This window comes from Dromiciops gliroides, chromosome 5 (genome assembly GCF_019393635.1).
Source record: "Dromiciops gliroides isolate mDroGli1 chromosome 5, mDroGli1.pri, whole genome shotgun sequence".
NCBI classification, from domain to species: Eukaryota; Metazoa; Chordata; class Mammalia; order Microbiotheria; family Microbiotheriidae; genus Dromiciops; species Dromiciops gliroides.
In genome coordinates this window covers 22,566,724-22,809,370 of record NC_057865.1, presented here as the reverse complement: position 1 = coordinate 22,809,370, position 242,647 = coordinate 22,566,724, and the positions used below count along the sequence as shown (strand labels likewise).

At 47.4% G+C, this 242,647-nt stretch overlaps 2 protein-coding genes across 3 annotated transcripts; one reads left to right on the top strand and one right to left on the bottom strand.

Moving 5' to 3' along the window:
• Positions 1 to 4,034: 4,034 nt before the first annotated feature.
• On the bottom strand, positions 4,035 to 237,267 carry OSBPL10 (oxysterol binding protein like 10). 2 transcript variants are annotated; one of them, XM_043965396.1, is made up of 14 exons: positions 236,975 to 237,267; positions 161,967 to 162,142; positions 157,724 to 157,803; positions 134,342 to 134,533; positions 99,864 to 100,074; positions 86,412 to 86,566; positions 60,277 to 60,423; positions 53,738 to 53,812; positions 38,130 to 38,276; positions 28,594 to 29,074; positions 17,112 to 17,298; positions 8,594 to 8,776; positions 7,049 to 7,202; positions 4,035 to 5,164 (listed from the first exon to the last, which is right to left on the bottom strand). In XM_043965396.1, the coding sequence occupies exons 1-14, from the start codon at positions 237,265 to 237,267 to the stop codon at positions 5,120 to 5,122; spliced, it is 2,526 nt and encodes an 841-aa protein (XP_043821331.1). In that variant the 3' UTR covers positions 4,035 to 5,119. The 2 variants fall into 2 exon arrangements, with proteins under 2 accessions (XP_043821331.1, XP_043821332.1); XM_043965397.1 differs by lacking the exon at positions 53,738 to 53,812.
• Positions 194,592 to 195,970, top strand: LOC122727694 (fructose-bisphosphate aldolase A). Its single transcript, XM_043965398.1, has one exon. The coding sequence runs from the start codon at positions 194,673 to 194,675 to the stop codon at positions 195,765 to 195,767; it is 1,095 nt and encodes a 364-aa protein (XP_043821333.1). The 5' UTR covers positions 194,592 to 194,672; the 3' UTR covers positions 195,768 to 195,970.
• Positions 237,268 to 242,647: the final 5,380 nt, after the last annotated feature.

Below are 242,647 nucleotides of genomic sequence, written 5' to 3'. Positions count from 1 at the left end.
GCGGTGCTTCCGCCCAGGGTGAAATGTCTCCTCCACCTGTGGGCCCAGGCTTCCGGCTTCTCCCACTAAGGACCGGAAGAAATGAGGGAAACCAAAACCTAGAAAGGACAACTCTGACCCCTGTGAATGCGTGTCGCAGTCAGTGCCAGTTCTGAAGTGCTCCCAGGCAGATCTGAGCAGCCTGCTCCCCGAGAGGCAGTCAGGGTGTCCCTGCCATCAATGTGTTATGGCCTAGTGGTCAAGCAGTGTTTATTATTCAATGGAGGAGTGGTGAGGAGGCCAGAGAGAGGACATTCTCTTCATTTGATTGTGCAGAGCGCAAGAATACCCATGCAGATAGGAGGGGATGGGGGGAAACGCCAACCAAGGTCTTTTGGGACCTGCCCTGCTCCTTATCCCAGAAGACCCAGACCCACATCAGGCCCCGGCCTAAGCAGATAAAGGCTGGTCTTCCTCTTCATCTCCACATTGTCGTGTCGTGACTAAGCAAACTCCCCATCTATCCTTCGCTGAGTTTGGGGGAGATCCTCCATGCTGCCTTCTTCATGCCAAGCAGAGAAAAGTCTTGGCACAACATGACGGGGGGCGGGGCAACATGCAGATGGAGGCACAGGACTGAGGGCTCGGGACAAGCAGCCTTGGTTTGTCACGAAGCACCTCCCTTGTCACTGTAGTAAAGACCAAAGGGAAATGCCCCCCCTCCCCCAAGGAGCTGACATACTACTGGGGGTGACAGTGGCCGATTGAGGAGGGGATGTATCCTAAAGATGGCAGATGGCCGAGGTGAGGCCCCAGAGATGGACTGACCTGTGAGGACGGCTCCAAGTGCACGAAGGGGACTGATGGATCCTGAGGCTGAGGAGGCTTGGATCGCCAGAGGCTTCTGTGCTCCATCCCAGGGGCAAGAGCCAGAGGATGGTCAGGAGGGATGCTTGGGTCAGTTGTGTTTTAAGAACATCACTAGATGCCAATTAGGGGGTTCCTGCAGAGGTCCTTGGGGCCCACCTAGCGCCCTGATCAGGAGTGGAGGACCCAGGGGTGCTCTCAGCTGTACTGAGGCCCTAAGTCCAAGCAACCCTTCAGCTCCTTCTGCCACACGAGTGACCAAGAGTGTCCTGAGAGGATCAGCAAGGAATCAGACGTCTCATGGACAGTCTCAGGAAGTGCCTGGCCTTCATAGAGCGCCAGATAGCATCTTCATTGTGAAAAAGATGATGTGGCCAAGTCTCTGGTGACGAGGTCTTCCCTGGGAGAGCAAGGGAGCGTCAGAGGCGAGAAGACTGGAACCCGAGTCTTTCTTGGCCCAAATCTGGCCTTGCATCCTCCTGAATCCATCCACAGTGAGTGGCCATTGCTTGGCTGTGGCAGGAAGTCTAAAGCCCGGTGCCCACTCTAAGGAGCTCTTGTTGTTACCAGAGTCCCCTGGTTGTGCCGTCGCTTCTAATTCCTCCAAATGTAAGACAAAAGCTAAGTGGGGAGGGAGGCCACTAATGTCAGCAACTGTGCTGGCTCCCCTTGATGGTGAGGCAAGCCTGCTGCTCCTCCCACAGAAGTCCGTGCCCCGTCCTGGGAACCACTCATTCCTGAGTGCAGACACCAACTCAGAGACGCGAGTCAGCCCCAGCGGCTCAAGGGCAGAGAATGACTATCCCCCACCACCACCACCACGTCCAGCCTCTGAGCGTTCCTGGGATTCACTCCCTGCAGCCCCTTTATATTCCGGACACTTATTTGGGTTCAACCAGGCCTGTTCCCAGGCAAGCAGCGGCTATGGAAATACCTCGAGGCTAGAAACAAACTTGGGTCAGATTTGGCTCTGGATGCTCCGGCCTGTTATGAAGTCAGCTTGTCCCCCCTCCTACCCAAAGGAGAAACCCACGACCAGCATGCCTGCCTGTGGAGAAAGGTGCTCCAGGCAGATGTGCTGCCCCTCCCCAGTAGGGGACCAAAGGGGGCTGGTCCCAGGGAGCCATCCAGTCACTGCAGGTAGAAGATGGCATCTCCTTAGACCCCCGGCAGCCCTGGAGCTGCAGGAACCTCACATAAGGAGAAGCAAGGGCAACTTCCTTGGTTAACTGAGCTCTCAGAGGGTGGGAGGTCCTAGGACCACTGTGTTCCTGAACACGAACTCACTGCTCCTGGGAGTGAAAGGTCAGCTATTAATAGCCACGACAGCTCACGTTTGCAAAGTGCTCTACATTCTCACCTAAAGGTCCAAACCATTCTGGGAGGAAACTGAGGGGCAGGGTCCCCTAACTACTAGGTGCCTGAGGCAGGATTTGATAAACTCAGGCCTAACCCTTAATCCACTACAACATTAGATTCACTCGGCCTACTTTTTTTTTGGGGGGGGGGGGTCAGTGAGGGTTAAGTGACTTGCCCAGGGTCACACAGCTAGCAACTGTCTAAGGTCAAATTTGAACTCAGGTCCTCCTGAATCCAGGGCCAGTGCTTTATCCACTGAGCCACCTAGCTGCCCCAACTCAGCCTACTCTTAACACTGAAGATACAAAGGTAAAGATGAGAGAATCTCTGCCCTGAAGATCCTGTAATCTTCAGGGATCAAGGACAGATTCACAGATGAATGAATAAAACATGTACATGAAAGAAATGTCGATGTATCTTGGTGGTTCCCAGGCGATGGTGTGAGTGAGGAGGGAGAGTGGTCTAGTGGCTTCCAGGAGAGTGAGGGGGTATACTGTACTCTCAGTATAAAGAATGCCAACTCCCTGAGGGCAGGGACTCTCATTTCCGTCCCTATGCCTGTGTAAACAACTAAGGTTGCATTTCATTGGGACAAGGTAACCACCTAACAGCTGCGGTGTGCTGGTAAATTTTTAACAACCAGCTCTCCAAGAAAAATACACCTAGCCCGTTTGGGGAGGGGGAAGGTTTAATCTGCATTGTTAACATTTTCTCTGTTCTTAAAGCCCAACCAGTCCACAGAACAATATACCAAGTGTTAGCAGATGCCACAGATTCCTGAGGTATAAATACTTACCCTGAAAATATAACAATCAGCTCCTGCTGTGTGGGTAATACCTACACTGAAAATTTAACAATCCACTCTGGGGAACTTGTAGGAGCTGGCTCCAGCACAACCCTGGCCTTAAAATTTATCAGAACAAATAAATCAAGTACATTGTTTTCAGAACAGATTCTACTTGAAGTATTTTAGGAAGAAAGCCCTGTAATAAAATATCATTTTTCCAAGGGGCAAGGGAAAGGATGCCACTGTCCCAGCCAACCCAATGAACTTCAGCCAGTCAGAGAAAAGGGGACCATAGGGGAGGGGGGGAGGGAGAATAAGCATTTATTGAGCACTTCTTGTGTGCCAAGTGCTTGGCAGTTTCCTCATATGAAACCTGAAACAACTCTGGGAGGTTTGTGCTGTTACAAGCCTCATTTTATAGCTAAGGAAACTGAGGCAGGCAGAGGTTCAGTGACTTGCCCACAGTGACTTCACCAGTGTCTGAAGCAAAATGTGAATTCCTGCTTTCCTGACTCCAGCCCTTGGTGTCACTTGGTGCCCTGGCATGCGTGGTATGAAGGGGATGAATCTCCGTTTGAAAACATGACCAGGGAAGGTTAACAAGCAGTGGCACTTGGTACAGTGCTGTGTGCACCCAGGGGACTCCATCGGTTTGTTAGATGAATGTCTCAACATCTACAAATGAGGACAAATTGGCCTTTGGGGAGCGAATGAAAGGGCCTGAAGTTAGTCCTGCGGGGAGGCAGGCGTGCACACTGGTCATAAATATCAGCAAAGTCCAGCAAAAGATAAATGAGGCCTTAACGGCAATTGGTTCTACACTCCGTTTTTATTTACCGTTATGTCTTATGTATATAAAGCCGCCTCTGGGGAGAAAAGGACTGAAATACAATGAAAGCTGAATAATGCTAGTGTGTTTGCAAGTTCTGTTTATTTGTAATCACAGTGGTTTCCTGGCAGAGTTCAGCTTGAACTAGAAATGTGCATTTAAAAAACACCCACGAGGACCCCTTTACCCTCCTCCCTCCCCCCCAAACCCCAAATCCTTTAAAACAAAAAACCTCGGCCACTGGTGTGTGTCTTAGAAAGCCCTTTTTTAAAAACCACAAAAGTAGTTGTTTCCAAATGGTTGTTTCCACTGTAAAAATAGCAGCATCTAAGAAAGGTAAGACTCAGTTTCTCTCTATCAAGAGAAAAATGGAAAAAATCAAACGAGCAGTAGAGAATGGCAGTCATCAGCAAAGGAAGTGGGCTCGAGGCCCCCACTTGACCCTCATCCTAAAGGGCCTAGGCACACCCTTTCCCCCATGTCCCTCCCTCCACTAGCAGACCTTGCTTATTACTCAAGGACCCTTCTTTCCACCGGGCTGACAAATGATCATACCTCATGGAAAACAGTCTTTGAAGGTCATCCCAGGAACCCAATGGCCAAGACCAGTGAGGGGCAGGGGAGGGTGTTGCATACTCAGTATGGCAGGAAGTGAGCAATTTGGAAATACGGGAGCCACAGACCACCACCAGCCCCAGCCCCAAGTTCCAACACCCCTCCCAAAAAAAGGATGAGATGCTCTGTGGACCAAATGGATGTGACATGATTCAGGGGGACAGACTCAATTCACCGTCATTTGGGAAAGAAATCCCATTTTAAGTGCAAAAAAGTTTTTAGCAAAATGAAAAATAGAGAAGTTTGACCCTCATTCATAAAAAAGTACTTGTAATGATCAAGCTAGTTATTGACGATACATACACATCCTATTTACATGTGTAATAATAATAATGCCCAGTCTACACCCATACATGGTGCATGTGTGTGTATGAAAATAAACCATGAATAGCTCACACACACGCGCGAGCACACACACACTCTCTCTCATCTACACATGCATGAGTATATCCCAATTGGCTCCTGAGGACCCCAAAATAGATGGGAGGGGCATCACTCACACCACACGACTTCTCTTCTTTAAAAAAAAAAATCAAACAAAAGGGAAGAAACCCCACAGCCCCCTCCCCCCTCTGCATACCTAAGAGGACTTAGCCAATACCACCTGAACCTCATATATGGCACCGTTTTAATGCCTATAAAAAGACAGGTCTATTTTGGGAGGACACTGCATTTTATCCTCATCATTGGACTTTCAACAGAGGTTCTGTATACATCCAGCCTTCGCCCTAGAAGAGAACAAGGGACACGTTATAGGGGATGTTGCTGAAGGAGAACTGTGTGGAGGCAAGAGAAAGTCGGGAAACAAGCAGAATCGAACGGTCCCCGGTGACTAACCAGGAACTAATGTCACAGGATCAAAACCAGGGGACCAGAGAGCTGAGAGGGAGACTTCAATGGCCAGTCTTGTCCAGGACGAGTGGTCAGCCAGCTTCTGTCACAGTCAGAGCTCAGAGGACCTCTGAAGACCTCTAGTCCAATCCCACCCCCGTTTTACAGATCAGGAAACTGAGGCCCAAAGAAGTGATCTGCCTTTTCCAAGATTACACGGGCAATAAATTGCAGAGCCAGAATTCAAACCCAGGTCCCCTAACTCCACTATCGTTAGCGGCGCACGATGGGGTTCTTAATAAAATTTTTGTCTGTCAAATGGAGACTTTCATTTTGAGGATTGGAGAGAGAAACCTTCTAATGGACACTTCCATTAGAGTGTAAGCCCCTCTGAGGCAGGGACTGTTTTTTGTCTCTATGCCCAAGGCCTGGCACATAGTGGGAGCTTTATCAATGCGTCCTCAGGAGGCTTCTGGGTTCTGCTCTTGGCCCTGCCACTGCTGGCCAACTGACTGTCAACCAGTAAACAAGCATTTATTAAGTGTCTACTGTTTGCCAGGCCTTGAGGAGACAGATTAAAATGAACAGCTCTGCCCTCAAGGAGTTTTCATTTTATAAGGGCGGGGTTACAGCCCAGGGAGACACCGCCCTGCTTTGTTTTGGGCACACTGGTGGGCAGTGCCTCGCCCCAAAGCTGCCACCACGGCCAGTCTTCAGGGGTCTCTTCACAGCTGCCTTCAGAGACACAGAAGCTCTGAGTGAGTCAGAAGGACCCACACCTGAACAGGGATTCCTTTGATCCTGTGCCTGAATGGCCTCTGCTGGAATACTTCCAGGGATGGGGAACTCACTACTCATCAAGGCAGCCTACTCCAGTGTCTTATCTTTCTGACAACAGGGATGGTCTCCTTGTTTGATGACTCAGTCCTCAGTACCTGGCATGCAGGCGGTGCTCAACAAATGCTTATTAACAGATACACTGATCATAAGAGGAAACCCCAAGAGATTCATCCACAGACTCCAGAGCCACAGGGATGGGCAGGGAACAGGTGCACACCCAGCTAAGATCCTGCTGGGCCCAGGGCCTCAGCAGCTCTGCCACCCAGTCTGGAGCCCAAGGATGTGGATTCCAATCCTGCATGTGTGACTTTGTACAAGTCATTTCCTGGGCCTCATTCCACTCACTCTAAATTGAGGGGGATGGACCCAAAGGCTTCTGGGGTCCCTTCAGGCTCTATGAAAAAGGGAGGATCCTATGAGCCCATCCCCAAGTGAGAAGTGCTCCTTCAGCTCCACCTGAATAAGGGCAGCCTAAATTTCTGCCCGTCCCTCTAAACAACTTGGAGCAGGACTAACTCAAAAGCCTGAATAAAGCTGTCACCTGCTCCCCCCACCACCAATTCATTCTGCTGCAGCACAGGATTCCAGACCCTCTGCAGAGAAAAGGATTTGGAGTCTGGTCCTAGGTTCAAATCCTGACTCTGGCCACTGAGGAGGCAACTAAAGGACCTTGAGCCAGTCATTCACCTCACTGGGCCTCCTTCCTCACCGTAAGGTCCAGGGCTGGATTCAATAACTTCTGAATGGACAGTTCTCAGTTCCTAAGACCCCCCCCTGCTCACCCTCCATTAGGTTTCACAAAGTCGTTCCTAACCTGTAGCGTCCAGACCCGATACCCCCCACCTGCAGCAAAGCCTCAGTTTCCCCCTCTGTGAAATGGGCACAGCGGCTCCTTGACAGGGCCGGGGGTGGGGAAAGCAGAGAGCCCCCCTCCCCATTACCTCCTTCCTAAAATACTTTGGCTGCCACTCCGTTTTGAGGGCAGCCCGTTCCTGTTCCTCCTTGCGCTGCTTGTCCTCCAGGCTCCGCTTGAATTCCGTGGCCGAGGTCATGTCACGCAGCTTTATGGCGTTGGTGACCTCCCGCCAGAGGTTCCTGGGGAGGGGGGGCACAGGACAGTCAGGTCGGGGCCGGCTGCGCTCCCCTCTGGGGGCTCCAAGCCCTCCTCGCGTCTGGCTCTGACGCCTCCCCTGCCTTCCCCTCCTGCCCCCGAAATGACTATGAAAAAGTTGTGTCTGCGCCTGGACATCCTCGTGTTTGCTGCCCGACCCAGCGAGAACTGCCTGCGGGCAGGGAACCCTCGGAGGAAGGAATGAGACCAAAGGCTCCCGTCGGGCTCAGCTCCCTCCCATCCACCCCTGCGCCGAAATGGAGACTGGCAGCGGCCTCCTCGACCTCCTCGGAGAGTCCTTGTGCCCAGGAGGCAGGTCTCGCTTCCCACCGCCCCGCCTGGCCTCCCACAAGATCCCAGGCTACCTGAGGACAGGGGCTGTATTCGACTGGGCCCCCACCCTGGGACGCGCCCCAGACGCCCAGGACTCTGACTGGCCTCGTCAGACTAGACCATCCTGGGGGCCCCTTTCACTCTGAACCCGAGCCTCAGTCAGCCCATCCGTAAAATGGGAATTAGCACAGCCCCCCACCTGTTTCAGAGCCATCAAGCGAGATCCTAAAACTCTGATGCTCCATATAAATGCTGCCTATTTTAACCAGGGATTGAACTTCTCGCGAGGAAATGCCTTCTCTGGAACTTGGAGACTTTGGCACCTTAAGTGACATGCCCAGGGTCACAAAGCCTGCATGGGTCAGAGGCAGGATTTGAACCCAGGTCCTCCTGGCCAGCACTCATACCCTAAGACCCTCTGACTTGCATAGCTGTTATTGTTACTATTATTGTTATTGCCATTACCTAGGCCTTGTTTTCCTCACCTGTAAAGTGTGTGTGTGGGGGGGGTTAGACTTAATGGCCTCCGAGGTTCCTTCCAGCCCTAGAGCTAGGATTGTAAGAGACTGAAGGGCAGCATGGACAGAGAGAAACTTGGCTTGGGCCCAGGGAGAGCTGGATTCAAATCCAGCCTAGGACATTTTTTAGCTGTGTGCCTGTTTGACCACAATGAACCTCAGTGTCCTCATCTATAAAATGGGGATAATAATAAAAATTATTTAGGAAATTGTCATGGGATTGTTGTGAGGATCAAAGGAAATAATCGATGTAAAATGTTTTGCAAATGTGTTATAGAAATATGTCATCCTTAATTACTCATCATCAGTGTTGCTGTTATGGAATGAACAACGAGGAACAAGGCGGACGTGGCACACAGCCTTCTTCTCCAGGTTCCTCTGTGGCTGGGGCAGAGGTTCCGTGGGCTCCGGAAGGGGCCCTCCCACAAGTCACATCACGCCCAAAACTCTTCCCAGCCCCAGAGCTGTCTGTCTGTCTGTCTTAGCACACACTCACAGGCGCACGCTCCTCTGCTCATCCCCACCTGGACTCCATGGGATTTTGTTTGTGAATGGGTCGGACCTTCTTTGGGTAGACAGGCAGCGTGGCTGTGTCGATCAGCTTGGTTTCTCCGTTGCTGTAGGTGAATTCCAAGACCCCGTTCCATTCTCCTTGGGCCTTGCACACGAGGGTGTTGGTGGGTTTGTGCCTCACTTCCGCCGTGACTCTGAATTCAACCAGACACCAAAGTCAGCGCCGCGGGAAGGGGTGAGAGGAAGAGAGGCCACTTGCAAATCAGCCCCTCCACCCCGGGATGGATGACCCAAGGACAGCCCCGCCCACATTTACACCTCCACCATCTTGGGTGGAGATTCCCTATGGTGACTTACAGTGGGGCACGGATGGGCAGACAGGAAGAGGTTGAAATCTGTACCACGGAAGGGACTACCCGCTGAGGAGAATGCGGACGTTTTAATAATGATGAAAAAGGAGGTGAGGAGAGTCTGATCCTTTCATTAAAAAATAATTCCGGGGCAGCTAGGCGGTACAGTGGATAGAGCACCGGCCCTGGAGTCAGGAGGACCTGAGTTCAAATACGGCCTCAGACACTTAATACTTATTAGCTGTGTGACCCTGGGCAAGTCACTTAACCCCAACTGCCCCGCCAAAAAAAAAAAAAAAATTTTTAATTCCCAGTTTCGGTCAAACATGAGTCCTAATGATTATTTATTATCTGGAGCAAATCCGTTCATCTCTCTTGGCCTAAGCTCCCTTCTGGCACTAAATCCCTGTTCTTATGACCCTCTGGACCTCAGTTTCCCTTTCTGTAAAATGAGGGGGATGGGTTAGACGGTGTCCCTTCCGGCCCTACAGTTATGAATCTATGCTCCTGAGCAAGATCCTATTGAAAAACGAGGCAAAAGACGCAGTCCGCAGGCAGGTCCCTGGGCCCTTGACCCCAAGGCACAGCCATAAATCAAAGCCTCTTCTGTCCCAGCAGCAGCTCTGGATGGGAACATGAAATCTGCCTTTAAAAAGACCCTGCGCTGGGGCAGCTAGATGGCGCAGTGGATAGAGCACCGGCCCTGGAGTCAGGAGTACCTGAGTTCAAATCCGGCCTCAGACACTTAACACTTACTAGCTGTGTGACCCTGGGCAAGTCACTTAACCCTAATTGCCTCACTAAATAAAAAAATAAAAATAAAAAAAAAATAAAAAGACCCTGCGCTGCTTCTGCCTCTTTCCCACCATCCGGAGCAAACCTCTGACTCCCCCTCTCTGACTTAAAACAGACCCATTCCCAAGGCTCCCTTCCTGCTGCTCGGACTTCCTGGCGATCCGAGGCATTCCAAAGGGCCTGAGGAAGAGGGAGGCAGGTCTCCCTCCAGCCATCGGCCCAAGATTCCATCGACAGCTTTCTGAGGAATGCTTGGCACTCTTTGTGGGCCCCGGAACCACCCCACTGCCCCAGAGGCCAGCTGACCCCCGATGCTGGGGTCCGGGTGCTCCCACCAGGCTTTCTGGGAGCACGTGTGAGCCCTAACTAGCTTCTGATTCTGCACAGTTGTATTCACTTTAACTCCGTATAAAAGGAATAAAACCTTTCCGATCCAAAGAGCAGAAACGGAAGCGTGTGTATATAAATAGATTTGCTTTTAGGAAGCTTTTTATAACTGGAGCAAAAAGAGAGGGGCAGCCTTTGTTCCTTCCCCTCCCAGTCACTGAATTCTTTGTGTCTTTTATTTACTTTTTTTTTAAATGCTCAGGGTCCTAAATGAGAGGGAAAGATGTTGGGACAATATACCCTTAAGCAATCCCCCTAGGATGCTCTTCATCTAACCTCCAGCCTCCTGGTCCTTAGAAAGGGTCACACTACAACTCCAGCCCTTCTCACTTGCTCCCCATGAAATCTCCAGTAACAACAACAAAAAGCTATTTCTCTTTTCTGCAGTGGTTTCCATCACAAATACTGTAGCCATCTGACTAGTGTGACCCCTAAATAGAATGTAAACTCACTGGAGGCTTGCGTTATTTCAAGTTTGTCTTTGTATGCCCAGTGTCTGGAACACAATAAATGCTTGCTAATGAAGACTAGCAAGCTGTCATTAGCTCTGAAATAATCCTCAGTATTTGTCTTGCATCCATTGTAAATTTATTTAATTTGCAAACCTGTTATCCACCCCACCCCCCAGAACACAATCTCCTTGAGGGTTAGCCTTAGGCACAAAATAGATGCTCATTAAATTGAGTTGAATGGAAATGACTATAAGGTCACTAGCATCCACAAGGATTATAAAAGAGTCATATGGATCAAGAACTTGGTCAAGGCCTTTGAGACCATCCAGTCTGACCCACTTATTTCGGGAAACTGAGTCCCAAAGAGGTAAAGGATTGACCAAGGTCACAGATTTAGCAAAACAGCAAGGCCAGTACCATGATCACTTGGTTCTAAATCAATCAACACTTATTAAGCACCTACTATGTACCAGACACTCCGCGCTAAGCCGAGGATACAAAAAGAGGCAGAAGACATTCCCTGCCTTCAAGGAGCTCACAATCTAATGGTAATAATAACAATGAAAGGAATGATATTGATGATAACGGCAGCTAACATTTATAGAGCATCTACTAAGTACCAGGCAACATGCTGAGTGCTTTAGTTTCATCTATGCTGTAACATGCAAAGAGAATGATAGGGATGACAGTAGTCACAACCAGCGTTTATACGGCATTTTACAGACTTCAAAGCTCTCTCCATGTATCATCTCATTTGATCCTCACAACAACCCTGGAGGGTGAGCTCTAGTCTTCTTCCCATTTCATGGATGAGGAAAATGAGGCTGAGAAAGGTTAAGTGACTTACCCAAGGACACTCAGCTAATAAGGATCTGAGGCACTTATGAGGCCTCCCTGACTTCAAGTCCAATGTTCTATCCACTGCACCTCTGAGCTGCCTCAGATACCTCTGACCATTAGCAAACTCACTTTCCAAAAGCCCCTACAAACCCACCTGCCAACCCATTTTTTTTTGGTGGGGCAATGAGGGTTAAGTGACTTGCCCAGGGTCACACAGCTAGTAAGTGTCAAGTGTCTGAGGCCGGATTTGAACTCAGGTCCTCCTGAATCCAGGGCTGGTGCTTATCTACTGCGCTACCTAGCTGCCCGGCCAACCCATTTTAAGCATATTTCCTGTATCTGAAAAGTAAATGGGACTTTGCCAGTTGGGGGTGGAGCTGGGGATGATGGGTCCTGTGCCGTTGTCTTCTCTCCCCAAAGAGAGGGCAGAGGCTGGACTCAGCTCACTGTGCCTTGTATCTGCTGCCCTGCCTGGTTTCAACTCCATGGAACAAGAAGCCCCTACATCAGGGGCTGCCTGGTGCCCCAGCCCTGCCTTCTTTTGAGCACCATCTCCCATCATTAGACTGTAAGTTCCTGAGGGCAAGAGCTTCCTTTCTTTTTATTGTTTCCCAGCACACAGTAGGCGCTTAATGGATGCTTACTGAATTGGATTAGAAAAGACCGAGTTTTATCACTAAACTTCCCTGTACCATCCCCACCAATAGACCCACTTTTCCCTTGACACACTGTTAGCCATCAAAACAATCATGGATTTGTTCAGAGGCTGCCCCTTCCTCTTCACAGAGAGATCATGGCAGGAGCCACTAGGGCCCTCAGGCTCTTCATTAGGACCATCAATTCTTACCAAATGATGGTCTAGAATATCAATGCTACAGGAAAGAGAGCAGGCTGTACCTGTTTAGGACTCAGTTTCCTCATCTGTCAAATAAGGGGGTCAGAATAGACAGCCTCAAAAAAAACCCAGTTCTCAATCTGTGACCCAATTATGATTCAAACAGATGCCAGCGACCTTGTGGTCAATTCAGTTCAACTCCATTTAATGGGCATGGACTAGAGGAACCTGAGGCTCCAGGAACTTAAGTAGCTTATTTGGTCACTAAGCATCTAAGTGTTAAAAGTTAAAGGCCTGGGGCAGCTAGGTGGGGCAGAGGATAGAGCACAGACCCTGGAGTCAGGAGGACCTGAGTTCAAATCCGGCCTCAGACACTTAACACTTACTAGCTGTGTGACCCTGGGCAAGTCACTTGACCCCAATTGCCTCACTTAAAAAAAAGGGGGGGGCAGCTAGGTGGCACAGTGGATAAAGCACTGGCCCTGAAGTCAGGAGGACCTAAGTTCAAATCCAGCCTCAGACACTTAACACTTACTAGCCATGTGACCCTGGGCAAGTCACTTAACCCCAACTGCCTCACCCCCCCCCCAAAAAAGTTAAAGGCCTTTAAGACAGGGCTCAAACCCAGGTCTCATCTGATTTCAGCCAGAATGCACTTTCAACCAGGCCCTGCTGCATCTCAGAAAACATGGGAAATGGGGCTCTATTTTTAGTGACTGTGACCTACCCAGGAAAGCTTGCGTGCACACGCAGCCCCCACACCTGCAGCGTCTCCTTAGGGGAGAGTTGGGGCTGTGAGAGAAGGCTCTACAAACTGGAATAGAATGCAGCCACCTTGGGAGATGAAAGAGTTCATCATTACCAGACTTCCATGGGCTGCCGCAGATGTCTGTCTGTCTGTCTGTCTGTCTGTCTGTCTGTCTGTCTGTCTGTCTGTCTGTCTAGATATCCTCGACAGCCTATGGAATCAGATCATCCCTCCCTCCCTCCCTCCCTCTCCCTCTCCCTTTCTCCTCTTCCCTCCCTCTTTCCCTCCCTCCCTCTCTCTTTCTCCTCCTCATCCCTCCCTCCCTCTCTCTCCCTCTCTCTAATCTCTCTCTCTCTCCTCCTCCTCCTCCCTGTCTCCCTCCCTCTCCCCGTCTTTCTCCCTCCATGGCTCTATATCCATTTTCTCCATCTGCATCTCTTATTTCTCTGCAAGTCTATAATCTACATATCTAATTCCTCTTTCTCTATAGAAACACTCCCGGAAAACACTGCCTACTCCCGACTCCTCACAAGGAGGCTACAAGGTCCGGTCCGGACCCTCCTGCCTGGGGCCCGAGGAGGTCTGCCCCATCCTCTGTCAATCCATCAATCCTCTTTGGTAGGTCCTGACTATGCGCCAGGTGCAGGAGATAAAAAAATGACTCCATCCTTGCCTTTAAGAAGCCTGGGTTCCAGGCAGACTCCCTAGCCTTTCCACTGGGCCTCCTAACATCTCACAGCCTGCAAAAGCCAGAGCAAGCTTGTTCTCGACTGCGCCCACTCAGCGGTCCTGAGGCCTCCGCTCTAGGGAGGCAGGATGGAGGCCCCAGCTCTGCAAAGGGGCCACTGAAGACGGTAGGAGAGACATGGGGGGAGGTGGCGCGAGGGCTCCTGCCAGGACGCCAGCAAAGGGGCAGGATTTCTAACAGCTGCCCCCACACCCGGGTCCTTGTGCTGCCTGCAAACTCTCACTCGCTCTGTCCTCCTTAGCACCCACTGGCAGGCACCAGCAGATCTGCACGACTCCAGCGAGGCCGCCTCTTTCCTTTCCTGAGAACTTTATTCCTCCTGATAAATTCTACCTGGGCCCTGGACAGACTTATCATGGAAGGATGATGATGAGAGAGACAGAGACAGAGACAGAGACAGAGACAGAGAGAAGAAGAAGGGGAGAGAGAGAGAGAGAGAGAGAGAGAGAGAGAGAGAGAGAGAGAGAGAGAGAGAGAGAGAGAGAGAGAGAGTGTGTGTGTGTGTGTGTGTGTGTGTGAAGAATCCAGGCACCTTCCTTCCCACTCCGCAATATTGCATCTCAGCAGAGATGAGAGAAAAGCTCGCCCATCAGTTTCTCTTCCCAGACCAAGGCCTCCTTGTCTCAAGCCATGTGAAGATCAGATGATGGCTGTGCTGCAAAGCACACGTGACCACCCCTGGCCATCAGACTCTCCCAACCTCCCTGGACAATACCACGCCCAGGCTTTCAAGGTGATCTTTCCGTGGAGGCTTCAGGAAACCCTCAGTTTATATGGAAAAGGCCACAGCCCCCAACTGGAATCCCAGAAGGGCGTGTCTCTGTTTTTTTTGGTTTTTTGTTGTTGTTGTTGTTGTTTTTGCAGGGCAATGGGAGTTAAGTGACTTGCCCAGGGTCACACAGCTAGTAAGTGTCTGAGGCTGGGTTTTGAACTCAGGTCTTCCTGAATCCAAGGCTGGTGCCTTATCCACTGCGCCACCTAGCTGCCCCCGTCTCTCTGTTTTTAAAGGACACTTTTCCTACAGAATTGAGATGATAAGACCAAAGATTTAGGACCAGAAGGGAATTCAGAGGCCATCCAGTCTAACCCCTTCATTTTGCAGATAGGAAACTGAGGGCTGGGAAAGTGAAGTGACTTCAAGGTCACCCCAGCAGAGGCTCCGACTCCTTCCCTGCTGAGGCACCGTATGCACTGTCAGGAAGGGAACGGGTCAAGAAGGCCACATTCTGGTCCTGCCTGTGGGACTTGCACCCCCTTCCTGGGCCTCCACTTCTTTACAGACAAAGCTGGACTAGACTGGGGCCCTCGTGTCATGGGCCCCTCTCCCCTCCAGAAGCCTGTAGGTGACATCTGCATACACTAAAATGCAAAGGATGACTAAGGAAACCAAAGACAAAGGTAATGTTTCCCCATCTAAGTTCCCAGACCCCCCAAAATCTCTCTCAGAGCCCCTCAGGAGTCTAGGGATCTCGGGTTAAGAACACCAGGACCAGAGGGTCCCCAAGGCTCCCTCTTGCCCTGACAGCCTAGAACTCTGAGACAGGATAATTCCTGAGCCTCAAAGCCTAGTGCCCCTGCCGCCAAAAGTATGGGCTCAAATGAAAGAAAAGTGGAATTTTAAATCACACACACACACACACACATACCAATTATATGACCTATTCTCAAACCCAAAGGAAATGACTCTGGGGAGCGAGGGGACTCAGTGGATAGAGTACTGGGCCTGGAGTCAGGAAGAGCTGGGTTCAAATCCAGCCTCAGACAATTCCTAGCTGTGTGACCCTGAGCCAGTCATTTAACTGATGTCTGCCTCAGTTTCTTCAACTGTAAAATGGGGATTATAATGGCATCTACCTCACAGAGTTGTTTTGAAGGTTGAATGAGAGATTACCTGGCACAAGTAGGTACTTAATAAATACTTATTCCCTTTCCTGTTTCTTTCCTCCATCAAGCTGAGTTTTGTTCGATGGTTTCAGTCATTACAACTCTCCATAATCCTATTTGGGGTGTTCTTGGCAAAGATACTGCAGTGGTTCGCTATACAGATGAGGAAACTGAGGCAAACAGGGTCAAGTGACATGTCCAGGGTCACACACCTAGTAAGTGTCTGAGGCTGGATTTGAACTTGGGAAGATGAGTCTTCCTGACTCCAGTGTACTACGGCACCCCTTGGCTGCCCCATCAACTGAGAGTTGCTTATAATCAAACAAGGGCCTCTCTTCTAACTGCCAACTGCCAAGTTTTTTTCATCCTAAAGAATTAACTTCTTGGGTGGATTATTTCAGATAAGATAAGTATGGACAAAGAAAAAAAGCTTCAGTTTCATGTAACTTCCATGGAGTAAACTCACAAACAAGCAGAGTTTACCTGGTTTCCAAGCTAAAAGAAAACATCGCATTCTCCCACAGGGATGGACTGACTGACCCAAGTGGCTTGGAAGGTGATTAAGTCGTGATACTGAGAGCGGTGTGGACAGGGACTAGAAAACTGCCCTCCATCAGAAAGACCTGTGTTCGAGTTCCACCACCCCCTCAGACACATACTGCTGCCTAACCCTGGACAATGCTCTAGGCCATTCTCCAAGACCGTGTGCTACACAGAAAATGGGGGTTTACATGAGCAAAGGGGTTCTCTTCATCCAAAGCCCAAATTTGTAATGGGAAGCAATTAGTGATCGAGAACTTCCCTAAGCAATCAAGTCATAGAATGTAGAAACTGGGGGAAAACAACAACACTAGAACAGTCATTCAATCCCTTTTGTTTCCCACATGAGGAAACTGAGGCCCTGCCACTGACACTAGCTTCCCTCCAGGAGCATCGGGTCCTCCTTTTCCTATCTGTAAAATGCCTGGTTGGACAAGATGGCATCAGAGGAACCTTCCAGTCCTAAGGACTCCAGTCTCCTCCATAACAATCCACAGAAGAAAATAATTTCTTGCAATGCCAGTGTCCTCGATTCCTTACCAGCTGATGAATATGTAAAGAAGGTATCCCAATGGACTCTCACAGTTAACTGAAGAGACTTGGATATGAGGAGGGTGGGAAAAAAAGGTGGCCTTTCATAGAGGGGCTGGCAGAAATCCCAGCTAACAAGACGATTCATCTTTTTGAGTTAAATAGTAGGTCACGCATCAGAATACTTATTGCAAACAATCTCATCTCGATTTCCATTCCGGGGGACTCAGCCTCATTTGGCAAACTGATGAGAAGCAAGTCTTTCCTAGGTCGACTGGGATCCCGGCTTAAAGGGAGGAAAGATGGGCAGGGAGGGAGGGAGGGGGACATGGCACAAAACAGTGTCTGGGCCTCGGGGCAATGAACCGGAGAACATCCCAACACCACTAAGGTAGGCCCAGCCCTTCTCTGTCTCCTACCTGTGAACTTTCCCTCCGTAGAAAGGCTTCGTGTGGAAGGTGACAAGAGCAGTGTATCCAGTCTTGTTGCAATCCATGGTGACTTTTCCACCAAGCTCCACCCAGGGGATGGTCAGAATAGAGCGGGCGTAAGCATTAGGCAGCGTGAACACATAGTCTTCCTCGTAGTCCAAAAGCCGCAGAATGCCTCGAGGGTGAAAACATGGAGGAGAGTTAGATGTGGGCTCCCCAAAGGACCCATCCATTCACACAGATGGGCTGACTTGGTCAGCGCTCTCTAAAGAATAAAACCATGGGGGCAGCTGGGTGGCGCAGTGGATAGAGCACCGGCCCTGGAGTCAGGAGGACCTGAGTTCAAATCTGGCCTCAGACACTGGACACTTACTAGCTGTGTGACCCTGGGCAAGTCACTTAACCCTCACTGCCCAGCCAAAACAAAACACAAAACAAGAATAACATCATTCAACGATGGAGAATCAGAGGAAATACTCCTTTGGTATTTTGGGGAGCTATAATTTCATCAACGTAGGTATTCCCTAGACCCATGCAGATGGCAACCCATTACAGTAGTAGTGGTGGTGGTGGTGATAAATAGCTAGCATTTATATAGTGCTTCAAGTCTCACAAAACAATTTACATTTTCTCACAACCACCTCATGAAGCAGATGCTATCTTTACTCCCACTTTGCAGATGAGCAAACCGAGGCTGAGAGTGGCTAAATGGCTTGCCCAGGGTCACACAGTAAGAAAGAGTTTGAGGGTGGGTTCACACTGGGGTCTTCCTAACTCCAAGTCTAACACTCCCCACATTATACTACCTAAACTCTATAAAAACAGTAAACGGTCTGAAAAAGTCACCACCCCGTGACCAGCCTGGCCTGGAGCTCCTCAGAACTTAGCGAGGCTTGTTTCAAGAAGACAGCGCAGAAAGCCCACCACTGGACCCTCTGACCGCTACAGTCAACCTTTCATGGTACAGAGAGGATACTAGGGTCTCCAAAGCTAAGCATGGAGAGCTCTGGCAGCTTCTGCCAAGCCTGGAAAAAATACCCTAAGGAAGGAGACATGGGCCGGGATCCCGTGAGGACTGGCCACAAAGGTCCGTCTGACCCGCGGATCTCACACATGAGGGAGCAGCTGAGGCTTCGGTTTATCCAAACCAGTCCCCACCCCCCATCCCTCCAACACAATGGTTTTCATTAAACTATGTGATTCATCATCAGATCATAGTCCTATTAGAGTCGTGCTATGCTAATCATCCCTGGAGATCCAAAGATAGAAAGAACGAAGACCCAGCGATCTGGGTGCTTACCATGGGCTGGGGGAGAAGGAGGTAGGAGGAGAAGAAAGAATGGTGGGGCCAGAATCAAGGAGATGAGAGGGGAGAAAACACTTAGCTGGCTGGAACTGAAGAAAGACTTTTCGAAGGATCTCAGATGCCACATGGAATAAGAGATGAGAAGGGAAGACAGCCCAGGCCCAGACCATCAGAGACGTCTCCAAGCCACTGAATTCTGGGCTCCTTCCCCAGGCCACCTCCCCCCTTGCCTTGGTGTGCTGCTTCTGAGGGCTGACGCCTCCATCACCCTCCCCCAGCTTTCTACCTGCTGCTCTGGAAATGTCATCATTTCAACAACACCACCATTTCTGGATGGGGTAAATCACAAAATACCTTTGCCCGGCTTCCACTCTCCTCTATTGAAATATAAGCTCTTTGAGGGCAGGGGATGTCTTGTTTTTATATTCATAGTCCAAGCAAGGTGCCTGGTGCATAGTAATGAATAAATGTCCTTTTAGTTTATTCACTCATTCATTCATTCTTGGCAACCAAACAACCTGTACAAATACACAGAGGCAAGCGAAGGAAAGGCAAGATTAGGGAACAGCTAGTCGTCCTAGCAGCCCAATTTGGCTGAAATGTAGAGTGTCACATTTTTATTTTCTTTTTACAGGTGCCAAGGGTTTGGTTTGGGGTTTTTTTGTTTGGTTTTGGTCTTTGGGGCATTTTCCTCTCCTCACCTTTCCTTTCCCAAGAGACAGTTTGCTAGGCGACTGGAGGAAACATCTCACGCGCTACCATTTATAGACCAGAAAGATGACTATAGAGAAGATATGGTACCTTCCAACTCCTTCAAGGCCATAAGAAGAGGTGGCCATAAAGATGCAGTGAGAGGGGCAGCTAGGTGGCGCAGTGGATAAAGCACCGGCCCTGGATTCAGGAGGACCCGAGTTCAAATCCGGCCTCAGACACTTGACACTTACTAGCTGTGTGACCCTGGGCAAGTCACTTAACCCCCATAGCCCCACAAAAAAAAAAAAAAGATGCAGTGAGAGATAGTCAGACTACACACAAGGCATTCCTCAGCAGTGTAGACAGTTAAACACTGGAAAGAGTCCAACCACTCAAGCCTTAACTGAGCAGCTGAGCAGCCAAGCAAGGTGCAGGACACACCATCCATGGCGCATCTTTCAAGCAGAGTGAATTCCTCTTCGCCTAAGATAACTTAAAGTGGTACCCCGCCCCCACTTTGGTGTTTCTGCAAACAAAGGAGAAATAGGGCAGGGTGGACAACTGTTCATGACCCATCGAAGTCTCTTCTGACCTTTTAATTCCATTCCAGCTATGGAATGAACTTCTTTGGGGACATTTACCCTTGGCTTGCCCATGGAATCAGCGTGACTTAAGAAAAGGATGTATCCCTTTGGGTCCTTTTATAAATAAAAAGGGATTAAAAAAAAATCCCTAGGATTTTACAAATGGAATTTGCCCACTAAATCATTCAGCAACGCCCTTATCGGAGTGCTAAGTACCCTTTTTCATTATGGTTTTTTTTAAAAACTCTGTCCTCCTCTGGAACATACACAGAAAACATATTTCAAATTACATTCTTCAAAAGAACAGCAAATTAACATTCTGTCTCAACTGGCACCGACTCTGAAGAAGCTGACAGAAGACCAGTTAGCCAATCATCCCCATCCATTGTCCTGGGAGCAAGACTGCCAGGCATTCAAAGATTCAAACTCATTAAGTCAGAGAAAATACAGAATCCAGTAACCAGCCGTTCCCTCATCAGGCGGCAGTGAGTAAAGGGCTTCAGAAACCTTAATGAAAGCAGGGCCTAACGGGGAGTCGCTCTGCTTCCTGTGATCTGCCCTGGATCAGGGGATCTTAGACTCAGAACCTCAGAAACAGACAGGACTTCAGAGGCCCCCCAGTCCAAGCCGAACCGTAACAAGAATTTCTTGTTTGGAGGGCTGGCCAGCCCCTGAGGATCTTCAATGTGTGCCTCTTGAAGGCAGCACACCCTACTTGGGGACGGTTTTCCCTGATATCAAGCCCCGATCCCCCTCTCTCACACCTGCACCCCCTTGGGACCCAAACAAAATGAGCTTAATCCTTTCCCCTAGCTCAGCCCTCGAGCCTACTTCTCGAATGGGGTGGCACGGTGCCATGAAAAGAACGCTGAACCTGGAGTCAGAGGACCTGGGTTCAAATCCTGAATCTGTTACCTACTGGCTGTGTTATCTCGGACAAGCCATTCACCGGCCTGGGCCTTAATTTCCCCCTTTGTAAAATGAGGGGGCTGGACTAGATGACCTCTGGGGTTCTTTTCAGCTTGAACTCTCTGGTGCTAGGAGTTTATGAAAAGACCCACTCAAAAACACTGGCTCCTGTCCCTTTGTACCAGGGATGCTCTTCTTCCTCACCCCCACCCCTTAGACGCCCTCACTTCCTTCCAGGTGCAGCTCAGTGGGCACCATCTGCTCCAGGCCTTTCTCGGTGCCAGGGATCTCCCCCTCGAAATCACTTCATTTCTGCATGTGTGTGTGCATGTATGTATTAGGGGACAGGAATCCTATCCCCAAGGTAAAATGTAAGCTCCCAGAAAGCAGGGATAGTTTGATTTTTCTTTCAATTCTCCTCGCACAGTGCCTGACATATGCCTAATAAATGATTGGCAAATGCACCTATGAATTCTGCAGGGTTAATTCCATCTCCTGTTCCCCAGACACAGGATCAAGTCGATGATGAGCCATTCACTGAGCCCTCCCTGATGGGAACGAGGGTTCAAGGTTGTTAAAGAGATTGAGCGGGCAGGGGATGAGTAGTAGGTCCATGGGGGGCAAAGGGGGTCATACCCAGAGAGGAAACTCTCCTGAAGACTTTGGATTCCTGTTCTTCGGGCCATCCCCAGAGACTATGGAAGAACACTATTACAAGGGCCGGATCATGGGACAAGGAGGATGCCCTCCCTAGTGACAGGTTTTCCTGCATTAGGGGCAAGGGCTCTGCTTCACTAAGTGAATGGGAGAGGACTCTGATCATCGGCAGAGATACCTTATGATGGAGTTTTATCGTCTACCAAGGGCCAGAAGCCTTCATACCAAAAGCAGTAGCATTCGAAATTAAATTCCCACAGACACTTCAGGGTCCAGATTCAACAATAATCAGAAAAGCCTAGAGAAATAATTGATGATCATAGTAACAACATTTACATAATGCCTCGTATCTCATTTTATCCTGACAACCACCCTAGGAGGTGGGTACTTTTTTCTTCCCCATTTTACAGATGAAGAAACTGAGGCAAACAGAGGCTAAGTGACTGGCCCAGGGTCACACAGCAAATAAGAGACTCCAGACCCAGTGAGCTATCCACTCACTGTGCCTCCTAGCTCGGGAGACCGTCTTGCTTTGTTACTGTTGACCCTTCTCACTCCCAGAGGGTAGAAGACTGTCTTTTGCCTCCTGTTGGATCTCCAGCTCTTATCACAGTGCCTGGCACATAGTAGGTGCTTAACAGATATTTACTGATTGAGTATATTCCCACGTCAAGAATCAGGAAAGATGATCCATTAACAAAGTAGCCCTTGGCAGTAAAAATGCCAGACCATCACAGAACGTCAAGGTGGTCTTTGAGGGCGATCCTTCTGACGGACTGTTCAAAGACTTCAACAAAGTGATACGTTCTAGAATCTATCCAAAGGCTTCCTCTCTGAGGCCTGCTGAGCCCTTCAGGAAAACAGCCCCTCCCCTCAAACACTTCGAGGAATGAGCTACATAAGCAGCGGCACCTTGGGCAGCCCTAATCCTAACAGTGGGTAGAAACTGCCTGAGCTTCTGCCTTCTCTAGAATACGAGGCAATTTCATCTCAAAAAGACCCCGACTCGTGGAGAAATTCAGAATAAATAATAAATTTAAAGAGGGCTCGTGAAGCCCCCGGAATGCCAATTTCTGGTCTAAAAGGGGAGACTAGCAAGTGTAAACCGAATACACACCATTAGCCCGGCTTGAGCAACCTAAGGAAAAGGAGAGCCGTCCCCATCCATCACAATTAAAGATCAATGCGCGGCTCACGCTACTGCTTCCCAAACGAGCCTAAAAGTGACACAGGCAAACCCACCGCCTGGGCATCCCTAAGCCCTGCCTTTCCCACTTCTTGTCTTCCCTTGAGGCATTTTCCAACATGAAGAGCCCCTGTCTCTATCCTCCCCCACACTCCCAAAGCTCTGGGCACAGAAGGCTAAGCCACAGAAGACAAACCTAATGAAATGTTAACAGCTCTTTCATTCAAAATGCAAACCGCCTGTTGCTCATTTTCAGCCCAGGCCTCTATCTGGAGAAGCCGCCAGCAAGAATAAGTGTCAAGAGAGAGACCCCAAACAGAAAGCCATCTGCTCCAGAATTGGGAGAACCAGCCCAGCTCCCTCTCCCTCCAACCGAATCTGTCTCACTGTCTGCCACATCTTGGTGTCAGAGGTCCCAGAGGTGATGGGAGGCAGCAGGGCCCGGGGAGGGACGTGCCTGTAGTCTTAAGCGGCTCAGAGGGGCACAGTAGGCAGCCCCTGCGCTGGGAGCCACCAAGAGTTAATCTTGCCTTAGACTTGGGATCGCTGAACTTATTTTAAAAAAATATATTTTAAAACTGTGTTTCAATATACGATCACCATTGACCACCACCACAACTACCACCAGCATCATGATGGCAGAAGCAGGTGACAGACCCAAGGGTCTAAAGCTTTTCGGCTAAAGCTTACAAGAGATAACAGCAGATTCGGGGGCTGGGAACCTGTGTTGGAATTCAGGCTCGGCCGACCGCTAGCCGTCAGATACCGGGCAAGTTCACTTTCTCTGGATGTCAAACGATCCATCAGTAAAACAAAGGGACTGGACCAGATGAATGCTAAGGGGCTTCCCAGCTCTAAAGGCTACTGTGATCCTCTGACCAATGTAAAGTCCGGCACTTGGATCCAAAAACCATCTGCACAAATAGTACACGTCATGAAAGCGTTCTGGTCAGAAAGCAGACTGAATGAGGATGCTGTTGGGACTGCAATGGACTTTGGGCTTCATCTGAGCCAGGAGCAGGACGCAGGGTCAAAATGGCTGATGCGATCTAGAGATGCTTTAACACAAACCTGAAGAGCCTCTCTTCCCTCGGCTGCGGAGGCATTAACTACTGCACTCCCCTGGCTCTCCTCCCAGCTCCCTGCCCACTCCCTCTCAATCTCCTCTGGGGCCTTTTCAGTAATTATTTAATCACACAGCATTAACCAAGAGGCATTTATTCAGCACCTACTATGTGCTGGGTACTTCACTTCTCCCTTAGCAATCACACCCACCTCAGAGACTTGACCGCCATGTAGTTAGTTCCCACGTTTTATTTCTGTCCCTGACCTCAATGCTAGACAGCTGCCCACATACAGAGCATGCTAAGATTCTCAAAGCACTATATATATATATATATACACACACACACACACACACACACACTCATGTATAAATGGACATACTCGTCACATCATGGAATCCTTACAGGGAAGGAAACTGAGGCACAGAGGCAAAATGACTTGCCGGTGGTTACACAGACAGGAATGAACCCACAGCTCTACTGATTCTAAGCCCAGTGTCTCCACCACGTTTCCAAGAGACCTGCCCAGTGACATGTCCAACTGCCCACAGAGGTCTGTGGAGAGATATCAAAGGAACCATGACCTTGGATGGAGGTTAAAAAAAAACCTACATCTATATTTCTACCAGTTTCCTTTGTAATCAATCTGCATTTAAGAACTTTCATCTTAGAAAGGGCCCATAGACTTTACCAAACAGCCTGCCACAAAAATGGATAAGAACCTCCAATCTAAATAAAGTTTCTATCTCCTCCAGTGCTCTGTACCACAGCAAGTAAGCAAGCAGCATATAAGTATTTTTTAACTGAATTGAAAACAGAGAATTCATATGCACCAAGAGCCGAATCCACCGACTTGGGAACCTTCAAAACATTCTCATAAAGTCCTTTTAAAAGCAACAAATGCAACTGACACAGCCTTTAAAACCACATGAATCAGAATCTTAAAAACTCGCCTGATCTGCATACCTGGAACACACACTATTACTTTAAAAAAGGCATTGAAGGGTTGGCACAGCCGGTTTTTCTTTGAAGCTGGTCATGAATAAATAACAGAAGACGTCTAGGAGAGTCAGCCTTCTGTTCCTCTTTAACCTGGCCCAATACAATTCAACAAGCATTTATGAAGCACCTACTAAGACAAGATGAATGACAGTTCCTGCCCTCAACGAGTTTCCACTTGACTCTGGGGGAAAAAGCAAACATCTAGACAGGCATGATCATAGGGTGACCAACTAGAAGACTCTAGAAGGGCTGCTCAGAGGAGGAGGACTGAGTGAAAACCCATTTAGTAAGTGCTTACTGTATACCAAATGCTGTTTGAAGGGCTGGGGATTCAGAGACAAATGCAGAGTCCTTGCCCTTGTGGTTGAGGATAAGAGAGTGGGACAGACAGGGACTGAGCAGAAGGAAGCTGGGGACACTATGAGGCAGAGGAAGGATATCCCCAGGAGGCAGGGCAGCCTGGAGCAGAAAACCAAAGTCAATATGATGCAGCAGGGTCTGCTCATGGCATCCTCGGTCACTTAAGCAACCAAACCAACAACTCTGGAATAACGAGGCTCTTTTGAAGGGAAAGAATCTCGTTTCACCATGAACACCCTGACGAAGTGACATCCTTTTAGCATCTCAGAACTGCAAAGAATAAACATTTCATACGTTGCCTGTCTTCTCCTGCTAAGGATGAGGCCGTACAAATAGGGCAAAATGATGGAGATGTTAAATGTCCACCCCAATCTCGTGAGAACCAATGAAATAACGCATCCATGAGGCCACCAGGGACAAAGAGAATAGAAGCCCCTCTGCAGGCAGGAACCTGGGATGACCAGCTTTCAGGTCAGGGATCCCCTGGACCACAAGGAGAAGGAAGGGACTGCGTCTCAGGATTCTCCTGGTCCCGACCCATCCTCTCAAGCAAGTTAAAGGAGGGGATATTTGTGAAGTGCTTAGCATGGGACCTGGTACATAGTAAGTGCTTAATAAATGTTTATTCTCTTCCCTCCCTTCCATCCCTAGGATGGAGAAGCAGAGCCTCACCAGCACATCCCAGAACAGGCCAAGGCCCAGATCTCCCAACTCACTTGGACAGGGCCTGAGATATCACCAACACCTCAGGAGAAGAACCTCCTTCTTGCTAATCAGGCTTAATCAGTAAGGATCACCCTGAACCCAAGAAGAGAAATGGAACCTGCTTAATTTGCTGGTTCAAGTTCTAAATTTCAACACCCGGGGCAGTTCAGGAGATCTCCTGGTAACTGCTGTGAATAATGCATTTGGAGCTCAGTGTGGTGCAAAAGAATGAGTGAGTTCGGGACCGGGACCGGAGCCTGAGGCTTGAAGACTTAGCAGCTCCATTGGCTCATCTGTGAAATGGGGGTGATAATAATAGTGCCTCCCTCCCAGGGTTGTTGTGAGGCCTCGGAAACCTTCTATAAACACTAACTGTTGTTTGTATTCTTATTATTAACCTTGGAGAGAAAATGGAACAGCGGACAAGCAATAAGGACCGTGCCATCCTCACTCCACTTACACTGGTTCTTCGAGCCAGGAAGGTCTGATGGGAAGGACTGTTATCATTTAGCCCCTCCAAAAGATGGGCTTTGTTCCCAAGGAGTCCAAGCCCTTAGAGCGGGTTAAGGAATGACTCAAGGGAATGTTGCAATTATTATTTTGTGATGTAAAAGCATTCACAGAAGCCCTGAGACATCTGCTTAAAATATGGGATGAAAATCATGCTGCTACCAAAGAGACACCACTGTCACAGTATGTGAAATGAAATCTGTGTCTAGGATCAGCAGGATTCTCTACAAAGAGAGAGGAAGCCCTGGCTGGTAAGGGCCGGGGAGTGACCAACTTTCCCTGATCAAAGGTGCCCTAGAAAAGGGGATCCCATCTAGGCCACAAATTGACTTAGAAATTCACATTTTCTATGTTCTACTGAATTTTTATTTATTTTGTCCAATATTTCCCAATTACATTTTAATCTGGGTTGGGTACATTCAGGAGCTTTGCAGGCTGCAACGTGGCCCACTGGCACCTGGCTTTGTGGGATAAAATAAAAGCTGTCCTATACTTGTTTTGCATTGCTACCTTGAATGCTTATGTGGGAGCTGGATACCTTTTTGCTATGCACATTTGGAGAAACTTAGCCCTGAAGAACAGTTCAATTTTATTGTGGAAATCCAGGCTAAGGGTGAGCACAGAGCTTTGGGGACCACAGGGATGGAACCCAATTTATTCTACCCTCTGACCTTTCAGAACATTTCAGAAATGGACCCAACATAAACACAAGCACAGTCTCCAATCTTCAGGCAAAAACATCATCCCATAATTACAATATATGAATTGTGTAAAAAAAAAAATGCATCGCCCTGACATCAACTTGGTGATGAGCCTCCAAACTTAGCCAGGCTGGCCCTAAGACAATGGAAATAGAGTCAGTCCATCACCAAGGCCTGAATCTAAACTCTTCTGAGCTGGAACTCTATCTGTAAAGCCCCGGAGGACACAGGGTCACCTCCACACCACAATCAGACCTTCCAAGAGAGCCTTTCTCATAATCCATTGAAAGCCCTGGCCATTTATTGTTGGTTGGTTGGTTAACCTAAGTGCTTTGAGGAAAGGATGTTATTGCCCCACAAGTGACTTCTCAGGTATTCTGTGTACCCCAAAGATGACCTCCCACCAGTGCTGGAATCCTGCCCTTGAAATCTCACTGGACCCTGACTGGGATAGAGAGGCTTCTCCGGATGAATGGGCACAGAGACACAAAGCATCTGTGATGTCTGGTATGTGAATGCCTTCCACCAAAGAATTTTGAAATCTATGATTTCATGGATAGATGCAAGCAGCAGTGTGGTGCAATGGTAAGGACAATGGACTGAGAGTGGGAGCCCCAAGAGCGCTGTCACTTCTATATATCCTGAGTGACCTTGGGCAAATGGCTTAAGCTCTCTGGCACTGTTTCCTCTGAAATAAAAGGAGGAGGTTGCGCCAGATGAGCTGGGGGGGGGGCAGGCCCTACAAGGTCCAAATAACCCTATGACTTGCCATGGAGTGCTTAGATGTCAGAGGCAGACTCTGGACGCAGACGTTCCTTTGTGCTCGACATACAGTAAGCGCTTCATAAATGCTTATCAACCATGATTTCCCTCATGTTGAGGATATCCCCAGGGCTGGGGCCGGGGGGCCTGAGAGGGAGAGGCCCTCTGAAGTCAGAGGGAAGGTGGCCTGAAGGGAGGAGGACTTGGGGGGAGGTGACGAGTCCTGCTTTGGAATGGTGAGAATGAGATTTCTGAAAGGCCATGGGAGGTGGTCAGCGGAGAGGTCGGGCTGGATCTGAGAACTGTCAGCATAAAGATGATCACTGAATCCGTGGGAGCTGCTGAGATCCCTCGTAAGAAGGGAGAAGAGGGGGGCAGCTAGATGGCACAGTAGATAGAGCACCAGCCCTGGAGTCAGGAGTACCTGAGTTCAAATCCGGCCTCAGACACTTAACACTTACTAGCTGTGTGACCCTGGGCAAGTCACTTAACCTCAACTGCCTTGCTAAAAAACAAAAACAAACAAACAAAACAAGAAGGGAGAAGAGGGACCCAGACAGAGTCCTGTGGGGGGGGGGTGACCTTGGGCAAGTGACTGAATCTTCTTGGACCTCGTTTTCCTTATCTGTAAGTGGGGAGATTAGTTAGACTGAAGGCCTGCTAAGGTCCCCTTCCAGCTGTTTCAAATCTTCCTCTAATGCTTACTATTTGTTTGACCCTGAGCAAGTCACCTAACTCCGTGGGCCTCAGTTTCCTCAGCTGCCTCGAAGGGCTGCCATAGACTGACGATCCTATGGTCCTAGTGGCTTGCCCATCATCACCCAGAAAGTGTGGACAATTGGAATCCAAGCATGGATTCCTTGACAGGGCATTCTTTTGAGAATAGGGTCTGTTTCAAAGGCAGAGCCTTTTTAAAAGAGGAAAGGAAAGAAAAAGAAACCTGCAGACCCTTGGCTAGAACTCTGGTGGGCTTTGAAGCCCTTCCCACTCATACTCCCTCTGCCCCCGCCCCAACCCAGCTCCCTTCTTACCTTCCCCGACCAAGGACACCCCCACAGACATGCCCATGAACTTGCTCTTGGTCCACACGTGGGTGTTCACAAACATCCCTCTCTCCTTGCACTCGCAGTAGAAACACGACACCGGGGGGTGGTGGGACACCTGCTCGGCCACGAACCTCAGCTTATAGCGCTCCAGCGGGGAGTGCTCGTGGTCCGAGTCAGAGCGAGCCTCGGCCTCGCTCCTCTCTCTGGGCAAGGGCTTGACCTGGTCCTTGGGGATGTGCCAGGAGCAGTGGAAGGTCTCGCCCAGGATGGGGTTATAGGGCTTCTTGGCCACCGAGCCCTTGCGGCCCTCACGGAAGGATGTCAGGTAGTACTCGACAAAGGAGATGGCTCTTTCCTCGGGTGTGGCCCCAGAGCCGATGGACAGGAGCAGGTCTGGGTGCGCCATGAAGTTGGCGTACATCTCCAGGAGGGACCTCCTCTCCAAGATGAAGGTGGGGAGCGCGACCTGCATTCAGAAGCGGACAGCCAATTAGAAGGGCCTGTAGAGGGGCAGCTAGGTGGCACAGTGGATAGAGCACCAGCTCTGGAGTCAGGAGTACCTGAGTTCAAATTCGGCCTCAGACACTTAACACTTTACTAGCTGTGTGACCCTGGGCAAGTCACTTAACCCCAATTGCCTCACTAAAAAAAAAAAAAAAGAAGGACCCGTAGAGGCAGCCTCGCCACACTCTCAAAGCCCTTTGCAGACAAGATCCTACCGGAACCTCAAAGCGACCCAACGGGAGCACTGCCCACATCACTGCCACACTTTTCAGGTGAGTAAACTGAGACAGAGGACTGCCATGGTTTCCCAAGGTCAGGTGCCTGTGACTCCCAAGGAAACAATCCTATCGAGTCCAACCTCCCCATTTACAGATGAGGCAACTGAGGCTTCAAGATCTTGTCCAACACTGCACAGATCATAGGGACTTAGGGAATTAGAAAAGAGACCTCAGAGGTCATCGAGTCATAAGATCACAGAGACCAGTGAGCCCAAGCTCCTCGATTATCAGATAAGGGAAGCTAAGGAACTCGTCCAAGGTCAGAGAAGTATGAGAGGCAGAATTTGAACCCAGCCCCTATGCCTCTTCTTGCTGGGCTTTTCCATACTGGCTCTGTTCCTTTCCTTCCCCTGTCAAAAATCATCTTCTCTCTCCTCCAACTGTCATTTCTCTGAACACACAAGCTTCTCTTACCACCACCCCCCCCCACGCCCCAGCCTATATTATTTATAGCTGTGAAGACGGGGGGAAAAACAACAGCAAAAGGAGGCATGTTGTCACCTCTTCCCTAACATCAGTTACGAGCTGATGGATCAGGAAAGAGTCACCAGCACTGAAAAAACGGAGATTTTTCAGGAGGCTTCAGAGAATGAAGCGTGAGCTACGGGACACACCTGGGGAGCTTCAGACTGTCAGAGCATCCCTGGGGTGCAGGGGGCAGGGACACCACTCAATTCCATTCAACTGAGGCATGTGCAGCCCCTCGGATGCGCTATCAGGATTTTTAAAATATCTTTTATATTGATGTTTTTCATATTCCACTGGGGCAGTGACCTGCTCAAGGTTAAAAGGCACCAAGGAGCAAGGCTGGAATTTTGTCGGTTTTATCCTCTGCCCCGAGTGAGACTCTACTCATGTCCATGTCAGATGGTGACATGTTCCACTCACCTGGCCCCAAAAAGAATGGAGAGTTTGTGACTGAGTGACTGAGTGACTGAGTGACTGAGTGACTGAGTGAGTGACTGAGTGACTGAGTGAGTGAGTGACTGAGTGACTGAGTGAGTGACTGAGTGACTGAGTGAGTGAGTGACTGAGTGAGTGAGTGACTGAGTGAGTGAGTGACTGAGTGAGTGACTGAGTGACTGAGTGAGTGAGTGAGTGACTGACTGACTGACTGAGTGAGTGACTGAGTGACTGAGTGACTGAGTGACTGAGTGACTGAGTGAGTGAGTGAGTGACTGAGTGACTGAGTGAGTGAGTGACTGAGTGACTGAGTGAGTGACTGAGTGACTGAGTGAGTGAGTGAGTGAGTGAGTGACTGAGTGACTGAGTGAGTGAGTGACTGAGTGACTGAGTGACTGAGTGAGTGAGTGAGTGACTGAGTGACTGAGTGACTGAGTGACTGAGTGACTGAGTGAGTGACTGAGTGACTGAGTGAGTGACTGAGTGACTGAGTGAGTGAGTGACTGAGTGAGTGAGTGACTGAGTGAGTGACTGAGTGACTGAGTGACTGAGTGAGTGAGTGACTGAGTGAGTGACTGACTGAGTGAGTGACTGAGTGACTGAGTGACTGAGTGACTGAGTGAGTGAGTGAGTGAGTGACTGAGTGACTGAGTGACTGAGTGAGTGACTGAGTGAGTGAGTGAGTGAGTGAGTGACTGAGTGACTGAGTGAGTGAGTGAGTGAGTGACTGAGTGACTGAGTGACTGAGTGAGTGAGTGAGTGACTGAGTGAGTGAGTGAGTGACTGAGTGACTGAGTGACTGAGTGACTGAGTGACTGAGTGACTGAGTGAGTGAGTGACTGAGTGACTGAGTGACTGAGTGAGTGAGTGAGTGAGTGACTGACTGAGTGAGTGAGTGACTGAGTGACTGAGTGAGTGAGTGAGTGAGTGAGTGAGTGAGTGACTGAGTGACTGAGTGAGTGAGTGACTGAGTGACTGAGTGACTGAGTGAGTGAGTGACTGAGTGAGTGACTGAGTGAGTGAGTGAGTGAGTGACTGAGTGACTGAGTGAGTGAGTGAGTGACTGAGTGAGTGACTGAGTGAGTGAGTGACTGAGTGAGTGAGTGAGTGACTGAGTGAGTGACTGAGTGAGTGACTGAGTGAGTGAGTGAGTGACTGAGTGAGTGAGTGACTGAGTGAGTGAGTGACTGAGTGAGTGAGTGAGTGAGTGACTGAGTGAGTGAGTGACTGAGTGACTGAGTGAGTGAGTGACTGAGTGAGTGAGTGACTGAGTGACTGAGTGAGTGAGTGACTGAGTGACTGAGTGAGTGAGTGACTGAGTGACTGAGTGAGTGAGTGACTGAGTGAGTGAGTGACTGAGTGAGTGAGTGAGTGACTGAGTGAGTGACTGACTGAGTGAGTGAGTGAGTGACTGAGTGAGTGAGTGAGTGAGTGACTGAGTGAGTGAGTGAGTGACTGACTGAGTGAGTGACTGAGTGACTGAGTGAGTGAGTGACTGAGTGAGTGAGTGACTGAGTGAGTGAGTGAGTGAGTGACTGAGTGAGTGAGTGAGTGAGTGAGTGAGTGACTGAGTGAGTGAGTGAGTGAGTGAGTGAGTGACTGACTGAGTGAGTGAGTGACTGAGTGAGTGACTGAGTGAGTGAGTGACTGAGTGACTGAGTGAGTGACTGAGTGAGTGAGTGAGTGACTGAGTGAGTGAGTGAGTGACTGAGTGAGTGAGTGAGTGACTGAGTGAGTGACTGAGTGAGTGAGTGAGTGAGTGAGTGAGTGAGTGAGTGAGTGACTGAGTGACTGAGTGAGTGAGTGAGTGAGTGAGTGACTGACTGAGTGAGTGACTGACTGAGTGAGTGACTGAGTGAGTGAGTGACTGACTGAGTGAGTGACTGAGTGAGTGACTGAGTGAGTGAGTGAGTGACTGAGTGAGTGAGTGACTGAGTGAGTGAGTGAGTGAGTGACTGAGTGAGTGACTGAGTGAGTGACTGAGTGAGTGAGTGAGTGACTGAGTGAGTGAGTGACTGAGTGAGTGAGTGAGTGAGTGACTGAGTGAGTGACTGAGTGAGTGACTGAGTGAGTGAGTGAGTGAGTGAGTGAGTGACTGAGTGACAGAGTGAGTGAGTGACTGAGTGACTGAGTGACTGAGTGACTGAGTGACTGAGTGAGTGACTGAGTGACTGAGTGAGTGACTGAGTGACTGAGTGAGTGACTGAGTGAGTGAGTGAGTGAGTGACTGAGTGAGTGAGTGAGTGACTGAGTGAGTGAGTGACTGAGTGAGTGAGTGAGTGAGTGAGTGAGTGACTGAGTGACTGAGTGACTGAGTGAGTGACTGAGTGACTGAGTGAGTGAATGAGTGAGTGAGTGAGTGACTGAGTGACTGAGTGAGTGACTGAGTGACTGAGTGAGTGACTGAGTGACTGAGTGAGTGACTGAGTGAGTGACTGAGTGACTGAGTGACTGAGTGACTGAGTGAGTGAATGAATGAACAAACAGATGGATGGGCACTGCTCCTCAGTTGTCAGGGACTTTATAATTTTTAAGCAATGTGACTTTTAATGTTTATCAAAATGTAGCAATCGCCGAGTCAAGGCAAGAATTATGATTTCTCATTTACAGAACAGGACACCTCTCTTCCCCTACCTTTAAGGCACCTTTGCAATTGCAGCATTCAAGTCAAGCTCAGGCTTGCTTTAAACAGTTCTCTCCCATCTTAGGGCAATTCTATTCCCCAGCAGATCCATCTCCGTGTACTTGGCAAAAGCCCAAAGTGTGGGGCAGCTAGGTGGCACAGTGGATAGAGCACTGGCCCTGGAGTCAGGAGTACCTGAGTTCAAATCTAGCCTCAGACACTTAAGACCCTGGGCAAGTCACTTAAGCCTAATTGCCTCACTCAAAAAAAAAAAAAAAAAAGCCCAGTGTGAGGGATGGCACTGACTCCAAATAGCCCCAGTTGGGAAGGTCCAACTGTAGCGGCCCTAGGACTGACCACAGCATCCTGACCCCTCCCCTTCCTCTGGCCCTTCCACAGCCCTAGCCAGCTCAGGACAAAAGTGTCCTTCCACACACCTCATCAGAATGAACACATTCTGTGTATGGATTGTTCTTTCTTTCCTACTGTTGTTGCTCATTCGACACAAAAACTCTTTTTTTTTTTTTGGCAGGGCAATGGGGGTTAAGTGACTTGCCCAGGGTCACACAGCTAGTAAGTGTCAAGTGTCTGAGACTGGATTTGAACTCAGGTCCTCCTGAATCCAGGGCCGGTGCTTTATCCACTGTGCCACCTAGCCGCCAAAACTCTTTTATAAGAGCATCTGCTGCAAAATGGTAGCGACCAATCAACTCTCCTTAATACATTTTAAGAAAAATCCCAGACACAAAACAGCACTTTGTTGTTCAGTCATTTTTCAGTCATATCCAACTCTCCGTGATCCCACTGGGGATTTTCCTAGCAAAGATACTGGAGTGGTTGGTCATTTCCTTCTCCAACTCTTTTATAGATGAGGAAATTAAGGCAAACAGGGTTAGGTGACTTGTCCAGGGCATCACACAGCTAGTAAATGTCTGAAGTTGAATTTGAACTCAGATCTTCCTGATGCCAGGCCTGGCGCTCTATCCAGTGGGCCACCTAGCTGTCCCCACAAAATAGCACTAAGTTACCCCTTAAATGACTATTCTAGAGGTACATGAAGATAGAGGAAATCACAATGTTTTTCAGTATATTCATGAGTAAATTCCATTATGGGCACAATAGAGAGAGGTCTGGGCCTGGAGTCATGAAGACCTGAGTTCAAATCTTCCTCAGATACTTAGTAGCTTTTTTTTTCTTTAAAAATGAGGAGACAGGGGCAGCTAGGTGGCACAGTGGTTAAAGCACCAACCCTGGAGTCAGGAGGACCTGAGTTCAAATCTGGCCTCAGACATAGTAGCTGTGTGACCCTGGACAAGTCACTTAACCCCAATTGCCTCACCCCCCCCCCCAAAAAAAAGTAAGGAGACATCCCACAATCATGCACAGATGGAAATGAGGCCAAATCCCACGCTTTATGACTGTTCAGATAAAAGAATGCCAAATATCTCTTTTATACCATACTCATCTCCAACAAATCCTAGTTAATCAGTGGTTAACCCCAAATTTCCCCTTGCTTTTGCAGCATGTGTGGGAAAGAGGAAAAAGCAATGGATCTGAAGTCAGAGGATGCGAGTTCAAATCTCGGCCTGGCTACTTATGAATTTTTTCATCTATAAAATAAGGGGATCAGACTGGACGATCTCAAAGGTCCCTTCAGCTTTAAATTTTCTTTGAGCCCAAAACTTTACAAAACTTGCAACATGATCCATCGGCTCACTGAGAAAACTGCATGTCGGTCAGGACCGGGACCACGGCTTCTATTGGGTTCCTCGGGGAGGGCCCTCCTGCTGCACTTTTCTTCAGCCTTTTCACTGCTTTTTGCAGTGGCCCATCATTAATCACTCAGTCACTGTCCCAGGGCTCCACAGGGCCTGCTCTTCCCATCCAGCTTCCCTACCACCAGCGCCAAACACTTGCCTTCCATAGGTTTGCCAACCTATTGTCCAATGGCTCAATCTCATTCAATCCTTACAACAACACTGGAAGGTAGGGGCTGTTATTATCTCCATTTTATGGTTTAAAATACTGAGGCAAACAGGGGTAAAGTGACTTGCCCAAGGTCACACAGCTAGTAAGTATCTGAGGCTGGGTTTGAACTCTGGCCACCTTCCTGATTCCAGGCCCAACACTCTGTGCTATCTAACCCAAACCCGAACCCGAACCCTTCTGGCTGCTACTGAATGCTTAGGAGAAAAACAAAGTGCTTTAAGATCAGATGGTGGGAGATCAGAAGAAAATATAAGGGGGCCCTGTTTCATACATTAATCAGCAAATGCTTACAAAATACCTACTCTGTGCCAGACATTGGGCAAGGTGCCTGAGATTCAAATACAAGTCCAAGTGAGCTCTGGAATTGGGGGGAGGAAGGGTTGGGATGGTGCCCCACCTCTACCATTTAACTGGGAACCCTGGGCATCTACAGCACTTTGAAAATCTTGGATCCCTCCAGAAGCTCGGGCTGGTGTTATCTACCTCCCACTTCTCCCAGCTCCATCTCAGAGGGCCCAAGCACAGCACAGCTCATCCTTCTTCCACAGGACAGCCCAACAAATCCCAGAAGACGTCCTTGGCAATTCCCTCCAAATCTCCCAGGGAAGTAAAATCTCAGGGCACTTGTTTCTTCCTTTCACTCTCTTTTTTTCCTCCCTTCTTTCCTTTCTTTTATTCTTTCATGCATTCATTCTTTCACTTCATTTTTATAACACTGCTTCTCCTGGTCCCTTTGAGGTCTTCTGGTGGCTTTATTATTACTTTTACCACTGTTTTGTTAAGTCTTAAGCCACTTAAGCCACTTCATCATTTGCTTCCTGGGCATCAGGGCCTGGAGCACCACGGCCAGTCCTGGGAAGGGACACTAATTGGACTGTCTGCCTGAGACCTGGCGGATGAATGATAAGCCGGCTGTTCAGAAGGATGGTGTCCACATGGGCCAAAACCAGCAGATCAATTGTATTGGGCTATCAATAACACTGGCCTTCTCTCCCATTAAAATAAACAGAATCCCCTCAACTTTTCGCGAGGAAACGACAGAGGGCTTTGCCGGAGACCCAGCAATCAACGAATTAACTCTAATGCTCCATCAATCAACGGGAGGCTCACTTGCTCATCCCCAGGTAGTTCCTTACAGGAAGATTAGCACCATGAAAAGGAACCACAAAAAAAGAGGGACAGTCGAGCAGCAGGAAACGCTATGGGGGATGGGAGGGAGGGGGGGGTCTTTCTGAGAGCACTAGAGGCAGCCATGCATGGTCACTTAGAAGTGGCTGGAGCAGTTTGTTAACAATAACAACAACGATGAACATTAATATGTAGTTGGGTAAAGGACTCAGCACGGTGCCTGGCATACAGCAGGTGTCTAATAAATGTTTACTGAATGCCATTGAGTTGCCATCCCCATTACAGAACCACAGAGCACTCTGGGGCCGCCTCGCCTAGCTTGTGTCCTCTTGTGATGTCCCCCCTCGCTTCTCCTGGCCACCTGCTCCCAAGGTGGCCCACTGCATTTTCCTGAGGCTGGATTTGAACTCGGGTCCCCCTGAATCCAAGCCCAGTGCTTTATCCACTACGCCACCTAGCTGCCCCAGTTGCCCCTCATTTCTAGGCCCGGGATCCAACCACCCTACCTGGACTTCTCACATGTGCCCCCTGAGCCCAGCCTGCTTATCTCTTTCCATTGCATTAATTAGTTAAATTAATTAAACATAATTAAGCCAGTGTCATTTCTGCAGGAAAGGGCATGTTGATCAATTCACCCACAGCTCCCTTCACCATCTCTCCATCAAGTTCCACACCATTTCCAATCCATCTACCCCTCTCAATAGTTGGGGTCTCCCAGGGTTAGGAAGGAAGTTTCCCAGGGACCAAGAGTGTCATTGATTTTGAGTCGGTACTTACCTAGGCACCCCCCACCCCGAGGTTAGCATAGTACTTAGCACACAGTAGGCACTCAATGAACGATGTGTCATTCAGCCATTAATAAATGCTTTAGGACAGACTGGTCCCTGGTCTTTAGTCAACTCCCCCTCCTCCATGGAAGTCCTTACAACCCTCAGCCCAGGGATACTTCATTGTGGGTACAGAGAAAACAATTTCTCTGGCCAGTGGGCCGGCGACATCTGTGTCTGGGGCCGGGGACAAGGCAAGGCCCTGGGGGGTCTGCTTCCCTTCTGGACACCTCCGAGGCCTACTTAGCAGCCGTCCCTCCCTGGGCCTCCTGCCCAAGCCTCCAAACCGCTGAGAGATTGGCCCACAACAGAAAGGGCAAGAACAAGGAATTAAGGGAAAGAAAGGCAGCCCCTCTCCCCACACTTAGCACTGTGCTTGGCACACAGTAGGTGCTATGCAAATGTTAGCGGTCACCATGGTGTGTTTCCTCAGTTTCCTCATCTGTAAAATGGGAGTAACAGCACACACACACACACACACACACACACACCCATCACAGGGCTGTTGTGAGGCTGAAAAAGTGCTTAGTAGTTGCAGGCACACAGTAGGCACTTTATACATACTTCTTCCCATTCCCTTCCCTTCCCCCCTCTGCCATTCCGTGCTGGGCATCCCCCTTCCTCTTCCAAGCAGCACTCTGGGGATGCCAAAGACAATAGGGTGTGGGTGGTGCCCGCCCTTAAGCACTTACAATCTAGCCGGGAGAAAGCAGAAAAATGATAAAGGTAATCAATAATGCAAGGTAAGATAGGCAGGAGGCCACAGAGGAGGAGAGGAAGAGGAGGGACCACCCAGGGCTGGATGAGGAGTGTATAGACAGGAAATGAGGATGGCTGCTGGCCTGGAACATGGGATTCAGGGGCAGCCATGCGGCCCCAGCAAGCCCCCCATCCAGCCCGCCCACTGGCCCGATGAGAAAACCGAGCCCCAAAGAGAGCAAGTGCTCCATGAAGCTCCAAGAAGCCCCATGCTTCGGCCAAGCTTCTGAGGATGGCCGAGTCTCAACCTCCACATGAGAATCTGACTCTCCAACTGAGAAAAGTCTGGCCTTCCGAGGCAGAGCACCTGCCGGGCACTTCCTCTCCGTGGGACCTCCACCCCCTAGGGCTGAAACCCCTTCTAAGTAAGACAAGGAGCCCTGGGCCTCCCAGGCCTATCTCCCCACCCCGCCGCCCCGCCCAGCACACAGTAGGACAGCCCCAGATTGGCCAACCCCAGGCAGGAAGCCCAGGCCGGGAGCCTGGGGGAGCCTGGGGGAGCCTGCATACTTTGGTGAGGTCCATTCCGAATCTGAGCTGCGAGATCAGGTGGAGGACGACGCTGCGGTGCTCCTCCGACTCCCCCGATGAATCGTCCCCGCTCTCCTCATTATCGGTCTCCTCCTCGTCGCTTCTGATTTCTTGGGAAGCTGAAGCCTGGAACAAAAACAGCCACAAACGCTACCACCCGACGAGGAGCGGGAGGGAGAACATGGTTCTTGTTCCTGCAGGCTGAACCAAGATGGCAGGTGGGAGGGCAAGCCGTGTCCATCCCTGGCTGGGCCTGGAGCCGGGTCACCCTGGGGCACCACGCTCTTTGGTCAGTCCAGTCTAGCCTAAAGAGTATGGGAGTCAAAGGGGCCCAGCCTTGCCATCTTTGTGGCCTTGGACAAGTCACTTCCTCTTTGTGGGGCTCAAATTCCTCTTCTGTAAAAGGAAGGGGTTGGGGGCAGCTAGGTGGTGCAGTGGATAAAAGCACTGGCCTTGGATTCAGGAGGACCTGAGTTCAAATCCAGCCTCAGACACTTGACACTTAACTAGCTGTGTGACCCTGGGCAAGTCACTTAACCCTCAATGCCCTGCAAAAAAAAAAAAAAAAAAAAGGAAGGGGTTGGGCCAAATGCCCACTAAAGCCCCCTCTACCTCTAGACATGTAGTCCTGTGTAGATGTCACATTAAAACAAAAAACCCTAATGAGAGCACAAGAGTCTCACTTTTCCTTTGTTGTCTCCATCAACACCCCCTCCTCTGTTCCCCATAGAAAAAGAAACCTGCATATGGTCAGTTTTCAATGTCTTGAACACTTTATGATACATGTGACCTAAAACTTTAAAAAAGATGAGGTCTTAACACGAGGAGAATTAGGAAGGTCTAGCCCCTAGCCCACCCCCAGCAGGATGGGTGGCCTCCTCGTGAAGAACTTACGGGAGGACACCCAGAGTAGGTCAGATGAGTTTCATTCTGTGCCACTGGAAGAGTCCCAGACCCTCAGGGGACCTAGAGCCCCAGGCATGTGGCAAGCACAGCAACGCTGAGAGGGAGAGAGCGTTGGAGGGTATGGTCCTTTTGAAGGAGGGGCCCTCCTCAAAGCCTTCCTAGGCCACAGAAACTTAGCACCAGATAGAACCCCTCCTACCAATGACTCTCGGAGCATCAGAGCACACTCGTCAACAGCAACATGGTGGAGACGGGGAAAACCCATCCCTTCACAGTGCATCAACCCAGAGAGGTTAAGTGATGAGCTAAAGACTCCAGAACTGGAGGGGAGAAAAACCATGGCCAAATGTCTCTGGGATACAAGTCTCCCACTTCAAGTGTTTGGCTCAAAAGATGGAAAAACTGAGTTTGCAAACCAGCGGGAAGAGCAAACGAGAAGCAGAGGATCCCCAAGATGAAGACATCGCTAGCAAGAACCATCGATCTGGCCTATGGCGAGGACAACACTGCCCTGTGAACCACATTTACAGACACAAGTTCTGCGAGCAGTGGAAAACAGCCCTGGATTTCCATGTCACAGGACCTAGGTTCAAATCCTGACACTGTCTGTCATCTGTTACCTGGGTGAGCTTGGGGAAATCACATTGCTCCTCTAGGCCTCTATTTCCTTGATCTGTAAAATGGGGGGGAATGGCATCTATGTACTCCAAGGCCCTTCTAAATCTATATGGTTTGTATCAACCACGTATGCATCTTGTATATATGTTTATGTTTGTTGTCTCCTCCACTAGGACATAAGCTGGGAGCAAAATTTATTCCACTTTTTCTTTGAATCCCCAGCCCTTACACAATAACTTACAGTCATGTAGAACTGTGGTGTCAAAGTCAAATAGAAATGGGGCCACTAAACCGTACATAAGGTGGCACAGTGGATAAAGCCCTGGCCCTGGATTCAGGAGGACGTGAGTTCAAATCCAGCCTCAGACACTTGACACTTACTAGCTGTGTGACCCTGGGCAAGTCACTTAACCCTCATTGCCCTGCCCCCCCCCCCAAAATGCATGCAAAACAAATTACAAACAACCACAGGCTGCCAACACATCAGATTTTATTGGCGTCATTTCATCAACTAGCAGACAGTTTCCCAACAACGATCCTTCTGACACTAGAGATATGTGTGGATGCCCACACTTAGACCCTAGAGAAGAGGGAAACTCTAACCCAACGCTCTCTCCCCCATCCCCTTTACCTTGGAACACCATCTTTGGCAACAAAGGGGGAGATAACCCGTTCCTTCCCCAATTCAAGCTTTATTCCCCCACACAAAACTCCCAAGCTTAATTCACTTCTTGGTCACATAGTGGTCTGAACACAGTCTCTCTTAACAGCCTTTATTTCCCCCGACTTCAACAAGGATTTATTCTGTGTCTACAATGTGCTGGGCTCCGTGCTGGAAGCCGGGGATGCAGAGATGGGAACCAAACGGTCCCTACCTTTGAGGGAGCTTATCATCTACTGAGAGGGTGGGAGGGGCAGAGAGGGAGCTGGAAGAGATAAACACAGCTAAGTCAAGCATGAGGGGATGGGGAGGGACGGCAGCCAAGTCAAGCGCAGATAAAGCGACAGAGAAAGACTGGAGGAGGTGGTGACCCTTTAGAAGGAGGCCCCCACGGCGAGGTCCAGCTCTGAGACCAGCTTTCTGACCCTCACACCTAGGCTGTCCTCTCTAGACCTGCGGGAAGGAGAAAGGACACCCGACCCGCTCATTTCCCTGTGTGTCTTTGAGCAGGGCGCGTCACCTCATGGGGCCTCAGTTTCCTCCACCGTGAAATGAGGGGACGGGGCTGGACTGCACAGTCTCTAAGGTCCCTTCCAGCTCTGGATCCTAGGATTCCATCTGAAAACAACTGGGGGACGTTTGCTTTAGAAGCTTCATAGAATCATAGGAAGAAGATCAGGAAACTGAGTCCCACAGAAGTAAAATGACTTGTCCAAGATCATGTGGATAATCAATAATGAAGCAAGATCTGAACCCATGTCTCTTCACTCCCTAGCCAAAATGCTTTCTAGTACACCCCACTCCAGTCATCTAGTGATCCTTATACAATCCCAGTCCACACAAGTCTAGAGACAGGAAATAGAGGCCTGGCACAATGCTGAATTTTAAGAGTGGGGAGCTAAGAGAGGAAGAAGGGAGGTGGGAGAGTCCAATCAGTTCAGTCTCTACCATGTCGGTCTTGCTGGAAAGCGCTCTCAGAACCGAATGGCATGGAAAAGACCTTTACTCCCCCCACCCTCCACCCTTTTTCTAACTCCTGGTTTCTTTTTTCCTCTTATCTTCCCAATCCATTTCCTTTGGGTATGCAGCCTTCCTTCTTAGCTAGGAGACCCTGAGACCAACAAGTATCAAAGGAGGCCTCCCTTGACCCTACCATCCCCATAGCTCTCTTCCCTTTTTTAGCCTAATGTGGAAGAAAAGCCATCTACATTCACCACCACCACTTCCTTTTCTCTCAACTCCTCTAAGCTTGGAAAGCATTCCGTCCTTATCTCTGCTTCTGGAAAAAAAAGTGTCTTAGAAAAAGAAGAGGCATGACTACTACCGTTAGCCAAAGAATGACCCACTGGATTGGTGGGTGATTGTCTGTATCATAAGCATTTCCCCAGGCTGAGGGGCAATGACTAATATGTTCATCCTCAGTAAGCATTTTTTAAACACCTAGTGTGTACCAGCCACGCAGATGCGGTTATTATGAAGTAGGTGATATTGTTATTGCATTTTATAGAGAGGAGTCAGACATAGTAACAATAGGCTAGAGGGGATGGATCAGAAAAGAACTTGAAGGGAACTAGGGATTCTAAGGCATGAAAGTAAAGAGGGAGAGGATTTCAGGTAAGGGTACAGCCTATGCAAAGATACAGAGACAGGAAATGGCTTGTCATATGAGGGAACAGAAGAAGGCAGGCCCGAAAAAGCAGGTCGGACCCCTTTGTGACGAGCTTTCGTAGCCAAACAGAGAATTTGGATTTCATCCAAGAGACAAGAAGGAGCCCCTAGAACTTCCTAAGAAGTGTTTTCCAATAGACAGGCACCTCCTACCCAGTGGTAGGCCTCTTCCTTCCCAAAAAAGATGCAAAAGGGAAATTTCTGAAAGAACTCCCTGATAAAGAAGTTACTCAGTTTTGGGCAAAAAGCATTTCCACCCAGGAAGAGGGAAACACATTACCAGATTCCAGCCAACCTTCTCCTCAAGGCGTCAAGGTTTTGCAGACAATATTTATTTCTGATGGTCCTTTTCCAGAGGATACCCTCTTATAATTGGTCCAGATTAGCTAGCAAGCTGGGAGAATCTTCCTTTCCCCTTTCTCTTCAATCTCTGCATGACCAGTGTTTACAGTCCACATGAAATCTGTCACCTCCTACTGTCTTGCTTATTCAAAAATTAAATACAATTTGTCTTTGACTCTATCAGGAGAAAAGCCTTCCAGAGAACAGACAAGTAAACACATTCATTAACTGCAGTACTGACCTCCCAATTCTTCCTACTTTGAATCAATACCATGTGCTTGTATGTTCACATAATGATTCCCCGAGATTCTGGCTCTGACAGAGAAGGCAAGCTGCTGAAAATTCCCTGCAGCCAAATCAGTCTATTTTCACCACCATCCAGAAGGGCCAGCCCTCATAAGAGTCCTGTTTTCAGCCCCATCCCCTAAAACAAAGTTGAACCAGCAGTTTCTCCTATGGCCCCCAAGAGACCAAGCAACAAACTTTAGTCTGAAGCTTTGCAAATTGGCTTATTTTGTTCATAGAACACCATTGGACCCAGCCATGGGTGCGCTCTCCCAGCCTCTGCTTGAAGCCTCCCAGTAGGAAGGAAGCCACCCCCCATCCTGGGACAGCCCAATCACTTTTGGGGGGCCTTCATTTGCAGTGAAGCCTTTTTTTTTCTTTCCCTGTCAAACCTAAATATGCCCTTCTCTCCAGCTTCTGGGACCAAGATGAGGGAGTAGAATCTGTCTCCTATCTGAAGTCTCTTCAGATACTCAAAGAGCACAGGCATGTCTCACCTGTCCCCAACCCCCACAAACGTGTCTTTTCTTCTCCAGCTGAACGGCCCTAGAACCTTCAACTGGCATGAACCAAACCTGCTTTCCAGCTTGTTAAAGCCCTCAGGCTTCTTGCCCATTACAATGGAAGTTCTTTGAGGGCAAGCCCTCTTTTAGCCTTTCTTTACTTTGCACAGTTTCCAGCACATAGTAGGTGCTTAATAAATGCTCACTGCTGGACTAAGATGGGGCACACTGACCCAACCACAACACTCCAGTTCAGTGTCTGACCAGCTCGCAAGCAAGACCATCACCTCCTCGGACGGGATGCTATGCTTCCCTTAACAAAGTCTCAGTCCCATCTGCTTCTTTAGCTGCCGTACCACACCCTTGACCTGTACCGAGTGTGCAATCTGCTAAGAGCCCCGGGTCTCATTACAGTGAATTATTATTCTCTAGACAATCTGCTACCGTCTTGGATTTGCGAAGTCGGTATTTATGAATCCCAGTGTTGAGACTTTACAAGCAAAGAGAACTCTGCACTTGGATTACAACTGTATCTGTCAGAGGAACGTGTTACCATATAAAACCAAACCCTGCAGCTACAGGGAGAAGGGTCTCCAGGGCAGTCCAGTGACCCCGGGCCTACAGAGTGCTCTGAATAACATGCCGTCAGGCAGCCTAGGGGGCCCCAGGTTCTCCAGTCACCTAGGGGGCTGCTCCTGCCTTAACAGCCTGGCAGATGTGGCCCCTTAGAATCATTCATGTCAAGGATGAGTTAACAAGACAGCATGTAAATTCAAGGATACTCTGCACGAGACCTTAACAGTTATAAGCCTTGTTACATTTTCAGAACAAAAGGCTTTTGGGTTCCCATTCACCTCTGCCTCTTTTGTATCTACCAGGACTTAGATGAAGAGGCCCGACTGTAGTTTGAGACCCCAGCTTCTCTCTACTATTACTATTTGATTAGATTGAGTCCAAGTGATGATCTGTCAGGACTGAGATGCATTGTCTACCATGCATTGTCCTCGTGACTCCTCTCTCCAAGCTTTTTGCCATCTGAAGACCTAATAAACGCATTTTGCAAGCTTAAGTCAGCAAACATTTCTAATAATAATTTAGACTTTTTAACGTAGCAAAGCACCGGAGACTCATTTTCTCATTTGACACAATCAGCGATCCCGTAAGAGAAAGACAAAGGATTTTAATCTCGATTTCTCAGATCTGGAAACTGAGGGTCAGTGGGTTAAATGACCATCATCGCACAAGTCGCTTGAGTGTCTCCTGATCCCAAATTCACTTCACACTCCTTATTACTACGGAGCAAGGAACTGTGCTAGGCACAGAAATAGACGCTGCCTGCCCACTCACAGCAACCCTGATCAATCTCTCCACACCCCCTGTGCTTGAGGCAAATAGCTAGGACTTTACTAAGCCGTCACCTGAATGGGCAGAGGGTGTTACATGATTACCAAAATCACAGGATTTTAGCATTCAACAGTATTAGAGTATTGACTTGGAATTAAGGCCTTACTTAAATGCTTGCTTATGTCCTGATTTATCTACAAGGCAATTTCCTGCCAGTCAGTTCATGACTGGGCAGGGGAGGAGGGAGAGGGGCTTCCTTCTCCATAAGCACCATCCGCAACAGACTGAAGCGCATTAGATAGGGCTGATGAGACAGACCATCTGTCCTGGAGACTTTTGCTTGCATTTCTGAGATAGGTTGAGGAGGGCAACCTTGGTTCTCCCTGGAATAGCGCTGCTGAAGCTCATTTCAGATAAGGAAAGTGTATCATCTTAATGGTTTTGAAGGACCCTAAGGGTTTTCCCCCCAAATTTGGGGCAGGACTGTTCAGTCCACAGCACAGCTATCTGTGAAGGGGACAACACATGCACACACAAACATCTTAGTGCAGTTTGAAATCTGAGTAGCTTGAATAATTGCACTAGGACTTTGGGAACCCTGTGTATACAAAATCAGGCAGTGTGGTACAATGGAAGCAGCACTGAATTTGGTGTCAGAAGATTTGGGTTCAAATCCTGCCTCTGCCCCTTGCTAATCAACTGTGTTACTTTGGACAAGTCCCTTCAGCTCTCTGGGCCTCAGGGTCCTCATCTGTAAACTGAGGAAGCCAGATGAGGTGGCTCTTTCTGGCTCTGAATCCCTTCTCCTAAGGTAACTTGGGGAAGGCCTTGCCATTCCGTTAATACTAACCCATGGGCTGGCTCCTTCGATGGTTGGCAGGAAGCCCCCCTCCTAGAGGACAGTCATTTCCCCTCGGGCCCCCTCTCATCCATGCATTCCAGTGACATCCTGCCCCTGAGAAAATGGGTCCGAGCAGTAATCACAGCAGAGGGCCTGTACTTACGCCCACAGGTTTGTCACATCCTTTAAACCCCAATGACCCCCCGCCCCAGTCCTCACCACAATCCTGTGAGAGGGATGCTATGATGTTCCCATTTTACAGACATGGCAGGAAGTGTTGCACTGGACCTGGAGTCAGGAAGAAGACCCGAGTTCAAATCCTGCCTCAGACACTTAACCAGCCTGATCCTGGGCAAGTCACTTAACCTCTGCCTGCCTCTGTTTCCTCCATTTTAGAATAGGAATAATAAGAGTACCTACCTCTCAAGGTTGCTAGGAGGATCAAATGAGATAATGTGTGTAAGGTGCTTGGCAAGTCGCTATATAAATGTTATATACATGTTAACTATAATTATTACAGATGAAGAAGTACTTCTGACATTCAGCTTTCCAGTCATGGTATCCCCTGGATACCATGAGGATTTTTAACAGTGGTCCAAGGCCATGAAAACATTACAGTCGTTGTAGTTGTGACCCTAACAGCAGCCACAGGATATAAAGTTAATCAATAAGTATTTACTAAGGGGCAGCTAGGTGGTGCAGTAGATAAAGCACCAGCCCTGAATTCAGGAGGACCTGAGTTCAAATCTGGCTTCAGACACTTGACACATACTAGCTGTGTGACCCTGACTGCCCCACCAAAAAAAAAAAAAAGTATTTACTAAACCCCTATGGGTCAGGTTCTATGCTCAACCTCTGGGGCTTGGTATGGTGCCTGGCATACAGAAGGTGATTAATAAATACTCAACTTTGACTAGGTGCTGAAATACAAAAATAAAAATGGAACAGCCCCTGCCCTCAAGAAGCTTACATGCAACATTCAACATCCAACATCCAAATAAGGAACTAAGAAGTAGCTACAAAGTAATTCTGAGATGGAGAGAGTTCAGACAGCTGGCAGGAGGTCTTCCTTCCTGGAGGAGGCTCCAGTTCCCAGATGTTTGGCTGCTACTGTTCACAAGGGTACCCATTTTAAGATAACCTCAATTTAGCACAGGGGTTGGGTGGGTAGTAGAGGTCTTGTGTTTTGAATGGTTAAGAAGCAACAAAACACCTCTGGCGACTTTGAAACCTATAAAGACCCAAACTAAAAACAAAAATCTTCATCAAGAGTTAAAAAAAAAAAGGTCCCATGTGCTAACCACAGAACCCATGAGAAAGAGCCACAAAGTGGGGTCCCTGAAGGGCCCCTGAGGGGCCAGGCGCCACAGGCTCTATCCATCCCCAGGCCTCTCACTCACTTGGGAGGAGCCTCAAACCTCTTCTTGTCAGAGAAGAATTTCCTCAGTTTTAAAACAGTGTCCCACCCAGCCTAGCATCAAACTTCCTGCAGAAATATGACAATAAATGAAACAACATTATCGGGGGCTATTGGCTTCATGGGGGGATTATGTGTCCCAGATAAATGGCTGAGTGATGACATTACAGTGGTCTTGGCCACAGTGTATTAATAACACGAGTCAGGCTACATCTTGTGCCTATGAAGATGCTACTACCATCTACTTTACACAAGAAACATGTGTCAATTTCTCTGTATGTCACTTGGCTTCTGCCTATGTACCGTCACCTGCATCGTCAGCTTTAGCTGTGATTAAGGCTGATGACAACCAAGGGCATCATTGTACAAGGCATGTGATCTGAAAGGTCCCTGGGATCCAGGTTCAAATCTCTCCTGTGTGACTCTGGGCAGGTCACTTGACTTTCACGGGCCAGTCTGCTCCTATGTGCAGTGAGTGGGCTGGACACTGAGCTCCCTTAGGTCTATGATCCTAGGCACCTGAGACAGGCCTCGCAGCAGTAGCCTGAGGAATTTGAAAGCCGTGTTGTCGGGCCCAGCTCCATCACCAAACAACCTTCTCGGGGAAGGCCCTCCACCTGTCCACCTCGTCAGTCACCTCATCTAAGATGAAGGGATGGGAAAAGCTTCTTTCCAGGTCCAACCTCTTTATTACAGAGATGATGAAACAGCCCCAAGAGGTACAGACTTCCTTGTCCAGGGCCACAGTCAAAAGGAGTCACAGGTGGGTCTGAAGCCTGGTCTCCAATTCCAGATCCAGTGTACTTGCCATATCAGACTGTCTTTATTAGAAATGTTGGTATTCAGGGGCGGCTAGGTGGTGCAGTGGATAAAGCACCGGCCCTGGATTCAGGAGTTCCTGAGTTCAAATCCGGCCTCAGACACTTAACACTTACTAGCTGTGTGACCCTGGGCAAGTCACTTAACCCCATTGCCCCGTAAAAAAAAAAAAAAAAAGGAATGTTGGTATTCAGAGCTATCATCTTTTCAAGTTAAATTAGACTGACTCGTTTGTTAGGCTGCTGTTTAGTCACTTCAGTCCTGTCCAACTCTTCATGACCCCATTTGGGGTTCTCTTGGTAAGGATACTGGAGTGGTTCACCATTTCCTTCTCCAGCTCATTTTATAGATGAGGAAACTGAGGCAAACAGGGTTACGTGACTTGCCCAGGGTCACACAGTTAATGAGTGTCTGAAGTCCTATCTGAATTCCAGTCTTCCTGACTCCAGGCCTAGCCCTCTATCTGCTGTGCCTCCTCACTGCCCCTATTTATTAGGTTTACAGAAAATTCAAAAGGTTTCTCAGCAGAGAGTCTAGTGAACCCAAAATAATAATTTTTTCCCTTAATTCCAGTTTTCTTTTTTCTTGGCTGAAAGTTTAAATTAATTCTTTGATACATATTCAAACTTAGAGGCAAAGACACAATTCTAATCAGCTTATTCAAGATGCATCTAAGAGTCGGACTCAAATCTGGAACAAGATGGTGGAAATAAAGCTTTTCTTCAGAACCCCCCAACCCCACCCCAGGGATCCAGTGTTTCCATGTCACTCTTGGCTGTCTGGAGTAGCCCCAACTCACTGGGGAACCCTTCCCCGCTCCCCGCTTCAAAGCAGACTCTCCTTCCTCCTGCTAGGTCAAGACTTCCTCTCCTGTGATGAATGCCCTGTTCTCCACCGGCTATCAGGGATGAGAACAACCTGATAAATGAATGAGCCCCTGTGGGGTTAAAGGCTGGGGATGATCTAACGCATCACAGGATCCAGCAGGACTTTCATTTTAAAAAGGGAACCAGCCAAAGGAATTCATTTCAAAAGGTGGGATTTCAGACAGCACGGCTGCTGGGTTGAGGAAACAGATTAAAGAGGGGGGCGGTCTGTGGAGAAAGGCTTTGTGGACATATCCCAATCACAATACACTGGGGGGCTGCACAGGCTTCCAAACGTGTCCATGACGTGTTCTTTCAAAGATACTCCACAGAGGAGACACTCTTTAGACCCAGAACAAAGAACCACGAAGCTAAAGGAAGCTCTCTCAGAGTCCTCCCTAGGGGATCCTGCATCACCCTGGGCAGCAGAAAAAAGAGCCACAGAACAAGGAAGCATCGTCCTGGCAGCAGCCACCATTTCTACAGCTGGGCAACTTCTAGAAATGGTGGCTCTGGCCGACTTGGAGGTGGTCTGGGTCTGGCAAAAGAATACGGGTATCGAGTGACATGATGAAAGGAGATGGGTCCTCCTTTTCATCCTGACATCCTGGAGAAGATCTACAAGGGCACATCAAGGGTTTGGTGTTTAAATAAAGGCTGGGCCTCTGAGTTAACACATGGCAGCGCAAGACCGGCCTGGTCAGAACAGGTATGGGCAGGCCTAAAGATGCCATTGGGTGTCAGAGAGAAAAAACAATGAAACCACCACTTCCCGTGACTTTCCCCATTTCTCAGTTCTACAACCAACAACACATACAGTAGGCCAAGGGTGACCACTGATAGGGGAGATGTCACGGGGGTTATTTTTCACTCGTGGGCTGAGCTAAATGACCCCTGAAGTCCTGTTCAACTCTCAGATTCTGGGGTTCTGTTTGCAGAGTCCGCCCTGCCACAGCTGCCAGAACAAATCACCCTTTTTCTGGACCAAGGAAGAAGAGCCAAGAAGGGAAAGCTTGTCTTCTAGGAAACTCCAGGGTCAGAAGACCTTGCTTGGTCCAAGACACCGTCCAAAGTTGGGATCCGCTGCAGAGAGAGTCTGGACTCAGGATGTGCTGTCATCTTACCCCACCTTGCCACTGGGGGCACCATATCCAAAGAACACAGATACAAGAAAGGAGAAAAGCAAGATGGATGAATGGACGCTTACTGGGAAAAGGCAGGGAGTTGGGGTGTATGCAACAGGGGAGACAGAGTGGCCTAGCAGATAGAGAATTGGCCTCAATGTCAGGAAAACCCAAACAAGCAGCCAATAAGCTACTCATCTGCCTTGGGAAAGGATACTGCCTCACAGGGAGCTCTCTAAGCCCATGAAACCTCTGATCTAAACCAAAACAATAATGCAGAAGAAGGGGATAAGTAGAGAGGTGAGTGCATACAGGTGGAAGACAATGATTAAGGGGATCAGAGAGAAAATAAAATGAAGCCAGGTAAGGCAATCCAGAGGAGGCTACCAAAGAGAGTGAGCTGTCACCAGCAGTCTACAAGATAGGAGGGCCTGAGGAAACAAGTCCTGGCCATGCCTGATGACCTAATAAAGAGCCATCATCAAGCATTCTGCATTGCTGAAGATGGCGGGGCTCTCTCATCAGTCACCCCACTTTCTTAATTTTTTTTTTTTTCAGAATTCTCCTCTCCATAGTTAATCCTCAGAGCCTATCTCAGCATCCTGCCAGCAGTGGTCGTGTCCAACATCCTGGCTTGATACAAAATGGCCTGGCAGGCCTAGAGGAGGTAGCCTGGCTCTGCACCCAAGTCTGTAAAACAGGATTACCCAAGGGAATCCAGGGCCAGGGAGCAAACCCAAAACCGGACTCTGCTTTCCATGACTTAACAAGAGTCATTTTTGCCATGCAATTTGGAGGTGCCATTTCTGATGCCCATAGGGCTTCTTCCACTGGGTGATTTCTCTCAGGGCAGGTCCAGCACTGGCCAAAGGTCCAGCACCTCTGATCGCTGTGTCCCTGCAGTTAACAGTCATGTCATGGTGCCGGACACTACAGCTGGCCCTCCCAGCTGCTTTTCAGCTCACGCAGTTCATGGGCCAACATGCATTCAACCCAATAGTGAGCTGTAGCGAGAACGGCTTCAGAGCTCATGGGGGCAGCAAGTGGGTTGGACCTCTCCTCAGTGTGATGATTCTGTCTCATCTTGGGATATCAGACACAGTGGCAGATAAGACTTGTCAGAGAGGCTGGAGGCTCTCTCTAATGAGTCCAAGTTTCACATCCATAAGGCAAGGATGGACTTGGCCGCCATCTTGCAAGTGCTCGCTCGGCGCATCTTGGCTGTCATCCTCCTCCATCTCCAGGCAGCCAGGGACGGGGTTGGCTTTCTTGCTCTACCCACACATACACACACACTTCCCACACTTGGCTCTCATAGACTGGTATGGCAGGGGCTCCTCCTGAGTAAGAGCTTCGACCTGCAGAAAGGTGAATTTTCAATAAAAACACACCCTGAAAGATAAATCACTTCTAAAGAAATCAATCCATAGCCAAGCATTAATTACATGGTGGGCTCTATGCTAAGCCTAGGGAATCCAAAGTAAAAACCACAACAGGCCTGCCCTCAGAGCTCTCATTCTATTGCTGTAAAGATGATGAGAGCCCATGGGGACAGATCCAAAATATATGCAAAGCAGATACAAGGTGACCAGAGGGCATGCGTTGGGGAGAGGAAAGACGTGCGTGTGTGCGTGCGGGTATCATCAGCCAAGACAAAGGCGAGCAATCAGGGTGGCTGGAGGCCACAGATGATTCTTTAAAAACTGCTTCAGAGGGAAGCATTTTGCAAGAAAAAAATCAATGTTGATCCTTTTCCCTGTGTGCACAAATCTGCTTGGAATCCACTTAATTTTGTAGGACGCCCATTTGCAGTGAAGTTGGAGAAAGGATCTCAGAAGGAACAAAGAAAACAGCAAGGATGAGAAAAAGGAGCAGAAAAAACAACTGAGACTATTGGTCAGATAGTGTGTGTGGCAACAAGCCATCCACGCCCACTGACACCTGGCTTACTGTGATAATCCAGTAAGCCAACAAGCATTTATTAAGCACCTGCTGTGTTCCAGGCACCGTGGTAAGCACTGGGGAGACAAAGAAACACGGGGGACAGTCCCTGCTTTCAAGGAGCTCCCAGTCTCACCAGGGAGATAACGTGCTGACAGCTTCTACAGACAAGATCGATTAAGAATTCACTGGAGTCAGTCTCGGGGGGCATTAGCATTAAGGGGACTCGGAAGAAGTATCCCGCAGAGGGTGGGATTTCAGCCGAGACTTGAAGGATGCCAAGGTAGCTAAAGGATGGAGATGAGGAAGAGGAGAGGTCAGGTCCAGGCATAGGGGACAGCCAGGGGAAAGGCCCAGAGTGTCTTGTGCAAGGAACAGCAAAGAAGGGGACCACGGGGTAGTAGAAGGATGGACAGGGAAGAGGGGGCCGGGTTATTTAGGATGTTAAAAGACAAAACAGCATTGTATCTTTGTTCCCCTGGAGTTGGCTCAGTGGGGGCAGGGGTGGCCATGGGCAAATGAGAGATTAATTTGCCAGGTATCCAATTCTTTTAGCCAATTCCTACCACCAGCAATAAGTTTCACTCTTCATTACCAATTCAACATTACACTAGAGGTAGAACGAGTCGCTCAGCCAAACTTCCTCAAAGGTCTTGGTTTCTGGCTCCACCAACCAAGCACAAAATAACTGCTTCCCCAGCTTCGGGGTCTCTCTGACAGCACAGATTACTCTGGACAAACCATGGAAAGCTTCTCAGCTATTCCAAGAAGCCTTCAAATATCAGGGGCTAGAACAGCCTTGGTGCCCCATACTGGGAACATATTTGTTCCCAACTGACCCAGGTCTGAGAAAGAAGACATGAGCCTGTCTGGAAGCTGCTGATGCCCTCTCCTCTTTCCTCCTACACCTGAAGTTCCCTTCCACTATCCAAGAGGTGGTCACTCTGCAAGCCACCCATTACAGCAAATTCTTATCTCTAGGGTTTCCTTAGAAATGGGGGTGACCTCCAGGGTGGCCAATGGTAGGCCACAGAGGCAGCCAATCAGGGAAAAGGACTGTCCTCAGCATGACTGTGACCCGGCAGGGACTCTGTTCCCCAGGGAAGATAATCGGAAGGTGCCTCTAACCAAAAGACCCCTTTAGACCCCTTAAAGTGTTATTCTGATTCAAGGAACAGCAGAGAATGCCACTACCCAGTCTGATAAATACAAAATGTTCAAAGTCACCCTGAATTTTTTTTCTCTCCTCTTTTTTTTGGAGGGTTTTTTTTTTCTGTTTGTGTGTTTTTTCATTTTTATCTTGTTGTTGGTGTGTTCACACCCCCAGGAGTGATGGTTCAAAAAGCCTCCCTCAATTGCCTTGACTGAACTACACTTCTCTCAGATAATATAGCTGTGAGTGGGGCTAGGCCACTCACCCAGAACATCCCTGAGGGGTTTGCTGGGGCAGCCCAGCATGGGCAGTCCAAATCAGACTAGCGAGAGAAGGCAAAGGTCTGGGCTCACTTTGATACTTGCTCACCACTTGCTCAAAACAAACTTTATTCTCTGTGGAAGTCTGCTGGTCTATGCCACTAATTGGGGCAGGCTAATGAAACTCTCGGGCTATCAGTTATGGTCCTCTGATACGAGGTAAGGCTGCAATTGCTGAGATGCCCAGAAGCCACCTTTCCACCCTGGTTATATGATACAGCCCGCAGCAGGACATTTGAGATTCCAAATGTAACTGCAGGCCACGTCATTTCTATGGCAACCCTGGGGTGCTGGGGACTGGGACCATAGTCCCTGACCCTTCACATTCTAGTGGGAAAAAGCACTGGCAGAGACCTTGGGGGCCCTGACCCCATCAGTTTCCTAGCCCCCTAGATTTGTAAGAAGCCCCTGCAGCCATGAAGCTCTGACCCCACAGTGAAGAGAAGGGAGAACACTGCAAAAGGACCATTGGTTATTGAATGAGAAAGAGGGAGTCTTGGTGGATGGGACCCAGTGATTAAATTTAAAACCGAGTTCTGGACCCAAAGGAGGTGGTCAAATAGCAGCAAACTCATCACCATAAATACCCTTCCATGCTTGGAGCAAGGGGAATAGTAGGGGGAGGGGATTGAGTCATGGGGGCAACTGGTTCAAGATGAACAATTTCCCAGCCAGACAGAAGGCGGGCCCAAGGACCCCAGGAAAAGGAAACGGGCTGGGATGCTCACAACCTGCAGTCTGCAACAAGTGACTTCATCTGGGTGCGTCTGTTTCCTCACCTGGAGAATAAGGGGGTTGGAGAAGCTGGCTTCTGAGGTACCTTCCAGCACCTGTGGACTCAATTGCTGATCGCTCTAAACATGGGGAAAAAAAAAAAAGAGAGATTCTCAAGACAGGGACTAGTAGATGCGAGGATCCCTGTGAGCTTCAGGGCTATCAAGGCATGGAGAAGCAGCCTGGAGAGGCCCCTGTGCAAAGCCTGGGGAGGGAGAAGGAAACTCCAAGGGGTCCCCTAGAGCCTCCAGAAGCATTTCAGATAAGCTGGCCCCTCCCAAGCGTGAACTGCTCTGCTTCCTAACCCCTGCCCCTAACCCCCAGCAAGGCTCAGCTCAAGGGCCCCCTCCAGATGGCCCCAGGGTTAGCACTTACCCTCGACTCCCCCCAATGATGCTGTTTGCTTATCTATGTACTATGTACTATGCTTATCTACCCCCCTCCCCACCCTGGCATGTAAGATTGTGTTCATTTGATTTACATTATTTCAGAAAACCCTTTTCAGATTTTCTTTCTTCTTTCATAGGCATCGATCATAATTGCATTATAGCAATCCATTCCATTAATGTGCCACCATTGATTTTTGTCTGTATTCGCTCAAGCACTTAGCCTGGCATCTAGCAGGTGCTTAATAAGCCTCGTTTGAAGTAAATTGCACAAGAAAGGAACATTTCTTAGGTAGGTGGAGGGGAAGCGTGGAGAACCTGCTCATCTGGACATGAGTGGGAAGCTAATGTTTCTCTGCATGTGCACAGGTGCATGTTTGCATGTGTGAATGTGTGTGTGTGTGTGTGTGTGTGTGTGTGTGCTTGTATGGGGATTAATTTGACTTTCTTGGGATTAAGCCTGAGGCTATAAATCCTGGGAGGATGACAATCTGTTTGGAGTAGCTGCTGATATTTTTAAAGACCAAAGAGGAACTAAGAAAATGAGTTGAGCTGGGTAAGTGGCATCACCTGGATTGGGAATCAATTGCTTTGCAGGCTTTTAGCCATTATGGAATCGGTTTAGGCATGAAGAGGCACATATTGGGGTCAACCAAGTGTCTCTCTCCTCTAACCAGGGTCTGTCCTTGAATCGATTAAGGGACAGATTTGGGGCTTCACATCACTAGATAATGCCGTAGAGTTTAATTAATATGAATCCTATGCAGGTGCCATTTGGAAAAATAGAGATTGATGATACAAACGTAAAATTAAAACTGGAAATTCTAATTGGGGATAATTGTTATTCAACTATAAATGTTTTATTTGAAGCATCAAAAGAACCCTATCAACCTGGCTCTATAACCGCATCTAACCAAATTAATTTGAACCCATAAAACACTGTAACTTCTCTGTCGATCCCACTGGCATCTCTGTTCATCCATCCCTGTTCACTTTTCCTTTTCCACAGTCACAGGCTCCTTTTTTGTTTTTCATTTTCAGAATAAGGAAGCCTTTTCCAGGTTCCCTTTACTTCTTGTGTGGATCGACCTTAAGCGCATCATGATATTACATTACACCAATGTTGTCCGATTTATTTTGCCATTCTCCGATTGTTTTTCATTTGGAGCCTTTGCAGTCTTCTGCAATTGCAAATAAGGCTACTCTAGAGATCTCTGAACAGAGACATCTTTTTTTCTGTCAGATTATACTTTCAGGGCAAATATTTCTAAATGGAATTACTGAGCCAAATGATATGATTATTTTTGTAACCTGTGTTACATCTGCTCAGGATGCTTAGCAAAAAGATTCTCCTCCTTTGCAATTCTCCCAACAGTAAATGAGTCCATCTATTTACCCAAAGCAGCACCATCATTGCATTTAATTGCTTTGTGTTATTTTTTTTTTCTTTTAGTGAGGCAATTGGGGTTAAGTGACTTGCCCAGGGTCACACAGCTAGTAAGTGTCAAGTGTCTGAGGCCGGATTTGAACTCAGGTACTCCTGATTCCAGGGCCGGTGCTCTATCCACTGTGCCATCTAGCTGCCCCGCTTTGTGTTATTTTTATCAATTTCGGGGTGTGTGTGAAGAGGTACCTCAAAGTTATTTTGTTTGCATTTCTTAGACTGTTGGTGAGGCTGAACATTTTTTTCTAGCAATTATTAAGAATTTCTGTTTCTTCTTTTGTGAACTGTTTGCTCACACCTTTTGGCCATTCATTGGAAAACTGGAGCTGCCTCTGATTATTAGAACAATCGCTTATATCTATCTTACTTTTTAATTTTTAAACAAGATTTTTCTCAATTACCTATATCTATTTTACTTTTTAAATTTTATTTATTTATTTATTTATTTTTGGTGAGGCATTTGGGGTTAAGTGACTTGCCCAGGGTCACACAACTAGTAAGTGTCAATCGTCTCAGACCGGATTTGAACTCAGGTACTTTTGACTCCAGGGCTGGTGCTCTATCCACTGCGCCACCTAGCTGCCCCCTATATCTATTTTAGATGTGAAATTTTTACGTCTTTATTTGACATATTTTCCCTATCGTTTGCTTTTTAACAATACTGTTGGTTACAAATGTTTTCTATTTTTATGTAATCAAGTACATCTCTCCCTAGTAATTTCTGTTTAACAGATAAATCTCCCTTCCATGGTGAAGATAAAGACATTATTTTATTTTTATCCATAATTTTAAAATATTTCAGACTGTCATCTAGGATTATTGAATCATAGATTTTGAATTGGAAAAGGCAACAGCTACTGAATGCAATGCCCCCCCCCTTTTAACAGATGAAGAAACTAAGGCTTAGAAAAGTTAAGTGACTTCTCAAGCTTCTCGGGGACAGGGGTGGCTTCATTTTTGCCTATGCACCCCCATTGAGAACATACTTAACAACCACTTTTATTTCAGAGTTGAGATTGATATTCTTGCCCTTCATTTTTCCTATGAATTTTTGTGATTAAAAAAAACAAAATAGTTTTGTAAAGAGGCCTTTTGGGCAGCTAGGTGGCGCAGTGGATAGAGCAGCGGCCCTGGATTCAGGAGGACCTGAGTTCAAATCCAGCCTCAGACACTTAACACTTACTAGCTGTGTGACCCTGGGCAAGTCACTTAACCCCCATTGCCCTAGAAAAAAAAAAAGAGGCCTTTAACTAATTTGCCTGGAATTGCACAAAACGTGTAAGTTAATTGGAGAGTGTTGGTATTTCTGCTGCCTCAGTCTGGCCCACCCATAAGCGGGGAATGACCCTCTAGGTATGAAGAGCTTCCTCTATGTCTGTCATGGTCACAGAATCTCAGGATTTAAAGGGACCTCGTAGGCCATGCAGTCTGCACGAGTGAGTCTGATCAAGCGTTTATCTGAAGACCTCGAGGGAGGGGGAAGCCCCTGTCCACCTCCACACAGTTCCCTACCAACACTGGTCTCTTCTTCCTCTGCCCCTGGCCTGAGAATAAGCTCACCGATGCTCACCATCACTGGAGTCCTCTGCTTCCTCTTCACAAGGCACAGGGTTCAACTTTTCAAGAAGCTCCTCATATGTATTCATTAGGTCCAAAGAGTCAGTCATCTTTCTTCCCCCCTTCTCCCCACCTTCTAACTAGGCCAGGTCTGGATTCCCCTGAGCCTCTTCAGATCCCATTTCTCTTTTGTTTTGTAGCAAATACTTCACACTCTCTGATAATCTGGAGAATCGAGGGGGCATACGTCAAGCCCCTTTGTCGGGGCTGTTGACTCCAGGCCCAGCACTCTATCCACTACGCCATCTCGCTACCTTCAAGAAAGTAACCAGCCTAGACACAGCGCCTATATAGACATGAATAGAATCTTAGACTTAGAATTGTTTTCAGTTGTCCTTATAAAGACCTCATGTTGTGATTATAAACAGGCTTTTAAAAAGATGTTGTTGGTCTTTGTTGCTTGCTAATGATTTTTGTACGCTGATCTCATATCCTGCAATTTTCATCAAATCCATCTAGTCATTCCAATCTATCGGCCGAAGCAGTTAAATCACCTAGATTTACTTTCGAAAAAAAAAAAACAACTCCACAGATCTTCGATTTTGAGGCTACGTCCTTTCTTCCCCTGGTGAGGCCCTCCTTGGGTCCTCCACTTCCTCCAGGCTGGCCGACCTTCATCCCCCATCGGCTGTGCTTCTGGTCTTTGACACCATGCACCTGCACAGGTACCATCACACTGCCCCCACCCTCAACCCTTCAAGTTCCCTGCTGTGCACAATCTTCCCTCATTCGAGTGTGAGCTCCTCAAAGGAAGAGAGTGTCTTCCCTTTTGCTTGAATTTACATTCCCAAGAACTCCAGCACAGGCCAGGCACAGAGTAACCACTTAAGTGCTTGCTGTCTTGCCTTGTCTCCAATATGCTACTGAATTCAAGTGACATGCAGAATCTATGTAGGAAAGCAATCATTTGTTCTGGAAGGCTTGAAAGAATTCACCTGAGAACCTTTCTGGGCTACAGGGGCAGGGGGAGGCAGGGCAAGTCGCTGAAAGCTTGACTTCTTTTTCCTCTGAAATTACTCTATTTAAAATGATTGCTTCCTTGTGGTGGGTAATTTACACTTTTGTAGATAATCAGCTATCTCGCTCGAGTGCTTTGTTTTGTTAGCTTACACCTGCTTAGAAGGTTCCCGGATGATATTCTTAATTTCTTTTGTGTTTATTGCAATCTCTTTTTTATTGATAACTTTGTTGATTTCCTTGCAATTTACACGGTTTCCATTCATTTCATTCCCCCTGCCACTCTGCCAAAAAAACAGCTCGTGATTCTGTTTTTTAATTCAATTGTCCTTTTGCTTTTTATTATTTCCTTTAACCCATTTTTTAACATTTTCATACATATTTTTTAAAATCCCAATCCTTCTTGGAAATACTCTTCCTTTGCTGTGGTTCTTCCCCCTGAAATGAGTCTTCTCTTCTAATGAAGAAAAACAGCAACGTAAAACCGATCAACATAGAGGCTACACTATACCTGAGGATGTAAGGAATCTTTTGTGCTTGAAGGCTGGTCCCTCCCCGCCCCGCCCCGCCCCCTCTACCACAAACAGGGAGGTTATTTCTGTATCCATCCCCAGGGGCCAAGGCTGGCCAGGACGTTGACTCAGTGTTTGCCCTTAACATTATAATCCCTCTTTTTACCTCCTCTTGGATTTAGGGAGAAAATATTATCTAAAATTCATATAACTTTCTTGTTACAGACTGTCATCGATGAAAAATGCAGGGTCTTCTTGTACTGGTGACCCACCATCTCCTCCTGTTATAATTTCTAGGCACAGTCATGTCCAGTGGAAGGCCATGGCAAGAATGAACCAATGAGACTTACAGAATCTCCAAGGGGGAGGCCATTCAGAGAGGGGGTGTGGCCTGGACTCAATCTGAGGACCTGGGTCACATCTAGGTTCTATCCCTCACTACCTGTAACTAGAGGCTCAGCCTCTCTGGGTCTCAATTTCCTCAAGTGTTGAAATGGGGCAGTTGGACTATATGAGCCCCTGAACTCCACCCCCACCTCTCAATCTACCCTTAATCTTACCCAAAATGTCTTCTGTGACAAGACATCATCATCCCGCCTTCACTTGAAGAAGTGAAAAACCCACAGCAGCCTATGCCCCGTTGGACAGCTCCAAATTCCTAGGAAAATTCTACTCCAACAGAGCTAAAATGCCCCTCTCTGCAGGCTCCCCCCTCCACTCCCCATCACTCCAAGTTCTGCCCCTGAGGCCAAGCAGAACAATTCTTTTTTTTTTTTTTTTTTTTTTTTGCGCGGGGCAATGGAGGTTAAGTGACTTGCCCAGGGTCACACAGCTAGTAAGTGTCAAGTGTCTGAGTCCGGATTTGAACTCAGGAACCCCTGAATCCAGGGCCGGTGCTTTATCCACTGCGCCACCTAGCTGCCCAGAACAATTCTTATTATTTCTTCCACTTGGTGACCTCCATTTAAGTGGCTGAAGCTAGGACGTCCATCCATACACGGTCTCTCCTCTAGGCTAATCATCCTTCACCATCCTGACTGCTCTCCTCCAGGTATTTTATTTTTCAAAATGCTCCTTAGAAAATGGTGCCAGAGCAGAACCCCAAAACACAGATCTTATTTGACTACCATGAAACTCATATCCCCTACTTTCTGGACACGATGCCCCTTTGAGTGGGGTTACAGCAGCATTAGGTTTTGAGGGCTCACGCTGTACCACTGCATCTTATCAAGCTACCTGGAAGTCCACTAAGACATGCAGATCATTTTCACCTCAACTATCAACTGGCCATGTCTTCCCCATGCTCGTTGGTGGTTTTTTTTTAAATATTTAAACCCAGAGTGGAGCTGAGCTGAAGGAGGTCAACAGGATTGGCAATGTATAAGTCTACTCGTCACAGGTTACCACTGATGGTCAATGAGGTGACACCTTCAATTGGGACACATCCCAAAGGCTCTAGGCTGAAGCCTCTCTCATAACCCAACACAGACCTAGCTGACCTGGCTATTCTGCCTCTCGCTTAATGGCAATCTCTCTGCAGTCTTGCAAACAAAACATGGCAGCAAAACTCTGAGGGAAGGAGTGAGGCACGGCCCATCGGGAAATCCCCTGACACCCGGACCACCTACCGAGGTACTCTCAATTTTCGGTTCTTGCTCAATCACCGACGGAGAAGGTATGATTTGGTGCTCAGAAGTCGATGTGAGGGCAGGAGGTAACTGATGCTCACTCCAGTGCTGGGAGGACGTGGATGAGATTTCCTTTTCTCCTTCGCCCTGAGGGGACAAAAGGGGGGGGTAAGTCTGGCTGAGCACAACTGCCGAGCATCATTTTGGGTGGGTGGCCAACAAGTCCACGCCACTGCATCCTGACATGCTGTGGATGGGGGGTGGGGGGATGCAAGCAATACTTTGGGTGGGAGGGGCCTACTGCTTAATTCTCTGGGAGATGGGACATATTTCTGCCAAGCACCAGGCACGCAGGCATTATGGACTCAGACTTGAAGGAGGAATCGTGAGCTGCCTATGGATTGGTGAAATGAAATGATCTAGATGGGAAAAACAGGGGGAAGGAGGATTGAGTTACAGTTTAATCTGTTTCATCCAATCAGACTACACTGCTGAAGACAACCGAGGTTTAACCGCAGTTCCTCCGAGATCACAAAATCGCTTAATTTTAGAGCTAAGAGGGACCTCAGATGACTTTGAAGTCATCCCACACCCAGCAAAGAATCCCCCTGTCACATACCCAGCCTCATCTGGGAAGCTCTAGACCAGGTTGGTTATGGAAGGGGCCCGGAGGACCAAAGCATGGGGGTAGATGAGGAGATAACCACATTAAGGTCATTTTACCTCTCTGGGCCTCAGTTTCTTCTTTGGAAAATAAGAAGATTGGAATTATCTCTATTATCCCTGTTGGTTCAAGTTCCCAAGATCAGGCATCAGCTAGCCAGGTCAAAGTGCAGGTTGGGTACAACTTTGTAAACTGAGGCTTGGGATGAATAGTCTTGTTTAAATAGAATACGCTTTTGGTTTATAGAATAGTTTTCATTCTTAAAACAACAACAACCCTTTCAGGGCCAGAGTGATCCACCTCACCTGTAGATATCACCACTTCCTTGATAACTGCCCCACATGACTATGCTGGCAGCATTATCACCTTGGGATGCTGACCCTCTCCCATCCACGAACACTTGTTAAGTTTGACAGATTGCTGAGCCTATCTGCCTTCAGACTAGCACAGAGAGGACGCAGCTTCTCCCTCCCACGGTCAAAGTGGGACCTCGCTCCTGTTCACTACACAGACTTTCCAGCATTGTGGCAGCCAATTCCCACTGCTCAGATCTTAAAGAACATCGGAGGCATGAGTTTGGTGACAGTCTACCCACCTGCCAGGCACTTTTACCAGCTGACACCTTTAATACATGGCTGAGGAGCCAGGATGGGAGTGGGAAAGCTCAAAAGTCAGGGAGACCCGAGTTTGAATTCTGCCTCAGACGTTTACTGGGCTGTGACCTTATACAAGGTCATTTAACCTCCCTCTGCTAAATGGGGATAACAATGACACTCCCATCCCCAATCCCCAGGATGCTCTGAAGCTCAAATGAGACAATATATAGGAAGCTCGTTGAAAACTGAAAATCTAGAGGAATGTCAGTTCCCACTGTTGTTGTCATGCAGGATTCTCCCTGGGCAGAGGTGGACTGCTTGTCCGAAGCCCTGACTGTCCTCTGCTTTGCTTCTGAAGCCAGGCAAGGAGACACCTAGTTCCAGGCCCTTGTTGTAGAGACAAGGGGACTAAGAACTGGAAAAAGCAAAGGGCCTGCTCAGGGTCACAATGGCAAGAGTTGTGAGCAAATTACAAAAGAAAAGAGGGAGATGGGGGATCACACTTGGAAGGAAGCGCAGGGCAGCAGAGTAGCAGAGTACATCAAAGAGAGCCCTGCGTTAGGGGTCTGAGGACTTGGGTTCAAATTCCAAGTCTACAATGTACAACTTTGTGTGACCTTAGGCCAGTCACTTCTCATCTTCATCTATGAAATGGGATAATAATAGCATCTATCTTCCAGGGCCCTTCTGAGAATCAAAGGACATTGATATATAGATGTATATGATAATATACAAACATGTACCTCATACATGTGTGCACATTATATCGCATGCTATAATGCATGTCTATTACATTAATGTGTACACATGTACTTATACACAACGGGTGTGTTACAATGCATGTGTGTGACATGTCTATATGCACATATGTGTATGTACCTAAATATATAGACATATATACGTATGTATAATGGGTTGCATTAGATGTGATACATTGCACAAGATCTATATATATATGTGTGTCTGTGCTTGCTATATAACAGACATATATTGTCTTTATATATTCTATGTAACAGACAGGCATCTATTGCTAGGTGATCACATAGGTGTATAATATAATAGACCTTTGCCAATTTTAAAAGCTCTGCATGTGTCCTTACCCTCATCGTCATTTGCCCCTCTATTTTGCCCTTGAACGACCATGCCAGGGATGAAGACAATATGGCACAATGGAAAGAGTGCGGGAGTTTGCACCTGTGTGACTTAAGCGAGCAAACTTAACCCCTTGGGCCTCAGTTTCCCCGTCTGAAAAAGGACGGTGGATTAGCTGGCCTCTAAGGTCCCTTCCACTTCTAAATCAATGGATATCCAAGGTCTCCCAGCTTTCGCCTTTGAGATTCAAAATGCCCAGTGGGCGAGTGGGTCAGGGGCACTAAGTTGGAGGGGAAGGTGTCAGAAGGAGGGAGGGAGGGCTCTGAGATGGGCTGGAGAGAGGGTGGCAGGGAGGAGGAGGAGGAACTCCACCTGGGCCTTCAGAGATGGGGAGACGGTGAGGAAAGCGCTGGGAGGGAAGGGCACAAAAAGGGGGAGAGGGGAAGACCTTGGGCCCCGAGCCGGGAAAGCCCAAGGCAGGGAGGCAAGACCAGTCGGACCGGAGCCAAAGCGGGCTTCCAGTAAGAGAGCCAAAGGAGATGTGATCAAGGTGGGTCTGGTCCAGACAGTGGCCGGATGACTCCAGACCTTCTCTCCTAAACAAGAGGAAGTCGGGTTTTGGAGCACAAGACAATTCGTCAGGCAGCGGGGAGGGCCGGCGGGGGATGCACAGGGGATGCACAGGGCCCGCACCTGAGCGGCTGCTTGTTCATTCCCCAGGGAGCTCGGGCAGTAGCAGGAGGCAGATTGTCCAGGTGGGTCTGAGGCTCAGCGGCCTCCTCTGCAACATAGGGCGAATGATCAGATATTTGGACCAGCCACCTCAAAGGCTGATGGGAGGAAGCCTTTGACCAACCTTCAAGCCCCATAAAAATGGGATGAGAAATGATTGTTGTTCAAGTCACTGTGAAGGATAAACCAGAAGGCACCTTCCAGTTATCAAAGGGGTTTTCTTCCCTCTCACAACTGCCCTGACTGATTCCAATCGACAAGGGCTTAAACCATCACCAGCGAGGCTACAATTACAACAACTTCCAGGGAGCCAATAACAGGACCCAACATGGACCGAATCCCAAACCAAAAAGGGAGGGAAAACCCCCGGTAATCAACCACATGCGTTAACAGGATAAAATCGATCAAGACACGTGACAAGTTTGTTCTGTGGCCCTGTCCAGCCATCCCCCAGTGCACTGAGTGAGACACTGTCAAACACTTCGCCAAAATCCAGAGCCACCATACTGACAATATCTCTGCACTCGTCAATCCAGCAATCCCGAGAAGGAGGAAAAGCCGTAGGTACGGCACTCTATAACCATTTAATAAACACTTGTCAGATGAACAACGTTATTCTTAGGAAACTGAAGAGAAAACGGAAACACAGTATCATATTGTGAGAACAGACGTGTGATGTTTAAAATCTAAATGTGTGGTTGCCTGAAATTAGAAGCTTTAGCACCAGTCTTTGGGCATTAAGCATTTATTAAAGCATACCAAGTATTCACATGGAGTTTAGAAAGTTAAGAAAAGGTCTATCTAGCCTAGAGTTCCAGCCTGGTCAGGTTCTTCCTCAAGTCCTCCACCACGAGCCTGCTTCAATCACGAACTCCCCTCAAACTGAGTGTGGAAGCTTTTTTATAGGTCCAGAGCATGGGAGGTCCTTACACACTGCTTCAAGCTGATGGGCTAGCATCATCCAAATCCATTGGTTCACTGGACTTGAAGGTGGTCTCAAGTTAAGTTCAAAGTCTTTAGCTTCTGAGAACAATACCTTCTTAAGGGCCAGCCAGGTGTGCTTACTTGAAGTTAACTTGAAGTAAGCTAATCAGCAGTCAATCACTCTCACTTAATTCAATCAGTTTAGATTAATCTCCAGGTGGGCCTTTGAGTATCTGCTAAATCCCATTATTTTATCACAGACGTGGGGACGAGTTAGAACGGGGTAGATCTAACCTAGTTGTTGTTGTTAAAGGAAAGAGTGTTTTAAATCACTGACTCCCATAGAGAAATAAACTATTTCTATCACACATCGACACTGAAAGAGCTGCCCCCCCCCAACAGGTTTGTCCCTTTCCTTGTTCTGAAAATACCTTTTAAATTCTTGTTTGTGTCCTTAACAGTCCTGGCTCATTTTGAACATCAGCCTCTGAAACGCTCTTTTCACAGTTCTCTTTCACTTTTCCAAATCCTTCCTAGGTTCTGTGCCCTTGCCCACCCCTTCAATATCTCCTTTAAAAAATATGAGCATACGTGAGAGCTCCCTTAGGTGGCCACATTGATCTTTGTAGATGCCTCCCATAATAATAATGATAATGTTAATGGTATCATCCCCCACTAGGAAAACTTAAAATCATGTTGTCAGAACTTCATTCTAAAGACTCAGGGCACAGAAATCTTGCCTGTCATTTTGCTGAACCACCTGAAATCTGTTTTCGAAGAGTCTTTACATCCATCTTCTATCTCTCTTACTAGATCGCTAACAGCAGCTTGAAGGAAGTTACTGTTTTGTGCCCCTCACAGCACCTTACAGAGTGACTTAATGTAATAGGCTCTCAGGAAAAAGTGGTTCTGTGAATGCTTTCCCCACCTCAACCTGACCTGGGGGTTCCCAGGAGATACCATGAAACTGCTGTATTGTTACACACACTTTCCTGTCCCCTGTGCAACTTAAGGGCAGCTAGGTGGCACAGTAGATAACGCACTAGGCCTATTAGAAAGACCTGAGTTCAAATCCAGACTCAAATGCTTACCAGCTGTGTGACCCTGGGCAAGTCACTTCACCCTGTTTGCCTCAGTTTCCTCATCTGTAAAATGGGCTGGAGAAGAAAATGGCAAACCACTGCAGTATCCTTGCCAAGAAAACCCCAAATAGGGTTAACAGAGTCAGACACAACTGAAAAACAACTACTGTAATTCCCAGTTTCTTTGGGACTTTTCACTAATGCCATCCTGTGTTCTCCCACTACCTCTACTCCACCTCTACTTGGGTGACAGGTACCTCGAGAGGCCCTTCCAAGGTCCAAGCCACAGCTGGAGAAGACTGGCCCCTCACCTTGAGAATCCATATTACAATACCATCTACTTCCATTTCAACCTCCTTTCTTGTACGCTCCTAACCATTTCAAAGACCCTAAAACTTCCAAGGATTCTATCGGCTGGCATGAGGTAGAAATCAATAAATCACCCAACAGACTGACCCAAAAAGCCAGGGGGTATTTTGAATTAGATCAGTAGTGGCTATAGAATGAAATGATGAAGCACTAAATTCAATGTATTTAGGGTTTTTAAGATGCCGCCAGATTAATCTTTTGAGATTCTACTGCTCAGGGAAAATGTGCTATCCCTTCCCACTTTTCAATCCTTAATGAGGCTGTGGTATTAGCTAAAAAATTATTTTCCTTTAGGAATCAAGGACTTTCAAAGGGGGTGGTAGTGGGGAGAGAACCACCTTTTTCATCATTAAAAATTTCCTCATGTTTTATGCATAAGAGGAAAAACCCAAACTTGCAAAGGCACAAGATAAAAAAAAATGAAATTTCTTAAAAGGACGAGACATCTGGTCGATTTGTTGGAAATTTCACTCGGGGACACTAAAACAGACCCTGAAAACAAGGACTAGATTATTAGCGTGATTTTCTTTTAATCAATAGCAACAGCAATCAACCATGCAGCAGGGCTGCCTTGAACTACAGCCATCCCTTTAATCCTATATCCCCTTAACTCGGATTACGCAGATGATTGTCTCAGGTATAAATTATTTATTGGCCTGATAGCATAAAAGGAACAATCTGTGAGACCTCTCCAACTACATCATGCTTTTTTATTTACAAGCTGGAAGCCTTTGCCTCATTACGCAGCAGAAAAAGGATTTCAGCTCCGACTAGGGACAAAGAAAAGGCCAAGAACAACATAGGAGGGAGGACATACGGGAGCCTCCGTGAGGCCGAGACATTTACATGGCGATGGATGCCAGATTCTGTGAAAGCTATTCTGAGGCCAAAAAGGAAAGCCAGGAGAGGGGCAGGGACCTCTCCGGACACTGGGCTCATCACCCAATAGTCTGAGTGACGGTGGAAGCTGTGGGATGTCTCTGACCTATCGAGACTCTAAGTTCTGGGAGGGTGGGGACTTTGCCTTATCTACATATTGCTTCTTCCCCAGCATTACTCTGTACATAGAAGGTGCTTGTGATGGTTGTGGAAGGGAGAAAGGAAAAAACAGAGGGAGAGTGGGAGTGAGGGAGGAAGGAAGGAAGGAAGGAAGGAAGGAAGGAAGGAAGGAAGGAAGGAAGGAAGGAAGGAAGGAAGGAAGGAAGGAAGGAAGGAAGGAAGGAAGGAAGGAAGGAAGGAAGGAAGGAAGGAAGGAAGGAAGGAAGGAAGGAAGGAAGGAAGGAAGGAAGGAAGGAAGGAAGGAAGGGACAGATGGGAAAAGGTAGAGAAGATGCAGTAGTCCTTTCCTGCAATAAGCTTCTTGTCAAGCATGGCACTAGCTGCCTCTCCATCTAGTTAGTTGATGCCAAAGGAGGCAAAGCTAAAAACCAGGTCAAGTGTTGAGACGGAACAAAAGTTGCAGCATCTCGGAGCATTCTGTGCTCACCACTAACAGCACAAAACACTTCCCCACTTAGAGCAGACGACGTCTTTTTACACTGCGTTTTGGCAGACACACATTAACAAAGCAAGGAAAAGGTGTCAGAAGGATAACAAGCTCTCCTCTCTAACAGGAAAAAATAAAAAGCTGCTGCCAGAGACAGTTTGAGGCCATGGTCTCAATCCCCAGAAATGAGGTGAGGAATGTTAGCCAGTCAGCAATCCCCGAAATGCCCCAGGGCCCTTGGCTACAGTAACTAAAGCTGGGAAGCAAAGACCATTCCCCAGTCCTGTGGGATGCAGCGCTGGGCGGCAGGCTATCCCTGTCCCTGCCTGGCCGTCCAGTTCTCCCTCCTGCTGGTGTCTCTGACCTTCTGCCCCTACTGCCCCCACGGTCAACACCTTCCTCTGGACCTACATCCATGTGACCTTATTCACTGTAACCAATTCCGAGGGGTTCCCCGAGTCTCCGGCCTCTTGTGATTAAGAGGTACACTTGACCATCCCCCCACAACTCTACGAGGTAGGCTGCCCAAGCAGTAACACGATTGTGATTATACACATGAGAAAACTGAGGCAGATTCAGTGGGCTCTCTGAGGTTCCGAAGAGGGTAAGGGCCCTAAACACACATCTCTGCTCTGTGTTTTGCACACTGTACACAATAAGTTCTATTGACTGATTGATAATCCTCCTCAATGGTATGACAACATCAGGGATTTGGGGATTTTGCTTTTTGGGGGTGCGGGAAGGGGGGCTAATTTCATCTCTTATGGAGAATTCCTAGTGTGGAAACTCCCTCTACCAATCAACCTGGGGTGCTGCCTGCCAATTCGGGGTTTTATAGGGCAATGAGAGGTTGAGTGATTTGCCCAGGGGCAACAAGAATCAGTATATGTCAGAGAAGGGACTAGAAGCCACTTCCTGGGTCTAAGACTAACCCTCTACACAACCTCATGCTTCCTCTTCTATCCTATCCATCTGAAGACCTGGACCTTAGTTTCCAAGGTTGTATCAACATGGCTCCTAACTCACCCATCTAATCCTTGCTTCTTCAGGAAGCCCCCAGGGGTGTCTCCTTCAGCCTGGTGGTACACCCTCAGTCACCAGCCAAGAGCTGGGGAAAGGGAACTGAGCAGATCACCCCTTGTGAAACACACCCCCCCTTTCCCCAAGGGCAGCCCAAGTCCCCTGGGACCTGGAGTCAGGCATCCCTGGCTTCAATCCCACAAGAGACACTTAGACATGAGGGATTCTGGCCAAGTCGTTTAGGCTTTGACTCATTTCCTCATCTAACCACTTCCTAACTGTGACCCTGGTGTCAACTTCAGACCGAAACGCTGCAGCACAGAGACACAACAGGCGCACATCAGGATGACGGGGCTTCCACTTGGAATCGTGCTGGGGACCCAAGGACTTCACAGAGCAGCATCTAATATGATTAGAAGAGGGGACAAACGTCCCATTCACCTGAAGAATTCCAAAGGGAGCAGACCCCGGGCACCATTGACAAAAGTCATGGTCTCCTCCCACTTCTCTGGCCGCTCCCTCAGTGGCTGCTCTTCTTCCACCCACCCTGTGAGACTCCCAAGGTCCCCCTTTCCTCTCTCCTTACACTCCCACCCCCACAGTCTGCGACATCCATGACTTCAAGCTCTGATCAAACAGATGCCCACCTGCCCAGTGGCTTAGAAAACCAGAGTAACATCATCTCTGTCGTGTTATATTCTTTATTCTGTTAAATATCTCCCAATTCTGCTTTAATCAAGTTCCTGCCAAGCTCCAGAGTTTTCCCAGCCTCCAGATTCCGAGGTCTAGGGCTGAAAGGGGCCCAACTACATTCTGGGGTAAGAACTGAGGCCCACTGAGGTCAAACAGCTTACCCAAGTCATGCAGGGAAAAGAGCCCACCCAGCCCAGTCCAGCCCGACATTCGGCTGGGGTCCCATGGGGTCAGCTACTCTACCATACATGGGTGACTCCTAACTTACATAGCTCTAATGTCTTCCCCAGAGCATCATCTCCAGCCACCTGCGAAATACCTAGAGAGGCTGATACCCCAAACAGCACGTCCCGAACAATGCTCATCATTTCTCCCTCCCTACTGCAAACCTGCCTATCTCCTTCAACTTCCTGACTTCACTTGGTGGCCAGAAGCCCGTTTTCCCAGTCACCCAGGCTCTGAATTCAGGCCTTATCTACCGATCATCCCTTCCTCCACAACCAATCACAGCTGCCAAGTCCTGCCCACGCCACCTTGGGAGTTATCTCTGCCACAGGGACACTCACTTCTACCCTTGCTGGGGCAATGGAAGTGAGTCTGGGCCCTGTAAAATGGTCCCCTGACTCCCATCTCCCCCCCCCCCACCCCCGAAAGGAAGCTACCGGAGGCACCTTCCTACAAGATAATTCATTCTTCAACTGCAGGGCCTTCAGTTACTCTCCAGTGCCCACCAAATAGAGTAGGAATTCTTCACAAAGACCCTGAAGGCCCTCTGTGATCGGGCTGCGATCTGCCGAGCAAGGGAAGAAAAGTTTGGAGGCAGAATACCTGGGACTCAGGATCAACCTTGCCACTTCACCTGTGAAACTTGACATTAAGGCATTTGACTTGTGGGGCCTCGTCTATGACATGGGCTGCTTTTTCCAACTGTTAGAGCTTGGATTCTTAATCCAGGGTCATGAGCTTATTTTTTAGCTATTTCAACATAATTGGTTTCCTTGGAATTTTATGCATTTGAAAACGTGATTTGGGGAAGAGGCCCAGAGGGTCCCCAGCCCACCCATGGATTCCACAGCACAAAAAAGAGCCCCCAAATCAGAATGCATGCTCCCTGCTTTTGCAAGGTATATTTCCAGCTCTTGGCACATGACAAGACTTTGTTTTAAACGCCTTTTCATTCACACATTCCTCATCCGGGCTCTCACCAAGGCCTCTTCTCCCCAGACCTTTGCTAGCTCTACCTTCCAAACCTCATCAATCATCAATCAATTATTGAGTGCCTACTATGTGCCAAACACTGGGCTAGGCACTGGAATGTTACAAAGACACAAGCCCTCCAGGAACTTAGCACCTGAGGGGGTTTCCCAACCTGCCCCTGCTTGCCTGTCTCTTCTGTTGAAATCTCTACCATTCTCAAAGACCATCTCATCCCCAACACCACCACGATGACACTTTTCCTTCAGCTGCTAACAGTAAGATCATCTTCCTCTGAAATCCCCACGGTGCCCATTTTCTCTCCTCTCATACTTACTCTCCTCCTTTTCTAGACTGTAAGCTTCCTGAGGGGAGGGGAGCTACACATATTTATTTCATCTTTGCATCTCTAGGATCTTTCACACACTTGATATTTGAAGGAATTAAATACAACTAAACCCTAAAAGACTAAAACCCTAAAAATAAACACTCATTTCCTAAGCACATCATTTGAAAGGTAAGAGGAAACCTCTGAGTGGACCCAAAACTGACAACAAAAGCACAATTTTGGAGAAAATCCTCCTTAGGGTTCCTGAATCAATGAGATGACTGCTCCGTCCACCTTCTTCCTCATGAAGTTCAAGACACAACCATCGGTCACTTTCAAAACTGGAACACATTCCCCACAAAAAAAACCCAGGCTAGCTGGGTCCCAGGCTAGCTCACAATAAACAAATGCCGCGGCAACGCTAGGAATTAAACATAGACCCTTTGCAACTCATCAGCCAAGGTTGGAGACATCCTTCACCAAATATAAGAGGAAAATAAAAGGGAGAGGGGCAAGATGAGATTCTTCCTTTGACAACCTGCCAAGAGTTGGAGAACACAGGGGATGTGAAAAGGAGTTAAGAGAATTACACAAAAATAGAATTCATAATCTTTGATTGGTAAAGGAAAGAGTTTAAGGGCACAATGTATATGTGCCATCTTCCTAAGGGGGAAGAAAGGAGGTGGCAGGGAAGGGAGAACACAACGGAGAATTTGCCTAAATCAGTCAACTGGAAGGCCCTCAGTGTAGGAGAGCCCAGCTGTGGTCAGGACACAGAGGGACAGCAGCCTCAGAAGGGACTGATGAGAAGAGCAGCAGGTCCCTCTTCTATGGAGTGGAGAACACGGGGAAGTAGAGGATGTGCGGTGACAACAGCTGCTCCCTGGGGGCTTTACCATTTTCTGTACTCAGACAATCCTGACGGAGATGATCGTCTCCATTTTAAAGAGGAGGAAGATGTTCGATGACCTTTCCAAGAACTGTCATTCAAATCCAGGTCTTCCGGAAGGGACCTCACAGCTTATCTCATCCAACCTCCTTCTTTTATGGTTGAGGAAACTGAGGCACAGTAGACGCGTGGGTGCAATAGCTATCTTTTCCACATCCACTCATTCTGACTTTGAAGGACCCATTCCTCTGCAAAATTCCGCTGAATCAAACTTATAATTTTGGGCGGGGATGGGTAGAGAGATGGGGAGTGGGGGGTTAAACCTGTTATTCCATTGATGAGGAAATGCCTCCCCCCACCCAAAGTTGATAAGCACCTGTAACTTCCAGGCTTATAGAGCTGCCTGAGGACTCTGAGAGGTTAAGCGACCTTTTCCAAGGCCAAACAGCCCATAGCTATCACCCAGGCCACCCCAGCCCCAAGACCTGCCTTCTCTCCCACAACCCCACGGTACAACTTAAGGATCATGGCAACTTAAACAGAATGTTCTATCTCAGTGTTAAACAAGTCAGAGATGGCCAGGGTTAAAAAAACAAAACAAAACAAAACAAAACCACAACTAGTTTTTGTCTGCCTTCAGACCTGAGGATAGCAAGGAGCAACGTTCGCCAAATTCCAAGATCCCCCTAATTATTAGCATCCAATTACATCCCTGTGGGGTGAGTTTCTGTTCTAGCACACTGACCCTGATCCAAAGAGAAAGAAGAAAAACCTTGAGCAGAGAACACCATTACAAAGAGTTGTGCCCCAGAACTTGGCACTGTGCTGGCACCTAGCAGGTGCTTCATAAATGTTGATCGATTGACTGATAGTAGGCGCTTAATAAATCTGTATCAATTCATTAAGTCAGTGAAGGAGAAGAGGTGATAGGTCATAGAACAGACCATCATTTTTTTTCTCCTCGAGCTCTTCATATAACATTGTTATGTTTGGTATTTGGATTCAAAATGGAAGGCTGGGAAGAAATTGAGAGGTCACCTAATCCCACCACCTCATTATAGACATGAGGAAAGTAATACCCATGGAGGGGCATGTAGGAAGGTGCCCACGTTCAACAGCAAGTGTTAGGAGCTCCTCCCTGTAGCCTTGACCCTCCTCTCAGGCAGGCTTAGGGAAGGACAAGCTGGTATTCCATCGGCTACGAGGAAGGAGAAGGCAGAAGAGGGAGATGCAGCGAGAGACCGCCAGCCCTGTTGGTGAGGAGCAAGGCAGCAGCTTACCGAGGACGAGATGGCGATGGCCGTCTCCTCGGCAGCCGGCATCGGGCACACATCCTCCACAGCTGGCGTCGTCGGGCTCTTGTCTTCGGCAGCTGGTGGGGGGTACACTTCCTCGAAAGAAACCTGCATCGGGTACGTGTGCTCTCCCCAGACGGGTATGGGGCACACGTCCTCTCTCGAAATGCGCATCAGGCACACACCCTCTTTATAAACTGGTATCAAGTACAGCTCCTCAGCACACATAGACTCCGCTGGCCAGGAAGGGACGTTCTCTTCCACACTCCTCCTCCCTCTCCTGCCCTTCTTCTTTTTCTTCAGGCCATCCTGCCAGCTGGAGGTCCGAGGACCAAAAAGGGAAAAGTGGAATGAGCCCATGGCGGGCCTCTCACCATCCAAGGCACCGTTGACCCATTAACTGCAAAGCACAGGATCCTCCGGAATGGCCCCGATGCTGCCCATGGGGCTCCAGAACCCAACTGGGGCCCCAGATGCTGGGCTGCTTCCTGTGGCCCTGCTAATTGTTTATGTCATAGAACAATGGTGCAGGCGGGGAAAGGGGGAGGGAAAAAGAAGGTGGGAGGCTCTGACCCGTCTTTGTTCCGGCATCACAGACCCACACTTCCAGGAGCCAAACAGTCCTCCATCTGGGCCAACGCAAACCAAAACCCCTTTGAGACCCAGTAGAGAGTTTCCACGGCTAAAAAAGCATCGCCTCCCTGTGACTCGGCTCGGGAAGCACTCCTCCCAACTTTAGGGAAGCTCATCTTTGAAAGGAGAGACGCAGACCACCACCAGCCCAGACTTGGCACCCCCTTCTTTGGTACAAACACTGGAGGGGGATGGGATGCTTTCGGGTTAAGAATGACAGCCAAAGGGGCAGCCAGGTGACGCAGTGGATAAAGCATCGGCCCTGGATTCAGGAGGACCTGAGTTCAAATCCAGCCTCAGACATTTGACACTTACTAGCTATGTGACCCTGGGCAAGTCACTTAACCCCAATTGCCTTACAAAAAAAAAAAAATGATAGCCAAGAAAACTGGGTAGAGGAAATGCTCTGGAGTCAAAGGAAATAGCTAGAAGCCTACCTTTGTCACTGACCAGCAGTGGACACTGGGCATGTGACTTCACCTTCTGGGTCTCAGTTTCCCCAACTGTAAAATGAGAGAGCTGGGCCAGATGACCCCTCAAGGTCCTTTTCAGGGCCTAAAAACCACACACAGGTCTGCTGTTTAGGCTCTGTTGGACATCAGGTGATTTGCTGACCCACTATGGACCTCAGTCTCCTCCTCAGGAGGTCTATCTCTAGGGCTCCTCCATAGTTAAACCTATGATCTGGGACTTGGGAAAACCAAGCTGCCGTGGATAAAGGCCAGGAGGATGCAAGACCGCCTCCACATCAGAGAGAGCAGTGAGAAGAAGAATTGTGCAGAGTCTTTGTAAAATAATCAAAACACCACTTTTAGGGGGCAAAAAGAACTAAGAGCAACGGTGAGCATTTTCGTAGCCTTTTCATGTTTGCAAAGCACCACACATTAGCTCATTTGATCCTTAGAAATGAGAAAACTGAGACAAATGGAGGTTAAGCCCAGTGTCATACAGGAAGTGTCTGAGACAGGATTTGAACTCGGGTCTTTCTGACACTATGTCCACCATTCTTACCCACTCTGCCAAGACCTTATTTTTTTGGAGGGAGGGAAAATACAGAGAGGAAAAAGCATCATTCTGTAAGCTATGATAAAGAAGCGCCGTAGCCCACCTTATGAGCAGACCACAAAGCATGTCTCTGAATATGATCCTCATGGAGCAAGATGGTACTTCATGTGTCCAGGCCCTACTGGCGTAGCTGCATTGGAAGCAAAGCCACCCACAGGACACTCGGCCCCAGTGGCCCCTTGGTTTCCAGGGTGTGCTGGCCCAAAGGCGCGCGCGCACGTGTACACACACACAGTCACACGCACACACACACACACACACAGTCACACGCACACACACACAGTCACACACACACACACACACACACACACACACACACACACACACTCCCTGCTGGTGCCTCACCTTGAGGACAGAGAAATCATTATAATGGATTGGGAAATGATATATGCAGCCAAAAAAAAGCCCAACTTCATCCATGCCACCAGCTGGCAAGCCCAATGCCTCTTCTTAGCACCGGGGTCTAGGAGGGCAAGGCTGAGAGATGATGCACACAGGAAGAAGAGCGAAAGCCATCCCCTCCAGCTAGGCCATGGTAGGTAAATCACTAGTGATGTGGGTAACGGTCCAGACGGCAGGGTTTGGGGGCCTATAATCATGGAGGGGTGAGGTTGAGACCCTGGGAAAAGGAGATGCTCATTCCTAGGATTTGAATTCAGGTCTTCCTGACTCAAAGTCCCACCCTCTATCCACGGCACAGCTTGATGGCAACATATCCCATGTTAGACCGGGCTGATGCAGAAATCTGTTTTTCTTGGCTATGCACGTCTGTTACAAGGGTTTCCTTTTTCTTTTCCTTTTTCAGTTGGAGAAAGAGAGGTGAAAAATAACTGCCTGACAATTAAAAATAAAATTAATTTTTGTTTGTTTGTTTGTTTGTTTTGCAAGCAATGGGGGTTAAGTGACTTGCCCAGGGTCACACAGCTAGTAAGTGTCAAGTGTCTGAGGCCGGATTTGAACTCAGGTACTCCTGAATCCAGGGCTAGTGCTTTAACCACTGTGCCATCTAGCTGCCCCCTAAAATTAATTTTTAAAAGAATTCTTTCTCCGATGTCCCTGAGAAGTGGTTATCCAGCCTCTGTTTGAAAGGTCCTCATCGATAAAATAAGGGGCTTGGACGAGATGATCTCCATGGGCTCATTCAGCCCTAAATCTACTAAAGGTGGGCTCTGGAGACCAAGGACCTGAGTTCAAATCTCATCTCTGGCATTTCCTCACTGTGTGACCCTGGACAGGTCACCTAACGTCCTTGGGCGAGATGGCCTCTCTTTCAACTCTGACCCTCATAATCATTCTCCAAATGAGCAACATTTGGGTTTTGGCCCCAAGACTGGGGTTCTTGGAATCCAATACTGATCTCATTTTAAAACCCAGAAAATCATCAACACTGACAATTTCTCACAAGGCTGGAATAAAATAGGTAACCTCAACATGCTAGTCTATGAGATAGAGAATAGAATTTTTAATCGAGAACTTCATGGGGAACTCTCAAAACTAAGCCATTTGCATCTTATTAAAATGAAACTTTTACAGTCTAAGATTTACTTTTAAGTCAACTACAGAGTTTCATCCCAAAGAAAAGAAAATGGCCCCATTTTCACCCTTTCTTAAAAGCTCATCTAAATGTAAATGTTGGCAAAATTAGTGGGATCAGGGAAACTCCATTCACGCCCTCACTAGTCAGGGACCAACAGTGCCTGGGGAGCCAGGAATCTCTCTCTAGGAGTGCCAACTGAACCCCAACACACAACAGAACAGACAGCAGCAGGCATTCTGTTCACGGCGAAGGGAACATCCCACCACCGACTGGGTCACATCACACCCAGAGCGTTGTGGGGCAGCTAGGTGGCACTGCAGTGGATAAAGCACCAGCCCTGGATTCAGGACGACCTGAGTTCAAATCCGGCCTCGAACACTTGACACTTACTAGCTGTGTGACCCTGGGCAAGTCACTTAACCCCCACTGCCCCGACGAAAAAACCCAAAACAAACAAACGAACACCCAAAGCGATCTCGGGGCCACATTTTGGGGAGGACACTGTTAAGCTTGGCAGCCAGGAAGGATCTGGAGATCATGGATCCTCAGACAGGTAGGTCTACCATGCCAAAAAGTGACTGGACCTTTGGAGGGTCGTTTGAGGGAGGTGGAGATGTGTAATTTGGAGAAGAATTGGAGGAAGGGTGATGGTTATTGTCTTTAAGCAATAGAAGGCCTAAGATGAGAACAAGGGATCGAGCTTTTTTCTGCTTGGGCCAAGAGAGCACAACAAGCATTAGTAGGTGGATGGCAAAGTGCTAGAGCGAGGCTTGATTTCAGAAAATATTTCCCCAGAGGAAGAAAGGTCGGCCTCAGGAAGTACGGGCCTCCATCTTCCTCCAGGTCACAAGACCACTTGTGAAACTTCTTAAACTGTGGATTGCAGCATAACTGAATGTGGGGGTCGTGGAAAACGTGCCAACAGTAAAAGGTTACAGATGCCCATTTTATACACCTAGAGACCCAGGGTTGTGTAAAAATTTCTCAGGCGAAAAGGGGGCATGAGCAGAAAAAGTTTAAGAAGCCCTGGGATAGAGGAAAGCATTTGCCTGGCATGACCTTTTCCTCCCTTCCATACATGAGAATCTCTTGCTTCCTTCAAAACTCAGATCAAGCACCATTTCCTGTAAGAAACCTTTCCTGATCCCCCCAGATGCAACTGCCTTCATCCTCAAATGATTTAGTACTTATTTTTCACATGCAAAGTCTGTGTAAGTGTGTGTGTATATGTGTATATGCATGTGTACATAGGTTGCTTGCCCCATTAGAATCCAACAGGCTTCCTTGAGGTCAGGATGATTTGTTGCTATCATCATTATCATTATAAGTAGCATTTCTATAGCACTTTAAGGTTTTCAAAGTACTTGCCAAATATCTCCTTTTATTTTCACAACAACCCTGAGAGGTAGGTGCTATTATTATCCCCATTTTGGTGCTGCTTAATCATTTCCATCCCATCTGACTCTGTGTGACCCCATTTGGGGGTTTTCTTGGCAGAGATCCTAGAGCAGTTTGCCATTTCCTTCTCCAGCTCATTTTAAGATAAGGAAACCGAGGCAAACAGGGTGAATTGACTTGCCCAGGGTCACCCAGCTAGTGTCTGAGGCCAGATTTAAACTCAAGATGAATCTTCCTTATTCCAGGCCTGGCACCCACAACCAAGGTCAAATGGCTCCTATCAGAGGTCAGATGAGAACTCAGGTCTTTCTGACTCCAGGGCCGGTGTTCTATCCACTGCACCACCTGCTTAATTTTTATTTTTGTATCTCAGGTGCTTGGCACACATGCATTTTTTGAATGTTTGCTGATGGACTGATTCGTATTTGGATGCAGTCACTTCATCAGCGACCACTGTCATGGGACACTTCTCAAATAAATGATAGCTATTATTAGTAATGGTGAGGGAGCAGCTGGATGGTACAGTAGATAAAGCACCAGCCCTGGATTCAGGAGGACCTGAGTTCAAATTCGTCCTCAGACACATGACACTTATTAGCTGTGTGACCCTGGGCAAGTCACTTAACCCCCATTGCCCCACAAAAAAAAAATAGTAATGGTGAGGTCCCCATCACCAGAGGTCTGGGAGGAATCAGACCCTTTTTATATTGCAGGCACTGGAGATCCAAATTCAAAACAAAATCCCTGCCCTCGATGAACTTCCATTCTAATGGGAGGTGAGATATGATGGGAAGGGGCAAATGACTGCCTGATATGCTGACCTCATTACTGATCTCTGAGAGATGGAAAGGCACACAGGACCATGTCTGGCCTGTAGATGGCTGACCAGATGGACACTCATCAATCAGAGCCTAGGACCACCCCCACACATGGGAGGTGAGACCAGTCAATAGTCCAGCCTCTCCAGTGTAATTCTTTACACCAGGCTGACCTCACACTTTCCCCGGCACCTAATACAAGGGAAGAAAGCATCCCATTTCTATTGTGACTAAATGCTTCCGGTAAATCCTGACTGTCACAAACTTTCTTTTCGAGTTTGACTTCATAAAGCCACATTCCCTCCTAGCAAAGCATATGAAATTAATTAAACGCAGTGGGATGATTCTCTGGGTAATCGCCTCGGGGAGAAAGAAAAGTTATTTTCAGTCATAAGCGGCAAGCACACAATAATTGCATTGGGCCCAGGGTCAGAATGCTGATAGTCCCAAGTCTTTATCCATCATGGGCCGACAGACCCCAAATCAGGCATCAGCTGCTTGAAATCCTATCTGTGGTGAGATACCATCTAAATAGACGACAACAGAAGGGGAGACAGTACCAAGAAATAATTGTCATTACCTTGTTTTTCTTTAAAATTTGTCACAAATTATGATAAAACTGATGCCTTCCAAGGAAGTCTATGGGTAACTGGGCCGGGGTGGGGGGTCCCTTCTATGTTGGGGGGGGGGTCTTTGGGACAGGAATGCTTCATACTTTCAGAATCAATGTATAACAGTGGATGGAAAAAACCAACTCTGGTGTCAGGAATAATATTGAAATATTCAATCAGTGAACACCTACTATGAGTCGGGCACTCAGCTGAGCACTAGGGATACAAAAAGAAGCAAAAGATAGGCCTTGCCCTCAAGGGGATTACAATCCAATGAGGAAGAAAACACACAAACTAAGATATATGTGTGTATGCATATACACACAATATATGAAGGAATCTATATTCAGAATAAATAAGAAATGATTAAGAGAGGGAAGGTCCTAAAAGTAAGAGGGGTTGGGGAAGGCTTCCTGTCAAAGGTGAGATTTTAGTTGGGACTTCAAAGAACCCAGGGAGGTCCGAGGTCAGAGTGGAGAAGGTCCTAGGTATGGAGGACAGACAGAGACAATACCTGCAGCTGAGATGGAGGGTCTTGTTTTCGAGATAACCAGGAGGCCAGTGTCAGTGAATCCAAGAGGATGTGTTGGGGAGTAAGGTGTAAGAAGACTGGAAAGACGGGACCGGGTGGCCAGCTTAGGGAGGGCTTTGAATGTCAGGCAGAGGGTTTTGTATTCACTCCCGATAGGAAGCCAACAGTTTATTGAGTGGGGGAGGTGACAGGACCAGACCCGTGCTTTAGGAAAAGCATTTTAGTGACCAAATGGAGGATAGAGTGGAGTGGGGGGAGTCAAGAGGCAGGCAAGACCGCCCCCCCCCCAGCAGGAGTGAGGTGAAGAGGGTCTGTAACAAGGCGGGGGCCTTGTCAGAGGAGAGAAAGGGCTGTATTTGGGAGATGTCACAAAGGTGAAACTGATAGGTCTTAGCAACCGCCTGGATACTGGGGGGCATGAGGGGGCGTGAGAGAAAGAGGAAGGAGTCCAGGACTCCCCCTAGGTTGTGAGCCTGAGGGCCTTATGAGGATGGTGTTTTCCTCTACAGGAATAGGGAAGGTAGGAGTGGGGAGAGTTTGGGTGGGAAGAGAATGGGCTCCATTTTGGACACGCTGGGTTTAAGATGTCCGTAGACATCCAGTTCATGATGTCTGAAGGCAGCTAAAGATGTGAGCTGGGCAGAAAACGTAGATCTGAGGATCGTCAGCATAGAGATGGTCATGAAATGCATGGGAGCTGAGGAGATCACCAAGCGAAGCAGAAGTAGCGGGCGGGAGAAGAGGGCCCAGGAGGCCCCGAAAACCTAGGAGGAAGGGACTATTGTGGAGGAGAGGGTGATGCTCAGTGTTACCAACTGGAGAGAGACAGACAGACAGACCGAGACACAGAGAGAGGTCAAGGGGAATGAAGGTTGAGAAAACACCATTAGAGATCACTGGTCACTCTGGAGAGAGCAGTGTTGGTGGGACAATGAGGTTGGAAGCCGGCTTTAAGAACAGAGTGAGGGGCAGCTAGATGGTGCAGTGGATAAAGCAGCGGCCCTGGATTCAGGAGTACCTGAGTTCAAATTCAGCTTCAGACACTTGACACTTACTAGCTGTGTGACCCTGGACAAGTCACTTAACCTCCATTGCCCCCCACACACACACAAAAAAAGAACAGAGTGAAAAGAGAGGGGCCAGATGTACACAGACAGCCTTTGAGTTTATCCACAAAGTGCAGAAGAGAGGACAGCTAGCTGGGATGGAAGGGTCAAGTGAGGGTGTTTGTAGGCAGTAGCCAGGGAGAGATTGAAAATAAGGGAAAGAGCAGGGATGATAGAGAGAGGGGACAATCTGTTGGAGGAGGAGGGATGGAAGGGATTACCTGAACAAGGAGAGGGTCAGCCTCGATAAGGAGGAAGGCCGATTCATCACAGGAGACAGAGGGGAGGGGGAGATGGTGGCCAAAGACATCTGAGCAACAGGAGATGGGGGGGGGGGTCTATGGGTAGGGAATACTGCATACCTTCAGAAACAAGAGGGTAGAAGAGTAGAGAAAAAAACTGACTGGTGTGAGAAGACCCAGATTCCAGCCCACCTCTGACATCTTCACATGCAAAATCAAGTGGTTGGAGTAGCCGCTGAGGCTCCATCCAGCTCTAGACCCGTTTGTCCTGTCAGTTGCTACATCATTAATCTGGCCTGTTTTCCTGTGGGTTAAAAGGGGGTGGGGGCTGGATGGGGAGTTGACATAACCAGCCATGACATATGGACAAACAAAAAGCAACAATGAAGCCTATTTTCTTAATTTTAATCTAATTTTTACTTTCACTTGCATAGTCTCTCTCCCTCCCTCCACCCCTTCTCCCACCCATTCAGAATGCAAGAAACACCCTGTCCACTGTACACCCCCAGTCATGGAAAGCATGTTTCTACATAAGCCACGTCCCCCCCAAAAAGGAAAAATATGTTAATGAAACTTATATGAAAAAAAAAAACCACCCTCCTCTGCCGGGGTGGCCTTTCTCTCTCTCCCCACTGTCTTCTCTTTCACATCTCTATGGTTTTGAATAGATTTCTAACAATAAAGTTTGTCTGTGCTATGGTTCCCTCAAAAAAAAGGAAAAGAAGAGAAACTTCTATGGAGACAGATACATATATATGCACACACATCCATCCATCTGTCCACCACTACTCTCCCTTTCCTCCACAATATTAACCTCAACTCCAGTAAGTAGAGCCTGAGGAGGGAAGGGAGAGATGCTGGAGATCCTTAGAGGCTGGGCAGCACAGTTCCCACCAGGCAGGGTTCCCACCTGGATGTCAGGGCATCATTCTTGTTAGCCTGATGTACTATTAAAGGGTTAAAACCGTCATTGCTACATTGCACGATTTCACCAGAAGCAGGGAAATTCCTTATGAGATCGAGCTCTCTCCTTTACGCCCCTCTCCTTTTCTTTTATTCTCAGAAGACTTTTCCCCATGAGGACCGCAGCAAGCTTATCAGAAAATTAAACTGTATGATTTTCCCAGGAAGGTCCATTTGGCTTAATCGCTGCTGCTCAGGCTGTTTGCAGGGAGGGATGGGATGGCGTAGGGTGGCCTGGGTCATCCTCCAAGCGTCCAACCTCATCTGCCTATTAAACAAATGACGCCACGTCTCTCTGCAGAGCCAGAGTCTCCTCCACCAAGTGGAACACACCAAGAGCCTCTTTTGATGATTTCAATCCAGCCCAGCATTAGCGGCTTGAAATATGGCTCCCCTAATGGGGTAAATGGAGAAATATTTCATTTCCACACTGAGCTACTTCTGTCCTCAGAAGAATGGAAGCTGTGAGATCACTGCCTTTGATAACAGAATGGATTCTGAGTCTCTTTGGACTCTTATTAAATACATACTAAATTGTCAAGCTTTTTTTTTTTTCTGTTGGAGAATGGAACAGAACAAGTTCCAAAAAGAAGCATTTTCCCAGACATCTATGAATGGTATCCAGGGCTGAAATGGGGGGGGTGGGGTTGGAGAGGGGAGGAAGAAACTGGGAAAAGGCAAGGAGTATTTTGTTGCTGTTCAGTCTTCTTAGTTGTGTCCGACTCTCTGCAACCCCATTTGGGGTTTCCTTGGCAGAGATCCTGGAGTGGTTTGCCATTTCCTTCTCCAGCTCACTGTAGAGGAGGAAAGTGAGGCAAACAGGGTGAAGTGACTCATCCAGGGTCACACAGCTAGTAAGTGTCTGAGGCTGGATTTGAACTCAGAAAAAAGAGTTTTTCTGACTCAGGGATCTGGTGCTCTAAACACTATGGAGCCCTTAGCTGCCCCAAGGAGGCTCTTTGTATTTCCCAATTTCTCTCCCAAAATGCTTGCAGTAAGATGCCAAGGACAGTACCAGGTACACCTTTATCTTAGGAGCATCACTTCAAATGTCTATATTTTGTCTGATCAACAAGGAATTGGATTTTGAAAATGAATGGCATTATAAGACATGTTCAGATCCAACACAACGATGATGGTGGAGATGGCGATGGATGATAATGGGGGTGGGGGTGATGAGGGTGATAATGGATGGTGGTGATGCTAATAGGACTTACTACATAGCAGGCATTGAGCTTGACAACTACTATCTAGTTCAATCCTTAAAATCAGGGAGGGTAGATACTATTATCATCCCCATTTTACAGTGGAGAAAACCAAGACAGAAGGGGGGTGACCAGCCCAGGGTCACAGAGTCTGGATTTGAACTCAGACCTTCCTGATTCCAAACCCAACCCTCTGCACCACCCAGCTGCCTCATGTAAATTCCCTTCTTCTCAACATGCTTCACAAATTTCTAAGTCCAATCTAAATGTGAGTGGTGGAAGTGATCAATAAATAATCTACCGAGTACCAGCTATATGCCAGGGATTGTGCTAGGAACTGGGAATAAACAGGAATCAGCCTCGCTTACATTCTATTCAGAGACAAATATGTATGTGTATAGTCCCTCTCTCTGGGGCTACTACTGCCCTAAATCAAATGCGGGAATGGTGACCTCCCCCGGGGTTCAAGGTATTCTGTAGGTCTTCGGCTTACAAGCCCCCATCGGTGGGTTTGCCTTCATACTTGATTGAGTGGCACAAGTGGCACCAAGCATCTCATGACATGACCTAGCATGAACATCAGTGACAAAGCAGGTCTCCTGCACACTCTCCCACAAATACACAGAGCAACAGTGAGAAAAGTGGGCATGAATTCCAACCAATACAAAGGCATGGAAATGGGAGATGGAGAGTTGTGTATGAGGAAGGTGAAGAAGGACAGTCTGGCTGGACCATACATTCTAGAGAAAGGGAAGGAAGGAGGCGAAGCAGGAGGAGAGAAAGGAATCAGAGAGAGGGCAAGGTCAACAGACTTCAAATCCTCAGGCCAGAGCATGAGTCTCAAGGAAAACAAAAGCCCAGCATCCTTAGGCCCAGCTGAGACTGCTGTGCAAAGGACCAGAGCCACTTCTAGGCAGACACTCTCCCTTCTAGAAGCAGTCCAGGACATCTTTTTTTGGGGGGGGTGGCGGCAATGAGGGTTAAGTGACTTGCCCAGGGTCACACAGCTAGTAAGTGTCAAGTGTCTGAGGCTGGATTTGAACTCACGTCCTCCTGAATCCAGGGCCGGTGCTTTACCCACTGTGCCACCTAGCTGCCCCAGTCCAGAACATCTTACATTCCCTCTAGAGTGAAAGGAGTCCGGTTAAAAGAACAGCCCCAAATGCTTACTTTTCTAGCCTAGGAGATCAAAGGCCATAGCCTGAACTGACCCCTTTAAGAAAGTTAGAATTAGGTAGACTTGAAGAATCCAAGAAAATGAGAATTCTAAGAGGTAGAGGTGAGGAGGGAAGGCATTCCAGACACCACAAGCAGCCAGGGCTAAGAGGGAGAGGTGGGAACAGCAAACAGGTCAGGCTGATGGGAGAGCTGAAGCTTAGGGATGAGAATAACATTAGTTGTTATGGGTCCTAGGGGAACTTCAGAAGTTTTCTGGGGGTAAATCAAAGAACCTTCTCCTCGAGAAATTAAACCAAAGGACAGACACATCTAAAGAGATCTTGACTGAGTTAGCTCCAGGACCACCACCCTTCATTCCAGTCTCCCCTACCCCTCAGGGAGATAAAACTAGGTGTGGCTGCTGCCTTTGTGTCTACCCAACCTCCCCCAGCCACCACCAGTGGGGGATGGTTCTCCCCCAGTAAAGGAACTTTCTACAGTCTGAGGATCACCTCATCCAGCCACCACCAGTCCTCTATAAAAGGATCTGCCTGTCTCCTGCTCCTCGGAGAGAAAGGTATCTCAGAGAGCCACGCCTCTGTGCCACGCCTACTTCCCATGAGAAATCCAAGGATTTTTCTCTTGGTTTCCTTTCCCTAGCACCTAAATAAACTATTATTTTATTCTAATTGGATTTGTGTGCAAGAGGGTGTAGTGTATTCCTAAGAAGCCCTACCCCAAACCCCCCATCAATTTCCCCCATGACATTAATTAAGCCTAGAAAAATGGGCTGGAGCCAGACCACAGAATGCGCTGACCAGGTACTGAAAAAGACAATTAAAGATAAAGACAATCGATAATGTCTTTTCAGAGACAAATAATGAAGCGTGACTGCATCCTCCTAGTGTCAAGGTAAGGGTTTGGAAAACGTTGTGTAAACACCTTAGGGCGCTCTAGAAATGTCACCTATTATTACAACAGCTACAGATTGTGAATGTGTGTGTGTGGGTGTGCATACACACACATATGTATGTATCACACACACAGATATAGATATATAGAAATGAAATCCTTTAAATTTAGAAAGCGCTTTACAAATATGATCTGATTTGACCCTTCCCACCATCCTGGTAGGTAGGTATTATCATAATCCCCATTTTTACAGATGAGGAACTGAGGCAGATAGGGGTTAAGTGACTTGTCCAGGGTCATACAGCTAGGAAGGGTCTGAGGCTGAATTTGAACTCAGGTCTTCCTGACCCCAAGTCCTATGTTCTCTCCACTGTGCCACCAAATAGTCTCTCCTATTATGTCCATAACATTATGATTATTATTCATCACACTATTATGATTATTAATAAATTAGATTAGAATATGATTGTTATTAAACACATCTTTATAAAATGTTTGCTCTTAACTATCTCATCTACTATTTGTTGCCTAGTTGGCGCTCAGGAGCTATTTGATGGGTGACTCAGCATGAAATCTACAGTGATGATATCATGGAGCGCCATCTCTGAAACTGACCTAGTCTGCTATTTCACTCCCAAAGATAAATCAGCCCTTTGAGACTCACTGGGCTTCTGGTGAGCCCTGCAAAGTGTCCTACACATAAAATGGTCTCATCTGAAACCAGGAGGCGTCTCTGACACATAATTCTAGGACCCGCACAGTTTTCCCTTCATTTCTAGAAATCACCTAAAAACAGCAATAGGAAATGTGCTGGTACACACACACACACACACACACACACACACACACACACACACACAGAATAATCATCATACAATGCAAAGTAAAAGGAACAGGAGAAAAGTGGGTCCTTGGCCCCTTTTCAAAGGGAAGAACTTCAGGCTATTTGTTACTTAGGAGACAAGTCTGGGCAGATGACAAGAGACCACGCCTGTTTGTACTTATCCAAGCCCAGCCTGGAAGCTCTGGTCAGCCTCACTCACCACTGACAACATAGTCCAAGAATGTTTTCCAACGTTAAGGTCCGTGGGAGCCCAGAGTCTGGCACAAGAGGCCCCTGCAACATTTCAGCACCTGGTCCACAGCATGTGGCCCATCCATGCTGGATGGGAGGGAGGCACTGGCTAATTCAGCCATGGCTATCACGCATCACATTACTTTGAACTGAATGGAGCAGCTATTATTCAACAGAGCAACGTAATATATTACAAGAGCCCCCATCGTGTCAGTGGGCAGCGTTGTTAATGGGCCCATTAGAATTCTCCCACTGGCACTTAAAATTATTCCAATTTCAATGAAAATATGAGATTCATCACTCATAAACTCACAATTCATCCAGTGTCTGACAACAGTGTCAGCCTAAGGAGAGGCATGCACAAAGCTGCAGACTTCCTCCCAGCAAGCCAGCTTTTAATCATTCTGCCCCCCCACCCCCACCCCCAGGGAAAAGACGCCCTTGCTCACTTTCTTAACCAGCTACAACCCAAGATGTTAACAGTGAGCCACTGCTTTTGAAAGGCGCTTGACTCACCTTGGACTCTGGCTTGGACGGCCCATCTTTGCTTCTAGTGGAGTTGGGTAAGGTCACCCACGTGACGCTGGCGCTGGACGGTGGCAACAAGCCCACTGCCCCGTTTTTCAGTTGGTCTATGGAATGTGACTTGGGCCTATGCCATCCAAGGTTTTCTGAAATAGAGATCTAGAATGATGTCAAGCATTTTCTACCTTCAACATTTACAGAGTCCCAGATTTCATCTTATCAGGATATCGTACAGGCTCGACTTAACACGTGGTACCTTCACAAGGGACCTGCTTTAAGCAGGACACCAAGGGTCTGTTCTCACTCTGTCCTCATTCACAATTACACACCCTCAGGTTAGACATTAATCTCTACCCATCCTCACAAAACACAGTCTTATCATTTCAAACATCCATTTGCTCAAGTCTGGGGTCATTTTACTAGATACCAGAATAAAAAACAAGCTCTTCAGAATTTTTTTAAAAATGCCATTTACACAACAACCTGCACATTTGGATAAGGTTTCTGGAAGTAAAATCAAATCCTCTCCTATCAAGTATGTGATGGCCAGAGTTACTGAAAGCCAACTGGATGAGAGGTGTGGCACAATGGAGACAGCTCTGAGAGTCAGGGAGACCCATGTTCAAATCCACCTCTGACACACATTGTCTCAGTGACCCTGGGCAAGTCACTCAGTGATGAGCATTTTCAGATAGAGGACACAAAATTAGCAATTCCCCATGGGAATAGTTCTCAAAGGGTGGCCCAGAAACTCAGGAGGGGTGGAGGAGAGTCTGAGACCCTTCCAGCAAATCTAGAAGGTCAAAGCTATTTTCACAATAATACTAGGACATTTAATTTCTAATATGGCAAATATCAGTGGGTATAGCCACCTTTGGGGAAATCGTTAATTTTTAATGTAAAGGGGGTTCTGAGACCAAAAACTTGAGAACTGCTGGACTACACCGTCAAAAGCACTGGTCTGGTCCAACCCTTCCCTTCCTTCCCTGAGTCCACCTACCCGCCCCCGTCCACCCCACCTAGTGTGATTGGCTGGGGGGGGGGGCCCCCCGCAATGAAGGTTAAGTGACTGGCCCAGGGTCACACAGCTAGCAAGTGTCAAGTGTCTGAGGCTGGATTTGAACTCAGGTCCTCCTGAATCCAAGGCCAGTGCTTTATCCACTGTGCCACCTAGCTGCCCCAGTCAATTACTATGATCTTAAACTATATTCAGTCCCGAGGACTAGGGAGGGGAGGATCCTGCTGGTCAGACCCTGCTGGGATTACTGTGCCTAATTTCAAGGATCATGTTCTAGGGAGGTCTTGGGTAAGTAGGAGGGAATCCAAAGGAATGTATCCAAGGGTGCCTAGTTCCGATCATCTCAAAGAAATAAAGATGTTAACCCTGGAAAAAAGACTTGGAGCCTTCATGTCTCTGCAGGGCTGGTGTTTGATTCAAGCCTTCCTGGAGTGCCCACTACATACCAGGGAGTCTAGCTGGCAATGAAAATACCAACTAAAAAGTGAGGCCATGCCTGCTCTCAAGGTGCTCCCATCTCCTGGAGCCCACATCCTAAAGCCATATGGAGACAGGAACTCATCCCCTATGGGTCCAACTGGTAGAACTAGGAATAATGGGGAGAGAGGGGGAGTTGTCACAAAGAAGCCCGTTTAGGTTTGACGGTAACCACGGGAGAGGTCCCCCAGCAGGAAGGTCTGCCTGCTGAGCTGGGACATCCTCCTACACACAATAGCTGGATGCTCTACCTGTTCTTGGGGCAGAGCAGGGCCACAAGCACTCCTCCCCACTCTGAGATGCTGTAAATCTCTAATATCAGATGAAGCCCCACTTCCCACATATACAACCTTTTTTTCAAAGCGTTTCTTCTGAGCTGACTGGGCTAACTTCCAAAAATCCCCCTCACCTCCCCCCACCAACACATCAGCCAATCAGAAAACACTTGGAGGCCTTTGTGACTGTCCCAATACTGAAAATGATGGAGAAGAGGAATGGTATGGGTTTGGTTCTAGCCACAAGAGAAGGGGGTTGGTATGTGGTGTAATGAGTAGGGAGCAAACCTGGAGATCAGGAAGACCTGGACTCAGATGCCACCTGGGACACACACCAGCCATGTGACCCTGGGCAAGTCATGCTCCCGGTGCCCAGGACAATTCATGGTGGGAGCTGCAGGTGCTGGTGGGGAGCTCCAGAAACTAATGAATCACACAGGTCTGATAGAAATAGAATACAATAATATATAATTAACTTAATATGGGCAGCTCGGCGGCTCAGTGGATACAGCACCAGACCTGGAGTCAAGATGATTCCTCTTCCTGAGTTCCAATCTGAGTTGGATACTTACTAGCTGTGTGACCCTGGGCAAGTCACTTTACCCTGTTTGCCTCAGTTTCCTCATCTATAAAGTGAACTGGAGGCGGAAATGGCAAACCACACTAGTATCTTTGCCAAGAAAATACCAAATGGGGTCAAGGAGAACAAGACGTGACTGAATAATACAATACATTCTATTATAATATGATCTCAGAATTGGTGGTATCAAAAATGGATGAATGAGTGAAGCGTTCATTAAGCACTTGCTAGGCGTGAAGCAAGCCATTCCCTGCTCTCAAGAAGCCCACCCTCCAATAAGCAGCGACGGGCACTGAAGGGGTTTGAGCAGCAAGTCGGACAGAAAGCTCTTTAGGGGGCAGCCGAGCTTTGAAATGAGCTTCGGGCCGCCCTTCCCTGTTTGTCCAATCCGTCCCACAAATATTAACCGAGATCCTTGGGTCACAGACTCAGAGGCAGAAGGGATTTCTGAGATGATAAAGTCAAAGTCCCCATGTGGCAAACGAGGAAACTGAGCCCTGGAGAGACTCGGTGACTTGCCCAAGGTCACCGGAGGAGCCCTTGGCTGAGGTGGGCTTCTGACGGAGGCCCAGGCTGTCGGCCCTTGGCAGACCCTCTGCATTTCCAGTTCTTACCTGTGGTTCAGCAGCTGCTCGTGAACCCACTGTCCAAGGGAAGCATCTTTCTCTAGTAGTTTCCCCAAGTACCTCCTCCAAGAAGACTTCTTGATCCCAGACCTAACGGCCACGCCCCCTTTAGCCCTCAAGCACCACCCACACCTCTCTGATGCAGGGGTCCTATTTCTGATGGGGACTGGAAACCAGAGCCCCTCAGGAAGCTCTGCGGCTGCTTAACCCGTTAAGAGGCTCAGAGGGCTGGCTTCCTAAGGCACTGCAGAGGGGGAGCAACTTACCTGGGCTCCCTGCTGGGCTGAGGCCAAGGCCAGATCTCCCGAGCCCACCACCTCGTTTTACAGATGAGGAAACTGAGGCCCACAGGATCACAGGCACAGACGTGGGAGGGACCTCGGCGGCCAGTTGACCCGACTCTCGTTTTACAAACGAGGCACCTGCTATTCTCCTTAGACAGTTCATTCCACTTTGGGATACTTCAGACAGTTTTGTTCCCCTAACACCAAATAGATCTAAATTTGTTTTTCCTCCAAACACCATGCTCCATGTGCAACAATTTAGGTTATTTTATGTTTTTTGGTTCTTGGATTTTTTAAAAGTCTGTCTCCCCATATCCCCCAGGCTAGAAAAGTGGGGGCTACTTGTGGGTCTGGGCCCACTACCAACGGTCACGGAAGCTTCCACCCGCTGGGTTTCTGACCTGGGCTGGTTTGCCTCTTCCTTAAGCCAGCTGGTGCCCCCCGCTCCCACCCAGTTCCAGGGGCTCCCCATATGGATGAACTTAGCCCAGAGACGCGATCAGCATAGCCCGCTGCAGCTCAGAGGCCCAGCAGTCTCAACTGCACAAGGTAGCAGCACCTTTTCATCTTACAGATAAGGAAAATGAGCCCCGGGAGGTAAGAATAACTTGCCCACAGTCAGAGGAGCTGTAAATGATGGAGCCAGGATCTGAACCGAATTGAATTGAAGACCTTTGGGCGAACATATTCATCATCCGGGCTTGGAGTGGGCAATTCACTTTAATATTTCATTTTAATGATAACTATTTCACTCCATTTAATTCAACAAGTTTTTATTAAGGTATCAAGCACTGTGCTGGGGACAAGAAATTTTTAAAGTCTCCTGGGACAAGGGGGGCACTAAAACCAACATTTTCCCCCAGGATCGGTACGCTGTGTAAAAGCAATCATTGTTTAGTTTATTATTTTAAAAGAAAACACTAGCCAGGGCCACCAGCCCAAGGAAGGAGGAGACGGAAACACAATTCAAGTCAACCAACATTTATTAAGCGCCTCCTATTTACAAGGCACTGAACCAGTGCTGGGGATACAGAGGGGAGTCGGACCGCGATACCCACAGGGATGCGCTAGTTACTCCCAGCAGGAGTCCTGACACACGGGCTTTTCTGTGCCCTCCACAAACAGTGGTGCGGCACTCGTTTCACCCAGAGGACTCGAGCTCACGCATCGAGGAGGCCTGAAAACCGACAGCTTGAGCCAAACATCTTGCGGATCGGTTCTGGGCGGGGGAGCCTCTGGCTGTGACGTAAATGGCCTGGGAAGCATGGATGCCCAAGGGAGACAGGCAGGGACGAGACACGCCCCAAGAGCAGCAAGGACACGCAGCTCTTCTGGCGGAGCAGCGGCCCCTGCTGGGAGGCGCCTCGGAGGCTCGCCAGAGGGCTGGTTCAGGGATGGCTCCAGTGACCGAGTCCTAAAGTACCCTTGTAAAAGGCCCACCAGCGTGACCGCCGGAAAGGCCAGCAGGAGGGACGGCCTTCAGCAGTGGGGAGGAAGCTGCCTCAGAGAAAGGTCGTGAAGGAAGGGAAGGCTTCCACAGGCAGAGACGAAGACAGATGTTGGGTGGGCAAGAGTCAGCATGAGCCGGTCACAGAAACAAAAGCACGGAGGGGAGCAGCAAGTGCTTCTAATTTGATTGTCAAGAGAATTTGTCAGGGGAAGAAGCGAGATGGAGACGGCAAGGTAAGGTTGGCCTTGAATGCCAGGATAATGTTGAGGTCTCATGATCAGACCCAGAAATCAGGAAGAATCCTTGAGTACCAGTGGAGAGAAGACCAGCTCCTGAGGTCCAGCTCGGGCCCACGTCATAGGGGCCTAAACTAAGGGAGTGAAAGGAGGGGGCACAGGCTGGTCCGGAAGGGTGAGGCAGAAAGAACAGCCGGAAATGACCCTGAGGATCGGGAGGCTGGGGGGACCTGGAAGGATGCAAGGAGAGCCCAGGAACAGAAACAGGGAAGTCAGGAAAGGAGGCAGGGTGGGGGTGGGGCAGAGGAGGAAGATGCTCCCCACATCAGGGCCATTGGCTGTGTTGGCTTAGAAGCGGGAGCTCTGGAGTCTGAGGAATCTTGGCAGAGTTGTCATCACTGAAGCCAGAGGCAAGGGTGAGCCCACCCAGGCAGAGGGGAGAGGACGATGGAACCTTGGGAGGCCCCCAAGGTGGGGAGAGGAGAAAAGGAGGCAGCAAATGACAACAAGAAGGACCAAGCAGAGAATCAGAAGAGGAGCATGGGGTCATAGGAACAGAGAGAACAAGGAATTCCAAACAGGCTGAGGAGGAGGAGCAAAGTTAAGTGAGAGTAGATGTAGCGGAGAGCTGAGGGTCTAAAGACAAAGGACCACGGCTGAAGACTCAGGCACATCAAAGGGTCTCCCACCCACCCCCACCTCCATTTTGTGTGGGGGGGGCGACATTTGGTGCTATTCCAGGGAACCGGAAGGTGATGATTAGAAACATCCGGCAGGCTCCACCCTCATGTGAAGGAGGAGGGGGCCGGGGCTACAGCTCAGACTGAAAGATGACAAAAGACTCAAGGGCCATCAGGTCAGGGAATGACAGTCCTTCCGGCCTCTCTTCCTGCTTCCTTGTCAGCAAGGGCAGCAGGCGAACTCCAGGCTCCCCAGGATGAAGGTAGCCAAGTACAGCTGCCGGGGAGGGGGCCCACTATCCCCCCATCCCCCCAACGGCATGGACCCTTCCAAGGCCAGGGGGCTTGGCTGGCTCTCCTAGAAGGAAGGTGCTAGAAAACGTTTCAGCTCCCAATGTAAACACTAGGTATGTCTGGCCTCCCGAAAGGGAACAACGGGTTTGTTTTTTCAAAGAAAAACAGGATTAAAAAAATACTTTGTTAGAGGTCGGGAGTTCAAAACTGCATGCTCCTCCTTGTTCTGTCAACCCCAGCACTGGCTGTTCTCCCATCCCTTTGGGGCGGGATATGCAGAGTTTGTGGGGGGCTTTCCATGCCACAACAAGGTGGGGTAAGATAACCAAGGGCTCCCAAGAAGGCAAAAGGGGAATGGACGACGTCTCCCTAACGAGACCACTAAGAGGACACAGACACACGGACTGCGGCTTCTACATTTCCACCTCCCCAGGACTCATCTATCTTATAGGTCATAGAAAATAGGGTCGGACATAGAAGGTGCAAAACATTGTTGACCGACTTAAAAAACTACCGCCTGTTCTCTCGACTGCCTACACTGGGGGTGTTTGGCCTGCAGGAGAAGACTCGGGGTGGGAGGGAGAACAGCCCTTCAAGGATCCAAAGGGCTTTCCCAGGGCAGTGGGGTTGGACTCGTCCTGGCGCCACCCCCCCACCCCCCAGTGCAGACCCAGGAGCAGTAAGGAAGCTGCAAAGAAGCAAATCCAGGCACAAGTTCCGCAAAACCCTTCCTAATCATCCCAGCTGTCCCCAAGTGGAATGAATGCGTTGGGGTGTCTCGGGAGGTAGTGAGCTCCTCCTCATTGGAGGTCTTCACACAAAGGCTGCGTGGCCGGGCCGGCCTGCTGAAGGGAGGAGTCTTGGTCGGAGTGGCCACTGAAATCCCTTCCAAGTCTGAAATGCTGTGATTCTGTTATTCTGTGATACGCTGGAAGCACAGACAGACAAGACAGCAACAGTTAGATGCTTTCAACACAACTCATCACCCTGCCGCGGGAGGCAAAGGGACTGGCCTAGGAGGCCGCCGCTACTTCTCTCTTGTGACTCGGCTCCCTGCAGCCGGCCGCTCTCAACAGCAGGCGGAGGGATTGGGGGAGGGGGCGCTACACCATCATGAGTGTAGATCTGTCGATGAGAGAGTGACACGGCTCGAAGGCAGGACTGGAACCCAGCTACCTCCATTTTTTTAAGCCCCTTCAAGTCCAACACTTTCACTCTGGCTCTCGAGCTCTTAATGAGGCCTTGGTATGTGGTGCCAGGCAGTAATTACACCCAGTTAAGGACTGTCCCTCCCTAGGTCACCAGGGGTAAACGGGGGCTGTGTAGAATATTAGGTACCTCTGGGCAGGGACCGCTCCCCCTTTTGTCTCTGCATCTCCAGGGTCCAGCACACGGCACATGATTAATAAATGTGGGATCGTGTCAACAGGTGCTTTGAGCACAGGGGCTGCCGGACCCTACAAACAACACTGGCCATGCCGGGGCCCCAAGCACCCTCACTGGACACGGTCACGCACGTTCCCAGGGCATGAGCTGCCCTCCACCTCCCTCTCCATCTGCCCTTCCCATTCTCCACCCAAGAGGGCAGACTTCCCCACCATCCTCTTATGGATAAATTAAACAACGAGTCGTCGACGGGGCCATTACGGACAATTCTGAAGAGCTTGGGAGGGAGTAACAGGTCACATCTCCGTCTGTGTGGTATGGTTATTAGCAAAGCACTTCCCTCTTGGCAAACCTACCCACTCAAGTACCCTCATGCCCATTTTACAGATGAGGAAATCGAGGTCTGGCAGGATTCCACCGAGGTCAAATACGGTGCCTGCTGCGCGGGGTCACCTTGCTCGAAGGTCGCAGAACCACATGGGACCACAAGATCTAGGTAGAGGCCTCGTCCAAGGCCCTCACTGTACAACTGAGGAAACTGAGACCCCAGGAGGTGAACCTGCTCCAGCTCACAACGTCGGAAACGTCGGAGGGGAGGATCCGAAGCCAGACCCTTTGGCTTCCACTCCAGTGCCCTTTCTATCATACCAGACTCCCTCTGCCACAAAAGAGCTTGGAGAAGAGGGAAGTTAAACCAATACCAGCCAGGAGGGCGCGGGGAAATGCATACTGTGCCAGCCCTTCGCACAGCACCTGCTTATTGACTGACTGACTGACCAAGCCTGGTTAAGAGATGGGACCAAGCAGCCAAGCAAGATTCTAGGAGAGTGCTGACAGTGACCAAGCAGGGAGGCCCCGGACAGGCCAAAGAGGGGGCAGCCGCCCCAGCACAAGGCTTCTCCAGTGGGAGGGGGAGAAGGTGTGATGGATGTGTCTGGCCAGAAGATTCCTATGGCTCTGCCGCCATGGCTACAAGGATGGATGTCACGGCCCTAGGCTAGATGAAAGAAAACTGACCTGACGCTGCACCCCTTGCCCACTGAAGCGCCAGAATTGGCTAAAAGCGGCCAAGTTCAATGCTGGTGGGCCCAGAAAGCTGCCCGCCCCCCTCCCCCTAAAGCCACACAACTGTATCCCACGGGCTGCTGGCACCGCCACTGATGGTGCCGAGAGGAAAAAAAGACCCGTCGATGCCAGAACGTTCAGTCACTTTATTCACAACCTCAAAAAAAGCTGGAAAAGACCCAGACGTCTAATGTGGGAATATTCTGACCTGAGTCAACTAGAGAAAGAGAATGAGCATGTATCTGGGGCCGGCTATGTGCCAAGCACTAGGGATGCAAAGAGAGGGGAGCTCACCGTCCGAGCACAGGAAAGAAAGGAGGACAAGGGGCTTCCAAAAAAAAGTCAAGGCGGGATGGAGTGGGAGCAGCCTCGGAGGGAAGGTACCAGGAGCCAGGAGGGTGGGCCAAGACTCGGAGCATGTTGGTCAAGAGGTGAAGGAAGGCAGGAAAGCTTGGGGGCAGAGAGGGGCAGGGAGGGCGGCACCCCTGCGTCACTCCCCACCCTGCGTCACTCCCCACCATCACTCATGGCAGGCACTGTGGGCACACTAAACACAGCGCAGATGAAGAACACCAAGAAACACAGACGGCAGAACGTCAGGAGCAAGCCAGCGGGTCTGGGGGAAAACCCACCGGCAACAACAGCTACACAGAAGGAGAAAACAGCCACACAAGGGAAGAGGTGGGTGGCTTTTTAAGTGACCATGTACAATGCCACAAATGAGAGACAGCTGAGAGCCCATCCCTTCAGGCAGGGTGATTTTTAAAAACTGGTTTGTACAAACAGTGGATCAATAATAAGAAACCTGAAGAGACAAAGTTCTTAGATCGGAGGTGAAGCCCTGTCTAGACTGTTCTGGAAAGTTCTCTGCTTCTCCTGCAGCTGCTCTGCAGACCCAACCCTGTTTGAGGCTCACCAGCCACACAGCCGGAGGAGGGCTGCTTATTCTATCGCCAAAACGGCCGGGGGGAGAGAGAGAGAGAGGAAGGAGGAGAGAGGGAGAGAGGAAAGGAGAGGGGGAGACAGGTAGGGGAGGAGAGAAAGGGGCAGAGGGAGAAGCTCAGCTCACCTTTGAGAGCCATAGAGTCAGCGGCAGCTATGCCCGTCGCGGTCCCCTCCAGCTCCAGATGTGCCCTTCGGAGGATGGCCGTGCCAACAATTCATAGGAGTGAAGAAGGGATGGGGATTTTCAGGGTGATGACGCCTCCAGGGCGATGTGGAGGGAATGACTCTGAGGGCCAGGGTACAAATTCCAGGTTGGTTCTGACAGTCCATCAGGAGACCCCTGCCACTGTGACAAAAGGCCTGGACTGAGGGCGTTCTCCGTAAGCAGAGAAAAAGGACCAGACGTGAGAACGTGACTCAGAGCAGGCTGGAGCCAGGTCAGGGGCACAACCCCTGCAGGGAGAGGCAGAGGCCCCGGTTCTGCTTAGCTCAGCTTCCGCATCTGTGACACAGGGCAGGGGGTGGTCATTTAGACCTCAAGGCCCGTCCTGGCTGTCCAGGACGCAGGGAGAGAATGAAGACAAGGAGATGAGAGGGCATCAGGGTGGGCACGGAGGAGAGAGCTGTGGCAAGGAGGTGCGGATGTAAAGCCACAGTGATTCCATGAGAGGACGCCAACCTCGTCAGAGGGGCCCCACAAGATGTTCTTTGTTTAGAACTTTATTTTCCAAATTACAAGTAAAAGCAAATTTTGACATCAATTTTTTAAAACTTTGTGTTCCAACTTCTCTTCCTCCCTGCCTTCCCACCCCTCATCCTAAGAACTCAAGCAATTCAATCTAAGTTATACATGAGCAGTCATGGAAAACATCTCTACATTAGCTAGGTTGTGAGAGAAAACAGATCAAAACAAAACCTCAGATTAAGGAGTTGTCAAAAAAAAAATGTGCTTCAGTCCGTTTTCAGACACCATCAGTTCTTTCTCTGTTGATGGATTTCAATTTTCATAAGTCCTTCAGGGTTATATTGGATCATTGCCTTGCTGAAGATAACCACATGCTTCCCAGCAGATCATCTTACACTAATGCTGTTATTTTGTATACAGTACATTTCTCTCTGCCTCAGTTCATGTGGGTCTTTCCAGGTTTTTCTGATAGCATCCTGTTCATCATAACTTTTATATAGTACCTTAAATTTGATAAAGAATTTTCTTCACAATAGCCCAGCAGAGTAGGTACCATATGTTTTGCCATTGTAGTCAATCATCATAACTATTTCCCTCCATCCTATTCCCTTCCAATGATTTTTGTTTTGTTTTGGTTTTTCAGGGCAATGGGGGTTAAGTGACTTGCCCAAGGTCACACAGCTAGTGTCAAGTGTCTAAAGCCAGATTTGAACTCAGGTCCTCCTGAATCTAGGGCCGGTGCTTTATCCACTGTGCCACCTAGCTGCCCCCACTACACCACTGGTCTCAGGCCAAGGAAGCACTCAAAGGGGACTTTGAAGAGAAAGTAGGAGAGAGAGAAGGAAGATTTAGAGAGGTGGAGGAAAAAATGGAAAGAGAAATGAAAGCAATGCAGGAGAGTCATGCGAAAAAAGTCAACAGCTTGAAAAGTCAAATGGAAAAGGAGATTTAAAAAGCTGTCTGAAGAAAACAATTGCCTAAGAATTAGTATTGAACAAATGGAAGCTAGTGACCTTATGAGAAACCAAGACACAGTAAAGCAAATCCAAATGAATGAAAAAGTAGAGGGCAATGTGAAATATCTCCTTGGAAAAACAGAAACATAATTTGAAAATCATTGGACTACTTGAAAACCATGACCAAAATAAGAGCCTAGATATTATCTTCCAAGAAACTGTAAGGGAAAATTGCCCTGATATTCTAGAAACAGAAAGCAAAATAGAAATTGAAAGAATTCACCAATCACCTCCTGAAAGAGATCCCAAAAGGAAACCCTCCAGGAATATTAAAGCCAAATTCCAGAACTCCCAGATCAAGGAGAAAATATTGCAAGCAGCTAGAAAAAAGGAATTCAAATACTGTGGAGCTCCAATAAGGATAAAACAAGATCTAGCAGCATCTACATTAAAGGACCAGAGGGCATGGAATATGATATTCCGGAAGGCAAAGGAACTGGGACTACAGCCAAGAATCACGTACCCAGCAAAACAGAGTATAATCTTTCAGAAGAAAAAGTGGGATTTCAATGAAAAAGAGGAATTTCAGGCATTTGTGATGAAAAGACCTGAAATGAATAGAAAATTTGATTTTCAAATACAAGACCCTGGAGAAGCATAAAAAGGTAAACAAGAAAAAGAAACCATGAAGGACATTAAAAGGTTAAGCTGTTTACATTCTTACATGAGAAGATAATACTTCCAATTCATAAGAACTTTCTCAGTAAGGAATACACAGAGGACATAGGTCTGAACTGAATATGAAGGGATGGTATCTGTAAAGCCTTCATTTTTTGTTTATCCTTGTTCGTTCTGAGAGCAGAGTTCAAGTCCTGGCTCAAGCTGCTGGCCAGACATCCAACCCTGGGCAAGTGGACTCCCCTCCCTGAGCCTCAGTATCCTCATCTGTGAGCCACCATAAGCCCTTCACGGGCAAGGTCACAGAGCCCCGGAGATGGGGGGCCCACACCTAGGACTTGACAGGTGTGGGGACCTTCTGGTGTGGAGACTCCCTCCACCCACCTGTAAGTGGTGCCTCTCCCGCTGGCTGGTGGGGCACTGAAAGACAGTGGGAGTCACAGGCAGAACCTGAAGCCAGCCATTCCTGATGCCAAGGCTGGCGCTCTGCCCACTGCTCCCTGCTGCCTCTTGGCTCACAAACAGAAGGCGCATAATAAATGTCTGTTGGTATTGGCAGACTCAGGGGACAAGGCCTGAACCAGACTAAAATGGAATCGGAAAACATTGAACAAAATAAAGTTTGACAATGTAGATAATGTTAATCTGTGGTTTTCCAAGTCAATAGGATACCTCTGCAGGTTCCATGGCCCATTTCTATTTGATTTTGACACCCCTGGTTTAGGGGGTGAAGAGTTGAACTTGGAATCAGGAAGACCTGGGTTCAAATCCTGCCTCTGACATTCACCATCTGGGTGAACCTGGGAAGGAATTTCATAGCCCTGGGCCTCGGCCTCATCTGGCAAATGAGAGGGTGAGCCCCTAAGACCCCTCCCACTCCACATCTCGGATCCCACGATCCAAAGAGATGATAAAACTCCAGAAGGTCCCACTGTGCCTCAAGTCAGGACCAGAGTCACACCTATAGATTCTGGGGCCCATCCTGAAACTGCACCTTGGCATGAACTCCATCATTCATGATAGGAAACCAGCACAAGAAGCAACTCAGACAAGATGGGAGGGAAAATGACTTACCACAGTGGCTCCTGCAGGGTCGTGCCTACCTTTAAATACCTAACTGGTGCTAAGCTCAGTGATTCCTAAACTGACAAAGGGAAGCATGTGTCAAATCTGGGCACCCTTTAAATTGTGCTGCCCTGGGCCAAAACACCACCTGCCCTATCCTAGTGATGTCTCTAAAGCACCACAAACCCTGAAGACCATGGGGCCTATGGTTCAGAGGAAGGGGCTCCTGGGGAATTCAAAAGTTGATCCCTTTAGTCCTGACCAGCTTATCTCATTCTCTTTCCCAACCCTGGACACTAACTTCCTGCCTCTCTCCTCCCCTCACGCCCCAGGTGAGGTGCAGCGATGGGAAGAAATGGAGAATTCAAAACGCTGCCTTTACTCTAGAGGCTGCATATCTGAGGGAAACCGTGTAAATATTCTGAGGGGTGCTGTAGTGCAGGGTGAGCACAGTCCCCCGGAGTAAGCTGATGGCAGGCCTCTGTCCCCTTCCCCGTCTGTCTGTCTCTGTGTCTGTCTGTACATCTCTCTCTCTCTCTCTCTGTGTCACACACACACACACACACACAGAGCATTTTCAGAGATCACCTACATCAGGTCACTAAGCATTGACCACAGGGCTCTCTCTGGGTGAGGCCCAGGGCTAGGGGCCCAGACCCTGCCCTCCAGCAGCCTAGAGCCCAGCAGGGAACAGGAAGGGAGAGGGTAAGCTACTGAAGGCGGGGAGGGGTCTGCCATCTTACCTGAAGGCCCTGTCCTGTGGCTATATTGGCCCACCTGGTGTATGCTCTGTTGTAACAGGCTCAGGCACTCTCCGAGGCAGCTGAGGGTGGCGGCCGAGGTAGCTTTGAGCAGCAGCAGGTCCTGATCTAAGGCCGTGAGGGGGCCCGAGCCTGGCAAGGCCTCTATGGCTCGGACGAGGGTTTTCTGCTGCCCTTCCACCTGGTTCATCATCTGTCAACAAGTCAGAAAACAAGGGGAGTGGGTCAGGGCTGGCCCAGAAGGCACGGTGGTGGCCACGGGCACCAATTCTGCAGCTCTGTTCCGGCAAGGGACCAAAAACTCAGAGCCGGGAAGAAGCAAGGCGGGCGGCTGCCGGATTCCCGCACGCCCTGAGAGCAGAGGATGGCACGCTGGCCCCAGGAACTAGACAGAGTTGTAAGAAAATAACAATCCCCGTGGTAACAGCTAGTGTTTACAGGGGCCTCAGGATGGCCCAGAGCTTGACATACGGGATTTCTTTTGATCCATACACCAGCCCTGTCAGAGGAGTATCAGAGGGTCACACGGCCAGTAAGTGTCTGAGGCAGGATTTGAACTCAGCCCTTCCTGACTCCAGGCCCAGTGCTCTAGCTCCCTCAAGTCATTCACCATCCCAAGCGTCCATCCATCTTGTGGAACACTCTGGCCCCTTGGGTCCTCAGTAGGGATGGGCACCCCTGCTAGGTGACAGGGGGAGGGGGCCTGGGACACCGGGGGCCAAGGAAAGTGTGCCAACCCAAGTCTGACCATCTGAGACCCTTTTCACAGCCAGATGCCCCATGGACACAGACAGAATCCTCACCGCTAGGAGACAAAACAGCGATTCGGCAGAGTCTATGAAAATCAGCTGGATCGGGCCAGTGATGATTGCGCACCTGTCATGGGCCAAGGACTGAGAGCTAGATGAGGACAACATTTCTAACGTCCCCGCCCTCAGGAAGGTGACATGGGGGGGGGGAGACAGATAAGATGAGGTCATCTGGAAGGAAGACAGGGAGGGAGGAGGAGGAAGAGGGAACACAGACAGTGTGGGGAGGGGGGAGTACGGGTAAGGTGGGTGTGAAGGGGCGGGGAAGGAGCCGGGGCAGGGGAGGGTCAGGAAGGGAAGGGGGAACAGAAGATGACATAGAGAGGAAAATGACTGAAGGATTAAGTTCCCAGGAGACAGGAGGGGCTGGGATCAGGGACCAGAGCAGAGAGGGCCGGCCTTGACTAGGAAGGGAAGGGTCATCCCATCCTTAGAGGCTGGAGCAAAGGAAGAGAGAATGAGGGAGGATTTATCAGGACTTTTAAGGTTTGGAGTCAGAGAGAAGAGGGCCCGCTCTAAGAAGGCAAGCAGAGGGATGGCACGGGGGACAAAACCCAACTGCCGCCAGCCAACTCTGGACAAAACCATCCAAAAGCACTTTGTTTTTAGCCTCCTCCCAGGATTCTGAGAGCAAGGCTTAAGGTAAAGATGATGAAAATAATAATAACACCTACGTCTGTGTTGTACATTCGAGTCTGCAAAGTGCACACACATAACCAGGGAAGAATGAGTCACTGTTATCCCCACTTTACTTCCCATGGACAAGACCAGAAGGTGCCCAGGAAGCCCGAGATGCAAGAAAAGTGACCCAAGAGAGAGGCAGAGATGCCCAGCTCCGTGCGGGCATCAGAAACCCTGAGGCCCCATAAAAGGGGGCCACCTGTCCTGGCCTCAGGACGTGCCTGGGCTTCTTACCATCTCACTGAGCAGGACCCAGAGACAGGCCAGGCCGGCGCAGAATGATGACTGTGAATCTAGAGGACTTGAGTGCAAATCCTGCCTGGCATGGTTACTCCCTCTCTCACTAAAGGTGGCCGTCTTCACCTCTGGAGGCCTTGGTTACTCACCAGTAAAATGTGGCTTCCTGCTTGGTAGGCCATCTTTCACCCTGCCAACCTCCTTTTCCTCCCCTCAAAGCAGATCTGTGATTCCATCATTCTCATATCGAAGTGCCAGAAATCCAACTTAATCACTGGGCACACACACAGCAGGGATGCCGGAGGGTAGGCCCTGGTTACCAGGCCTGAGCCCGTTTTCTTTCTTTCTTTTCTTTTTTTTTTTTTTCAGGGCAATGAGGGTTAAGTGACTTGCCCGGGGTCACCCAGCTAGTAAGTGTCAAGTGTCTGAGGCCAGATTTTTAACTCAGGTCCTCCTGAATCCAGGGCTGCTGCTTTATCCACTGCATCAGGGGCAAAGCTAAGGGGAAAGAAACTTCTGGGTAACAGCTGCTATCTAAATAAGGAACAAGAAGCTCAAGGAAGGGGGTCTATGAGCGGAGCCTGAAGAACGGTGCTCAGAGACGCTGAAGATGGGACAGGCACCACGGGCCCGCACACCCAGAGCAGAGAGACCCTGGAGGTCCTGTCAACCCCTTCACAACCCCAGAGGGGTGACGTGGCCAAGGCGACAGACAGGCCCAACTCGGATGGTCCCTGACGCTCCTTCTAGTTGTGTGACTCTGTACTTCTGTCACACAGGGTGAAAACAAGAAGAGAGGCAGAGATGCCCAACAAGAAGAGAGGACAGAAATGAAGCGCCTGGTGGATATGGAGCGTGGCGAGGTCTGAGAGCAAGGCCCCTTCAACCCCATGCTGGGGGTCGCCTCTTCCCACTTAACCTCCACCAAGGAGGCGGCTCCCTCAGGACGGGGGTCTAGAATTATCACACAGGAGCTGCTCGCTCGGGCTAGGGATGACTGCGTGCTCTACTGAATACTGATCTGCTGCCTAACCCAAGGGGCAGGAGACAGAGGACTAATAAATTCATTTAGGAAGACGGAGCGGGCGGATCCGTGTATCCAGCAGCCATGATGGATTGGTCCTCCTCCTGCTAACGGTAAAAACCGCTCTCTTTGTGGGAGAAGGGAGGAGAAGAGGCTCTCTACAAATGAAGAGACTGAGGCTCCCAAGGGGTCACCCTCTCACTGGGCTTCCCAGCCAGCATACCAGGGCCGGCCAGTCCCTGGGGCCACAGAAGGGATCTGTGAAATTTAAAATTGGATATTAGATCATAAATCTCCCCTACTTAACTTTTCCCTTAATTTATCTCCCAGACTAGTAAATGGAAGCTTCTGGTTTTCTAGATAGAGCCTTTATTGTATATAAGGTGTTGTTGATTAGAAGGATAGGAAAGTAGAAATACAGTAGAAATCGTCTTAAATCTAGGCTTAGTCTATATTTCTTATAAAAACTCACCAAACCAAAAAAGGCCACCTTTGGAGTGAGGGAGACCGTCTGTCCTGCGCCGCCAGGAGTCCCGCCAAGCAGGCAAAAAGGCCTCTTCCGTTCTCTCCACCCCGGAAGTCAAAAAAAAACCCCGGCAGGCAGTCTGACATGCGCAGCAGGCGGACTGCACCCGGCAGGCAGTCTGACATGCGCAGCAGGCGGACTGTTCATCTCCTCCCCAAAAGGGTGGTCCTTGAAAAACTGGCGTCCTTCAGTTATCCTAACCGACTGTTAAAAACTTTCATATTTTACTACATTTCCCCCCTTTGCTTCCTCAAGAAATGGAATGTTTCCTTGATGGAACAGTAAAAAGAATATAATAACCTTTGCTGACTAATAATATGCGAACAACAATACAGAAAAGGAAGAGAGGAAAGTTTTGTCCAGAGGGGCGATTTTTTTTTCTTTCCTCATGAACCGACGCTTTGACATTTGTCTTGCAAAGGGAGAGCCTCTGCAGAGAGTACATGTTACAGATAGTATATAACAGAAAGGAGATAGTAAAAGCTAATAAAGCAAAACAGTTCATATAAAGTCTCTGAGTTCTCTTGTCTTCTTGAAGTGGTAAGATGTCATCAGGAGGAAACTGGATTCTGGTCTGGAAAACTGGATTCTGGACTCTGGTCTGGATTCTGGACTCTGGACTCTGGTCTGGAAAGCTGGATTTCTTCTTTAACTGTTTGAATTGCTGTATTTTTTTTTTTTTAACTAAACCTTAGCATAGCATTTTGCAATCAGTAACACTTTTTACCACCATGTGTCTGGATCAAAGCAAATTTAGTATGTGTTCATGACACCTGAAAATGTTATGGAAAGGTTATCATACCATATCTCATGGTTCCGAGACAGCCAGTGATTGTGCTAGGCCACAGGTGAGTTCAACTGAGTGAGATAAAAAGATAAATAAGTTCAGTTAAATTAGGTTAAATTAGGAGGGAGAGAGGATGAATACTGGACTGTGCCTAGTAATTGTGCTCTACATAGTCACCATCATAAGCAAACCATGGACTTATGTATACCTGTCTCTCCTTATATTCTCTCCAGGGCCTGCATCAGAGTTCACAGCAAGTTAGTCTCTGAAATGATAAGTTTCCATATTTCTGAAATCTCATTAATTTCACCAAAGACAATATGATGGTAAAAATGTGTGCTATGCTGCATAACTGAGAATATATTAGTGATATATACAATAATTCCAAACCATACCCAGAGTATAATGACATATAAATAATAAATGAATGTAAATAGCTGATTATATTAGACATTGTTACATAATCTTCTTTTAGACATTATTACATAATCTTCTTTTAGCAAGTAGACCACATCATCTTATACATGAATTCTCTAGTATAACAGTAGCAGATACTTAAAGTGGTGATTAATTCATCAAAAAGAAATAAGACTTCAATTAGCAAGATTCGATATTCAATAGCATATACTTAAAATGTCTTTGAAAAGTCACTTAGTTTACAAAATCGGGTTTTTAAAGAAAAGCAAAAGAAACAAAAGTAAAAAAAAAAAAAAAAGCAAAACCAAAAACCAAAAATAAAAGGCAAAAGATTCGCTAAGCACCCTTTTGTGCTCTTAAAGAATTTAAAGGTGTGGTGAATTCCAGGTCTTTTCAGTGCCTTTCAAAAGTCAAAACAAAACAAAAAGCAAAAAGGATTAAAAAAAAAATAGGTATAGGGTAGGGAAAAGGGTGGGAGAAATTGAGGTGGGCCAGAAAACTAGGCCATGTGCTTCAGTGCTTTTGCCTGTGGAAGGAAATGCTTGTTAAATTTTAAGGTATTTAAGCTGCTAGAGTTTGGGGTATGCCACATTGTTTTAACTGGTTCCCCAATTCTCTGCATGCCAAAGTGGCAGGGGTTTCTGAATTGTCATTGATCTTTCTAATGCTGTCATAATGTTCTTTATGGTAGAAAATGTGGAGTTCTCTAGCATCAGTTTTGTCTGTGCCACTGATTCTCAATAAAGGCTGATTTAATTGATGAACCACAACATTCAGCTGATGCTGCTTAGCAAATGCTACAATTGTATCATTTCCTCCCCACTTTCCAAATTTCTTTAATTCATCAACATATTCTTCAAAAGGGGAGTCATTTACTATAAAAGACTCAAACTCTTGTCTATGGTTAATCATATAAGAAGCAGCTTCTTGTCTGTGTCTGAGATGATTTCTACAGTGACCTTCTAGCTGGTCTGCTAAAGCCCTAAAAAGGCAATTTCCGTCTCCTGATACTTTACGAAGACTGAGTCCCAAAGCATTTAACTGATCAGTGGGATTCTTAAATGGGAACTGCCTGTTTCCTCTGAACTTTCTTTGCTCTTTAACAGTTGCTATCGTTAGGGTTTTTACCTCTTTAGCGTCTACCTCAGGTCTATCTGAAATGTCTTCACCTATGAATGGTGCAGGCTTTATATGAGAGCAATGAATCCATGAGTCTTTTTCACCAATTTTAATGGCAGTAGGAGTTGTCAATAATACCTGAAAAGGTCCTTCCCAGGCAGGTTGAGTTCCACTGGTTCTCTGAAAATTCTTTACATATATTTTATCTCCTGGGTTGAAGTTATGCAATGAAAAGTCTAATGGTCCTGCCTGGACCACAGCTCCTGCCTCATGGAGTTCACGTAGCCTGGTTTGTAATTCCTGTATATAGGAAGCAACAGAAGTATCACCTCCCACCAGTGATGTATAAACTGGGGAAAAAGTTTTAGCTTGGATAGGAGGGTGACCAAAAAGCATTTCATAAGGAGATATATGAAGTTCTCCTCTTGGTCTACTTCGTAGATAGAATAATGCCAATGGTAGAACATCAGGCCATTTCAAATGGGTTTCAGTACATAATTTGCCAATCATACTCTTAAGCTCTTTATTCATACGTTCAACTTGGCCTGAACTTTGTGGATGGTAGGGCGTGTGGAATTTTGGAGTCACTCCCAAGAAAGAGTAGATTTGGGATAAAATCGAATCAGTGAAATGTGTGCCTTTGTCAGAATCGATGCGGGCTGGTGGGCCAAAACGAGGTACTATCTCTTTAAGGAGAATTTTGGCAACAAAGGCAGCTGTGGCTCGGGGGCTGGGAAAGGCCTCCACCCACCGAGTGAGCTGATCAACTATAACAAGGCAAAATTTATAATGTCCTGCTTTTGGCATAGTAATATAATCAATTTGTAAGTGCTCAAAAGGTGTATATGCTAGAGGACGCCCTCCATAAGCTTTGGCCTTAAAAGCATACTGATTATAAGACTGACATGTGGAGCAGCCCGAGCAGATTCGAGATGCTGTATTAGTCACACCTGGTGCTATCCAGGTTCTCTTAATAGAGTCTACAATGCCTTGTGTACCAAAATGGCCTTTTCTGTGAACAGAGAGGCATACCTGGTGGTAGAATTTCCGGGGAAGAAATGGCTTACCTTCCGGAGACACCCAGATGCCATTGATCTGTTTCGCCTTAAATTTCTTTTTCCACTTTTATACTTCAGAATCGTCATAGGTTAGGTTGGAAGGAATATCCTCAGAAGGTGAAAGGTTAAATACATGTTCAGGAGCTTCTAATGCAGCAAGCTTGGCTGCAGAATCGGCTCGTGCATTTCCCTTTGAAACAGGATCACTATTCCCTGTGTGGGCAGGGCAATGTACAACAGCTAGGGAAGAAGGCAGTTTCAGGGCATCTAAGAGGTCCTTGATAAGGTCCCCATTGGCAATAGCCTTGCCCGAGGATGTTAGAAAGCCTCGTTGACGCCAAATCATACCAATAAAGTGGCATATGCCAAAGCCATATTTCGAGTCAGTAAAAATAGTGGCACTCTTACCTTTGGCTATATTACAGGCCTGTGTAAGAGCCACAAGTTCAGCAGCCTGTGCACTAAAATGGCAAGGCAGAGAAGCTGCCCAGAGGGTGTCATAATCAGAAACTACAGCAGCTCCAGTAAAACGGGTTCCCTCTCTCATAAATGAGGAACCATCTGTATAGAGGACAAGATCAGGATTTTCTAAAGGTGTATCAAAAAGATCATCACGGGGTTTTTCAGCCATATCAACTAAAGAAGCACAGTCATGCAACGGTTCCCCCGAGAATGGTAAATTAGGGAGTAGTGTTGCTGGATTAAGAACTGTGCAGCGTTTTTAAGTGATATTCTCATTACCTAACAGGGTTATTTCATACTTAGCCAGCCTTTGATCTGAAAAGGCTTGTGTCCTGTGACGTAGTAAGAGAGCCTCCACTTCATGAGGGCATTGCACAGTTAGAGGGTTACCTAGGACCAAATCAGAGGCTTTTTCTACCAAAAGCGCTGTGGCCGCCACTGCTCTAAGGCAAGGTGGCACTCCAGCCGCTACAGGGTCCAGCTGAATTGAATAGTAGGCTATAGGACGCTGGTTAGGCCCCAGTGACTGAGTCAGGACTCCAGAAGCCACCCCCCTTTGTTCATGCACAAAGAGAGTGAAAGGCTTACTATAATCTGGCAGTCCTAGGGCAGGTGCTGATAACAAGGCCCGTTTTAATTCTTTTATGGCTGAGAGATGCTGGGGATCCAACTGTAAACTGTCTGGAACAGAACTTTTTGTAAGAGCTATGAGGGGTTTAGTAATTTCACCAAAAGAGGGTATCCATTGTCTACAGTACCCAGCTGCTCCCAGAATGGCTCTCAACTGCCTCTTAGTAGTGGGGGCAGAGAGTTGTTGAATGGCCTGGACTCGCTTAGAAGAGACAGAGCGAGTTCCAGCAGCCAAAATAAATCCTAAATATTCTACCTGGGGCAAACACCATTGTACCTTTGTCTTGGAAACCTTGTGTCCTCTCTTGTGCAGCTCCAGCAGTAAGTGACGGCTATCTTCCTGACAAATTTCAGCATTAGGAGAGGCCAAAAGTAAGTCATCAACATATTGTACTAGTGTGGAGGCTTTAAAGGTAATAGAGGCCAGATCCTGCTGTAAAATTTGGGAAAATAATGTGGGACTGTCTACAAATCCCTGTGGGAGTCTAGTCCAGGTCCACTGTCTATTTTTCCAGGTAAAAGCAAATAAATATTGGAAGTCCTCATGTACTGGTATGGAGAAAAAGGCAGAGCAAAGGTCTACCACTGTGAAACATGTAGATTCATAGGGAATTGAGGAAATTATCATAGCCGGATTTGCGACTATAGAATGTCTAGGAATAACATAATTATTAATCGCTCTAAGATCTTGCACAAAGCGATAAACAGGTTTACCATCTGGCCCAGGCTTGGGTTTTTTAACTGGCAAAATGGGAGTATTGCATGGAGAGTGATGACATGGAATAATAATACCCTGGCTTTTCAAAGCCTCAATTATAGGGGTGATCCCTTCTATTGCTTCCCTAGACAATGGATACTGTGGAATGGAGGGGGGTGGTCCCCCCTTAACTTTAAAGGTAACAGGCATGGCAGACTTAAGGAGCCCCACCTCATTAGGGGATGAGGCCCATAAAGACTCAGGAATGTCAGAGGGGATTTTGGATACCTCCCCTGCTGTTCCTTGAGCTTCTGTAAGTAAAATTGGTAATAAATGAACAGTATCCTCTGGCAATTGTAAGGAGACAGCCCCATCTGGAGCACAAGATATGGTTGCTCTAAGCTTGCAAAGGAGATCACGACCTAATAAATTTACAGGGGCATCAGGCATGAGTAAAAATGAATGTTCTACTGTTAAGGGCCCCATAGATACCATGCGAGGATTCAATTTTGCCACTCTCTGGCTCTTTCCTGAGACTCCCACTACATTCAAAAATCCTACAGGTCTACACCCAGCATCTGGTTTGCTTACTAATACTGATTTAGAGGCTCCTGTGTCTAGCAGACAATCATAATAAGTCTCCCCCACTTTTAAGGTGACATGTGGTTCATTACTCTGGGGAGGTGAATGGACTGGCACAAGTGCATTCAAAAAATCCGGATCTGGGAATATATGGCTTTCATTATCTATGTTCCATTCCTCCCCAAGACACCGTCATTCCTGTGTCCTCTTCTGAGGGGGACCTTGGTTACCATTATTCTGGTACTGCCTTTCTGTATTCCTCCGAAAAGATCTATTTCTATTTTGATTTCGCCTGTAATTAGAATTAGAATTTCTTCTCCAAGTCCTACATTCTCTCAATTCATGCCCCTCCTTACGACAGTAACAACACACCTTAGTGTCCTTGCTCCGGTGTTCACATGGCTGACTAGGAATCGCTGGTGCCAGAATGCTCTGTTTAGGGTGATCTGGATCTTCCTCACGTGAGTCAAAGACATAATTTGCAAGTTCCTTAATTCTATCTACTGTGAGATTTCTCCAGTCTGGACATTGTTTCAGAAAGTATCTGCGTATTTCTGGCAGTGAATTATAAACAAATGTGTTGAGAACGATATAGGAATCTCTTAAATCTACTGGATCCAATCTGGTGTACTGTCTAGCGGCCTCACAAAGTCTATCATAAAATCTGTTTGGTCTTTCATTAGCTTCCTGAGGTAGGCTTAAAAATTTCTGCCAGTTTTCCGGTTTTCTAGAGCAAGATTCCATTCCCTTCAGAAGTGTTTCTCTAGCATCTTTTAATCTTTGGAAATCCCTATCATCATTATAATTCCACTCTGGATCCTTTAGAGGCCATTCCACATTGGCCTTACCTTTCGCAACAAGGGCATTTCCTGCTGAGATAATATCTGTAATCTCAGTTGGGGACAGTAAAGTTTCCAAAAGGCAAGTAACATCAGCCCAACTGGGTTGATATGCATTAAATATAGTCCTTAACTGTGAAATTACAGTGTTTGGATTTTTCTCAAAACTAGGGATGAAAGATTTCCATGCGCTCAAGTCACTTGGTCTAAAGGGGCTATATTTTCTGACTTGAATTGGCACTCCCTTTTTACTATGTTCTATAGCTTCCTGCAGAGGGAGTAGTTTCTGTTGATCTGATTCTAAACTTGGATCATCTCTAGTAGAAACAGCCATTTTGAGGTCTCTCTCCATATGTGAGAATTTCATTTCGAGGTCTCTCTCCATATGTGAGAATTTCATTTTGAGGTCTCTCTCCATATGTGAGTATTTCATTTTGAGGACTCTCTCCATATGTGAGAATTTCCCCCATATCATAACAATGATAATAACAAAAACAAAACAAGACAAAAAAAAACCCAAAAAAAATAAAATCCTTAGTCGTATGAACTATGGATGTGGTATTAAAAGGTATTTCAATTGCAGGCATAAAATTTCTACTTATATTAAACGTATTTTCCCAAAGATTCTCACTTATACTATTATACAAAAAACTTTTTGCTGCCTGAATGAGGAAAAAACCAATAATGTTTTGAAGGACCATTGAGTAAACTATTCCTCTAAGTCGGGACGTTATGCTGTCCCAATACATTCCGATGAGAAAAATCAAAGGGATAGTAGAATATTCGAGCATCTTGCCCTTTAAACTGGGCTGGCTTTTCTGTTTAAAGCAAGACTTTTAGAGGCTTAAAGTCTTTAAGGGAGATTAGACAAAGGGAAAGTCCGTGGCGGGGGGGGGGGGGGGGGGGGTATTCGGAAAATCCACCGAATTAGCCGGCTTATGGCCAAACTAGGGAGGGTGGGAGGGTCCTTAAGGTCCCTTCGGGGTCGCCAAACTGTGAAATTTAAAATTGGATATTAGATCACAAATCTCCCCTACTTAACTTTTCCCTTAATTTATCTCCCAGACTAGTAAATGGAAGCTTCTGGTTTTCTAGATAGAGCCTTTATTGTATATAAGGTGTTGTTGATTAGAAGGATAGGAAAGTAGAAATACAGTAGAAATCGTCTTAAATCTAGGCTTAGTCTATATTTCTTATAAAAACTCACCAAACCAAAAAAGGCCACCTTTGGAGTGAGGGAGACCGTCTGTCCTGCGCCGCCAGGAGTCCCGCCAAGCAGGCAAAAAGGCCTCTTCCGTTCTCTCCACCCCGGAAGTCAAAAAAAAACCCCGGCAGGCAGTCTGACATGCGCAGCAGGCGGACTGCACCCGGCAGGCAGTCTGACATGCGCAGCAGGCGGACTGTTCATCTCCTCCCCAAAAGGGTGGTCCTTGAAAAACTGGCGTCCTTCAGTTATCCTAACCGACTGTTAAAAACTTTCATATTTTACTACAGATCTGAATCCGTCCCGAAGCCACGGATCCTTTCCTAGTTTTTACAAAACTGCCCCAGATCCCCAAAGACAAGGAGGCTACAGACAATTTCCAAAAGAAAAGCAAACCACCAACAGCCACCTGAAATTTTTTTCAAGTTGAGCAACAATTTAAAGTGACAGCGTCACCACTTCATATCCTTCAAATGAGCAAAAATGCATAAGACAGGAATGGAGACTGGTACTGAGAAGTCCCAGGTGAGGAAAGTACCTCCATGCCATCAGGTTAGCAGCTTCTTTGCAGCCTAAAAATCTTGGACTGCTCCCCAGAACACTGAGAAGGCGTCTTGCTCAAGGGTCTCACCCCTAGTAGAGACCAGAGGCTGGCACTCAAAGCCAGGTCTCACCCATTTCGAGGCTGCCTCTCTATCCACTACCCCACAATGCCTCTCAGGGGGCAGAACTGAGAATCATGCCCAGCACTTGAGGATATCATTTGAAACAATGATTCGGGGCAGCTAGGGTGGCGCAGTGGGTAAAGCACCAGTCCTGGATTCAGGAAGACCTGAGTTCAAATCCAGCCTCAGACACCTGACACTAGCTGTGTGACCCTGGGCAAGTCATTTAACCTTCATTACCCCACAAAGAAAACCCAACAATGATGCAAGAAACGTCCATACATTTTCTTCCCCTTTGACCCAGAGAGCTGTGCACCCTGACGACAAATGACATTTATACAGGCATGCAAAGAAAGTACCTTAACACCCATTCTCTCTTTTGGGCTCACAAAAATCCCATGAGGGAAGTACTAATGTTCTTATTACGCTTTTTTTTTTTAACAGATAAAGAAACTGAGGCTTACGATGCTCTGCCCAAAAACACACATCCAGCAAGGAAGCACTGTCATTCCTAACTCACATGGAGAAAATGTGAATAATGCCAGAAAACACTCACCATGGAAGCTATTATTATTAGACTTTCTGTGGCTTGGGACGGGGTAACTTGCTCTCTCAATGGCCTCCTGAGACAGGGAGATTCCAGCAGATTCCTAGACAGTAGCTAATATCTTTCTTTCTTTTTTGGTGAGGCAATGGGGGTTAAGTGACTTGCCCAGGGTCATACAGCTAGCAAGTGTCAAGTGTCTGAGGCCGGCTTTGAACTCACGTCCTCCTGAATCCAGGGCCGGTGCTTTGTCCACTGTGCCACCTAGCCGCCCCTCCATTTCTTTTTTAAAGTCTATTTTTGTACTCATTGATTTATAGTTTGGGGGCAGCAGAGAACTGGACTCAAGGCAGGTGGCCAGTGATTGGGAATGAAGGCTGAGACCACTGTGCCCACCCACGAATCCCTATGGATGTACACTCACAAATGTGGAGCTGGACAGAACCCTCACGTCAAGTAGTCCAGGGTCCCTGACCCCCACATGTCCCCAGACTCTGAGAACAAGCCCTGTCTTTGAACTCGGGGCGCTTGCTGAAACACCACCTGGCCCACACAAACATCCCAGAAGAGAGGAATCCTGAGCCAAGGGCTCTTTCCCACAATCCTTGGTCCACGGTTCCTGTGTACGCCACGAGTCCCCCAAAGGGGGCGGGTCCCTTGGTGCAAACCCAAGTCTCCATTTAGGCAGAAATTCCCACCACTGGACATCATATCCAGAACAGGGATGTGGGGAGGGGGCCTAACAACCACCAAGGAGAACAACTGTCACTGCTCGGGGACATCTGGCAGGTGCCAACTTCCATCTGCATCCTTCAGGAAAGCCCAGGCAAGCACGTCGTAGGGCACTCCTCACTTTACAGGGGAGCAAACTACCACCCAGAGTGACCGATGTCATGTAGTACGGGGCAGAGCCAGAGTTTGAACCCAGGGCCTCTCATCCCAAATCCAGAGCTCCTGCCATTATACCAACCCATCCACGAGGACGGACTGGGGTGTCCAGGCCTGGGAGAAGACACCCTTGCCAAACGAGGGGAGGGGAGAAAGAAAATATGGAAATACTTTTCAAGTGAATCTTCAAAGTCCAGAGAAAGGCCCGTTGAATCAGGAATCAAATCTCAGCTCGGTGGGCAGTTACGTGAATGGTATCTTAGGGTGACATTTTCACCCTTGGGACAAACCCTCATGGGGACATTAGTCACTTCCCTCTGAGTCAGCTAGACGCAGTCAACAGAGCAATAAACTCGAAGTCAGGAAGACCTGAGTTCAAATCCTGCCTCAAGTCCTAAAAACAGTACGCGTGCGCGCGCGCGCACACACACACAAACACACACACGGCATATTGGGTTAGACTTTCATCTCAGACCCTGGACTGAGGCAGCCCCATCAAGCCAGTGCAGGCCTTTATAGAAGCCATTCTTCTCCTGAATGCATGTCTAAAACCCAATTATCGCCTTCCCTAGTCTTCTGTACCTTGTCCATTTCCCGCCATCTTCCCACTAAGACTTTTCAGTGCGTGTGCGCCTACATTAACAGCTCTTCCATACGCTTTTCTCCTGTCTCCCAACTGCAAATAAACACACAGTCTAATCGGTTCCTATACTACACCATGAATACAGAGTGGGGGTGGGGGGAGGGAAATCTCACTTCCTCACGGTGTGCCCTTCCTGCCTGGAAGCCAGAAGCCCAGAAGCTGCCTCTGGATTTCAGTGTGGTTTGTGCTCTGCTGGCGTCGGCCTTGCCGGGTCATTTGACATCCCCAAGCCTCAGTTTCCTCATCTCCAAAACAGGCACATTGGCCTGGTGTGGCTCTAATTCTATGATCCCCAGGAGCTTCCCAATAGTACAGAGGAGACCCCTGGGTTTTTGCCGACCTCTTGTGTGGTACATGGAGCCGGAGGCTTGGTGACATCATGTGGGTGGGGTGTCAGTGTGGGCCTAAGCAGGTGTGTGCGGGTGTGTGAGTGTGTGCATGCCTTTGCATGTATGTGTGGGTGTGAGAGGGTGAGTGTGTCTGGGTGTGAGTGTGAGTTTTTGGGGGGGCACTCATCATCCATAGGGTACCTCTCCCTGCCCCACCTTGTTAGAATGCAAGTTTCTGGAGGGCACGGGCTGCCTCACTCTCTTCTGTGCATCCCCAACACCTGGCACACAGTAGGTGCTCAACAGCTGCCTAGCGACTGACTGAGGCCCAAACTTATAATATATACATTTTAGTGGTGCAATGATGGGGTTCTGACCCAAAAATGGAACATTTCTAGCTCAAAACAAACGAGTTATTTAAGTCCGGCATGCATGTGACCCCCCTCACTTGTGCACATGAGTCTAGTAAAGAGCAGCCTCTGAGTTTGAGAGCCAGGATAAGAAAGGCTTTATGCTTTTATAGCTGGACAAGACCCAAGATGCATTCCTGTAATACTTGGGCCGAAGATCTTCCCAGCAGCTTTAAATAACTTAACAGAAAAAAAAAACGGCTTCATGCATTACAGAGAAAACCGCAGTTCAGAGGAGTGAGATGCAGCCCACCCATGCCCAGCGCTGAGGGGCGGGAAGGCGGGTCTGCAGTTCAAGAAACAACCCATGCAGCAGAAAGGCTGTTTGGAGAATGATTCAGCCCCCAAAAAGCCATTGGAAGAGTCTTCTCTGACACCCAGATCAATACAGCTCAAGCTGTCTGGGAGTACATTCTCCTAGGCCTCAGTAATGGTAATGCTCAAGATGGTTCCAATTTGTTCATCACAGAGAACTTTAAAATAATTAAGTCAAGTAAAGCCAAGGGTTTAGACAAGGTGAAAACCAAGCATCAGTGAGGGATTCCCCCCCCCCAATAATGAGGGAAAGCCACAATTGTGTGTGGCGAGATAGCAGAAACGAATGCCTGCTTTTCTACTATGTGTGTATGCATGTATGCATGTATGTGTATATGCATATATGTGTGTTATGTGTCAAGTGTTTATGTGTGTGTGTTTATGCGTGTGTGTATATATATGCATGTATATGTGTGTATGTATGTATGCATGCATGCATGTGTATATATATTCCCCACCCCGCCCGAGATATGTCTTTTTTCTATTAGTCTAGATCCTTTGGTTTTAAAACCAAATGTGGTGGTTGTTTTTTTTTTTTTCCCCTTCCAGTATCTTCCTCGATAAAGTTATTTAAGATGTGCTGAAGACGCAAGCCCACCCCAGCGAGAGGCCAGCAACATGAAAACACACACACAGGAGGACGGGTGCTCCGTGTGTCGTCCACACTGGACACATCAATAACTGGAAAATGGATTTCGTGGTCTAGGGTTCCATTATCACAGCCACGGGGACCCTATAAGTGATTTGGACCAACGCATTCATTTTACAGATGAGGAAACCGAGGCTCAGAAAAGTTAGGTGACTTGCCCAAGGTCACACGGATATAAGTATGCATCAGAGGTGTCATTTGAGCAGGGAAGAGACAGCCCCTGCACTCAAGGAGTTTACAGCCTAATGACGGTGACACACCATGAAAACAAGTAAGACCTAATCCCAACCCCTTATTTTGGAAAATCTTTATTAAAAACCTACCGCTGGACACCACTAATAACCAAGAATAAGCTCTGATTAAGCAGTCCCCGTGTGCCAGACACTAAGGATACAGAAACAAAGCCTTCCCAGCTCTCAAGAAGCTTATATTCTGGGCAGGGCAGGGACACAACGTGTGCACACAGATACCAGACAGATCGAGTCCCTTCTCTGGGAAAGGCCTCGAGGAAGAGGTGACACTTCAGCAGAAGCCAAGGATTCTGAGAGGTGGAAGTGAGCAGAGCCTAGTCCAGGAAAATAACCAGGCTCAGGGCCTTCCCTCGGGCCGGCCGCCATGCCTGGACCCCAACCGCTGACCTCCCCAGCCTGACGACAGGAAGTCGTCCCAAGCCCTTCCTCTGTTCATTCCTTCCTGTTTGTCGCGCACAGATCTGCCTGCATGGGTCGGCCCCATTAGACTATAAGCTCCCTGAGGGCAGGGTCTCTTTCTGGATACCAAGCACGGTGCCTGGCACATGAGAACTCCTTAATCAATGCTTGTCAAATTGAATCAATCTGCACTTCAGAAGGTCATGCCAGTCCCAGCCCCCACCAGAACATTCTGCCCATCCATTCCAATCTCCTTTTGTTCATACAATAACGTGGGGGGAATAAAGGAGAAAGAATGGACAGAGAGGTCTCTGGGGGATTTGGAGGGAGGGCCTGGAGGCACACACATCAGAGTATCCCTTCCACTAATGCACCACCATTTACCCATCCCCCACTGCTGGACAGCTCCCAAAGCCTTCATTTTACAGATGAAGAAACAGAGAGGAGATGATGAAGAACAGGGCCCAGCCTGGGACGTGCCTCATCCAGGCAGTGCAGGGAGCAGATGTGCTTGCTGGCAGGGATGCTGGTCCAGGGGCTCTCACCACCTCGCCCTGCCTCCCTGAACAAGGGAAGAAGCCTTCAGGAAGGAGCTGGTGGCGGCAGAGCCAGACCACACACACAGGGTGTGGAAGGGCATTTCAGGTGAATAGGACAACGTGCAGGAAGGTACAGAAACCAAAAAGGTGAGTCGCCTGACTTAGCCAGGCAGGGGCTGGGGTAGTCACAGAGAGAGGGGTCAAGAACACCAGCATTCAAATCCTGCCTCAGTTTCCTCCTCTGTAAACTAGGGACAATAATAGCACTTAGCTCTCAGGGTTGTCCTGAGAAACAAAGAAGACATATTCAAAGTTCTGTGTAAATGCTGTTGTTATTCACGGAGCCATGATTATGTGGGAAGAAGAAAAACAGAGCATCAGATTATAAAAGTGGGTAGGGATCAATGGCAGGAAAACCAAGTGGCTCAATGGATAGAGCACTGGGCCAGGAGTCAAGAAGATCCGAGTTCAAATCTGGCCTCAGACATTTACTAGCTGTATGAACCTGGGCAAGTCACTTTACCCCATTTGCTTCAGTTTCCTCTTCTGTAAAATGAGCTAAGCTGGAGAAGGAAATGTCAAACCCCTCCAGTATCTTTGCCAAGAAAACCCCAAACGGGATCACCGAGAGTCAGACACAACTGAACAACAGCAACAAAAGGAACCACGGTGAGAGTTTCATTTGGTAGCAAGAGGGAGCCAGAAAGGGCTACTGACAGGGCCAATGACCGACCCAGAGCATGGTTTGGGTACAAGATTGAAACAAGATGTAAAGGATGGACGGCAAGTGTTGGAACAATGCTGGCTTCAGAACAGTGGAAGAAGCCAGGACTGGAGGAGATTTGGGAAGAATGATTAATGACCTACTAAGTAGCGCTCATCACATCATCTAACGCGATAAATGTTGTACACCCGACTTACTCTCCACCAGTCTGACACCAAACGGATGAACAAGCTACATCTCCGGGGAACGTCAGAATGAGGCCTTCTCCACAGGCCCAGATTTCTCCAGTCTCTTTACAATTAAAAAGAGAAACAATTAATGAAGAGATTCCCAGCAGGAGCCAGTTCTGCTGACTCTGGTCTTATAGTAGGCTAAGTCCCAAGGGACATTACGGGGGGCTACTGGGCACCCCACCTACAAGGCAACAAACAGATCCAACAGCTGCTCTAAAATCTCAACTATACCCAATATCCTTGTTTGTCCAGGCTCCAGACAAGGAGGTGAGCAATTATTTCTGAACCAGAGGCAGCTCTGGACTATGGCATGTGCACTGAATTTGGGGTGCTGGCTAGAAAACCCAAACATGCCCCTATGGGGTTCCCTGTCAAGCAGAGAAGTCTCAAAGGGCGCAGACTCTCATCACACCCAGAAGTGTGCCTGGGCCTTCAGTGTCGGAGGTCTCAATCGTATTCTACACATGAGGACTTACACATCATCTATACTGGGTGGTTAGAAGGCTCTGCCATGACTTTGCTGTTTAACATCAAGAGTCAACAACAAGGGGCAGCTAGGTGGCGCAGTGGATAAAGCACTGGCCCTGGATTCAGGAGGACCCGAGTTCAAATCTGACCTCAGACACTTGATATTTACTAGCTGTGTGACCCTGGGCAAGTCACTTAACCCCTATTGCCTCACTAAAAAAAAAACAAAAAGAATAGAAGGCTCTGCCATGACTTTGCTGTTTAACATCAAGAGTCAACAACAAGGGGCAGCTAGGTAGCGCAGTGGATAAAGCACTGGCCCTGGATTCAGGAGGACCCGAGTTCAAATCCGACCTCAGACACTTGATATTTACTAGCTGTGTGACCCTGGGCAATTCACTTAGCCCTCTTTGCCCCACCAAAAAAAATAAACAAACTAAAAAACCAACCAAGCTCCTCCCCAACAGGGCCTTGCACATAGCCTTCAGAATAATGATTGCTACAGTCATATGCCTGTTTTTAATTCCAACTCCCTTCAGCCAACCCCACCCCCCATGTCATGAGATCGTCCCTCGTGTATCTAATACCTGGGAGTCAGGAAGGCCAAAGCTCAAAATCAGCCTTAGACATGGGTCACATGTGTTACCCTAGGCAAGTCACCTTATGATTGCCTGCCTCGGTTTCCTCAACTGAAAAAAATGGGGTTTAAAACCATACTTACCTCCCAGCATAGTTGTGAAGATCAAATGAGCTAACACTTTTAAAGTGCTTTGCAAACATTAAGGCAATATGTAAATGTTATTATTGTTATTATTGTTATTATTATTATTATTATTATTAATAATAATAACATGGCTTACTTCAGTTTACTGAAGGTTTAGAAAAATGACTTAATAGAAACACGAGCACCAACAGTCAGAAACTGTAAGGGAAACTGACTGTGACCAGCTTCATCATCTCAGCACCTACTCACCATGAGCCAGGTCCTCTCCTCGGCCCAGACGATGCAAGGACAAAGAATGGAATAATCCCTGCTCACAAGGGGCGACTGTGTCAGCCACTACATCCTTCCTCCTCCTCCATCTTTCTGGTCCCTGCAGCTCTAATCTTGGATCTCTCACCACCAGCCTATAACTTAGGCTAGGGAGTAAATGCTGGGTTGGGGTGGCTCATGATGTTAAGCGCCATGCATGGAGTCAAATGACAAGAGGATACATACAAAAGGTGCTGGCAAACCAGAGAGTAAAAACATGGGACCCTACAATGTCCAAGGTAACAGTCTTCACTATGTAATAACAGCTCACCTTCAAATCCAAGAGCAGTGCTATTATTATACCCATTTTATACATGAGGAAACTGAGGCAGACCCAGATTATGTGACTTTCCCAGGGTCACACAGCTAGTGAGTGTCTGAGGTTTAGATCTGAACTCAAGTCTTCCTGACTCCAAGCCCAGTGCACCACCTGGCTGCCTCTGATGCTAATGGAAATGCTTTTAAAAGGCAAAATGAATAGCCCTCTCATATTTGTAATTCCCAACCCAGGGTATAAATAAACAACCCTAAAATTAGCCATACTGCAGCGAAATACCTCCATAAATATCTGAGCCAGATGCACTCATTTGTACAGTCTATTTCCCCATCCCTGGGCAAAAATGTCCTTTTGGGGAAATCTAGCATCAATGAGGAAATTTGTCTTGTCCTATGCAACGGCCCTTGACCAACGTGATTTTCCCTTATGACACTCCATTAACGGCAGACCCCTAAGAGGAAGCAGACAAGGTAGGTGACCTCAGCACCTAGGATTCATACGTGGACATGCATCTATGTGCATTTATATATTGCTCACAACACTCAACAGAGGTAGGGGGACCAAAGAGATTTCCCACTGAAGACCATTATCAAGACATGATGTCACAGATATTGGCAGTGTTGGGTACAGTTAACCCTTCCTTAGTTTTTTTTTTTTTTAAGTGAGGTAATTGGGGTTAAGTGACTTGCCCAGGGTCACACCGCTAGTAAGTGTTAAGTGTCTGAGACAAGATTTGAACTCAGGTCCTCCCGACTCCAGGGCCGGTGCTCTATCCACTGCGCCACCTAGTTGCCCCAAGCCTTCCTTATTTAGGAGCTGACCCAGACCCCTCCTGCATCCCTCTGCATGCCTGTTAATCATTTTACATTCAGTCACTAAAGGGGACAAGAACAGAAATGATAAAATTTCAAATGAATTTTTTTCATCCCTCTAGGAAGAAGTTTGGTGCAGACCAAAATGAGACTTCAGAGCCAGCTAGGGAGTTCATTTAGCCACAGTGACATGGATAATTGAGGACTGGATACAGAGACGAAGTTGGGGTTGGGAGAGACACACCTTGAAGGCCTGGAAAAGACTGTGAAAGAAGAACAGACCAAAAGAGGGGGTGGGGAGAACATAAAAAATAAAGTGAAAAACAGTATGCTTTTATCTGCATTTAGACATCATCAGTTCTTTCTCTGGAGGTGGATAGTATTTTTCATCATGAGGCCTTTGGAACTTCTTGGATCACTGCATTGCTGAGAAGAACTAAGCTGTTTATAGTTGATTATTGTACAATGTTGCTCTTACTGTGGACAATGTTTTCCTGGTTCTGCTCACTTCACTTTGAATCGGTTCATGTAAATCTTTCCATGTTTTTCTGAAATCCACCAAGAAGGAATATCTGAGGCAGGTACTGTGTGTGTGTGTGTGTGTGTGTGTGTGTGTGTGTGTGTGTGTGTGTGAGAGGAGTGGGGGGGGAGGTGTGGGTGTGTTAGGTGACCTGGGTATAGCTGACCAAAAAACAGACGCAGGTAAATCTGTGGTTAGTGGGCCTCCCTCTGGAGAGCTCCAGTCCCTGGGGCTGGGATGATGCCGTGCATGCCTACAGTCCTAAGGCCCACGCTGGACTCTCCTTGAGTCAATACCTTGTATCACCTCTAGTATAACACCCGGCAACCAACTCTCCATTTCAGAAGGCTGAAGATTCTGCCTGGCCAACTTGGGATCCTTGCCTGACAAAGAACTAAAAAGTCACCCATTAAATGAATGCTGCAGCAACAGTCTTTTCAGGGTAACAGGCTTATAACCTTCCAAACAGATTAGCCAATCCCTACCTCAGACAGTGATTCTGTGTCTGAATGCCATATGGTGCAAAGAACAGATCTGTGAGGCGAGAGATGGGTTGGCTGGAATTTGCTTTATCCTTGAAACCTAAGCCATATGGTGAAGGATTTCCTAGATGACTGGTGTGACAAACCAGCTGTTTTAGATACAAAGGCACTGTAACATTTCAGGGAGAAGGTAGTGAGGGAAAGAAGCCAATTAGCTTCCATTTAGAGTACAAATACGAACATACTTTTACAAAAATACCATCATGACCTTATTGTACAACAACACATTTTTGCTTGAAAATAAATGTGTAATTTCTAACACAAAAACAGTCTGTTCCTATGAGGTCGCCTCTTATGCCAAACCAAAAAAAACAGCATTTCTTTCCTAATAAAAAGGAGAGGATAGAGCATTTTTTTAAACCTTAGAAACTCTGACAGGTTTTGTTGGAGGCGATAACAGGCTGTCCTTTGGACTCAGTTTTGAGATGCTTATGGGACATCCAGGGGATACATCTAGTAGTGAGCTGAGGAGCCCAGGAGAGGGTTGAGAACTAAATATGCAGAGATGGATATCACCTGCACAGAGATGGTAACTGAACCCACTGGAGCATATGAACTCCCAGAGAGACAATCCTCCAAGGGTCTTTGAACTATCTGCCTCCCTCTGTGATGGACAGCTAGGTGTTACAGTGGATAAAGCACTGGTCCTAAAGTTGGGAGGACCTGAGTTCAAATCTAAGACGCTTACTAGATATGTGACCGTGGGCAAGTCACTTAACCTCCATTGACCCGCAAAAAAGAAAGAAAGGAAGGAAGGAAGGAAGAAAGGAAGGGAGAGAGAGAGAAAAAGAAAGAAAGAGAGAAAGAGAAAGAGAGAGAGAGAGAAAGAGAGAGAAAGAAAGAAAGAGAGAGAGAGAGAGAGAGAGAGAGAGAGAGAAAGAAAGAAAGAAAGAAAGAAAGAAAGAAAGAAAGAAAGAAAGAAAGAAAGAAAGAAAGAAAGAAAGAAAGAAAGAAAGAAAGAAAATGGGCAGGAGAACCAAATGGCACCCTACATCTGAGCAAGTAAAGCAAATTCTCTCACCAACCCTTTCTAAATGAAAATTCACAGTCAAGCCATGCTCTTCCCCAGGTCATAAAAATTGACGGCAGACACTAAATTTTTATCTTTCAGAAAGTTATCCCGGTAAGAGTCGAGGACCCATCAAAAGCACATGAGTCTTTAATAAGAAAACATCACCTGATTGTGGCCACCTCTCAGGTTATTTCCCTCTCTCTCCCTGTGGAAATGTTGCTGGCCTAGGCTACCAAGGAACTTCTGGTTCCAATCGTCTTCTTGGGTTTGAATCAGTAGTTCTCGGTCCCCAGAGTCCCCCTCTGTCCAGGGATATGAGGAAGGTCTGTTTCCTCATTTCTTCTGCAGAGCCAAAACCAGACAACGTTCAGTTTGATCCCATCCTTCTCGCTGACATCTTCAATCCTTCTTTGTCCCTCAGAGTCAGCTCATATCTGTCACCCACTCCCTGAATTTCACATGTCAGGGTTTCTTTCAGCTCAATACCCTTGTAGCACATTCACATGCTGGGACCCCACAGCCCAGGCCCCCAAATGAATTCAAACACAGTCCTTCAAAACAATTTGTAAAAGTCTCTCCATCCTTTCTGGAAAATTTCTCACAGTCTATGTGGACGAGTCAAAGATAAATGGTAGAAGCTACCAGGAAGGGTCATCCTCTCCTCTAAGAAGGAAGGACAAGCTGCCCACTTCTGCCAAGAAAGGGCAGAGCCCCTCTGACAGAGACTTTGGTCTGATATAAAGGCTCTTGGCCATTCCTGTAGAATAGTCACATTCTGATGATATGCTTGGGAGGAAAGGGGAAGGCGGGTGTGGCAAGGAGGACAGAGCCATCACTTTATCCTTATAGCAAGAGACAAGAATGAGTGGCATCTCCACATCAAACAATCCCTGGCCCTCAGAGCCTCTGACTGTGGCATCCTGGGTCTCAGGCAGGGTGAGTAACCAGAGAATCAACTTGTCTTGGGCCCTACACGTGCACGCGCGCGCGCACACACACACACACGATCCCAAAGGACCACGTCTGTCCTAATCCTGTTGCATATAGTCTCCCCCCCCCCAAGAATGTAAGTTCTCTGAGGACAGGAATGGTCTTATTTTTGCCTCTGTATATCTCCCCCATCTGGTACTCAGCCTGACACACAGAAGGGACTTAGAAACAACACTAGAACACAAGCTAAGCAGGGATTGTTTTCATCTTGGCATTTGTAACCCTAGTGCCTTTCCCATGTTCCCTCCTTCCACCCAGGCAGTGGGAAGGTGCCTCCTATTTACACCACCTTCACATACAGTTGTCTCCATGTTGTCTCATCAGACTACACAGATCTTCTTTGTATTTAGCTGTCTCATCAAGACTGTGAGCTCCCCAAGGAGCCACAAAGCCCAGCCCATAGTAGGCCCTCATTAAATGCACAATGCCGGGTACATAGTGGTGTTTCATACAGAAACTCTTGTGGACTGATGGATCCCAAAAGGGATGAGCTCAGAACCATCTTGGTCTCAGAAAGAAGGGGCTGAAACAACTTCTTCTTAGAGAGATGGGGGCTGATGTTGCATATGTCATCTGACACAGTCACTGTCAGTTGGGTTTGCTTAATTGTCTTTCTTTGCTGCAAGATAAGCTTGTGGGGAGATGGAGAGATGGGGAGAGGGAGGGAGGGAGGGAGGGAGGGAGGGAGGGAGGGGGAGAGAGAGAGGGGGGGGGGGAGGGGAGACCCCAGGAAATTGCTATGATGTAAAACAAAACAAAAAACATTAATAAAACTTCTTAAAAGATTAAAACTCAGAGGAAGGGGCAGATGGAGGCTAGCAGTTTTTGATAGGCAGGGAAAATGAGAGATGCACAGGCAGGGGAGAGGATGGTCCTGGAGGCAGTCAGCAGCCGGGGGGCCGTTAGTGGGAGCTGTGGGGAGGGCACGCCAGGCAACATTTCAAAGGATTTTAAGATCTTATCCGGTCTCCAGTTTACTTCTGGATCCAACCCAGTAACCAGTTGCCTTAGTAACCAGATCTCCCAACCGAGGTAACAAAATTACCCAGCTCACTAAATAACAAGCGTCTCAGAGAAACACAAATCTGGCTCACTGCTAAATAATAAAGGCTTCCCAGGCCCCCACAACAAAGCAGACATCAGACAATGGGCAGCGGCCAGTGGGTACAGTCGTGGCATCCTCTGCAGGAAGCAGGATGGAAGGAAACGCTGGCATGGGAGGTGTGGGGCACATAGCTAGCAAGCAGCAAAGTTTCTTTTTTCTAAGGAGAGAATAGGGAAATGTCTCCAAATTGACTGAGGCTAGGTTATAATTAGTGAGCCTGTATCATACCCAGCGAATGCCCAAATGCCGCACGGCAGTCACCACCTGTGAGCTCTGCCCACCACCAACCCAACGGTGCCTGACCGAAAGCTTCGAGCACATCCAACAAGCTGGCCCATCCATCGCCCTGAGCACCTCACAAAGTAATTCCCAAGCACCGTTATCATGACGGATGTCCTCACGGGGGCACAAATCCACAAGGAGACCAACCCCGCTGTCCCTCCTGGGCTCGCCTCACCTCCGCCTCCTCTCTCGGGAGGCGTGAGTGAGCTGCCTGTCACAGCTTGACTTCAAGGATGCACTGAAGCCTCCTGAACAGGACCACAAGGACTTCAAACGCCCACTCACTGCCGGGTGGGAGGCGAAGCTTTATAAAAACAAGTGACGACCGCTCTCCGTCAGCCCCCAAATACAAGCCAAGGGTTTCGTCGGCAGAGTCCCCTCCTTTAGTCAATCAACAATCATTTATCAAAGGTGCCTGGCATTGTGCCAGCCACAACGAAGCAGTGCCCATGTTCACATCGCTTTCACTGCAGAGGGTGAGACAATCTGGGTGTGGGCTGCTAGAAAGAAAAGGAGTCCTCCATCACATAAATAGCTGAATCCTCCTCTTCACAGACCTGCATTAAGATGATGTCCTTATGAGGGTGGGAGCTCAGAAATAACAGTGAAATCAGGCAGAAATATCCCCATTTCACAGAGCGCGGGGGCAGATCACCTCCTGCCAATTTGAGTTGTACATCACAGCGCCTTGGTGTTCTCCCGTAACTCTGTGTGTGTGTGTGTGTGTGTGTGTGTGTGTGCATGAGTGCTTGTGTGTATGTGTGTGTATGTGCGTGTGTGTGCATGAGTGCATGCGTGTGTGCGTGAGTGTGTGCGTGTGTGCATGTGTGCATGAGTGTGTGTATGTGCATGAGTGCTTGTGTGTATGTGCGTGTGTGCATGAGTGCATATATGCATGAGTGCGTGTGTGCATGCGTGTGTGCATGAGTGCGTGTGCATGAGTGCATGCGTGCATGAGTGTGTGTGTATGTGCATGAGTGTACGTGTGTGCATGAGTGTGTGCGTGTGCGTGCATGAGTGCTTGTGTGCATGAATGTGTGTATGTGCATGAGTGCATAAGTACGTGTGTGCATGAGTGCATGTATGCATGAGTGCGTGCGTGCATGAGTGTGTGTGTATGTGCATGAGTGTACGTGTGTGCATGAGTGTGTGCGTGTGCGTGCATGAGTGCTTGTGTGCATGAATGTGTGTGTATGTGCATGAGTGCATAAGTACGTGTGTGCATGAGTGCATGTATGCATGAGTGCGTGTGTGCATGAGTGTGCGTGCGTGTGTGTGTGCATGAGTGTGTGCGTGTGCATGAGTGTGTGCGTGTGCGTGTGCATGAGTGCATGTGTGTTTGGGGGGTGCGGGACGGAGGGGCCCGACTTCACAAGAGTTTCCCCAGTTACACCAGCTCATCCGAGGTCACACAGAGTCGGAGCCCAGACCCTGTGACCTCTGATCAAGGACTCATCCTCCCATGGCCTTCTGAAATGTTAACCTATGTCTTTAGAGGTCATCTAGTTGTTGTTTTTTAGATGATCAAACAGAGGTCAAGGGAGGAGGAACAAGCTTGACCAAAGCCGCCTGCTGGTTAGTGCTGGAATGGCCAGGGCTGGTCTGGACACTCATGAGACAGGCTTCTGTTCCACTCTCTAAAGCTCTATTTCTCCTGCTTTCCAGCCCCACCCCCAAGACCCAGCGGGGTTAGAGGAGCCTGGGAACCACACTCTGGGCTACCCCTCACCTAACTCGGCCAGATCCAGTCCGTTGACCCAAACAAACCCGAGCACGTTAGGAGCCAGGCCAGCCTCCGCCTCTGGCAAAGCACCAAGGAGATTCAGGTTGAGCACAGGAAATGAGGAAGGATTTGAGGTGGGGGTTAAGCAGCTGAAGAATGAAGATTGCCCGAGCTGATCAAACAGGACAGTGACCAGGGTCTCTCCCTCTCATTAACAGGCCTCAAATTGGGGTGAGGAATCCCCCTTGGTCATAATGAAGGGTTCCTGCCCATTCAGGCTTCCAAATAGTCAAATGAATTGCTCAAAAACAGAAACAGAAACAAAGCCTGGCAGACGTCTCTTGTGGAGAGATCTCCAAGATCAGGAACCCACTGTCTATCTCAGATGGCTTAAGTGCCCAGAGGAGAGTCACCAGCCCCTCCCACTGGGTAACCCTTCACCTAAATCTCCCATCCAGTGAGTTCCATTAAGCCCTAGAGCTGCCAGCACTTCGAAGCATCGCTTTGCATCCATCATCTCCATGGACCCCAAACAGCTGGGATAGCCTTCCAGGGCTGGATCACAAAGGAAGCTGTCACTCAGCACCCCTTTCCTAGAGCCAAGACACTTATGAAGCAAAACCCTGAGCTCTTCTGGGGTCCCAGACAGCAAAAACACAAATAGAGAGTCCATCTGTCTCTATGAAATGGTCCAGAATAGCAGACCATCTTCTGGGCCCGATTCTCAGAATCCGGCCCAGAAAGGGTAAACTGAGGCACAAGTTCAGCTCACAACAGTACCTTAAAGCTGAGACTGGGCGATTCTCACCGTGTTCTCTGGAAGTAAGAGCATTAACCAGAAGCAGCACAACAGGCTGCTCCCTCGATGCTGCTGCTGCTGCTCTGCCCCTTCCTCCTCCTCTCTGCTAAGGCCTCCTTGTTCACTCTGGCCCTATACCAACTCCATCAACACGCCCACCTCGGGCACGGCTAGGAGCACTGTGGAGCAGCTCCAGAGAGGTGATGGATGCTCACACTAAATGAAAACTTCCTAACAGTCACAGCCCCCAAAACCGGCAGACGCAGTCTCTGGAGGAAGTGGGGTCTCCAAGCTGAATCGTCAGAGATGTGGCAGCGGGAATCTGAGCAGCAGCAGAAGCGTTAGACCCAGAGACGGGCCCTGGGTTTGAATCCCGGGCCTGTCACTTTACCGCCTTTGTAGCCTTGGACACTTTGCTTCCTCACCTGTAAAATGGGAACATTGGCCTGGATGACTTCTCAAGTCCTTTCCGACGCCAATATATTTTTTTTTGTTGTTTTGGTTTTTTGGTGAGGCAATTGGGGCTAAGTGACTTGCCCAGGGTCACACAGCTAGTAAGTGTTAAGTGTCTGAGGCCGAATTTGAACTCAGGTATTCCTGACTCCAGGGCCAGCGCTCTATCCACTGCGCCATCTAGCTGCCCCCCGATGCCAATATTTCACAGTCTACTCTCAGGGTCAACCATGAGCTCTACAGGCTGTGTGTTCAGTCGTGTCTTCATGACCTCATCTGGGGATCTTGGCAAGGATACTGGAGTGCTTTGCCATTTCCTTCTCCAGCTCATCTTAGAAAAGGAGAAAACTGGGGCAAACAGGGTGAAGTGATTTGCCCAGGGTCACACAACTAGGAAGTGTCAGAAGCCAAACTTGAACTCAGATCCGGTCCTTTTGACTCCAAGCCCAATGCTCCATCCACTGGGCCACCTAGCTGTCCCAGCATACACACACGCCTATATTTAAAATGCCAAACAGCAAACTCTTTCCCCCCCCCCCTCCCCTCCATCTGCCCAAAGCACAGAACAAAGGCCTAAAGTGCTACTGGATTCCCCTGGTTCTACATTGGTCACCCCATAGAAACCAGGGGCAACACAGAGATTCCTCCAGCCTTTCTGGTAGAAGAATTTAGGATCAAAACATCCTAGACTTTAGCTGTGAGTGATCTCAGGTGCCGCCTGAGTCAAACCCCTCCTTTGACATATGAGGAAACTGAGGGAGGCAGAGGTTAAGTGAGCTGCCCAGGGTCACACAGCTAATATACATCTGAGGTTGGATTTGAAGTCACACATGCATAAGCCAGGATGTGTTTCTGAAGCCGAGCTGGGCCTGAAATGCACAGAAAGCCTTCAACTAAATGGAAAAAAAAAAAAAAGAAAGAAAAAAATTTTTTAAAAGACCCTGAATCTCGGGCACTCGTTCTGGTCCTCACAAGCAGTCATTACTCACTCCCCTAACTAGCATGTTTGGATTTAAAGGGCGGGTTTGGGCTCTCGTACTTACAGATTGTTTTGTTGACTAATCCAAGAAAGGATACATGGTTTAATTTAATTGCCTCTTGCTGTGTCTACTAATTGAATAGCTCCTCATTTTAAAAGATGGCTGGACACTTAATAATGGAAAGCCTGCCAAGTCTACGTGTAACAAATATAAGTAGAGCAGCATGAGTCTCCTTAGGCAGAGCAGGGACCAAGGAAACAACATACGCAATGACTGCTCCAATGTAGAGAACAATAACCGCAAACAGCCAAAAATGATGGATGCCCCAAAGGAGAGATCCAAGAGGTCCCCTTGGTGGGGGAGGGGAGGAAGAAGGGTTGGGGTCCAGGGGTGTGGAACAGGGCATATGTTGGATTTATTTCAATATATTGTCCAGTTTTGCTAATTATTTTTCTTCCTTTCAAAAACGTCTTTGCAATAAAGACGTTTTCTGGGAAGGGGAAGAGAGAGAGACAAGGGCCATCTAGGGGATGTCTAAAACAAAAGGTGTCAATAAGAAGCTGGAGATCCGAGTGTAAATTGAATCCCTATAAAGTGAATTCTATTTTTTCACCAATTTACAGAATAATTTTGAAGATACATTAAAAGGACCACACAAGCACTGCCCGCTCCCCCCTATGAATCAATATTCGGTCAATGAGCACCACCCACACGGGGCAGTAACTTCAGTCAACTCCAATTCTTGTTTATCGAGGCTCATTGTTGTCATCGGCAGATGCCTTGGACACTTTCACTCGGCGTTTTCCCCACTAGTGAGAGGGGGAACCTACACAGAGAGAGGCCCAGCAGACATTTTCAAGGAAGACTCCAATCAAGAAACTTCCAGGATAGACCGTAAGTGCCCTGAGGGCAAAGACCATGTATCACCAAGGCTTAGCATGGTGCCTATGGCAGGATTGAGGTAGAGAGGTGAGCACTAGAGACAAAACCTCCTCTATGCTGCCAAGCTCTGTCCACTACTCTGGCTTAACTGCTTTAATTTGTTATAAGGAAGGCTCAGAGCTGGGGGTGGAAGCACTAAGGAGACAGAACTGTTATAAAAAACAACAAACTGGGGGTCGCTAGGTGGTACAGTGGATAAAGCACTGGCCCTGGATTCAGAAGGACCTGAGTTCAAATCTGGACTCAGACGCTTGACACTAGCTGTGTGACCCTGGGCAAGTCACTTAACCCTCATTGCCCCACAAAAAAATTTTTTAAAATAAAAAAAATAAAAAATAAAAAACAACAAACTTTTTAAGAGGAGGTGGAGAGGAATAAGGTATAAGAAGAGTGGAAAGGGAAGAAGAGAGGAGGGGGCTGAATATTAAGGGCTCCAAATACCAAATAGAGGGTTTTGTATTTTAGCCTGGAGGCAATAGGGAGCCAGTGCATTTTAAAGAGTAGGGAGGGTGACCTGGTCATACCTGAACTTGAGGAAAATCACTTTAGTGGCTAAATGGAGGAGTGGGGGGGGGCAGAGTCGAGGCAAGCAGACCTCCCCCAGCACGTACAGGCATGAGGTGATGAGGTCTGCACCAGGGTGGGGGCCATGTCAGAGGAAAGGAGGGAGCATATTCAGAGATGCTGCTGAGGTGAAACTGATGAGAAATGCTACAGAGGTGAAATCAACAGGCCTTGGCACCATATTGGATAAGGGAGGTGAGAGAGTGAGGAGTCCAGGATGATGCTGAGTTTGGGAGCCTGAGGAATTCAGAGGATGATGGTGCCCTTTACAGTAATAGGGAAGGTAGGAGGGAGAAGGGGAAGATTTGGAAGATAACGAGGTAAGTTTTAGATACGTTGAACATAAGGTATCTGTGGGAGGTCAGGAGAGAAGTTAGGGTGGCCTAAATAGACACGTGAATCTTCTACGTAGACGGCTAATTGAATCTGTGGCAGCTCATGAGTTCACCAAGCAAAATAGCGAGAAGAAGGCCCAGAAAAGAACCCAACAGACTCCTGGGGCTGGCTTGATCGTTATCATTACCCAGAGTTGAGTCTTGTTCTGTCCTTTCCATCTACATTGTTGTCATAAATGCACATGTCACTTTTCTAATTTAGATCACTTCATTCATTAGCGCCTATAAATCTTCCGCAATCATCTCTTGATAGAAATTATGAAGAGGATGTTTCACTAGAATGAATTTTTTAAATGGAGACAGCCTGAAAGTCCAACAACAGGAGAGGTCATTCCACCACATTAATGCAAGGGAATATATCGATACAATTAAGATTAAGGCAAGATGAATGCTTGTCTGGGGTGTTGGGGTACACATCCATTTTGGGCACAGGCTGGACTACATCGGGGTTCTTAACCCGGGGACCACCGACTTGCTTTTTCATATTTTGAGTTGGATTCTTTGCAATTCTATTTTATTCATTTAAAAACTTTTTTTTTTTTGAGAAGAGGTTCAGAGCCTCCATCGGACTCATCAAGGTGGTCCGCAACACAAACATGGTTAAGAACCCCTGGAATAAATCAGGCCTTCTTAAACTTTTTCTGCTCATGACCCCTTTTCAAAGACCCAAGAAATATCTACATGACCCTGGGTATATAATACAGGTGTACGTGACCTCTTTTACCTGTTGGCAAATTTTTCACAAACCCCACATTTAGTGACATGACCCCATATGGGTCAGTGACATGACCCCATAGGGAGTCGCCAGGCACAATTTAAAAAGCTTTGTACTAGATGACAGCCAAGGTCCTTTCCTACTCCCAAGGTTCTGGGACGCTAACCCAGCTGCCCATCCCAAGTGCACAGAGAAACTGCTTAGGATCAGGAGCCTTCACACAGCTAGATGTAAAAGCCAACATGAAATCTGCCTTCACTTTCCAAACATGCACAATCTCCTTGCACATAGTAATTCCTCAGTAAAGGTCGGCTGAACTGAATTACAGGCATCGTGCACACTTTGCCAAATGCATGTGTTGTTTTTTTAAATTTACTTCATTTTCTTTTTTCTTTTCTTTTTTTTCAGGGCACTGAGAGTTAAGTGACTTGCCCAGGGCCACACAGCTAGTGTCAAGTGTCTGAGGCTGAATTTGAACTCAGGTCCTCCTGAATCCAAGGCCAGTGCTTTATCCACTGCGCCACCTAGCTGCCCCTAAAATTTTACTTCATTTTGAAAGATGTTGTTCAACATGAAGGGCCACCAATGCATACAGGGGAGATATTGCCTACAAAGTCCTTTCTCCTTCTGAGAAGAGTTCAGAAACCAAATTAGACCCGTCAGAGAAGCACATCTCCTAATTAATTGTTCTTACATGCCTGAGGCGCCAGAGCCTGCAATATCACAAAGTTTGATGCATTTGTTTTTTATTTCAGACAGCAAAGCCAGGGGAACAAGGAATCACTGAAATGGGAAATCTGGCTCGTTTCCTCTCCCAAATCCCACAACCCAAGCTTACCAAGCCTCGGGCTTAAGCTTTTGAACTCCAGTTGAAAGGGGCATCTCTCTGAGGCAAGGGCCACAGGGCAGAATCAGTCACCGAAGCTGGGAGCCAGAAGGGACCTTAGCAGCCTCTAATTCAGGCCATAATGGACAAGAATCCCCACAACTATGTGCCTGACAAGTGGTCATCCACACTCTGCCAAAAGGCCTCCAGGAAAGGGGACCCCCCCCCCCTCACCCCAGCCCATTTCACTGCTGGACAGCTCACCTGGCTAAGAAGATTTGCCTTTGTAACTTCCACCCGGGTCCTTTGGGGCCCAAGAGAAAAGAGGCCTTTCAAATTCTTCAAGCCGGCGGTGATGCCCCTCTCCCTAGTCTTTCTGCTTTTTTCAAGTTTTTCTTTGTACGGCACTATGTAAAAATATCACATGGAATCAGTAAGCACATACACTCCCTCGGTGGAAGGTCAACTTCTGGAGGGTAGGAATGCTTTCCTGTTGGGGGTCTCTGTGTCCTAGAACACAGTAAAAGCTTAAAAAATACCGGATTAACTTGTAAACACACTCGGAACAGTGGCTTGTTTAGAAATTATAAAAGGATAGAACAGGCACTATATAATTTCCATTTTTTTCCAGGCTATGTCATTGAAAAGAAAATAAGTATTATCACCTATTTAAAAGTGGAACAAAAGGTAGAAAGCACTGTACACGACCAGATGCAGAGGAATAAACAGCAGCACTGAAAGTCGGGAGACGGGGTAGGTTAAGACTCCCCAACACTTACTAACTGTCTGGTCGAATCACTTCATGGTCCTAGGTATCAGTAGGGGCAGCTAGGTGGCGCAGTGGATAGAGCACCAGCCCTGGATTCAGGAGGACCCGAGTTCAAATCTGGCCTCAGACACTTAACACTTACTAGTGTGTGACCCTGGGCAAGTCACTTAACCCCAATTGCCTCAATTAAAAAAAAAAATCTTACCTACTTTGGGGCAGCTAGGTGGCACAGTGGATAGAGCACCGGCCCTGGATTCAGGAGGACCCGAGTTCAAATCCGGCCTCAGACACTTGACACTTACTAGCTGTGTGACCCTTGGCAAGTCACTTAACCCCAATTGCCTTGTAAAAACAACATAAAAAAGAATCCCTCTCCAGCTGATAGGATGGGTTGGAAAGGCAATTATTAGACACTTAGTCTAATATGTGTGAAGTGCTGGGAATACAAAGAAAAAAGTCCCTACATACAGCAGTAATAGCCTCCAAAATAAATCCATAAAATCTCTCCACTGTAAATCATGTGCTCATATGTGTATGCATACATGCTTACACACTTGTGCACACACACGCGCACCCCTGAGTGACAGCCACCAGTTATTTCCAGGAGGAGCCTGGGAAAGAAGAGATAAGAGAATTCATGTCGCTTTTCTTTCTTTCTTTCTTTCTTTTTTGTGGGGCCATGAGCCCAGGATCACACAGCTAGTAAGTGTCTGAGGCTGGATTTGAACTCAGGTACTTCTGAATCCAGGGTCAGTGCTTTATCCACTGTGCCACCTAGCTGCCCCCCATGTTGCTTTTCCAAAAAGAAAACCTATGAGTTGGTATCTTAAAAAAAAAAATCCAACTGATAATATTAACATCAAACAATTTTAAGACTAAATCAAGATTCCAGCACTGCAAGTTGCATTTTAGTTGCCAGTTCTCAATCATCTGGAGAGGGTGGGCACCTACCCCGACCCTGAACCACCTACTGCCCAGGTCAGCTCTCAGGCCACCAATAGCATGCCTAAGCTGTGAGGAGAGAGAACAGCAGAGAGACCAGAAATCTCACTGAAATAAAGACTGGCCCCGCCAAGCCAAAGAGGGGGTTTGGGCGTGATCTCCTTTTCTGCTCTCTCCCTTCTCCCTGCTCCACACCACAGCCTGGATAATTTCACCGACTGTCCTAGAGATGAGAAGCTCAGAAGCCCTTGGGTCCAACCTGTCCATAGATACCCCCACTCAACAAGGGGCCATGGAGCCTGGTGAGGAAGCACATGAGATGATAACTCTGGAAGCAAAAGGAACCCCAGGGTCATATACCCCAACCCCCCATTTTTACAACAGAGGAAACTGAGGCCAAGAACAAAGTGATTGTTTCCTTCCCGTCCTGTTTTTACTGTGTGGCTGTGTGTTAAGGCTGATCAAAAGTCATTCATGGAATGAAAAAAGAAACAAATGTTAATATTACATAAAGACTTTTCTAAGGGCCAGGATTTCTACATGTATGTGACTGTGTGTCCCCAATCAATCAATGGGTGAGGGTCTCCCAGAAGGCACCAAGCCATTCATTCTTCCAAGAGCCCTGAACATGGAATGATGGAGTAGCCTACCTCTCGGACGTCATGAAGCTGGGCAGAATACTGACTCTTTGATCTTCGGGCGGCAGCAGGTGACTTGTGGTGGGTGACGGTGACCACGGTGGGGGGCACGGGGGCGAGATGTCTCTGGCTACTGGGGGATGACGAATTAGATGTTCCGTGGGGGAGCAAGGTCAGGCTTCGGCTCCGTGAGCTTGGAGGGCTCTAGAATAAGTAGAATAGAAATCTTTTAAGAGATGGGCATGAGAGGGCAGGACACAGCTCCCAAGCATCTGGGGGGACCAGATGCATTTGGTTAGGTGTGGCAGTGCAAGCATGCAGGAATGTGTGAGTGAGCTGGGCAGGAAGGGAGGCAGTGAGTGGGGGCTACTCTAATCTCTTTAATAACATGAATGAATGAATGAAGCAGCCTAAGCACTGATTAGCATCTATATAGGCAGCAAGACAGTGAAGTGCAAAGAGCCCTGGACTTTTAATCAGGAAGACCCAAGTTCGACCCTGGGCAACTTCTGTCTGCCTCAGTTCCCTCATCTGTAAAATGGGAATAATAGTAGCACCGACATTGTAGGGCTGTTGTGAAGATCACATGAGATCATATTTGTAAAGTTAATGAACCTTAAAGTGTATAGAAATCTAGCTCTCGTCAACCACCAAGCAGCATTTTTGAAAGTATTTGCTATATGATTAACCCCTTTCGGGATAAACTGATCACTGGCAGTCTCAGCACCACGTGGCTAACTCAGGCCTTGGCTACCACCTCCCTCAGCCTCTTCTCCCCTCTGGGTGGCGGTACAAAGCACTGGGCAGAAAGTGGATGACTGTCCATCTGCAGCTCTACCACAGAACTTGGTGCCCCCACACCAGGGGCCAGCCTCCCCCACTCAAGGCCCTGCCCAATTTTTCCAGCTTCCTTTTGTGTGTTGTCTTCCCCATTAGATGGTAAGGTCCTTGAAGGCAGGAGCTGCACCTTGGCCTCATTTGTAATCCCACGGCTTAGTACAGTGCCCAGCACACGGTAGGCACCCAATAAATGTTTACTGAAACTGAACTGAAGCGTCAGGCACTGTCCTAGACACTGGGAACACAAAGAAAAAGCAAAAACAGCACCTGACCTCAGGAAGCAGACGTGCTAAACATGGAGAACACAGGGAGGCACAGAATAGATGCACGGTCACCCCAAGGCTTCTCAGCTTCCCGAGGGCAGATAGTGGCTAAAGTGCAGCTCAGCACAGTCTAGCCAACACCTATCATGATTATTACTATTATTCAGGCTTCAAGGGCTGTCACATGGAAAGCTGTGAGACACACTCTGCTGGGCAGAATGGAGGGCCCCCCATAGTGCTTACAGGAGGCAAGCTCCAGAGCTGCCTAACCATCTGGAGCTGTCCACACGGACAGGGTGCTGAACTATGGGATCCCCTAGCCATTTGGAAACAAAGTTCGATTCTCACCTCTGCCACTAAAATGCTGGGTGAGAAGAACACTGAATACAAAGCAGAAGAGACCTCAGTGGTCATCTGGTCCAACCCAGTCCTGACCAGAGTCCCCCCTGCAACACTCTAGAAAATGCCCCCAATTATTCCCAAGTCAGCCTTCTCCATGTTTTTTGTACAGTTCTAATTTTTAGGGCAGCTAGGTAGCACCACAGTGCACAGGGTGCCCAGCCTGGAGTCAGGAAGACCTGAATTCAAATCTGGCCTCAGACACTTACTAGCTGAGTGACCCTGGGAGAGTCACTTCACCCTGTTTGCCTCAGTTCCTCATCTATAAGATGAGCTGGAGAAGAAAACAGCAAACTGCTCCAGCATCTTTGTCAAGAAAACCCCAAATGGGGTCACAAAGGGTCAGACACAACTAAAATGACTCAGCTACAACCAAAAAAGACGAAACTGCTTTGTAATCTGACAGAAATCAGGCTTGAACCAACATTTTATATGACATATGTAACCACTGGAATGACGCCCCCTGCTGGAGACTTGCTGTAGAAGAGCTCCGCCCATGAGGTGAAGATCTTGGAGGGCAAGACCACGGGTCTTTTCTTTGGCGTCAGGAAGTGACGTTTGTTTGTGGGAGGAAGAAGGGGGAGCCTGGCACTCTGACTTGGGCTCTTTCCTGTGGACGCTGACGGAGAGCAAAGCTAGAAATGCGCTCTCCCTTTAATAGATAGATGAATGTAAGCCTCTCTCTCTCTCTTTACCAAATTCTTATTCTACTTAATAAACGCTTAAAAGTCTAACTCTTGCTAAAGCTTATAATTTATTGGCGACCACTCATTAGATATTTTAGACAGTTTAGCTAGAATTTTAGCCTTTAACACATATGAATACAACATAGCATCACTGCATTGCTAAGAAATGAATTTAAAGAACTCAGAGAAAACTGGTTAGACTTATGAACTGATGCAGAAAGAAATGGGCAGACCCACACAGGAAAGCAACATCAACCAAAACACGGATAAATGCAGCACCAAACGTGGCTTCAAAGGATGACCTAACGAGTGTGTCTGCTTTCTCCTGCCTCTGGGTAGAGAGCTGGTGGGCTGGGGGAGTGGAACGAAGGGAGCCACTGACAGACGCAGCTAATGAACAGAATATAAGGAAAGAGCATCAATAAGATGTTCATAAATAAAACAGAGAGTGCATGAGAGGGATCTTCATCTGCAAGCACCAACCACACCAAAGCTAGGGGAAAGAAAGGCACCCCTGGGCAAGAAGCAACACTCACTCCCTGCGTGCCCCATGTGGTGCTCTATTGATAAGTCCAAACTTTGGGATCAATTGCTAAATCTGTGATAGACAAAAGGCCAACCTTCAGTACCCAGAGTGAAAATCAACACAGGCCTGTGGGAACAAGCTCTCAGTCTGATAGCAAAAGGAAGCCATCTGAATCCACACAGGGTCCCTTTAGTAATGGGAATCATGCGGTTGACATAACAAAGAAGCAGTCACAGGAGAAATTCAAGGCCAACTCAGCACCCATCTCATCTTATTCTCAGGACAATGGAAGGCCACCTAGTGTGACCTACAGACAAGTCTGGGATAAGATGGATGTTGTCAAAACTACCGCCAAGTATATGATTGTAATGGAATATTATTGTGCTATAAGAAATGACAAGCAAGATTGTAGTGGGACCCCAAGAAATCCAAAAGATTCAAACCCCCTCAGTCAAGGGGAAAAGGGCTCTCTCCCATCTCAGGAATGAGGTGTGGTAGGGCGTGGCCCCAGTGTGCAGTGCTAAGGTGTGCAAGATGATGTGCAAGACCTGGATGGGTGCTGCACAGTCCACTCGGACCCTGCTACCAAAGGCCCCTCTTAGTGATCTGGCCCCAGTTCACTGTGTGTTGCTTCCTGCTTTGTGATTCCCCCCCCAGTTCTTTGTAACGTCCTTCCCTCCCTTTTGTCTGGCAAAAATACAAAAGACCAGTCTTCTCTTACTCCAGCAGGACAGTCACCAAGGCGGTGTGTTCCCCAGCCATATTTCTCTCTCCTAATACATCTCTTTTTCTTTTACTAGACTTGTGATGAGCCTCCAGTCCTCTGGGCGAGCTGGCCCTCCGATCCAGGTCACAAGTCTGCCCCAAAAAGGATGATTTCAGAAAGGCAGGGAAAGACTTGTATGAACTGATGTACAGTGAAATGAGCAGAATCAGACCATCGTGCACAGTGACAGCGATATTGTTGGATGAAGAACTGTGAATGACAACTATTCTCAGCAATGCAACAACCCAGGACAATCCCAAAGGACTGATGAAGAAGCATACGATCCACCTCCAAGGAAAGAGCTGATATTGATTGAACACAGAGTGAAGAATGCTATTTTTCACTTTCTTTCATTTTTTCCCTTTATTCAAGTTTTCTTGTACAAAATGACTAATATGGTAATGCCTTACATAATAGCACGTCTAACCTATATTTGACTGCTTACCGCCTCAGGGAGGGGGAAGGGAAGGAGGAACAAAATTTCGGTTTTTCTGTTTTTTTGTTTTGTTTTGGTTTGGTTTGGTTTGGTTTTTTTGTGGGGCTATGGGGGTTAAGTGACTTGCCCAGAGTCACACAGCTAGTAAGTGTCAAGTGTCTGAGGTTGGATTTGAACTCAGGTACTCCTGAATCCAGGGCCAGTGCTTTATCCACTGTGCCACCTAGCTGCCCTCAGGAGGAACAGAATTTGGAACTCAAAACTTTAAATAAAAATGTTTATTAAAAAAAAAAACACACAACAACCACCTACCACCAAGGAGCAGCACAAACCTTTTCCCTTTATGCTTCCTAAATTTTGGTTTAAAATCTGGTTTAGTATTCAAGAAGAATCCACACAGCCAGGTGGTGCCATGGAGAGCGCACCAGGCCCAGAGTTAGGAAGACTCCAATTCAACCTCAGAGCTGTTGGCCGGCACCCAGGGACCAGGATCCCAATCACAAAATGTACTTTTGGGGCTCCTCACTTCAGTGCATGGAAATAATGAGAGAGAACAGGGTCAGAGGCTGGGGATCCCAAGGACTGGGTCACTGGAGCCAAGGCCAGCAGTAAAAGCTTTGCATCTTCCTATTTTAATTCCAGTGGGCCTCTTGGACAAAAGTCTCACCACAAGATTCCTTAAAAGATGAAGCTCTTCTCATACATAGTCAATGAGATACCACCAGCAAAGCACACCGGGTGTGGTGAAATTTTCTGCTGGGGCAGAGGAAATGCATTGAATTCTGTAAGTTAAAAACAACAGTAATGATAAAAATAAAGAAGAGGAGGAAAGGACACACATTTGCAGAGTGTTTAAGGTCTTCAAAGTGATTTCAATCAATCTTCTGAAATAGCATGTTACAAACTGAGCTGATCACTACCTACTAATGGGTCCTATCAATAAGAGCATACAAAATTCTCCTCAAGACTTATTGGGGGGTGGGGGGGGGAGCTAGGTGGCGCAGTGGATAAAGCACTGACCCTGGATTCAGGAGGACCTGAGTTCAAATCCGACCTCAAACACTTGACACTTACTAGCTGTGTGACCCTGGGCAAATCACTTAACCCTCACTGCCTCACAAGAAAACAAACAAAACCAAAAGAGGGATGAGAGGGAGATGAGGTAAGGAGCAGTATGTTGGCTACTTTGAAATACACAGATTATTATTATTTTTTTAATTTGGGGGAACGGGGCTTGGGCAATGAGGGTTAAGTGACTTGCCCAAGGTCACACAGCTAGTAAGTGTCAGGTATCTGAGGCTGGATTTGAACTCAGGTCCTCCTGATTCCAGGGCGGGTGCTCTATCCACTGCACCACCTAGCTGCCCCACACATTATTTTTTAAGCAGTACATTCAACTAAATCCTTCCACTAATGAGCTTCTCTGAAGCCTAATTGTGGTATGGAGGGGACCCTGAGGTCCTGAAGGCTGGGCTCACAAAGCATTAGATCCAATGAGTCATCCCCGTCCCCACAAGCCAGAGACTCAGTGACCTGCCCAGGGAGAGAGAGAGTGGGCATATGTCTGAGGAATGAATTTAGGGAGCAAATGACTCACTTCTTTAAGGGTGTGGAGGGGGCCATGATTCACAGCCCCCCCCCCTTACACACACACCCCTTACCATAAAAGCATGGATCTCTGAAGCAAGAAACACTAAATTATTGACGATAATGGGCCTCAGCAAGGAGAGTCTGCCCAGGAGCCCAGAGCACACTGCTCAAACCTCTCATTCCGCACACCTCTCTCTCCTCACAGACCAGAGACAACATCTTCAGAGAACCTAGGAGATGATGAGGTTCCCCAAATAAACCAAACCTGACTCAAAATCACCTGAGCAATGGGTACATTAAAATGGCTGTTCTGTACTTGATGTGGTGCTAGGGAAGGAGGGGTTTAGGCCTTACAGAAGCGGCTGGGTGGTATGGCGGAGAGAGCACTGGTCCTAGAGTCAGGAAGACCCGAATTCAAATTCAGCCTCAGTCACCTCCTGGCTGTGTGGCTTTGGTCAAGTCAAACACCCTGAGATGTTTTCCTCAACTATAACGTGAGGAGGTTGGATTGTTCATAGCATCCCTTCGAGCTCCACAGTCTCTAAGCTCACAGAAACATGTCACTCCTCAGCCAAACTGGCGCTGAGTCTCTCTGGGTCTGCGGACAGTCTGGACCCTCGGCAAGCCCTCCCCAGTATCCAGAGGCAAGCTCCATGAGCCTGATCGTCCTCAGGGGATTTCTTGCTAAGGCTTTGCTTCACTTTCTCCAAAGAACAAAAATCGATTTTCTCTGCCTCCCCCCTTCCTCCACCCACTGCGGGGAAAACCCTGCATTTGCCATGTCCAAATACTCCGCCTCCTTGTGCACCCACACTCCAGGGAACTCTCAAGGGGAAATTCTGTTGCTGCCACCCTGGCATGATCATTCCTTCTCCACTCCCTTCTACTCTCCCTATAGATAAGAACCAGCCCGGATTATCTCCATCGGAAACACAAGGCAGGAAAATAACCAATCTGGCCAAGGTAATTCTGCTCCCGTCGAAACCACAGGCGCATTAAAGTGAACGGCGGCATAAATGTTTCCTGTTTTATGGAAAAATGCTTTTTGCAGCCTGCTCCTGAGCGAAGCCTGCTATAATTACCAGCAGCCAACGTGACTCGAGGGTAATCAATAACCCATCTCCCCAGAAGCATTTATCTCCCCACAGCAGACAGTGGCCTTCCAGGCCTCAGAAGTCGAAGGCTCCCTCCTCATGGCGACTGCGGGGGAGGTAAGAAGGGGAGAAGGCCCCACCCTTTGGTCAGCGGGGCCAAGTTCTAAGCACCAGACTCCAGGACTTGTGAAACAAATCTGGCTAACCAGCCCTCTGAGCCTGGCGGGGTTGACAGCGGTCAGGAAAGAGAGGCAGGGGTTTGCGAGCCAGTCCATGATGCCGTGTGGGTACCAGAGAGGGCAGGGTCTGGGGGAAGGAGGGAGGCCTCACTAGCATGAACGTTATGCCAGCTGGACATTCTCTGGTACCTTCATGGTATGTATCTTTTAACTGAGTGCACACGCATACTTATCACCCCACCTCTACTACACTCTTCTTCCCCCAGTACACACACACACACACACACACACACACACACACACACACACACACACTCTTTTCGTTCTTTTTACGCTAATACACTTCAGTCAAACAGACACAGAATACGGCTAACTGAGCCAAGGCTGCATTTGCCCGTTTTATTTCTCCAGTGGGGAGAGCTATCCTTTGCACCCAACAATGCCTTGCGCACACCACGGTGCCTGGCCCTCCCTACAGCACCATGGGGTGGGGCCCGCAGAGCCCTCAGCAGTGAGGAGGACAGATGAGGTGGTACTTAGCCCAAGGGCTCTGAGACGGTTTTTAAAATATTTTGATCGCTACATGTCAATGTAATGGGTTTCCTCTGCGACCCCAGCTATTTGATTTGACACATTTAGAAGCCTGCCTCTAACAAGGGGGTGCAAAGACCTCGCCGGCCTGACAAAGGCATCCACACTTCAGAGCCAACCCTTTCCTCTTACTGCTAAGAGCAGCAGAGAACAGAGGGGCCGCAGGTCCGACCCAAGGTCCCCCAGGCGGGGCTAAGGGAGGAAGACAAACTCTCAGGCTCCATGTGTGGGGCCTTCCCACTACAGACCATGCTGGCCTGCATCTACAAGAGTTCAACGTAAAGTAAGACCATGTGGGTGAAACCACAGCCCTTCTGCAAAGACACGTAGGAAGGTGGGTGCTGCCCTCCCCAGGATAATGCTCCAGAGGGCCCAGACCACCCTGTCCTTCTCGGCAGGGTACGTGGGGACTTTGGGCGGGTCTACAAAGAAGCCCCTCGCTGCCGTGACTGGTGTTGGCAGCACGGCATAGCGGCAGGGAGCGCTGAGGGACCCGGGCACCCTCTCCATGACCCTCCAGCAGCTCCACAGGAGGCTTGGTTACAGGGGGGTAGGGGGATGTGCACTGATGGAGGGAGTTTCCAAACTGGGAGTTCTCTGCAGCAAAGAAATCACAGCAAAGAAGGGGCACAAATGTGACCCAAGAGGACAGACGGGGGAGCAACTGAAGCCTCTGGGAGGTCACAACAGCCATGCTCAAGGGACCAGTGCTATTCTTATCCCCATTTTACAAACAAGAAAACTGAGGCCGAGAGAGGCCAATGGTCTGCTCGGGCTACAAGGTGTCAGAGGCCAGATTTGGCGTCCTGTACACACACTCTGGCACCCCCTGTGCCTCTCACCAGTCCTGAAATGACTTCAGAGCTAAGACCCAAAGAGACCCCAATTAGCTCCATTTTGTAGGATGAGAGACTCCCAGGACCAGGGGCCCATATTCTTAAATACTGACACCACGTAGCTGGTGTTACATGGTTGTGAAGGTGCAGGGTTCATTTGTGACTGTTCTCCAACCACAAAATCACGGCTCCCCAACGGACTTGAACTGATATTCCTGGATGGTCTGATGGTCATATTCAGACCTTTGTTTTGTTTTGGTGAGACAATTGGGGTTAAGTGACTTGCCCAGGGTCACACAGCTAGTAAGTGTTAAGTGTCTGAGGCCGGATTTGAACTCAGGTCCTCCTGACTCCAGGGCCGATGCTCTATCCACTGCGCCCCCTGGCTGCCCCCATATTGAGACCTTTGGAGACTACCATGTGCTGGGCTTCACGACCATGTAACACCACCTATTTGGTGTTAGCATTAAAAATATGGGCCTCTGCTCCTGGGAGAAGGTTGGGGTCACCAACAGAGGTCCTGAAGAGAATCCAGCCCCCTCTGCTCCTCCTGCTTAATTGCTGCGTGTGTCCCAGACGGATACAATCCCTCACGACCAAGCTCTACTGCTTGTCCAGCTAACCGTGCTAATGGTCATCCTGCGTGGATGGTTAAGCCAAACTCTTGAGTTGCTCCAGAGCTCTTCCAAGAAGTTCTGCCACGTTCCAGGGCTCGCTGTCTGCCTGTAACACAGTGACATCTGCAGAGGAAATCTGCCTTATTCTGGGCTCGGTGGAATCGCCTCCAGCATCACTTCTGGAGGCCACCGGTCTCCCGTTTTACGTTTCACCTCTTTGTGATCAGAGGGTTTTCAGACAAAGGTTTCTCTGTTATTCTATCTTTCAAGGAATCTTAAATGACTTCTTATTGGAAGGGACATTTTAAAGGGGCCTTCTGCCCTCTGCCCATCAGTGCTTTATCGTATCCAGTGAGCATCAAGCACAATGGGAAACCATATGTATAAAAACCCTTCCTCTTTCTGTTACTTGGCCAAGAGTAAAGGTAACGTCTTTACTGTGGAAAATCACCAGTGAAAGCCTTCCTGTTTCCTCCGAATAAAGGCTGCCCACGATGTGCAGAAAGAGGATTCTCATAACAATTTTGTAAAATGAGAAGGCAGGCATCTAGGTCAGTATTAACTAAGGGTCTCTCTGCCACCCTTTTTTGGCACTATTAAGGTCTAAGATTATTTTTTCCAAACCTTGGCATTGATCCTTCCGCCCCCTCCTGACCAACTGATCCCCCAGCATGGGTCTCTTCTCTGTACCCTTGGCCAAACCTTGATGCTTTTCCCATCTTTGTTGTATTTGGAGCCATTTCTACTTTTGCCACAAGGACATTTAAAAAAAAAAAAACAACTTACTTGGGGAAAGAAAACAACTGTTGCCAGTGGCCGAGTTAACAACTGAAACCCTTTGATCCGAAGTGCCCGGTGATCTCCTTGTGGCCAAATCCAAAGGCTCTCTCTCTCGGCGGCCACTCACCCGAGCACAAGAGGGATTCATCCTACAATTCTACAGTTCTGGGTGATAAACGTGGAGTTGGACACCCCTGAGTCAAACCCTCTTCTCCCTCTGGCATTTGCTTGGCTGCAGTGACTGACAACAAGTTTCCTCATCTGTAAAGTGAGAACAATACCTGCAGCACCTGCTTCTCGGGGCGCTGGGGGAGTCAGGCAAGATGATGTTTGTAGAGTGCTTTCAAACTCAAATGCACTAATGTTATTAGTCAAAACATGGCCCACCTCCAGGAAGCAACGTCTGTCTACAGAAGCTGCCACGGGCTGCTGCTACCGCTACAAAATGCAGTGTTTTACTATCGTGTTTCCCATTAGCTGTGACACTCTAAATTGAGGCCCAATTCTCAGCCCACGGGAAAGGAAGTATTCTAGCGGTTTCTTGGTAAAGAAGCAGTCTTTCACCATTTCCTTTCCCTAGTTTTTTTGTGTTTTTTTTTTTGGGGGGGGGGAGGCAATTGGGGTTAAGTGACTTGCCCAGGGTCACACAGCTAGTAAGTGTCAAGTGTCTGATGCTGAATTTGAACTCAGGTCCTCCCGACTCCAGGGCTGGTGCTCTATCCATTGCGCCACCTAGCTGCCGCTCCCTAGTTCTTTTACACTCAGAGGACTAGAAGATAATCCCTCTTTCTTCCAGGATAGAACAGGACAAGGACTGTGTCATAAAGGTAACATTTACAAAGTGCTTTACATGCTCTCATTTGATCCTCACAACCTCCCTGGGAAGTGAGCGATTATTATCCCCATGTTCTGACTGAGGAAACTGAGGTGAACGGAAGTTAAGTGACTTTCCCAGGATCATACAACTACTAAGCGTCTGAGGCTGGATTTGGATTCAGGTCTTCAGACTCCAGGCCCCACACCAGGTACGGATAGAGAACAAATGGAGGCAATCTGAGAAGGGAAGGCACTAGCAGCCGGAGTGACCGGAGAGTCTGCTGCAGAAGGCAGGATCTGAGCCAGGTCTTGACAGAAGCCAAAGAATCTAAGAGATGGAGGTGAGAGGACAGAGCAGAGTAAGCTCTTGGAACTCACAACACGATCACTCCAAAAAACCACCAAATAATGCCACAGAACAAGTCCTAGGGTGGTGGAACCCACAAAAGAACGGGCTGAAATTATTTTCCAGCCAAAGATGGCTTAGAAGGTCGGTAGGAGGGGGCTGCTATGTCAGGGTGGGAGTGGAGCCCAACCCCGAGGTCACCCTGACACAGATGCAGTCCCAGGAAGGCCTCACCAGAGAAAGAGAACCCTGGAGCCTCTGAACCAGCTGCAGCGCAAGTGTCATCTGGAACTCAGCTCACAGTCTGGTGAAAGGGCTGAGCCCTTGGCAGGGGGCAGATTACAGGGGTCTCTACTGGTGCTGAGACAGAACTTGGGTTTTTCACCCCTGCTGGGAACCAGGAAGTAGGCTTGAGTGGCGGTGGCCCAGGTTGGGGAGGGGAGGAGGTGAGAAGGCTCATCGGTGCTAACAACCACAGCACACAAAGTTTTGCTGCCTGGTTAATTAGCAAGTTGGCCTGGGGTTATCTACTGACCAGAGAACAGGCCAGGTGAGTGAAGAACTTGCCTCTCCTTAAACACCACCTTAGTGCCCCACTTTAAGAAGGAGTTAAAAGTCAAGTAAAAGACTGTCAAGATGAGCAAACAAAGGTAAGGACTACAGAAAGTTTCTTTAGTGACAAGATCGAGGCGCACCCTCAGAAGAGGTTGGCAACATCAGGGCTCTGACATCCAAAGATTCCAAGGGAGGACAGAGCATTCCAGGAATGGGGGGCAGCTAGGGCAAAGGCATGGAGATGGATCAGCAAGAAAGCCAGTATGGCTGCATCAGAGCACAGGGAGGAGAGTAAAGTATAAAAAGACTGGAAAGAAGGGCAGCTCGGTGTCACGGTGGGTAAAGAACCAGCCCTGGATTCAGGAGGACCTGAGTTCAAATGTGGCCTCAGACACTTGACACTTACTAGCTGTGTGCCCCTGGGCAAGTCACTTAACCCTCATTGCCCCGCCCCTAAAAACAAACAAACAAAAACAAAAACAGGCTGGAAAGTTAGGAAGAATTCAGGGTATGAAGAGCTTAGAATGCCAAATGGGATTTTATATGGTACTTGATCCTAAAGGCAATGGGGATACTGAGAGGGAGGCCGGCCACATGGCCAGACCTGCACTTTAGGAAAAGCACCTTCAAAGCTGAACAGAGAATGAATAAGAATGGGGAGAGACATGAGGCAGGGCACCAATGAGCAGGGTAGTGCCGGGGCCCAGCTAAGGGGCAACATGAGCTGGTGTTGGCCTGATGGCTTCATGAGAGAGGTGCTGTGAATGCAGGGAGGACGAGATCTGGCAAGGGACTGGACACAGGGCGAGAGCGAGGCATCCAGGACGACCCTCAGCCTTCCATCCTGGGGGACTCAGCAGCATACCCCACAGTCACAGGGAAACCGGGGAGGGGGAGAGATTCCAAGTTCTGGGCCGCCCCTTATCACTTTTTACTTATTACTCCTTGGACATGCTTGGGGACCAGCCCACCCCCTTTTCTCTCTGAAGTCATTCCTGACCTCCCCCACCCAGCTGCTTGTTCCCTCCTTTCCAGAACCACTGGTGTACATTTTGTATTTGTTCCGAGTCCACCTATGTGACGTGTCCACATGGTGAACCCCCTGAGGCCAAGCCCTGTTGCATTCCAACCACTGCATCCCCAGCGTAGATCCAGCTCAGGGCCAGAGACAGATGATACAGCAGGCACCTCCTACATACCCAGCAGGGCTTCAAGTCTCCCTGTCCCAACCCTGGGTCCTTTCCCTTGCTATCACACCTCTTCTGAGCCCTCCAGGCGTCAGTGGGGAGCCCAGAATTCTGTCCTACGACTAAAGGAGAAACAACATCACATGTTCTCCATGCTATTCTTGAGTCTCTGGGAAGAACAATGACATCAGCTGTCTCTTGACAGACGCCTGGGCTACCAGGGTCTTAAATAATACAGAGCCCCCCCCCCCAAAGAGCCCCCTCTCTTCCTGGGGACCAAACCGATGACCAAGGTCTATACTCAGGCTCCCCTTCATAATTCTGGGGGAATTGAGGGAGAAGAGGCTTAGGCAGGATTCCACACTTGCCATTTCTAAAGCATGTAGAATTCTGGGGAGGGAAACTCCCCACAATGCAGACTGGCAATTCACTTGCAGGGGAATCACCATCCTATGATCCTTTCCAGTATTCAATCCAAGGGCCACCACCCTCTGAGCCGCCGCCCAGGGCACTGGGAAGTTCAACAAATACTTGGCAGCAGGATTTGCACCCAGGTCTTCCTGTCTCCGAGGCAGACCCTCTAACCACTATACCACACTGCCCCTCATCTTTCCTACAGGCTCGAGGATGCCAGAATAACTCATGCTAATTACTAATCGTTGGTGTATATACCCTTACTGTCAAAAGGTATTGTTACCATCACAATATTCTTATGATGATTAGAGACATGGGGCCGATCTTACTCATGTTTTCCAGACTGAGAAACAGAGGCAAAGGGACACTGAAAGAGGTTACTTAAAGCCACATGCTCAGTGTCCAGGCTTCAAGAGCCAGAAGGGCTCTTTGGTGGACCTGGGTTCAAATCCTGCCTCAGACACCTGCTGGCTGCGTATACCTGGATGAGTCACTGATTTTCTGTGTGCCCCAAAGGCCTCATTTGTAAAATGAGTCAGGCTTTCGAGCTATGACTCTGGCCCGTGCTGCCTCCCTGATATTAAAGATCATTGTAAACATTATGAATCCAGTTTACTTCCAAGGCCATTTAAATTGAAAGCAGTCATAAAAGTCTGCATCAAGCTCAAGAGGAGGTTTTTCAGAAGGGAAGTGGAGCCCTTGGGCGGAAGCAGGAGTCCCTCCACTCTCGTCCTCGACTTCTTCTTCAGCCTTTGTCTGAGGAGGATCCGGAGGCTTGGCACGCTCAGAGCCTCCGGGATGTCACCACGCCCATTGCCCTCCTTGCCATCAGTCACAGAGACCAGCCCCGTGTGCCCGGCATTTACCTTACATGACCTGGGACAGGGCCGGTGGCAAAAGCCGCTGCCAAGCTGCTGCCGAGGCTCCGGGGTTGAAAGCCCTGAAGAGGAGCCATCAGTCCTCACCAGGGATGAGTCACTGCAGCCCATTGGGAGAGACCAGGATCCGGCAGGGCCAGGCAATTCCAAGGAAGGCAGCTGGTCCTGCCCGGCCCTACCCCACGAACGAGTGAGGGCAGCCACTTACCGGGCAGTCAAGGAACCGTCAACAGCAGCAAGCCCTCATCTCATCCCTTCTCTGAGATGTCAGGCAAGCAGACGTACAAGGGGAGGAGAGGAGAGCAGCCTTCCAGTAAAGGCAGAATCAGCTTCTTTAGCAGAAACGAGGCTGGAACAAGCATCACAGCATCCTCCTGGGTCTATGCAAAGTCACGGCGGGAAGGCGAGGCTCAGAAGGGAGGGGGCTGGAGGCTGCGGTCAGGAGGCCTCCATCCGACACATCGCCCAACGCCCTCCCACTCGGGTGGAGGAGGATCCATCTGGGCTAATGGCCTCCCACCAAGACCATCGGGGAGACATTTTCACTGTTTCTATTTGTAACCCTAATTGGGAGACAGGCAAACAAGGGCCGGGCAGTCTGATGGATGGGTCTGTCACCTGCCTGGACAGCTGCCCTCCCAAAAGGCCAGCCAGCGCCAGTCCTGGGGCTCGCTGCCTCCATCTAGTCTCAGATGAAGCCCCGACAAAACCTCCTCCTGCGAGTTATGGACAGACAGACACACGCCCCATCCAACACAAGGGCTCGCGGATGTGAGCAAGCTCGCCCCAACTCAGAAGCGGGAAGGCCTCATTCCTAATCCAAGACACCCACTAGCTAGGTGCCCCTGCCCAAGTCCCCTCACTTCTCTGAGCCTGTTTCCTCATCTTTGAAATGGAAATACTAATGCCTATAAGCTATTTGTGAGGCCCAAATGAAATAACGGAGCAAAGTATTCTTGACACTTGCAGCCCGACAGAAATGACCAGTCCTCATCCTCTTCACCGCCACCACCACCACCATTGCTCTTGAGGAGAGCACACCACCACGGGCCTTTTCATCTGAAATTCTTAACCTTTCTTAGGTAATAGGATACAATATGTATCCCTTCTCAGATTAATGGTTTTAAATGCCCGAAATAAAATACACAGGATTAGGAAGGGAAACCAGTTATATGGAAATAAAGTGGTAATTTCTTTTTCCCAACCAGGTTCACAGCCCCCGTGCACTCTGTCCATAGGTCCACGGAGCCCGGGTTAAGAACCCACCCCACCCCCGCCCCCAATGATCTAGAAAGAAAAGCCAAGCCCCCATTCACACAGAGAAACTGTGGCTGCCTCTGGAGGGATGGAGGGGAGAAGCCTCCAGGATCTGTTGCCAAGCAGTAGAAGCAAAAAGAAATTATCTAATGTAGCCGTCAGGGTCCGTTTCCAAGTGCTGAGGCAGGCTGAAGCCAGAGGACTCAGAGTCAGGGGCCAGGACTCAACGTACAAGGAGAGCTCATTGCTTAAAGAGACTCTGGCCTCATGGAGCTGGACGGGATCTAGGGTCCAAGATCTGCCATCAGGAAACCAGGGTCTGAAGCTGCCTACCATCATTCACTGGCTGGGAGACCCTCAACCAGTCCTTCACCCTCCTTCTGGGGCAGCTAGGGGGCACCATAGTGCACAGAGCACTGGGCCTGGAGTCAGGAAGACTCGCCTTTCTGAGTTCAAATCTCGTCTCAGTCATTTAGTAGCTGTGAGACCCTAGGCAAGTCACTTCAATCTGTTTGCCTCCGTTTTCTCATCTCTAAAATGAGCTGGAGAAGGAGATAGCGAACACTCCAGTATCTCTACCAAGAATGGAGTCATAGAGAGTTGGACAAAACTAAAATGACCCACCGGATCACACCACCATCTAGCTGCTACCACACTGTCTGACTACTCTGCCTCCACGGGACAGACCCCCTTTCGTGGATGTGTGCCAGAGTCCACACTTCCTTCTGGGGAAGCAGAAAGACCAGCCAAGAGGGCCCAGGTTAAGAGCTGGAGGGAGCCCAGGAAACACCATCCAGGAAGCCAAGTTTCTCTTTAAACCTTCCCACCTGTGCCAATAAGACCTGACTGGTGGCCTCACACACCTCGGGGGGGCTTTCACAGTGAACTTGGTTTTGTTTAATCTGTTTGATGCCCTGCCCAGGACTAGTATCAGCCCAGAGAATCAAAGCTCACCCATTTGGAGCTGGGACCACAGAGGCCGCCATCATGCCCAACTCCCTCATCTGACAGATGAGAAAGCTTACTCAGAGAGATCAAGTGAGCTGCTCAGTCACACAGAAAGTCATGCCTGACAAGATTTGAACTCATCTCTTCCTGACTCCACTCACAATACCCCTTTTGTTGTTGTTGATGTACCCCATTCTTCGTGACCCCCTTTGGGGTTTTCTTGGCAGACACACTGGAGGGGTTTGCCACTTCCTTCTCCAACTCATTTGATAGATGAGGAAACTGACGCAAATAGGGTTAAGTGACTTGCCCAGGGTCACACAGGTAGCAAGTGTCAGAGGCCGAATTTGACTCAAGTCTTCCTGACTTCATGCCTGACAACCTATCTGTGTTCCACCCAGCTGCCCTATATCAACCCCAGAAGCCCATAAATTCCCAAAACTGCCCCTCCCCTCCCATTGCCCTACTCACCCTTGAATTGTATGTTCCAGTATTTGACAAAGGTACTATACTAGATACTGAAGATAGGAAGGAAAGAACCTCAAGCAGTTTACATTTTAGTAAGATAACATATACAAATAATCTCAAAATATGAGAATAAAAAGAATGGGTATTTCTAGTTTTTTAAGGAGTTAATTCAAATGCATCTTTACTTTGGAAAATCAGCTGATATTCAAAGTTGGAAAGAACTTCTGAGGTCCCAGAGCAGAGTGATATCTGTGAAGGAATTTTATCTTTTATCTGTGCAGGAATCCCCTCTACATTATTCCTCATAGGGAGATATCCAGACTTCACTTGAAGACATCCCGGGACTGGGAACCTAGGTTTATAAAGCACTGGGTCTGAAGTCAGGAAGACCAGAATTCATATCTGGCCTCAGACACTTCCTAAATGTGTGACTCTAAGCAAGTCAACTACCCTGCCTATGCTTTAGTTTTGTTGTTGTTCAGTCACGTCCAACTCTTCATGAGCCCATGGCGGGTGAGGATGGCTCTCGGCATGGAGAAGAGAGTGGTTTGCCATTTCTTTATCCAGCTTATTTTACAGATGAGGAACTGGGGTAAGAGGGTTAAGTGACTTGCCCAGGGTCACACAGCTAAAAAGTTTCTGTGGCTCAGGAAGATGAGTCTTCTTTATTCAAAGGCCGTGCTCTAGTCATTGCATTACCTGCTTCAGTTTCCTCATCAATAAAATGGGGATGACGACAATGGCAACCCCCTCTCAGGGTTATTGTGACCGTCCAATGAGATGACACCGCGTCAAAGCTGTCCCTGCTGCTGCTCTTACCCAGAACAATCTATCCTACTCTTCAACTGCTCTGATCACAGGAAGTTTCTCCCTTCATTGGGCCCCTTCCATGCCCTTTGCTTCTGGAACCAAGCAGACTGCTTCTACTCCTTCTGCCCCGTGACAGCCATTCGCCTCCCTCCTCTCTTTAGCAGCCTAAGCTAATAATAATGAAGGAAGTAAGGCAGATACTAGTGCGGCAAACTGAAATGCTCTATTTCCATCAGGTTTAAGAAACCATCTAACTGACATTATCTATTCCTCCTGCAATCATCGTGGCCAGAAACCAAGGAGGCAGCACCATCTTAGGGGTTAGCCACTTGGATAATGAAACACTGGCGTTTCTTTCTCTCTATTTCATACTTATTGTACAAATACCACTTGGGTTGTATTTAAATTGTGGGAGGAGCTTATTGTGCCTAAATATTCGTGGATTCTGGGGCTCGGGGCCTTTGGGCCCTAGACCTGAGACTGGCTTTATTGTGAGACAGGATAGCTCCCTCGATAAAACTATTTCCTTTGGCTTCGAGACTTTGATTTTTCTTCATCTAACCCTGCAACACTGTCCATGCTGGAACTCCCTATGATGGATGGTGGGGTGACAGATACTAGGGACTGAAGTTTTCCTGAATGACCGGACAAGAAAGAAATCTGATGGAATTACAGAGGGTTGGCCGCCAAATAAAGGCAGTGCCAACTTGTAGCAGGCGCTTCAGCCACAGGAGACACGCGCTTACATGCCACCTGGGAGGAGAATTTAAGGAAACACTTCTCGAACCCCAGAGTCTCCCATTCAGGAGAGAGGAGAAGGTGAATTCCCAGGGCAACGTCATCTCAGAAATCCCTGCTTCTGAGAAATATGGAGATTTCTGGTTGTTTCTGACACTTTCCTGCACCCCTCGAGCCTCATCTGAGGCCAAGATTGACTAACTTCCTCCAAGGTCGCTGGCATTGCTCTCAAAGCATCTCTTTGGAATTCAGCCTGGCTATGGAGAAGCAAGCATTTATTAAACACCAACCATGTACCAGACATTGTGCTATGCTCTTTACAAAAATCATCTCATTCGACAACAAGCTTGTTTCTCCACTTGATGGGTTTAAAAAAAAAAAAAATCTGGTCCCCAACAAGAGAAAGTATTTGCTCAAGGTATAATAAGCAACAGGGACACTAAACATGCCTCCCCTTGGAATCTTTTCTTTTAGTCCAAAGAAGTAATGTATTCCAAAAACTCTGGGACAGTCTTTCTGGACTCTACCAAGATTCCTGTTCTAAGAGAGCAGCCAGCATACTGCATTTTTACAATGATGCTCAAGAAGGCACAAGACCTAGCAATACTTTATGAAGACAGTAAAAGCTTATTCAAAACCTTTCTTGCATTGCATTTTATTTAGGTCATTGGACGGCAATGTTTTACACTCAGCTTTTAATACCAAAAAGGTAAGTAATTATCTGTAAAAATTCCACAGGAGAAATGACATTGAATTTAGTAAAATAGGAAAGTGAAATTGTGCAGTGTCAGAAAACTCAGAGGCAGCAAGAGAGGGAACTCTAATGCCCTCCAAAGAGCCTGTTTAACTCAACTAACAGGGAGTTTCATCATGCACAGGCCCAAGCATTCTACTCGAAAAAATTTCTGCCCAAGACAATGGCTGTTATAAATATGTCCTTTAGTGTCAACCGAAACAGAAATCCCCGAGGATGGGCTTACCACACAAAACACTGTGGGAAATTCCTCGGAAGATACCCTTGACCCTTGCAAGTCACTTACATCTCCTCCGCATCTTTGTATACCCTTCAAAGCAGACACTCAGCAAAATTTCATCCATTCAGGCAAACTGTACTTCTAATTAAGTTAGCGATAAGTCTAGAATTAGAGAACACAGCCCACAAAGTGTTATTTTTAATACTTTCAATGGTCTATAGCCACCGAAAGGGGGTTAAACAAGTACTGATCAACACTTCAGTCCTTGCTGAACTGAAAGGGGTCCTACCTCTAACAAATCTCTTGACATTTCTCGATTAGCCGAACAAGAAAAGATTCATTGACTGGCTACAGTCATTGAACAAACAGAATTATACATTTTGCTGTTCTGCTTCCTCCTTTCTCCTCTATAGAGTTTAGGTAGTTGAAAATGTTACCTTGGGAGGCATTTTTAAATATTTTATTTGTTCTTAATTGCACATAAAAACAATTTTTATCATACTTTTAAAAAAATTTTGAGTTCCAATTCTCTCCCCTTCCTTGAAACAGTAAGCTATTTGATATAGGTTATACATGTGCAATCAGGCAAAACATATTATTTTGGCATAAAAGGAAAAAAACATTCAATTTTCGAAAAAGAAGAAATGTATGGGGCAGTTAGGTGGCACAGTGGATAGAAAACCAGCCCTGGATTCAGGAGGACCTGAGGTCAAATCTGGCTTCAGACACTTAACACTTACTAGCTGTGTGACCCTGGGCAAGTCACTTAACCCCAATTGCCTCACCCCCCCAAAAAGAAGAAGAAATGTATACCATCAATAACCATATGAAAGAATACACTAAATAATAAGACGATGATATATGAAAAATAAAACTACTCTGAAATTTCACCTCATGTTAATCATACTGGAAACAGTGACAAAAAGTTTTAGCAAAGAATATTGTAGGAAGACAGAGACATGAAGGCATTATTAATAGAGCCTCAAATCAGCCCAATCACCATGGAAAACAATTTAGAATTAAGTATGTCATTAAACAGTTTCATACCATACCCTTTGGGAAGAAAAGCAATAACTTTCTAGTCCTCTCCCCAAATCATACCCTTTGACCCTGTAATAGCAATACTGGGTACACAACCTTGTTATAAGGAAAGGCTCTGTTAGGGGGTGAGAAGCAGGCAAGAAGGGGGTTGGGGGTCACCAAGCACTTACAGCAGCAATGTTGGGGTCAAAGGGGGAAATCAATTTCTAAAAAATTCTAAATAATAAACATTCAGGAAATCTGAGTTCTGATCTCAGATGACATAAACTAGTTGTGTGAACCTGAGAAATCCTGTCAATCCCAGAGTCTCCTCTGCTGTTACCAGATGAATTTTTGCGGTGCCAATGAACTCGTGCCTATGGGTGAGGAAAATGAAGGATGTTTCTCTCTACTTAAAGGAGAAAATGATTAGGATCAAGCCATTCTAGCAAGAATACCTGTATGGGGCAGCTAGGTGGTGCAGTGGATAGAGTACCAGCCCTGGAATCAGGAGTACCCGAGTTCAAATCCAGCCTCAGACACTTAACACTTACTAGCTGTGTGACCCTGGGCAAGTCACTTAAACCTTACTGCCCCCCCCCTCAAAAAAAAGACTTACATGTTGGTCGAGTCCCACACTAATCAGTCAACTTTGCACTTGGGCCATGCTACTAGTTATCCCTCAAAACAAACCTTAATCTAGAATCACTCAAGTCAGAGACAATAACAATGACTCCCTTAGCATTGTTACCTCTCAGCTGGGGGTCCATAATCTAGTCCAAAAAAGTCCCTACCAATGGTCTGCCATATTACTTCCCTTCTCTACAAAGAAAGGCAAAAGGCAGTTCCTGCCCCCTCAAAGGAGCTCACAGTCTAATGGGGAAGACAACAAGCAAATAACTGTACAAGCAAGATGCGGACAGATGCACCCTCCAGGCACATGCCCTCCCTCCAAAAGAGGATGCCCATGTATCCTCTGAATTTGAATTTCACCAACAACACTCAGCTGCGCAAGTCTCAAGCTTCCTGAGAAAATGGAGATAACAATGCCTTTGGTATAAGATCACAGATCAAGAGCTAGAAGGGAGGCCACTAGGTGGCGCAGTGGATAAAGCACCAGCCCTGGATTCAGGAGGACCTGAGTTCAAATCCGGCCTCAGACACTTGACACTTACTAGCTGTGTGACCCTGGGCAAGTCACTTAACCCCTGTTGCCCCGCCCCCCCAAAAAAAGCTGGAAGGAACTTTAGACAACATTAAGTCCAACCCCCCACTCCCATCCTGGACCTCGCGCGCGCGCACACACACACACACACACACACACACACACACACACACATTTTACAGCTGTGGAAGCTGAGGCATGGGGGGATTAAGTGACTTGCCAGGGTCTCCTTGCCAGGAAGTTTCTGAGGTAGAAATCGAACCCAGGCCTTCCTGACCTCAAGTCTAGCCCCAAACCAACTTCACCAAGCTGCCTCTCCTAGTCCTGACCTCAGGGGTCACTGTGATGATCAAAGGAGATAAATGTATTTTGCACATCTTGAAGCACTGTAAGAATAAAAGCTCTCCAGGGCAGCTAGGTGGTGCAGTGGATAAAGCACTGGCCCTGGATTCAAGAGGACCTGAGTTCAAATCCAGCCTCAGAGACTTGACACTAGCTGTGTGACCCTGGGCAAGTCACTTAACCCTCACTGCCCTGCAAAAAAAAAAAAAAGAAGAAGAAGAAATGCTGAACATTCACTTATTAATATGATTATACTCTTAGCTCTCCTCACCCCCCTTTCACCTGTCTGATCCTTCTTCATCCCTGTTCCTTCCCTAGTTCATCTTCCTCTTCCCATGTGGTCCATGCGTGACCTAAAGGCTCTGTCCTCAAGTATGTCTATCTCTCTCCCCTCTTCCCTTCTCCTACGTCCCCTCTCCCAGAGCTTCAATTATCACCTGTAGGCCAATAAACCCTAAGTCTCTGAATCTAGTCCCCGTATCTCCCCTGGCTTCTCATTTCCAAAGTCTAGCACCCTATAGAACATCTCCATCTAGACCGCAAAGGCAACACATCTAAAACCCAACTATCTGCATAATAAAACAAAAACAAGACTAGCCACCACCAGCCAACCTCCCAGCTTCCTGAGTGAGACTGACTTGGCTGTCATTCTCCCAGAATCACTCATCCTCCAGACTCCCCTCATCCCCTATGTCTAATCAGCTACCAACTACTGTCAACCCCACCTATGTACCTTTTAAGTCTGGATGTGAAAGGAGGAGATAAAAGAGTAGGAGGAAGAAAATGGGGTAAAAGGGAAGAAGAAATGCTTCAGAAGCTGCAGATGATCTCTGGTTCTCCCCCAAATTTCAAATGAATGAAATTGGTCAGACAGGCTTAAAAACAAAAACAAACAAACAAAAAAAAAACCTTGGAGACAAGAAGCAAAAATCACCCAGCTTCCCGGGAAGAAGGTCAAATGAAATGCTGTGTTCAGAAGTAAACTGGCCCAGGCTGGGCAATGTACCTAAGTCATGTTTCACACGGCCCTTGGCAGGAGAAAAGAGAAAGGAAAGAACAGTGAACCAGCTGGAGCCTGGGGTGACCTTTCCACAGGGGCGACATCTGTTCTCAAAGCAAAGAAAGAACAGAGACCAGCCCTGGTTGGTTATCATATCCATCAACAGGCGCCTAATGGATCCAGCTTTGAACCCGCAGCCTCAAGGGAACCGACCCAGCGTTCATTAACCCGTCCTTCGACCCTGATTCTTCAATAGGTACACACAGAACCCACAATCGACGTCACTTTTAAACCATTTAAACTGTCTTAAAATGACACAGAGACACCCCTTCACCATATATTTGGGAATGCCAGTCCTGTAGCTGAGCCCAGATCTCTAACTCAAAGGGAGAGAGGGAAGGAAGAAGGGAGGGAAGGAAGGAAGAAAGGGAGGGAGGAAACATATCAAAACATCACCTTGCAAGGGTGTCAACATCAACTCTGGAATAGGCTGTACTTAAAACCATGATGATGGTAAATGCCTGACCAGCATACCTCAATGGGAAAGTCATCCCTTTACAGGGCAATTAACACAACCTGAAATTGACAACCTGGGAAATTGGCTGTTCAGTCGCCATAGGCTGTCTGCATCCCAAGGTCCGGACCGCGAGCTCAGCCTCTCTTCTCTCTACTCATCACCCCCAAGGAGAACACAAACTTCGCTCCTTAAATCTCTGTGGATGCAGGGGCACCCCATATATGAATGCAGTTGCCTTGGGGGTAATGGGGTGATGGGACAATATAGCTACCTGTTCTCAGCTTATCCACCTGCATTCCTCTGCTCTCCTTTTAACCCAGCTAATCACCCTGTTCACCTCCCCAATGGGCACCTACCTTAGAATTAGTTTCCATGTGGTACTTGGCACAGTTCTGGAGCTGAGTCACCCAACACTGCTTTTCTTTAGCATCAGCAGCTGAAGGAGAGACAGGGAAAAGACACAGGTTGGCAAGGACCACACCCCTAGGGCCCCTGAGGGATGGTGAGGAGCAGGGATACCATGAGAGACAGGAACAAAGACCCAAATGTCTGGGGTCAATACCCCCAAGCCCCTCAGGCTGAGAACTCAGACAATTCCCAAACAAAACATCAAAAATGTAGCCTGAGATATCTCACGTGGGGGGGGGGAGAGAGAATTGACCTTTTTCTCTTCCTTCCAAGAGTCATTTTTGCTCCTTTAAAAATGCAAGAGAGAAGAAGAAAGAGCACTTATTTTAAAATGTTCCTTTACCACATGTGGCTAATAGAGGTTTTACAGCAAAGCTTTACCGGGCCTTTTGTTATCTAACACACACCATACAGTGGGGGTTATTAACATTTCAAAATAAGCTTAGGGGTGAATTACCATTTTAATATGTATTGTCTGGGGTTTTTATTAATATGGGAAAGGATAACGTAGAGGAGAAAACCTTGAAGGCCCTGAAATAATTGCAAAAGGCCAGTAAAAGTTCAAAGTGACTGCAAGTTTGTTGGCAGGGCGGTGGGGGAGTGTTACCCACTGAGGGGTTCTCCTGCACCCCCTAAATCAATGGACTCAAACATCTGGTACCTAAAGTGTGCACAATACAGATCATGTAAGGAGATACTAGGACAGACCAACAGCTAGTAGAGACAGTCCAAATAAGTAAGAGCCGGCTTACTTATTTGTTATTCCAAATATGTGTGTAAACACTATTGTTGTTATTATTAAATAAGACTTTCTTCACAGGACCTAAGATTTAGAGGCAGAAGGGAGGCCAGAGGTCACAGGGCCTTTGGAGGAGATTCCCCCATAGAGTTAGTGCTGGAAGGGACCTCAGAGGCCACCTGCTCCAGCCATCTTACAAATGAGAAAACTGAGGCTGCCTCTGTGACTTGCCCAAGGTCACGCAGCTAATAAGCAGAACAACTGAGATCTAACCCCAGGACCTCGTGACCCTCAAAGTGGGGCCTTCAAATAAAGGAACATTCAAAGGAGCCAACACATAGGATGTGTTTCTGTAGACCTTAAAGCGTCATATGAACTATCATGAACTATCACGACTGGCATTATAAATACCCAGAGTCTGGGAATTCTTATACCGTTCTCCCGTTTTATGCTCAAAGGCGGTCAGACTACCAAATCGTTAGAAATTCCCAAATGATCATCTGGAAGCTGTGCCCTACAGACCAACCGTGGAGGGTCTACGACAGGAGGATGCCGGCCCTGGGCTCGTGGCTGATACCATTCACGCCCAAGGCAGGCACCGTACCCAGGGAAGGCGGGAGCAAGCACGGTCGCAGAGGCGGGGGCAGCTTGGGCTCGGCAGCCTCCGGGGTCCCTTTACATCCACCCCCTGCTTCTGCAAATCCCCAAAGTGGCAGGAGCTGACTGTATGGAAGGGGAAATGTGGAGGCTACACGTGCATCTCTCTACCAAGGATCCAAATGGGAAGCCTGTGCCCAGGAGGGGAAAACCCTGCTCCCCTTTGCTGCTCAAAAAACCCATTTTCCTTCAAATTCCACTCAAAGGCACGAGGCCTTTTCCTGAGTGTCCTTCCCAGCTCCCAACATCTCCCCACCAAAAGTGTCTTGGATCTATTGCTCCCGTTTCCTGCATTCCTGTCTATGTAGACGGGGTGTCTCCTGGTAGAGCAGGGGCCATTTCCTTTTTTGTCTCTGTATGTCTAGCTTGGTGGTGAAGGGGAGACCCAAGTTCAAATTCAGGCTCAGACACTTATTTGCTGTGTGACCCTGAGCAAGTCACTAACCCTGTTGGCCTCAGTTTCTGTAAAATGAGTGGAAGAAGGAAATGGCCAACCCCTCCAGGACCTCTGCCAAGAAACCCCTAGAAGGGGTCACGCAGACGCAGACACGACTGAAACAAACAAACAGCAACAAATCCCCGGCCTAGGGCTGGAGCTGAGCAAATGCTTGGGGAGGGATGGCTTCCAGTCTTGCTCTCCCACCTATGGGTGATCCCCAAGACACATTTCAGAACGGGATCTGATCCCTCACACGTGGGGCCACAAAGGCCGGCCTGAGTCCACGTGGCTGGGCACTTGCTACACTTAAGTTGAATTCATCTCCGTGACTACTTCATGTAGCTAACGCAATGTTAATAAGTTAATAATGAGGCTTTAATAATCAGCTGTCTGCTAATAAATAACTAGCCTGTGCCTGCTCTCTTGCCAGACCGATTGGGGGTTTTCTCACGTGCGGCTTTGTCATTTTAGTTTTATAAACCACAGGCAGGACTAAGTGCCGGCAAGTTTTTCCACCTATTGTTTCTGCTCTGACAATTTATTTGGCAATAAACTACCCGGCACGGCCCGAGACCATATAAATCTCGACCGCCGGAGGGGATGCTGTACAAATCCCAAGGAAATGTATTCATCTCGCCAGCTCTGCCTCCAAACAGAAGCTTCACCCCCGCTTCCGTGACTGGACCCATTTTTATTTTATAGGTTTTTGATGGCTTTATGTGAGCGACTCCCAGAAATATGACTTTAAAGCAGATCATAAAAGGCATTAACTACTTTGTGGCAGACAGAGCAATACAGCAGAAAGAGCCCAGGACCAGGAGTCAAGAGACGGGACCAAACCCTGGAGCTGCTGGTCACTGCACAAGCGACCTCTCTCAGCCTCAGTTTCCTCATCTGTAAAAGGAGGGATGTGGACTTAATAGCCGGCTCTACATCGATGACCCCTGGAAGACTCCCCGGGGTCACCTGCTGACTAGCACCACAGCAGTGAGAGGGTGGGAGCTGCACTCAACAGACAAGGCGTCTGTACCCAGGTGGGGTCCCAAGAAACAGCTTGTAGGCAGGCTCAAAAAGAGAGAGGGAGAAGATGAGAAGACGTGAGCTGGCCAGGATGGGCGGCCCCTCGCCCACAGACCGCACCGACAACTTCTGACGACTCTCCCCCTGGGAAGGGGGAGTGGGGGCTGTTTTCCATTTTGTCCTCGGATGCCCATCTCCTAGTCACTCACTTAACAAAAGTTTGTCAAACCAAATGAAGAAGGGCGGGCAAAACGACCTCGAAATCTTGTTAGCAGAGCTTGGTGGAGGTCCGGCCTAGCACAATCACAGAGAAATGGGATGCAATGCCTCCCCTCCCCCGGGGAGGAATCTCTCTGGGGATGCTCTACAACAGGGGTCCTACACCCCTTTTTGGCATCTGGACTCCGGTGACAGTCTGCTAAGCTCGCAGACGCTGCTAGTTGTGTGACCCTGGGCAAGTCACTTTTTGCCTCAGTTTCCTCCATTGCAAAATGGGGATAGTAACAGCACCCACCTCCCAAGGTTGTAAAGAGGGCTCAGCCCAGTGGCAAGCACAGGGAGGCGATGCAGAGATACTCATTCCCTCCCTTCTCGGGATAGTTCAGTGAAATGATAAATTTCAGCTACAAGATGGTGAAAATAAAAGCCTAATTCCTCGGCCCCCAAATTCAAATTCACAAACCCAGGGAAGTCTATCCACAGGACCCCCAGGGTCCCACTGCCTCCAGGCTGGGCAACCTCACTGGAATGGGCTGCGAGAAATGAGGACCCTTCAGAGTCAGAGGGGCCAACAATAAATCACAGGGGAAGGGTGGCTCTCAGACCACTTTTTGGGGAGTAGATCATTCTCTTCTTCATTTTAATTATTCCCACCCCCATTATCAGGCATTCCCTTTTTCTCCCTCATGCCTCCCTATCCCCACTGGAGAAAAACAAAACCCTTGTAACAAATGTACGCGGTTAAATAAAACCAAGTCCCACCATGCCAGTGTCTATAGAAGTACGACCCTGCCTGCGCCCCTCTCTAGCTCAGGCGGGTGGCACACCTCATCATGGGCCCGCTGGAGTCATGGCTCATCACTGCCCGCATCAGATTTCTTGAGTCTTTCCAAGTGGCTCATTTTTACAGTGTTGCTATTAGAGATGCAGAAGGACCTTTCCTCCCTCAGGGGTCTGAACACCCATCTGCATCCTTCTTATCTCTTCACCTTTCTAACTCTGGTGGGGAAAAGCAGGGGGGTGGCTATAAGAGCCAAGCGGAGCAGTGAGCCTGGGGGCATCCGGATGGAGGCTCCAATGCCCACGCAGGAAGTCCCAGCCAGACAGATGATCGTACCTCTCAATTTGTACACCTCTCCATTAGCAGAGTACACTACCAACATGTGGGGGGCTTCGTCACTCAGGGACACTATGGCTCCGGCTAAAGACAGGGCACCTCGAGGCTTCTGGCTCTTACTCTGTTCATTCACAAAATACTGCAGAATCCCGGACTCGAAATCCAGCATGAAGTACCTGGTGAAAGAGACCACAAGGGTGTTATTGTCTTCTCTTAAAAGGGGTGCTGCTGCCCCCCCCCCACCCCAGCAACACGATGATTAACTCAAAATCGCAACTCCACAATTCATCAAGTGAGAAGCCAAGCCTCGCCCCGATGGTTCGGCCGAGTCAGCTTGTACAGGAAGTGGGCGCAAACTTCAAGCTGAAAACAGTCTGCAACCATATTTCCCTAAGGACAGGGGGCCTTTCCTAGCATCACTGTTGTTATCTACTGTTGGTGCCCAAATACAAAAGCAGCAAAGACTTGTGCTGAACCTAGAGTGAGCTATGAAGAATGCTTGTTAGTGTCAACCTGGGGTGCTGAAAAGCCAGGTAATGGCTTCATTCACTCACTCACTCATTCATTCATTCATTCTCTCTCTCTCTCTCTCTCTCTCTCTCACACACACACACACACACACACACACACACACACACACACACACACACACACACACACCAACAAGCAGAGCGCTGGACTTGAGGCTGGTAATGGCCAGGCTGTAGATGAGGGAGTAGGGCTAGCTGCCCTCCAAGGTCCCTTAGTGCTCTAAACCTGTGACCCCTACATCTCTCTGCTGTCTCCCCAAGAGTATAAATGAGAACACACTGCCCACTACTCATCCAGGCTGTGCTCTGCAGGAGGCAGATTTAAATACCAACCGTCTTCACCCCTTTTCCTTTGAAAGACAGAATCAAAAGGCATGACAGAAGTGGTGGCGGTGACAGCATTAAGTTCTGTTGCATCCTGATACTTTCAGCCAATCTTGGTCAATAGGTACTAAACCCTCTGGTGACTGACCATTCACTACAGATACATAATCATATAAAATACAAAATGGCCCCAGTCCTGAATGGGACCCTCCTTTGCTTCTGCAGTGACTACCATAGAATCAAAGGAATAGGGGCAGCTAGGTGGAGCAGTGGATAGAGCACCGGCCCTGAATTCAGGAGGACCTGAGTTCAAATCTGGCCTCAGACACTTGACACTTACTAGCTGGGTGACCCTGGGCAAGTCACTTAACCCCAATTGCCTCACCAAAAATAAATAGATAGATAGATAGATAAGTAAATAAATGAAAGAAAGAATCAAAGGAATAGGGCTAGCTGGCTCTAAAAGTAGTTTGGTTTTAGAGGGTATACAAAAGGTAAATCTTTATCCAAAGGTCACCAAGTGGGTGCATCACTGAGCAGGTCACCAAGCTTGAGTCACTGATAGAAAACTCCACTCTAACCTCCAGACCAAGGCAGAAGATATCACAAGTGTCAGTGACTTTGATGCAAACGTCAACACAAGAAAAGAGAGTGAGCAAGATCTAGAGTGGAAAATATGGTCCGAGATTGGGGGGGGGAAAGACGCTAAAGATATATGAATTACTCCAAGCCTCACACTTGCATTTAAATCATCAACACTTTGTTCAAGAAGCGCTGAAGATGCCACTGAGCATCCCAGAAAAGGGAGTAGGCTGAACAGAGGAAACAACGGGGTCACAACAAAAACCCGTTTCAGAAGCAGGGGTGGCTGATCATCAAAGGAAGAAGGTGAACAGTGACACTGAGCAGTGACAGTGGCTGCAGCAGCACACCCTCCTGAAAATGGATAAAAGACACTGACTTTGACAAGCGCCTCACAACCGACAGGAAAGTTCACATGCTACAAAAGGCCCGAAGAGCCCGCCTTGAGCCGTCAACACCAAGGGCCACACCAGCGCAAATGTATTTGTCAAACACTGCCAGGGAGCTTCCGACCAGTATCACAAAATAGCCAAAAGGTGCAGGGGGGAAATGGGTCTGCAGAAAGGTGGGCATGGAGTCTAGAACCTAAGCCAGAACCCAAAAGCATTCGGGTAGCACTGAGTGCTCATCGGGCCAATCCAGTCTCATTATTCACAAAAGTGATGTAACTGCCATAGGAGGAAATGCAAACAGTATTTAAGATGAAGTCAGTGAGAATGGCTGGACCTGACCAAGTACTGTCCGTACTAGAGGTGGCTTAAAAGATGCCTACAAATGGAGAACCTTCCAAAGGAGCAGAAGATAGGAGAGGTGGAAGCACTTTGATGTCTCTGTGATTTCAGCATGGGGGTAATCCATCCGTGCCTGCTGACCCTGTGAAATCTTTGTCCACAACATCCCCTCAATCCTTCAGGGAATCCCTTCAACGTGGTGGGGCTCAAATTCTCTTAACATAAATTACACAAATGATCTACATGCATCTTTCCATGGTGTCCCCAATGAAAAAATGAGACAGATACTACAGATAGAAGATGACCAGAGCCTGGCAACCCAATAGGGGAGGAGGGGCCACGTCACACTCAACAATCCCGAGGTGCTCTTTATGCCAAGGGTCCAACTCCTAGGAACACCTATTCTCTCGGGGTCGTAGCATGGCTACAAGTCGGGGAGGGTCACCCAAGAAGAAAGTGGCCCGGCCACACGGGCGGGGGAGAACAGACAGATGGCCGAGCGCTGAGCACAGAGCAGTAAGAGTCTTACACAAAGGTCTCTGGCCAACACACTGGGGAGATCACCAAACCAGCCAGATGTGGTGGTGGTGGTCCATATGTTCTCAAAGAGGACCGATGACATCATGGGATGACGTCTTGTGAAATGGATTTAAATGAGGCCAAGCCACACAAAGTCCTCAGCCTCCCTCTCTCTTCCAAGTCACTGGAGTCCAGTGGCAGAACAAGAGTCAGGACGACTGGGGATGGCCCGAGATGCAGGGAATGACGACCTCAGCATCTCAGATGTCTGTCTGAGCCCTGAGCGCTCCACAGAACCTGCTTCAGCCAAATTCATGGCCAGTGGAATAAACTGCTCTCATCTGCTCATTCCTCCAGGGGGCGCCTTCACATGCTTGGGGCAGAGACACCCCCCCCCCCAGCTCACCAGCAGGTTGGTGGCCCATTGGTTACCCTCAACCTGGCGTGGCCTGTCTGCTGAGAAGGTTTACCGGGTTGTGCACTGCACATGCTACAGCTTCGTGGAACCACAGGTGAGAGTGGCGTGTCAGGTGGACACCAAAGGTGGATGAGCGGCCCTCACACCAGAGGAGCCAGTCCTCCCTGAACACCCAGATAGCATGTGCATATATAGGTATGTAGAACACACATATGTACATATACACACTTATTTATGCAGATGCACATATATATAATACCTACATAATTTCTATATAAAGGAACCTAGAAAAGATCTGGGATATTATCAGCATCAAGAATGCTTGCCAGCAACATAGACTTGTCTATAACTTAGTAGTTAAATACTAGGAAATTACCCCAAGTCACTAAGGCAAGAAGTGTCAGAGGCAGATTCTGAACTCAAAGGTTCCTGATTCAAAGCCCACTCTACTCACTATGCTACAAAGTCTCCAGGGGCCACTAGGTGGCACAACTGGAGTTGTGAGGACCTGAGTTCAGATCTCACCCCAAACACTTATGGAATGGCCAAATAATCTAATCTAACAATGCATATAAATAATTTATCTGGGGTTCTTAACCTGGGGGTGGGCCTGTCTTAGATTTCAGGGGGTGAAAAAGATAAGATGCCTTTACTTTCACTAATCTCTACCTGGAATTTGGTATATCCTTAGATAACGAACCTAGGTAACAAACCTCAGTGGCATTATTAGTAATAACTCTGACACCAACAGAAATCCTCAATGTTTTCCTATCACATCACGGTTGTTGCGGATATCTCAAAATAGGGTTTGTGCTCATCACTATTTCAAAATCACACAATCGCAGCCTTCCCAGGTACTGACGGGTATCAGTATCATTGGTTTCCTTGGTCACCATGCGTATTTTATTTTCTACACTTGAAAGCATTATTCTGAGAAAGGGTCCACAGACTTCTCCGGAGTGCCAACAGGGTCAGGGGCACAAGACTAAAATACGCTCAGGTTTATTCTCAAGCAGGGATGAGATGAAGGGCAGTGAGTCCATTATTCTTGGCCTGACAAACAGTCCAACTGATTAAGTGCCGGCTACTGCTTGATCTCCTAAGTGAGGGCTTCCACCCTGACCTGTACTTAATGTCAGAGTGATCACAGTTTTGCTGGCCTGCTTTCTACCAGCGGGAAAAGAGAAAACAACCTCAAAAATCCTGCCCGTGACTGACTGAGTGGAATCAACTGCTCTTTGGGCAGGTCCCTGGAAGGTGTTTCCTAATAAGAAAGGAGAGGCAAGCAAGTCAATTCACCAACCGCGGAAGGGCCCAGGAGCTAGGAGCTGGGAGCAGAACCCATTCGTTCCGGTGCTCATTAGACTGCACCAGGCCGACCCCTCTCGGCTGCCAGACCCAAAGGCCCCGAAGGTTCATCCAAACCTCAGCAACCTCTTGGCCTCCTCTTTGGAGGCCCCAGTCCAGAGCTGAAAATGAGCTGCAAGCGCCATGCTCAGCCCCGGTGCTCCCGGCTCAGATGAGACAATTAGAGGCACAGACACCGACCCTGCTCACAACATCCATTATTCAATGGCCACCTCGGAGGCATGAATTTAACACTGTTTTTTGTTTTTTTTTTTTCAGTAAGAATCAGGGAACAGCCAAATGCAATGGAAGGTATCTAGAATATGGGCACCCATAATGATTCCCCATTACCAACTGGCTTGTTCATTCTAACCTTGGGCCTTCTCACCATTCATAATAGGAAGGGCTTCAAGGTCCACCCTGGGCAGGTTTTTGGCAGGGGTGTGGGGGCCAGGAAGGCACAGGAATCAATCAATAAGCACTTATTAAATATCTACCACATTCCATGCACTGGGGCATACAACCCCCACCCCTACAAAAAAAAGAAAAAGAAGTCCCTGACCTCAAGAAAATGACAATATCTTTGCTTATGTGTCAAGTTTATCTTTGGACAACATGGAGATAATGACTAAACACTAAAGCGTTTGTGTTTTTTCTACTTAATCTTAAAAACAATCTATTTTGGGGCAGCTAGGTGGCGCAGTGGATAGAGCACCGGCCCTGGAGTCAGGAGGACCTGAGTTCAAATCCGGCCTCAGACACTTAACACTTACTAGCTGTGTGACTCTGGGCAAGTCACTTAACCCCAATTGCCTCACTAAAAAAAAAAACAAAAACAAAAAAAACCCAATCTATTTTAAAATCCAAATTCATCCTGTGTGCACAGGTGTCCCAAAAGTCTCAGTACAGGTTTAAACTTTTTTTGAAGACCTCCTGGGCTGAACGTGAGACCTGGACTCGCTAAGATCCAGGTTCAAATCCTGCCTCCAACACTCAGTTGCTACATGAGGGCCTTCCCCTCTCTGAGGGCCAGCGTGGTCCCTCTAGGATCACCTCCAATCCATCCTGTCTCTATCTCATTCCCACTTTGTTGTTTAGATATGTCTGGTCTCCCCCAACATGTTGTGAGTTCCGGGAAGGCGGGTACAGTCCTCTAGTGAAGCACCCGTAGGAGCCTAATCAATGCGTGTTGGCTTGACTTGGTTCATTAAATGCCTGAGTCACTGACCAGGCAGGGGTCAGTTCTTTCCCTTTCCTCCCCTGACATACCAGAAGGGATCTTTCAAGATGCCTCCTGAAAGCAGACCCTGCCCAAGTGGGAGATGCTGGGAGCCATACGCAAGGCCACTCACTGAGACTTAAGACAGAGCCTTGGGAATGAAGGGCAGCTAGGTGGTGAGCTTCCCAGTGTCTGGCCTCAAACACTTACTGGCTGTGTGACCCTGGGCAAGACACTTGACCCTCTTTGCTTCAGTTTCCTCATCTGTCAAATGAGCTGGAGAAGGAAATGGCCAACCCCTCCAGGATCTCTGCCAAGAAAACCCCAAATGGGGTCAGAAGAGTCGGACACAACTGAACAACGACAACAAACTGGGGCCAATAGTCCTTGACTGACTGCCCGACCTCCTCGAATCCATCATCTCTGTCCCCTTCTCCCCACTCACACTCATCAAGGTTCAACACCCCTTGCCTATGCAGTGGCCTCCTAATTGGTCTCCCTACCTCAAGTCCCCCATTCGGCCCATCATCCCCCTCCCACACACAGACAGAACTGCCCAGGCCACGCCCCTCTGCTCAAGAAGCTCTGGTCCCTTCCTCTCAGATGAGTGTCATGGGAATCAAAGCTCTGATCACTCTTCCTGGCCTTCAAGGCCCAATTTGGGGCCACCTCCTCCAAGAAGCCTACCCTGATCTACCCTGATGAGAGCACTCTCTCCCTGTGCATTGGTCCTCTCTGTATTTTGCTTTGCTATTTATTCTCTAGACTCCTGCAGATTCAAACCCTTCCGCCTTCTCCTCCGGTGGGACGTTAGTCCTTGTCTGCTCTGCTCCAGCCTGTCTAGGCTAGTGGCCAGGCTAGCCTGACAGGCATTTATGAAGCACATTAAGGCAAGGCTCATTTGACTGGAGCTGCTGCATGAAGAGGATTGAAATCATAAATCCCATTTAAAAAATGCAAGGTACAGGCAACCTTGGGGATTTGAACACAGAACAAGCCCTACCTTCAGGAAGCTTACACCCCACAAGGCCCTTGGTTCATGTGGATATGTAAAATACCCCCTGCCCCCAGCCTCTTACTATAAATCTCTTTAGAGTCAGATGCCTTTGCCTTCCAGCTCCCATCATCCTCCAGCCTCCCTGACCATCACAGGAAGGTCATCGGCTTTGGGTTGCCCTCCTCAGGCCCGGAGGATCTGCTCCCACAAGCCCACTGAGGAAGGGGCCCTTGCCCACTGCAGGAGCAGAGATGTCCTCATCACACCTGGGGTTTTTCCGTCTGTAGAGTGCCCCTCCCCTGCATTTCGTGACTGCCAATGTGCTCACCTGGCAGGCGCCTGCCACGCTTTGCTGGCATCATGCAAATTGATTCCGGAGGATGCACAGTCTCCTAATGCCTCTCCTCCCACACACAGACCTTCCAAAATTACTCCCCAATCACTGCTTGGAGACGAGTTAAAGAGGAAAGGAAAAATCCCGGACAAAGAAGAATGGGGGGGGCGGGGCGGGGGAGAGGAGTTACAGATACAAATAAATATAGGAATCTGATACTTCATTTTTATTTAATTTGTTAAAACATTTCCCAATTACATTTTCATCCAGTTCAGGCCTCCCTCGAGTATCATGCAGAGGCCTCTGATCACAAGAATCAAAGCAGCATCAAATCGTCCAAACTGTGGCGCCGGAGAAGACTTTTGAGAGTCCCTTGGATGGCAGGGAGACCGCATCAGTCGATACTTAAAGAAACCAATTCAGGCTGTTCCCGAGAAAGTAAAACACGAAGCTGAAGCTTCCATACTTTGACCGCATAGGAGAAGACGGGACTCACTGGAAAAGCCCCTGATGAAGGCAAAAGGAAAAGGGGCCGGCAGAGGAGGAGAGGGATTGAGAGCATCATGGAAATGTGGGCATAACCTTGGACAGACTTGGGGCGATAGCAGAGGACAGAAGGGGCCAAAGGGCAGTGGTCCAGGGGCTCATGAAGAGTCAGCTACAGCTGAATGACTGAACAAAAGAACAAGACAGGCTATGACGATGGAGTATTACGTATGATAGAAGCCTGACAACGGAAGGTGAAGTGCTTTCTGCACAACCACACTTCTGGTAGCAGATCCAGGACCCATCCAACCATCCCTCCATTGGACCGGACTCCAAAGCCCTGGGTTTGAGGAGTAGCTCTCCCGCCTACTCCCAGGTGTCTGACAGAGTCTCGTCCCCTCTCTCAGCCCAAGATTCCTCACCTGTAGCAGCAGGGGGCTGGACCTCAAAGACTATCGCCAGCTGTATATGCTATGATCCAAAGGGAAAAGAGGGATCGGTCAGACCGGAGGAGAATCAGTGACGACGATAATGACAAGTCGCTTAAATTGTGTGGCTGTTACAGAAGCCAAGGGAGGAGAGGGGGGTCCGTAGGGGGACTGAGAAGAGGCCACTGAGACTTGCCCTGGGCCCCCGAGGCAGTCTGGTCTTTTTGTAACTGCATGGGATGACAAAGGAAACCAATCATATTGAAGCAGTTATCAAAATATTTAAAAATCTTTCTTGGATAAAGTGTTTTTAAATGCCTAAAATAAAATATATAGGGTTTCAAGGGAAATCACTTGTGATATGGTCATTAAAATATTAAAAAAAAAAAAAAAACAAGCTCACAGCCCCCAGGTTAAGAACACGGCCCAGAAAAAAAGAAAGGAGAAGAACATGCACACACCCCGTCACTCCAGGAATATAGACAAGAAGGTCACCCAAAGAGCAATGATGGGCAACTGTGGAACCAGAAAACAGAAACTCAGAGCTGGAAATGACTACCTGGGTGACCTTGGGCAAGTCCCTTGCCTCCTGAGACTGGCTTTTCCCTTGTGTAGGAGGAGGGCTCGGGCACATCTATGAGCCTTTCAGCTCCTTTTTCTCTCGAAGAAAGATGGAGATGGCCAGGGGAACAACGGTGCCTCCCTGGGGAGATACTGATACAACTACATCACTTGTTTTTACATAACCAATTCTATTCTTTGTTAAAGGGGAGGGTGGTTTCAAGTGAGACTAGGAGACTGATTTCCAGAAATAACTCAAATGAGAAAATAAAGCTTATCTTTAAAGTTTTACTTGTGTGTTGAAGGCCTTGGTGGTGACTAAGGGGTCTCACAGACCCCTGCTTCACTTTGGCTCGGTCTGGTTCAGTGAATGGCCACTTATTCAGCAACACCAGCCCAGTCTATGTCTTATCACAGCTTTACTGTTTTATAAGGAGTTTAGAACAAAGATTAATTATCCATTTTTAAAAGTAACGGAGCAGAGAGAGACATAGCCTGTCGGGTGATCACAGCATCGGCTTCCATGCTGCGGGATACAGAGAAATACCCGGGCTGCTGGCACTGACCAGTGGAGCCGGCTGAAGTCAATGATGTGCCTCCGGCCTCGGCTTCTTTTTCAAATCTACTGAGACAGCAGCCCCTGTAAGTGAAGCCCAACATTTCACACCATCTGGGGGGAAGAAAGCTCCATTCAAATCAGCTACTGAGGTTTGGTTTCAGTAACCGGATGATATGATATGGAAAGCAGAGGAAGTCGGAACTCACTCAACATGGCCTAAATAAATCATGGATTTGTAGAATGTGGAGAAACCTGGGGAGACTTTGATGAACTGAGGCAGAGGGAAGGAAGAGGACAGAAAAATATGCACCTAAAGACCACACTGGCCGTGCTTGGGAGAACCAAACGGCCACCTCGGGCCCTGGGTACCAGGGCTCAAACACCCAGGACAGAGCTGTTAGGTGCAGTCACTCTGCTAGGGGTTCCACTACATGGCCTCTGAGGGTGACCTGCCGGGCGGTCCCCACAATCCATGGCTGTTTGGGTGTAATGGAAGTGCTTAGACTCACAAATTACATTTCCAAATGTGCCCAGAAGCTGCTAAGTGATGGCAGACCGGTAAATTGGGTTCACGGGGTTCTCACTGCTGCTTAACTTAATTTCCTGCAATCTGAGTGGAGTTCTCTCAGAAGAAACGCCTCTCTTCGGTCCACTCCAATATGCCGCAGAATTATCATTGGACAGAGAATCTATTTCCTGCTTCTGCCTTGTCAGCCTAGTGATTGGTAGAAGGAAAGAGGGAGGCAGTGGGGGTCTGCCTCTCTTCCACACATACCAGCGCCGGTCCTGCCACTAAATTTTTATCAACAAAAATTTACAGTTGGGAGCGGCTAGGTGGCGCAGTGGATAAAGCACCGGCCCTGGATTCAGGAGTACCTGAGTTCAAATCCGGCCTCAAGCACTTGACACTTACCAGCTGTGTGACCCTAGGCAAGTCACTTAACCCCCATTGCCCTGCAAAAAAAAAAAAATTTACAGTCCCCGCTCCCCAAGATGACATCGACCCTCCCTGAAAATTCTGCATTTACTGATTCCCAGGACCTTCCTCTACTTGCTGAGAAAATCTCCCTCTGGTGGGCTTCTCTGGGCCTCGGGTCACGGGCTCTAAAATAGCATGCGAGACTCCTTGATTTTCAGGGGCCCCGCTGGATATTACAGTCTATCAGCGTTGATCTAAGGAGTCGGTGCGGGCATGAGAAAGTCGCTTTTCTGGTTCTCAATCAGCTCTCACCACAACATATCCAGCTGCTTCCTGCTGAGCCCTCATCAGCTGTGGAGGACAGGGGAGTTCTGGGGGAAAGATGTGAGGCCTGGCCTCTCACTGCCTCCATTTCTGTATCTGTAGAACTGGGGGGGGGGGCAGGAAAGTCCCCTGACTCTCCTCCTTTGGCCCGCCCCTCTGGATCCTCCTGCTCAAGGGCTCCAACCCTCTGGTGTTTCTGGGCTGGTTTCTTCATCTGCAGAATGGTGACCTAAAAGTGGAGGACTTCGAAGGCCAACACTTTTTTGGGGGGGTTTTTTTTGGCAAGGCAATTGGGGTGACTTGCCCAGGGTCACACAGCTAGTAAGTATCACGTGTCTGAGGCTGGATTTGAACTCAGGTCCTCCTGAATCCAGGGCCAGTGCTTTATCCTCTGTGCCACCTAGCTGCCGGGGGGCCAATGCATATTAATGAGGAGGGATCCACGCCCTCAGGGAGCTCACATTCTAATGTGGGCGGGAAGGCAACAAGACCCTCAGAGGGAAGGCATTGGTACTGAGGGGGAGCAGGAACAGCTGCTGAGGAAGGTGGGCTCTGAGCCCAGTGAGGAAGAGCGGCCAGAGAAACGACCCGCCATCTGCATCGGCCCAGTCAGGCCTTCAACAAGCACTGGTTAAAGGCCTACTACCACCAGGCAGTAATAGCGCCCTCTGGGTACTTGTTTGGATACAGCATCAATCCAGGGACCTCAAACACTTGCAGCCCAAAGGAGCCCTCAGAGGTGGATCAACTGAAGAGAACTAAGCAATAACTTGGTGCTATTGCTGCCTTTGTTGTTCTTGGCCTTCGATCTCCTTAGTGAGGAGACCACCTCTACCAATGCGCATCCATACCTGCCTGGAAACAAATCATTCATTACCTGAGGAAATGACTTGCCCAAGGCCACACAGCCACAAGCAGACGTGACCCGGGGTCTTCTTTTGCCTGCCAGTTCTATTTCTATCACTATGAGTATCCCCAAACAAATTAAGAGAATATATTTGAAAGGTCATGTGCCTGTCCACCACTGCACTATGAGAAAGGAGGGGCGGGTTGGTTTTAGAAAAACCTGGAAAGACCTGCAGGAAATAATGAAGAGTGAAATGAGCAGAAACTAGAGCACATTGTGTACAGTAACAGCAACACTGTTGGAAGAACAACTGTGAGTGACAAAGCTATTCTGAGCATTATAAATATTCAGATCAACTCCACGGGATCTATGAAGGAAGACGCCATCCGCCTCCTGAGACAGAACCGATCAACAGGAGCGTGCACGGAGTGTACGCGCCTGCATGTATACACACATACAAGTACAGAGGTACACGTGTGTGTCTGTGTGTGTCTGTGTGTGGTGTGTGTGGTGGCCTTCTCTAGTGAGGGGTGGAGATGGCTCAAAACTTAAAATGGAACCAAAAAATTAATTAAATTTTTGAAAATTTAAGGGAGGGGGGAGGGAGGGAGAAAGGAAGAAAGAGAGGAAGGGAAAGAAGGAAGGAAGGAAGGAAGGAAGGAAGGAAGGAAGGAAGGAAGGAAGGAAGGAAGGAAGGAAGGAAGGAAGGAAGGAAGGAAGGAAGGAAGGAAGGAAGGAAGGAAGGAAGGAAGGAGGGAGGGAGAGAGAGAAGAGAGGAAGGGAGGAGGGAAAGAAGAGAGGAAGGAAGGAAGGAAGGGAAAAGGAGGTACCAAACACTTACAGTCCCTGCTTAAATCAGAAGTGTCAAACACCGGGCCATGCAGCTCCCAAACCAGATTTAAATTCAATGGAGAGAGGGCAGCTAGGTGGAGCAGTAGATAAAGCACCGGCCCTGGATTCAGGAGGACCTGAGTTCAAATCTACCCTCAGACACTTGACACTTACTAGCTGTGTGACCCTGGGCAAATCACTTAACCCTCATTGCCCCACAAAAACAAAACAAAAAACACACACATAAATTCAATGGAGAAACATATAACAAAATGAATAAAAATACAAGAACACAAAACATAGATAATGCTAATGTGTCAGAATTCAAAGACAGGAAGAGAAAAGAAGATACCTGACCTGGGACTCAGAAAGACCCGGTTGGAGGCCATGACTCTGACCCATCCTGCCTCTTTATTGGAAGCCCAGGAATCTTACTTTCAAAAACGATCATGTATTTGCTTGTTTACGCTGGTGAAGAGGAGTTTCAGCAGGCCTCTCTGCACCAATGAAATCAACAGTCTACACCAAAAAAAAACCCATCTTATTAAGCCAATTATTGTATTAATGATGCTAATCTTGAAACCTGAACTTTGTAAGTTCATAAATTCCAAGCTAGAAGAGGCCTCGGGTCACCTAGTCTGTCTCCCTCCTCTTACAGGGGTTATCTTCCCGGTCACACCCGCTGGGATGCTCAAAGCCAAGGTCAAATCCCTTCCGGGGGCACTTCTCGGCCTCTCCATTCCCTTTAATTCAGCAATCTTTACTATCTTTACGGATCAGTTTGCTGTTGTCAGGCTTCCAGAACTCATTCAGCAGAAAGGCCGGTACCTAGCACCAAAATATTCTCAGAGAAGGCACTTTGAACTTGCCTAAAGGTGACCGGTGAAGGCTCAGCTGGTCTGAACAGCAGCTCCTCTGGGTGTCTGAGAGAACAGCCCTTTCTGGAGTACAGCCATGGGAATGCACGGACAGCGTCTGTGGGAGAAAGGTTTTCTACCAATGGTTGAAGAGAACGCTATAATTCCTGTAACTCACTCGTGGAGGCAAGAGCTTTTCTGGGATGTTTAGGGGGGAGGCTATAGTAGTAGGGGAGCAGCGTGTGGTGGTAGATCAGAACCAGGAAGTCTGGGGGTTCAAAGTCCCTCCCAAAGACACACGGGCCATGGGACCCTGGAAACTTAGCCTTTCAAGGTTCTGGGCAGATCTCTAAGACTCAGTCACAGAGAAGGCACAGACCTGCGTGGGAAGGAGTACCCTCACCTGGGAGTCCTCAGAACCACTGAAAGCACAAAAGCCTAGGCCCTACCCCTATTCTATCCCTATGCCAAACGTCATCCAACAGCCAAAGTTTCGGAGTTCCAATGCATGAGACAATAACTGTGAGCCTTTTGCAATTAAAGCGGTCTTGGCTTTTTCTTCCTCCTCCCAAAACCAGGTCCCCACCCACCCCAACATTCCACCGCCTGGAGAAACATGGGAAGAATTCTACAAACTGACACAGGGAGAGGAAGTGGGATGACCAAAGAATCATAGACCCAACCACCACCAACAGTGTAGACAGAGCCATGTGGAAATTTATTTTGATTTGGGGACCCGACCTTTGGGCTGAGATTAGAAAGCCTTAGACCCTCAGGGTCTCTTCTGTGTGGGAGAGGCTGGTGCCCCTCCCCCTCTGCTTCAGCTAAGCCAAAAAGCCCCGTGGGCTGTACAGGACCCAGGTCAGACAGCTGGGGGGGAAAAGCCCCCAGCTCCCTCCGCCCGGAGCGGAGGTATCTGAGAGATCCTGGGCTTGTCCAGACTGGGCTCTGGCATAGAGGCTAGAGCACCACCCCCCCACCACTAGCCGCAGCCCTGGCTGGAGGATTAGCTTGGTCTGTGGGGGCGCAGGAAGCCCCGAGATTTGAGTGGAGAGAAGAAAAGGTACATATAGACCTGGGAGTTAGACATCAAGGGTTTCCGACGGACAAGACGAGGCAGAGAAGAGGTCAAGCTGACAAGATTAGAAAGGTTGTAGTGCGGCAGACAAGAGACGGGGCTACAAGGAAGCAGGAGAAGACGAGAAGGACTAGGAGCAGGGAAAAGAGAGGCTGAAGGGCAGACTGACGGAGCAGACAGACAGACAGAAGGTCGGTGAGAGAGAAACACAGGGGTTCAGCGGTGGCAGTAAGGAGAGGAAAGTTAGAAGCAGGGGGATTTACAAAGTGAAAGGGGCTTAGAGTTAGAATAAAGTACATTAGTGCCCTAAGGCAAGCCACGGCTAAGGCCCTTATTGTATTCAAGAAGTTCCAAAGAGAACCAGTGGAAAGAGAAGCGCCACAACAGTCAGGTTGTACATTTTATTTCCCTGTATTCTTAATTTTAAACAGTATCTCATAAATAAACTCTGCTTAGATTATTTGGTTAAGAGGCTTCTTAATATTTTGTTTATCAATTTGAGAGTGGAGCAGTGTTGTGGAACTTTATAAACAGCCCATATTAAATTAAATGCAGTCAGATAGCCAGCTAGTCAAAAGTCCCCAGTTTAGTCCTCCATAGATCAGTCCCCCCAAAATCAGCCCCAGTAGTCATCAAAAATATTTCTACAGCCAGCATCTGGTCAACGGCAACAGTCAGGGTTTGTATTCAGTGAAAACACCTTCTGTAGTGAGTGCAACACTGAGAAATTGAAAAGACACTAACAGTCCTGGAGAAGAAAACAAAGCATGATGCTTGACAGAGAGGTGGGAGACCAAGGGGAAAGAATGTCACATACCTCATTGTGTTTATGCTTTGCTTAGGTGGGGGCAAAGGGGTGGAGATATAGATATAGATATAGATATAGATATAGATATAGATATAGATATAGATATAGATATAGATATGGATATAGATATAGATATAGATATAGATATAGATATAGATATAGATATAGATATAGATATAGATATAGATATGGATATAGATATAGATATAGATATAGATATAGATATAGATATGGATATAGATATAGATATAGATATAGATATAGATATAGATATAGATATAGATATGGATATAGATATAGATATAGATATAGATATAGATCTCAATAAAAGTGTGTTACTTTTTAAAATGAACAAGACTGTAGGTAAAACCCTTGTTTTAACTACAGATAAATTGTTTTTGATAAGTGACTTTGTAAAATTCATTTGTGCCCATACAAAAAATGGAACATTTTTTTTTCCTAAATGAAAAATGGGGATGGGAGGGGTAGAAGGGAGAGTGGCCAAGTAAGATTGTTTTCTAATTAGAAAACACCTTTGATTTTACCTGATTGGCTCCTCGCTCCTCTCTCCCCTCCTTTCTCCCCAATCTTCTACACTGGGATTTTCTATTCCAGAAGTCTTATCTCCCACGATTCCCACCTCCCTCTGAGCTGCACTTGCAGGAAATCCCTCCTCTGCTAAACGACCTGGCTCTATCCCAAACACCTAAGTGACCCCACTGTGTGGGGCGGGACCCAGGTGGGCCCCAATAAAAAAGGGGAGAGGGATGCAAAAGCCCAGCACAACACAAATGTCAGAACAGGAAGATGACCCTCCCCTGAAGATCACAGCACCCAAGGAGCCTGATCCAGGCCCATTGCCCACCCGCTCCCCTCACCCCCCCTCCTCAGGCACCTGTGGCTCCAATTAAAACACAGGCATCCTTTTCTTCAATAAAGATGTGACCATGATAAAGGCCTGCTGTTTTGTATCCAGAGCTGCTGTTTACTCCCAAACAGACTGGAACATTTGGTCTCCTCCTCATCTGGCTTGCTTGTTCTCCCTACACACTTTACCTGGCATCACGGCACCAAAATGACCTCAGCACCCAAGATTCGAGACCAGAAGGGCACTGGAGGTCACCGATGTCCAATCCTTCCTTTTACAGGAGAGGAAATGGACACTCTGAGGCAATTGAGGTTAAGTGACTTGCCCAGGGTCACACAACTAGTAAGTGTCTGAGGCTGGGTCTTCCTGACTCCAGGTCTGGCCCTCTATCCACCACGACACCCAGCTGCCTAGCAGGTACTTAGTAGATGTTTATTGATTGATTAATTGGGGGAGGGGGGAGAATCAGAGTTAGTGCCCATTACATGCCATCGATTTAGGTGCTGACATCAGCTTCATTTCATGGTTTCCCAGGTCTGGGTTAAAAGGGTTCCTGGGGCTTTACAGACCCTGAAAATAATGCTGGCTGATTTTGACTTTGCCGGAACCAGAGATGACTAACTAGAGGCCCATTTCAACCTCATTTCCGCAGTCCCTCCATTCGAGACCCAACGCTGGGGCCCGGGATCCGGTCAATGCGGGTTATTAGGTCTCCAGAGAGAAATTCTGTTTACCCACAGGAGATCTGCTGACATTTTTGAAAGCAGAGGATGTTAACTGTTTAAACATTCATGATGGGACCTAATGGTTCTGTTAATTCTTGTCCCTTTGTGCTGACTGTGCCGGACGAAAGCTTCCCGGAGGTTAATTAAGCAAAAACAACTCAACAACCATTTGTTAAAAGGAAGCCGCAGATAGAAGGCCCTGTGTCCCAAGAGCTTACTTACAATCTGGGGAGGAGGGTGGATCATTTTATGGACTTACACAAATAACTATGACCACAAAGTCCATCGACCAAACCGACTGAAAAGCATTGATTCAATACGAACCCTGCGCCAGACAACAGAAATACAAAGACAAAACAAAGCCACTGCTGCTCTCCAGGAGCTCACACTCCAAAGGAGGAGATGAGTGAAAAGGAGCAGTCCAGGCAAAGGAACACGGGGGTCAATGGGGTCAGCAAAGGAAAGAGAATGGAGAGAGGAGACAAGAAGGCCACAGACAGATCCTTAGGGAAAGGAGGAAAGGAAGATGAGGAACCAGCAAGAGACAGAGAAGCAATGGGCAGAGAGGTAGGAGGGGCGCAATGAGGAAGACGTCATAGTAACAGGCACCAAGATGTAATGATCAACACAGACTATGCAAGAAAATGATGGAAATGGATTGGGAAAACAGCACCGACCTGGGGGCCGGGATTCCCCACCACAAGCTCGCCAGGAACCCCCCCCCCCCATCTCAATCAGCGCACTGGGCCGGCACTAAGTCCTCCTCCAAGACCAGAGAGTCGCCCACAGCTGCCCATATGTGACACTGATCCATCAAACCTTAAGAAAAACGTTTTTCAGAAATACCAAATGTGCCTAATTTCTGAGCGGCAGGAATAAAAAGCTTTCCAAGTGCCTTATCCCAGGAGAGGAAATCTAACAGGAAAAGCACAGGGAAGCAGGACAGGGTCCGCGTCATCCCGTGATCCTGGCTGCTCCTGGGCAGAGGTCAGGAGGGGAGGAGACATCCCAGACCCTACCACTTTTATTCAACTACAAAAAGCCGTTGTACTTGCCCACCGGCGTGACAGAGTTCAGATATTAAATATGAAAGAATAATAAGCAGGGTGGAAGCTTGTACCAGGGCTGCTTTTATCCAGATTCCATCCAACAAGAGAATAATTTTCTATAACAATTTTTACTTAGTGATTTAAGGGATAGCAAAGCATTTTACATGCATTATTCCATTGGATCCTTATAACCATCCTATGAGATAGACACAATTATTGTCCCTGTTTAACAGATTCTTAAAATAGGGGCAACTAGGTGGCACAGAGGATAGAGTACTACCCTGGCATCAGGAGGACCCAGACACTTACTGGCTGTGTGACCCTGAGCAAGTCACTTAACCCAACCCTCCCCCCCAAAAAAATTCAGTGATTTGCCTAGGTAACACACCTAGTGTCTGAGGCAGGATTTGAACTCAGGTCTTCCTCATTCTAAATCCAGCATCCTACCCTACAAGCAACAGAGGATGCATGGTTCCAAATGCCAAAGAGAAAGGGGGGGGGTGTGCAGGGGTGCCACACAGGATATTCTCTCTATATCTATCCTATTTATCCTAGCTTTCTATCCTATTTAAACTAGCTATCTCAACAGCAACAGGATAACAATGACCCCAGAAAGAATAGTTTCAGTCTAATGCTTCAAGAGGTTGAAAACTTGGGGTGGGGCAAAGAGATTTGTCCTTCCCTCATTTTCAGTCATGTCTGACTCTGTGATCTCATTTGGGGTTTTCTAGGCAAAGATACTGGAGTGGTATTATTTTACAGATGGGAAATGGAGGCAAACAGGGTTACGTGACTTGCTCAGGGTCACGCATCTTGTAAGTGTCTGAGGCTGGATTTGAACTTGGGAACAGGTCTTCCTGAATGCTAACCATTGCACCCCCTAGCTGCCAAAAAGAAAAAAACAATCAGAAAATTAGCAGAAGGAGGAGAGGAAAAGGGCTACAGGCAGAGGGAGTTACAAAGTAGCTGACATGTCCACACCTGCATGACCTCTTCCAAGGGCCTTCCTTTACTCTCAGGCAGTCTGGTCCTAGCGAGCATACATCTGTAATAGCCACCCTTCTTAGGGATGTAAATACAATGGCAATTAATCCTTGATCACTGAGACCCTCGGCCTAAAACTGCCTTGCCCAGAAAGTGGAACAGCATTAAGACAGAAGAGTAACCTGGAGGGCTTTGGTGCCTTTTTAATTTTAAAACCTGTACAAAATCACAGTGAAAGTATCCCACAAGCCTAGTGGAAAATGGCCCTGTGAATGCTATGACCCTTGAGGTTAGTAAAAGGCATGTCAGGCACCATGCCCAGGCACTCCAGAAGAAAGCTGCTACAGGTATCTACTTCTCCTCTGTCCCGACCCCTCTGGTCCATTATTTCATTAAAAGTCAAGAGGCAAATAGCTCTTGATATCACTCACCTTCTCAGCAAGGCCACTGTGCAATCCCACATCTCTCCTGGTCAGCTTTCCCTTGGAGTCCCTGCTCATCTCTCCCCCTGCCATCCCACACCCACTCTCCTTCTTATTTCAAAATTCCAAAGGAGCAGTGACTTCCTGGATTCCATGATGCAGGTGCCAGCCTATGCATAGCCTCCAAGACTCTTGACCAAGCTCCCTCTTGGGGCTGTAAGAGGCAGGAAATTCCATTCAACATGGAGGGTTTAGAGAAGGAAACCTTCCACTCTTTCTCCTGACATTTGAGAGAAATGCTTGCTTTTCTCTTGTATTAATAATGAATGATTGAATCAGAACCAAGGTTTTTCCCCTTTCCTACTTCCTCATCCAGAAATCAACCAGTGTGGAAAATCTTGGGCAAATACCCAAGCTAAAATCTAACCAAAGACAGCAAAAGAAATTCTAAGTTTAGGCAAATGGGTGGATTCATGCCCGTTGTGTTCACTTGGACAGGTCTGGGGAAATGTGGTTTCTCCCTTTGGTCAGATGAGTGATGTGCAAATTGACACGTCTCTTTGACCAAGACTCAGGTGATACAAGTTTTATTTATATATATATATATATATATATATACCTTCATCTCATAATATTCATTAATTTAACCAATCCAGAGTTGACTGCCATCCTCAGAAACACCCACTTTTCCAAGGGCATATATGTTGTGAGCACACCACCATGACAACCTCTGGCATTCAAGAGTGCTGCTGACCTCTTTTATTAATAAAATGCTAGCATAATTAATACAATAATTACCCAGAAACTATGTTTCTCAGCCTTTTTAAAGGTCACACATTGTAACGGTACAAGTGGAGGCCTCTGGGTGTCCACTGTCCGCTCTCTCCACCTGACCCGCCCATCTTATTTTTCCCCACCTTCATTTCCAATAGATTTCTTTTACTTGGGCTCTCCAAGATTACTCGTTGAAACACATGACAATCTACTCACAGATGCTACATGCCTCTCCATTACCCCCCTGGTAATGCTTGATTTTTGTTCTTGGGACAATATGTCCCCTCCCTCACAACCATACAATGCTTCCAGTATAAGACTGGGAAATGGACAGAGAAGTCTTGACCACAGTAGTAAGGAGAGCAACAAAAATATGAACATATCATGAATGCAGAAAAAGCTTATAACATAGAATACCCATTCATGTTTTAAAAAAACCTACTAGAAAGTACAGGAACATAGAAATTTTTCCTTAACACAAGTGGTATCTCCCTAAAACCAAATACCATCATCATCTGTAATGGGGATAAATAAGCGGCCTTTACGGTAAGATCAAAAGTAAAGCAAAAATGTCCGTTATTACCATTACTGTTGCACATAGTGCTAGAAATACTATCTCTATAGATAAAGGTGAGAAAATAAAATGAGGAATAAGCACAAAGAGATAGCTTAGCTTCTTGCAAAAACGTTTTATTCCGAGAACCTTAGCCAACCAAAGAAATTAACAACTTTGGCACAACTGCAAGTTATAAAATCAATTCACACAAATCATTAGCATTTTTGTATATTGCCCACAAAATACATCAGGAAGAGATAGAGTTACTAAAATAACTGCAGATTATTTTTAAAAAAAACCTTTGGAATCTACCTACCAAGCTACATAGGGACTATGTGAATATGGCTACAAAACAGTCTTTATACAAACAGACCTAAATGGAAAAATATTGTAGAGCTAGGAAAAAAAATAACAAAATTCATTCGAAAAAAATAAAAGGTTAAGAATCAAGGGAGGGGCCGCTAGGTGGCGCAGTGGATAGAGCACCAGCCCGGGAGCCAGGAGTACCTAAATTAAAATATGGCCTCAGACACTTAACACTTACTAGCTGTGTGACCCTGGGCAAGTCACTTAACCCCAAATGCCTCACTTAAACAATAAATAAATAAAAATTTTTAAATTTTTTTTAAAAAGAATCAAGGGAAATAATGAAGAAAAAAAGGGGGCTGAACAGTACCAGATCTCAAAATACAACACAAAGCAGTAATCATCAAAACAATTTCATGAGAAATAGAGAGGTCCATTTGTGGGAAAGATACAGAAGCAAATGAACACGGTGGACTAGTGTTTGATAAGCCCCAAAATCCCAGCAACTGGGGGGTGGGGGAGGGGGAGAAACTCACTATTTGACAAAAGCTGTTGGGAAAACTGGAAAGCAGCCTGGCAGAAACTAAGTACAGACCAACATATTACACTATATACTAAGATAAACTCTTCAAAAGGGTACATGATTTAGATGTAAAGGGTAAAATCATAAACAAATTAGAGGCACACCGAAGGAAGAAATGACTTGTCAGATGTTTGGATAGGAAAGGAGTTTTCAGCCAAACAAGGAGTAAAGAGGATCACAGCGAGTAAAATGGACAATTTTGATGACACAAAATTTAAAAGTTTTTTGCACAAACAAAACCAACGCAGCTAAAATTAGAAGCGAGACAGGTAAACTGTGGAGAGGGGTGACTTTACATCAAGTTTCCCTGATAAAGATATCTTAGACAGGGAACTGATTCAATCTTATAAGAATAAGATCCATTTTCTAGTTCATAAAATGGTCAAAGTATTTAAACAGAAGTTTGTAGAAGAAATCCAAGGTATCAAGAGCAATATGAAAAAGTCTTTAAGTCACTGATAATTAGAGAAATGTAAATGAAAACTCTGAGGCTCCATTTCACACCCATCAGACGGCAAAGTTGATTTTATAAAAAGGAAAATGACAGATGCTGAAGAGGCTGAGGAAAAAACAGGTACATTGATGCTCTGCTGGTCAATCCAGCCATTCAGGAAATCCATTTGGAACTATAGCCTAAAAGGTATTCAACTGTGTATAGATACTCTGTGACCCAGCAATATTACTGCATCTATACCCCAAAGAGATCTTTTTTTTTTAAAAAAGAGAGAAAGAAGAAGAAAAGGATGCATATGTACAAAAATATTTATAGTGATTCTTTTTGTTGAAGCAAAGAACTAGAAACTGAAGAGGTGGATTGGGGAATGGGTGAACAAGTTATGGTGCATGAATGTGACAGAAGAAATAAGGAAAAGGGTAGTAGGTTCAGAGAATCCTGGAAGACTTGAATGAACTGATACAGAGTGAATAGAGGGGCAGTTAGGTGGCTCAGTGGATGGAGCACCGGCCCTGGAGTCAGGAGGACCTGAGTTCAAATCTGACCTCAGACACTTGATACTTACTAGCTGTATGACCCTGGGCAAGTCACTTAACCCCAATTGCCTCACCAAAAAAAAAGAAGATTCAATCACAGAGTGAATAGAAGCAGAACAATTTGTACAGTAACAATATAAAAAGAAACCATTTTGAAAAACTTAGGAACTTTGATGAACACAATGACCAACCACAATTCCAGAAAACTTTGATGATAAATGCTGGATTAGAGCATGGACGGATGGAGAGATAGATACACTGATAGATACGACACACACAGACACACACCCATGGTATATTGTGGAAAAAACCAATGTGAGGGCAGCTAGGTAGTGCAGCGGATAAAGCACCGGCCCTGGATTCAGGAGGACCTGAGTTCAAATCTGGCCTCAGACCCTTGACACTTACTAGCTGTGTGACCCTGGGCAAGTCACTTAATCCTCATTGTCCCACAAAAAATTTTAAAATTTTAAAAATTTTAAAAAAGACCAATGTGGCAATGTTTTGCTTGACTATGTACATTCATTACAAGGGTTTTATTTTTCTTTTGTTTTCTTTTCCTAGTAGGAGAAGAAGGCAGATCATAGTCAATTGAAAAATAAAAGTTAATTAAAAAAAAAAAACCAGAGAGACCTTTGTATCTAAGGAGAAAGCTGAGGTCATTTAATAACAACATCGCTAGTACTGATGATGATGATAATAACAATAATCTAGCATCATAATTAAGATGAAAGAAAATTCTGCCCTCTGCATTTTAGACACCAACTTGTCTGAAGCAATCTTATTCATTTCTATTATTCCAATCTTTTTTTCTGCTTAGAAAGATTTCCAAGGGCAAGCCAGTTCAGACTTTTCTCTCTCTAAGCAGAAAAATGCTTAAATTAGAATATAATTACAATATTCTACATAATTATAATAGTGTCATTGTTATTCTAATGAACTCAAATTTCTCACAGATACAAAGGCCTTACTTATCTGGCCAAAAATGCAAAGTACAGAATTTTGCTTCCCCAAACGGGATGACCACAACTTCCCCCACACTCTCAGAGTCATTTTCCTAAAATCATTCCACTCTTCCAGCACTCCCTCCCAGGATCTCCTTTCTAGCCCATCAAAGGAAAACTCAAGAACCACTTCCATTCACTGAAGTCATCAGACTCCTCTTAATAGGATCATTACCCTAAAGCAGAAGTTGACATGCACAGACTGCCAAAGAATCACTGGATATATTTTAGGGGGTCTGTGAACTTGGATGGGAAAAAAACTACATCTTTCGTTTCACTAACCTGTAACTAAGAGTTAGCATTTTTCCTTAATTATTCAAAAAATGTGATTCAGAAAAGGGATTCAGTAGATTGCTCAAGGGACCCAGAGCAGAAAAAAAAAAAGTTAAGTACCCCAAACCTAAAGGCTGAGAAAGATGCTGCTCTTGGGTTAACTGATCAAGCAAGGGCCATGAGCCCCAGCCCAGTCACCACTTAATTACTTCAGGGAAGAGTCTTTTTCCTGAGCTGATCAGGAGAAAGGATCAGTAGGTCTTAGATAATGGAGAAAGTGCATTGATTGCAAGGCATTGTTTTAGAATTGAAGAGTTTAAAAAAAAAAAAAAGACTCATGAGGTTTCCCTTTCAGGTTATTCCAAAAGTTTTGGGCCACGTCATTTTTAAATGCTTTCTTAACATTTCTGAAAGGTAATATAAAAACCAAACAAGTACAAAAGGTACATAATTTTTAAAAGTGTTCTTAACATTTCTAAAAGGGGGAGTAAAAAGAAAAACTAAGATGTATATAATTTTTCAATGTTTTCTTAATACTTCTAAAAGATGATGTAAAAACATCAATAAAAATTTATTTGTTAAAAATATAAGGGGCAGGTAGGTGGCGCAGTGAATAGAGCACTGGCCCTGGATTCAGGAGGACCTGAGTTCAAATCTGGCCTCAGACACTTGACCCTGTGTGACCCTGGGCAAGTCACTTAACCCTCATTGCCCTGTAAAAAAAAAAAAAAAAGAAAGAAAGAAAGAAAGAAAGAAAAATATATAGGGGGCAGCTAGGTGGCGCAGTGAATAAAGCACCAGCCCTGGATTCAGGACGACCTAGGTTCAAATCCGGCCTCAGACACTTGACACTTAACAGTTACTAGCTATGTGACCCTGGGCAAGTCACTTAACCCTCACTGCCCCACCAAAAAAAAAAAAAAAGATGAATCAGGTATATATATATATTTCATCATTCATTTATGCTTTCTGTCCAAGCTACATATTCTGAGGGCCAGGTGTCTCAGTGGTCCATCTTGATGCATGTCATGAGAACTGACATCCTCTATCTACTTGGTTTTCCATTTTTGTTTTTTGTGGGGAGGCAGGGCAACTGGGGTTAAGTGACTTGCCCAGGGTCACACAGCTAATAAGTGTCAAGTGTCTGAGGCTGGATTTGAACTCAGGTCCTCCTGACTCCAGGGCCGGTGCTTTATCCACTGTACCACCTAACTGCCCCCCCCACACCTTCTATTTCCTGGGGGGAAAAAAAAGTCCATTTCCTTTTGTGAAATGACCTCCGTCTTCCTCCAAGTGGAGACTTCACTGCATCTCCATGGCAGTGACAAACGCTGCTGGGAGGCACTCAGTATTAATAAAGGGATGATGGGCCACTTATCCCCATGTTACATCTTTCTGTCATACTGCATGGGAGAATCCCAGGCTGCCTCTTCTCTACAACTTAGAAGTCTAAGAGAGTTTTCAGAGGCAATGACAGGTTAAGTCACTTGCTTCGGTGAGTGTCAGAGGCCAGATCTGAACCCAGGTCTCCCTGGATTCATGGGGTGAGGAACCTGAAAGTTGATAAAGAAGGCCGCAGTGGATAGAGCACCGGCCCTGGAGTCAGGAGGACCTGAGTTCAAATCCAGCCTCAGACACTTGACACTTACTAGCTGTGTGACCCTGGGCAAGTCACTTAACCCCCATTGCCCCACAAAAAAAACCAAACAAACAAAAAGAAGGCCACCAGCAAGGTGGGGGAGGATGGGCAGAAGCACAGGGTCAAGGGGCAGAAGCACAGGGTCAAGGGGCAGAAGCACAGGGTCAAGGGGCATACCTTTGATCCAGTTCACCTGGAGAAGAGGATGTTCAAAGACCCTGCGCGGTTACAAGTTTTCATGGGACTGGAATAACATGTTTTCAACTCCAAAATTATTCTGAGGATAATTGAGTGATTCTGAAGGCCCAGACAGAACCATTTAATTCAAGCCTTCAACAAGCCACAGCCAAGGACCCAGAGAAAGAACAAGCCTTGCCCTTGGGGAGCCCAGGAACCCAAATTCAAAATCCAATCTCGGCCAGTCCCACTGGCAAGGCCCCGGTACGAGGGTCCTTCAAACCTATCTTGGGAACTGGAGGGGAAAGAATGAGAGAGTTACAGTCACAAAAGCCAGGTTCAGATCTTGTCTCTGACACTTGCTACTGGTGGTGAGTCCTTAGCCAAGCGACTTCCCTTCTATGGGCCTCAGTGATCTCAACTGTAAATGGGGGGGAGGGGGCGGTTAGACCAGACTACCTCTAAGGTTCTTCCCAGCTCTTACTCTTTGGCGCCACCAAATTGCAGCACAGCTGGGAGATTTCACAACCCATCCAACACTGCAGAAAACCACCGCTGAGTTACCCCAACTGAGATATTTTAACGTTTAAAGAAATTTTCTTTTAAAAACCATTTACCAACTTCCTGCCGAGGATTTCTTCACCCTTAGCCATGTCCACTTTTAATCTCCCTCCTTCCCACCCCACAGCAAGGGCTGACGAAGCATCATTGAGCCCGTGTGAAGTGGAGAGCCAAGCACCTGCTAAAAGTAAACCGAATTAATATTCTAGATGCCACGGGCTGGGCTCGGGCTCTGTCCATAAAACCCGAGTGGAGGGGAGAGCTCAAGCCCCTCCTGGATTGATTCAATACATCGCCACCATCTTTACCCAGAAAATGCCATCCTTGGGAAAAGCACATACACCAGAATCAACAGACCCGAGTTCAAATCCCAACCCTGCCACTTGTGTGAGGATAGGGCCAGTCATCTCTCCATCATCATCTAGTTCAGAGGCTGAACTGGACACAAACTCCAAGATTCCTCATAGCTCTGGACAGGATGAAGGCTTCCCGCCCCATCCAGTCCACCCAGAGAGACAAAACTAGGAAAAACCCTGCCTACAAGGACCTGGGAAGACCCCATGAGCCATGAGATAATTTGGGGAAGGGGGAGAGCAACCTAACAACCAAGCTCAGGAAAGGTGTCCAGTTGGGGATGGGACAAACCATGGAGGGGGAGGGGCGACTGCCAAAGCAAGGGGGAGAGAATTGGCTCTTGCGGACAGGAAGCCAGTCTCCAATGTGGCAGAGTCCTTACACCAATTAAAGTCACCCCCGGGTTAATCAATGAAATGAATGGACAGATCCACTTGGCTGGGGAGGGAGGGAGGCCCCTTCATCCAGGAAGTTCCTGGGCCTCTCCTCACAAGACTTCTTCCCAGGCCTCCTGCTCGGAGCTGTTTTAATTAAGGAGGACCAGGACGCCCTCTCTGCATGATAGCAGCTGGACTTGTGCTGGCCTTGACTTTGCTTCTCAAGGTCTCTAAGTAGGAATTCTCTCCCGAGGCAGGTGCCCAAGAAGAAGCAGTCCCCCAGCCAATGATGCTAAAGCAAGAGGCCTCCATGAGGGTGGCTGACTTGCCTAGGGTCACCAGCAGAATTTGAACTCAGGTCCTCCGACCTCTCTCAGTGCCCCTTCCCTGTACCGTGCTGCAGGGTCGGTCATCCTATTAGTTTTAGGAAAAGACGGATGTCCACCACGGGTCTCATCCATCAGCAAGCATTTATGAAGCGCTTCCTGTGTGCCTGGCCCAACCACTGGCCTCAAGGAGCAGTCAGACTTGTATAAGTGAGGACAAAGGCACTGAGATCACACCCCCAGGGAAGGTGTTCAGGGCAAACCACAAGGGGAGATGTTCCCCCACCCCAAACAGGATTCTGATTTTCAGTGTCATTCGGAGGCTCAGGCATCATCACTAATTTCCCCACCGTGTTCGCAAGTTTGCAAAACTATCTTAATTCACTGGAGCCGCACAAGAATTCTAGAAATAGGATCGTCCCCATCTTACAGGTGCAGTGATGTAAAACATGACCATATTAGTCATTTTGTATAAGAAAACCTGAATAAAAGAAAAAAATGAAAAATAGCAGGCTTTAGTTCTTTCTTTGGAGGTAGAGCATATGTTTCATCAATAGTCCTTTGGGATTGTCTTGGGTCATTCACAGTTCTTCACCAAACAAGATTGCTGTCACTGTGCACAATGTTCTCCTGGTTCTGCTTACAAGTCTTTCCAGGCTTTTCTGAAATCACCCTGCTAGTCATTTCTCATAGCACAATAATATTCCGTCACCATCCTATACCACAGCTTGTTTAGCCATTCCCCAATGGATGGAGATCCCTTTGATTTCCAATTCTTAGCCCCCACAGAAAGAGCTGCTATCAATATGTTTGTGCAAATAGGTCTTTTGCTATGGGGGGTGTCTTTGGGATCTAAGGGCACGCCCTTTGGGCACAGTTCCCAACTGCTCTCCAGAATGGTTGGATCTTTTCACAACTCCAGCAACAGAGGATTAATGTCCCAACTTTCCCACAGCCCCTCCAACACCCTATATTTTCTGGTTTTGTTATATTTACCACTGAAAGGTGTGAGGTGATATCTCAGAGTTGTTTTAACACACATTTCTCTGACCAATAATGATCTAGAGCATTTTTTCATATAATATAGATAGCTTTGATTTCTATGTCTGAAAACTGCCTGTTCGTATCCTTTTTTTTTTTGCAAGGCAATGGGGGTTAAGTGACTTGCCCAGGGTCACACAGCCAGCAAGTGTCAAGTGTCTGAGGCCACATTTGAACTCAGGTCCTCCTGAATCCAGGACCGGTGTTTTATCCACTGCGCCACCTAGCTGCCCCCATTCATATCCTTTGACCATTTATCAACTGGGGAATGACTTGTATTTTTTTTTTTTTTTGCAGGGCAATGAGGGTTAAGTGACTTGCCCAGAGTCACACAGCTAGTAAGTATCAAGTGTCTGAGGCCAGATTTGAACTCAGGTTCTCCTGAATCCAGGGCCAGTGCTCTATCCACTGCACCACCTACCTGCCCAATGACTTGTATTTTTATAAATTTGATTCAGTCCTCTAAATACTTGAGAAATGAGCTACTTGTTTCGACAATTCTTTCCCAGTTTTCTTCTTCCTTATAATTTTGGTTACATTGGTTTTGCTTGTGCAAAAGCTTTTCAGTTTTATGTAACCAAAATTATCTATTTTACATTTTGAAATAGCTGAGATTTTTAAAATCAAATAAAACTAAGCTCTGAATTCTCAAAAATGGTTGTTTTTCATCTCAAAAGATTAGAAATTCAGCTCACATCCCTACAGTGGGGTTGATAAGGAGCTTCTAGAAACCCCTCCAAGTATGGAGGGCCAGTGATGCCAGGTGTGTAGGTATCATCATTAGAATGGCCTCAGGAAGGATGCTTTCACTCCCAAAAATGGCTCAGCTTCTGACTGTACCAAGCTGCCTCCCTACTTCCAAGATGAGCTTCCTTAGTAGTGTGATAAAATAATGGAATTTGGTAGACACCCAGGGGTCCCACCTGATTGCTCGAGTATTGTTTGAGAAAATGGCTAAGTACCTACTTGGGATGATTAGATATGAACCACCACACCTGGCCTGCCCTGAGCGATGTACACTGCTGATGTCAGCAGGGGAACCACTCTCGGACATCCAGCTTGAAAGACCTCCCTTCTGGGGGAGGGAGAGAAAAAGCAGAAAAGGGAATACTCGCCAAGGGGAGCTCTCTTTCCCGCGGGTGAGCTTCCAGAGTGGACTAGATGGGGCTGCACAGCTGTCCCCTATTGGAACTAGGGACCCCAGGGACCCCAGGGACCCCAGGTGGTGAGTTAAACGAGGCCAGCTCTCTGAATTAGCTGAGCTAGAAGCAAGTTTGGGGGTTGTGTCAGTCTTTGCTAGAGCCAGGGAGCTTATCCATTTTTCTCTTCCTCTATTCCCTTGTCCTTGACTTTATTAATCTCACCTTTGTGATGTATTTTATTCCCATTAATAAAACCTGATTTGTTTGTGGAAAAGAGGCTGTTAAGCTCCTTTCTTATTGGCCTGGGAGAAATAACAAAAAAGGCAGTTTGGAAGGGAGGAAACTGTTGACCTAGAGGTCCCTCATTACTTTTTTAGTTGTTTTTTTCAGGGCAATGAGGGTTAAGTGACTTGCCCAGGGTCACACAGCTAATAAGTGTCAAGTGTCTGAGGCCGGATTTGAACTCAGGTCCTCCTGAATCCAAGGCCAGTGCTTTATCCACTGCACCACCTAGCTGCCCCCCTCATTATTTTTTGAACCCCAATATTATAGCAAGTCACCCAACTAACTCTCCCCATATTAAATTTGGCCCCTACAGTAGGAAGCAATTACCAGGGCAGACTGTAAAGCAAGTGAAGCCCCTACAAGCCTCTCCATGACAACAAAGCCATTACCTAATAGTATTTTCGCCAACATCCATCTGAGAATAAATGCATACATGTAACATAATTGTCCACACCTTTCTTAGGAGAGTCTCTGAAAGGAATACCATTTAAAATGTAATGATTTCTGGAGCAGCTAGGTGGCGCAGTGGATAAAGCACCGGCCCTGGATTCGGGAGCGCCTGAGTTCAAATCCGGCCTCAGACACTTGACACTTGCTAGCTGTGAGACCCTGGGCAAGTCACTTAACCCTCATTGTCCAGAAAAAAAAAATGTCATGATTTCCTATTGAAGTGGATCACCCCAGTCTTCTCACCAATAATGGTATTCATCCCTACCCCCCAAGTAAGGGGGTGAATAAGGCAGCATTAATGTCATGAATCTGGGAGAGAACAACTTAATTATAAGGCCAAATGTCTGAACCACCTATTTTTTACAAAGGAATGCAGCGGATAGTAAAGGGGGAAACACCATTAGCAGGCATTTAATAAGCACGGGCACTTGGCTAGGCCCTGGGGGTACAAGGATGAAAGAGATACAGTCCCTGCCCTCAAGGAGCAGTGCATCTGTGAGTCCATATAAAAGAAATACAAAGAGAATAAATTTAAAATCGCTTAATGCAAGGCAGTTTGGGAAGGAGGGCGGGCCCTAGCAGTTGGGAGGGATCAGGAAAGGTTTAAAGTGAAGAGAGATTCCATGGAGGGGGCAGGTTCCTCTCTGGGACATGGCGGTCACAGTAATGAGAAAGGATCTGAGAATGCAGATGGGGGAATCGTGCCCAGTGGAGCACCACAAACAGGCCAAGATCAAACTGTGAAACAAACAAGGGGGATGCATTAATGGCCAGGCAAGAATGGTTTCCGATGAGCGTATTAAATGCTTGCAAACAGATCTCCCAAAACACTGGGGCAAGGTGGGGGCCACCTCAAAACAACCCTGGCAAGTAGGTGCTACACAGAGTCACACAGCTAGTGTCTAAGACAGGATTTGAACTCAGGACTGCCTGACTCCAGACCCTGGCAGCTAACTCTCAATGTCTATACAATTTAGCCCAGAGATTACAGTGCCAGAAATATACCGGGCAAAGGGCACAGAGAAAATGAAAAGCTCCACACACCAACACTCTTTGAGGCAGCAGAGGTCCGACAGCTGGAGAATGGAACTGTGGGTAACAGAATGCGGCTGAGCTGCAAGAAATGACGACAATGACGCATTCCGAGAAGTCTGGGAAGACGTACATGAATGGATGCAAAGTGAAGTCTGCAGAGCCAGGAAAACAAGATCACAGACCGTGACTTCAACAACGAAAATGGAGAGAACCCTCACCAATCAACAATGGGCATGGCCAAATCATAAGGAACAACCGAAGCTTGTCCCTAAAAAAAGCCTACACCTTTGCAGAAGAGAAGGGTCCACGGCTAAGGAATAACACATACAACATTTGGGGTTTTTTTTCTCTTCATTTTTTTTTCCTTTCTTAAGATTCTTTGTTATGAGGCATGGCTCTCAGAGAGAAAGGGGGAGATGCCAGGGAAAAGCTAGGTAATATAGAAACATATTATCCATAAAAACCTATTCAAAATAATAAAGAGTTAAAATGAGAAATCTAACCAAAATGGCAGGCAAGTTGTTGTAAGGATTAACCAGCCTAGATAGCACTACTAGGCCTACATTTCAAAAAGAAAGAAGGACCCGTATGTACAAAAAAGTTATTGACAGCAGATCTTTTCATGGCGAAAGACAGGAAACCAAAGGGGCGCTCATCGATCAGGGAAATGCTGAATAAAATGATGGTACACGATGTGATAACAATACAACTGCACTCTGAGAAATAAAGAGGGTGGTTTCAGAGAAACCTAGTAAGACCTGCATGAACTGATGCAGAGGGAAGTAAAAAGAACCAAGAAGACAATTTCCACAATAACACCCAGTACTGCAAAGACAACTCCAAAAGACTTCAAAACGCCAGTCAATACAACGACCTACCATGATTCGAAAGAGCAAGACTATGGCCAACGAGGGAATTTGTTTTGTTTGACTATGAATATGTCCTACAAGACTTTTGTTTTTCAATGAGAAACATCTGGGAGGGAGAAAAAAAACCCATTTTTATGCATTCAAAAAAAATAAAATTTAATTTAAAAAAGATTAATGGGTCTATCTGAGAAGTGCTTTAGGAGCCGCAGTGTTTATATATAAGGTACTTTAAAAATTTTTTATGTTTTATTAAGTTAGCACAAGCCAGGGCCCCAGAAATTTGAGAGTATTCATGGCAATAGATATAACTGTGACATCTTACAAAAATAAAGGTGAATTAAAAAAAAAAATAACACTGATTGCTCATAAATCACCAACATTCCAATTTTAGCAAAGGTTATCTTTTTATTTATTACAAAGCGCACATCCTTGGGAACCTCCCAACCAGAAAGAAGCAGGTTTAATGGGCACTGCAGCATGTCAAAAACACTGAGGAAACAGCATAATTTGTAGGGCAGTGCCTTACAAAATAAACACATAGCTAAGCAAGTTTTACTCTTATAAACTGAACTGCTCTTACCAACAGATGTGAACTCATTCAGTCCTTCAAAAGACACAGTGGGGATGCTCTACCAGTCCATGCAAAGACGAGTGTACTCCTGAAGAGTGGAAACACCCTGAGGGCAGGCTGTTTCTTTTTTTTTTTTCCCCTCTCTGCAGCCCCAGCACTTAATAAATGCCTTGCTGATGGACCGATGGTCCTTAGGAGCCCACAAGGTGACTGCCCCAGGACCCCAGAACAGTTCCCTCTGTGCTAGAGGCAGAGAGAGGGGATGGGAAGGCCCCATTTCTTCAGCACCACTGAGGAAGAAGTCATCCCAAAGACCCTCATTTTGGGGGCAACTAGGTGGCACAATGGATAGACCACCAGCCCTGGATTCAGGAAGACCTGAATTCAAATCCAGTCTCAGACACTTGACACTAGCTGTGTGACCCTGGGCAAGTCACTTAACTCTCATTGCCCTGCCCCCCCCCCCAAAAAAAGACCTTCATTTTGGGAAAAAACTGGACCACACCACATAATTCTTTAAAATTCCATCTATATGCCCCTCCTGAGTTCAATAAGCGACGTTCGGATTCAGAAAGCGCAGAAGTTCGGCTCCCGACCATAAGAGGTCTGCATCCTGCGGGAAACTACCAGCACAGCCAAGGAAAACATGCCTTGCCAATACCCAGCGTTGACACCAGAGCAAAAGAAAGAACTGTCTGAAATAGCTCACCGAATTGTTGCACCGGGCAAGGGAATTTTGGCAGCAGATGAGTCCACTGGTAGCATTGCAAAGCGGCTGCAGTCCATTGGAACTGAGAACACAGAGGAAAATCGTCGCCTCTATAGGCAGTTACTTCTAACAGCAGATGATCGAGTGAACTCCTGTATTGGAGGTGTTATCCTTTTCCATGAGACACTCTACCAGAAAGCCGATGATGGTCGTCCCTTCCCCAAAGTCATAAAAGCAAAGGGTGGCATTGTGGGCATCAAGGTGGACAAAGGTGTAGTGCCCCTGGCAGGGACCAATGGCGAGACTACCACCCAAGGTCTGGATGGGCTGAGTGAGCGTTGTGCCCAGTATAAGAAGGATGGGGCTGACTTTGCCAAGTGGCGTTGTGTACTGAAGATCGGGGATAATACACCTTCCCCACTTGCCATCATGGAGAATGCCAATGTGCTGGCCCGATATGCCAGCATTTGCCAGCAGAATGGTATTGTCCCCATTGTGGAGCCGGAGATCCTCCCTGATGGAGAACATGATCTGAAGACCTGTCAGTATGTCACTGAGAAGGTGCTGGCTGCTGTCTACAAAGCTCTGAGTGACCACCATGTCTATCTGGAAGGGACCTTGCTGAAGCCTAACATGGTCACTGCTGGCCATGCCTGCACTCAGAAGTATTCACATGAGGAGATTGCAATGGCAACTGTAACTGCCCTTCGCCGAACTGTGCCTCCTGCAGTCACTGGTATCACCTTCCTGTCTGGGGGTCAGAGTGAGGAGGATGCCTCCATCAACCTCAATGCCATCAATACCTGCCCCTTGCATAAGCCATGGGCCCTGACCTTTTCTTATGGCCGAGCCCTGCAGGCATCTGCCCTCAAGACCTGGGGTGGAAAGAAGGAAAATGTAAAGGCTGCCCAAGAGGAATATATTAAGCGGGCCACGGCTAATAGCCAAGCTGCTCAAGGCAAGTATACTCCAAGTGGAAAGACAGGAGCTGCAGCCAGCGAGTCACTCTTTGTCTCTAACCACGCCTACTAAGTCTAGGCCTTTCACCTGGGTATGCCCTAACACTCCAGGCCATCCCTCACAGTCCAGGAAGAGGCTGAGATCCCAGAGCTTTGTGCTGACCTCTCCCATCACTCCTAACTCGTGTGGTGTTGTTGCTCTGTGGTGAATCTAGCGACCCTTCCTCAGCCCACTTTTTCCAATAAACAACTATTTAACAAGGAAAAAAAAAAAAATTCCATCTATATGAATCATAGCATGATTAAGAGGGACTCAGGGGTGGGGCAGCTAGGTGGCGCAGTGGATGGAGCACCGGCCCTGGAGTGAGGAGTACCTGATTTCAGATCCGGCCTCAGACACTTGACACTTACTAGCTGTGTGACCCTGGGCAAGTCACTTAACCCCAATTGCCTCACTAAAAAAAGAAAAAAAAAAAGAGGGACTCAGGGATTGTCTTCCCCTATTTTTACAGGTAAGGAAACTGAGGCCCTCTTTGCTTTCTTCTATGGAGTACACTTAACCTTTCCTCAAGGTCAGAGTCCTTCAATATTTTAACACGCCTGTGATCTCATGGATGTGTACAAAACAACATTCTTTTCTAGAAATGCCCACAAGAAAAATCCCTGAAACTTTCTGACCGCATTTAATGCAAGTTCTCTAGCCTTAATTCAGAGATATTGATTTTGGTTTAAAAAAAAAAAACAAACAGGCAACACATAACAAAAACATCCTGTCCATTTGGCGTCCAAATACTGGTGGACAAAAAAACCACTAATTGAGGAGTTTCAGGAACTGCTCACCCAACAAGGTGACTTTTAAAAAACCGAATTGAATATCTACTGTATGGGGCTTAGGGGGATGCTGAGACATGTATCAGCTGAAGAATAAATATTCTAAAGAAATGTTTGCTGTCTTCTCCTTTAGTTCAGAGATCTGGTATCTATCTATGGTATATTCTCACACACACACACAAACACACGGTTGTTATAAAAAATTAATTTTATACATGCACAGAGGTATATACGTATGTGTGTACAGGTACATACACACATATACATATATACATGTGCATAAACATAAATATACAAATATATACACAAACATGCATATACATGTGTGTAAAAAATTTGTTCCTCACAACAACTGGGGAGGTAGGTGCTATAATGATGATCACTGAGGCAAACAGGGTTAAGTGACTTGCCCAGGGTCACACAGCTAGGAAGTGTCTGAAGCCAGATTTGAACTCCAAAGCCACATGCTCTAACCCCTGGGCCGCCTGGCTGCCTCATGTAAGAAAATATAAGATAATTTGAGGGGGGATCAGAAAAGGCCTAAAGCAAGAAAGAAATGGAATACAGTCTTCTTGTTAAAGTAACCTGAATTTAGATTTGAGAATAACTGCGAATTTAGCAATAAAAAGAGACCCAAAAGCTCAATCTAACATGATGATCTTGAACAGTTCTGAAAACATCACCATTTATGAAAACAGCCCCAGGGTACACCAGTATGTCATTAATAAATCAATTAGGCAATAATTCACTTACAAGAAAATCCATTTAATTTGGTTTTTAAGCGTCCCAAACGACTTAAGTTCTCAACAGAAGAAAATGACTTAAGAAAGTCTAGGAGGTGGAGGCAATTCCACCTCAGAGTGTTCTCTTTTTTTGTTTTGTTTTGTTTTTTTGTTTTTTTAGTGAGGCAATTGGGGTTAAGTGACTTGCCCAGGGTCACACAGCTAGTAAGTGTTAAGTGTCTGAGGCCGGATTTGAACTCAGGTCCTCCTGACTCCAGGGCTGGTGCTCTCTCCACTGCGCCCCTTAGCTGCCCGGAGTGTTTTTTTACAGATGAGGAAACTGAGGCCCCAGAGAGATCATAGTATCCTGGATCCGGAATGGGAAGGAAACTCCCAACTCCCTGATTTTACTGATCAGGAAACCGAACCTCTCAGAGATTAAATGACTTGCCCTAGGTCACAAAGGTGGTAGGATTAAACTCCGGCCCTTAAACTCCAAAGCCAGTGCTTTTCTCCCCCTGCCCCCCCCCCCGCACCCCCCCCCCCCCCCCCGCCCCACCGTACTCCATTATGAAAATAACTCAGAGAACTAAAAGAGCAGAATCTAGAACAGAGAAATTTACAACCCAGCATTTTGCATCCAAGACATCAGAGGAGAATTTAAACAGAGAGTTTCAAAATTCCATTTCTCAATACCAGTGATGCACTTCCCTGAGGTTTCCACCTTCCCGCTTTCTCTTGCCCGGCTTCTCCTCTTCTATCACAGATCTTTCTTTATGGACCCTCAATCTACTCACCTTCCCATTCCCCACTTTCATCACCAAGTGACTTGATCAATAGCTCCTTGAGAGCAGTGCCTGTTCGGGGTTTTTCTCTCTGTATTCCCCAACCCTAGTTTAGGAATTTTTCTGTACTTGGACATAGGCCTAAGAGAGCTCTGATTAAAAAATCTCCCCGCTAACTAAAGCATATCAGTACCCAGTTCTGAAATTTAGTCAAAAACTCTATCAATAAGCATTTATTAAGTACCTACTATGTGCCAAGTACTGTGCTAAGCACCGAGGCAAAAGGCATTCCCTGACCTCACAGAGTTAAGTAACTTGCTCACTATGTGTCAAAGGCAATTTAGAATCTTTGAGGCAGTGGCCTTCAGAGTCACATCCAATAGGCATCCCCAGGTGAACACTCAGGTTTAAAAGATGGGATTTTGTCTGAAGGACACTGAAAACAGGGTACTCTAACCTCCCAAATCCCTATAATCCCCAATCCGGTCTGCTCTCTGCCTCCTCTTCGATTCTGGAGCCAACTCCCCAGCCACCTACCGTGCCAGCTCCATTGGCATGCCCTGATGACTAAATTCATTTAACAGCCGTCCACCTGCATGCCACGGTTTGGACAATAACCGCTTTTCATCCATTTAGTTATTAGTGTGTAGATTATTAGGCTCTGTCATGTGAAACCAGTACCACACGTCATCAGCACACAAGAACATGTGCAGGTCTTGACCATCTATGGGGAATTCTTCCATTTAAATTCTGCAATGGTCATCTATGAAGACAGAAAACACTTACAGAGAGCATCAGTCCCCTTGTTTTATGTCTCTCTTGATATTACTAATCACCAGGGTGTCAAATAAAGCTCTCTCTGCTATTTCTTTCCAAGAACTCCACATAATCTTAAAACAGGCATGAAAAACTCACTGGAGAACAGTATTTTGATGCTAATACTGAATCAAAGGCTTTTCTAGCATCAAATGACAGACACTGTATTCTCTGAACCTTTCCATCACCTGGGTAACAGTAGAGACATGGTTGGCTTTGGAAAGTCATAGATGAAAGCCAACCCATTCACATCTATTTTCATTAGGGATACCCTAGAATTGAGAGTATCTTAAAAAAGCATTTTGGTGTCCCAGACCCTTGGGCAATCAGCCTGGCAAAACCAATGGCCCCCTTCTCAGAAAAGTTCCTCTAAATGCACCAAATAAAATACATAGGATTACAAAGGAAACCAATTCTACTGAATTTTTTAAAAAAATTTTTTAAGTTCTTGGACCCCAGGTTAAGAACTCTGGCTCTAGGTTGGTCCTCATGTAGACTCTCTAAAGAATTTTTTAAAAGAACAGAAAGTGGCCCTATTGGTCAGTAGTTACTAACGTTTTCTTGGTCACCTTTCAGGGAGCCACAAATCCTCAATTGGCTCTGGGGTCTCACAACCCACCCATGCCTCCCCATCTTTTGCTACTCTAGTTCATGTCCTCCCTACAGCTCACCCCGGAGGATCCACCCAACGTGCTGAAGGCTTTCCTTGATTTCTCCCAATGTCCCCTCACGAGGGCAGCTGGGGAACACCTTGGCCGTCCACTCGTCATCTTCACTCCTGGCTCACAGCCAGCCCATATTCTCTTCTATCACTTGATTCCCTGAGAATGTCCCTCACGTCTGTGTTTCTGGGTCTCACACCTTATCTGTAGCAGGCTGATGACAGCCAGCGGCCTCTTCCATCGGCTTCCGTGTAACCCGCATTTTCAGTTATCGGTCTCATGTCTCACCCCTATGTAGGAATGCGAGTCCTACGGACAAGATGGGCATCTATAAGAAGCTTGGAGCCAGTCAAAGAGCCTGTCCCAAGAGCAATCTAGCCTGCTCTCCGCCTACTGTCCACCTCTGGCCCCAGCCCACTGTCCGTCTGACTGACAACCAAGCTCTCCAGGTTGCTGAAATCTAGGCGACAGCCATTCTCCACCCGTGTTCCTGCGTGGAGAGCTTCCGAGGAGGCTCTGCAGCATCCTGGGGCTTCCCACAAACAACATGCCACCATCAGTAAACATGAGTTTCTGGAGGACCCTCAACCCCCAGTGCCGGACACCGCCCTGTGCTGATGTCTCGTCACTTCTTTTCTGTTACCTTCTCTACCCGGAGACACCTTGTAGAACAACCTCAAGTGCATCAAGCCCGCCGTGGAATTCCTCAGAGGGGGTTGGCCCATTTCGGCAGGGGCTGGGCTGCCTTTCAGATGCTTTGGTCGGTGGAGTTTCTGACATGGTCCTTCTGGGTTCCATTTCCAACTCCTACAACACATTGGAGATTTGGGTGTGTGGAGTACAGGTGCATCCTGCTCTGTCGGGGTTTGCACTAAAATTTTGTTCTGAGCCAGATGTGGGGTTTGGGTTGTTTTTCTTGCCTAGATGAGGCAGCTACTGGTGCCTTCTGGCCTCCGCTTTGTGGTGACTGCTTTATAACACCCGAAATTCCATCCAAAATAACTGATATTTGCCTTTTTTCAATTCCTTGGTTTGTTTGTCTTGCATCAGTCAGTGGCCCATTTAAAATGGTTGGGGGGGCAGCTAGATGGCGCAGTGGTTAAAGCACCTGCCCTGGATTCAGGAGGACCTGAGTTCAAATCCAGCCTCAGACACTTGACACTTACTAGCTGTGTGACCACGGGCAAGTCATTTAACCCCCATTGCCTAAAAAAAAATTTTTTTAAATAAAATAAAATGGTTGGGATGAAGTTAATGCAATTTTGCAAGTTATCATCTCGGCTCAATCATTTCTTCTGATCTGATGATGGTTTTGACTTTGGCTCTAACCGGACAATGGTCTGATTGTCCCTGGACAGCTGATTTTCATACGACTCCCTGGCAATTAACAAGAAGCCAGCTTCAGTGGTTCGGAATTTCATTCAGTGCTTGCTGAAAACAACAATAATAAAATTCATATATACTTCATGTTATCTCATTTTATTCTCACAGCCACCCTGGAGGGAAGGTGCTATTATGCTCATTTGACAGATGAGCAAACTGAGGCAAACAGAGGGGTTAAGTGACCAGCCCAGAGTCACACATCTAGGCAGGATGTGAGGCCAGAGCTGAGCTCAGGTCTTCCTGCCTCCAGGTCCAGGGCTCTATTCTTCGTGCCACGTCCAAGGACCTCATGAAAACAATGTTTTGTCACGTTGCTTGGCAGAGCTGGGTTCATCACGCTCTCACATCAGCCTCTCCGAGGAGTACCTATGAGTCATACAGATTTCATCTGGTCTTCTGATTTCATTTACCTGAGAATGTTAACATTAAGGTGCTTCATTCCTTCCACACTATATCAAGTTGCTGGTCTCTGAACAAATATCTAACATTTAAGAGTATCTGCAATTCACGTTTAGGGATGGTCTAAAACCCACATAACTTGTGACACCCTCGATCCCCTTCTGTGCTGACCCACCTCTGTCACCGTCCTATTCCTTGTTTGTCTCATGGGATGCTGTGGCCAAAGAACTCATTACCAGTGGCCAGCTTACACTGGTGGATAAGCCTCTCCATACTTAGACACTCTGTGTACTTATTCGTCAAGTCATGGAACCAAACATTCATTAAAGCAAAATTAGAAAATAATTATTTGTTCTATGAGATGACTCTCTGGGAGAAGCAGGAGGAGAGAGAGACAGGGAAAATGGAGGGAATATGAAAATAAAAGAGAGCAATAAAATTTTTAATTATTTAACCATGTTAGAGGGTTGCTTCTTTTTTATAAAAGCAAATACAGGGGCAGCTAGGTGGTGCAGAGGATAAAGCACTGGTCCTAAATTCAGGAAAACCTGAGTTCAAATCCAGCCTCAGACACTTGACACTTACTAGCTGTGTGACCTTGGGCAAGTCACTTAACCCTCACTGCCCTGCCCAAAAAAAAAAAAAAATCTAAACTCCTATAAGGGAGAAGCCACTGCAGTTCTCACCTGAATCCTCAGCATATAGCACAGCCTCCCACATTAGGAAGCAGTAATAAATATTTGCTGATGGATCAATCATCTGAAGCAAAATTAACTGATCAGGAGACTACTGTAGACAAAAACAAAGGTCAGGACTCAGCTGACATTTAAGGCTGAAGCCATTTGTAATCTCATTTGATGAAGAGAGAGCTTAACATGATGAAAAGGACCTTCTGCTGAGGAAACGTTAACTATTGGTAACTGAAGAACAGGATTTATTTTTATTTTTTTTAAAGAACAGGAATCTTAAAGTGAAGTGTTAAGAGTTCCCGTGCAATGAAAACCCAGCGGAAATGATGAATAAGCCTGTCTAAAATTACATCCAAGGAGCACGAGGGCATTTTCCAAATAATAAACAAGTCTGGTAAGAAACATCAATTGTGTAAAGCGAGGCACGCTATTACATCAGCTAACAAGAACATTATTGAAGAATGGAACTGGAGGGGCAGCTAGGTGGCGCAGTGGATAGAGCACCGGGCCTGGAGTCAGGAGGACCTGAGTTCAAATCTGACCTCAGACACTCAACACTTACTAGCTGTGTGACCCTGGGCAAGTCACTTAACCCCAATTGCCTCACCAAAAAAAAAAAAGGAATGGAACTGGAATCAGAGGTGGAGGTCGGCTGGCCCAGGGGAAAGGGAAGCAACATTTAGAGTCAGGACCACAGGTCCAAGCCCTGCCACTGCTGCTAAGGTTCCCTCCCGGCTCCGGATCTACTGTCCTAGGATGTACATTTAGGAATAGAACAATAGTCAATAAGGATTAGAGAAAAAAAAATCTGATGGGAGAGGGTGGGGTGGGAAGTGAGGAGGGACAGGAAACAAATTTCAGAACTTTTCATGCCAGAACCCAGGCATGAAAAGTAACAAGGATATGGATTCTTGGGAGAAAAAAAGAAAATAAATAACTTTTTTTAAAAAATGAATTCAATGGAGATATTTTTAATTTGAAATAAGGATAAAGGCTTTGCAATTTTTTATTATAGGGCACAGAATTGTGATGGATATGGTTTAAAAAAAACAACATAGCATCTGGTTGAATTTGTTGCTGCTTTTTCGTCCCCACAAAATTCCCGGGTGTGGAAGCTCCCTTTGCCAATGTGAATTACTTCTCTGCCAAGACTTAAGGTCTCATCCATGGTCACACACAACCAGAACACGTCAGCGGCCAGACTGGGGACCTGCCCCTTCTGGACCCCACGCTGAGCCCTCTCCAGGGCGCCATCTTCTCTGGAGAAAGGGAAGTCAAGTTCCAAACTCTGGGCTTGCTTTGATCTTTCCTTCGGTTGGAAGTCACGGGGCTGATAAGAAAAGTTCTCCTTTGCCATTGTACTTGTATCTAGTTTGGGACCCGGCTTCACTTCCTTGGTGTTATTCCTTCCCAGCCCCATCATCTTCACATCCAAAGGGATGAGATCCAGTCCCCTCCAATGTAGCCTCTCTATAGACATGCCCACTGAAAGTCCATTTCCATAACACTCTTCTCTGGCTTCCTCAGTTTCCCTGAGTTTTCTTACCCTTGTTCCAGGACCAACCTGGGTTCTGACAAAATGTGCCTGCTACTCTTGTACTCAATATACTGCAGGGGTTTCCCGTGGCTCCCACACTTAAATATGCATTCTTCTGTCTGGTTTTTTAAACTCTTCATAACCTTGCCCCAACCTCTATTTCCACTCTCACTCTATACCACTCCTCTTCCCAATCAACCGATAAATATATATAGCGTGCCTACTATGTGCCACGCACTGGGGATACAAAAAAAAGCAAGATAGTGCCTGCCCTCAAGGAGCTTACAATCTAATTCTCATGCACTGTGATCGAGCATATTACACCCCATTCATCTCCCATCCCCCAGCCTTTGCATTCGTCATTTTGTCATTCCTTTCCTCTGCCCCTCACCCCATCTCTCTCTCTCTCTCTCTCTCTCTCTCTCTCTCTCTCTCTCTCTCCATACCATCAGCCTCTCCTGATCCCCAAAACAGCCGGTGCCCTCTCCCACCCCGACCATCTTGTTAGTTAAGGGCCTTGCTTTAGCTCTTTATCCTTATCCACAGACGCACTGAGTTTGAGACATCTAAGAAGACAAGAGAACTCTTAGAGGTGATCCGGTCAAGATTCAAAGCCAGGTCCTCGCCAAACTCACTGCTGTTTCACTAGACTACTCTCAATTTCTTTATATACGTATATGTATGTGTGTGCATACATATACGTACACATATATGCGTGTGCATAGATAGGTGGGTGTTATTATTTGGGGGCAGGGGGTAAGCACAGGCTAGAAACCCCCATGGAATGGATAACCCAGGGTGCAGGGACATCCACGTGCTGGTCGGCCCACCTGTAACCAGCGGCTGCCACTTCCCAGAGGACCCCAAGGCAAGGCAGGATGACCCTTGTGGGGAAAGGGACCCCAGCCTGGGAATGAGGTGGTCAGGGCGGCCTCTGAGGCCCTTTCCAGCTCTGAGAATCGGAGACATGAAGCCTGCATAAAAACATTTTATTTTCTGAATCAGGTAATGGCCTTGGAGACACAACTTATCTCCCCCTAACTGGTATCTGCAGAGCTTCATCCATTACTAACTGAAGGACAATTAAATGTGTGATAATTTGTGATAAATCACAATTAAAATTTAATCTAATCAGAAAATTATAAATAAAGATCATGGCTTTACTTTTAGGAACAATTGTCTTTTTCTTTTCTTAATTAGTTAATTAATTAATTTTGGTGAGGCGATTGGGGTTAAGTGACTTGCCCAGGGTCACACAGCTAGTAAGTGTCAAGTGACTGAGGCTGCATTTGAACTCAGGTCCTCCTGAATCCAAGGCCAGTGATCTTAAATGCTGATGCAGCATGGTACAGCCATTGGGATGCGGCACTTGGAGTCAGGAACTAAGTTCAAATCCTATTTCAGGAGGCGCAGTGGGTAAAGTACCGGCCCTGGTGGGTCTTAGGCCAAGCCAAATGGGGCAGGGATGGGCCAAGAGAGGGACTCTTGGGTCTGCTGCCCCAGGACAAGCCCCGCTAGGCCTGAAGAGGCTCGTCATCCTGGGGGACTCTGGGTGTGGGATTTCTCAGGCACAGGCTGCTCTCTCAAAGAGTGTCCTAGGGGGCATCAGCGCAGGGAGGACCCAAGCCAACCAGATACCAGGCTCTTCAAGGACCAGAGGGCATGCTTTTCAGATGGCCCCCAGACACACTCTCCTCAAATAAACATGGTTCTGGTTCTTCCTAGAAATGTTCTTTCAGAGGGACGCACTTTTCAGAGATCTGTGTTTGCACAACAGAACTCACCGAGGGAGGGAAAGGCAAGATAAATATCGTATCACCCCCAGTACCTTAATAAATGCCTAGACGCAGAGGACCAGGCTGCATTTAAATCTGGTGAAAACAGAAAAAAGAAATAAAACAAACACGTTTTGCGAATCCTCTGTCAGGCCCAAAGAAAAGTCAGAAGAACATGGAAATCGCCTTGGGTAAATGAGGACGTCTGGGGCAGACCGGCTGAGCAAAGAGAGGGCTCGGGTGAATATTAAAACCGCCCCTTCTGCGGCTGCCTCAGTGCCCGGCTGGGCTTGGCCCCAGAGCCTTCTCTAGGCTGTGCAAATTCCAACGGGGGCAGCCTCAGAGCCAAACAATGATCTGGAGAGTGACCAAGGCTTCCAAGGAAGGCATCATGTCTAGACATCCGAGCTGCCCAGGAGACTCGTTTGGCTGCCTGCCCACAGGCTGACCCCAACCTCTTCCTTCCCATAAGAAGCTGTGGGCGTTTTGCTCAGAAGTGACCATAAAGAAAGTGGCAGCAGACGCCCAGGGCCTCTCCTAGGCCGCCATCTTGGCGGACACCATCCAGGCTCACAAAAGTGAGCGGGGTTTAACGGCAAAGGTGGGGACCCACGGTTCCCTAGAAGCCCCCTGTAAATCTCGAAACTGAGCGGGGACTGGACAAGAGCGATGACTTACAGACATGAATGACACGAATATCCATTAACGACATTTCACATTTCATTTAATTTCATTTAATTCATACAGCAGCCTTGGGAAGGAGGAAAAGCACTAATGTACCCATCTTACAGATGAGAAGACTGAGTCCCAGAGAGGTGAGGATGGCTTTGCTCAAGGCCACATAATTATTAAGAAAGCGACTGAAAAACCCAAAAAAACCAAACAAACAAAAAAAATGGGGCAGCTAGATGGCGCAGTGGATAGAGCACTGGCCCTGGATTCAGGAGTACCTGGGTTCAAATCTGGCCTCAGACACTTGACACTTACTAGCTGTGTGACCCTGGGCAAGTCACTTAACCCCAAATGCCTCACAAAACAAAACCCCCAAAACAAAAACATCGGGGCAGCTAGATGGCACAGTGGATAGAGCACCGGCCCTGGAGTCAGGAGTACCCGAGTTCAAATCCTGCCTCAGACACTTAACACTTAGTAGCTGTGTGACCCTGGGCAAGTCACTTAACCCCAATTGCCTCACCAAAAAAAAAAAAGAAAGAAAGAAAGCGACCGAAGCGGAGCCTGTTTCCCAGGATCATCGCTTCAGAGCTGAAGGCATCAGAGGCAGGCTTCAAAGCAAGGCTGCCAATGCTTCTGATCCACCTCTGTTCCTCCCACACGGTCGAGCTGTCCAGAGGCTTTCACACATTTCACACATTTCCCACTCTGTCATCCACACGCCCCCCTTTTCATCCTCTCGCCTCCGAGGTAAGAAAGCAGAATTCATAGACTTGAATTGCAAGTGACAATGGCCACAGAAGTCCTTCAGCCGGCTCCCACCCAGCGCCTCCTTCATCCCCCGCTCCCGAGGAAATATCGGAGCCCATCCTTTGTCCTGGTCTCCTGGCTTCAAAGCACTAGCACATGAAACTTTTCTAGAATAAAAAGGAAAAACCCAACCGAGCCCGGCAAGTGCCGAATGAGAGGATGACTTCCCAAAGAAGCTATGCAGGGAGGGAGGGAATGCGCATTTATGAAGCGCCTCCTAGGTGCCCTTTAGAAATATCATCTCAGTGGACCCTCACAGGAACCCCCTCTAGGAGGTAGGTGCTATGATTATTCCCATGAGGAAACTGAGGCAGACGGGGGGGGGGGGGCAGTGTCACTTGCCCAGGGTCACATGGCTAGTATGTTCCTGAGCCTGGATTTGAATCCAGGTCTTCCTGATGCCACACCCAGCACTACACCCACTGTATAAGCTTGTCCCGGCCTGGCAATCATTCTCTACCGTACAATCAGAAACAAGGCAGGATGCCGAGTCCTCCCCAATTACCAAGGGGATATAAATTCTACCCCTCCAGGGGCTTTTTTTGGTCTCTACCCTAAATACCCAAACAGACTCTATGTCCTAAATCCAGCCACATTAGTCCCAGATTTATAGGAACAGATGCCACAGGACATATTGTGGACAGGAAAGGGAGAGGATTTAAATAAAAACACTTATTTACTGTGATATTTGGAGAGACCCAGAGCCTTTCAGCACAGATAGTCCCCCCCCCCACAATGCCTCTCTCTGTTTCCCCATTTTTTGGCCCACATTCTCTGTTGATACCTTTCTATCCCATGCAATGAAATTCTGTCCACGCCTTTCCAAAAAGCATCCCTACAGGATTTAATCTATATGTGAGGGGCCTTTTTTGTGGGGTGGGGAGGGTTAAAAGGCAACTGAGGTTAAGTGACTTGTCCAAGGTCACACAGCTGATAAGTGTCTGACAAATTGAACTCAAGTTCTTCTGACTCCAGGGCCCGTGCTCCAGCCACTGCACCACCTAGCTGCCCTGAGAAGGACCATTCTTAATATTTCAGAGGATGGTAAGGAAGCACTTGGGTTATAATGATCCAGAATCAAATGTGGATTCAAATCTCACCTCTGCAACTAACTGGCCATGTGACCCTAGACAAGACTTGAATTCAAATCCTGCCCTGGACACTTATTAGCTGTTTAATACTGGGCACTCAGCCTCAATTTCCTCTAATGTAGAACAGTGTCATAATACCCTACACCTAAGTCACAGAGTTGTTGTAAGAACCCAATGAGATGATGCATGGAAGAGCATTTTGCAAATCCTAAAGTGATATATAATTATACCTCCTCTCTGTGCCTCGGTTTCCTCATGTGCAAATGGGGATAAATTTGAAAGCAGCCCAACACAGGCGATAAAGAAAGCTGGCCTTGGAAACAGGAAAAGCTGCATCTACAGAGCAGCTGCTGACATCCACTGGCTGTGCGACCCTGGACAAGTGACTTGGCCACTCAGTCCTTCTTCCGATCAATGTTGGGGAATCTCACAGGATCAAAGGCTTAGAGCCAAGAAAGATCTCAGAGGTCACCAAGTGCAACACCTTCATTTTACAGATAAGGTAAGCAAAGCACAGAGAGGGAGAGTGACTTACCCAGGGTCACATAGCAAGCACTTTCAGAGGCCAGATCTGAACCCAGGTCTTCCCAATTCCCAAGCCCAGGATCCTGCCCACTATGGCACACTACCTCTCTGGAGTTCCTAAATCAAAGAAATCATAGAAGAAGGAAGGAAGGGAGGGAGGGAGGGAGGGAGGGAGGGAGGGAGGGAGGGAGGGAGGAAGGAAGGAAGGAAGGAAGGAAGGAAGGAGGAAGGGAGAGAGAGAGGGAGGGAGGCTGTGTGTAGATATACAGAGAGAAAGAAGAGATACAGACCTAGTATAATATCCTCACAGGGTTTTTATGAGGCTCAAATCAGATGATGAAGGAAAATTATCATGACAAATATTATATTCCATATTTACATGGCACTCTAAGTTTATGAGGCACTTGGCAAACAGGATCTCACTTCCACCCTCCTATCACCCTGGGAGGTGGGTGCTATGACGACCTGCATTGCACAGATGAAGAAGCTGAGATAGAAAGCATGTAAGTGACCTGCCTCGGGTCACGCCTCCTCGTCTGCCCACTCCCCAGTCCGGTGGTCCCTGTTCCCACCTCCGTGCCCCGCCTGCCTCCTTTCCCAATCCTGCAGCTCAAAGATGGCGCATTCCCTCCATCCCTCTCTAGCTCATGAAGTCACCACTCACGCCCACCTGGCCTCGGCCTCTGAGTCACCTGCAGCTGCGCTTCCACGGAGGATGGGGAGGTTCCACGAGCATCACCGGGCGAGGAGGGTCATAGCCCCCGAAATCTAGAGCCGGAGAGGACCTCAGAGCCTCTCTCGGGCAACCCCCTAACTTTGCCAATGAAGAGACAAAGGCCCAGGGAGGCTAAGGGACTTTGTCACCGGAGCAGAAATCCAGAGCCAGGAGGGGCCCTCACAGCCGTCTCGTTCCACCTCCTTGTTTTACAGACGAGGAAACTGAGGCCCGGGGCTAGGAGGGGGAGGGGGGGCACCCTGCCCAAAGACCCACAGGGAGGAAACTTCGGGGATGGATGGCAGTGTGTGTCTGACAGCAGCTCAGGATCAACAAAGGCGGGAGGCCATCTCCCAAGGGTGGTCCGGCCAGCTGGTCATCTGCCAGGCTCATCCAAGACAGAGGGACAGGCTCAGCACAAGAGGGGGAATGTGCAGCCTATATACAGGCACTTGATAAAAGGGGAAGGAAAGGGGGGAGGGAGGGAGAGTGAAGGAGGGGGAGAAGGAAGAGAGGAAATGAAGGAAGGAGGGAGGGAGGGAGAGAGAGTGAAGGAGGGGGAGAAGGAAGAGAGGAAATGAAGGAAGGAAGGAGGGAGGGAGGGAGGGAGGGAGGAAGTAAGAGGGTGGAGGGAGGGGAGGCCGGAGGGAAGGCGGGCAGGCTTTCCCCAAGAAGCCTAACTCGGGAAGAGTGGAAGAAAAAGCCATGTGCGCCTCCACCTCCCCCTCTGGCCGAGGGTGCCGACCATAAAGGACTGTCCAGCTGCTCCCAACACTGCAGTAATGGCCAGGTCCGAGCCCTTTAGAAGGGCGCGGGACAAGCTCCAATAGGCATTTGTGGGGTAAGAGGAGAGACCAAGGGTAACCAGCCAATTGCTGCTTTCAGCCTCCCGGTGGGCATCCAGTCCCTTCTCCAGGACCCAAAGATCCCAAGGTTTCGGGGTTGGAAGGGACCTTCAAGGTCATCCAGTCAAACCCCTCACTGAGGCAGAGCAAACCTCCCAGGGACACTGCGCCTCGAGAGTCACGGCCAATCAAGGCTGAGAAACCAGGCCTGGATGCGAGATTGGAAACCTAAGGCACTCACTGGGGCGATTCAGTTTCTTCATCTGTAAAGGGGGAAGAGGAGGAACTAAGTAGGCCCTATATGTGGTCAAAGGGTTTACAAGGGCAGTTTGGGGGACTCTGACCAAGCATCTACCTGACACAGGCCTGTCACAGAGCCTGAAATCTCCGCCATCAGAGCCACCCTTTTTAAAGCATCCTGTCTCCAAAAGGTGCCTATTAAAATGCTCGGGACTCGGAACGCTGACTTCCCTGCTGGGGGCGGAGGGGGTGTCAGTTGGCTTTACTAACTGTTTTTCTGACTTAGAGGGAAGGGCTCAAGGGGAGGGGGAGGGGAGGGCGCAGGGCCCATGGAGGGGAAAGGACCTAGATGAAAAAAGGGAAACCTAGCCACACCAACTGTGTAGAATGAGAACAAAATGGAACCACAAGGTAATGGAAGGAGCACAAGATGAGCCCTGCTAAATGTATCTGGTTAGCGGTCACAGGGCAGATAATGGGGACCCCGAGTCAGACAACAACGAGGACATTTTGACAAGGTCCTGAGTCAGGAAAGGCCTAGAGAAGGGGCTCTGAACCATCGTGGTGTCAGGGACCCCGTGTGATGACACCCCCCCCCCTCACAATCAGGTTTTTAAATGCAGAAAATAAAATACATTAGAAACTAGAGTGAAATACTCAAAAAACAAAAAATACCAAGTCCCCACCAGGGCTTTCAGGGAAGGCGGTCAGACGAGGGGGCAGCAGATAGCAGAAGGGTCAACAAGGATGTGGGCACGTGGAAAGGGCGCTGAATTTGGAGCAAAGGGCCTGGGTTCATATCCCAGCTTGGACACTTGCTGCCTGTGGGACCTTGGGCAAGTCACTTCATTACCTTTGCCTCAGTTTCCTCATTTGTAAAATGAGGGAGCTACAATCCTCCTGTTTCACCCCTTCCACCTACTGTGGGGCCTTAAGGTGAAACAGCAACCCCAAGAGGGGCAGCATGATATATTATTTATTTATTTATTTATTATTATTATTATTAAAGGAGCTGACATTCATAGGGCACTTCGATGTTTGCCAAGCTCCATACATCAAAACAGAATGGAAATCCGGCCTTAGACACCTGACACTTACTAGCTGTGTGACCCCGGGCAAGTCATTTAACCCCCAGTACCCCCCCCAAAAAAAAAGGAAAAGAAAAGAACGGAAAGAGCACTAGTCCTGGGATGGGGGCACCTGGCTTCTAATGCCACCTGTGATGCTCACTACCTGTAGGACCTTGGGTAAGTCAACAGCCCCCTCTCCAGGCCCCAGTTCTATCCTCCATGAAGTGAGGGGTTTGGAGAAGACGACCCCCAACGTCCTGCCTGGCCCTAAATCTAGGTCCCTATGTTCTCAATGATTGCTCAGAACCCCCTGGGAAAGTCTCTGAGCAAAGAGGATTCTCTAACCTCCCATTCTTCTAAAAAATCCCAAGTACGGCCTTTAAAAAAAACCCCAGGGAGCATCTGGCATGCCAGCTCCACCCCTGGCTCCTCAAGGACTGCACCCCAGCACCAAGCAGCCAACCCACCACCTCGTGCAGGAGCGGGGACACCTGCCTCTCAATTTCCACAGGGCCTTTGAGGCACACTGGATAAAATGTCATGTTTTACTCGGCCGGTTTCCTCAGGGGCCCTCAGAGGACCCCAGGAGGCCTCTAAGCAGTTTTAATTCTCCCCAAAGAACCTGTCGGCTTCTCTAAGCAAGAAACCAGAGGCACCAGGTGGGACTGGGAGAGAAAAGACAAGAACCAACTGGTGACCGCAGGCCCAGGCTCAGTGTGAGGGTGGGTGGGCTCCCACCCTCAACTCCACGCTCTCCCTCCAAATCTCTCACACACTTTCACTCTCCCTCTCTCTCTCCCTCTCCCCCCACCCCCCTCTCTTTTCCTCACCCCCCTCCTCAGCTCCTGAAGGGTGAGAACCGTGTTTCTGCTACCCGAGCTCACCACAGAGTCTGGCTCTTAAGAGATGCCTGTTGACCGCCTAGCTGTGACCACAACCTCCTAATTTGTCTCCTCACTCCTCGGCTCCTGTCTATCCTCCGGGGAGGCCGAATGTCTGACCAAGCCACTCCCTGCCTGGGGAAGCTCTCATCTCTGGGATAAAGTATAAGCTCGGACACTCTTGGCCGGGAGGTCCCAAACACGTCCTTGCAGGCTGAGCACAAACTAATACACTTGTCGCTCTGGCACACACTGTAGCCAGGAGGCTAAAGGGGCTCGATATCAGTGAGGAGGGGCTGAGGGGGACGTGTGTGGGGCAGATTTGGGGGGAGTTGGGGGGGCAGATCCTGAGGCCATCTTCAGGTACCACTGGGGGAGGGACCGCAAAGAGGTAGGAGAGGCTCGATGTCAAAGAAAAGCATCAGAAATGGTTAAGGGGAATGGGTGGGCTCAGGAGGCAGTGGGACTCCCCCTTGAAAGGAAAGGCTTGTCTGGGTGTGTTGGGTATGTCATGGAGAGGATAGATGAGTCTGGGTGGCCTCTGAACTTACTTCCCACTCTGAAATTCCATGAGTCTATGACTTGGGTTCAAATCCCACCTCTAACACTTGTTACGTGACCCGCTATTGGCCCCAGTTTCCTCAACTGTAAAGTGGGGATAACAGCACCCAGCTCCCAGGGTGATTGTGAGGATCAAATGAGATAAAGCACTCAGCATACCACCTGGCTCAGGGGCACAACAGATGGAGCACTGACCCCGGAGTCGGGAGTTCAAATCCTGCCTCAGACACTTGGCTCTGACTAGCCGGGCAAGTTACTTCACCCCGATTGTCTCCAACATCCGGGCCCTCTCCAGTCGTCCTGATGTCTGTCTTGCCACTGGACCCAAATGGCTCTGGAGAAGAGAGCAAGGCTGGTCACCTTGCAGAGCCTCCTTCCCTTCAATCCAGTGCACTGCAAGTCATGACACCACCTCCCAATGTCATGGTCCTCTTTGAGAAGGGAGGACAGGGGCAGCTAAGTGGCGCAGTGGATAAAGTACCAGCCCTGGATTCAGAAGGACCTGAATTCAAATCCGGCTTCAGATACTTGACACTAGCTGTGTGACCCTGGGCAAATCACTTGACCCTCATTGCCCTGAAAAAAAAAGAGAGAGAGACAGAGAGAGAGAGAGAGAGAGAGAGAGAGAGAGAGAGAGAGAGAGAGAGAGAGAGAGAGAGAGAGAATGGAGGACAAGCAGCAGCAGCAGCCTGGTGCTGGCAGGTGCCGTAGAGATGCGTATTTCCTTCTCTGGCACATTGTTCTTCGCCCCCCCCCCCCACTAGATTATAAACTCCTTGAGGGCAGGAATTGTCTTTTGCCTCTTTTTGTATCTATAGAGCCTGGTACACAGCAGGTGCTTAATAAATGTTTATTAAATTGAACTGAACCCTCCCTTTCATGGCATATTAGCCGAGTGTTCAAAATCATTCAACCAGCATTTATTAAGCACTTACCATGTACAGCCAGGCACTGTACTCACTTCTGGGGATTCGGAGAAGGCAAAAACACAGCCCCTGACCTCAAGGAGTTCACCTTCTAATGGGAGAAAGAACATGGAATAACTGTGGAAACAAAGGACGGGTCTGAACAAATAGAGGTGAGGGCTGGAGAACTCACGTATGGGTATGGGTGATCATGTGAGCAGGCTCTCAGGTGAGTAAGTGGTCTGCAGGCAGGATATGAACTCAGGTCTTCCTAACTCCAGGCCCAGAGTTCTATCCATTGTGCAGTCGGCTGCCCCAACTGCCACGAACTGTACCAACACCCCCCCACAACCCCTCCTAAGACATCTCTAGCTCATCCTGGAAAGCTCAGGGTCACCTCTACACCGAGGATGAAGAATGAGGCCAGGACTTCATCAGAAGGGACATGATGGGGGCAGCTAGGTGGCGCAGTGGGTAGAGCACCGGTCTTGGATTCAGAAGGACCTGAGTTCAAATCCAGCTTCAGACACTTGACACTTACTAACTGTGTGACTCTGGGCAAGTCACTTAACCCTCATTGCCCTGCAAAAAACAAACAAACAAGCAAACAAAAAACAAAGGGACATGATGTCAGATTCCTATCATTTGGGTCTGGGTGCATTTGGCCAAAGCAAGCGCACCTTCCCTACGCTGTAATCAAGTGACTGGTACACATCACTTGAAACTAACCAACCAAAGTAACACAAACATGGCCAGCAACAGAGAATACCCAAACTTCACCCCTAGCAAAGGGATGCAATTTTAAATGAATCCAACTTGGCATATGAGTGAAGAATCTGTATGAAAAGTGATGATAATCACCACCAACCCCCAATCTGTGATGTCAATTTTCTTAAGCATAGTAGATACTATAAGGAGACAGTGCAGTGCAACATTAGACTTGGGAAATGGGAAGTCCTGAATTCAAAACCTTCCTCAAATATCAGAAGTAGTATAGAGGCTAGAGTATTGGACTTTGAGTCAGGAAGATCCGAGTTCAAATTTAGCATCAGACACAAATTAACTTCATGACCCTAGGCAAGGCACTGAACCTCTGGCCTGCCTCAGTTTCCTCAGTTGTAAAATGGGGATCAGTTGCTGTTCTGAGGATGAAATAAGATAATGACTGCAAACTGCTTAGCACAGGGCCTGGTACACAGAAGTTGTGCCTAATTCTCTTTGGTGGGACAGGATGTCTACTCTCCCTGATTTCTCATAGCAAGGCATATCTGGGAAGATGATGAAATAAGAGATCCCTCAGAAAAGCAAGTCTACAGAAGAGCTCAACTTGGGAATGGATTTGTGAATACAGAAGGACAGGGCAGATCTGAAGAGGTCTGAGGGGAGACCGAAGGAAAACTCTGCCCGGTGTATTTCAGGAAAATGAACAAGCCTTCCCCAGAGGAACCAGAACCACCAAGAATTCACAGAGTAACCAAAGGAACAGAAAATTCCAGTCACCTGGATACATCATCAAAGAACAACTCAAGTAGCCAAACAGAAATCAAGAACCATCAATCCAGGTTTTGTAAGATTTTTCCACAAGAATGAAAAATGACACAAAAGGCTGGAACTTAGGTAATAGGGAAAAACACAAACCACGTGCCGGAATGAGTTTCCAAACAAAACATTTTTTTAAAACAAAAGGTGATTATTTTAAAAATAGAACAAAAATTACTTCCATCATGTCCATCACCTGTGGTGTGCAACTGCTTCTGGCTTCGAGAAACAGAATTCAAACAAGAAAGAAGCAGGTCCCTTTCCAAAATCCACAAGGATGAAGGGGAAGCCTTGGAGTTGGGGTTGGGGGTAAAGAAAAGGAGGAAAACGGAGATAAAGACATTTTAAAAGTTTGGAATAGGCCTAGAAAAATAAGTACAACAAAAGTCTAGATATTTCACAACTGCAATTGGCTATTTCACCATCCATAAAAACAAATTCAGAAAATAACTACAGTTATCTTATTGATTTATATAACTATAGTAGTCCATTAATCTTTCTCTGAGTGATACAATTGGGGGGAGGGGGGACAGCGACAGAATGGCAAAATTAAGCAAAGAGGTGTGAGAAAGGAGAGAATGAAGCAATCCTAAAAAAAAAAATTACTGTCTTTAATAAGGGGACAAAGATGTGAGAAGTAGAGAGATTATTAAAAATGAATAGGGGCAGCTAGATGGCGCAGTGGATAAAGCACTGGCCCTGGATTCAGGAGTACCTGAGTTCAAATCCGGCCTCAGACACTTAACACTTACTAGCTGTGTGACCCTGGGCAAGTCACAACCCCAACTGCCTCACTAAAAAAAAAAAAAGAAAGAAAAGAAAAACTAGTAGCATAATAAGTCACATTAACAATAAAAACAATTGAAAGAAACAGAAAAAAGAGGGAGGGAGGGAGGAGAGGGCAGGAAGGAAGGAAGGAAGGAATGGAGAGAGGGAGGGAAAAAAGGGAAAGAGAGAGGGAGACAGAAAGAAAATAGGTTTTTGCAAAGAACAGGTTAAAAATCTATTTGCAAATAACATATTTATAAAATTCTAGAGACAAATGGATTACCTTAATCCTTTGGCAGAATACAGAATAAACTCACAAAAAGAATCTTTTTTTATATATAGATCAATAACAGAAACTAAAAGAAACTAATAGAAAAAGAGTATTTACAATAATATTAAAAAGTATCAGGTGGGTGAGCACTGGCCTACCCAGAATTACAAGGGATCAATATAAGAACAATCAGAAAACAATTCTGATAGAAATAAAAACCTGAAATGACTGGAAGTTTGGGTTTAGCTGAAAATTAAGAATAAAAAACTGTCAATAGTACCCAGATTCATTTGTGGATTTAATGCTATACCAGCCCAAATGCCAATCGACTATTTCACCCCTCCCACATTCTCCCCTCCACTCACACACTCACACCCAGGTCAGACCCTTATTGACTCTTCCCTAAACTAGGACAAGAACTTTCTAATTGGTCTCCCCGTACCCCATTTCTCCCCCATCTAATGCATCCCCAACAGCAGCCCATGTGATATTCCTAAAGCACATCTCATTATGCTTCTCTCCTACTCAAGAGCCTCTGGGGCTCCCTATGGCCTTGAGGAAAAAAAAACCTGTGGCATCTAAAGCCCTTCCTTGTCTTGTCTCTACCGTACTAGACCTTCTTCCATTCACACTCTCCATATCCTGGCCCGACTGGCCATTTAAGACATTCCAATCCATCCAATCAATATAAAGCGCTTAGCACAGAGCCTGGTACTTGGTGGGTGCCTAATAAATGCTTATTTCCTTCCTCTTCCCTGGGTCTCCTTTACAGAAGCCATCCCCATGCCAGGTGCACCCTCCCTCCTCATTCCTGACACTATAGTATTCCTACTGACCTTCAGCAGGCAACAGTCTACATCCTCTCATAATCAATGCCACACACCATGGGGACCCCCTCCCTGTGCTAGTGTCCTTCCCCTGGAAATCACTAGGTATCTACTTTATGTACATATCACCTCCCCCCTCCTCCTTTAGAATATAGGAGGGATTGTCCTTTCAGTTCTTTCTCTGCTTCTCCAGAACCTGGCACACAGTAGGTAAAATCGTTGTTGAATGAACCAGCCCCAAAGAGTGGCTCCACATAAGAACGAGGTCTCTAGCAGTGCCCAAAGCCCGTACAGCTTGGTGGCCCAGGAAATTGAACTCTGCAGCTAACATCAAGGAGACCTGAGTTGTAGGCCTGCCTCCGACATCTGCTAATCCTTTTCTCGAACAGGACTTCTTAAACTTTTTTGACTTCCGACCCCAAGTATATAAAATAGGTATACATAACTTTTTACTGTTGCGAAACTGTTTGCGACCCCCACATTCAGTTACACCACCACATATGGGGTCTGAATCCACAGTTTAAGAAGCTTTGATCTACAAAGTGGAGGTAAGAACAACACCCACCTCCTGAGGTTTGGTTTGTTTTTGGTTTTTTAAGGGTAAAATAAGATAATATTTTTAAAGCATTTTCCAAACAGTAAAGCACTATATATGCTAGCTGTTGTTGTTATTATTACCACTGACTTAAATAAAAGCCGAGATGGCTCGGTTTTTAAAAGTGTTTTCATCACGGTTGCCAGGTAGTAAAAGCAAGTTTTAAAAGAAAAGGGGAGATTGGAGGAGTAAACAGTGTCTGAGAATTGAATTTGGTTTTCCCGACCAGGACTTAAACTATGGTAATTATTGTTGCCTAGCCAAAGAAACTCACCTAACAAGGGCTAGATTAAAAAAAAATAATAATGTGAGTATCTGTGTAGTATGTATGTGTATATAAATATGAGTGTATACATACACATAAATATACATATATGCACACACAGACACACATTTTTCTAAAATCTTGCGAATCTAAAGCAAAGGACTCTAAACTTCAAAGTAAGGAGAAAAATGCCTATGTCTATTCTTCAAGCCAGAGGGTACGGAGAGTACCTGCAATCAGAGAAGATTGGGAGTGAGAGGCCCAGAAGTTCACAAAAGACAAAGTCCAAGAAAGGAGGCAAAAACAAAATCCAAGGTCTCAAAGATCTAGATTCGAATGCACAAAGTGCAAAAAAAAAGTAGCCAAATTAAACCCTGATCCCTGAAAAGGCAGACCTGGCTTCACGGGTAACACTGAGGCTTGGAAGGAAGGATGAGCCCCGAAAGTGGATGTGGCACTGAATCTGGATCAGAGAGCCAAACCAAGCAGGATATGTCCAAGAGAAGAGAGAAGGGGGATGGGAGGAAAGCAGTGTGATGTATTAAGAAAGCCTTCACAGGTGATGGAATACGGGAACCAGGAGAGCCGTGGGGAGCAACCTCAGAAACAAGAAGCGACATCTCGTCAGAGTACAATTAAGGAACAAGAAACAGACAAGAAGCTTGGGAAAGAGACAAGGCAGGCTAGGAACAGGCATTAGGAGATTTCGTTTATCCAGACAGCTGCTGTCACCCCACCTCTCTCTGCCCAAAATAGAGCGGCTAATTGCTTCTTGATGTTGTCTTCGGATAATTTCAAAAAGTGGACTAAGGCGTAAGGGAATGAGAAACCAGAGAGACAGAGAGCTGGCTTTTGAGTCAGAAAGAAATGCCTGCCTTAATCACCCACTGGCTATGTGACCCTGGGCCCGTGACTTGTCCTCTCAAGAACCCCTCTCTAAGGCTCAAAGTGGCAGAGAAGGTGCCAAGGCACATGAGAAGAAGGAGGAGGAGCCCTTCAATGATGACAGCTAGAACTTATCTAGAACTCAAACGGACATACAGAGATATGACCAGCAGGCTCGTGATCAATGATGGAGAAGAAATCATTCAGATGTCATCTTTATTTAAAACCAAAGTAAATTTACCAGTGAACTCTCTTACAATCCAAATCTTTTCCCTACATAGCAGAGGAAATGAGTACACTCATAGATAAACTTTCCCAATATCATCTTTTAATACCGTTCAGGACACAGGGCTTTGGGGTGAGCTTTCTCCGACTCACAGGAGCCCCTAATAAACCCAAACTTCACTAAGTCTCAGAGCAATAGACAGATGGTGGAAATGCCAAGATTCACCTGCTAATCATACTGTCCTGGGCCTACTTCAAAGACATCTGGAAGAGTAGTCTTTCTTCGATCATGGGCTATCATAAAGCAAAAGAGAGCCGGGGCAACTCGGTGGCGCAGTGGATAAAGCACCGGCCCTGGATTCAGGAGTTCCTGAGTTCAAATCCGGCCTCAGACACTTGACACTTTACTAGCTGTGTGACCCTGGGCAAGTCACTTAACCCCCATTGCCCTGCAAAAAAACAAAACAAAACAAAACAAAACAAAAAGAGAGCCTATCAGTTAATAATATAAGAAAAAAAAGTCTCCTTCCTAAAGTCTGACTTACTGATTTATTCAACTGTAAAATTACTCTTCCAAATTCACCGGGAACTAAGAACTTGATGCTGAATCTATACTTCACGGGGCAAATGAAGCCAGTATTTTGTTATAGCTTCAGGAATAATAGCAACAGATGACATTTATAGAGTGCATTCAAGTTTGCCAAGCACGTTCTATATGTTGTCCTACAACCTTAAGAAGTAGGTGCTGTCCTGCTCTTTTTGTGGTGGCAAGGAATTGGAAATGGAGGGGATGTCCATCCATTGGGGAATGGCTGAACAAGTTGTGCTATATGAATGTAATGGAATTCTATTGTGCTGTAAGAAACGACGAGCAGGTGGAGTTCAGAGAAACCTGGAAGGACTTGCATGAACTGATGATGAGTGAGATGAGCAGAACCAGAAGAACTTTATACACAGTATCATCAACACTGTGTGTTGATCAACTGTGATAGATTAGATTCTTCTCACCAATCCAACGGAACAAGAATGTCCCAAAGGACTCATGATGGAAAAGGCTCTCCAAATCCAGGGGGGAAAAAAAAAAAGGAACTGTAGAATTATGGATGCTGATTGGACCATACTATTTCTTTTATTTTTGATGCTGTTGGTTTTCTGATTTCAGGTTTTTCCTTTGTGCTCTGATCCTTCTCATATAACATGACTAATGCAGAAATATGTTTAATGTTATTATGTATATTTAACCTATATCGGGGCAGCTAGGTGGCACAGTGGATAGAGCACCAGCCCTGGATTCAGGAGGACCTGAGTTCAAATTCGGCCTCAGACACTTTACACACTTACTAGCTGTGTGACCCTAGGCAAGTCACTTAACCCCAATTGCCTCACCAAAAAAAAAAAAAACAAAACAAAAAAAACCAGAAAGTCCCCTATAACTTATATCAGATTGCCTGCTGTCTAGGTGTGGGGGGGGGGGGGAGAATTTGAAATTTGAAATCTTATATAAACAAATCTTGAAAACTATTTCTACATGTAACTGGAAAATAATAAAAAACTTTTATTTAAATTTAAAAAAAAAAAGAAGTGGGTGCTATCATCGTCCCCATTTGACAAATGAGAAAACTTAGGCCTAGAAAGGATAAGTGATTTGCCCAGGGTCACACAGCTAGTAAGCATCAGAGATGGGATTCAAACTCCAAGTCTAGTACTAGAAGTCAGCTAAGTGTCACGGGCTGAGAGATGGGAAGACCCGAGTTCAAATCCTGTCTCAGACACTTAGTAGCTATGTAACCCTGAGCAAGTCACAACTTCTGCCTCAGTTTCCTCATCTATAAAATAACACCTACCTCCCCCAGTTATCTGTGAGGACCAAATGAGATCATATACATGAACACCAAAGAACTGGCCCAGTGACCAAGATCAAAGCCTCCTTCACAGAACGACAGTTGGAGGGGTCCCCAGTGATCATCAAACCCAAGGTTCTTAACTGGGGGGGGGTCCACAAACTTGGATTTTATATACCTACTTATATTACAAGTGTCTATATACATATATATTGACAATTGCACATCGAGATAATTGGTCACCTTTGTAATCCTGTATGGTTTGGGAGGAGGGTGGGGGGAATATGCATTTAAAAACATCATTCTTAGAAGGGGTCCATCGACTTCAGATATCAAAAAGGGTCCATGATACAAAAAGGGTTAAGAATTCCTGATCTAGTCCAAGTTATGCCCAAGAAGAATTCCAATACACCATCTTCAGCAAGGGATCACCCAGCCTCTGCTTAGAGACCTCCAAGAAGGGGAAGCCCACCACCATCCTTGACCACTAGGATTCATACGGATGATTTTTCGCATAAGGGGCCAAAGAACTTTGGGCTTTTTCTGGGAAGATCTCTCTGAAATTGCAATCGAAGTCTAAATGAAAATAGGAATCGATATTCACTTAACACACTGTTTTTCATTAGATTTCTTCAACTCTAATGCTCTGTAAAGTGAGGCCAACTTAGATGTCTAAACTCTCAGACTGTGTCTGAGACCTTGACAAGACCCTTGTCCATTGATTCATCCATAAAAGGTTTTTGATTTTTAAAAATAAAATGCACTGCTAAGTCTCTCAAGCCTTCCCCAGCAGGACAAAAGGAGAGCTGCGATTCTTTCAGTGATCAGTGAGGGCTGAAATGTTATTGAGAAAACAGATTTTCAAAGGAATTGGGAACCAGTTCCTTTGAACTCGGAAAGCCACCCAGTGGATAAGCTGGTTGCATAAATGGTAAACTGAGGCCAGGCCAGCTAAATGATAACTAGCCCTTAGACAACCCTCCAGGTTTTGCAAAGCATGTACTTTGTGAATTTGATCTCATCTGGGTCCCCTAACAACCTTAGGGGGTTAAATGGTACACACATTCAGAGTTCCCATTTTATAGAAATTTCAGCTCTAGAAAGGCTCACAACGTTGACCCAGCTCCTGCTGACCAGGTCCAGCACCCTCACAGCCCCGCCTGCCCAGCTGCAGCTGCCTTTCAATTCTATTGCACGCGTTTCTACCCCCGCTTCTGTGGTACCAGAAACCAGCCAGTTACAGAAAAAAAAAGTGACTACCTTAAGTTGTTTAAAGGGCAAGATGCTCGAATATTCTACCATCCCTTTGATTTTTCTCATCGGAATGTATTGGGACAGCATAACATCCCGACTTAGAGGAATAGTTTATTCAATGGTCCTTCATAACATTATTGGTTTTTTACCTCATTCAGGCAGCAAAAAGTTTTTTGTATAATAGTATACGTGAGAATCTTTGGGAAAATACGTTTAATATAAGTAGAAATTTTATGCCTGCAATTGAAATACCTTTTAATACCACATCCATAGTTCATACGACTAAGGATTTTATTTTTTTTTGTTGTTTTTTTTTTGTTTTTGTTATTATCATTGTTTTTGTTATTATCATTGTTATGATGTGGGGGAAACTCTCACATATGGAGAGAGACCTCAAAATGGCTGTTTCTACTAGAGATGATCCAAGTTCAGAATCAGATCAGCAGAAACTACTCCCTCTGCAGGAAGCTATAGAACATAGTAAGAAGGGAGTGCCAATTCAAGTCAGAAAATATAGCCCCTTTAGACCAAGTGACTTGAGCGCATGGAAATCAATCATCCCTAGTTTTGAGAAAAATCCAAACACTGTAATTTCACAGTTAAGGACTATATTTAATGCATATCAACCCAGTTGGGCTGATGTTACTTGCCTTTTGGAAACTTTACTGTCCCCAACTGAGATTACAGATATTATCTCAGCAGGAAATGCCCTTGTTGCGAAAGGTAAGGCCGATGTGGAATGGCCTCTAAAGGATCCAGAGTGGAATTATAATGATGATAGGGATTTCCAAAGATTAAAAGATGCTAGAGAAACACTTCTGAAGGGAATGGAATCTTGCTCTAGAAAACCGGAAAACTGGCAGAAATTTTTAAGCCTACCTCAGGAGGCTAATGAAAGACCAAACAGATTTTATGATAGACTTTGTGAGGCCGCTAGACAGTACACCAGATTGGATCCAGTAGATTTAAGAGATTCCTGTATCATTCTCAACACATTTGTTTATAATTCACTGCCAGAAATACGCAGATACTTTCTGAAACAATGTCCAGACTGGAGAAATCTCTCAGTAGATAGAATTAAGGAACTTGCAAATTATGTCTTTGACTCACGTGAGGAAGATCCAGATCACCCTAAACAGAGCATTCTGGCACCAGCGATTCCTAGTCAGCCATGTGGACACCGGAACAAGGACACTAAGGTGTGTTGTTACTGTCGTAAGGAGGGGCATGAATTGAGAGAATGTAGGACTTGGAGAAGAAATTCTAATTCTAATTACAGGCGAAATCAAAATAGAAATAGATCTTTTTGGAGGAATACAGAAAGGCAGTACCAGAATAATGGTAACCAAGACCCCCCTCAGAAGAGGACACAGGAATGATGGTGTCTTGGGGAGGAATGGAACATAGATAATGAAAGCCATATATTCCCAGATCCAGATTTTTTGAATGCACTTGTGCCAGTCCATTCACCTCCCCAGAGTAATGAACCACATGTCACCTTAAAAGTGGGGGAGACTTATTATGATTGTCTGCTAGACACAGGAGCCTCTAAATCAGTATTAGTAAGCAAACCAGATGCTGGGTGTAGACCTGTAGGATTTTTGAATGTAGTGGGAGTCTCAGGAAAGAGCCAGAGAGTGGCAAAATTGAATCCTCGCATGGTATCTATGGGGCCCTTAACAGTGGAACATTCATTTTTACTCATGCCTGATGCCCCTGTAAATTTATTAGGTCGTGATCTCCTTTGCAAGCTTAGAGCAACCATATCTTGTGCTCCAGATGGGGCTGTCTCCTTACAATTGCCAGAGGATACTGTTCATTTATTACCAATTTTACTTACAGAAGCTCAAGGAACAGCAGGGGAGGTATCCAAAATCCCCTCTGACATTCCTGAGTCTTTATGGGCCTCATCCCCTAATGAGGTGGGGCTCCTTAAGTCTGCCATGCCTGTTACCTTTAAAGTTAAGGGGGGACCACCCCCCTCCATTCCACAGTATCCATTGTCTAGGGAAGCAATAGAAGGGATCACCCCTATAATTGAGGCTTTGAAAAGCCAGGGTATTATTATTCCATGTCATCACTCTCCATGCAATACTCCCATTTTGCCAGTTAAAAAACCCAAGCCTGGGCCAGATGGTAAACCTGTTTATCGCTTTGTGCAAGATCTTAGAGCGATTAATAATTATGTTATTCCTAGACATTCTATAGTCGCAAATCCGGCTATGATAATTTCCTCAATTCCCTATGAATCTACATGTTTCACAGTGGTAGACCTTTGCTCTGCCTTTTTCTCCATACCAGTACATGAGGACTTCCAATATTTATTTGCTTTTACCTGGAAAAATAGACAGTGGACCTGGACTAGACTCCCACAGGGATTTGTAGACAGTCCCACATTATTTTCCCAAATTTTACAGCAGGATCTGGCCTCTATTACCTTTAAGGGCTCCACACTAGTACAATATGTAGATGACTTACTTTTGGCCTCTCCTAATGCTGAAATTTGTCAGGAAGATAGCCGTCACTTACTGCTGGAGCTGCACAAGAGAGGACACAAGGTTTCCAAGACAAAGGTACAATGGTGTTTGCCCCAGGTAGAATATTTAGGATTTATTTTGGCTGCTGGAACTCGCTCTGTCTCTTCTAAGAGAGTCCAGGCCATTCAACAACTCTCTGCCCCCACTACTAAGAGGCAGTTGAGAGCCATTCTGGGAGCAGCTGGGTACTGTAGACAATGGATACCCTCTTTTGGTGAAATTACTAAACCCCTCATAGCTCTTACAAAAAGTTCTGTTCCAGACAGTTTACAGTTGGATCCCCAGCATCTCTCAGCCATAAAAGAATTAAAACGGGCCTTGTTATCAGCACCTGCCCTAGGACTGCCAGATTATAGTAAGCCTTTCACTCTCTTTGTGCATGAACAAAGGGGGGTGGCTTCTGGAGTCCTGACTCAGTCACTGGGGCCTAACCAACGTCCTATAGCCTACTATTCAATTCAGCTGGACCCTGTAGCGGCTGGAGCGCCACCTTGCCTTAGAGCAGTGGCGGCCACAGCGCTTTTGGTAGAAAAAGCCTCTGATTTGGTCCTAGGTAACCCTCTAACTGTGCAATGCCCTCACGAAGTGGAGGCTCTCTTACTACGTCACAGGACACAAGCCTTTTCAGATCAAAGGCTGGCTAAGTATGAAATAACCCTGTTAGGTAATGAGAATATCACTTTAAAACGCTGCACAGTTCTTAATCCAGCAACACTACTCCCTAACTTACCATTCTCGGGGGAACCGTTGCATGACTGTGCTTCTTTAGTTGATATGGCTGAAAAACCCCGTGATGATCTTTTTGATACACCTTTAGAAAATCCTGATCTTGTCCTCTATACAGATGGTTCCTCATTTATGAGAGAGGGAACCCGTTTTACTGGAGCTGCTGTAGTTTCTGATTATGACACCCTCTGGGCAGCTTCTCTGCCTTCCCATTTTAGTGCACAGGCTGCTGAACTTGTGGCTCTTACACAGGCCTGTAATATAGCTAAAGATAAGAGTGCCACCATTTTTACTGACTAGAAATATGGCTTTGGCATATGCCACTTTATTGGTATGATTTGGCGTCAACGAGGCTTTCTAACATCCTCGGGCAAGGCTATTGCCAATGGGGACCTTATCAAGGACCTCTTAGATGCCCTAAAACTGCCTTCTTCCCTAGCCGTTGTACATTGCCCTGCCCACACAGGGAATAGTGATCCTGTTTCAAAGGGAAATGCACGAGCCGATTCTGCAGCCAAGCTTGCTGCATTAGAAGCTCCTGAACATGTATTTAACCTTTCACCTTCTGAGGATATTCCTTCCAACCTAACCTATGACGATTCTGAAGTAGAAAAGTGGAAAAAGAAATTTAAGGCGAAACAGATCAATGGCATCTGGGTGTCTCCGGAAGGTAAGCCATTTCTTCCCCGGAAATTCTACCACCAGGTATGCCTCTCTGTTCACAGAAAAGGCCATTTTGGTACACAAGGCATTGTAGACTCTATTAAGAGAACCTGGATAGCACCAGGTGTGACTAATACAGCATCTCGAATCTGCTCGGGCTGCTCCACATGTCAGTCTTATAATCAGTATGCTTTTAAGGTCAAAGCTTATGGAGGGCGTCCTCTAGCATATACACCTTTTGAGCACTTACAAATTGATTATATTACTATGCCAAAAGCAGGACATTATAAATTTTGCCTTGTTATAGTTGATCAGCTCACTCGGTGGGTGGAGGCCTTTCCCAGCCCCCGAGCCACAGCTGCCTTTGTTGCCAAAATTCTTCTTAAAGAGATAGTACCTCGTTTTGGCCCACCAGCCCGCATCGATTCTGACAAAGGCACACATTTCACTGATTCGATTTTATCCCAAATCTACTCTTTCTTGGGAGTGACTCCAAAATTCCACACGCCCTACCATCCACAAAGTTCAGGCCAAGTCGAACGTATGAATAAAGAGCTTAAGAGTATGATTGGCAAATTATGTACTGAAACCCATTTGAAATGGCCTGATGTTCTACCATTGGCATTATTCTATCTACGAAGTAGACCAAGAGGAGAACTTCATATATCTCCTTATGAAATGCTTTTTGGTCACCCTCCTATCCAAGCTAAAACTTTTTCCCCAGTTTATACATCACTGGTGGGAGGTGATACTTCTGTTGCTTCCTATATACAGGAATTACAGACCAGGCTACGTGAACTCCATGAGGCAGGAGCTGTGGTCCAGGCAGGACCATTAGACTTTTCATTGCATAACTTCAACCCAGGAGATAAAATATATGTGAAGAATTTTCAGAGAACCAGTGGAACTCAACCTGCCTGGGAAGGACCTTTTCAGGTATTATTGACAACTCCTACCGCCATTAAAATTGGTGAAAAAGACTCATGGATTCATTGCTCTCATATAAAGCCTGCACCATTCATAGGTGAAGAGATTTCAGATAGACCTGAGGTAGACGCTAAAGAGGTAAAAACCCTAACGATAGCAACTGTTAAAGAGCAAAGAAAGTTCAGAGGAAACAGGAAGTTCCCATTTAAGAATCCCACTGATCAGTTAAATGCTTTGGGACTCAGTCTTCGTAAAGTATCAGGAGACGGAAATTGCCTTTTTAGGGCTTTAGCAGACCAGCTAGAAGGTCACTGTAGAAATCATCTCAGACACAGACAAGAAGCTGCTTCTTATATGATTAACCATAGACAAGAGTTTGAGTCTTTTATAGTAAATGACTCCCCTTTTGAAGAATATGTTGATGAATTAAAGAAATTTGGAAAGTGGGGAGGAAATGATACAATTGTAGCATTTGCTAAGCAGCATCAGCTGAATGTTGTGGTTCATCAATTAAATCAGCCTTTATTGAAAATCAGTGGCACAGACAAAACTGATGCTACAGAACTCCACATTTTCTACCATAAAGAACATTATGACAGCATTAGAAAGATCAATGACAATTCAGAAACCCCTGCCACTTTGGCATGCAGAGAATTGGGGAACCAGTTAAAACAATGTGGCATACCCCAAACTCTAGCAGCTTAAATACCTTATAATTTAACAAGCATTTCCTTCTACAGGCAAAAGCACTGAAGTACATGGCCTAGTTTTCTGGCCTACCTCAACTATTTTTTTTTTTTATTAATTTTTGGGTTTTTTTGTTTTTGTTTTGACTTTTGAAAGGCACTGAAAAGACCTGGAATTGACTGCACCTTTAAGTTCTTTAAGAGCACAAAAGGGTGCTTAGCGAATCTTTTGCTTTTTATTTTTTATTTTTGGTTTTGCTTTGGTTTTTTTTTACTTTTGTTTCTTTTGCTTTTCTTTAAAACTAAATTTTGTAAACTAAGTGATTATTCAAAGACATTTTAAGTATATGCTGTGGGTGAGGCTATCGGGCCTCAGAAGCTACCAGAATTCTTCTTTTTTTTTATTTACTCTTTCTTTTTGAGAGAACCATGAGTTCTAATGAGTTTTGTTTTATTTATTTATTTTTCTCCTTTCTCTTGTATGTTGTTCTGTTTAACTAAAAAGTACCAGAAATTGCTTGATACCTCACTGAAAACATTGAATATTGAATCTTGCTAATTGAAGTCTTATTTCTTTTTGATGAATTAATCACCACTTTAAGTATCTGCTACTGTTATACCAGAGAATTCATGTATAAGATGATGTGGTCTACTTGCTAAAAGAAGATTATGTAATAATGTCTAAAAGAAGATTATGTAACAATGTCTAATATAATCAGCTATTTACATTCGTTTATTATTTATATGTCATTATACTCTGGGTATGGTTTGGAATTATTGTATATATCACTAATATATTCTCAGTTATGCAGCATAGCACACATTTTTACCATCATATTGTCTTTGGTGAAATTAATGAGATTTCAGAAATATGGAAACTTATCATTTCAGAGACTAACTTGCTGTGAACTCTGACGCAGGCCCTGGAGAGAATATATGTGCAACAAAAGGAGAGACAGGTATACGTAAGTCCATGGTTTGCTTATGATGGTGACTATGTAGAGCACAATTACTAGGCACAGTCCAGTATTCATCCTCTCTCCCTCCTAATTTAACCTAATTTAACTGAACTTATTTATCTTTTTATCTCACTCAGTTGAATTCACCTGTGGCCTAGCACAATCACTGGCTGTCTCAGAACCATGAGATATGGTATGATAACCTTTCCATAACATTTTCAGGTGTCATGAACACATACTAAATTTGGCTTTGATCCAGACACATGGTGGTAAAAAGTGTTACACATTGCATAACTACCTCAACCCTCTATTACAAGTCTAACCATATAAAGGAGGGAATGTAATGGAATTTATTAATTTGATCATTGACAATGCTATGCTAAGGTTTTAAAAATACAGCAATTCAAACAGTTAAAGAAGATAATCCAGCTTTCCAGACCAGAGTCCAGAATCCAGTTTTCCAGACCAGAATCCAGTTTCCTCCTGATGACATCTTACCACTTCAAGAAGACAAGAGAACTCAGAGACTTTATATGAACTGTTTTGCTTTATTAGCTTTTACTATCTCCTTTCTGTTATATACTATCTGTGGCATGTACTCTCTGCAGAGGCTCTCCCTTTGCAAGACTAATGTCAAAGCGTCGGTTCATGAGGAAAAAAAAAAAAATCGCCCCTCTGGACAAAACTTTCCTCTCTTCCTTTTCTGTATTGTTGTTCGCATATTATTAGTCAGCAAAAGTTATTATATTCTTTTTACTGTTCCATCAAGGAAACATTCCGTTTCTTGGGGAAGCAAAGGGGGGAAATGTGGTAAAATATGAAAGTTTTTAACAGTCGGTTAGGATAAGTGAAAGACGCCAGTTTTTCAGGGACCACCCTTTTGGGGAGGAGATGAGCGGTCTGCCTGCTGCGCATGTCGGACTGCCTGCCGGGTGCAGTCCGCCTGCTGCGCATGTCAGACTGCCTGCCGGGTGCAGTGCGCCTGCTGCGCATGTCAGACTGCCTGCCGGGTTTTTTTTTTGACTTCCGGGGTGGAGAGAACGGGAGTAGCCTTTTTTTTGCCGGCTTGGCGGGACTCCGGGCGGCGCGGCACAGACGGTCTGACTCACTCCAAAGGTGGCCTAAATCGGTTTGGTGAGTTTTTATAAGGAATATAGACAGCCTAGATTTAAGACGATTTGTACTGTATTTCTGTTTTCCTATCCTTCTAATCAACAACACCTTATATACAATAAAGGCTCTATCTAGAAAACCAGAAGCTTCTTCCATTTACTAGTCTGGGAGATGAATTAAGGGAAGGGTTAAGTAGGGGAGATTTATGATCTAATATCCAATTTTAAATCTCACACAAGAGACAACATGTCCATATTCAATCTGCCCCTGGATCACTGAAGTCAATTCTTGGGCTCTAATGTTAGATAAACCTCAAAAGAGAATTCTAAAAAATATGGCAAAACCCCCCCCCCCCAGAAGTATTTGGGGTAATTCCCAAGCCCTTAAAGGAGATTAAAACAAAGAATTGAGCAATCTCAAGAGTGGAAAAAGGTCTGGTCTCCTGTCTCCTACCTAGCACAGGAATCCCTGGACAGATGGGGGCCTGGCCTGGTCTTAGATACCTCCATGAGAAGGGACAGCAACCTTGACGGGTAAAAGAATTCACATCTCAGTAAAATCAACTTTTCACCTACCTCCACACCCACGACAAGGCCCCAAATGAGCACAATGATCCCCTTCAAGAGTCAGCCTAGCAACCCAAGTACTCCTACGGAAAGGTGGCTGTTACCATAGCAACAGTGTAAGGGTGGCTGGGGAAAAAGAAGGAAAGGGTGATGGGGAACCTTTCCAAAACTGACACCAGGGACTGCTGGAGTAGGAAGTGTGAGGACAGGGAAGTGCTTCCAGCAGAGAATACGTACCCGGAAAAGGGAATAAAAGATGTGAAAGGCCTTAATGTGGTGGAAAGTGTGCTGGAATTGGGACCGCTGGACCCAGGTTTGAATCTCACCTACCTCGGAGGCTTCCTACCTTTGCAAATCCCCACCCCACCCCTGCCTCCATGGGCCTCAGTTTTCCCATCTGTTAAATCAACCATTTTGACTTGATGATCTTGAAGGTCTGTGCATGGGAGGCCATGGTGAAGACGCGGGAAAAGATAAGATGGGGATGGGTTGGGATCCCTGGGACCTTGAGATCTGGAAGGAAAGGGTTGTGGGTTCAGATGGGCCAAACACTCACAAGGTAAAAAGCAAATAGTCTGTTTTATTTATATATATATATTTTGGACAAGGCAGTGAGGGTTAGGTGACTTGCCCAGGGTCACACAGCTAGTAAGTTTCAAGTGTCTGAGGTGGGATTTGAACTCAAGTGCTTCTGAATCCAGAGCCAGTGTTTTATCCACTGTACCACCTAGCTGCCCCCTGGTCTGTAATATTTCATGTCAAGGGAGCCGGGCTAGTTTGTGTGAAGAGTTTTACCTAGCTATGACGTCCTTAAAAAAAAAAAAACACCTGAAAACACCCAAACAAAACTCATTACGGACCAGTGGCTCCCAATCCTGTTTGGTCTTTTTTCCCCAATCCTGTTTTTTTTTTTCTTTAATACCACAAGGTTCCTCCCATTCTCTCCCACAGAACCCAGAGCAGGCAGGGCCCTCAGATGCCACCCTATCCAGCCCATACCTGAAACAAAAATCCCAAAAGACCTGGAGTGAGGGGGAAACCCAGAGCTTCCTCATTTGACCCGTTGGCCCATTTCGCTTCCTCATTCACTCGTTTTACTTTTGGACTGCACCGAGTGATAGCAGCTCTACCTTGGCAAATCACTTCCATCTACTGCTCCGAGCCATCCTCAGATGTTCGCCAGCTTCTTAATTTGTGTACCCAGAACAGCAGATGCGGCCTAACCAGCACAGAGTAACTTGGAAGAACCCAACGATGACGTGGTGCCAACCTTCCAAAGAGGCCAGAGACCCACCACCTCCTCTCTGGGGGAAACCTTCCCAGAAATAGTCATCTTCAGGGTTCTGGCCACAGGAAGCAGTCAGCTGGAAAATCCAATTCCTCTTCAATTCAGCTGTTTCCTGAATGCCCAAAGGGTGTGTCAGCTGAACTAAGCACTGAAGGGGTGGAGAGAGGTGGCTATGAAAAGAGAAGGCCTCCGAGGGGATGAGAGGCAGCTAGGGGTCACAAAGGGAGTCTGACTGGGAGTCGGGGGGCCTCAGTCTGCCTGATCACTCACCACTAAAGCGGGTGTCTCCACCACCCATGAACAGGGCTGGGTTTAGAGTCAGAGAAGCTGGGTTCGGAATCCCAGTTCTACCCTGTGTGACCCTGGGCAAGTCACTGCCAATTTCTCCTTCTCTGTAAAATGAATGGCATCGATGGCCCGTGAGCTTCCTTCCAGCCTGAGACCTATTACTTTTCCTGTCCTATGACAGGGTTTGGGGCCCAAGGAGACCCCGGGGGACCATCAACCATTCCATGACACACTAGGAAACTGAAGGTAAATAGCTTGTCCAAGGTCACACAGGAAATAAGGAACAGACTAGCGATTCAAAACCCAGATCCTCAGGGAAACTACTGACACATGCGCAGCAATTTAAAGTTTGTAAAGCACTTTACATCAATTTACCTCGTTTGAGCTACACAACCCAAAGAGGTTACTACCCAATTACGCAGAATATAGAATTACATATGGGAAGCCCAACATAGGACTTATTGTCCCCAGTTAACAAACGAAAAACCATATTGAGTTTGAGAGGCCAGATTGGACTCCAGGTGCCTTAATGCCAAATCTGTCCTCCACTCAGCAGCCAAGAGTGATCTCCCCCACCCCGCCCCACCACCCCCACCCCCTTGCTCAATAAGCTTCAGGGACTCCCTATCACCTCAGGATCAAACATGAACTTGGTTTGGCACATAAAGACCTTCCTCACCTGGCCTCTTCTCTTGAACCTTTGCAGTATTCTCACACCAATCCATCAATCAATAAACATTTATTAAAGCACCTACTATGTGCCAGGCACTGTGCGTAAGGGATACAAAAGGAATCAGAAGATGACATCTTACTCTCCCCCTCACCCTTGCGATTCCTCCCCCCTACACACACACACACACACACACACACACACACACACACACTCTCTCTCTCTCTCTCACTCATTTCCCTCTCCAGATCCCACTGCCTCCAGAAGGCCTTTCCACGCGGCTAACAAGGTCCTATCTAGTCTGTATTATACCTAGTATGACCTAAGTGTGTCTCTATCTGAATGGAAGTTTCCTGAGGTCAGGGGCTTTTTTTTTGGGGGGGGGTGTTTGTGTCCCAATGCTCAGCACAATGCCTGGCCCCTACATAGTAGGGGTTTAATAAATACTTACTGACCGGACTCCACAAGAGGCTCAGTGTTGTTGCCATGATCCCAAGCTACCCCTCAGAGCCTAGAGGGGTTCCAAAATCCCTTCCAGCTTAAGCAATTCCCATTCAAAGATGAGGGAATCCTGCGCATGAAGCAAACTGGGAAGCGAAAGTGTGGAAAGCACCTAGAGCTTGGCACGGGTTTCTTCTCTGCTCTGTTCTCCGGAACAACGTTTAACAGGTATTTTAAGAGAGAAAAACTTTCTTAAAAGGGAATCACAGGGGCAGCTAGGTGGTGCAGAGGATAGCACTGGCCCTGGATTCAGGAGGACCTGAGTTCAAATCTGACCTCAGACACTTGACACTTACTAGCTGTGTGACCCTGGGCAAGTCACTTAACCCCAATTGCCTCACCAAGAAAAAAAAAAAGGAAAGAAAGAAAGAAAGAAATCACCATCTTCCTACTTTTAGAGAAAACTTAGCTAAAAAGTCTCTGAGATATGGACATAAATAAGACCAGGGCATCCTGGCAAAGAAAGCAGGGCCGACCTTAAAATTAAAATCCTCTTTGGTAATGGTAAAGGTAAAGTGACAATGTGGTGCCACGGATAGAGGGCTAGCCTCAGAATCAGGAAGACCTGGGTTCAGATCCTGCCTGTGACACTCACTAGCTGAGTAACTAACCATGGCCAGGTCGCTAAATCTCTCTGGGCCAAAGATGTATTTATTCATTCATAGACCAATGGCCATTTATGGAAACCAACAAAATCATGCATCTTTTGAGTGAAGGTAACTTTAAATCACAGCTTTGGAGCAGGATCTTAGAGCCCATAAAGTCCAACCCTAACAACCAATGAATGAAGAAACAGAGGCCCAAGATGGTTAAATGATTTATTTAAGGTGTCAGAGGTAGGATTTGCACCCAGATCCTCTGAATACAATTCCCATTCCAACTTCTTACACTCTATTTCCTATTAAAGTAATGGATGTACCCTTCCCTGGAGGGTAAGAATCAGATCCCATTTGCTGCCCTATCTCCCTCTGAGCCTCAAACGCCACCTTGCACAAAGTAGGACCTTGAAATGTATCCAGACTCTATAAAGGACCAGCCCCCTTTGGCAACCTCGTGCAGGGGGACTGAGAGTGTTGGCAGACACACCTGTTAATCAATCCCAGTCTTCCCTAATTACTAATAGTTAGCAAGTGGTACAGCACACAGGTTTAACATAATGTCCAAAACTGCAGGAAGTTCTTCTAGAAAAATATACTTACTATTAGGGGAAGATGCTTCCAATCTGCCCACCCCCCTCCAAAGAAGCCCCAATTTACTGAGACCAAGACAGGCCTTGAAAAATAAACTTCAGGGGCAGCTAGGTGGCACAGTGGATAGAGCACCAGCCCTGGAGTCAGGAGGACCTGAGTTCAAATCCGGCCTCAGACACTTAACACTTACTAGCTGTGTGACCCTGGGCAAGTCACTTAACCCCAATTGCCTCACCAAAATAAATTAATTAATTAATTAAATAAACCTCAGTCCTCAGAATGAATCAGCTGCAGAGGATAGATATTCCACAGGAAGGTGCCAGCGACCAGAACCAGTATTTCTAATAAAAGCCACAACGGATAGAAATGATATTCTGGAAAGGCTGCTTGCTCCACCAGTCAGAGCTCACAGGGCAGCGGGTCCCCACCTGGGTTTCACACACCTGGGGAAACACCTGTGGGTGGAAATAAGGGAAACCACTGGTCTTCTTAGCCAAGACCTCATGTGTTATTTGAATCAAGTTGCAGGATTTATCAAGGCATTTCAACTAGCATGTCCCACCTGCCAAGTGCACTCTGGGCATACAAAAAAAAAAAGGTGAATAACAAGTACCTGCCTCCAAGGGCTTATAAACTTGTAACAGGGTCATAGCCCTAGAAGTAGGAGGGACCTCCAAGAGCACCTAGTCTACTCCCTTCCCCCATTTTACAGATGAAGAAACTGAAGCACGGGATGATCACACTGCTACTAAGCAGCAGAGACAGGATCTGGGGCACGGTGGCCTCGAGTCAGGAAAACTTGAGTTCAAATCCAGCCTGAGACACGAGCTGCATACCCTGGGCATGTCCCTTCATCTGTTTGCCTCAGTTTCTTCATTTTTTTTTTTGGTTTCTTCATTTTAAAAATGGGGATAATAGCACCTGCCTCCCTGGGGTTGTCCTGAGAATCAAAGGAGATCCTAATTATAAAGCACTTAGCCCACTGGAGGCAATGCATTGGTCCAAAATCAGATATACTCAGTCTCAGAAGAATTCTCAGAGGAAGAGAGCTCCCTCCTCCCTTGGCCCAGTCCGAGATCCGGCTCCTCCCACCTCCACGCTGGAAGCATCTGGGCAGCACGAGACTCCGGGAGCCGGCACAATGCAAGACCCACCATCAATCTTCCTCAGCCACTCACAGCCGCCCCCCCCCCATAGTCCAGGGCAGAAGGATCCGGGGAAATACACATATGCCCCTACAAGGAAGCACGAACCACAGCCACCAGCACCGACTTGGCAAACCTCAGCCTCACAAAATAAACAGGAGGCTGATAGAAACAGAGATAGGCAAATACTTTAGACACCAAAAAAGACTCCAACAGGTGCCTAGGACACCGGGCAACCCTAGCCAACCTGTGCACACCGGGCAGTCCCGTACCTGAGATCAAACTGCTTGGCCCCCTTCTCACCCCTGCCCATTCCTCCTCCCCACACCACAGAAACACCAGAGCTTGCCTTACCTGCACTTCCTATTAACCCTCCCCTCCCCCGTGATTATAAAAGTCCTTTAATATACTTTGCGTGTGAACTAGATGCATCGGTGGCCAGGATGAGACATTCCCAGGCGTGAGAGCCCTCCACATACGCTCAAAGCAGAAACACTGACCAAAATGGCCCATGGAAGTAACACTGATACTGAGGGTAACCGTCTCCCAGTTGAAAGCAAGAGAGAGCCCGTCAAACAATCCAGGTCTTCTGGAACTGACTGGATCTCCGACCCCCCCCCCCCACCTGTTCTTTATTTTGCTGAGAAACAGTGGAAAAGTGGGGGGGGGGGAGGGGGCCAAAGGCTGGCAGCCAGAAGTAGCAAAATCAGGATTCAAAAGCGAAAGTACAACTTCTGCCTCTCCTCCCGATCACAAGATTCCTCCAATAACCAGGAGCTAACCCAGCATCGGTCCTCGGGAAAACTGGGTTTCCATCTTCCCAGTCACCCAACCAGGTCACACACCAGGACAAGAGACGGACGCAGAGGACGGAGGAGGCACCGGACCTGGGGCAGCTTCCAGCCCACGCCCGAGAGGTGGACCCGCCACCGGAGATGCCCACGTTCTGTCCGACCTGCGAGGCCTCTGGAAATCTGCACGCAAGACTACAGGCACCAGCAAAACCACACCCTGTGGCCCTCCAGAAGAGCAGAGGTCTCCTTTAACCCGCATAGCAACTCCCGGGGAATCACGGGCGTTTTTCAAGCCAAGTTAGTCTCGGCAGACGGGGTCATCCCTCCTTGGGGTCCCCGTACCTAGAACACGGGCTGCACCTGGCCTCAGCCTTGAGACCAAGGGGGATTCCCCTCCGCCAATCTCTAAGTGGCTACTCCCAACAGTTGGGGAGCGGAAAGGGGTGGGGGGAAGAACCTTAAAGGACACGTAGTTCCAGGTTTAAGCCCCCCCCCTTTTTTTTTTACAAAGTGCAAAGGACTTTGGAGAGCTGGGTTTCTGGAAGGGAGGAGTGAACGAGCGAGACTCTAAGGGGCACTTTTGGGGAGAAAAATGCAAATATTTTTCCGAGCTGAGTCGCTGCTGGCGGGGAGGGGGGGCAAGCAGCTGCTCTTTGCACCCCAAACTTTAGGCAGGAGACTACGAAGGGGCTCCGGCGGCCACCCCCGCTGCCCCCGGCCGGCCCGGCAGGCGAGCCCCGCGAACCCATACATGCTGCCCGGCGGCCGGAGGCCGGCCCGGGAGATGCCCGGCCCGGGAGGTGCCCGCCCCGGGCCCCGACCCCCCGCCCCCCACCCCCTCACCTGTTCTGCCAGCCCTGGAGGAGGTTGGTGTACTTGCTGAGCACGCCCTCGAGGGCCGGCTCCCGCCTCCGGCCGCCGCTGCCCCGCCGGCCGCCCGCCCCGCACGGGCTGGCGGCCACCGAGCCGGGGCTGCTGTGGCTCCCCCCTTCCGGCCGGCGGCCCCCGGCCCCACGGGCCGCCCATGAGCCCGACGGCGACGAGCCGGCCGAGGTGGCGCGGCTGCTGCTGCGGCTGCTGCCGCCGCTGCCCGCCCCTTCGCCGGCGCCCGCCCCGGGGCTGGCCGCCTTGTCCATGCTCCGGCGGCCGGGCCGGGCCGGGGCCGGGCCGGGCGCGCTGCTCTGGCCGCGGCGGGGCCGCTCCGGCTCGGGCTCGGGCTCCGGCTCCGGCTCGGGCTCGGGCAGCCGCCGCTCGCGCTCCCGATCCCGGGGAAACGCCTGACTCATACGGGAGGGAGGAGAGGGGGGGGAAAGAGGGAGGAGGAGAGGGAGGAGGGGCGGCAGGAGGAGGAGGAGGAGGAGGAGGAGGCAAGGCAGGGGACGCGAGCCAACCGGGCTGGAGGCGCCCGGCGGCCCCTCCTCCGGCCTCCCTCCCGCCTCCAGCTCCACTTCGAGAGGCTGGACCCTCCCCTCCCGGGGGGCGCCCGGCCCCCGGGCGGGGCGAAGGCAAGCCACGGTCAGCCGGCCTCCCCGCCCCGGGCCGAGGGCACATAGGTGATGAGCGCGGGGGCGCGGATACGTGCCAAGGTCTCCCGGGGTCAGCCCACCCGGGAGGGCTGCAGCGGCCCAGTGCCCACTCCGTGCACTGGTGCCCGGGCTCTCCCCCTTACCCCGGTCCTTCCACGCACCGTGCCCAAGAACACCTGCTAACCCGCGGGGCGGGAAGGTGCCCCCGCTGCCGTCACACCTGCAAAGCTCGGCGTGAGAAACGGGAGGACTCGGCGGACGCTGCGCCCCGCGCTCAGACCCGGGCAGCGGGATGCCAAGCCGGCTTCGCCCCTGTCTCCCCCGAAGTGGGTATTAAACACCACCGGCCAACTTCGGTCCGGGCTGGTTAACGTTTCTTAGGCGCCCACAATTGGCGCCCTTACTCGCGTGGCTTTTATAGAAAATCTGGGATTTAACACATTTCTTTTTTTTTCTTTTCTTTTTTTTTTTTTGCTGGGCAATTGGGGTTGTGACTTGCCCAGGGTCACACAGCTAGTGTTAAGTTCTGAGGCTGGATTTGAACTCAGGTCCTCCTGAATCCAGGGCCAGTGCTCTATCCACTGCACCACCTAGCTGCCCCTAACACATTTCTTAAAATGGAGTTTTTAAAAAGAGATCTGTAATTCCCGGCAAGGAGCCTTCTCGGGGCAGAAGGCTCAGCCCCGGCCCGGAGGGATCTGCAAACCAGGAAACAAATAATGCATACGTTAGAAAACTCCCACTTGAAAAAGATTCCGATCGCCAGGGAACAACTCCCCTCCTCCCCCCACCCCTTTTCCTCTTAGTCTTTCTCTGAGATGTTAGCGGTGGAAGCTCGAATTGAAAAGCAGCGAAGCCGTCCAAGGAGAGGCGGTATACTGTTGGTGTTTGGGGTGAGGGTAGGGGAGGACGTAGCCCCGGGGTCTGGCGGACTCGCGTTCCAGTCTTCCGGTATCAAACACTTCTGGGTTGATTAATTTAATCTTCGAGATTCATTTAACGTCTCCAGCTTCAGTCTACCCTTCTGTGAAATGGGAATAATCCAAGCCCCACTGGGCGGCGGCGAGGCTGCTTTGCACACTTTAAATAAATCTCAGCTGATATTGGTGCTGCGGATTGAAATTCCAGGGCTTCTATAGCCAAAAAAAATTTTTTTTAAATCCTAAAATGTTCCCCCGGTAACCTTTATTAAATACAAAATAATTAGTATTACAAAAACTGCACTTGGGAAGAAATTAAGCCTAGCTGTGGGCCTTGTGTCTTGGGGCTGGGAAGGGGTGGGTGAAAGAAAAGAGTCTCCTGGATGTGGCACCCTTTTTGCTGCAATGAGATAAGAGGGGTGGCCCAGAGCCACGGAATCCCAGGGTGGTTCAAGGACTGGAGACCACACCTAACCAGGATCCACTGAAGATACCAATCGATCCACCATTCACACGGAAGAACAAAGTGAATTGTTTGGCCTAAAGGAGAGCAGACTTTGTCATCGAGTAGAAGCGGAGCAGCCTCCCAGTGTGCGGAAAAGGGATTATTAGGTTGGGGGTTCAGCTCCGCTCTCCTCCGAGGCACAAATTGGGGGGCGGGGCCCCCAGATCTGAGAAGAGGCCAAAAGAGGCTTTGTCAAGAAAAGCTTCTAGCTGAGCAGAAAGGAAAATTGGCAGCTTTAGGGGACTGGTAGCCAAGGCCCATTGACCACTTTTGGGGTTGTTGTAGAGATTTACTCTTCAGTTTTGGATCACCTAAGCAAACTAAACCCCACCTTCCACAGGAAGCCTTCCCCGTCTCCTCTTAATGCCAGTGTCTCCTTTATATTGACTTTTTTGTGTGTGAGTCAATTGGGGTTAAGTGACTTGCCTAGGGTCACACAGCTAGTAATTGTTAAGTGTCTGAGGCCGGATTTGAACCCATGTCCTCCTGAATACAGGGCCGGTGCTCTAGCCACTACACCACCTAGCTGCTCCCCTTCTATAGACTCTTGCCTATTTATTGGGTATAGCCTATTTCTACAGACCTCTCATTAGATTGTGAGCTCCTTGAGGTCAGGGAAGGTCTTTTTCTTTCCTTGTATCCCAAGCACTTAGCTCAGGAAGGAGATTAATAAATACTTATTGACTGACCTGCTGCGTTTTGGTCGTCTTTTCTGGATCTTCAGACAGCCCTTGTCTTCTAACAGCAGAGGTCCCCCAAGCCGCCTTCTGCTATATTTCTTGTTCAATCATGTCTGACTCTTCATGACCCCATGTGGGGTTTTCTTGGCTGAGATCCTGGAGTGGTTTGCCATTTCCTTCTCCAGCTCATTTTACAGATGAGGAGACTGAGGCAAACAGGGTGAAGTGACTTACCCAGGGTCATACAGCTAAGTGTCTGAAGTCAGATTTGAATTCTGGTCTTCCTGACTCCGGGCCCAGTACTCCATTCACTGAGCCACCTAGCTGCCTTATCTTCTATATTCCTTTACTGGGTGATCTTATCAGCTCCCATGCATTCAAGCCAAAGATTCTCAATCTACTTCTGCAACTCTAACCAACAAGCTGACCTCCAGTCTGGAATCTCCAGTTGTCTATCCTGTACACCACTTGTCCAAAACTAAATTCATTTGCCCCTCTTTCTAACTTTCCTATTACTGTTGAAAACCCACCATCCTCGTAGTCATCCAGGCTTCCAGCCCAGGAGTCACCCCCAACTCCTCCCTATCCAGTTTGTTGCCAAGGCTGGTCAATTTCTCTCATTGACATATGGGTGTGTGTATATATACATATACATATATATGTATATGTGTATGTGTGTACATAACAGAAATAATACTTATTCAATGAACAGCATCTAACTTATTCTAAACAAAATTATATATGCATATGTGTGTCTATGCATGTGTTACATACATATACATGTATATACACACATATATGTTGTAACAAGTTTCAAAATATAACCCTTAAGTATAAATTAATTACCCTTGACAATAAACTTAATTGTTTTCAAACTGTCCTTCCAAAATTTTCTCTCATGTCTCCTGTTGGCCTCCAGCTATTTCTCAGATGATAGGTGTTCATTGCTCCCTTAGCACCTCACTCAAACCATATTTGATGTTTTAATCCCCTCTGCCCGAAGATTGTACTTGACCTGGTGTTCTGAACTCTCACCCTCTGCACTTTATCTGTCTTAAAGCTAACCTAAAAGATTATTTGTACCTGACCTGCGGTAGATCCTTCCAAGCTTTTATTGGTCTGATCAGCCTCAATCTGACACACTGTACCTTGACCCCAAAGTAGTGATGTCATTTTCACCCTCTTTGAAAATGAAAGACAACAACCAACCAACATAAAAGATATCCCCAGGGGGAAGCTAGGTGCTGCAGTGTATAGAGCACTGGCCCTGGATTCAGGAGGACCTGAGTTCAAATCCAACCTCAGACACTTGACTCTTACTAGCTGTGTGACCTTGGGCAAGTCACTTAACCCTCATTGCCCAACCAAAAAAAAGCAAAAACAAACAAAACAACAACAAAAAAAAGTCTTTAAAAAAAAAAGGATATCCGCAATGGGAGGTAGTCATATTCTTAAGCCTACAGCTAACTTCCCCATGCCAATCTATCCCCAATCAGGAGTTTTGTAGGGCCTTACTGGTTTTCTTCCACTTCTCACTATTAAAGGGAGTAAATAAAAAATGTTTTAAATTTCAAATTTAAAAGTACAACAGAATGTTTAAATGTAACATAGTGACATACAAGATAATGTTGGTATTTATATGTTGTTTATTATAAAATATTTAATATATTATATAATTGTATTTATTGTGTATTATCAAATATAATATAGTCTATATGTTTACACAAACCTACATGTACATTTATTTTTCATTATAAAATTAAGTAAAAAATTTTAAGGAAACTTAAAGAGAATGTTTGTGTATGAATTACTCTGTTACATCTGACTCAGAGTTCTAAGGGTACTCTTAAGAGTTTGGGGGTGTTCCTTCCCTAATGCTGTCAGCTTGAGCCCCGAATGGTTTTGCTCCCCCTCACTGTTAGTCACCAGTGGCTAGTACCCCAGTTCAATTTAACTGCTTAACATCAATTAGTTTTTACAACCTTCAAAGAAATATTGAGAACAAAGCACAAACATTTCCACCCCCAACCCCAAGGCACACTCTCATTGTGGAGAGGGGTTCCAAGTTAGTCCCTATATAGCATTATGGTTCACATTCCAATTCAGAACCGATTCTGGATCAGTCCTTGTCTCCATTCTGATGGACTGGTTCCCAAAGGGAATTTATTTGCCCCTTACGGTATCAGTGCCGAGACCAGATCTGGGACGACAAGATACCTGGAGGTTTGCTCTTCTGACCTCCTAAGACCAGCCTCAGTGGAGAGAACCAAAGGCCTTTCCCCCTATAACACAGTCACTCACTCACCAAACAACATTAGCAAAAGAAGTCAAATCAGGAGAAAGAAGCTGACCAGAATGACTCAGAGTGACCCAGGCCTCTTCAGCCAGTCAAGGGCCTCCCATTCACCACATGATTAATCTACCAGAACCTGTTACAGGATGTTCTTACATGTTGTACAATCTCTCCAAGACATTTCCATTACATGTCATCACCACCTTCCTGAGTGACCAGGTACGCACCAGATTCCCCTGACATTTACTAAACACAGTTAACTGGTTTCTTCCCAGTGCTTTGCCCATGTCATAGCTCTACCTGGAGGTACCTTTATTAGAGAGTAGCATCTCCCAGCTTCCCTGGCTAAAATTTCCCCCTTCTGCAAGAAGCCTTTCTTGATCCTTCCCTATGAGACATCTCCTGATGTCTTGGTCTGGTCGAGAATGAAGAACAAACAATAACAAATCTCCACTTCATCCTGTAAATATCTTGTTTGTAGATAGTTGTTTGCAGAATTCGAATGTGAGCTCCTTGAGCATAGGGACAATATTTAAGCAAGAAAGTATGAAGGAGAATTCACTCTCTTCCTATAAATCAAACAGGAAGTAGG

Coding starts and splice junctions, on each gene's coding strand:
- LOC122727694 (XM_043965398.1), top strand. CDS start 194,673: ATGCCTTGCCAATACCCAGCGTTGACACCAGAGCAAAAGAAAGAACTG.
- OSBPL10 (XM_043965396.1), bottom strand. CDS start 237,267: ATGGACAAGGCGGCCAGCCCCGGGGCGGGCGCCGGCGAAGGGGCGGGC. Junction 53,813..60,276: donor CGAAAATTGAGAGTACCTCG/GTAGGTGGTCCG, acceptor CCCCATGTTTAG/AGCGATCAGCAATTGAGTCC. Junction 7,203..8,593: donor CAAAATCCCATGGAGTCCAG/GTGGGGATGAGC, acceptor CCCCCTCCCCAG/GAACCTCTGGCGGGAGGTCA.